The sequence below is a fragment of the Acomys russatus genome, chromosome 7, assembly GCF_903995435.1.
Source record: "Acomys russatus chromosome 7, mAcoRus1.1, whole genome shotgun sequence".
Lineage (NCBI taxonomy): Eukaryota > Metazoa > Chordata > Mammalia > Rodentia > Muridae > Acomys > Acomys russatus.
Genome location: NC_067143.1, coordinates 46775249 through 47063606, shown reverse-complemented (window position 1 = coordinate 47063606; position 288358 = coordinate 46775249). Strand labels below are relative to the sequence as shown.

Here is a 288358-nt window from a genome sequence, read left to right as displayed (position 1 = left end):
GAAGGGATTATATGAAATCTTCATCTGGAAGTTGTTCCATTAAGTAGACCAAGCAACTCATCTTTCATCTCCATAACTCTATTTCCCTCTTACATGTAACATGCAGAAAACAAAAACAAAAACCAAAAACATTGTGCTGCCTGCCATTCTTGTTATTAAGAGACAATGTGTCATGGGAAGGAGGGAATAAGTTTGAAGGCTATATCCAGCTATACTCAGGCTACTGTCTGTATGTTAGAATTATGGCACTGAGTGCTATTGTTGTCTTGATAATGGTAAGCAGCATTATGAGAACGACCACAGCTCTGCCATGCTTGTACTATTCCTTTGTCACGGCATTGCTTTCCTACAACCCACAGACCCAAAGAAGCCAAGGAGAGCTCAAGGGAGTGTGCTTGAATCTCATGCAGAACAGGAAATAAAATAGTCACTTGAAGTAGATAGAGGGAGGAAGCTGTGTGGGATAGGGGGTTGGGAGGGAAACAAGGGGAAGGATCAAGTGTGGGCAGAGTCAGGGAGGTGGGTTTGGGGATCAGCAGAGATGGGTATAGGGGAGGGGGAGGACACAGAGAAGAGAGAATAGAAGTTGATAGAGGAATGTCTTTGGGACGGGGAGGCCACTGGGCGTCTATGAGGATGACCCTAGCTAAAAACCCTAACAGCAGGGGACGTGGAGCCTGAATTCACCATCTCTTGTAGCCAGGTGGGAATTACAGCAGAGAGAGGGAGACACCATAAAACCTTGTCATGCCTTTGATGGGTTGAAGACCAGATAATTTAGTTTCAAAATTCAGCTTAGTTGTTTAGGGGTTAAGATGTTTTTAGTTCTACATAGATATTTTAAGTTGATAGAGGTGAGATAAGATAGATACTGATTTACATTCAGAATTTTAGACTCACCAAAAGAGAAAAGATGTTTTCTTCAAGATTGCAAAATTCAAATAGCCAAAACATTATGAATGTCATATTTTTATAATATCTGATTGCTTCCTGGTTCTTCTTGTTGTGTGTAGTATATTGTGATTATGTGTAATAATATAAATGCATATGTTAAAAAAAACAACAACAACCTTAGACCCAAAATTTGCCTTGCCTACAAGAAGTACAGGGATAAAGATGGAGCAAAGATTGAGGAATTGGCAAACAAATGACTGGCCCAACTTGCGACCACCCCATGGGAGAGAGCCAACCCCTGACACTGTTAATGATGCTCCGCTATGCTTGCAGACACAAGTCTAGTATAACTGCCTCCTGAGAGGCTTCATCCAGCAGCTGACAGAAATGCACAACCCTCAGCAGATGCAGAGACCCACAGCCAAACAATAGGCAGAGCTCAGGGAGTCTTGTGGGAGAGTGGGGGGAAGGTATGTGTATATATATATACACTATTTAAGTGTGTCATATATCTTCTTACTTATATTCCAACATTAGTAGCCAGAACATTATCTATTTTCAAGAAAAAGTGTACTAAATAAATTGCTTTCTGTTGAGTTTCTAATAAACACAAGAACAAGAAATCACTATTGTATATAGCGCTCTTTGTCATATCAGATCTACCTAAAATCCCCCACAGACTCCGTTTACACATCTAGACCTTAAATGAAACTTACACTAGCATTTCATTTCATTTATTTCTTGAGATACATTACTTTAACTAGTGTGAGAGTACTCTAAAATCCAGGAAAAGGCAAAGTGCTGAAGCTGTCACAGTTACTGTGAAACACTATGGTGAGCTTACTTTTTTCTAGACTTACTTCATAAAGATGGATATATTCACAAGCATGTGATTTTGTTATTTTCAAATGAGTCCATCAAGGTGACATTTGCTTTATACAACATGAGGACATAGCCCTCCTTCAGCCATTATTTGATTTGATAGCACTCAGAAATAGCTGTGGATCCAGCCACAGCTGGAAGGTTTTTCTTGAGCAACTAAACAGTTCATTTTTGATAATACAAATTCTGTCTCTTGTCACCATCTTCCTTTTAGCCATTAATTAATTTAGGTGAAAGTTTTTAGGCTGTGAATGAAAGATAGTTCTTTGTGAATTCTATGTCATTTTTTAAAAGTTAGAAGTGAGTATGGACACACTTCACTTCAGGTATACTCAGGAGAAGGGTCTACCAATTACCTGGATATGCAGCTTCTCGCTATGTAATCTATTTCTTACTGACGTGTAGCTCATATCTCTGGATCAAGTTTTTTTACTCGTAAGTTGGTATAGAATTTCTAAACTTTGGGAATTTCAAGAGAAATAAAAGCAAGCATTTGGCGATTTTACAAGTGTGAAGCTGTCAACTGAAATGTTTCCTCCACTTAGGAGAAACTTGGCCCAGAGATGCTCGTTCATCATTCTGCCTCTAGATCATTCGTGTTGAGGTTTCAGCTATATGCCACCACACTCAGTTTCCTGTGATGCTGGAGATCCAATCTGGGGCTCTGTGCATGCTAGTTAAGCACTCTACCAACTGAGTTGCATCACTAGACCATTTGCCTCTTATGTAATATGAAAATAACAATTCTCACTTCCCAAGTGGGAGGTGAAAAAAGGGCAGAAAAGATGCCTATTTATTTCAACACATCACATAATTTATAGATATGGAAAAAGACAGTATTTAGAAAATACGGACTCAGTTCTTGCAGTCAAAATTGCTTACACTTAGAGGTATGAGGGCGGGGCAGCGGCAAATGTGTTTCTTTAGAATTATCTATCTCAATGAGAAGTAATTCCCAGTTGTAACTGTTATGATGCTGTCTAAACAATGCTACGATTAGAAAATCAGCACTTCCAAACAGATAATGCTGAAAGCAAATGACAGAGATTTTTATTTCAAGAAAATGTTCTTTTTGAAGCAATTGGCTTTTATTTCTTTGGCCACTTTTAGTTTCTGCAGTAGAGAAAATGATAGCAAAATGAAAGTGGGAAGGGCTGAGTGGAAGATGAATACACAAAAAGACTCTAAAGAGAACTTCAGTTATAAGCGTGATATAAAGTCACAAAGTGCAAGGGTACCTTGCAGGTAATATTAACTCAGCCAATGCATTCCTAACTGACTCCTGGGGTCCATTGCCATTACACTGTAACTGCAGATTAAAAATATGTTGCTCAAAATTCATTTCCCACAGACTCCTTTAAAGCATCTAAAAGATGCTATCTACTCAGGGCAGCTCTTTGTAGTTCATCTGTGAATATGTAGTCCCAGAAGCTTTATGTCCAATGATGAACACGTTGGACATGCTATGTGACCCTAAACCATTCAATTCATGACCCACACAGAGGTCTGAAAAGCAGCTGTGTACAAATTGCTAAATATATTTCAATTTAGATTAACTAAGAGCTGGTAATATGAAAAATGGCTAAGTTATTATGTAATTAGTGCTGCTCTCCTAAGGAGAACCATAATTATAGTAATCATAAATCATTTTTCTTTCATAACTGTAAATAGAGAACAAAAAGGAAAAGACAAACCCTTTTATCAGTTTCTTTCATGTGATGAAATATGTTTGACATGGGAACTGTCACCTTTGATTGTCAGCTGGGGAGATGGGAAGAGAAAAACCATTTTGTTTTACTTTCTTGAAAAAAATGTCATTACTATTTTTCGATAAGTGTGAACTTTTCACTCTTTCATAGTTCTCTGGCTGTCTCTGATAGGAGCAGAGAGGAGCAAGAAGCATCCTTGAACTTCCCTGTGCCTTTTCTTCTGAGCCTAATAAAAAGAGTTGTAGCCTTACAGAGTAAAGTTTTGTGATATTTTCTTGTTTCTACAGTGGAGCTATAAAGGAGTTTTTTGTTTGTTTGTTTGTTTGTTTGTTCAGGATAGATACACCTCACTTTACTTCACAATGACTCACTTTTCCTTTCTGTTGTGAAGAGGGAAAATTTGGAATCCAACCTTGGCCTATAAATGCACTTTTCTGTAGATGTAGTTATGTAAAGAAAGATATCCAAAAATCAATAGAAAAGCACAACATTTCATGTTTGCTTAAATATATATTATATGTATACATATATACATGTATATATGAAATATATGTATTATGTTATATATGTATATGCACATGAATATATGAAATATATGTATTATATCATATAAGCATATACATATATTATAGTTTCAATGAATTCATACTATTTGGGGAGTGCTAACCTTACTGCCTAAGGGCCAGAGACTTGCTAAAAAGCTCCCAGTTTCTTGGAGTTGTTCATCAGGGATATTCAAGAGATTTCCAAAATAATAGTAGTTACTTTAATTGTCAAAGATGGAGACAATGTCAGAAATCTACAGTGGGCCAAGAGGAAGAGAAAAACTGACCTCAGGGGTTCCTACCAGCATTCTCTCCGTCTGCGGCTCCTGCTTTACCTGAGGCTTAAGGAACATTGGGGTAGAATGGAGAGATGGTTGTAATAGTCACAGTAGCTGGTTGGCAGATAATTTGTGTAACATTACACATATCTACCTTTAAATATATATTTTCAATGACTTAAAAAATGAATTGATGGTTTTGAAACCATTTGTATAATCTAATTAAATTGATTAATTCATTATTGTCATGTATGTGTGTGCGCGCACATATGCATATGTGTACGCATGCATATTATACAATGTTCTTCTAGAGATCAGAGGACTCCTTGAAGGTGTCATTTTTCTCCTTCCATTTTGTAAGATTTTTGCATCAGAGAGTATCAGACAAAGTTGGACCGTCCTCCCCCAAGCCCCCCCCCGACACACCAAATGATATATTTTAGAACCTTCTTATCCCCTCTACATTCTTGCTTCAAGTTGCAGATATTCATTCTAGCGTCCTTCCCCCCGAGACTACCACTAATCTACTTTGGAGCTTTAATAGTTAGCATGTTTTAACCATCTTTTAGATGCAAAGCCTGGAGAGATGGCTGGTTAAGCGGATAAGAACACTTACTACTTGTCCACAGGACTAGAGTTTAGTACAGAGGCCTCCTGTCTGGTGGTTCAAACATCTGTGCTTCCAGCTCCAAGGGAGCTGATGCCCTCTTGTGTCCTCTGATGGTACTTGCATTCAAATGCACATACTCCCACACCGACACACGCACACACACACACACCACAATTAAACATGGATTTATGTGGTGTGTGTTTCCACATATCTACCTTCCTTCACTTAACACAGACATTTTTATGTGTATTCACCACTTTCCTGATGAATAGCACATGCTTTATTGGTTTTATTTGCTGAAATCTATTCATGCATTAATTAATCACTTAGATGTCTTCCTTGGTGACGTGTCTTCTGAATTTTTTCGTCTATAAATTGCAGCCTCGTGCCAGTAAACGAATTCTATTATTAACCTTAATGTCAAAAACACAGTGTCAGACTCTTAATGGAAAAAAGATTTCTCATCTCTCATGAGGTCAAGATTTCGTCCAGGCTTGCTCAGTTTTGGTTTCCTATGTCTTCGTTAATTCCTCAGCCTCTTCTGATGCTATTCGTGTTTTACTTAGAGTTATTAAACCTGAAGTTTTCAGACATTTACAGTCTTTCATTGTCATGCCTCCCAGCATTTTTGAGGCAAGATGACTGGCGATACAGAATGGAATAACCTGCCTGGGCAATGCCATTCGCTTCGGGCTGGTGAGACAATATTTAGGGTAGCGCCCCTACTTAGGACTCCCACCTCCCACCTCCCACACTGTACTTCTTTGCTCTGTCTCTGTCCTCTTTGGCGACCATGCTAAAGAATGTGCACAGCTCTCATTGCTTCTTCCCACCACAAGGGAACTTACACCTTGCCTCCAGAGAAGGAAGACAGAGTGAATATTAAAGAAAGAAGAAAGTATAATCCTTACGGAGAAGCCACCACAGCTTTATGGATGTAGTGAGGCTTGAAAGGGCAGCAGATGACTGACTCTTCCATATTTTACAGAGCCCCTGAATTGTACAGAGTTTTTTCCATATCCCAGAACATGTAGAATCTAAAGTCAGACTTCTGTTTTCCGTACTTCTTTCACAACTCCAGAAGCCAATTTCTGTGATTCACTTAATGTTTCAGAATCCCAAATTTCTGGGGTTTGATTTTGGTTGTTTAGTGTGTTTCTGTGACCATGATCAGACAGGATCCTGACTTAGACAAGATAGCACTGAGATCACTACTGTGGACTTGGGACCAGGTAGCTTGCAACCTCACACTGGGAAAATTCCTTTGCCTAGTAGTGCCTTGGTTTCTTTATCTATGAGACAAAAATCAAAATAATATGTCCTCCACAGATTTCTTGTGAATGAAAACATCATAATGTGTTGTTTTATTACATGCCAGGATGATGCCTGGCACAAAATAAAACCTGTAGAAATGCTAAGCCATTCTTCTTCTTATTGATCCGCAGACCTAATGTCTGCTGCTGCTTGCCTGGTAATAAATTTTACTTCATTCTCTGTCACTGAGAATTTCTGCCATTAATTGAACTGCCTCTGGCCATACTGAGTAGATAACCTCTTAAATAACACCTGGCTACCAGACTATAAAGGGAGGCATCATATAATTGTTAACTAAAAGAACTGCAGAGCTGCAGTCAGTAGAACTTTGCAAAATGCCTCTGTATTTTTTTAACCTCAGGCAATTAACTAAATGTGTCTTCAGGTTTAAGCCTAAGGGAGTAGTTATGACCAAAAAGAACTGCATCATTTATTGTCTGTATATAGCATTGTCCTCCTAGTAAATTAGCTGCTACCACTGTCACCAGCATCATCACTGCTGGCACCACTCTTTTGAAGCCACATCTGACCTAGACAATAACATATGACATAACCAAGGCTCAGAGGACTACAGACATACAGGACAAGGAGCTCAGTAACTGATCAGGGGAGAATTAAATGAGAAAGAGAGTAGAGATGGAATACAGACTTTAGGTAACTGGTAATCCAAAATAATAAGTTCAATTTAGCTGGAAAAAGAGACTTGAGAGAAAACACATAATATAAATCTTTTTTCTAATCTAGGAACAGAAACAATGGGACTTATACTTGAGTAAAATAAATAAAGTAAATAAAAGATTGGCATTTTGAGGGATATGAAGATCAAGTTGTAGAGATAATGGTTGTGCACTTCTGGAAAAGGCAGGCAAGGCCTTCGCTAGGCAGTAGACAAGAGGCTGGAAAGCAGTGAAGTGTGTTCCTATGGGAGCACTATTGTTTGAATAGAATGACTTCATACAGAAACAGAAAACAAACATAAACCATGCATTTTTTTGAAACAAAGTCAAGAAAAATTAGAAGTTATACAGTTAAACTGAGGAATTCTTTTACATATGTAGATGGTAGGAGAGGTTTGGGGTACAAGTGAAGAAACACAGATTTAGTCATTGTTCATAGAATAATAAGTTATTTCAAACATCATACATTTACAATCTTTAGATGTCATGTGGTATCAAAGATAACTGTGGAAACTACATAAAATTATAATATAATATAGCTCCTACCTCAGGAGACAAGACACAACGTTAACTCTTAATATGTTAAATGTGTTGCTAAAGATTGCTGTGTAATTTCGATTTAGAAGGTAGCCAAAGACAAATGCTGAACACAGACACCTGAACACTGTAATATGGGAGATGAGTTGGAGTTTGGTCTGTGATCCCCTTAGCCAAGGACATAAAGCCACCATAAAAGATCAGCTTTTGGTTCATTCTCAAGGGAGAAGTATGGCATAACAATTTTATCTCCGGTTCTTAATTCAGACTCCTGTATTGAAAACTGTATTATCATTTATTAACTCTGACACTGGGCAAATTACACAATCTCTCTCTTCAGTTATTCATTAAGTAAATGAAATAGGTCCTATTTCATTACATTACTGCATGGATTAAATGCACTTATTCATATAAGACATTTAGAACAGTGACAAGCTTTCATTAAATACAGAATAAGGCTTAACTATTAGCAGCATTACTAATTGTCACATTTTCCCCCACAGTTCTCTTTATGTAAGGAGCCACAAAGAGAAGTTTATAAAGATAAGACTTTATCATATTGGAAACGAGAAAGAAAGCACCAAGTATTGGGAGGAGCCAATCTACTAATTAGGATCAGGCCACTTCACAAAGGTGAGCAGAAGATTGCCTCTCCCCAAGTGGAGTGATCTTTTTAAATCTAAGTATTTTGGTGAGTGCAAAGGCTGATGATACACCACACATTGCAGGTTAAATAAAGATCACTCAAAGATGGCCACAACGCCCTGAAACCTATAGGTATGTTAGCTTACATGGCAGAATGACTTTGCATATGTCGACTAATAGAAAACTCTTAGGAGAGAAAGAAGATCCTGGGCTTCTTGTGGGGCATCTTCCTCCAAATAAAAGGTCAACTAAAAATTACCAAATCTGAGAAGTGAGGATGACAAGAGGAATCAATAAAGTCATGTGATGTGATATCATTAGCTACAGCATATATATAGGTACTTAGAGCCTGAAAAGCAAAAATCAAAGAGATTCTCCACAAGCCCCACCACACCCCAGCCCACCCCATCCTACTCCACCCCACCCCTGTAGCCACCTGTAGTCAGAAGAAGGTACCCATTATATGGAAATATTGCTTTAATGTCACACATTCTATTTGGGGCTTTGATGTACACAACTGTAAAAATATTATATTTTAGCATTTTTAAAGGCTCTAAGATCAAGGTAATTTGTTACACTAGTAACAGAAGACTAATGTAACATTCTTTCATGAGAGACCTGGTGATAACAAAAACTAGTAATTCCTTAATTGTATGGCAAAAAACAAAAAACAAAAAACGAAGAAATCAAAGTCCAAAATCCAAGTGCTATATAACACACAGGAACTGAATAGACATTAGGGGACTGGGTGTTCCTTTCCCCCAGTGTTTAGTTAATTTATAGTAAAATTCTCATTCCATACTAGAATCAGAGCACTACATTATAGAAATGATTAGAGAATTTTCCCTTGTGAAGTTCTTCAGCAAGAAGATTAAAGTGGAGTGAAGATCTTCAGCTTGTTATTAAAGAAAAATGCCAAAAGGAGGAAAGTGATTCTCTCTGGCTATAGGAAAAAGAGACGAGAACAATGCTTGTAATTTTTGTTTAGTTAAGGAATAGATGCTTTTTCAGAGAAAGTATACAGGACACAAATGAGCTGTTTAAAGGGACACAGTATGTAGAAATTCACAGATAGGTTAACATGTACTGATATAAGACTGCATGAAAGGTAAATGACAATAATAGAACACATTTTTCAACAAGTGAGGAACTCCTGAAATATATTTTTAGTGAAATTTCTGCTTTCCATCTTCACTATTTCAGCATTATTCCAAGCTTCTCAGTCACTCACACCATCATTTAAGCAAATGCATGTCCATTCTTCACTTCTCTTCACACTGACTGGTTTCTGCTCTTTGGACATCCTCGAAATTGTTTTTCTTATGAATTCTTTATTAATATTCTTTTTACCCATAACACATGGTCACAAGAAAGTCACATATTCTGCCTATTTCTCATCAAGTTGTAGGTTATTAGAATGGTATTCTGTGATTATAGCATCCAATGTAACATCCTCATCAGTCACCCTAAATCATAACACCCTTTTTTAAATTTCCAACCTGGCATTCAACACTGTTGGAAATCAATTTATTCATTTGACCTTTTGCTTCCCAGTCCTAAGCTCTGCTAAAGTCTACGTCTTCAAAACATGCGGATAATTAACCTTGCTAATTACTGCCTAAACTGATACAATATTTTATGTACCCACAATGTAGTTTTCAAACATAAAGTGTAGGCTCCTGAATGTTATGGAATACAATGGCATATTGCAAGTTGAAATGCAGCCAAATCACTTGTTCTACTGGCTGATATTAGGGATGTTTAATATCTTTGACTTTTATTTTGTCAATACAGAAATGAAAGTTCTCCTATCTCCCTGGAAGGTTCCACTAAAGATCTAAAAGTATATGGTTAAACCACTAGTTTCTGATCCATATTAATTACTTGATAACATACATTATTATTACCATTTCCTTAACAATGTTGAGATGTTTATAGAAAAAGGTTAAGGAGTAAATGCACTTCAAGAATTCAGTCAATCAGTGGATTCTATGCAGAGATACATGTCAGGAAGGAAGAGATTAGCAGGTGCATTTCTGCAAGGCAAATTATGTAACCTTGAGAATACACAAATCTGTGACATCCATTAGAACTGTATCCTAAATCTAAGCACCTGTACAAATCTAAGTGCACATGCACATATAGACATATTTTCATTTGTACAGAGTTATACGCACACACACATACACACATGCACACACACACACACACACACAACTTGAAAGGACAGGAAGACTATTTTGTGATAAAGAAAAGTACAAGGTAGTATGTGAGAAAGAAGATAAAGGAAGATATTGATGGAGTAAATAAGAGCACAGCAAAACAATATGTTTGTATTAACATGTTACCACAAAGCCATTGCTTTATAAGCAAACAAATCTATAAGAAAAAGAAAGTTATTTTATTCATATGACTTGGTCATGCTTATATATGAAGAACATTATGAGAAAAGAAGAAAATTTATATCGGCCAACAAGTATATTCTCATGAAAACATCCATAACAAATCAGAGTAGAAATATAGAGAGAGGGAGTATAACAGAGTAAAAACTCATGGAGTTGATTTTTTTTAAATCGTTTAAGTAAATATGAAGTATGTAGATAACCTATGCCTAGAGAGTCAAATATTGCATGTTTTCTCATTCATATGTGGGTTTTAGCATTTACTCTTTAGATTTGTGTGCTTAATGCAGATTACATATAAAATCCAGGAAAGTAAAAATGGATCACTGGTAACCAGAGTAAATTGTACTGGCTACTTTTCCGTTAATTTCAGACAAGCCAGAATCATTTGGGAAAAGAAACTCTCAAATGAGGAAATGCTTCCATAAGTTGGCCTGTAGGCAAGTCTGCAGTTTATTTTCTTAATTTGTGATTGATTTGGGAGGGCACAGACCATTTTGAGTGATGCCCTGTTTGAGCTCCTGCCCTGATTTCTCTCAGTGAAGGATTATGATATGGAAAAGTAAGGAAACATAAACCCTTTCTCCTAAAAACTTTTATCATGTTTATTTTTTCAGAGGAAGAGAAGCCCTAGCTAAGACAAACATAAAAATCTTAAAGAAGGGAGATCGAAGAATACAAATGGTAGGTTATGAAGAGGAATAGTGGAAAAACAGTTTTAATTGGGAAGGTAAGAGGAAGAGGTAGGGGAAAGGAAGGATTTGAATAAGTGACATGGAAGCATATTAATTTTTACTACATAGTATATATTATCTTACATGTGTATATGTGTACATAAACATATATGTGCATATATACATACATACGTATAGATAGATAGACGATAGATGATAGATAGATACATAGATAGATAGACAGATAGATAGATGCAAGTTTAATTAGACTCACCCAATAAAGCAGCTAATGCACTTCCCAGAAGTCATAGGTTGTGAGGTAAAAGTCCAAGTGCCAGATACTAGATACTGCCCCTCCAGATGTTACAAACATGACCATACGTGTCCCAGAGAGAGCAGGTCAATACAGACCATTGCCATTGTTCATGGTTGCCTACCAGAACTTGATGTTAATACCCTATTACTGAAAATAACACATTTTGTTTACAGGACATGGGAAATCAAATTGATACTGACCATGAGTCATAGTTTTTATAGTACTGGAAGGTACAATGTAGACTTCTGGGATTTGGGGGAGTCAACAACAGTCTTAATCACATATAAACTCAGTGCACTTTATTGATGAGGGCCTGAACATGGGTTAAAAAGTGGAACAAGTGTTAAGGGTGTATGCTTTTTAATTGTATTTAAGGGTCCTCTTCACAGAAGGAAAAAATGTGCTTGGTTGTCAGTCTGCCCAAGAAACCATGGTTTGGGAGCCTACAAGTTTATAAGACCCAGGGGCTAACCCAGACTATTATTTTGCTAAGTGAACACAGCATCAGTTTGCTCCCTATATTTCTAAATCTATCTCCAAAGATGAGTGCAACCTTCAGACCTTAGCAGAGAAGTTTCTTTGTGTAGAGAACAAAGGTTAATATGCATAAATTCATAACCAGTCAAAATGCAGAGATCTAGTGTCTGTGGAGCACTCAGCCACGTGTGGGACATTAATGTCACAATTCTCACTACTTACATTCATCAAGGATCTTTAAAGAAGAGATGTCAGAAAGATGGTAGGAGTCAGAGGTTAGGGAGGACTGAACTGAAACAATGTCTTCTGGACATGACAGGACCACTGAATTCATGAATTTATAGCAGCTATGGTTGCGTACATAAGAGCTATGTAAGACTTAGCCAGTCCTCACTCGAGTGTGAAGTGAACAGAGGCTCTTGTTTCTAGCCCTCACTGATGGCTCCTGGAAGATGGAAGGTCAGTTTTCTTTGAGTCTGTGATGTCTACTAGATCAATTATGTTTAAATGGATGGTCTCACACACACACACTTAAATATGCTTAAGCACAAATTGAACTGAGTAGTATATAAAGGTTAAGTGACAGGTCATGTTGAGAAAGTGTGGAGAGGAGTGGAGTAGCTCTGAAAGAAGGGTGTGACTATGACCAAAATTCATTCTATAAACATACTAAATTAGCAAATAAATAATAATATTATTATATTCAGTACTATGTCCCCACATAAAATCCTAAAGTCATGCACAGGGTTTTAGGATCCCTAAATTCTTCATGATGAAGAGCATTGAAAGTTGAAATATGGATACACGTAGGAATCTAACAAAAATAATATTGAGATCAAAATCCATATAATTAAAGATGCTTTTATTCTAGTTCTGTAAGAGTCAGAAGAGGCTAAGAATTTGACATTTAAATTTCAAAAACAAGCACACCTGGGGATTGTTGCTTGTGTCCTTATGCTGTCCACTTGCCATTGTGCTGTCTCTAGTGGGAGCATGTGTCTGGTGACCGCTTGGACACTCAGGGTTTCTATGGCTTTTCTGGGTGACCTGAGGTCAGATCCTCTTGTGTTCCAGACTGGGGTATCTGCTCTGTGCTAGAACTCACAGATGCCGGTGTTTTTATGAACCAACGCTTGCTGGGATTTCAGACTCTCTTCACCAGCTAGGCAGGTGTGCACATGTCCTGGAGTCTTCTGTGGGTTTTCTGGATGACCTGAGGTCAGATCCACTTGTGTCCCCCTTTCTGAGGACTAGGGGAGGGAGGGAGAGGCAATGATGGAGGGTGGAATAGGGAGGTGATGAGGGAGGAGGCCACAGTTGAGATGTAAAGAACTCAAACTGCAGCACAAGCAGCTAATTTATGTTGCTAATCCCACTACATGGCAATAGCTCTGAGACTGGCTAAGACATGAATGTCTATGCATAGACAAGACTTCTTGTTGGTCACAGAATCCCTGTGACTTATTGGTAGATGCTACTCTTCATATGGCATAAATGAAGATTTGTGATGTCTTTCTTCTGCTCATAACAAAGAGCAGAGAACAAGCCTTAATTGTTCTTTACATCACAAATACCCAGTCACTGTTACTCATCAGAACAGGACAGCTTCGAAGAAAAGCTTCTGATCCCAATTAGTCCAGCATTTCAGACTGTCCCACAAAGGAATCTACACCTGGATTTTCTCAACATTTAGCAACTGCACCACAAATGCTATTCCTGGGTTGTTTAACCATTTTCCCTAATTTTACTTGGGCCCCTACATAGGTGCTATTTGCCCCAAATCAGCCAGAAGAAACCTTAAGAAAATGATGCACAATTTCCCTTAAGGGGAACTAGGTAGGTTCTTGTTTGCTGTCTTGAGCTACAGATCCTTATTTTCATTGAGAGTTGGTTATATGTTATCATTGGTCCTATTCAGATAGAAAATGAGGTTGGACTCAGGGATGTCTCTCTTTCCCTTTACTTTTCTTTCATAGACATGGAGATAGGGGTTCAAAAGAAATAAGGGGGATATAGAAATATATAGGGATGCTAGGATAAAAAGTAGATTAGTGAATCTACTCCTTAACCTAAAGCCTTAATTGTTACTCACAGATAAGTTTATTTTTAATTCACTGGTATAGAATTTTGTATATTGATGCAAAATAAGTCTAATTTTAATATATTAGTAAAAATTCAAATTTAATAGTATTCTCCACAAACATTATATATGTATATATATATATATATATATATTTCTGTTCTAATATGAAGTATTGAACACACACAAGTCAATTATAATACAAAGTTTACTTCTAACACCTTGAAAGTACTATTTCAGGCTGCTTAGGATAATTAAGTAATACAAGCTAATTGTTAGTTGATCAAATCATGTCAATTACTGGTCTACTTTTTTATCACAAGAATATATATCCTATGTTTAACAGATAGATATTATCCTATAGATAGATAAGGTAAAATAGTTAGATAAGTTCTTCAAAAGCCTCAGAGTCAGTATATGACACTTAAAGATGCTTTTAATATTTTAAAGATTCTTTGATGAGACAGGTTAACTCCTGGCAACACCCAGCCTACGTCAAAGAAGATGATAAGCATCAAAGAACCTCCTTTGGAGATGGCTTCAAATTCCACAAACTGGTCACTGGACAAAATGCCCTCATTTCTGCCACAGACAGAATGCTGCCTAAAAAATGGGCAAGCTTGGATGCTGGCAGAGTTGACAGCCAAACTCTGCCAATACAGGGGTAAGCAAGTCCTCAATAGTTCCTGCGTCACAAAGATGTCTGTCACTAATATTGGGCGAGACGGTAGACGGTTGAAAAGGATGCTCCAACGTTATAGTTTCAGGTGACTGTTCAGGAGGCAAGGTGTCTCTGTCATTTTTTCATTTCAGTAGCTACTAACCTGCATTTCCGGTTTACTCAGGTAATTTTTAATCCTTCTCCAGTCTCTGATATGGATGAAGACCAGATAAGTTAGTCTTTTTAATTAAGCTTATTTGTTTAGGGGATAAGATCTTTTTAGGTCTAGATAGATGTTTTAAGTTGATAGAGATGAAATATGTTATTGATTTACATCCAGAATTTTAGACTCACCAAGATATGAAAGATGTCTTCTGAAAGGCTGCCAAATAGAATTAGCCAAAACACCATGAATACAACACACACACACACACACACACACACACACACACACACACACAAACAATTCATGATTGATTTATAGTTCTTCTTGTTGTATATAGTTTATTTTATTTATATGTAATAATATAAATGTACTTCCCAAAGAAAGAATTATGATGGACTCACCTTTAACATTGCTCTGAAAATTGATTGCTGATGTTTTGTTAAATGGATGTATAATTAAACTGTTTTCAAAATAAATAAATAAACTCAGAAAACATGTTATTTTTTAAAGGACTAGAGTCTATTTCTTGACTGTAATAAAGGATCATTCTGAATGCAGGTACAGACCTATTCACAATCTGTGTTATTTTACAATTTTATAGATAGTGAAAATTTATCAAGCTATTCACCATGATTTTCACATCAGTCTTAATGCTTATTTCAATGAAAATATGTAATTAAACCTTAATAAATGATAATTATATATGTTGATAAAAGTACTTTTAAGTAGAAAAATTAAAATCATGTATTCCACAAACATATAAACAATTTTCCTATTAACTAAAAATGCTATAATGTTATTAATAAGACTTTCCTTGCATTGTGTAACTAACACCCTTCTACAGCAGTATAAACACTTGTAGTGTGAACTTCGCTATAGCACATGCAAAAGAAACCTTGTTTTCTTGATTCTATAGCTTAAGTGGGTTTAGAAAATATATTTCCTTGGAAGGAGAGTAAAGTATTGAAAATCCAGTCTTCAAAATAAAAGCAAAGAATGTTAAATAAAAGTATCATGAGATACACACACTAATAAACGAAGTCAGTACATTGAGAATACATGCATATATGTGTTTATGTTCAATCAAAATAATTAAGTCATCAAGAAGAGAGAAAATCAGGGAGAAATTGGGGGAGTCAGAAGTGGGAGAATGTATGGATAGGAATAATTTAACCATACTAGTCACAGATAAAATTCTCACCTAATAACAAAAATATAAAAAATTTTAAGTCAAATTTATGTGCTGCCTATATTTTTGGATGTGTGGTATCCCAATGGAGCATGTTGTCTTGCCAGGTACTTAATGAGTATAAAAACAAGATGGCATATAGGTAGGTAGGTAGAAAAACAGGATGTGTATCTAGGAGCTGTGAGAGGGGCTGAATATGATCAAAACACAATGTAAAAATTAAAAACACCAATAAAATTATAATGTGAAAACACTAATTTACCTAATTAGTTAATTAATTAATTATATGATATGAGGGCTGAACCTGGAGCCTTCTATGAGCTAGGCAAGGTCTTTACCATTGAGTTATGTTTATAGTCCTTTTTCTCTGAAGCTCTTTATTGTGAGATAGGGATGTACTAAGTAGGTACTTATGGTGGTCTGTAACTTCTGATCCATCTGCCTCTGCTCCTTAAGTAGCTTGGATTATAAACTTTAATCATCCATCTAGAACCAAATTTACATTATTTATTTTATTTTATTATTATTATTTTTTTAACTTTTATGAGTAATGCTTTTACTGGATGGTAGAAGCAAAACTACCCAAAGTCGAAGGCCAGCCTGGTAAACACAGAACCAGGGCTACAGAATGGAACCCTGCCTCAAAGAACATAAACACAGGGACAGCCTCTTCTTAGTCTTATTACTGGTTGTGAGGTCTTACTAGTTAGACACACAGCAACGACTGTATGTTTAAACATTGACATAAACCTTATAAAACTTTAACAATGTGGCTGTGCCTAGAGATGGAAAGGAAAAATGTATTTGAAGTTTTGCAGAACGTTTACTTACATTAACCTACTAGTAATAACAGCTTAACAGCATGGCACTATGAATGGGTGACATGCGAGTGACTCTTAGCTTGCTTATGTCATTATAACAGAGTCTTCACAGGTAGGTTGGGTTCTGTTGTTTTGACATAATATTTAACAGCTGTAAATTGCTGGATTACTTCCAAGATCTACGGGGGGAACAAGCAAATAGTATAAAGTTTATGTAGATAAGTTCATAGTTTATTTCTCCAGTGACATTTTACAGTTGACAGTAAGTTAAAACCCTGCTTGCACACCAAAGCCAGGTTCTTTCACTGGTCCAGTCAGAGAAGTAAGGCCTCCAGCTGGCCCACAACAGAAGCGGCCACTCCTCAGCCCAGGTTTTGGAACTTTCCCAGCTCTGAGTCCATCAATACCCTCTTCACTATCCTTTGGCGTCAGATCCTCATAGTAGTTGTCATTTATTTGAAGCATTGGTGCATTTCCACAGGCCCCTAAACATTGCACTTCCATTAGAGTGAAAAGCTTGTCAGGTGTGGTCTCTCCAACCTTTATCCCGAGCTTTCTCTGAAGGGTCTCTAATATGCTGCTGTCAGAATCTCTAAGCACGCAAGGTGTAGTAGTGCATACCTGAATATGGTACTTTGCAAACTGGCTTTTGATTACACATTGTATAAAAAGTTGCTACTTCATATACTATCATAGGAGGTACTTGTAAAACTTCTGCCACCTTGCTCATAGCAGAGTTGGGTAACCATCCATTCTTTCTCTGTGCTGGATCCAGGACTGGAAGAACAGCTGCTGATTTATGCCCTTCTGGGTAGTTTTTCACTATTGCCTCTATCCTCTTATAGTTTTCTGGTGTCAAATCGAATGGAGTATCTGGGTTATTCTGGGGAGTATTTCTGTGCACAAGTAAGGCTCCTCCAGCACCACCATGTTGCACTGCTGTCTTATGCAGAGTCTTCACATGCTGCCCACACTGAGCAGTGAGGCTGGCCGCTCTGGCCTGCAGAGCCAAGGAGAACATGATAGGGTACACGGCTCTCCCGACCCGGCCACTCTAAGCTGACTCGGAATGAACGAGCCCGGAGGCCACATTATTTATTTTAATTTGAAGTTACAGTATATTTACACCCCATTCCACTTTCGCTTCCTCCACACCAACTTTTTCATATCTCCTCCTTGACCATTTGCAAACTCATGAGCTCTTTTCCCCATTAATTGTAAAAAACAACAACAACAACAAAAACAAAAACAAAACAAAAAAAAAACTTGTGACCTTACAAATAACTACTCTCTCTCACTTAATTTAGGGTTTGATTCTAGAATACACTTGAATAAAATGAGACGTTCTTGTTCTCAATACAGCTGATACTGATTAAAAGTCAACTTACTTGAATTCATTAGGGCTTATTAGAAACTTGGTTTCTCAGGTGGCGCTCAGAGGAAGGTCACCAAGAAGACTTGATACCCTATGAGCATATACAGGGGGAGGAGGTCGCCCTCAGTCACAGACATAGGGGAGGGGAGTAGGGGGAAAGCGGGGGGGGGGGAGAATGGAAGGATACAAGGGAATGTGATAACAATTCAGATATAATATGAATAAATTAATAAAATATTTAAAAAAGAAGATAAAAAATTTTAAAAAAAAAGAAACTTGAATATGTAGTGAGAGTTAGAACTGGATGGGGAGGGGTGATGCAGTGGCTTGCCTTTTTAGAAGCTAAAGGCACCAGAATGTTTGCCTGTGAGAGGACAGTGGTTTGGAAAAGATTAGGACAGGGCAGGAGCTACATAGAATGTTCTGGGTCAACATGCAGACAAATTGTGCAAACACTAGGATCAGTATGGTGAGAAGAGGTACCCGTGTGATATCTTATGTTGAAAAAAAGCAGTGGTTATTTCACTAATATGTAACTGACAGGAAAGCTGTGAGAAAGCAGTGAGGGTCAGCCCTAGGACCTTTGCATTCCTTTCTAATAGTTGTGTTGGTAAATCAGAGAAAAATGCAGGGCTGTGACTTTAAAGAGAGAAAACTGAGTGACTGCTTCTTATTATGGGTAGAAGCTAAGGGAACACAAATGACAAGAGCTAATACAGAGCCCAGAAACGCCCTAAGACCTGGCAGCCTTGTTAGTCACAATGTCTCCCCAGCTGACTCTTACGGAGAATGTATGGACAGGACACATTTCTTTTTTAATCAGCTTCCCTTTCTAATCCTCTCTTGTAGGGTTTGGAGAGGTAAGGAATTAACATCATGTGAGCTTTACAAACCTTCCCAAGACAAGAGAGGTCACGGGCAGACAGGTGAGTCCTTGGATGGCCGGACATGAGGATGGAACAATCGGTACAGGAAGAAATCACCAAGCTGAGGAGTTTGTACTTCAGATGAATTTTTAAATTTGTTCATTTTACATCTGGATTGTAGCCCTCTCCCTTGTCTCCTCCTGATCCCTCCTCACTCCCTCATGCCCTCTCCCTCCCTCCTTCCCTCCCTCCCCTAGTCCTCAGAATGGGGAGCCCTCCTACCCTAACATCTGACCTCCGCCTATCAAGTCTCTCATGTGTACTGCCTGTAATCTCTTCCTCTGTGGCCTGACAAAGCCACCCCATCACGGGGAAGGGATCAATGTGTGGGGGCCAGAGTCCATATCAGAAGTAGTCCAAACTCCCCGTATTATGGGACTCACAAAGAGACTGTGCTGTGTATCTCCTGCATCAGAGCAGAGGATCTTGGCCCTCACCATGTCTGGTCCTTGGTTGGTGCATCAGTCTCTGCATCATCCCCCTCCAGGAAGAATGGATAAAGAAACTGTGGTACATTTACACAATGGACTACTACTCAGCTATTAGAAGCAAGGAAATCTTGAAATTTGCAGCCACTTAAGATATTTTTTTAAATGTTCTCAAATGACTGCAGGGTGAGGAGGACACAGCAGGAGTTAAAGTTGGGAAAGGGATCTGTAAGACTTTCAAGCACTGACCTTCACCTGTAGTTGCTGCCAAGAGGAGACCATGGGGTTGCCTCTAGCTAACATACTCTTCTTGTCAGTGGAAGTTACAAGAGACAAAGAGAAAATTCAAGCAAGAAAATAACTCACATTTGAATTATTGGAAATATGGGAACGATATATATGATTAATGAGTATATGAAAATATATTTTCTTGCATCTGCAGTAACTCAACCGTTTGGATATAATATCCCTCGCAAAATCCCAGGCTCTTCCACTATATTAACATCATTCCTTTATGTTGTCAACATTATCAATTGACTTGAAGCCCTTCAGAATTGCTTGGCTAGTATCTTGTGTTTATCCCTGCCATACCTTATTTCCCACTCCAGAAACGATTAACTGATTTCTTCTTTTACTCACTAGGCTGGAAAATCTTTGTGGATTAAGACTGTATTTTTGTCTTTGATTCTCTATGCCAAGCACAATATAAGTATAACACAAAATTGAATAGATTCTTAGTGGTTTGAATTAAACACACAAATATGTATTTTATCACTACTCAGATGCCTAAAATTATACACAGAAAAGGAACACTTTTATTATTTATTTGTTATCTAAACATGTTAAGTATCTAAAAAATTACTTCAAAATCCTTCTACAATTTGTACATATTATATTCATTGCAACAAAAGCCATTGCATATTATTCACTCATATATGAATTACCTGACCTATGTCAGATATTCAACAAATCATATGCATATACATACATATGCTTTTCTATGTCATATATATGTGCTTATTTATGAAGAGAGGGTGTTATAATTTTCTTTGTTTTTTTGTTTTTTTGTTTTTTTGAGACAGGGTTTCTCTGTGTATCCTTGGCCATCCTGGACTCACTTTGTACTTTGTAGACCAGGCTGGCCTCGAACTCACAGTGATCAGCCTGCCTCTGCCTCCTGAGTGGAGGGTGTTATAATTTTCACTAAAAGAACTTCATCATAGTATGTAGTAATTCTTTGGCAGGAGAACAAGAAATAGAGATGATGAAGAGTCATTGGTTTGAAAGAGGCGACTGAGCTTCATTCCTGGAGACTCCAAAGCAGGAATATTTTCAAAAAACACATCATAAAATCATTTTAATTCTTTCTTTTGAAGTATTGAAGTTGTATATGCAAGATGTAAGTGTAGATTTCCTTACATTTGCATTGTGGTATTGCTTTCTTTTCCGTCGTCTTTTCACACATATCTTATACACATTTATCCTGTTCTAAGCCATTTGAAAGTGAGCCATAAAAGTCTTTCTTATTCTTGACCATTCAAGCTAAAATAAGAGCTAAGTTAATCACAATGTAAATACTGTTTTAGAGTAATTGGCTGCTCACTGACTGATCGCAGTTGCCTTTGTTAAATCTCTTCTTGGCACACTGAAGTCTTGCAATTCCTCTGTATTTGTTGTTTTTCCTTCCTGAGACATTTTTCTCCCTCAGTACCCTTGGGATTATTTCTACATTTCATTCAGGTTTCTTGCCTAACTTCTTTATCTAAAATAACAGGCTGCTGTATTTACTTAAAACATTTGGTCACTTTCTATCCTTAGGCTATTTATCACCTATCAATCACATCATTGTATGTATGTGATGAGTAATGGGAAAAGTATTGTCCATTTGGACACCACTGTGTTTCTAATATGTCCAGATCAGAGTCTGGGCCATATCTGGTTATTATGTAATATCCTTTCAATTACAGAAAGGAATGGCTACCTGGGTTAATTGTTTTAATCAATGGCAACACAGCTAACATTATTGAAAAAATATCTATCGTTTGACATTTGGTTTTATGCCCTCTATCTCAGTGCCAAATACATGAATATAAAGTTGTGAAATAATGAATAAGCAAATGAGTGAGAAAAAATAGTAGAGACCCACCCTATATGACTGACTCCAGAGTCCTAGGTTCCAGATTCTTTTCCATCACTTTTACTGGCACATCACTAAGTTCTTCCTGCTTCCTATTGAATTGTTCACTTCCACTCAAGTTCAGTAACTTCTGAGTTTGGCTGAAATCTGAGTTTCAAAGATAATTTACTACTGAAAATGAAAGGTCAAATTTTTCGTTCCTTTAAGATTATCAAACTCCTTTTAAGCTAAAACATTTGAAACAAAATAATGTGTCAATGTTAGTGCCTTACAAATAAACAATAGATCTCTGAAACCTTTGGATTCTACAACTGAAAATGAGAAATGAGAACTAATCAGTGAGCTCAGAGTCCACTGACACATTAGCTTGGTCCATGTGAGAATTTGCAATGTCTCACAGGATTGAGAGATGTCACAGAGAGCCCAAAGCCAGTTCTGTATTCTTTTGTAGTTCTACACACATTCTCAGCACACACATCCCCAGCACACACAGTCTCAGCACACACAGTCTCAGCACACACACACACACACACACCCACACACTTTCGCACAGTCTCACCATGTACAGTCTCTGCACACATGCGCACACACAGAGTCTCATCACACACATACACACACAGTCTTAGCACACACAGTCCCAGCAATACACACATACAGTCTCAGTACACACACACACACATATACACACACAACAGGCATACACAATCTCAGCATACATTCTCAGCACAGTCTCAGTGCACACACACAAATACACACAGAGTCTCAGCACACACACACACACACACACACACACACACACACAGAGTCTCAACACACACACACAAGCACACACATACACAGAGTCTCACCACAAACACAGTCTCAGAACCCACAACATCAGCACAGACTGTTTCAGCACACAATGCACACTGCCTCAACACACAGTCTCAAAACACTGTGTTGGGTGTCAGCACATCTACCACACTGAAAATTTAGGTGTTGCTGTCAAATTTCCTTTCTCTTCAGTGGGGCCACATTTCACCCCCAATCATACCCCTAATTACAGAACTTAAGCTGAGGTTCACTCTCAGCCATACTTCTATTTAAATTCATTCATGACTTGAAATGGCAGAATACATTCAAAGTATTCCAAGCACTCGGGAACTATTATATTATTATTATTATTACTATTACTATTACTACTACCACTACCACCCAGGCCCACAAAAATGATAACATTGAAACTAGAAAGAACATTTACAATAAATTGAAGCATAATTTGTCGATATCTTCATTATAACAATTCTAGACCTCTGAGTCAAATGGAGAAGGAGATGACAAGAAAATAGAAAATTGCAGCTTTTTCCCACAGTCCCACAGTCTGCTCCCTGAAATCTCACAATGATGGTTCAGTTAATAAGAGTAGCTATTCATCAAACTAGGAATCTAAGAGGCATTTAACTCCTTGGTCTTCCTCATCACACCATCGTTAATTTATTATACAAAAATGCCTCTTAAATCTCCCTTCTCCCACATGCACGCTGTTGCTTTATTGGTTGAGAAGCTCAACTCTCTCTACTATTACACCTTTTACTTTACTTAACTCCTCCAAAACAATTACTGTGAAACTGGCATTGTTTTTCAAAAATTTGTTACATTCCTCTTCACAGCAAAAGACTCATGTTGAATTGAGAGTTCACTTAGAAGTAAAAAAAAAATTTTAATTTTTTTATTAATTTATTCTTGATACATCTCAATGGTTATCCCATCCCTTGTATCCTACCATTCTTCCCTCCCTCCCATTTTCCCCTTATTCCCCTCCCCTATGACTGTTCCTGAGGGGGATTACCTCCCCCTGTATATGCTCATAGGGTATCAAGTCTCTTCTTGGTAACCTGCTGTCCTTCCTCTGAGTGCCACCAGGTCTCCCCCTCCAGGGGACATGGTCAAATGTGAGGCACCTATCACCTATACTCCTTATGGTCAGGTCCAAACCCACTTATGCAGCTCCAATTCCCAGCATGTCTCCTCAGGTCCACATCCTGTATTCCAGTTCCCAAGACCTTGAATTGTCTTTGTGTACACCATCGGTCAGTCTATTCTCCTATTTCCTTCACAGCTACTACTTCTGATGTTCCCTTGCTGATTTATTTCTATATTACCTCAGATACCATAAGGCAAGCTCACATACATGGTGATAGTCTCTGATTCAGTCACTGAATTTTGATATGATTTTGAGAAATATGCAATTGATTTTTGTTCCCCCCCCCCTTTTGGCATGGAGTTTTTAACTTAAGGAATCTTTAGGGGTGTAAATATCTTGTATATAGTTGTGAGTTGGATGTTGGCTGGTATTGCCTAGGGAGCTTCCAGAAGATAACCAGTCACCCAAAGAGCACAATTAGAGGGTCAGGACTTTGACTACTGACCTCAAAGGAGTAAAATGGGGATGAAGCTTAAGTAGCCCACTAAAGGACCATGACTTTCATCTTACTTGTTGCTAATTCCTCCATAAAACACCCAAGTATTGTGTTCATGGATATGTTGAGTTTTCTGAGAATAACATGCCCAGACGAAGCATAGAAACTCAACAACCCTCCCCATACCCTTTCTTTTTCTACGCATCTCTTCCAACCTGCTGTTCCTCTGTAAACTTTGTGGTGTTAAACAATCTTTATAACATATGGATGCATATACTTCAACTGTTCTCTTAATTATGTTAACCAGTTAGAAAATTAAACACATTTAAGAAGGAAATATCTTGTTAACAGCTGCTTGGCCAAAGTAAATTTGATGTAACAGTACATCAGCTTAGCATCTGAAGTATAGGGCTATCTTGGAGGATACATCCCTCAAACTGTAGGGCCTTATATTGCCATCTTAAGGTAGATAACATCTGTTAATTTGAATTATAGGATAGACATTTGGAATATTCTAGATAACTGCTTGAGGTATATCAGAAGGAAGATCAGAGTAATTTGGCATAGTTAAAAATATTCAGATGTGACACTTATAAAAAATTACCTAGAAATTATTGTTTCAAAATTTGTGTTACAAATAAATGAACCCTCCCTCTGCATCATTAGTGTTACTTCCTTTTATTGGTCAACTAACACTATCTTCTAACACTCAGGGTAACCACCACAAACAGACATGAGAGAAGCAACATGTAAACCAACACCCAGGACACCGTTTTCCAGGACTAAAGAGTGGACTACATTTTCCAACCTCTGTTGCAGGTTCAAGTCATGGTCCTGTAACTATGTTCTGCCTATGGCAATGAAACATGACAAGAGTGATGCTGCCTTTTCTACAACTGTTCTGATGACACACATAACCTTTCTGTTCTTTATTAGTTTTTCTGCTTGTTTTTTTTTTTTTTTTTTTTTTTTTTTTTTTTACTCCCTGGTGAATGAAATAACTCTAGATTCACAAGATAGACGATGCCTTAGCCTCCAAGTGACAGATTAAAGCTTCTTGGTCTCATCTAGCATCCACCTTGAACTGTTTGGAATGATGAACTTTTATTAAATGATTGGGGTTGAAGAGTTATTTCATAGCACTTAGCCTAGCCTATTATAGATGTTTCAGCGAGCATTTCATCTCTCTTCTTTCTCTCTCTCTCTCTCTCTACACTATGAGCTCTTAAGGAAAGGAGCAGTGACTGGTTCAATTATTGCCGTCTCAGCCACAACTATGATACCTGATATACATAGTGTCTCTGAATTAATAATGGCAGTCAGATGCTTTCCCAAATCTGACATTATTATTTACTCAAAGAAGATACTAAAATTCCCTTGTCTCATATTTATTTATAATCAAATTGAATGACAAGGGAGATTTGTGTGTCCTATATCATACAGTGGAAAAATATAGTCTAGCAGACCAGATATTTCTATTCTTAAAGAGTGGCTTTACAACTTAATTGTATAGTAGTTTATCATTGTGAGTCTCAATTTATTTGTATATAAGGGGAATACTTATTGTGGTAGTTAGAGATAATCTACACAAACTGTACAATAGTGCTTATGTGCTGTTTCCCAACATGGTATCAGTAATTATTATTTTTGTAACTACAGGGTGAAAATGTATACTTGTGCATAAAAACACAGGGAATTTTTGATCAGCCTACCTTGGTCTATTTCTTGAGAAGGCAGTGCTGATAGATTTCCTGCATGAGAGATACGTGGAGCAATCTCTGAGGTTGATGTCCGGGTCTACTGCCTTAGATGACTAAGGCAACAGATACATTGATGGGAAGAAGCTGGTAGTAAGTGAAAAGCATTGCTAATCCTCAAGGGCTTTGCCAAATGTGTAGACCACTTGTAAGCAGCAGGGACTGACCCAGCTACTGAGGCATTGACAACCATCCAGTGAGAGACTCAAAGATCATAAGATCTTGGCAATAACAACAGGAATTCCCTAGCCACCTTTCAAAAGTCTGTGGTTTTGTATTTATTACTGGAAAGTGGATATTTTACAGGAGAGTAACAGCGAATCTTGCCCTGGGTGGTAAGATTTGAAGCTCGAGTTTTCTCTTGAGAGATTTATTCAGAACAAACCTTTGAATCATTTAAAAGTAAACCAGGCAAAACCTTATGTATTTTCCCTGAGGAAATCACCCCAGTTCTAAGGGAAAGATCGGATGATGTTCAACAGCCAATACTGACTTACTGAAAATGTTATCAAATTCTCTGTTTTGCCTCATAATAATACATGAAGATGAAGACACATTCTGCTGTGGAGTTCTCAATGAAATGGAGAAAGTAGACTGTACACTATGACCTGAGGCTAAAAATTTGGAACTGACCTCAAGATGGCTTCAATGAACTGTTACAATCTGTGTCCATGTTCTCACAGAATTATGAGTATTGGCTCAAGTCCTGAAGCATGGGACTTTAGTTTTAAGACCGACTTAGAGAAATTATATCCTGAGAACTAAGTATAAAATGGCAACTATTAGCCTCTTTATCATTTGACTTTACTGGATAACTTTGGTGCTTATCAAAGATATTTCAGTCATCATTTAGTTTATTCCAGAAGGGAAGTGCTGCCAAGCATTTTTTAATTTTAATTAATTTATTTATTCAATTTACATCCCAATTGTACCCACCTCTATCCTCTTCACCCAGTCCCACCATATCTCTCTCTTCCCCCTATCATCCCCTCCCCTCTTCATCAGAAAAAGCCCCACTCACCAACCAATCTCAGAACATTAAAAGACATAAGCACTGAAAGCATCCTCTTTTCAGTAACCTGGCTAGGCAACCCCACCAGGGGGAAGCAATAAAAAACCATGCAACTGAATTTTTGTCAGAGACAGCCTCTGCTCCCCTTACTAGGGGACCATATGAAGACCAAGCTGTCCATTGGATACATGTGTGGGGGAGACCTAGGTCATTCCATGCATGGTCCTTGGTTGGTGCTTCAGTCTCCACAAGCTGCCTCCCTAGACCAAGGTTAGTTGGCTCTCTTGGTCTTCCTGTGGAGTCCAGGTCTTTCTATCCTTTCCCATATTCTTCCACAAGACTCCCTGAGCTCCACCCAAAGTTTGAGTCTTTTAAAAATGATATCTAGAGTTTATTATCTTTAAATAGATAGAGTTAAAACTTATACCATAAAACAAAAGTAGGAAAAATAAACACAACCAAGTGAAAAGGTAAATAAAACAGGGAGTACATTGTCTTTGCATCTGTTTCAGTGTCCTCTCAGAGGACAACTATGCTAGGCTCCTGTCTGCAAGCATATCAGAGTGCCCTTAATAGTCAGGGGGTGGCTCTCTTCCTTGGTGGGGAGGGTCTCAGATTGGGCAAGGCACTGGTTGGATATTCTCTCAATCTTTGCTCTAGCTTTATTCCTGCACATCTTGTAGGCAGGATAAATTTGGGGTTGAAATTTTTTGTAGGTGGGTTGTTGTTCCTCTTACTCCACTGGGAGTCCTGTCTGGTTAAAGGGTAACTTTTTCAGTCTCCATGATCCCTGCTACCAGGAGTCGCAGCTGGAGTCATCCTCATTTCCTACTAGGAGCTACTAGGGTAGGCTGCTGAGCATTTTGAGATGAACTCCATAGACTCAATGTCATACCCATGGAAGAACTGAGGAGGTAGATAGTCAAGAAGAATGAAAAAGCAATGTACAGAGTCCATTTCTCTGGTTTTTTCTGCATGAGTGCCTTTGTCATTGAAGAGCTGGACAGTGTTTCCAAAGTAAACAGTGTAGAAGAAAACTGGAGGAACACTTGGGGCCCAGCCAATAGTTAATCCTTGGTGGGTGAGTGTGGAAATCGGAGGGTTTGCGTTTTTCAAGACTGTGTTCGACCTCCACTGGATCTAAAACCACCAGAATATTAAAATGTTGGAAAAAGAAAACTTCATAAACATTTGGCCTCATATTTTGAGAAGAAAACTGAAGACAATGGAATTTAATGACTTAAATGGGAATTCAAACAACACAGTGACAATGTGGAGAAGGATAAGAGAACTAGTCAAGAGGTCTATGAACATTGTTCCAAAAATGACTTTCCTTCATCTTATCAAATGGGGGAAATGATAATAAACAAGATCCCCTTCTTTCCTACTACAAACTAAGATTTGTAAGCCAAGAATTAGTATACTTAATTTGTTTAGTGTTGCAGAATTGATTAACATCAGAAGTAAACAAGAATAAACATAGTTAAAGTGGCACTTTCTGAGCAGTGAGAGTGACTAAGAGTATGCATTAAGTCATTCAAATAAAATACACTCATGGGCACACACACATAACACACACACACACACACACACACACACACACACACACACACACTGTACATTTTGAACATTAAACTAAAAAACTTTAAAGGGATCCGTAGGTATGGTGTCCTTTATCTTATCAAATTCTTACCAGTATAACTTTAGGTTAATCAAATAACTTGTTTAAAAATTGTGTACCAAATTGAATATTTATTAATATTTGTAGTAGGTATTACTTACTGTTACCCATTTTCTATCTCAAATGGTAGACATTTACTCTTAGAATTTGTTGATGGGACATGAATAACTGCTGTCCATCTGATAAAGCATTTGAAGTTTAATCATAGCTCTCTTCATGCACTTATCATGATTAGTAAATCACTTGGTTCAAAGTGGAAAATGGTTAGTAATAAGGACTAAGTTGCACATTTACTGAAACAGTTAGATTTGAAAACATCTTGTCTGTTGAGATCAAATTTCTCTGGAATGAAAAGATAATATATTGCTGCATCTCAGTTTCCCAAGGACCCTCTGACCTCTTTTGACAGTTCTGAAAAGCAGGAGGTACACATATCTCATTGAAATGGTTTCAAAGAAATTTGAGATGAAGACTATATGCTAAGTGTATTAGTTGGGGGGGGGCAGAGAAAAATCACATCAGTATGTAAAATTTTGATGTTGACAACCCAACATGAAAATGTTGGTAGCATAACACCCCCCATGAAAGACAAAGATAAAGAGATCAAGTCAGGCAGTATACACATGAGACTTTTGATATCACACTTGATCTTCAGTGACATGTGCAGTATGTATATACATGAATGAACAAATACTCATTTGAGTTAAAATGACCACTTTCACATTAATAGGTAAAACATTAAATCATAGTCATTATCATAATGGAACTAGTGGTATTACTGGGTTTTAGAAAGTAAGGTAGTCATTGAAAGAAATTTTAGTCATATTCACACTTCTAAAATTGTGTCCATCATAGCCTGGAAATTCATTGATGGCACATTAACAACGCATATCAAGTATATTGAGGACTTATTTTCTCCATTCTTCCCATAGTTTAGATGCTTCCACCATTTGAATATATTTGTCAGAGTCTACTTAAATAAGCATCTGGTTTTGTCCATCTAGACTTCAGTCTTTTGACAACAGGCATACAATGCACAGAATGGATTGCAAATTTTTTACAATGCACATAAAAGCTACCAAGACCTGACTTTCCCACACTATATAGAGACATTTTTTTTTACATATTCTACAGATGAGAAAACTGAGGTTCTCAAAATATAATCTTATCAACGTTAATATAATGGTTAATAATGATTGTCAGTGTGGCAGGATCTAGAGTCATATAGAAGACCAAATGCCAGAATATCTTTGAGGAATTATCCAGCTAAAGTTAGCTTCTACATATCCTTGCAAGAGTCTCTTTATGATTAGGTAAAGATAAATGAGGTGACCTGCTGTAAAATCAGACAGCATCATCTGGTTAGTTCTTGTTCTTCCCGTAGGAAAAAAAGTATATGAAAGCAAAGAGTCATGTTTCTCAGTCCTCTGATCATTTGTCTCAAGCTCATGTGGCCATCACTTCGCTACAGAATGGATCACTGTGCCCTGGATCTGTGCCCAATGTAAGCCCTTCATTCTTTCAGCCACTTTTCTGGAGGCAGGCATATTATCACAACAGGTAGGGTAACCAATACAGTTAGGCAATTGTTACATGGTACAATGAACATACCATTTCTGTGTCTGTGGAAAGTAGATAATGTTTTCTCTGGCAATTACTGCTGACTTTAAGTGGAAAATTTGCAACTCTACCCTGACCTTGACACCACAGCACAACTTTAATTCTTAAATGTTTATTCTTTTCACTCAACAAAACCGCAGGTGTGTGTGTTTGTGTATATGTGTATATGTTTGTATGTATATGTATGTACATATGCATGTATGTATATGTATATATATATGCTTTAAAATGATAGAAAATACATGTACCCAGTGACCTCACAATACTTTACATAGCCCCTCACAGTACTTTCTAGATACACATCAGAAGGCTGTTTTGTCACATTTCTGCTTTATATCATCCAATTTGTACCCTTTTAAACTGGGTAAGAGACATGGTTTCTAGAGCTCGTAGTAAACTAAAGTTTTTGTAAAATGTGAATATATAAAAAATATTCAAGAATCAAAGAAGTATTAAGCATGATACTATGTAGGGGATAACTCAAGTTGTATTTCACATTGGACACTGTGAATATGAACTACTTTTAACATTCTCAGTAGAAACCTTGAACTGTAAAAAGATAACTTCATAAACCTCCATTACAATTCCAGCTACTAAAAAAAAAATCAAAATATATTCTCACCCTCTAAAATCTTAATTTAACATAACAGTTAAGTCCTCTGTGAATATTTATACACTTCATTGCCTTATGGTAGAGATTTGGTGGTAAATATTCAGTATTACACACTGCTCTCAAAGAACTTACTACTGTTTAATGTCATTCTTTTCCCTTATCCACACTTTAAATATATTTTTATGATCCATCAAAGGAGCACTATTCTAATATAAAGTAATATATTCTGTGTGTCCAAATTCAATATATTTGGACCAATCCCTCACAGAGAAAAGCTGACTGCTTAAAGATCATTTCTCTTCTCTCTGTTCTCAGCTCACTAAAGACCACACACCATACATTTAATCACACATTTTAAAAAGTGTGCTGGAGATCTTGCACATAAAAATATTAAAAAGAATATAAACCTAATAAAATTTCTAATTAGGCATAATATGTCTTACTCCATTTAACAAATCAGAGTATTCATTGCTTGAAATAAAATTTTATTTACCTTTAAATGATAATAGCCATTGATTTGTATGAGCCAGAGTTCAACACTACCTCTTTAATGTGAAGCTTTGGCAGAGAAAACATGGATCAGATAGATAATTTTTTGGTCTCCCGCACACCCCTTTTCTTCTCCCCACCCCCATGTTCCTGTCTACTTTCTTTTACTTTATACTATTGCTTCTAGTCACTTGCTCTCGTATAAATGGCATTCAAAGATATAGGGTGAAAATTGCAATAGTAACTGACATGTGAGAATTTAGACATCTCAGTTCCTTTTGGAATACTCTTTAATCTCCTTTGACCTTATCTTTATATGTGTTTGTTTGCTTCCCTGGGGAATCCTACTTACTTCTAAGGCACAATCATAAAACTCCCTCCTGGAAATGATGTCTAACAAACATCCCATAGCAAAGTCAAATTGGATGTTCTATACTTACTACCACTCAACATCATGATGACATACTACCTTTGGCTCAAGCTTTCTCTCATGTCATCTGCACAAGCGTTATGGGAACTATATGACTCTATTAGGTTCTTATGTTTATTGATTAAGGAATAAGATATTTGAAAGGATAGGTAACTTACCTGGAGTTAGCTATGTGGAGGAGCTATGATCCAAGTCCTGAACTTCATGACTCCAAACCTAGAATTTTCCCAACCTAACCTGGTGCTATGCATTTAATTGCTAATTGCTTGTCGCTTGAGATCTTTACTGTTCAATGAGCAAATGATCACATACACCAAGTGATGCTCTGTAACCCTGCCTCCGAATTTATTACTGATTCGACACTAGAAATGACTACACCTGAGTTGGGCAGAAGAGAGGTAGGCTGAGCCAAGGTTCACAGGCTTCAGAGGCAGAAGGCTCATGGGAAGGAGAGGTGATGAAGAAGGAGAAATAAGATGTTGTCATAGGTTAGGAGAAAAGCAAATGGAAGGGCTTGCTCCGAGGATTGGCATGATGGAGAGAAGCAGGCCATATGGAAAACATGTACAAATATTTATGAGAATTTGGCATGGGAATTTGCCCAGATATGAATGATTAGAACAAATGGCATGGAATGTGTGGCTGGGAAGTAACAAGATAGTTTAGGGATTGGTATCTGCCCAGCCCCAGTGTTTAAAGTTACTAAAAATTTGATGAGTGTCTTTTTCTTTTTCTTATATAGTAGTGGGCTAAATAATAACTTCTGTGTTTAATAATCATATTAATAAATATTAAATATTAATTAAAATTATATAAAATATTATTGTAGCAAATTAAGCCAATACTATAGAAAGAGATAACCCATAGTTATTCTGTCCCTAGGTAGTTAGGGCTTTATGGAAGGGCGATTGCACATGTATAACGAATGGATTGACAGATACGGAGAGAGAGGTGTAAGTTAAGCCAAGTGCCCTTTAACTCCTTACAGCTCTCTTGTATTGTTTGTTGGTTAGTTTTGTTTCTGTTTTTTTTTTTTTTTTTTTTTTTTTTTTTTTCCCAGTCAAGTTTTCTCTGTGTATAGCACTGGCTGTCTGGGAATCACTCTGTAGACCAGGCTGGCCTGTAACACATGGAAGTCTACCTGCTTCTGCCACGCAAGTGCTGGGATTAAAGGTGTGCACCACCACTGCCCAGCATCTGCTGTATTCCTTACCACGTGAGCTTTATAGTGAATTTGAGAGTTATGCCTTTGCTTTATCCTGTTTGAACTAGAAACATCCATTTTCCTCCACTAGTGTTTACCCATCAGGTACATTAATAGAGTTCCCGGTCTTCATCTTGAGGGAAAAATACATTTTAAACTATGAGAATATCAGAATCCTCAATTGGATATAATTCTCTTCATTAAATTGGTTTAAATCGCTTTATAAGGAGCTGTGGTGAAATAGAGCCAAGTGCTTCCCCTAAATAACTCAGTGCAATCTATCATCTGCTTCTTGCCTCCTACCTTGCTCTCCATACATAGAAAGATAATCATGTATTTATGTAGTGCCTTTTATAGCTCAACGTGTTTTTCAACGGGTGATTCATTTTGGAGATGCTTTTTTGAGATTACCAACTTGGCATTATCCCCAAAAGTAAACCAGCAGCCAGCATATGTGCATCTTCAGAGGCTGAACTGCACACCTGCTTTGTCCCAAAGTAAGAACTCACTGATTTTAGAACCATGCTAAATTTAAAGGAACAGAAGATGTTTGTGTATGTGAGAGAGAGAGATAGGGGGTGAGGGAGGGATGAAAAAAAAAAAAAAAAAAGAAGAAACCTAAGGGATTCTGCCTTACAGGAAATAATTTATGTCTAAGAAGAAAATGTAATATCATGTTCCTAAAGTATTTGATCTCTTAGATATGCGCATAAGTTACCACTTAAAAATTTTTATATAATTTCTAATGTTAATATATGTGTGTTGTGTTTTTATGTGTGAGTGTGTGTATGTGTGTGTGTAATGGGAACTGTGACAATTGATCATCTCTGTAGGTGAAATATCACAATCCATTACAAGAAAGAAAATACAAGGACTAACACTTACTATAAGTTAATTTCTATAGTTAAAATTCTACATTCAAATGTGGTTTCCAGCAGATAACTTAAAGAAAGGAGACCTTTGGTTCATTTACTTCTGGTGATTATCAGAAGTGGTCATTCTTCTTGAACACTGTACAAGGAGAACTTTCCCTTGAGCTGAACCAACAAAGAAATGGAGACGCCTCGGCCTGGAATCCCCAGTCCTGGTTGGTACCCTTCCTGAATAAACTGTCATAGATTATTTAACCTTATTAGATGGTATTCACCAAAAGCTACTTCTATTTAAAAGTTTCTAACAAACCAAAAACATGTAATAGATTTATTGGAAAAGGAAATAATTTCATGTATACATAGATAAACTATTGCTGAGATTGTTAGAGATTGGGTGTTTGTTTCAGGCCCTCTCTTGCATTCTCTGTCAGGCTCCTGAATTGTTACAGTAGCTCCTCTCTGACTGTAGTATTGGGTTTTCTCTATATCTATGTGCCCTCCAAAAAGATCATATTTAATGATTCATATTTTAAGTTTCCATATGTGTATAATCATACAAAAACATTTTTCTACAAATATCTTTTTATACCCAATTTTATGCATTAAATTCATTCCTGTAGATGACCTTACCCTGAACTTTTGGTGATTTTTCCATATTGTATAACATTCTGTTGTATTGTAATGAGTCAATCTACCAGATCACTGTAATAATCATTTTGGAGATCCTTCCTCAATACTTTGATTTACTACCACAAGCATAACATTCTTATCCAAGTCTCCTGGTGTATGTGATCCATGTGCAAGTTTTCCTTTGTATGTGCATATGTGTGTGTAGCCATGCATATGTGTATACTCATGCATGTGTGTACGTCTCTCTCTCTCTCTTTCTCTCTCTCTCTCTCTCTCTCTCTCTCTCTCTCTCTCTCTCTCTCTCTCTCTCTGTGTGTGTGTGTGTGTGTGTGTGTGTGTAGAAGCCAACTTCCAGTGTTATTTCTCAAGTCGGCTACCTTAACGGTGAGATGGAGTCTCTCATTGGCTCGTACATTGCCAGTGAATCTGGGTTGCCTGGTCAGTGAGTGCCAGGGCTCTGCCTGCCACTGCCTCCCAGTACTAGGATTATAAACATGTGTTGCCATTCTAATCCCAGTTTTACATAGGTTCTGGGAATGCAACTTAATTTCTTCATGCTTGCTTAGCAAGCACTTTACTGATTGGTTTTCTCAACAGTCTACTGTGAGTGTTTAAAGGGTAAATTCTTCATATGTTGTTTCTGGGTGTAAAGGATATATACCCCATCCTTCCCCCTATTTGGTTTTCTCACTATCAAATACTCATATAGGGCTCTTTGATAAAACACTTATTAAAATCTATCCTTCAAACACCATGGGTTTGGTTCCCTTAATATGTAGTATTGCTTTCCATAGTGGTAATATCAGCTCATCTGTGACTATTACTGCCAGTGTTGTTGCTCTGAAGTCTAGTGAAGACTTGGGTATTTTAATTTCTTCAAATCAGGCAGATAAGATACAATGTCATTTCATGGTCACACTAAAATGAGTTTGTCTTATTTCTAATTAAGTTGAATATACTTTCCATGCTTGTTGCCCACTCAGATTGCTTCATCTTTAATGCTTAGCAAAATATTCCACATTCCTTATTTAAAGCAATGATAATAGTTATGCATGCACATTAAAATATACAGCTAAAGTCCTAGTACAGAGCTAGTAGTTGATTCATCCAGAAACCACTCTTAGTTACAGTATTCTCTTAGTTAATCACTACTTTGTAGAAGGAACTTCTTATGTAGAACAAACATCAAGGCTTTTTTTTTTTTAAATAAATCCTCCTTGACAGTATGTGTGGACACATACAAACAGAAAGAGCATTTACTCAACTTACTGAAGGAATCTTTGTAGGAGGCTGGAATTACATTTCCTTGAAACACATGTTAATTAATGTTAAGTAAACAAGAATTTGACAAATAAAAAATTCAAATAGAAGTGTAAGCATATTTTTTGTCTCAACAATATCTTTTAAACCTGTGTAAGTGTAGTGAAAATCTAATTTTATATAAAAAATTAAAGATATAATGTCTATATGTTAGTAAGTTCATGTTTTACCAAAATATTACTAGTGCTATACAAATTATATACTGTAAATATAGCAACTAGTTTTTATAACAGTTAATAAAAAGAAAATCAGCTTCCAGGAAGTCAGTCCCGCCTCCTTTATCAGTTCTTGAGGTTTTGGGAAAGATTAGTTAGTTTTAGGAATATAAAGCAAAATCTAAAAACTAGCAATGATAGTTTCTATTCTGAGGAGTTATTTTTAAGCATGTATATATTATTTATTGTCCCAATAATAGCAGATAATAATTATAAATAATGTTTTAAACATGTTTTATATTTTCTTCAACTACATACAAAAAGATGGAAGTGTAGGTACCATTCTAAGCACTGAAGTATGTTAGTTTTAAGAGGAAAGATAGATAAAGTAACTAAAAGATAATCTATTCATGCTTTTGATATATTTCATAAACTATACATTAATAAAACAGATAATTTAAAATGTTTTTATTAATCATGTGAGTGTTGCTGTAATCCCTGAATCAGGGCCTTTAGCATCATTGGCTCTGTTTTCTATTCAATAAAAACAATAACAACCCCCTTTTCTCTGAATATTACCAGATAGAGTCAAATTACCAAAATTTTGCTCAATTGAGAGACAGTAAGTTAGATGAAATAATGCACAATCAATTGCAAAATTTAAAAAACAATTTAGAAATGACACCAGCTTTGTCCACTGATTATTTCTGCATTTATTCAAATAGTTATAGAATAGAGGATGTATAATAAATAAGATCACTATAATGATCTTTTTATTAATTTCCTTAATAGATATAATGCTACATTCATGAACTGACATGTGGGTTATAAAGCATTAGTGAGTCTATGTTTGGGATGATGAAATAGCTCATCACCAGATTTAACAATCCATGGTTCAGTAACAAAGAATTGGGTATCTTCTGCTACTGGAGAAGCAGAGTCTTTGCAACTTTAACTGAAGCTCAGACTCTTCATGTGTTGAAAGAAGGGTAATTCCTTCTCAATTTTGGTTGGATATTCAGGTCAGAATTTCCACTAGCCCATACATTTACAGTTTTCTCATGTTGTACCATCAAATACTATAAAAATATACCTTTCCCTCTATTTCTGAGGAAGAGATTATGCTTTATTAACCACTGTTTACTAAACACCAAATTCTATATTCCACCTATAGCAGTTGTTCATTTAATTACTTAGTTATTGGCTTAAAAGTAAATGGCTTATTTTGGAGATTTATATTTTCAAGCTCACAGAATCCTCTTTGGTTTTACATATCCCTATGTCCCTACCCACTTCTCTTGATTTCATTCATCTATTATCAATATAAGCAGAAGCTCCAATGAATATAAGATAATGGCAGATATTCTCATGAGTTCGTGTCTACTTTAATTTAAACCTTTCTGTAGGAGCTCAGCTCTAACTTTTTACTCTTGTGATATAATACCCTGGAAAAATCAGCTTTTGGAAGAAATAGTTTATTTTGCTCTCAATTCAAGGTACAGACTGTCATGGTGGGCAGGGCTAGACATCATAGGTTGAACAAGCTGCGTATATTATATCAAAAGTCAAGGAGTCAAGAAGAAAATGAAAGGGTTTTCTCAGACCAATTTTTCCTTTTCATACAGCTTTGTATCCAAACCCAGGCAATGGTGTTACACACAGTGGGCAGATCTTCACATTTCTGTTAAGCTAATTAAGATAGTCCCCCTACAGGCATGCCCAAAGGCAAGTCCCCCTACAGGCATGCCCAAAGGCAAGTCCCCCTACAGGCATGCCCAAAGGCAAGTCCCCAAGCAAGTCCAAATCCATGTAAAGCTGAAAACTGAGATTAACCATCAAAACCAGGTTCCTAAGACAGGAGGCAGTCTCCCATCAAATATTAAGAAAGAATATTTGTACGTAAATATCCCCAGGAAGCACTGTTTGCTCATTTGAAAATTAGACCCCTTTATGTATTCTTCACAGGGTCTTTGAAAGCAATAAACATTTTAAATTATTAACAAAATGCAAGCATTTATTTCACTCAAATATATAATCTGGTAAAATTGGGTGATATCAAATTTACCCATAGTAACCATTTAGGATGAGAAATAATAGAATCTTCTACCAGTCTCTTACTGAGAAGAATAATACCATCAAATGGCAGACCGGCATTTAATCATTCAATTTGTTATCAACAATTCTTATGTCATGCTGAAGGAAAGTCCAGGATAGGCATGTAGCACAGGGAGAATGCATGGATACTTTAAGACACACTCTAGCCAGCAATTGCTGTTCTTAGCTCTGTAGTAACACAATAATCCTGAAAGACTGAAACCAGTGATGCTAAAAAGCTATTTGATAGAGCTTCTAAGGGAGGTAACTCAATGTCACACACAGGTTAGGAGAAGCCATGGACTCAGGGTTTGAGGGAGTTGGGTGGAAACTTAACCCTGACACTTACCACCTACGCAATTATGGAGAGAGTAACTCTCCGAAATCCACTTGCCTTGTCTGTGAAGCGGCATGACAAACACACCTTGATGATATGCACGAAGCTAAAGTAAACTAAAACTCACAGTGATTAGAAAGGGGGTAATAGGTCTCACCACAGCAAACAAATAAAGCAAAGATACCTCTAGCTACCCAAGTAGGCTTAACAAAACATGTTACTATACGGAGACCAAAAACAACCAGTAGGTTACTGTATGGAAACCAAAAGCAACCAATAGGAAAGGGATTGGGACAGAAATGCTAGGCTCGTGGCACATGCAAGATAATATACCTAAAAATCACCATAGACTAGTAAATATGTGTTTCTATGTATTATGTATTATTCACAGTGGGAATAGAGTAGAACAATTAAAAGAACAGGTTAGATGAAGGTATTTCTCTATATATAGCACAAATTTATTTTTCACAGTTTGGGAGAGTAAAAGTCCTAGATTAAGCTGCAAGCCTGACTAGGTTCTGTTAAAGCTGCTCTTATAAGCTGTAGACTGTCAACTATCAGTGAATTCTCACTTGCTTAAAAATGGCTATGTGTTTCTCTTTTATCTAGGTATCACTGTTTTGCATGAGACCTCTACCTTCATAACCCAATTAATTCCGTAAAGTTTCTATTTTTTCTTTTTTTAATTAAACATGTTTTATTTTTCACATGTAAATTTACATTATTACACATATATACAATAAACTACCTATATCAAGAAGAACCATGACACAATCAGGAACTATATAAATGTTACATTTTTAGCGTTTTGGCTATTTGTATTTGACAGCCATGAAGAAAACATCTTTCCTATCTTGGTACATCTAAAATTCTAAATGCAAATCAATATCTATCAGATCTCATCATTATTAACTTAAAACATCTATCTAGACCCAAAAACATCCTAAAGCTTAAATAACTAATATTAATTGTAAAACTAAACTATCTGGTATTGAATCCCATCAGAGACTTGAGAAGGAATAAACTTGATTACCTGAGTATGCCAGGAGAACAGATTAGCAGTGTTCCAAATGAGAAGATGACAGAGACAGTTTGATGCCTGAATAGTCACGCAAAACTCTCTATAACATTGGAACATCATCTCCAGCCTTCTGGCCCAATACATCTGACAGACATATTTGTGAAGCAGGAACTATTGAGGACTTGCTTAGCCTGTCTTTGCAGAGTTTTGCCGTCAACTTTGCCTGCATGCAAGCTTGCCCTTTTTTAGGCAGAATTCTGTCTGTGCTAGAAACTAGGACATTTTCCTCAGTGTCTTGTTTGTCACATTTGAAGCCATCTCCATCAGGAGGTTCTTTGATGCTAATAAAATCATTCCGGGTTTAGTTTTTTTCTTATATGACTTGGGTGGCAGGTAAACGGGGGTCATAGTACCCATAAGACTATGAAGTTGTACAGGTTCCTATGTCTTCTGACTTGAGATATCTTATTTGACCTTTTTGTTTGTTTAGTTTCTTCCAGCTTTGAAAATTTCCTTTTCCACAGTATGATAACATGTGGAAGTCTGACTCCATTTTTCTACTTCTGTCTGAGATAGAATGGAAGGGAAAATATGGTAATGGATAGGATATGAGAAAATAAATTAGGATAGCAAAGAAGTGGGTGAGAGGAAGAGGAGTGAGGAGATAAGGGAGTTTTAAAAACACAAAAGGATAGAAGAGACTTGGCTGCAGGCTGGGGCCAAATCTCGTACCTTACCGTATATCTTAGTATATAAAATGTCCCACCTTGAGGTTCGAAAAGTGGCTGTCTTACTTACTTGGTAAATTGTGGTGACAAAATACGTAATAAACACAGGATAAGGATGAAGTAATTTAGGATCACAGTTTATTTGGTACAGTTGCATATTTTATAATGACTAATAAGTAGCAGCCTAACCAGAAAAGCAGGCAAGGTCTGCTCATGAGTGATGTGCACATGAGTCTAAGATCTTTCTAAATGATTGTTGTTATTGCTTGAATGTTTGTGGGACCTCCAAATCCTGTCAAAGTCCCAACAAGTGCTGATATGAAGCTAAAGAGTACACTCTGGGGAGACAATTAGGTCATGAGTGTGAAGACCTCATGGATATGACGCTTGCTTTCATGATAAGAGAGTATCCCTTCCCTTTCTGTTTGCATTCTACTATCTGATGACAAAGCACGAAGGTAGATGTCTTAGTTAGAGTTCCTATTGCTGCAATGAAATACCATGACCAAAGCAAGTAAGAGAGGAAAGGGTTTATTTGACTTAAAGTTCCACATAGTACATCACTGACAGGAGTCAGGACAAAAACTCAACTGTGTCAGGAACCTAGAGGCAAGAAATGATGCAGAGACCATGGAAGGATGCTACTTACTGACTTGTTCCCCTTTGCTTTTCTGGTCTGCTTTCTTGCCATACCCAGGACCATCAGATATGACATCATCCACAATGGCCTGGGACCTCTGCCGTCAGTCATTAATTAGTAGAAATGCTTTACAGGTCTACCTACAACCAATATATGGCTCCTGTGAAAGCATTTTCTTCTCAGATGATGTTACTTTGTGTCAAGCTAACATAAAACTATCCAGCATAACGGGTAACATGGGTAACAGCAAGTTAGAGAGAGAAACCTGTCAGAAGGTAGCTTGGTCTTGGAATTTCTCAGACCTGAAACTGGGATGAATTTCTGTTGTCTGACCTTCCCAGCCTCAGACAATTTTGTTACAGCAACCTATTGAGAGTGGATCGGAGCCCTTTTAGTTCCCTCACCTGTCAGATGTGTGGGCCGAACAATGTCCTCAGTTGTGCTTCCGACTCTGGGATTCCAGGGATATCAAAACATTATGAAATTGAATAATTTTGTCTCTGACATTGGAATAATTATGTGTTCTATTCAGTCAGTCAGCAATGACTATCACATCAAGGGAGGGATATAAAGTGAGTATGTACATGTAGTTAAGTGATAGGCAAATTCAATAAAAAGTACATTCCTGGGAAATTCTGCACAAAAATGTTAATTTAAGGAAAGAGACTCTTCTGTCCCCTTCTTGTCCCCAAGTTTCTATCACAGTAAAACCCAATCAGAGTACTGACTATGAATGATTCAACTAAAATTATGTTTTAAAAAATTTCCATCAGTGGCCACACATCAGGTACTATCTATATTCCAACAGGAGAGCCTGAGAATACTGAACATGTAATCAATTCAAAGAGAGGGATTTATGAGACCAGTAAGTCAAATGCAGTGAAATCTAACCTCTTCAGTTGGTCATTTTGGACTATTTTTATGAAGTTAAAATTTAGGGAAGGGGAAATAAAACACTGCAAGTCAGTGGCAGTGTAAACAAATCTTTCAAGCTGAAAAACCTGGACTCGGATTCATACTTTGTCATGCTTTATGCAATTCCTTGGAAGAAGCATTTATGTTTCTTTAGTGTCAGTTACTTAGCTACAGAGTTGAGATAATAGATACTACAACGCACAGTGAAATCAGCATTTATTAAGCTTTAAAGACCACCCATTTAACAGAGCTAGATAACAAGTTTAGTGTTCATCAAATGACGCTTTTAACTTTACCAATTAATTTTTTTATTGAATTTAGTGAATTGAAAAAAAATCTGTATTTTGGATATGATTCATAAACTTTATTTAAAAATATCTTAAAGTTTTGAGATTAGTCAACTATTCTGCCTCGTGAAATTATTCATTTAAAGCCAGATTCTAAATATGTTTATAAAAATACATATTTACAGTAATTTCTACAAAGGTATATGGGACAAATATGGCAAAATTTGCACAGTAAGCTAGAGTTTTATGAAACAAAAAAAACTTAGGATACTATAATCAATTACAGTTGTGATACAGTCATTTAACATTTATTATTGTAGCAAAAATAAAGCAGATATGCATTATATTTGTTTGAGAAGGATTAATCCTTTGGAGATGAGAGAGACTTCTCTATCAGCAGCCACTGATGGACAAAGCAATGAGGACTCTGTGGGGAGCAGCCTAAGGTGTGACACAAGACAGGTATCTGAGTCGGACTGAAGAAGGGGTTCCCACTCCAGCTACAACAGGACTCACTGGAAGCCAACACTAAGCTTCTTTGGCACCCTGGGAATGAAAACCACTATCCTTGATTTGACCATCAAGCAGGACTCTATATGTAGCCATATCTAGTTTAACGCCTTAGATTTGGAATTGGTGAAGTGATTATTTAACTTATAGAACTGTACAAATATACATATAAAGTATGTTCTTCTGGGAACATGATTGTGAAAATGTAAATAACTAGATAGGGAAGAAAGAAGTATTCTGAATACCTTATTATTGATCTGTGTGTATAATAAAAATATGTAGCATGTTTGCTTATTCTTCGCATCACATTGTATTGTACAGACCTAGACAGTCTATTCCAATGTTATATTCTTTACAGAGCTGAACATCCTGGTACATTGCAAATACAATACAACAGCAACCATCTTATACTACTTACGGGCATAAGCACATCTTAACACTCTAGTCAACTACTCAGAAAGAATTTCCATTTCCAAAGACATGTGTTAAGTTACTGCTGTATCCTAAGGTTCAGAATCCCATTTTATTTCTTTTTGGCAAGGCAGTACTTTGTCTTTAAAACACTAGGCTGCTACATATTAGGGCTTTTAATCCCCATACAATACTAAACACTTCATGTACAATGCACAGCAAGAATATCTATCAGCATTAAACGCATACACCATTAACATGCCCTTGAAAAATTGACAGAAGAGCTCTGCTTATCCTGGAAGAATTTATAGCACTTTGTATGACTTACTAGTAATGGATACAATCATATTAAATATGTGTGGCTTTTTCCATTATTCATACATTATAAAGAAATGACATTATTGCAGTTTCCCAAGGACTTTTGCCTTGGTGTTACTCAGCCATACGCTTAAGAGTCAGCAGGCCACAGATAAAATATAGTATCTTCAATGGTAGGTATTCAAAGGCTAGACCCAGAATATACATATTTTAATGAAATAAAGAAGAAGAGTGACCCAGAGCCTGGATCCTTCTGACTAACAGTGTTATTATTGTTTCCATGGTACCTAGTGCCAATCAGTCAATGAAAATTTCTATCACCCTTAAGTTGTACAATTACAAAAGAAAGGCACAAGAGGAAATAGAGAGTCATCTAGACATTAGTCTCAAAAAAGGAAAGTATAAGGAACTTTTCAAAGGACATGTAATGTTTACAAGCAAATGTAATCTATCATAATAGAAGTAATTTAGGGTGTGACAATTGTACATACTGTACTTAACTCTGGCCTCTATTAGGAAAAGTTGGACACATCTCTGTAACTCTTGACCTTAGACTCAGTTTCTGGTACATGCATATAAGTAGCCCTTAAAATTATACTATCAGGAGCATGATCATGAATGAGTGAAATATAAAAGTGTCTTTTTCAAAGTCTTTTTTCTTTCCTTTGAGCATCGGTGGGCCCACTCTTCAGTTAAGTAAGCATGGAAGTTACTACAAAATGGAAGGAATAGAGGGCCTGGAAAGGGAAGGTCTGGACACAAAGATTTTTCTTGCCATTTAACATTTATCTTACTTGAAAAAGAAAGTTACTCCTCCCAAATAAAAGGCTACTAGCTATTTACTTCCTTGGGTGATAAATGTTTATTTTCATTGGGAGTTGGCTATAAGTTATTATTGGTCTTATTTAGAGAGAAAACAAGGTTAGACTCAGATATGTCTCTCCTTTCCTTTATCTTTCATTCTTAGATTTGCAGATAGGGGTTGAAAAGAAAGAAGGGGAAATGTAGAAATATATAGGGATGATAGGACAAAAAGTATATTAGTGAATCTACTCCTCAACTTAATGCCTTAATTGTTACTCACAAGGTTATTTTTATTTCACAGGCATATAATTTTGTATATAAGTAAAATAAGTTTAATTTTATATGCATTGGTATAGAATTCAAACTTAAGATTATTCTTCATACACATTATATATATATTTTTTACTCTAATATGAGGTATTGTACCCATACAACTCAAATATAGCACAAGGTTTACTTCCAATACTTTGAAAGTGCTACTCCAGGCTGTTTAACATAAGTCATACAAGTTAATTGTTAGTTTATGAAATCATGGTCATATCAATTATTAGTCTATTTTTATCACAAGAATATATCCTAGGTATAACATATAGATATGATTCTACAGATAGATAAGGTAAAATAGTTCGATAAGGTCTTCAAAACCTCTAAGATATAGAGACTATGGCATTTAAAGATTTTTTAAATTGTTATTTTAAAGATACATTTACAATGAGACAGGTTAACTCCTGGCAACACCCAGCCTACCTCAAGGAAGATGATGAGCATCAAAGAATCTCCTTAAGGATATGGCTTCAAATGTAGCAAACCAGTCACTGGCAAAATGTCCTGGTTTTGGGCCACAGACAGAATTATGCCTGGGTACAAGCAGAGTCAATGGACAAACTCTACCAAGACAGGGCAAGCAAGTTATCAATAATTCCTGCCTCACAAATACGTCGCTTATATTGGGCCAGAAGGCAGAAGAAGACGCTCCAACATTATAATGAATTTTGGGAGACCTTTCAGGCAGCAAACTGTCTCTGTCATCTTCTAATTTGGGAAGCTGCTAACCTGCACTCCCTGTGTACACAGGTAATTAATTTTATTCCTTCTCAAGTCTCTAATGGGGTTGAAGGCTAGACAGTTTAGTTTTACAACTGTTTAGGGTTAAGATGTTTTTAGACGTAGATAGATGTTTTAAATTGATAATGAAGAAATGTGATCGATATTAATATTCAGAATTTTAGACATACCAAGATAGAAAAGATGTTTTCTTCAAGGCTGCCACATTTATATAATTCCTGATTGTTTTGTGATGCTTATTGTTGTAGGTAGTTTATTCTGTATATGTTTAATATAAATATATATGTAAAAATATTTAATAAACAATTAAAAAACAAAAAAGAAAACATATATCTGCCTTTAAGTCTTTTTTTTTTTTAAGCTAAATTGGTTTGTTAAATTTGAAACTGGATTTTCAACACTTATTAAACTTTTTTGTGCAATACATTTTGAGCATGTTTTCCTCCTCTCCCTACCTCTTCCCAACTCACCCAATTTCATGTTCTCTCTTTCAAAAACAAACAAACAAAAACCTTAAAAAAAACATCAAGAGACAAAAAAAAAGTCAGACAAACAAAATGGAATGAAAATACCACAAATGAAGCAAAACATAAGGAAAGAAAATAAAACAATGGGATGTGTTTGTGTTCAAATGCTCTTTAGCATGGGGCTTATCCTGGTATATGGTTGATATACTCAGTGACACTCCATTAGATAAAACTGATTGGTTCTTTGCCAGTCTATGTCAACTGCAAAAATGATTCTTAGCTAGGGGTGGGACTTTCATTCAGTTCCTTCTCTCAATGGTGAGACCCTATCTGGTTTGGATTTGTGAAAGTAGTCTAGTGTCTGCTGCCATAGTCTCTATGAGTTAATATGTTGTATGAGTCCTATTGTTTCTAGAGGACACTGTTTCCTTCAAGTCATTCATGACCCCTAGAACATAATCTAGGTATGTTTCTTTGTGTTAATTCCTATCTCCTACAAGAAGAATCTTCTCTAATTAGTGCTGAGTGAGTCACTGATACATGGACATAGCAATATATCTTTAGAAGTCATTCTCTTGGTATGTCTTAGCAGAATAATATTAATAGATTCTTCACTAGGCCCTTGCCCTATTTAGTCTCATAATTTTGGCCAATTTAACAATGTCTTGTATTGATTACATTGTGTAAGTAGGCTTAAATTTACTTAAAAAGATTTTAGTTATACTCATAACAAATATACCATGGTATGTATCTTGTACCAGTGTATCTTGCAGGTAGATCACTACTGTATATCACAAAGTGTGTAGCTGTGTGATACTGATGGTTGTCTTTGTTGTCCAGTAGCATACAGAGTGCCTCCCAGTGCTATGAATGGTAGTTAGTAGAAATGAAGCTTCTAGTTGCATACCAACTTGAGTTCTTCATGTTCAATGACATAAGTACATTTTGTCCTCAGTTAGAGTGCCCTAAAATCCAGTTGTGGATAACAATCAATAGCCCTGTGATATTTGGGGGAATCTATCATGGGCTAACCACTCAACAATTCAACAATATATAACGAATTTTTAGCACTGGGCTTTTAGTGGGTAGCATAACGTGTCTAGCCATAGCACTGTCTCCTCCATTTTACGGTGGCTCCATTTAAATATCTTCATATATATAATATACTTTAGGAAGTAAAGCTGGATTTTAATGTGCTTCAAAAACTATATCAAAAAGTATTATAAAACAAGTAAAGAAAAAAGAAAAAGAAAAAAATAAATTAACTTGGAGAAATTGCTAGGTAATTTGCAAGATAAATAGGGGGAGGAAATCTAGTCAATATAAATAATAATTTAAAAAGCTATAGATTTTATTTGGGTGTTAATACAGGTCACTAAGTATAAAGATGGGAGAAAAGAATTTCAAGGCTTTTCATTGAATCAGAAAACAGGCTAACAAACTTATAAAGTTATTGTGAGAGGATCACAGAACAAAAAAGTGTGTATGTGCAAGATAGCTATGTGTAATGAATATATGTAAATGTAAAGTATGTAAATATCTGTGTGCATTTTATATACATACAGAAAACTATAAAAATAAGAACCAGAAGATTAATGAAAGGTAGCCTCTTAGCATCACTAAATATGCTCAACTTTGTTTTATTATTTTGTCAGGGATTAAGTGTACCTTAGTATAAATATCAAAAGCCTTGATATATTGTCACTGTAAGAAAACAATGAAATACTGAAACAATTCCAGAGTTATCTATCATCCACTATACCATGCATACACACACACACACACACACACACACACACACACACTTATTTTCCCTCTTTCCCCCATTGCAGGCATTATTAATTGATCATAATATTGTCTCTCAAGGCTATATCTAGTCTTGGAATACTTTGCTGCAGAATATTAAATGAGCTACTACTCAATGAAGACAGATGACCACATGAGGAAATATGTTAGTTTAACTCCTGAACATATAGGAATGCATTTTTATATGCATTAAGGTCTTTGCAAAACATTTGAGTATAAATGTTAATTTAAGATAATTATGCTTTGAAGTATTGTTCAGTTCTGTAAAATTTCAAAAGAATAGCACGAGGGAATGATTAAAAACAAAATAATTGTTCACAAATGCTAATGTTTCCCTCATGAAAGAGTCAAAGGAAGTACAAGTAAATATTTTTTAAAAAAATCTTACACTGGAAAATTAGAGACATCTCAAAAATTATATAGCCATAGTCCTATTACTGTGGAAAAGTGAAAACAAGTACTTACTGGCAGAGTGGACTGTGACCTTAGCAAGATAGTTTACAGGGAGTACTTCATACTCAGCTCATTATTCCATGAATAATATTACTTCAGATTCACCAGCCTGCTCTGTGAAACAGAACCTAAGGTAACCTTCTCCCTGGGAAGACTGACAATGAATGAACATCCACTTCTTACAGCTTGCTAGTGTGCAATGGGAGGAGTGGCACTAGCCAGCCTTTACTGCTTGCTACACATGTCAAAAAGATAATGCATTCTTTATGCTAAAATCTGGGTGAATCTTGCAATGGAGATTTGTTGGCGAACAAAGCATTCTTATGTTGATTTTATATTGTTATTCTCTTATTAAACAGATGCTAATTGTTTGAGATCACACCTGGTTGTGGAAGAAAAAGCCAGGACCATGCAACTTGATAGGTCCCCCTTGGTCTGAGACCTCACTGGAAAGGGGTGAAAAAGGGAGGGTTTTTAACTGAATCCTCAGGCTCTTGGTAAGGCTACTGTATTCAAATTCTGGCATTAACACAAGGAAGAACCCAAACCTTTTGAAGATTTCTACTCACATTCAAAAAGTAGAAAACATTAGGACGTGTTACATAATGTGGTTGAGAATTATAATATCTTTAAGTGGTTTAAATAATAGATTAATTTTCTTTCATCTCTTTAGGACCCTCCACCAACACATGAGTAAATTGTCATCTTCCAGAGCACATAATCTTTGTAACCATTATTCCAGGGTACATAGTGGGAGAGACAAGGTATTCACTAGAAGTTAAATTTGAGCTCTATCATATAAGGAAACAATTATAAAGTTCTGATTTTTGTCAGATCCCAAATGTACCCATTTGATATTTGTTTTGTCTGAGGAACTATGTATGCTAATAGTTTAGGCTATCAATACTCCACAGAGGGATGATATTTGGGGAAAATATGTATTCTTATTATATATTGACTATATCAGTAGAATATTACAGAACATTTAATAGGACTTCAGGAATGTGAAGATTTTATCCACCCAACCCACAAAACACAGTTTGTGTCATAACTCCCTAATCAGTGTTCAATATTTGTTTTCTTTCCATTTTGGGGGGCTGGTGGTGGCAGGTTTACATACTCATATCACCAGTAGTAGAGAAATACCTATGTTCCATGCAGCCAAGAAAATGTAAAACACAAATGGAGGGGATGCTCAACACACACTTTCAATGCATAAACAACACAGATACTTAAAGGTCTCTCTTAGGTGCAACGCTCTGATGCTAACCTCAGAGATGCAAGTACAGGTCAATAGCGGATCCTTCCTTCAATGGCTAAGAGGCAATGAAAAGTCAGATACAAATGAATACATTTTTATAGAAACATAAGAACCAAATAAAATGGACACTCAGAGTAAAACTTCTTAAATAAAACCTCCACTGAGCATTGACACATATGTAAAACAGAGGTAGTGGATGAATTTAGACTACATACTTAGTGTGGCAGCAGCACAAAGAAAATTATTTTATATCAAATAAATGATTTTAGACCAAGGAGCATGAATACATTCTACTCTCAAAATAAAAGCAGGATTGGGAAAAGGAAAATAGAGATACAGGAGATAGTTATTTTCTTTAAATTTAATTTTAATTCTGTTTCTCATGCTCATTGTCTTATTCCAGGATAAAAACTAACTTACCACCTCACCCTCCACTTATAGATGTAGAGCTGTAAATGACATAAAATAATAGTCTCAATAATATATGCTGTTTCAGATAATTAGAACTCAATACATAAAATATATACAAGACAACCCTTCTAGTCAACAGCTGATCCATTGATTACTAAGTTGGCCAGAGTTTTCATGGTAAGACCAACCATTTCCTCTTACTCCCATGATTCACTTTTAATTTTCTAGTTAAATATCAATGACATTGTAGAAGATATTTTCTTTTCCCCTACCTTCATCTTCACTACTGCGTTTTAGGATTAAAGACTCGGTAGTTATTTTTCTGGCCTTATGATGAGAACAATTTTGCCAGAATGATTTGAAGTAAATTCGACCAGATGCCAAATGTCACTGCTTTCTTGCTAGTGATCATGAATTCCTGTCAGGCATGTTTCTTCTGATGTGAAAAGTTGTTGGTATCAAGGACATATAGGGATTCAGATTTTCAGCTGTCTTTTCATATTCCTTTAGTACAGTCAAGAATTCCACTGGAAATCCTCAGTATTGTCATAAGTCACTCAGCACGTGGTTAATTGAGGACAGAATTGAAGAAAAAGATCACCCGGTGGGAATGAGACTTTTTTCCTAATTCCACAGCCTTGTTTTATGACATGCTCAAAAGACAGAGATGTTAAGAGAAGAACTGAGAATTACACAGTAATAGTTGGGGTAGCCACTAGGTTTGCTTTCATGTAATTAGAATAAATGATTGCTTAGACAAAAACAATTAGGAAATGGGAAATACTCTGACTTTAGAAAGACATCATTCAACACTTTTAGAGTATCTAGAAAGGATAATCACTGTTAATGAAACAATGAATATAGCTCCATGGCTGAGGACATGTTGGCATGTAGCATGACCTGAGATCCATTCTCAATTTGAGAGAGAGAGAGAGAGAGAGAGAGAGAGAGAGAGAGAGAGAGAGAGAGAGAGAGAGAGACAGACAGACAGACAGAGACAGACAGAGAGAGAGACAGGGCTAATAGCATTACTATCTTGGAGAAAGAAGCAAACTGTAGCTATTAGAAATGGTGGGCACTAGGAAGTCCTCTTTTTAGTATTTAGCATGCTTCTTTTAAGCCAGTTATTTGGGATAATTATAGAAAACTTGGAGAAAAAAAAGGAACAAATCAAAATCATACAACTGCAAAGCTAGAAAGACATTTTGGTGTAAGATTTTGTTTTATATAAATCAAGGAGTGAGGTTTAGAGAAGTGAAGGAATTTCCCTGAGATCACCCTGCTAGCTAACCCAGGATAGACATGGACCTGATTCTCCCACTACAGAAAGATGCAGACAGCTGCAAATGCTCCTGTTCCTACACTTCAGTCTGCACCAGCATCCTATTCCACCCTCCCCTCCTTCTTCCCTCCCTTCCATAAAGCCCAAGCACATGCAGCCACTGGAAAATAAAAGTGAGGAATACCATCTTAAAAGACGAATATTCATGGTGCTTTCTGAGGCTGAGTTAACCACATTCCCCAGATAAAGGGAAAGAGGAAATTTTATCTTTATAGCTAGCATAAAGCAGTTGTTTGAAATCTTAAGTTCATCAGAAAATATGATGTTTTAAAATAGGTTTTACTTGTCACTGAATAAACAGCCCTCTAAAGAATCTTTGCCAATATACATATTTTTATTACTTTTGATTCTTCCCTAAAGTTTATGGTATGAATAAGTTATTCCTGAGGCGGTCTCACAAGAAAAAATTTAGTAGAATGAAAAGTGATAGATGTAAAATGTTTTAAAACTCAAAGAAGGACTTTCATCACACTCGATGTCTTGCAGAAAGTGGCTAAGCAGTACATTAGCCTCTGCCCTCCTTTTAGACATGAAGGGAGGCAGAAGCCTAACACACATATAGCCGCTGGAGGACACAATGCCAGGATGTGCAAACACCAACTGGGGCATTCCTGAATTAGAATGCCTTCTCCGCAAAACTGCACAATAGCCAGTGCTTTTCTCTTTAGAATTATCACCAGTACCCCAGGATAACCAAAGAGACATTTTGAGGGAAGTCACCTACCATGTTCTAGTAAAAGTGAAAATGTTATATATTCCTCTGCTTTAAAATGGTTGAATTTCAAATGACTTATAAATTTGAGCGATATTAAAAAAAGTGTTCTTGACTATGTTGGGCCTATGCTCCTTATGACTCTATCTATGGCCTGCTCTTTCTATTACTGGTACTTTCAGTACCTTGGACAATCAGTTATGTCAGATGCCATATCTGTTATTTGGTGTTTGTGAAAGCCTATATAACCTATACAAACACTTATATAAATATGCATAGTTTATCTTCTAAGATCTGCATATGAGGAAAAATACATATTAGTGTATATGTGTGTATACAATAACAGTTAGAAAGGTGACCCAGGAGGAATATTAGCTGATGAGGCAAAATTGCATGTCATGAAACAGAATAAAGGTATTTTTCTATGGTGGAACTGAGTGTTCCGCCCAGCCTGCGCCACAGCAGGAGAGCTGTGGCTGTGCTGAGTCAGTGCCCCGGGCAGAATTGAGCTAGAAATGATCATAATGAGTGAGTTAACCCAGAAACAGAAAGACTCAAATGGTATATACTCACTTATATCTGCATACTAGCCCAAGGGGCATGTCCCACAAAAGCCTTCACTTACCAGGAAACTGGTACAGAGAGGAGGACATCCTATTAGGACTCTAAATGAGAGAAGCATGGGAGAATGGCAAAGTAGAAGGATCCAGAGGGTCCCAGAAACCTACAAGTAGAGCATTATGATAGGCACATTTGGGCCCAGGGGTCCTGCTCAAACTAAGGCACCAGCCAAGGACAATACAGGCAGTAAACTTTAAACCCCTACCTATATCTAGCCAATGGTCAGTTGAGTGGAGAGTGTGATATGACTTTCTCACGTACTCTGGTGCCTTACATTTGACCATGTCCCCTGGAGGGGGAGACCTGGTGGCACTCAGAGGAAGGACAGCAGGTTGCCAAGAAGAGACTTGATACCCTATGAGCATATACAGGGGGAGGTAATCTCCCTCAGGAACAGTCATAGGGGAGGGGAATAAGGGGAAAATGGGAGGGAGGGAAGAATGGGAGGATACAAGGGATGGGATAAACATTGAGATGTAACAAGAATAAATTAATAAAAAAAAATTTTAAAAAAGATATTTTTCTAATTTCAACTTTTGTCATAATTTCTCTCTCTCTCTCTCTCTCTCTCTCTCTCTCTCTCTCTCTCTCTCTCTCTCTCTCTCTCTCTCTCTCTCTCTCTCTCTGTGTGTGTGTGTGTGTGCGCGCACTAATGAATATAATTATACTTAACAGTGAATGTGAAAACCTTATGTGAATTCCTATTACTTCATGAAGGCCACTATAACTGTATACAGATCACTGAGACACACAGGTTAAGACTGGGGATAAGGCAAAGATTTGAGTGACACTCTTAAGCTATCTGTGTGATGTTTTTATTTTTGAGGTAATTAGAAAAACTGTTTAAAAACATATTAAAATACATTATTCTTGTTATAGCTTCTATATTTTTTGTACTCCAGTGTTCTCATTTCCTGTAATGATTAGCATTCATTAGAATCTCAGTAAATACTTGATAACAAGATAGGTGCTCATGGGTTGATGAAGGATGGACAGACAGTGGTAAACTGATGAATACACAGACAAAGAATCTATTGTGCATTACTAAAGACAGTGAGGAGGAAAACCCCTGATATATGTATATCAGGCCACATAGAAAGATAGGATCCATGTACATGACTATATGTTCTATTTCTGCTCTCTGCTGAAGGAAATATTAACGTTTGTATATGAATTTTCTATCTAGTAAGGGACTGAAAGCAGAGAGGGATTCATATATTGGGTGTTCTTCCTAGAGTAAATAAGGCAGTAGAAATTATTTTGATGTTAAAGACTGTCTTGAGTAGGGTTACTATTGCTTTGGTCATGCAACAACATAATGAAAACAACTTGGGGAGGAAAGGATATAATTGGCTTATCTTTCTACATCACTGTTCACCATGGAATGAATTCAGGACACGAACTCAAATGGGACAGGAACATAATGGCAAGAACTGATGCAGAGGCCATGGAGGAGTAGTGCTTATTGGCTTACTACTCATAGCTTGCTCAGTTTAATTTTTTATGGAAATCAGGACCACCAACCCAGGGGTGGGACCATGCACAATGGGTTGCACCACCAAAAAAAAAAAAAAAAAACAAAAAAAAAAACCAAAAAACAAAAAAAAACAAAAAACAAACAAACAAAAAAAAAAAACGCACACATTAATCACTAATAAAGAAAACATTCTACAGGATTGACTGCAACCTAATCTCCAACGGATCTAGCTTGTGTCACATTGACATAAAGTTAGCCAACACAACTGTTTCTTTATCAAACAGATGTTGGAGTAGATGGGGGAAAGCTGGCATTGTAGTGGATGCAAACTTGTTTTTGTTTTGATCCCAAGTGTGGGATGTGAAACAGTTTTGTGTGAGGGTGTGTGGTGTTTGTACACTGGAAACAGACTTGTGAGAGGTCACGTGGTGTTTGTCTAATAGAAGAGGGATTTTCTCTTGCAGGGCATGGTCTTTGCCAACTGATAAACTTCCTGTTATGAACTGTGAGAAGAGGCTTGGCTTTTTGTTTTTGGTGTTGCTTCCCATTATTTGGCTGTTCATCCATCAGCCTAGAGATGGTCCTAGAAAGAAATGCTCCAGAGAATGCTTCATGGTTCCTGTTCTGGCTGCAGCTCCAGGTTAAAAAGGTCTAATTCTCCTGTCCCCGTTAACCTCTTTTCTCTTCTATCCCGGGTAGGTGGGTTAGAAGGGAGCAACAGGCATTAAAGAACCCCCCAAAAAAGTAGGTTTGAAGAAGTTCAAAGTCTAGATTGCACAGTCTAGATAAGAGCCTCTGTACTCTGTAGTTATCTGCAGAGGTTTATTCCAATCAATATTTAGCAAAAAGAGGTGGAGGGCACAAGGTTTACCACAAGCAGATGAGGAACAATTAACAATGGGTAACTTCATGGGGAGTAAGAGTCAGTAAGGTTTAAAGGTGATTCACCTGGCAGGTGAATCAATGACTTCCTCACATGATATTTCTCTCCTAAGAACTTTTCATCCTTCCCAATTCTTTTGCTTCTTCCCTTAATGCAGAGGATAACATCTTCTGTGGGGAAGATGTAATGTTTTAAAATTTTATTATAATTATTTAGCCCACAAAATTATTTATACTTTAATGTTTATTGGGCTATTTGTTTATTTATATTGGCCTTTGTAATTTGCTTATCCCTTCTGGGTTAAAAAATTATAGAAATAACTACTGACCAGTGGACATCTGCAATAAAATCCTTAACTGAATTTCACCTTTATAGCCTGGGTAGGAGTATTTAAATTCTTTTCTGTAAAATGCCCACTGCCAAAACGGTAACTTTTTAATTTCTTTAGTTAATGCATTAAAGGTTAGGTTTCAAACTGAGTCTCACTTGAATAAGTTGCCTTACAGACATTGACAATAAAACTGTTTTCCTGATAATGTGTTCAGGAAACATCCCTAAGGTTTCAGTAAAACCAAACAGAAAACCCTAAATATCAACTACAGCCAAGGAAACAAAAAAACAAAAAAACAAAACAAAACAAAAAAATGACACCTGAAAAACAAGGCATTAAAAAAGTGTCAAATATTACCATTAACAAAAAAACCATATACACTTCAAGGTCTGAAACAACACAATTGCTCACTTGAATACAGCCAGAATTGGCTATTATACATTCTTGATACATGTTGATGCTTAAGGGGAGGCGAGTGACCAATAGCTGCCAAAGAGGAAATATGATGCAATTATGAGACTTTTCAAAAGCTAATCAATAATGACCTAACATGATCCTCCTTAGTTTTCATTTGTGGTGTGTGTGTGTGTGTGTGTGTATTTTCTTGAGGTCAACTCATATGTGGCCAATATATTTGTTAGTAACAGAAGACTAAGTTTGGAAGGACACATATTTTTCCCTTCTCTGACTAAATGACTCTTTTCTAGAATGATTTTTACATGTTACAAATACAGAAGTGAAAGGGATAATAACAATACTGCACTTATAATGGAGAAACTATTAGTCTGAGGAACACTTATGTGAATTTTTAATGAATAGATGATAATCACTCCTTCCACATTTTATTGCCTATTATGAGTTACTCATTGCTTAGGAAGCTTATAAATATTTTTAAAGGAATCTCTTTGTTACAGAGTCTATGTCTGACCTTGAAAACAAACTAGAAAACTTGAAAGTAGAAATCAAACTTACATGTTTGTGATTTTTATAGGATTACACAATTAGTTAGTTCCAATACAAAATAATGTCAAGGTGACATTCTATCATATAACCACTATGGATCCATTTTCATCTTCAGAAATAATCATCTATTTTCTACTGATACATATCTAGAATGCAGCAAACTGACAAGTTATCTCACACACACACACACACACACACACACACACACACACACACACACACACACGAATACCAATGCTTTGAGAACTTTATACATGTTTACAATGTATTTTGATAGTGTTCACCCCACACTCTCCCTTCATAACTTCCTTTTTCTCTTTTTTAAAAATTTTAATTCACTTATTCAGATTACATCTCAATTGTTATCCCCTCAGTTTTATCCTCCCATTCCTCCCTGCCTCCCTCTTTAACCCTATTCCTCTCCCCTAGGTTTGTGAGATAAGGGGACTTCCTCCCCCACCATATGGTCACAGCTTATCAGGTCTCATCTTGGTAGCCTGCAATCCATGGCTTCTGAACGGTGCACAAACTTCTGTGTTGAATAACGCCAATTATACTCTTATATAGTTATATAAAGTTTATAAAATAGTTTGCTTCTCTACGATGTTTCCAAAAGTCTAAAACTATTATTAGTTTTTTCTTCTTCCATTCCTTCTCTGCCCTACCTCTCTAACCTCTCCTCACTCAGAGATCTGTCCCTTCTATCCCCCTTTTCATAGGTTCTTTATTGTTATTTAAATGTTTAGCTATTTATAAAATGTAAATATTTGTCTTTCTCTCTATAGAACAACCTTTCATTCTACATGAGTTTAAAAAACTCTAATATAAAATATCCCAAAGAAAGAAGTAATCATTTTTATTTGTATTGTTGAACATGAATCACAGAACAATACATCATATTCTTTACCCATAGACTGTTCAATGATAGACAAATTATAAGAATAGAACTCACAATTGAATACTCTGGCACATTCAATGCTGCAGGGCTCTCTCATATTTAACATATTCATAAGTAAATTTTCAATATGCAGTCAAGGTTTCCTGTTTACAAGTGATCATAATGAGTCCTTTCACTTTGAGACACTCTAGAAAATCTCTCTCATATGTGGAGCGTGGCATTACACACACACACACGCACACACACACACAAACATACACACAGAAACCTATATGTAAATATGTGTAGAGGTGTGTAAAAACTATGAGACAGTGACAGTAGTATTACTATTCTCTCTCTCTCTTCTCCTCTCTCTCTCTCTGTCTCTCTCTGTCTTTCTGTCTGTCTGTCTGCCTTTCTGTCTGTCTGTCTGTCTGCCTCTCTCTCTCTCTCTCTCTCTCTCTCTCTCTCTCTCTCTCTCTCTCTCTCACACACACACACACACACACACACACACACACACACACACACACACACTCCCATGAGACATAGAATGAATCACTGGCTGAATAATACTTGTGTGTCTCCAAAAGACTGAATATTTTACTGATAAAATCAGTACATAAGAGGTAGTGTCAGAAATATAAACAGTCTTTTAAAGAAGGACATATAGTTCTCAGGCCAACACAAGATTTGATGAATGCACTTCTGAACAGTACCCAAGGAGAGATAAGTTGAAGCTGAGTCACATGAGTATTGTCTTAAGGTAGCATAGTGGTCTTCTGCAGCTCAACCCCTGTGTTATGTTTGCTCCTTCTAGGGAGATACTTGTTCTTAGAAGTGATCCAGCTTGAGAACACTAAATTCATCTGCTCCTTCAGATAATAGAGTCTTAAACACCTCAGTTTAAAAATAAGCCCAAGAACTCAACAACTTGAGTGTAGGAAGTTCCTAAAACAGAATAGATTGATTATATCTCTCCTTTCCAAAGCATATGGAAGATACAAGGATTTCTGAGTGTCCTTCTCAGATAACTGGCTAGTCTAAAAGTAGCAGACATCAAACCATCTGAATAGCAAAAGCAGACACCAGCAAAATTACCTAGAAAATGTTCAAATCAACTCAGGAACCTGGAGAAGATACTCTCCTATTAAAGTGCCTTTAGCTTGGGCTATGACCTCCACATTTCGAGCTTTTGTGAGTTGTCATCCATGCTGGGTAGGTGTTTGGTGATGAAGCTGTAAATCATCCTTGACCTGTTTACCTGTAAGTGACCTCAATAAAACTCACTGGCTCACCAAGTTGGACTTTATTGTTATCTATGCTTTGGTGTATTGTAGGTTCCTCATCTGAAGCAAGTAGGCCTTTGTTCCCATCCTCCCAAGATTAGGGTCACAATAAATGCATACAGCAGTGTGACAGTACTAACAGCATCACACAGCCACATCTACTTCCAACATTCCAGCACTTCCTCATGTTCCCATTTGTCCTTCATGCATGGTTTGTCTTTGGCCTCTACCAACCATTGACATTATTCCTGTCAATATATTTTTTCCTTCCTGAAAATTGATATAAATATAATTTAACATTTTGGTTTTAATGCCTTTTTCCACTTTTCACATCCTGTTTTTGATATTTGACTATCTTTAGTATAATATCTGTAGTTAATTTAGTTCCCTTACCAGATAATGTTCTCCTATGAAAATATATCCATTTCATTAATTAATTCTACCCACCAGTTGGTGGAGTTTAGTACTGTTTATGCTTTGGATGAGTGTGAATACATTCATCTCAGGAAGTTTCGTATGTATCAGGTTTTAATTGGAAAATTATATAGTAGTTGCATATCAGTGTCTAGCATGTTGTATTTATGTACCCTAACTTAAATGTTTATTAACTAGGTATCTATTATAATACTATATTGGAAAGGAACTCTTTAGGTTAAAATAAAATACATTTTGAGTATATAAACAGGATAAGCTCTTGTTTGATATCTTGATATCTATGCATATTAATATCCCAAACATAGACTTTGGGAATTTGACAAAGTAAAATGCATTAGATACATCCAGCTGAGTTTATTTCATATCCTCATGTTTTACAGATTGTAACAGTGTCTTAGCAGCAACAATTGGTATTTAAACCACAGTTGTCTATCAGTAGAATTCTAGGATTTTCAATTATGTAGAAAATATATTATAGAAATGATTTACCTCCCCACAGCTATGAGCTAGGAAAGTGTATTGACAAGAATGCAAACTTCAACCTGGTTTGTAATTCCTTTCATTTCCCATGATCTGTGTTCTAAGCATTAAAGCTTTGTAAATGTCCCAGTTCTGGAGATACACTGGTTTTCTTTGAGTTATTCATGACTCTTCTTCCATTAAGAAGCATCTTCTTACCAATGACATCTATATGTCACAAATATCACCCAACATTAATTTATACATTTCACAACGTCAACTTGGGATTTAAGACATAATTTTACCTGATTCCCCTAATATATTCTTAAATAGGAGGATGGTAGCAATCCTGGATGACAGGGCTAATTCCTATGTCCACTACCTTAATAGGGCAAAAATACTATCTTACTAAGTTACAGTGGAAAAAACACAGCCCTGTTAATCCTAACATTTTTTTCTTCCTTAAAAAATATGTCATGTCACCTGTATTTTAGAATACACAGCATCACCATCAGACTTGGTAGAGTCAATGACAAAATGAAGGTAATGGGAATGTTGTGCATCTTTTAAACTATTTCGCTTTTTATAAAGTCAGTTCTCCTAGACACCATACCTGTGTATGTTCAGTGGAAATCAAAAATTGCATTTTGATCAAGGAAAGTTATATAATAAGTAGTTATTCTAGAGTACATCTCTAATTTGTCACATTTTTTTTTAATCTCTAAAGACATGATTCCAGAAATAGATGGAAATTATCCACACATATAATTCTCTAATAGTATCATCATGTAATTTAATGGAAAGAAATTAATTCCACTAACTTCCGGTCCATTAAATTATTTGATTCCTAGGTTTTACTAAGCAGAGTGGGTGACTTAAGGAAGCCAAAGACAAGCTCCTGTGGATGACACTTGGAGAACCAACTGAAGGGCCTTACGTAGACATTCTTGGTGAATCAAAGCTTACCCAGTACCCTTTCTGCTCTTTCTATTCTGATGGATATTATCAGGAGAGATGATGTCATTGGCTAGGATAACTGAAGACAAGCATTTTCACTTTAGAACCACATGCTTTCCTCATGATTTGTGTTTCCCCTCATCCCACAGAAGACTCTATCCATTAACCTTTCTGATGGAGGGATTGTGAGGTCCTCAGTGCCTTTCACTGAGGGAGGCTCTTATTATGGAAAAAGGCTGAGTCTAGATGGAAAATGTAAATTTCGTTTTCGTGATAAACGTCAGCACTTGATAGACACTCATAAGATATCTCAAAAAGGATGAATTTGCAAGACAGCCTGGAGGTAGTCAGACCAGAATTAGGACAGCATGGAAAGCCTCAAATGGAATGCTTGTAAAGCACAGGAAAGGGTAGAATTTCCAATGACAGAAATGTAGAGTCTACAGAAACCTGCATGTAATACAAAATACGTGGCCTTCAAAAACATCACATTGCCCAGTTTTACAGTAGCAATGACTCCAAAACAACATGGGAACTTCCTGAGGAAAATATGTATAGCCACATTTTCCTGATTTTTCCCCTTTCTTTCTTTTCTACTTCTGTTTTTCTTTAAGAGGTGGAGTTGCAGGACTGGGTTTGGGTTATTTTTATGAGCCTTTTGTTCATATGATTTTTAAAAAAAGACTTACACTTGAAAAGAGCATTGAGGAACACCATAGGAAACCTATAATTGTTTAAATATTCAAGTTTTCTAAGATGCGGATGGCAGCTGGTCGAGCAGTCTTTTCTTCTAGCTTTCAATTTAGAAAGAATCGCTGCCAACAAACTCTTGCCAGCAGAACCATTAGCCTGGATACTTTCCTTGTCTTGGAGGCTATGGGGTAGAAGTAGAAGTACTGTATCTCACTAGAAGGGAAGCCCAAAAGTTTGTTGGTGTAGCATAATTTCTGCTTCCACTCCACAAAAACATACTATTTGCCAAGTATCTATTCATTATAATGCACCAGACTAGGCATCTTGGAAAAAATTAAGAATGGAAAATAATTGCAACAAATGGATGTTTTATGATCTAGTGTCATATAGAGCCATGGCAATTTATGGATGCAACGACTGAAAAGAATGCCCCAAATCATGACTGGCTTCAACTTCTAAGTATCGTCTTCCTTAATGGAAGGGGGGTTACTTACGTATCACCTTTCTTTTTCAGGAAATATTGGGCTTTTATTTATAGCTTGATAAATGTATTATTTAAATTTTGTACATAAGCAAATCATGTGAAAAACTGATTTATTTATTTACGTATGCACGTATTTACAGTGCTGTCTATGTAGCCCAGACTATCATCACATTTGGATTTGCTATCCTCTTGCTAATTCCAATTTCAGGAATTCCTAGGGTCGACCAGTAACCTAAAGAGAAAGGAGAATGTGGATTGACCAACAATATTTTAAACAATTTCTTCCTCAGAATCCTCAAAATGGGAAAAATATAGAACTACTTTAAAGAATTGTAAAATTGAAATGGGGATTAAAATTTTAACAAATCATACTTTGAAAATAAAAAGTAGATAGATGTTTTAAGTTGATAATGATGAGATATGAAAGACTTTATTTACTTTCAAAATTTTAAACTAACTAATATAGGAACGATGTTTTCTCCAAGCCTGACAAATGCAAATAGCCAAAACATTATGAATGTAGCATATATATATAATTCCTGATTGTTTTGTGGTTCTTCTTGCAGTAGGTAGTTTATTGCATATATGTGTAATAATATAAATGTACACATAAAAATATTTAATAAAATTTCTGAAAAAGAAAATAAAAAATATAAATAAAACTTAAATGAAATGATTATTAATAATAAAAATGTATTCTTAATATCTTAAGAATTTTAAAGGGAGCAAAAGAAGAAAAATTTTATCACTTCTGAAGGTTGACCATTAAGACAGACATGTTTTACTGGAATGCCTAGGCAGGCCATGGGTAAGGGCTAGCAAGAACACTTCATTTATCTTTTGTAGTTCTGTTTTGAAGCTGCAAAATATCAAGTTATTACATAGTCTTTGAAGATGCATTCATAAACACAGTAATTCTGAATACTAAGATCCCAGAATATCAGACCATAAAATCTAATATTTTTAAAATATAAACTCTAAAATATCAAAAAAAGCCCAAAACATAACACTAGAAATTATAAAAAATTTTACACTTTCCTTGAAAGTCCTTAATCTTTCCTTTTCCTATTTTTCATTTTATTTCAATCTGTGGCCATCATCTTTTACAAGTTGATATCATATGTATGCATTCTATTTTTACATCAGAGCTACAGGTAGTATTAATGATTTACAGAGTTCTAATTTGGTTCTTCAGTGTCTTGCAAATGTAACTCCATAGTGTGCCTTTCCACAATGATGTCTTTGGGTGACAAATGTTGTGCATGTACAAAGCAGCATTAAATATTCTCAGTAACTGACAATATATCCTTTTCTTATACCTTCATTTATAAAACATAGAAGCTAAAAGTTGCACTTAATGTGTATACTTAATATGTCACAAGGATAAAATATGCATAAAGAGAAAGAAGTGGTCCCACAGAGCTGGCAGGTTGAGCAGCAGTTGTTATAGTTTGAGGTTTTCAGTCACTAATAGCATGTCTACCTCCTGTTCTCTCAAGCCAGAGTTTTAAATATATTCATATTAATTGTATAATGTTTTTCCTTTTGTGCTTCTTCCCTGAGACAACTGTTCTCTATTGAATTTTCTTATTCTTCTGCATCACGAGGCATAGAGAAGTCCATTTTGTATGTACTCTAGTCATACTGATGACAAATTCAGAGAAGCCAACGACTGTGGTTCAAACAACACCTTGAGGGCCCTATTTATCCTACTCTCCACATAGTTACTTTCAAACCTAGTGAGGAACTTCATATGTTCTTCCACATGAGTGTGACTTTGATTAATTCGAAGTTTCTAGGATGGTATCAATTGGAGAGAATGCCAAAGCTAACTGAACTTTCTACTGTTTTTGAATCATGTGACTAACCCCTCACCACAATGTAGTAGTCTATTGCTGTTATTTAATACTGTTCCACAAGAATTTTAGTTTGGGCAATATAAACTTTTATATGTGATACTTGATGTTTGGGATTTTAAGTTTAGTGACTTCAATCATTGGATGTTTTCACACAAGAGATCACAGTGTCTTTTGGGATAGCGATCAGGATTGCAAAATAAGCTGCAAGTGAATTCAGATTGTTCAATTAAAAAGTTTTGTTTTAGTCTGGTTTTTATTTCTCCTCAAATTATTTTGAAAAAAAAATATAAGCTCTATGAGCTTCAAACTCCTCCTGCATAGCATGAAATGCTCAATATAATCAACATTAAAGCATGCAGCATTGCTTTCTGCTCTTCTTCATCCATAATCTTTATGTGTTGTGAGGTTCTACCTTCATCTTCTTTATCTCCTTATTGTTTCCACCTCATACACTTTCAAACAGTATCAGACAACAGAATCAAGTTTGATGCTGTTTCTTGATAATGCATTAAGTTGTCTAGCAGTGTTTGCATGTTCATTAATATCATTGGGTTTGTTTATAAAGGTTTTTCTCCTGCTCAGTTATTATTCTGAATAATAAGCACTGAGTATTCTGGGAGAGTGTCCAACATGGCCCCTACCTTTAACAATGGAAACACCTGCTCCTTATGTGGTGTAAAAGCAAAGCAGAAAGAACCTGACTTGCAGCTGGAACTACTTGGTATAACACAAAGGGACAACATTTAAAACCGTACAAATCTTACTGATGAAAATGTAGTTATATGCGAACAGCGTACCTCTCCTGGGAGCTTGTTAGCAGAGCAAAATCTCAACCCCGCTCCCACCACCCCAGAGATGCTCAGTCAGAATCTACAGTTAAAACCCTCAAAGCAAGTGATTCCCATTCCTGCCGAATTTGAGAAGCCCTGCACTCCAACTCCTGTGCCCCTCACAGAAGCAGCCCACAGGCGCTCAACTTCTGGACTGTCTTTTGTAAGTACAATTTGGAACAGAAGAAACAAATAGTTATAAACCACCTACTCTGTGTCAAGGAGTAAGGGAGATATTCTGACTCGTGTTAGACAAACCCAGTGTCTGTGGGAAACCTGAAGAAGCTTCTCAACCCCTGAGTTAGTCAGTCCAGCTTCTCAGAAGGACCCTTCCTGAAATTGGTCAACCCATCTTCCGAGAATTATTACCGACAGCTGTGCCTTTGTCTACCTGAAGTTTTGCAGTGGAATATATAACATAAAGTGTGGACTTTCATTTAAATAGGCATGGTTTCATTTCCTCTCCCCCTCTCCTTCTTTGAAATGCACCACTAATCATCACCCAGCACTTACGCAGCCCAATGAGGGAAAATACTCACTGCAGAGGGCTGGGAAAAGACGATCTTGTTCATAACACGCTTGGCACATTCCTGCATTCACACTACGTTCTCAACCTGCACTAGATGCTCCTCCAATCAAGTCACTTATGATTAACTAACATTTTCTATTTAATGTAGATAATCCTTCACCCTAAGTCTTAGAGGAGAGAGTGCTAACTCCTCTGCTTTCTAGTGAACATTTTCTGTGTACTGTGGCCTGAAATGTTCAAAAGAAATTCAGCACAGATATATCTAATTCCAAATTTATTATTTTGCTCTATCCTTCTCTATTGCAATTGATCTATTTTACTCAAAATCGATTATTGTACAGTTCATAATTAACTTCTCAAATCTCAGTTTCAAACTTCTTTAATGGAAGGGACTGCGTTTTATTAATGTGATGAAGGTCTCATCTCTCTTGCATAACAAAAGAGTAAATGACTTTATGTCATGTTTTAGACATGATTTTCTCAGCTCATGCCTGTTTCAATCAAAGCTAAGTCATGATTTGTGGATCCAGAAGAGATATCATACTTCTTTTAGATCTTACAATCAGTAATCCACAAACTACTCTGTGTGAGAAAACCCCTCATCCAGGAGTTTGAATTCATTATTAAAATGGCATAAAATATCTCTTATTTAAGGAACTTACATTTGTGACATATTACTGGTCAGTTGTCTGGCAAGTAAACCAAAAAATCTGCCATGATTCTGGTTTTCATTTTTTGTTTGTTTTGTTTTGTTTTTTGGCAATGAGAAATCTTACAAAGGAAAAGCTGCTAAAATATGAATCTTTTGCACCAAGTTAAATAATTAAATCAAGTTAAATTACTATTGACGGTGATAACATTTATTCTATATTTATTAGCTTGTTAGTGATAAGATGGGAAAATAAGAAGTCATGTGTACAGTACTTGAGCATGGACTGGTAACAATTAAAATGAATACATCTTTAAACTGCAGAATAAAAAGATGAAGAATCCATTATCTACACCCCAACGTTTAGTGGTTTGCACTTTCTGACTAGCAGAGTGTCATAAGCAGTAGGGCACTGAAATTTAACTGCCCTAGGATTTGAGCCCTAAATCAAATACTCTCTAACTGCGTGAAGTAAGACAATTTAATTAACTTCATTTAACTCTCTAATGTGTAAAACTGGAATTACTAAACTTCAGAGCTCCTGGGAAGATTACAATGAGGTGCCCAGAGAAGAGGCAGAATGTGGGTGTGTTTTCAGTAGCTATGCTATCTCCAAGGTGAATCGGAAGGTATGGTCATACCTGATTCCATGACAGAGAATATCATCACACAATTGAAGCTGACATTGTGGAGCCTCCTTCCCCCACGTATGCATGAGTACATAATCATGTTAGGGTTTTAGAGATATGCCCCTGTAAAATTAGTTTTCTAAACCCTGTTCTTTATGCTTTAGATTAGTGATGGTCACAGTATCACTAATAGATGAATAGATGGGCCATAGTGTGCATGTTACCACATTCAAAGAGAAAAGTAGAACCTGAAACTCTAACAAAGGCATATATAAAATTAGAGTAAAACATTCAAGGCAATGGCGACTATGAGGGAGTGACACTAGACATCACTTACAAACAAAGTCGTGTGCTTTTGGCCCCATCATACTTATGGGGCAAACATTTTCTGCAAAGCATTTCAAAGTCACTATAGAGGATGCCATTAACTTCTTCATTACTATAATAAGTGACATTTCAGGTAGTTTACATAATTGGCTTATGGACAAACTACCCTTCACTAGGAGAGAAGATGCTAGAATTAAGATACTCTCTGACTCTACAGGGAGTAGACACAGCAGACTTACAGTGGATGATTTTAGAAGTTAACAAAACTATTCTACACAGAAACTACTGAAAGTAGGTCAAGTGATGAGCACACAGCAATGAAACCTCACAACTGCACTGCTGCATTCCCACTACTATTTAAAGAGGCTCTTCTGGACCTGAACAGCCGGCATAAAAATTCTGGGTACTCTGTCTAGTGTGCCCCAAGTAGTGACATAAATTTTTCAGATGAACAAAACTAATCCTGGTTACTGTGATTTAAACTTTCCCATCCTTAGTCAAGATTGGAAATATTGACCAAGATTCTGGAACCTTGATACAATCAATTACTCACTTGCTATATTATGTCCATTTATTATGCCCTACATTGAGTCTGTCTGTTATCGTCTTAACAAGCTTGACCATCTTGTGTTGTGATCTAGCTACCCCTTTTTTAAAACATTAACCACATTAAAATAAAATAGATGGCAACAAATGGACATGTTCAAAAATATTTTAAGACATATGGTAGGTGTGTAATTCATACAAAACAATAATCTAAGCACAAAGACATTCATGTTACTTTTTTATTTATTACTTTTCTCTTTACTGTCTTTTCTAAAAAAAAAAAAAAGTAAGAGAAACATTTATGAAACACAAACATCCTGCTAGCTCTTGGATCTGTTAGCATCCATGTTATGGACACCCTTGGAGAAAATACAACTCTTTCTCCAGAAGGTGACTGTGCTCCAAAATGCCAGTGTCATCTTTCTCCTGACAGGCTCCACCAAACAGCTTCCACCAAGGGACACCAGCTCTCATATGGCTAAACTGGTTTACAGCCTACTTTTCCTCTTCTTTTGAAACTAAGAGCCATCATACTATGAGGATGGAGCTGTCAAGACCCATATGCGAACCTTGGCCCAATTACCAATTGGCAGGCAGCCCCTAGGTGGCTGCAGGGAGGAGGGATTTGACGCATCATACAGTACAGCTTAAAAAACAATCACTTTGAGGGAGCTTGAAATGGAGTTCAAAAGCAACAGAATGAATTAATCAGTCAAGGCTTTAGTCGGCTGGAGTTTGATGTTATCCTCTGCCTGGCTCCTGTCCATTAGCTTAATGAAAGTAAATCAAATTATTTATTTAATAAAATGTTTTTTTCTTTTTAATGAAATCTATTGCTGATCAAATTAGATAATGGATGCATGAACTGTTTGAGCAACATAATGCATAGTCCACTCTCTTACTACATTTAAACATTAGAATGGACCTTGCTATGAGATTGGACAAATGACTCCTGACATTGTCCATCAGCACACAGACCATATTATGATGATAACCCTGGAGCTTTGGCAAGGCAGTTACAGAAGAGTTCACTGATATTTACACTGGATTTATACACCAGACACAAGATACCTCTATAGCAAAAATAACAGGACCATGGAGCCTGACACAGCTAAGTAAATTATTAGACCTGTAATCTTTGCAAATCACTTTTTTTTTCTCTTGATCTCAAGTCTCTCACCCATGTAGTTATACGAGTATTTAACTATTGCACACATTTGTACAAGAAATTTCCACGAATCATGGTATATAAGATGTGTTCAGCATATGCATTCCAATTTGCTTTTCTGCTCATGTGATAGATATCACAAACAAAAGCAACTTAGAAGAAGAAAGGGCTCATTAAACTTACATTTTTAGATATTAGTCTATTGTTGAATAAAGCCAAGATAGGAAATCAAGCAGTAACTGAAGCAGATGAAGACTGCTTACTGGATTTCTCCTAAGTTTACATGCTTATGCATACAGCCTTAGATCTCAGTGGCTTCAAATGATATAGAATACAGTGGACTTGCGTCCACTACATCAACTGCTAATCAAGAAAATACTCCAATGGCCAATATGATAGGGCAACTCTTCCGTTGGGTTTCCATTGTCCTAAGTGTATCCAGTTGACAACAATATTTAGCCATCACAATATGCAATTTCATCCCTTATTTCCTAAACACTAGTCATCTATCATATGCAGGTTCTAAGTTTAGAGATTATTTCAGACATACAGAAGAGGTACATTAAGTTATGGCTGCAAACCATTAAGTACTTCCAGTATGAACTATGAAAAAATAGTGCCCACATAACGCAGGTTCCCAATTCTTAGCGCATGAACTTCTTGCACTAACATAATTTATCTCTGTCACAAGAATTCTCTGCATGGGAGGCATAAAGGAAGTCTACCCCCTCCTCATGTTGTCCCAAAGATAAACTACATCACCAAAGTTCAACTTGGGGAACCAGTAGGTTTACTAGAATCACTTGTAGAGCAAGAGTACAGGGTTAGTAAAAGGTACATATGTGGATGTCCCTAAAGGAGACTCTTTGCATTTTTTTAACCAACATAGATAATAGCTCTCATAGGTTGAACTCACTTTCACTAGTCTTTTTCAGACTATCTTTTCTAGCTTCTCCATAAGATCCCAAGACTATGTGCAATGAGGGCAGAATTGAATGCAAATATCTAGAAAAGTGGCCTGAGACTCAGGCGACAGTCTAGTTATACTCCCTCCCCTCCTTCTAGGAGGGAATGCCAATATCCACAGGCCCTATTTCCACGTGCCTTCAAAAGTAGGCCCAGCTGGCTTCATAAAGGTGGTGACTGTTTGTCTCTGAATATACCACCTTAAAACACATCCATACAGACTCTAGAGATATATATTGCACATTTATGGAAGACTTGCCAAGCCACCACCATTTCACTACCTATGCCTCTGAGTCTGGAACATTATTTCTCCTGGATATATTTTAAATAATATCAGGATTTCTTAAATGAGCTTTATCTCCTTTTTAGCGCCCTAATCACATTAGTTTTTGGAAAGAAATATTCAAGAAGAAAATACCACACTTACGAACGTGAAGCCCTGTTCTTTATATTTAAACCATGGTTTTATTTTTAACCTTTTAATACTAACCATAAATCACCTGAGTGAAGGATGGTTTGATTACAGTTTCACTATTTATCAACTGAGATTATGGACAAGATCTTCAGCTCATATTGAAATATCAATATTTTTATATTAAGTCAGCCATCATAGTCTAAAGGTCATATAATTTAATTGATCTATAGTTAAATGACAGGATAATAGTAAGCTCTTGTCTCAAATAGACTACTTATGTCTCCCTTGTTATATGAACTCCTGAGAGCACACTCCCGGTTGCTTCCTTCTGACACACAGGATACATTAACTACCCTCATAACATGCTAATTAGTAACTGGGTTAGTGTATGGACAAGCTCTCCTCCTTTTGAAAAAAGAATAAGCTGTTTCTTTTTACAAAAATAAGCCCAAAAGGACTATCATATGACATTTAAAGGTACATAGCCTTTTATTTGAATACTGTTCGAGATAGAGAAAAGCTACTTGACAAATATTCAGCACTATTTAATGATTTATTAAAAAGTTGACAAATTGGATAGAAGACAAATTCACAGTGCAATAAAGGCCATGAAGGACAAAACCACAGCTAACAACAATGGGAAGAAATTGAAAGCTTTTCACAGAAGCTCTGGAGCAAAGATGGCTGTGAATAGTGCCTCTATGGGACACGATCCTCTCAACACTACACATAGTAATCACCCACAGAAACCAAACAGAGTTGAATCTGAGAGGAATAAGCTGAGTTTTCAGATGATAAGGTCATATATACAGAGTTAGAAATTCTAGCTGTGTAAAGATCTGTGTAGGGAAGAAATGGGGGCCTTGGTTTGCTGTGACAGGCTGAGCCTCACATATGGAATGGGGTTTCAGCATTCTGTACTAGCATCCTGTACCAATGATGGGTGTGGGGGGTTACTTGCATTCGACAAGAATTTTCAAAGCTATTAAATCTAGAAAGCCATTCTGGTGGGTAGTAGAATATTGAGAACATCTTTAGAGATGGCTCTATGAGTTCTTTCTTTACGTAGAAAGAAAGTAACAATTGTGCTATTGATCTTGGCTATGATATCAAAACTACTATGGCCAATAAGATGGGCATTATGCACCTCTGTAAGGGGCACTAAGAGATATACTAGCATCATTCAGAAGTTGCATGTGGCAAAGACCCAAACTGTAAACAAGGAGCATCTAGTACACAAAAGAGAGAACTATGTTTACAGAATAATGTTAATAAATAGATATATTTTATAAAAGCAATGGACTCAACAGGTTATATTTAATAACATACACATATGCATACATACGTGTATATTATGCATATATGCATACATATATATACATGTAAACATACATGTACAAGAACAACTAATAAAAATGGAGGTCATGGATGTGAAAGAGTATAGAGGGGTACATGGAAAGTTTGGAGGGAAGAAAATATTGACCTTAAATTATAGTCTCAAAAATAAACAAATATTTAAAAAGCAATAGAAATTTCTGTATGAAATTAAGGTCATACTTGGGTCATTTGACAAATTTGAAATAAAAAAATTAGAATAAACAATTTATATATTGTCTGGATATTAAATTTACCTATGTTTTCTGTTGTCTCACAATTAACTTTGAACATTTTTCTACTCTTAGAAAGTATACATTGATATTAGTTAGTTTGAAGCTCTATGATTTATAACAACTTATCCTTAACTGTCTAGAAAGAACATAGAAAAAATATACATGTAATGAAATGAAAACAGTAGGTAAACCTGGGTAAAGGGTAGGTAGTAAGTGTGCTTTTTACTTATGTTTTTCTCATAATTTTCTACACTTAAAGTAAATAAAATGTGGGTAATATTCAAAGTCGTCTTTGCAACACAATGAGCAGTTGGGAGAAGGATAAACATGACAGATTTATTAGTTTATTCTGTCTCCATTTCTGATACTGTGTGTGTGTGTGTGTGAACATGCATGTGTGACAGAAAATATACATACTTACCATGTAAGCATATGAAAGCCACTGGAGAATCTTAGTTGTCATTTTTCAGGTGCTGTCTGCCTTGTTTTCCGAAATAAGGTCTCTCATTGACCTGGAACTTGCTAAATAGCTTGGTTGGACATATAACTGCAGCTATATGCATGATGCTGTCTCCTCACAACTACATGCCATCATATCTGACCTACATATTCTGAATAAATATGGATCAAAATAGTTGAAGTTAGGACATGTTTTTAAGGTAAATAGTTTGCTTACAAAGCAAACAAATCAGCACCCCAATTCTTTAAACAACTTAACCAGTTTTTTTTTCTTAGTTTATGTGTATGAGTGGTTTTCCTTTTGGCCTACATATATATTAAAAACATTATATACATGCAGTGCTCACAAGTGCTGTTAAACACTGAGATATCTCTGAAGCTCATAAATTTCATCTCACAATATTATCTAATTTTGTTGTGCAATATACAATACCAAAGCTATAAATCACCTTAGTTCACTCAGAAAATGATTCTTAGAACATGTCTGATTTCAGAGTTAAATACCTGCCCTCCCATCCTTAGTTATATTCTTTCTCTGACATCAAGTTGTTTTGCACATTATGAAACCTTGAAAATGCAAAGCAGATATTTTGTTGGTTCAAAACACAGTAATCTAGACTCTACAAACCAAATATCTGGTGAGTTCATGGGATATGATGAAAGTGATCTTTGAACCTAGATCAAGCTCCGTTACCTTTGTAAACCTAAAAATTATAAGTCCCTTATTAACAATGTATAGTAAAGTATGTGACTACAACCTGATTTTTTTTTTTAGCATGTTCTCAAAGTGGATTGTTCTATAAGATAGGCCCAGAAGGACTCTTTATTTTTCTTTTATTGCTCCCATTTTGGAAATACCAAAAAAGAGTTATTACAAATCACTCAGGCATGAAACAAATGACTGAACTAAACTTGTGAAATGACTTCAATTTAAAAAATAACAAAGCCTGTGTGTGTCTGCTGAGGCAATAGTCTATTATAAGATTTCCTGCACAGTTTAGTGTTTAGCATTCAGGCCCTTGGCCAGAAGATACAGATGAAATCACTCATGAACTTCATTTCACAATACTGTCTAACTTTGTTGTGTGATATAGAATACCAAAGCCAGAATCCACCTTAGTTGGAGGAGATTGGAATTTTCAAAGATATGTTTTAAGCTTGAATAGCCAGTCCATATTCAGCTCCTAATTTCCTAAAACTATCCATTTTGCCACTCATATTTGATGGCGATACCGATAACTCTATAGGAAAATAGAAATGTTAAAAACAAAAATGAGAGAGCTGGTTATTTAGCTCAGCTGGCTTGCCTAACATGAACTCAGTGGTTGGATTATCTGCACCAGGGCAAAAACAAACAAACAAACAAACAAAAACAAACAAACAAACAACACAAAACAACTCCTACTAAAAAATATGGGTGTTTTGAGTGGAGTTTAGTAATCACAAATCTTGGTAAATACAAAAGTCCTTTTCCGCTTCACTCACATTCTGCCTATGAATAAGTTATCAATGTGAATCTGTTGGAAAATACTTCTTTTAATGCAGTGAAATCATCCACCAAGTACCAAATACTTATTACCTGTTTGGCACTGTACCTATTATGTGTTTGTGCCCACTTATATGTGGGCTACAGAAAAAGAACATCAGTGTCTGCTTGCCCAGGGGGAGGAAAGAGTGTGGATCTGGGATAGATCTGATCTCAGATAATCCTGCTAGTCCACAGAGGGACCCTGGGCCCAAGTGGGGGCCCAGGTTTCTACGAACACATTCTCAGCTACAGCTCCATAGCCTCACTCTCAGGTTGACTGATCTAAGGCAGTATGGCCAGAATGGATCAAAAAGAAACCTAGACAGCCACCCCAGCAGACTGTTGCTGCACACTGGGGAGGGACTGCACTACCCATAGCAGGTCAGACTGAAGCCTAACCTGCAGCTGCAACCTAGTGGGGGCTTCTGCACTCTAAGGTGAGAATGAACATGCCTGAGGGATCAGGCTGAAGTGTAGCCAACTGCCAGCAGCCAGTAGGGGTTCCAACACTATAGGGTGGACTGAGCCAAGGTCCTCAAAGGCCCAGTGCCCAAGGACAGGATTTTCAAAGCCCAACCAAAGGCAGGATAACCAGCTATACAGTACCTTGAACTGATCCTTGGGCTTCAGAGCACCAGCATAGGCCTCTGCTGACCCAGTGGGGAGCCCAGGGTGTGGAGCAGAATCCACTGGAGCTGAAACCAGGTCATCTGCCTGATCCAGGGAAAGATTCCCTGATCCTCAAAGGTGAGAGCCCTGGATCTATAGACATTCACCAATGAACACTCTCCACAACCAGTGAAAGACATGAGAAACTACCTCCCAACATCAGGAACAGCAAGATGATTAAAGGCCAGCATAAAAAAACACAAACAACAAAACCCAAAACAATATGACATCTCCAGATACAAGCTGTCCCAAAGACTGAAAACTCAAACACAAATGAAGCACAAGAAAACGACCTCAAATCCTTAGTAATGAAGATGATAATGGAGGAAAGGAATAAAATCCATAAATAAATGCAGGAGAATGCAGCCAAACAGATAGAAGACATTAAAGAAGCCTATAGAGAGGCACTGGAAGAAATTCAGGGAAATACAATCAGATGAAGGAAATCAATAAAACAGTTCAAGATCTGAAGATGAAAATTAAAATAATGATAAAATAAAGATAGAAGAAAGCCAGCAATGAGAGAACTTAGAAAAGAAAGGAGGTAATGCAGAGGTAAATTTTTCTAACAGAATTAAAAAGATTGAGGAAAGAATCCCAGGAGTAGAAGACACAATTGTAGAACTTGATGCAGCCATCAAAAAAAAGTTAAATCAGAAAATTCCTGACACAAAACATCCAAGAAATCAAGGACACCATGAAAAGACAAAACCTGAGGATAATAGGCATTGAGGAAAGGGAAAACACCTGGGTCCAAGGCCCAGAAAATATTTTCAACAAAATAATAAGAGAAAATTTCCCCAATTTAAAGAAGGAGATGCATATAAACATACAAGAAGCCTACAGAACATCAAATAGAATAGACCAGAAAAGAAAATCTTCCCACCACATAATAATCAAAATAGAAAATGTACAGAACAAAGAAAAATATTAAACACTGCAAAGGAAAAAGGCCAAGTAACATATAATGACAAACCTATCAGAATTACACCCAACTTCTCAGCAGAGACCATAGAAGACAGAAGGGCCTAGGCAGAGGCCAATGAAACAGAAACTAAACCTAGAAATAATGATATCTACAGAACTTTTCACCCAAACACAAAAGATTATACCTTCTCAGCACCTCAAGGAATGTTCTCCAAAAATGATCATATAATAGGTCACAAAGCAAGCTGAAACAGATACAAGAAGATTAAAATAATACCTTGTATGTTATAAGACCACCATGGACTAAAGCTGGCTTCAACAACAACAGAAATAACAAAAAGCCTACACCCACACGAAAACTAAACAGCTCTCTACTTAATGACAACTGGGTCTGGGAAGAAATAAAGAAAGAAATTAAGGACTTCCAAATAGTCAATGAAAATAAGGGTACAAAATACCCAAATTTATGGGGGACATTGAAAGCAGTGCTAAGAGGAAAATTCATAGCACTAAGTGCTTTCATAAAGAAACTGGAAATGCCTCATATAGGCAACATATTGACACATATGGCAGCCCTAGGGGAAAAAAAGAAGCAGAATAACCCAAGAGGAGTAGACAGCTGGAAATAATGAAACTCAGGGACGAAATCAATAAATTAGAAATGAAGAGAACAATTGAAAGGATCAGCAAAACCAGGAACTGGTTCTCTGAGAAATTCAACAAGATAGACAAACCTTTAGCCAAACTAACCAAAAGGCAGAGAGACACTATGCAAATCAACAAAATCATAAATGAAGAGACATAACAAGAGATACTGGAGAAGACAAAGAATCATTATGTCCTACTTCAAAGGCTTATATGCCACAAAATTTGAAAATCCAAGGGAAATGAAAAAGTTTCTTGATCAATTCCACTTGCCAAACTTGAATCAAGATCAGATAAACAAATTATATCATCCTATTTCTCCTACAGAAATAGAAGCCGTCATTAAAAGTATCCCAACAACAACAACAACAACAAAAAAGGTAATACTGACATTCTTCAAACTACTACACAAAAAAGAAATGGATGGAATATTGCCAAACCCATTCTAAGAGGCCACAGTCACTGTGATACCTAAACCTCACAAAGACTCAACAAAAAAAGAGAATTTCAGACCAATTTCTCTTATGAACTTTGATGCAAAAATACTCAATAAAACATTTGCAAACTGAATCCAGGAACATATCAAAGATATCATTCACCATGACCGAGTGGGCTTCATTCTAGGCATGCAAGGATGGTTTAATATACAGAAATCCATTAATGTAATCCAACATATAAACAAACTGAAAGAAAAAAAACTACATGATTATCCCCTTCAATGCCGAAAAAGCATTTGAAAAAATCCAACACCCAAATCATGGTCTTGGAGGAGGTCCCCTTCTGTCACAGACCTAGGGGAGGGGAATAGGGTGAAAGAGAGGGGGGATATGGGAAGATACAAGTGAGGGTATAACAATTTAAATGTAATCTGAATAAATTACTTAAATAAAAAAAGAAATAAGCAAAAAAATTCAAGCTGAATTTGGAAAATACACATATAAGTAGATGATTGAAATATCATCCCTGATCTCAAGCTGTATTATAGAGCAGCAGTAATAAAAACTGCATTGTACTGGCATAGTAACAGATAGGTAGATCAATGGAATTGAGTTGAAGACCTAGAAGTAAACCCACACATATATGAACACTTGATTTTTGACAATGAAGGCAAAACCATACAATGGAAAAAAGATGGAGTCTTCAAAAAATGGTGTTGCTCTAACTTGGTGTCTACATGTAGAAAAAGAAAAACAGACCGTTATCACTCTGCGCAAAACTAAAGTTCAAGTAGATCAAATATTTCAACATAAAACTGGACACTCTAAATCTATTAGAAGAAAAAGTGGGGAAGAGCCATGAGCTCATGGGCACAGGAGACAACTTCATGAACACAATGCCAACAGCTCATGCTTTAAGATCAACAATTAATAAGTGGGACCTCACAAAACTGAAAAGCTTCTGTAAGGCAAAGGACATTGTCAACAGAACAAAACAACAGCCTATAGACTCAGGAAAGATCTTCAATAACCCTACATTTGACCTAGGGCTAGAAAAGATCATCTTGAGTAAGGCAACCTAGAGCAAGAAAGACATGCATGGTACATACTCACTTATAAGCAGATATTTGACATATAATACAAGATAAACACACTACAATACACAGACCTAAAGAAGCTAAATAACTTGGAAGACCCTAGGGAGAATGCCTAATTCTCATTCAGCAGGGCAAATAAAATAAACACCAGAGCAGTTGAAGAGAAGGAATTGGACAGTAGCCTACCATAGAAGTCCTCTGAAGTACTCTACCCAGCAAGGTATCCAAGCAGATGCTGAGACTCACAGCCAAATATTGGGGTGAAGTACACAGAGCCTTATGGAAGAAATGGTGGATAGAGCAACCAGAAGGGGACAGGTTTTCCATATGGAGACCAGTGTAGCCAACAAATTTGAGGGGAGGAATGTGGTGCTACAGAGACTGATGTACCAACTAAGGACCATGTACAGTGAGGACCTACACCCTCTGCTCCGATGTGGTAGACAGGCACGACAGTCTCCTTCTGGGTCCACTATATGGGGAGTATGAACTACTTCTGACAAGAACTCTGGTGCCCACTCATTGATCACTTTCCCCTGGTGGGGCGGCCGTGCAAGCCACAGAGAAAGAGGATACAGGCAGTCCAGAAGAGACTTGATAGGCTGAGGTCAGATGTTAGGAGAGGAGGGCTCCTCCTTTCTTAGAACTAAGGGAAGGAGAAAGAGAAGGAGGGGGGGGGGAGTGTGGGACTTGGAGGGGCCTACAATTGGGATGTAAAGTGAACAAATTAAAATATATGATAATGGTTAAAAAAAAAACCAAAGAAAGAAAATAAATACTACTTGATAGGCATAACTGAAGAGGGGCCCTGGATATGTTGTATACTTACTTCATAAAGGGTGAAACTGAGAATCCTGAATGTCCTGCAGCTCTCTGCAGTGGATGATTCATAGCAAAATGGCCTGTCAATTATGACCAGAGTACCACAGCTTTGCCTGACACAATAATTTGCAACTGTCAAGAAGCTATTTGAAAATATTGTAACCTAGGGCTATTGAACACTCAAGCATAGGATAGGGTAATATCTGAGGGGTGTGGCTGTCCCTGTCATCAATCATCTTAGGAGAACTTCAGTCTCATGGTGGAAAATAGGCATGTAGAGAAAATTCTTGAGGATGAACTTTGCTTTTCCAAGTTCACAGTTTTATCTTTCAACTACCAGTACCTGAGATATTTGGATAAAAGAATCACTGAGATGCCTCTGAGTCTAGCATAACTATTGTCCTATTAAAAGAGATTAATACAAAGGAATCCCAGACTGAAGACTCTTGTCACAGTTAAAAGTCAGTTTACAATAGTTTCAGAGATATAGAAATATTCAAATAAAAATACACCTCATATTCAGATTCCAGTATCAAAATCTTATATTATCATGGTGCATTTCATGCCTGTAATCCCAGGACTCAGGAGACAGAGGCGAGAGGATCTCTATGAGTGTGAGGCCAGCCTGGTCTACAAAGCAAGCTCAGGACAGCCAAGGCTGCACAGAGAAACTCTGTCTAAAAACAACAACAACAACGAAACATAGTGAAGAACCAAGATGTTTCAATTAAATTAATTTTGCTCTCTATTTTACTTACATTTCTTTTGTTTCTATCTAATGGACTTTTTCTTTGCAAAAAAAAACTATGGCTAGGATAACATATAATATGTAATTCTCATGTTTCCTTTCATTCTACTTAACAATGTAAATATTTTAGACATTTTCCCTCTTATTTTGATGATTTCTTTAGTTTTACATAATATTGGTATTTTACAGATGGTTTTTGATTTGGATTTTTCTGCTCATTTTCATATTTGCTTTATATTTGATAGAGGAGGAGGACTATTGTTGTACAGTGAGATTTTTATTATACCATACCAAAGGTATGCATCTATCACCACGACTGAACACCACAGGGATGGTATGTGCAGGTGCCCTTGCTGTAAAGTGGTGCTCAGCTTTCCAACAAGGCATCATGTAACATTTGGGAAAATGTGACTCTGGGTGGCCTAGGTATCAAGGCAATTGAAAAAAATTCTCCAAGGCTGACAGGAATTACTAGGAATTTCTCAACCTGGAAGATTCACCTAATTATGTCTTTTCCTGAAGAAAATTGTAACAATTTTATATGTATTTAATATCTACAAAAATATAATAACCACGGTAGATTAAAAATATTCATTTTATCTATTAACAACAAAAATTTCTGGTGTTTGTTGACACTCAAATCTCTTTCATTGTACTTCTTGTTACAAATCACAAGGCCATGTTTTTATGTTTAAAGTATTTCAATATCTTCTAATCATTTTCAAGGTGAAAGTCAATACCTCCACCTATGTTCAGGGCTTTAAAATCTCTACACAATGTAACTTTACTTATTGTCATATTCTTTTTCCAATGTAACTACAATAACTCCAAAATGTCACTCTCTATAGTCAAAGTGTCCACAATATAGGAAATAATTCATGTGGCTCACATACATTTTTCATGGCTCTGAGATTGTGGAGGGTGGTGTTGGAAGAACCAAGAATTAGTAGGAAAAATATTTCTTCTATATATAACTATTATACTCATGAACTTTCTGTGGCCATAGTTATTTCATATGGCATACACAAATTGGGACCTTCAACATTTCACTGTAGATAAAGGGCAGGCCCATGTGGCATCACTTCTACCCATACTGCAGTGCTCAGCAGTTAATGAATCTTGGATATCCTGATTAGCTCTAATTTTCAATTAAATATAATGCAGAGTCATGTGAGAAGAAAGCCTCAACTGAGGCACTGCCTAGATAAGTTTGGCCTGTAGGCAATCCTGATTGTAAATTGAAAAAGGTAGCCCCAGCCATAGTGGGTAGAAATATTTCCTGTGCGTGTTGTCCTGAGCTGTGTGAAAATATAGTTGAACACAAGCCTGATTATGAGCAGCAAGCAAGTCTACCTTCAGCCTTTCACTCTAGTTCCTGCCTTGAATCTCCTCCATGACTGACTATGATCTGGAGTTTTAAGCTAAAGCAAGCCTTTCTCACTCACCAGGTTGGTTTTGGTCACATAATTTTATTATAGCAACAGAAAGAAAACTAGAATGCTAGAGTTGAAGTATCATTTTCTTTAGTGTCATAGGCACAGAGAAGTTACTGTTGCCCCTATCCCCAACAATTAACTTCATAATCATGTTAACGCAACTGTTGAACTAAAGTTAGCGGAGCACAAGCACACAAACATAAACACACAGACACATGCACACATGCATGTGATAGCACCCCAAAGCCATAAAAACATGAGTGCTTATTGAGGAGTGTGCTCTTGAGAGGACGGATAGAGCGAAGATGATGAGCGATGGGACTGGTAGGTGACATTAACTAAATTTTATTTTGTAAATATGTGAAACTGTCAAAAGATTTTGGTTGGGAAAGTGTTCTTAAATGCTAAAAAGAAAGTACTAAGTGTGAAAAATCCCATCTCTGCAGTTTTGTACTGGTGGAGTAAAATCCACTCACCTACTGAAGCACAGAGGGAGGGTTTTCTGTAAATAAAAAGAGCAAAATTCTTTTGTAGCAGTGCTGACATTTTACATTTCTTATACTTGAATTTATTAAAGGAGTACCTCTTTTTTCTTACAAAAGTTTGTAATAGCTAGATAGTTCTGCATATTGTGTGGTCCTCATTTATCCAGGAATGTAAAATTTATATTTTTCAAATCTACAATCTACTTTAAGGTCAGTTCCTTTATGATTATTGAGTTAATTCCAGTCATTAGAACAGTGACTGGGCCTCATCATTTTAAAACTCATGTAGAACTTCCACAGAGTGGGCAATGTACCAGGCACTGAAGGATGCAGGATGGATTAGACTCTGTCCCTGACTTTGAGAGGCTCATCAGTCAGTATAAACTATAGACCCACAGTAACTGCAATAAGAGGAGATGGATGCCAAAATACAAGAAGCTTTGTAGGAGAGATTATAGGAGCCTGTGCACAAAACAAGTGTTTCTTAAGGAATATGTAGAATATGGATTGTTCAAGATTTTGTTGAAAAGGAAGAAATTCTTGGCACTTGGGACCATTTCTATGAACTGATTTGAACAAGAAGCACAGCCATATTCAGACCTTGTCCCGAAAGCCATTGTTCTCTCTTTCTGTGGAGGTTTAGCTCCTGGAGTAAGAGAATTTTTTTTTGTCATTTGGCATGCCTTACATTTTAAGGCCCACCTTAGATATATTCATATTTCTTGTTAACTAAAATGAAATATAGTAGATAGGAAAATATTTTCTATAAAAATATCATTCCACCAGAAAGCATACTAAATAATAGATTAAGCATTTCAGTTCTTTCAGAGAATATTTTTTTCTGTTCAGATTTTACAATATGCAGGTGAATATTAAAGCAATAACAATTATGGTCACTTAATAGAATTTTTTTCTGTTATTTTTCTAGGCAAGGCAATTTATTTTCAAATGTGTAAGCTGCAAATGGAGAGCTATTATTATGGTAATGGGTAATGGACTAAATGCAAAACAAATGTGGTCCTGACACATGGAAAACATTCCTACAATGCTACCCAGCAGAGATTTGCACTTTCACAGATATTAAAAAGATATGCTCCTTTATCAGCATGTCCAGTCATTACCACACGGAGTGTTTTCCATATGCCTTGCACTGCACTGAGATACAAAGATAGAAATGCCTGCTTCCTGCATTAAAGAGTCCATGTGTGGCATAAAAACCATAAGCACTCTATCGTGGGAGCATTGTTAACCTGAATTATTCAGGGTATTGGTTTGTATTTGCCTAATGGTGTCAGCAAAAATCTCCAAGGATATGAGAATCCAGGACTGATGGGATGGGTGAAGTTTGTCCAATTCTTATGTAGTGTGGCAGCATTTCAGGTGACATGATGGACACTTACTCTGAAACTGAATGTGAAGGAAAAGAGTCAATGCTTTCAAAATCTGACTCTGGGAAGACAGAGGGGAAGTAATGTTTTTAGAAAGGTGCTTCTTTGACAACACCAACATCCAGAGTCATATTTAAATCACATATGCAGTCTGAGTCTTTCTTGTCAATCATTCAACTTGGTATATTGAAAACATGACCTTTACCAGTTAACATTCTCTGTTGCTTAACACTTTAAGTATTTCAAGGTGCACATTGGTTTTTTATCCTAATAACTCCCTTACATCATCAATACACAAAAATACTGGTGAGCGGAATGCAAAGAAAAAATTGATTACTGATCTAACACCAATTATGGTTCTAATTAATTTCAGTTATGTTATGCTGGAAGAATTAATTAACATCTCTGATCATTTTAAGTATACAATTGCTAAACTCTAATGAATACTGTCAATATTAAATAGGATAATTTATATTAATGTATCAGAATAGATGCTAAGCCTATAAAGTATTCTTAATAAACATGCTATATCACATCTTCTTCTTTTCTCTTTATCTCACACACAAATTTCAATACTCTCAAACATGAGCCATAAAGAAGAAATCAAACTGAAGCCATGTCTATTCTGTAATTCTGAGTCTTTTTCATGCTTCAGAGGCACTGGTTTAGCACTCTAGAGTTTCATTGTCATTTACCTGCAGAAATAATCTAAATTCAATATAAGTACTGCTTGTTCTATTTTATTGAAAATAGATATTGTTCATAAAAAATATTCTGATTATGGTTTCCCCTCTTCCAACTCTTTTCAGGTCTTCCCCACTTCTCTGCTTACCCAAATACACATCCTTTCTTGTTTTCTTTTATTAGGAAACAACTGATGATTTTTCAAAAGAAAGAAGCTCAGATAATATAAAAACAAAGAAAGCAGAATAGGACAAAGCACAGGTCTGGGCTGCTGGTGTCCCAGTTTTATTGTTTCCTTATTCGGTTTTTCTCTTACTAGAGCTCTGTTTTATAACGGTTTCCTTCCAGAATGAAACATTCCATCCAGTAAGGAAGACCTTAAACTATATGGTGAACAACTCAAAATAGCTTCAGGAAGTTCCTGAAACTTATCAGGTTCACCAGGCCAACTTACACTCCCAAGATTATAAATACTGTAAAAAAAAAAAAAAAAAAAAAAAAAAAAAAAAAAAAATCACAGTTTCTTTATCCATTCTTCAACTGAGGGACACTTAGATTGTTTCCAGGTTCTGGCTATTACGAATAAGGCTGCTATGGACATGGTTGAGCAAATGTCCCTATTATGTGGTGGAGCAACTTCTGGGTATATTCCAAGGAGTGGTATAGCTGAGTCTTGAGACAACCATATTCCCAGTATTCTGAGAAAGCACCAGATACATTTCTGAAGTGGTTGTATAAGTTTGTACTCCCACCATCAATGAAGGAATGTTCCCCTTCCTCCACATCCTCACCAGCATGTGCTATCACTTGAGTTTTTGACCTTGGCCATTTGGACGGGTGTAAGATGGAATATCAGAGTTGTTTTGATTTGCATTTCTCTGCTGGCTAAGGACATTGAGCATTTCTTTAAGTGTTTCTCAGCCATTTGATATTCCTCTGTTAAAAATTCTCTGTTTAGTTCTGAGCCCCATTTCTTGATTGGATTATTTGGTTTGGTAGTATTTAATTTCTTGAGCTCTTTATATATTTTTGGTATAAGACCTTTGTCAGATGTAGGGTGGTAAAGATCTGTTCCCAGTCTGTATGTTGTTGCATTGTTCTATTGATAGTGTCTCCTGCCTTACAGAACCTTCTCAGCCTCGTGAGGTCCCATCAATTAATTGTTGACCTTAAGGCCTGGGCTGTTAGAGTTCTGTTCAGGAAGTTTTCTCCTTTGCCAATGAGTTCCTGGCTCTTCCCTACTTTTATTCTAACAGATTTAGTGTCTCTAGTTTCATATTGAGGTCTTTAATCCATTTGGACTTGAGTTTTGTGCATATTGATAAATATGGACCTACATGCATTTTTCTACATGTAGACATCCAGTTAGACCGGCATCATTTGTTCAAGATGCTATCCTTTTTCCACTGAATACATTTGGCTTCTTTGCTAAAAAAAAATCAAGTTTCCATATGTGTGTGGATTTATTTCTGGGTTTTTGCTTTGATTCCATATATCAACCATCCTATTGCTGTGCCAGTACCATGCTTTGTTTTTTAATTATTGTTGCTCTATAGTACAGCTTGAGATCAGGTATGGAGATTCCTATGGAGAATCTTTTATTGTACAAAACTGTTTTAGCTATTCTGGTTTTTTTGTTTTTCCATATGAAGTTGAGAATTGAGCTTTCAATGTCTTTAAAAAGGTGTGTAGGTATTTTGATAGGAATTGCATTGAATCTGTAAACTGTTTTTTGGTAATATGGCCATATTTACTCTATTAATTCTTCCGATTCATGAACAAGGGAGATCTTTCCATCTTCTGATGTCATTATACTATTAATGTCATTATACTATTAAAAACAAGAAAATCCTGAAATTTGAGGGTAAATGGATGGGACTAGAAATGATCATATTGAGTGAATTAACCCAGACTCAAAAAGAATCACATGGTATATACTCACTTATATTTGGACACTAGCCCAAAAGGGATGTCCCTCTAAATGTCTTTACTTACCAGGAGATTGGTATAGGTGAGAGGACCTCCTATTGGGAATCTAGATGAGAGGAGTACGGGAGAATAGGGAAATAGAAGATTCAGAGGGTCCTAGAAACCTACAAGAAGAACATCATGATGGGCAGATCTGGACCCATGGGGGTCTGCTCAAGCTATTGCACCAATGATGGACGATACATGCAGTAAATTTGAACCCCTACTGATATCTAGCCAAGGGAGAGGACAGTATCCACAGTTGTGTGTAGAGTGGGGACTGACTCTGACATGAACTCTGCTGCCCCATATTTGACCACTTCCTTTTGGTGGGCAGGCCTGGTAGCACTCAGAGAATAAATAGGAAGGCTACGAATTTGAGACTTGATAGGCTGTGACCATGTGGTGCTGGAGAAGGTCCCCTCCTATCACATACCTATGGGATGGGAACAGGGTGAAAGAGAGGGGAGAGAGGAATGAGAAAAGACAAACAAGGGGATAAAAATTTAGATGTAATCTGAATAAATTAATAGAAATAAAAATAGAAAACAAAAACCGCTCAAACTAAGGCACCAGCCAAGGACAATACAGGCGGTAAACTTTAAACCCCTTCCCAGATCTAGCCAATGGTCAGAATATTCTCCACAGTTGAGTGGAGAGTGTGATATGACTTTCTCACGTACTATGGTGCCTCACATTTGACCATGTCCCCTGGAGGGGCAGACCTGGTGGCACTCAGAGAAAGGACAGCAGGTAGCCAAGAAGAGACTTGATACCCTATGAGAATATATAGGGGGAGGTAATCCCTCTCAGGAACAGTCATAGGGGAGGGGAATAATGGGAAAATGGGGGGGGGAAGGAATGAGAGAATACAAGGGATGGGATAAACATTGAGATGTAACAAGAATAAATTAATAAAAAAAAAAAGAAAAAGAAAAAAAGAAAGAAAAAAAAGAAAACAAAAACAAAACAAAACAAAACAAAAAACAGCCGAGAGTTATTCTCAAAGGTATATTCTGAGATCAGGTCAGCTTTCTGGAAGTAAGGACCAGCAGAGTTTCCTGGAAGAGTTTTATATCAAGTGCATTGCTTGGAAAATACACCCTCCTATCTGTTAAGGTGCTTGCAAGCTTTGCAGTATGCTGCAGGATCCCAGGTTTTGTGAGCTGTCACTCATGTTGGGGTGTGTCTCAGTGATGCATCTGTCTTTGAATAATTTCTGCTCCTGTTGGTAATCATTCATCAAAACTCCTGTAAGTAACCCCAATAAAAGTCAATTGCTAGCCGGACAGTGGTGGTGCACGCCTTTAATCTCAGCACTTGGGAGGCAGAGGCAGGTAGATTCCTGTGAGTTCTATGCCAGCCTGGTCTACAAAAGCGAGTCCAGGACAGTCAAGGCTACACAGAGCAGGCCTGTCTCGAAAAAAAAAAAAAAAAAAAAAAAAAAAAAAAAAAAAAATCAATTGCTCATCAAGTTAGGCTTTGATGATATCTAGACTTTGGCTTGTTATGAGTTTCTTATTTTGGGCAAGGAGTCATGTTTGTTCAAAAAAAATCTTGCCACACCAACATCTTCTGTCAACAATTCCTTTCTTTTATTTTCTTGGTTTTCATGATGTCTTATCTTCATGATCTCATACCTATTTCTGAAAAACATAGACGTTGTTCTTCACTGTGTCTCTCTCTTTTTTTTTTTTTTTTTTTCTCGTGAAGGACATTATAAGTTTACTGCTTTTTTAAAAAATTTTTTATTATTAATTTATTCTTGTTACGTCTCAATGTTTATCCCATCCCTTGTATCCTCCCATTCTTCCCTCCCCCCCCCCCTTTTCCCATTATTCCCCTCCCCTATGACTTTTCCTGAGGGGGATTACGTCCCCCTGTATATGCTCATAGGGTATCAAGTCTCTTCTTGGCAACCTGCTGTCCTTCCTCTGAGTGCCACCAGGTCTCCCCCTCCAGGGGACATGGTCAAATGTGAGGCACCAGAGTACGTGAGAAAGTCATATCCCACTCTCCACTCAACTGTGGAGAATGTTCTGACCATTGGCTAGATCTGGGTAGGGGTTTAAATTTGGTTTGGCATTTATCAAAATAATAGGTGTTTTTATGAACATGTTAGCATTTTGTTCTAGCACCTATGCAGTCATTGACAAAGACCCTTGACTTTACAGTTAAAGATTGTAAAAGGAACTTTTATTCTCTTGTTTCAATGTTGTCTAGAATGCTTACTGCCTCCTTTTGCTAAGTTAGGCCTAGTCCTGGAAGCTTCTAGTCTCTGTACAATCTAACTTAGGCCTAGAATGCTTTCATCCTTTGAGAACTACTGCTTTATAAGCTTACCCTTTCTTTTTCTTATTTAGCTCTGAGCTGGCTTGTTCAATTTGATGTTCTGACTCAAGCTCCTCTCCCTGCTGGCTTATTTAATCTGGCTTCTTTCTTGGCCTCTGAATTGCAATGGTTGGCCTCAAATGAACTCCAGCAATCTCCTCTAATCTTCTGGGTCCATCTCATTCTCTGGCTCATTGTACTTCACAAGCTCATGTCTAGCTTGTTCTCTCTTTCAATCTATCTCTCTGTTACACTCCCAGGGTAAAACTGCCTCCTCTCCCTTCATTCTCTGTTTTGCCCTCTTAAGTCGCTCCCCTTTGCTCTCTGTTCTCATATGAGCTGGGCATATCCTGTTCTTTCAAACCTTTCTCTGATTTGTCACCTTTTCTGACATTCAATTAGTCATCCCTTTCAAACATGAGTGCATCCTTCTACAAACTAACTATACCTTCATTGTTTGGGATTAAAGACATGTACCATGACTATGTACCTAAGATTTTCTTTACATGACACTTGCTCTATACCAGGCTGGCCTTGAACTATGCTCTGCTTGCTTCTATCTTTTGGATTAAAGGTGTTTATTTTTGTTAGATCACACAGACCTAGAAGTTTTTGCATGTGATCTCTTGCCAGAGAAGGCATGTTCTGAATTAAAATTCCTCTACAAAAATACCACTTATCCAGACCCAGCTGATATCTCTACATCATAACATGTTTCTAAACTGCTATGGCAAAGGCAGATGTTTTTAGGGTTCCCATTTTCTAAGTTGTACCTTTGCTTATGTCCATTAGAAAAGCTATCATTGTCTTTTTAAACATTTATTGAATTTACATACTCTGGTGCCTCACATTTGACCATGTCCCCTGGAGGGGGAGACCTGGTGGCACTCAGAGGAAGGACAGCAAGTAGCCAAGAAGAGACTTGATACCCTATGAGACTATATAGGGGGACGTAATCCCCCTCAGGAACAGTCATAGGGGAGGGGAATAATGGGAAAATGGGGGGGGGGAGGAATGGGAGGATACAAGGGATGGGATAAACATTGAGATGTAACAAGAATAAATTAATAAAAAAAAAAATAAAAAAAAAAAAAAAAAAAAAAAAAAAAAAAAAAAAGAATTCCCTAATTCTAAAATTCTTAACTTCCCAGGAATAAATGTTCAATCCAGAATTCTAATTTCACCTCATGTAAAGTCTATTGAATGTTCAATGAAGAAACTACCACCTTCATTGTGTGGTGGTGCAGGCATGTAATCCTAGCACAGGAGGCTGGGATGGGACCACTAGTCTAAGGCTAGCCTGGGTTACATATAGTTTTCCAGGCTAGTCTGGACTATGGAATGAAAACAGGTTTAAGAAAAGGAGTGTAAGACAATGAGACACCACAGCCTAATTCTTGACTCATCATCTGTCTCTTAGAAAATTGCAGTATTTTCACAACATACCAGACTTCAAATATTGTCTTAGGTAGCTCACAGTACAACATGTAGTAACACTGACACTGTAAAGCACAGATCTATTCATAAGATTTTCCAATTGGTATAATTTTAATTGTTCTTGTTATTAAAAAGGGAATAGTCAAGGCATTTCAGCCCTACAGGGTGATCTTTGAAATATATCAGGCCTGCTTCTCTTCAATCCTTTATCCCTTCACATGTTCAAATAAGATAGAACTCATTTCCCTTGTCAAATATGGAAAATTGTTATCTTCTCAGGATACTCAAGACAATGTTCTTTGCATAAAGTTTTATTAATACAAAAAGGAAAAGGACAGGGAATAAGAGACAAATACAGGAGATAGAGGACAAGAGAGAAGAGGAAAGGAAACAGGAGATGAGGCAGGAATATTCATCCCAAAGGGGAGCACAAAGTACTATCTCTGGATAGAGAGGAGACAGATGTGGCTCATAGGAAAATGGCAGTCTATAAAGGTAAATGTGGAAACCTCATGTTAGGGTGAGGTGTTTAATTTTAATTAATTGGGCATGCTATCTAGGTAAGCCAAAGGGGGATTTTGGCTGCTGGACTTCAGTACTTTGATACCTGGATCTTAGTAGTCAGGCTTAGGAGGAGGAAATAACCAAATAACAGAATATATCTTAGAGGCTAGCTAGAGGAGTGTAATCTAATGGTTTTTACCAAGTAATAGGGAATGGGGAGATGGGCAATGTCTGCCAAAGCCATGTTTGCCATCATTCTTGGCTTGTTAAAGTTCTGTCACTTACCACAGCTCAAATTCTACCTCAGGGCTCAAGGTTGTTCTGATGCCCTGATTAATATTTTCCAATATTTGAGACTGGAGGAAGATTCTTTTTCTATAACTCTGAAATGAGAATTTCCCTCACATGTCTGGGCTATACTCATGCACAGAAGTAATTTAAAGCAATGGCTTCGTTCACTCTGTTATTTTAGGATCTACATTATCATCAACATTAGAGCAGGGCCGCTGACTCTAGGTATAAGATTAGTGAGAAGGTTTATTACTTCAAATTAGACCTTCTGATGAGATTCAAATGCTCCCATATAATTATTGCCAGCAAGAAATGATCCACCACCACACATTTAATTGAAGTCTTAGTCTTTTTTTAAGGGGAAGGGGTGGGAGGAAAAGTTACGATATTGATTCATTGAAGTGAGTCAGGTAAATAACATTTAGTGCTGGAGGCTCTAAAGGTTCATCCATTTCTATTTATTTCTGTAACTTAAAGAGCTCAATTAAATATAATGGGTTAAAGTGTTAAAAATCTGATTATCGGTAGTTACGCAGTAAGACACTGATTAAAGCTTAGGGAAAAGACAATTCTATTCATAGAACTGAGTTCAGGAGGAAGATCAGAGAGCGTTTACCTGCACTTCTCACCCTATGTTTTTCCACTGCAATTGCTAAAGAAGAGGCATACAAATTTGAGTGCTTAACATGGAGTGGACTTCAACAATGCAATGTTACTATCTTGTGCATAGCTGTCAATCACAGTTTGACACATATATGCAGGTAGACATGTGGCTCTCTTGTTAAATTAATTTTTTTCCATTTAAATCATTCTAAAGAAATAGATTTCTTCTAGAGAATTCATGTAACAGAATTGTCTATAAGTGACAAAGCAGTATATAACAGCATTGTACATAAAATTATAGACATGGTCTCCAGTCGTTGTTGTGCTTTGTTCTGTCCTTTTTCATTCAACCAAGACTATTTTATAAGCCAGCTATGGGAACTTGGCCAAGTTAATTAACCACAATAAGGTTCATTTTCATACTTCTGTAATGTAGATATAATCATTATGGCTTGTCTGGCAAGGGTGTTGTGGGAACGGATAAAAACTATGAAGTTTCATTCACTTGTGTATTCTGAACATGTTACACATTCAGTTCTCTACACCCTTTTTCTTGTCTATATTTATAAATCTCACTAGCAATTATTTTAAATTGTTTTTCACAGTTCTATTTTTAATAACATTTACTATTTTTATTTTTCATTTTATTTTATTTGTATGAGTGTTTTGCCTGAATGTATGTCTATGCAACACAGGCATGCATGGTGCTTGCAGAAGCCATAATACAGCATTAGGTCTCCTAGAACTGGAGTTACAAACTGTCATGGGGGTGATGGGAACAGAAACCAGGTTCTCCGGAAGAACAAGTGGCCTAAAACCACTGAGAAATCTCTACATCCCCATAATTTAATGTTATTAAGTGGACCACCATTGATATTGAGTTCTTATTCCTCACATATATGTGATATATGGCATTGTTAAGCCCATCTTTATTTTTATATATATATTTATATATATATATATATATATATATATATATATATATTTATATATCACTATATTTAGCATGTATTTAAACTATAAATTTAGACTATTTAGGATATAAATAACATGTTGCTGCCCCAGGAGCAGTACTGGTATCCAGTCAAGATTACAAGAACCAAACAACAAAGGCACACATAAAGCAGGCAGTGTTTTCACAGCATGAATTGTTTTGAACTGATTTTACTTGGTCATTTATTTTGTAGTTCTTACCATTTTATTAACCCTGAAAGGATCCTTTCTAGCTTATGGAATTTGATCTTATTGTTAAGTCTACAATTCTAAATCAGATTTTACTTACAGGAGTTCCCCAGACACCCACTTGCACGGACCACACTATCAACACCTTCTGGAGTCAAATATTAATCCAGGCCAGTTGAGTTAGTTCCCCAAACACCCGACCAGTGTTGCCCTGCACTTATGAGTAGGCACAAAGTTCCAACTCCTGACAAAAGCTATTGCAATTGATAACAAAGTTTGTCTTGCCTAGAAGGTGTGCAGGGACAAAAATGGAGCAAAGATTGAGGGAATAGCCAATCAAAAACTGGCCCTACTTGAGGCTCATCTCATGGAAGAGGACCAATTCCTGACATTATTAATGTTACTTTTGCTATGCTTGTAGACAGGAGCCTAGCAGAACTCCTCTGAGAGGCTTCATCCAGGAGCTGATGGAAATGGATGCAGAGACCCACAGCCCAACATTAGGCAGAGCTGGAGGAGTTATATGAAAGAGTTGGGGTGATGACTGAGGGAGCAGAGGTCAAAGACAACATAAGAAAACCTACAGAGTCAATTAACATGGGCACAAGTGGGCTCACAGAAACTGGTCCACTAACCAAAGAACATGCATGGACTGGTACCAGGCTCCCTGTACATATGTCAACTATACACAGCTTGGTCTTCAGGTGGATATCCCAACAACTGGGGCAAGGAGTCTTCTCTAACTCTGATGCTTCCCTTTGCATCTGATTCCCCTAACTAGTCTGCCTTGTTTGGCTTCAATAGAAGAGGATATGCCTAGTCCTATAGCAATTTACTGTGCCAGGGTGGGTTGGTACCCATGGGGAACCTCCTTCTTCTCTGAAAAGAAGGAGAGGAGAGAGTGGGGAGGAAAGTTGTGCAACTGGGGGAATTTTGAGGAAATGAGGGGTGCTATAATCAATATGTAAAGTGTATCAATAAATTTTTAAAAAGAGAAAAAGGAACAGTGAGCTAATGTTCTCTCAGATGTCTGATCTTTGATTTTATGACTAACAGAGTATGAATATGAAACAGAGATCCAGTGTCTCCTCAGGTTTTATGAAGCTGGAAGACTCCAGAGTTCTGTCTTTTGGGGATTAGTACTGGTACAACCATGCCCTGTGCCTTGGGGCAGCTCAGGAAACATCTTTTCCTTGTCACATTACTTCCATTCACTATCCCAGACAGTCTGTCTCTTTCCTTCCCCCTCTACCACTCATTGGTACACATACACACCCAAGTTATATATGCTCAGGAAATATAAGATCCACAAATGAGAAAAATGTGATATTTTTCTTTTTGAGACTGTTATTTTTCTTAATGTGATTAATACTTTATAATCAATTGATCACAACAGACAGATATCCAAAGGTAAATTATGTTAAATGAGTGAATTGTGTCTTAATTTTAGCAAAATAATGCATATTTTTCAGGAAGAGTTGGATTTGTGATATTTTATTTATTTGTTTTTTAAAAAATATTTCATTTGAAGATATTTATTATAAAAAACATTGTGAATAAAATACCACAAAAGGGCATGGAGAGATGGCTCAGAAGTTAAGCATACTGGCTGATCATCTAAAGGACCCAGCACCCACATTGCAATGTACAACTGTCTTCAACTGCAGTTCCATAGGATCTGGCACCCTCACACAGGCATAGAGGCAGGCAAAACATTGATGACCATAAACAAAATCTAAAAAAAATTAGACAAAAATGTAACCATAACCAAAGACTATATGATCCAAAATTTTAATTTAAATAATTTATTCAGATTATATCTCAATTGTTATCCCCTCATTGTATTTTCCCATTCCCCCCTCCCTCCATCTTTCACCCTATTCACCTGCCCTAAGTCTGCTACAGAAGGGGACATCCTGTGTACCATATGATCACAGCATCCTGGTAGCCTCTTACCCTTCCTCTGAGTGCCACAAGGCCTCCCCACCAAGGGAAAGTGGTCAAATGGGGGCCACCAGAGTTCATGTCAGAGTCAGTGCCTGTTCTCCACACAACTGTGGACAGTGTGCTACCCATTAGCTAGCAACATCCTTAGTCATCAGAGAAATGCAAATCAAAACTCTGAGATTCTATCTTATACCCATCAGAATGGCTAACATAACAAACTCAAGTGACAGCAAATGCTGGAAAAGACGTGGAGAAGGGGGAATACTCCTTCATTGCTGGTGGGCGTGCAAACTTGTACAACCATTTTGGAAATCAATTGGGAACTTTCTCAGAAAACTGGGAATAGGGCTTCCTCATGATCCAGCTATTCCACTCCTTGGAATACACCCAAAAGATATTCCATCACACAACAAGGACATATGTTCAACCATGTTCATAGCAGCCTTATTTGTAATAGACAGAATTTGGAAACAATCTTGATGTCCCTCAGTTGAAAAATGGATAAAGAAACTGTGCTATGTTTACAGAATGGAATACTGCTCAGCTATTAAAAACAAATACAGTTTTAAATTTGCTGGCAAATGGATATAACTAGAAATTATCATCCTGAGTGAGTTAACCCAGACTCAGAAAGATATACATGGTGTATATTCACTTATAATTGAACACTAGCCCAACAGAGATGTCCCCTGAAAGGCTTTACTTAGCAAGAGATTGGGATAGATGTTGGAACTTCTTATTGAAACACCAAGTGAGAGAAGTATGAGAGAATGGCGAAATAGAAGGATTCAGAGGGTCCTAGAAACCTACAAGAGGAACATCAAGGCTGGAGGATGTGGGCCCAAGGTGGTCTGCTCAAAGTACTGTAAAATCCATTTTTTTTTCTGATTTATTGATAATAGCCATTCTGACTGGGTTAATGTGGTATGCCAATATCATTTTAATTTGAAATTTTATCTGATGTTTGGATATATTGAACACTTATTAAAACTGTTATCAGCCATTAGTGTTTCTTCTTAAAAACAAATAATTCAGTTCATTTGCTCACTTGTTGACAAATTTTATTGCCTACTGACCAACTTAATAACCAGTATTTCTTTGATCTGTATATTTTGTGCTTTTATTATTATGTGGTGGGAAGATTTCTTTTCTGGTATATTCTATTTGGTGTTCTGTAGGCCCCTTGTATATTTATATTCATCTCCTTTAAATTAGGGAAATTTTCTTCTATGATTTTGTTGAAGATATTTTCTGGGCCTTGGAGTCAGGTATCTTCTTTCCTCAGTACCTAGTATCCTCAGGTTTCATCTTTTCATGGTGTCCTTGATTTCTTGGATGTTTTGTGTCAGGAATTTTTCTGAGTTAGCATTTTCTTTGATGGTTGCTTCAAGTTCTACAATTGTATCTTCTAGTCCCGAGATTTGTTGCTCCATTTCTTGGATTTTGTTAGAGAAGCTCACCACTATGTTGCTTGCTTTCTTCTCTAAGGTCTCTCATTCTTGTTTTATTTCTCTCTGTGCCTTTATCATTGTTTCCATTTCATCTTCAGATCTTGAACTGTTTTATTCATTTCCTTCATCTGGTTAATCTTATTTTCCTGAATTTCTTCCAGTGCCTTTCTATAGGCCTCTTTTATGTCTTCAATCTCTTTGGCTGCGTCTTCCTGCTTTTGTTTACATATTTTACTTGTTTCTTCCATTATCATCTTTGCTACTAAGGATTTGAGGTCATTTTCTTGTATTTTGATTGTGTTTGAGTTCTCATGGTTGCTTTCTTTGGGATAGCTGGGATCTGGAGATGCTGAATTATTTTGGTTTTTCTTGTTTGCATTCTTACACTGTCCTTTAGTCATCTTGCTGTATCTAATATTGGGAGGTAGCTTCTGGTATCTTTCACTGGTCTTTGAGAATGGATAGTTGGTGAGTAATTATAGGTTGTGTGCCCTTGCCTATGGGGATCAGGGTGTTCTTCCCTGGAACTGGCAGGTGACCTGGTTTCCACTGCAGGAGACTTTGCTCTACACCTTAGGCTCCCAACTGGGTCAACAGAGGTAGGCTTCTGCCTAATCCCATTCATGCTTCTGATGCAATTCAGAACAGCTGTGTTGGGGCAGCTGTTTAATTTTCCTGTTCTGACCCCTCTGGTTTGTCCAGTCTCTTCCAAGCCTATGGGACACCTTGCTGGGCCATGTAAACTGGCCAAGTCAGACTTTATCTGCCCAATTGTGCAAGTCTGGACTGCTGTGGCCTGCAGTCAGCTTCTTGCATAGACCAGTCTAGATAGTGCACCTTTGGCAGTTCAGTCTCTCTGAGTTGTGGCCAATGTTTCGACCTCTGCTCTGCCCCCTCAGGGCTGTCCAGCCTCTCCCAAGAGAGTGTGAGATCCTGCTGGGCCATGGGGACTGGCCAGGCCAGGTTCTATCTGCCAATTTTGCAAGTTCTATTTTAGTTTCTCTCTTATAAATGAGATGCTAAAAATATTAAGTGAAAAACTTAATTAGCACACAAATTTTAACATGGTCCCAAAGACCTTGGTGAAATGATAGTGTTTACTTTGGTTTTCATTCAGTAAAGAACCACTTATGTCAAAGTTTAGTTATTCATTATTTTTTTTCTTTCTCACCAGTGAAGGGACATGAGAATAAGAGTCATATTAATACTCTGTCTAAATAATTCAGGTGTGTGAGTTAGCAATATTTAAGTATGCTAGTTAGCAATATGCAGGTTTTTGTGTCACCCTGGTATCTAATTTTAATATTTTTCACATACTTTTCTGCATTAAAATAAAATATAAACATATTTAAGTCTCTCTTCAAATATATGAATTCCATATGACTGGTGGTTGGATGATATCTGTTAATAAAATTTAGGGTTTTTGTTTTGTTTTGTTTTGTTTTTCTGTGACATTTGTGAGGAAGAGTACAAAGAATGTCAATGTCATAGTATAGAATCAAGTAGAGCATGTGCCTTGTGTGCTTTCTCGGCCTGAATGTTATTGTCTGTTCTGCTTACCACTGCATCTTTCAGTGGTTTCTCTAAGGCCACCCCTTGTCGGGCAACACCAGGATCTAACCCCATCACACATGGATGCCTCCTTTGTGTTCTTCTCCTTGTCAAGTGTTCCCTACTCTGATCTCTGTCATTTCATCAAGAGCAACTAGCAAGAGAAACATTAATTAACAGTCTTGGCTGTACTTTACACTTGGCTCCCTGTCCTTCCAATGTGGCTAGTCATTCCGTAGGATTCCTGAGGCTCCTCCAATGAACATTCAATACAGACTCTAGTTAGCTGCTTGTTTTTCAGATACAGTTTTTTCACTACTGCCTCTATAACTTGCTAAAATGATGTCACCAGGGAGTTAGAAAGACGGCTTGGTGATTGAGAACATTTGTTTCTATTGCGGAGCACCAGGGATTGGCTCATAATATCCACATGGTGGATGACACATCTATTATTCTAGTTCCAGAGGACCTCTGTGGGCAGGACTCACTAATGTGGTACATATATATTCAGGCAAAACACTCATACACATAAGATCAAATAAATACATCTAGGAAATATTTCAGCATCACTGGAAACAAGGCTGTGGTTCCTCGTTTACATGTTACTAAATAAGGAGGGCCAGGGTTACTGCACACATTACTCATTTCCATTTCCTGCATCATACATGTGCTAATTACTCTGGATATGTTCTTGTCATAATTTTCAGAACACATTTACAAAATAGCGGCTAGTTTCTCATTTATGTAAAGGAGAAAAGGTAAATAATTGAAGTCAGTTGCCCTGAGACACAAGTCTTTTTAAATGACTGAACAAAAATCTACATGTTTCTTAACAGTCTGCTTTCTCTGAACATTCTAATGTTTCAGGAGAATGTATTTTAAGGAGAAATCTTAGGCTAATTTTGAGGCTTTGGTGTTGGCTTACTGTGAACACAAGGTCAATACAACCAATTTAATTCCTTTCTGTTCAGTTCTTCACTTGTTACGCGTCCTCTTCATATTTGAATCCATGCAACCTGTCACTAGAAACAAAATTTGAAAGTAATTGCTGTTAACATCTTATTGAATTTTGAACCCAGTAAAGAAGATTAGATACATACATAAAGGCCTCATTTTGGAATATGCTATGATAAGGTACAGATGAGATCTCTACCCACTCCCTGCCAGCCTGGCCCATTCAGGACACAGCCAGGGAAACCCAGAGGAGGCCCTTGGGACACCAGAACAGTTGTGGGTTTTGATCTATCTTGTCTAACCCATCTGAGACACACAGAGTGAACCAGCAGAGGTGAGTTGCACATGGGCCACAACCCACATTAGCTGCCATGCTGAGGACTGCAGAACACTCGAGTAATTTTGGGCTTGGATCTCTGTCTGCTCCCCATCTGCGTGTCCCATCATGGACACAGCCAGCAAAACAGCAGAGGGAGGCTTGTGGAAAACATGAGCAGCTTTGGTTTTGGTTCTCTCTTCACCTATTCCACACTGGTCTGGCCCATTTGCCTCACAGTTATCCAACCAGCAGAAGTGAGTCAGGCATTGGCCACAACCCACATTGTCCACCATACCAAATAGGCCTGAGAGGCACCTTATCAGCTTGTAGCTTGGAGCTCTGTCAGTCTGTTCATCTCATGCCTGACCTAACTGGGACACAAACAGGTAACCCATCAGAGCTGACCACGGTGCAGGCTCCAACATGTATTTTACACTATCCTAAGGAGGCCTCTGGGGACTTCTAGCAAGCAGCTTTTAGCTTGAAGCTCTCTTAGCCTGCTCCCAATCTGCCTGTCCCACAGAAGAGAGCACATTGGATGAATCTCCAGGCATGTTAACACCCGAGAAAACCACATGATTATGACCAGTGCAAGAACACAAGCAACAAAACTCAGAGGCATATGACACCACCAAAAACCAGTGGTCCTACCACAGCAAGCCCTGGCGATATACTAATACCCCTTGAAGCATAAGAGATTGTAAATCTGAGGTGATTAAAATTATAGAAGCCTTGAAGAAGGACAATAAATCTCTCAAAGAAATACAGGAAAATACCTTCAAACACATGAAGGAATTGAATAAATCCTATAAAGAGTTACAGGAAAGTACAACCAAATGGGAGAAACAAATGGAAGAGGTGAATAAAATTATTCAAGCCTTAAAAGGAGAATTAGAAGCAACAAAGAAGCCACAATCTGAGGCACCCTGGACTTGGAAAATCTAAGGAAGAGAACAGGAACTGTAGACACAAGCAACTCCAACAGAATACAATAGATCCAAGAGAGAATCTCAAGTGTAGAAGATACTGTTGAAGTCATCAATACATTAGCCAAAGAAAACGTTAAATGTAAAAAGTTTCTGACACAAAACATCTAAGAAATCTGGTACACTCTGAAAAGAGCAAACCTAAGAATAATAGGAATAGAAGAAGAAGAAGATTCCAATTTTCACATCCAAGAAACTACTTTCAACAAAATCATAGAATAAAACTTCTTCAACCTAAGAAAGATTCCTATAAACATACATAGATGGAGAAAAAAAAAGATACCACATTTAAACAGTCCCTAGCCACAAATCCAGCCTTATCGAAGATACTAGAAGGAAAACTCCAAAGCCAGGAGGCCAACCACACCTACGAAAACACGGGAAATAAATAACCCCACATACACAAAACCAAAAGAAATTAAGCACAGATACACATACTCTGCCATTGTCAACATAAAAATAACAGGCACTAACAATCACTGGTCATTAGTCTATCTCAACATCAACAGCATAACCACCCATTAAAAAGAAACAGGCTAAAAGAACAGATGTGAAAACAGGATCCATCATTTTGATGCACAGAAAAAAAACACATATCAGCAATAAAGATAGACATTACGTCATAGTAAAGGACTGAAAAAAGGTATCCCAAGCAAATGGAACAAAGAGGGAAGCTGGAGTAACCATTCTAGTATCTAATAAAATAGACTTTCAACCAAAACTAATCAAAGAGATGGGGAAAGACACATCATACTTATCAAAGAAAAAATACACCAACATTATATCTCAAACTTGAACATCTATGCCTCAAACACAAGAACACTTACATTCCAATAAGAAAACATTGCTAAAGTTTAAATAAGTCATCAAACCCCACATATTAATAGTGGAAACTTAGATACCCCATTGTCCCCATAGACAGATCATTGAGACAGAATCTAAATGGAGGAATAATTAAACTAGTAGAGGTCATGAATCAAATGGACCTAACAGATATCTCCAGAACAATTCACCCAAACACAAAAGAACATATCTTCCTCTCAGCACCTCATGGAGCTTTCTCTAAAAATGACCATATTGGTCACAAAGCAAAACTCAACAGATACAAAAGGATCAAAATAACCCCTTGCATCTTAAGCCACTCAAACTCAAGAGTAACAGAAAAACAGAAAGCCTATGAACTCATGGAAACTGAAAAAAAAAAATCCCTTACTCAGTGCCCTCTAAGTCAGGGACAAAATAAAAAAAGAAATTAAAGACTTCCTAGAATTCAATGAAAATGAAGTCACAATATACCCAAACTTATGGAACACAATGAAATCAGTGCTAAAGAGGAATGTTTATAGCACTAACTGCCTCCATAGAGATATTGGAGAAATCCTATACTAGCAACTTAACAGCATGCCTGAAAGCTCAGCTCTAGAACAAAAAGCAACAGACACACTCAAGAGGAGAAGAATGCTGGAAGTCATCAAACTCAGAGATGATATGAATAAGTTAGACCAACCAAGAGAACGATTCAAAGAATCAACAAATCCAATAGCTGGTTCTTTGAGAAAATCAACAAGCCAGACAAACCATTAGCCAAACTATCTAAATGGCAAAGGAACGGTACTCAAATCAACAAAATCAAAAAATGTAAAAGAGAGATATAACCACAGACACTGAGGAAATCCAAAGAACCATTATGTCTTACTTCAAAAGGCTATATACCAAAAAATTGAAAATCTAAATGAAATGGAAAATTTTCTTGATGGCTACCAATTGCCAAAATCTGAATCAAGATCATGTAAACAAATTAAATAATCCTATATCTCTGAAGGAAAGAGAAGCAGTTATCAAAAGTCTTCCAACAACAACAACAACAAAAAGGTCAGATGGATGGATACAGTGCAGAATTCTGACAGACCTTGAAAGAAGAGCTTATACCAATTTTCTTCAAACTATTCCACAAAATAAAAACATAAAGAATAGTACCAAACTCATTTCTATGAGGCCAATTAAACCACACAAAACCCCCAAAAGAATGCAAATTTCAGACCAATTTTCCTTATGAACATTGATACAAATTCTCAATAAAATATTTTGAAAATGGATCCAAGAACTCATCAAAAATATCATTCACCATGACCAAGTAAGCTTCATACCAGGCATACAGGGGTGGTTCAAGATACAGAAATCCATCAATGTAATCCACCATATAAACAAACTGAAAGAAAAAAACCACATGAATGCTCTCCTTAGATGCCGAAAAAGCATTAAACAAAACCTAACACCCATCCATGTTTTTAAAGTCTTTGAGAGATTAGGGAAGGGAAACAAGACACATACCTAAACATAGTAAAGGTAATATACAGCAAGCATATAGCCAACATCAAACTAATGGAGAGGAACTTAAATCAATTCCACTGAAATCAGGAACATGACAAGGCTGTTCACTCTCTCCATATCTCTTCAATATAGTACTAGAAGTCTTAACTAGAGAAATAAGACAACTAAAAGAGATCACACACATTGGAAAGGAAAAAGTCAAAGTATTCCTATTCACATATGATATGATAGTATAAATAAATTACTACAAATACTTTAATAATAACTCCCACAGTTCATAAACATCTTCAGCAAAGTGGCTGGACAAAAAATTAACCCAAAATAAAATCAGTAGTTTTCCTTAATACAAAAGACACCCAGCTGAGAAAGAAATTATGATAACAACACTCTTTATAATAGCCACAAAAAGCCATAAGGTAATTTTGTGTAACTCTAACCAGGCAGGTGAGAGACTTCTGTGAAAAAAAAAAAAAAAAAAAAACCCTTCCAGTCACTAAAGAAAAAAATTGAATATGGTATCATGAGATGGAAAGATATAGACGCACAGATGGTTGCAGAAATGGAGAAACAGAAATCTGTATAGGGATGACCAGGAATGGAGAATTTGAGCAGGTCACCCAGGCAGAGGTAACTGTTATCTTTATACTGTGTCCTCTTATCCAGGCTGAAGAATGGCCAGATATCTGACAGACATTATTGTGATGTGGCCCGGAAACACGAGACTCAATAGACAAGCAAATTATCCCACATATGTGGAAGGAGTAGAGAGAGGGTTCTGGTACCATGCATTCTGTCATATAGACCAAAAAGGCAGAGGAAGAGAGCACAATTGCTTTCTGTTCATGTTGAAAACTATATCTTCTTCTTCCTGGAATACTCATGTCCTTGATCTCAAGATTTTGACCTAAGACTACATCAGATCACATCCTTTCACTCTCCTCCAGATAACGAGGGTAAGCTTCCATATTTGTATATGAAAAATTAATTTTTTCTGTCTTTCTTCCCATCCCATTATGTTCAGTTTCTCTGTACAATGTTGACCCATACAATATATTTTTTTTCAAATTGAAGAGATAGCTTAATTATGTTCCAATTGTTTGAAATCAGACCTGTATTCAAATCATAGGTATGCCATACTACCATTGTGCCTATTAAGAGCAAGATGATGCTCTAGCAGCCTTGCCAGGAGACATTAACTCTTTTCCTTAAGGAGAGTGTTGTGTGAGAGTGAGGACCAGTTGCAGTAAATAATTCTTTTCAAGGTACTCTTTGAAGAGCAAAATAAGCAATCCATAAAAATTCATATTTAAAACAAGATGAAATAATTCTTGATAGATACATGAATGTGGGAAGACAGCATTTGTCTCCAGTAACAAAATAAGCTAATATACATAAGCATAAAATGAGCTACTTGGAAACCTATGACCTTGTGGTTAAAAAACATAGTGTAAGTAGAACATAGTAGAACATATGTGACATAAAAGAACAGAAGAGCACACTGCGGTGTAAGGTATTTAGGTATGGTAGTAATAGGAATATGGAGTGGGCCTGACTATGGGATAGGTTCACCAAAGCTAAGAATCTTATGAAATGCCATTATTTACAATATATTCATATATATAGATTTGAACAGAAGCACCTCACATTAATGAAAAAATGGTGTTCCCAGAAGACATGTCAAGAATGAGTTACTTCCCCACAAATGATTTATCAGTGAGCCTCTAGGAACCCAAACAATAAAGGTTATTAGGCATTGTCTTTGTTTTACTACAATATGGTGAGAAACTATTGCTCCAGGCATTTGTTCTAGTTCTCTATAGCTGGTCCTGACTAAAATGCTTTCTCTTAGCTGGTTAGCATTTATCTTGCTGGGATTTGCTATCCAGGGTACTCAGTGAGAGCAAGGGGGCATCAATTGCCATTTCCAGTGCTGAGATCTGCATACTACAATATAGATCTACTAGGCAAGATATGTACACCGCTATAATAGGCAATGGTGCTTGTGCCAGTAACCAACTGTGATCTCCTGTTTAGAGTAGATGGTCCACAGAGGGGACTTCATATCTAGTATCATAAAAAATAGGTAATCCCATGGCTGGTAAAATCATAGGGAAAACCTACTGATATTGGTTTGCTAAATTTTCCTGCCATTTCTCTCTTAAATATTTATGTTTTTAATCAACAGATTCATGCAGTCCTTTGCCTTGGCAAGAGAAGCTTCATATTGCAGAGGATGGTGCTTCCTGAAATACATTTCTGTTCGAAGTACTGAGAATAAGCAACTGTACATGTTCTGCTGTAGATAATGGAACATTTATGTTACTCATACCCCATCAGGCTCAAAACACACTCTGGAAGAGGGCGAGGAAAAACTTAAGAGCCCGTAAGATGGAGAGGTGAGTGTGAAATAATGGTCTATGGACAGGACATGTCTATTGAAAATATGACTTTACAATGGATGTTATTACATACCCATGAGCTGCACAATACCAAGCTGTTTAAAAATCACAGAATAGAAGGGGCAAAAGCTGCTATGCCCCACCCTCACGTAAGGAGCTATTGACAGCTGATGTCTGCAGGGAGACAAAAAAATCACTATATTTTGCAATATAGCTATCAATAGGCTTTCCATATTCAACTGGATGACTTCATGCATGTGAGAATACGTGTAGAATTAACTGGATTCTGTGGGGTTATAAATAAATAAGTAAGTAAATAAATAAATAAATAAATAAATAAATAAATAAAGTTTCAAGGGAGAACTAATAAGAGGTGCTGCCAAGAATAGGAAAGGCAGATATAATCAAGATACATTGTACTGTGTTTGTAATTTTTAAACAAAAATTAAAATTAAAATTAAGTGTAAAAAAAGTAAAAGAAATGAAAAAAAAAGAATGTAGAGTTATCTAAATGAAAACTTTCAACTTAGGGCAAATTAAAGTTTAGTTGATGCGTGAACAGAGAGAAAAGAAGTATCTGTAATAATGATGGAAAATCTAATGCCATAGACTCTCCAAACTAGTCTAAACTCTGTATTTTTAGTTATATAATTGCCATAGCTTATTATGGTGTAGAAATTATTATTGCTATTTTAATGAGAACACTGATGGTCTGGAGGTTTTAATATGATCTCTAAAGTCAGGAAGATGTTATGAAAACAAAAAGGAATTTGACCTTGGTCTAATTTTAACACCTCTTGTTTTATCTACTATATAACAATGAGCTAAACAAACAAACAAAAAAAAAAGCCTCAATGTGAAAAACAATACATTTGTTGTAACTTTTCAGCAGCTAAAGGGATCAGGATGACAGAATGTGATGCACTCCATCAATTATAAATTATGGTATAGCTGCTGTAATATTTCACTACTAATAATAGTTGCTTTACTAACAAGAGTCAACCTCTTGTGAATATCCTACATTTCACATTATATTTAATTATCATTTCATTTATCCAACAGGTTATGTGAAAATCTGAAGTAGTAGAAAATGATTTATAAAGCTCTGGATGAAATCAGAGATGATTTTGGTACCATACCTCCCTATAATAGGGGTAGCCAGTCTTTCCTTACCAAAAACAATTTATAATTCTGATCTTCTAATTGGCTTATTTACTCCATCAAAACTTCCTTCTTGCATGATATGGCTCTCCTGTATGGGTGTATGCATATGGATATGCATATTCATATATATATATATTCACTCTCCTTTGTGTATGTGTATGCATTTTCTGTTTATTTATATAATTATATTATATATTAATACAATACACTAATATATATGCGAGATTATATACATATATATATCTCCAAACATCTGACAAGAAGCAAGCTAAAAGAGAAGAGATCCATTTTGCCTTAGTTTGGGAGTGAGTGCAGTCCATCCTGGTGGGAAAGTCTAACAGTAAGTCCAGGGCAGCAGGACAGCAGGAGAGTGTGACATATGACAGCTGGCTCTTCATCTACCATTTAATCAAGAAGCAGAGAGTGGAGAAGGCTTCATACATCTGGTGTTTTTAAAATACTTGCTTCATACATCTGGTCTTTTAAAAATATTTATTTGTCTCTTGCTATTTCAATTGGGGCTACCAGTTGGTACCATACACATTCAAGATGGTGCTCCTCCCCTCAGTTAAGCATTTCCAGAAAAGCCCTCACAGACATATGTAATAGCATAACTCATCAGTTCTCTATGGTTTTCTTCAGTCATCTAATTAAGCAATCAAAATTGACCATTATGCACATTTAAGTTTATCCAAGGAAAGACACTAAGGAATATGTAGAGGTGTGGCAGATAACTAGGTTCCATGTAACAGAGCCAAGCCAGGCATAAATAGATGTACACTGTAGAGTTAAAATGGATATGAAGATACTTTCATTATTGTTAAGGGAATAATAAAACTATCAAAATGAGTTTCTAATTCATTAGCAACAGTAACTTAAAGGGAGACAATAGAATACTGTGTTTTATACACTGTGCCAGATTTGTACACATTGATACGTTCTGTAGAATCCTCCTGCCCAAACCAGTACCTTATTTAATAGTATTAAAAGACATAGATTTGAAAGTCAGTGTGATTATAATAGTAAGCCAGGGCTTGTTCTTTCATTATTTACGGTAGTAGGGATGCATCATGAAGGCATCAACCACAAGGACAAGGATTTCACTAAATCAGACATCATGGACTTCCCACCTGTCAGTACTGTGAGAAATAAATTACTTTTGTTTATACTGTATCTAGTTTAGGACATCTTGTTATAGCAGCCAAAACAGATGAAGGGATATGGATTTGTCATGACTACTTTTCATGGTACATGATGAATGTTTATCACAGCTTTATCAAGGAGGAGACAGATTCCATGATATAAACTCATATTCAAACTCAGATCCCTTTACTTTTTAGTGTAGAATGAAATAACTGTAGGCCTAGACAATTTGAGGAAAATAAATAAATATGATTGTATTTCATAGGACAAGGAACTAATCAAGAAATAAGAAAGAAAATATGACCTCACTTGGAGTAGAACTAGGAGACACTTGGCATAGAAACTATCATGTGAGCCCAATTATAACGTCTGAGTTTTGTCAGAGGAGAGAGAGGAAAACATGGTAGGGGAGGTAGAAGGCATTACACATAAACTGAAGAGAGATGTAGGTCAAGAACCCATTGACAGACAGTAGGTGGGAATGCCATCATATCTACAGAGGGGCCTGTGGGCAGGCTAATCAGGAGGTGTCACTGGCAGGAACCTAAAATGGCAGATTGAAATCTTTCTCTCTTTCTGTCTTTCTTTCCTTCCTTCCTTCTTTCTTTCTTTTTTTTTTTTTTTTTTTTTTTTTTTTTTTTTTCAATAAGCAAGGAGAAAAAGAGAAACAAAGTGTTTGAAGCAGATGGGTCCTCATATTCTCAGGCTTTGGGGCTATAAAAGGAAACACAGTGTAAAAATTGACAGACACAGAAAACTCAGAAATCTGCTGATCTTTTTCTTTTTACTATTTCCAAGATTGACAGGTGGAGGAGAAAATCCATCACATACAAAATACATTAGTGAAAATATTACTGTCTATGCAAATGATAAGGGTGAAGAAGTAAGAAGATATTTATAGTTTGTAATCACACTAGAGTAGCTATGAAATAAGTTTTTTTCTGATCTAACAACTTCATAAAACCACAGAAGTTTCCACACTAGCCCAATGAACAAGAAGCTACTGTATACTTCAAACTGTGACAAATAAATTGATCTTCTACCATGTTATCACAGGAGGAAGATACCGGAGCCAACAATGCGAATTTAGAAAAGTTTATTAGGTGAAGTGATTTATCGAAGAGGTAACTATGGCAATAGCATGACAAAATTAAAATTTGTAAATAGTAATCTAAGAGGTAATTATAATGATTGTACAGAGATGCCGCAATCTTTGGGGGCTCCTAGGGTATAATCAAAGGCTAAAACCTGTAGTGTGCTCTTTAACTAAGAATTCTTTCTTAATCTGTTGTATCGCCACACTTTCCCACTTATTATCACTAATAAAACCTTGTCTACCTATCATGTCTTAATCATGTCCTAGGAGTTCAGATGTCAATCAAGTGACTTTCATTTGAAAAACAGTAGCAAAGAGAAAAAATATCTAATGAACACTTGTTTACTAATGAACATGTTTTCATTGTTTAAAGACTGCTTGTAATATAATATCCATTTTAGTGATATTTAGAGGGGGGGGGAGGGAAGGGAGAGAGAGAGAACATGTGTATGGGTGCTCACAGATCCTAGAAGGTGAAAATGGATTCCTTTGAGCTTCAGATGAAGGCAGTTGTGAGCTGACTGAGAAATTGATTAAACCAGCTGAAGTTTTCTCAAGAGTAGTATACACTCTTACCCCCTTATCCATCTCTCTAATCCCAAGTTTAAAACCAGGTAAATTTCATATTAGTAAGAAGCATACAAGGAAGGCAAAACATTGCCATTGATGATTAATGTTATAAGAGTAACATATGCATAAGGTATAGAAAAATGTTTAATGTGGATATAGAAACAATATTATTCATCAAACTTCCTTCTTAATTATTAAGAAGAAATATATATGTATAAATGGCATTCATCAACCATTAATTGTTATTTCATACATTTTAATCTGTCTTAGTAAGGTGATAAGACACTATGACTAAGACAATTTACAAAACAAAGAGTTTATTTGGCACTTAGAATTTCAGAAGTTAGAGTCCATGACCACCACGCCAGGGAGCATGGATGCATGCAGGCAAATATGAATCTGGAGCAGTAGCTGAGAGCTCACTTCCCTAGACATAATCAGGAGGCTGAAGGAACTAATTGGATAATGGTGTGAGCTTTTGAAAGGCAAAGCCGACCTAGTGTAACATCTCCGCTGACAAAGTCATATTTGCTAATACTTCCTCCAAAATTTCACCAGCAATGGAACAAGAAGTCTCATGTACGAGCCTTCTTATTAAAATCTCTATACCAGCCAAGTAAAAAAAAAATGAATATGAAGAATATGGCACTGGTTTAGAAGAGATTCTTACCTCAGTTGTCATGCCAACGTAATTCTGTCACTTGATGTTTTTATGTTGACAGTAAGAATATCCATGTATTGTGTTTGGTATGTGACATACACTGTGCTAAAAAGTATGATGTCCCCATTAATCCTTGCAGAAATTTCAGGTGTGCTATGGTCATTGAGCCGTAAAGTTATTAATAACTGTTCCATGGTTTCATCAATATTCCTGATAGGTTGTACCTAAACCAAACTAATCAAATTTTAAAGGCTCTTCCCTTACCCAAGTGTTTCTGAATTTCTGTCCCATGGAATATTGACCCTCTTCTGTTCCATCTCAAAGTAACAAGAGACCTGAGGCTATACACACTGCAGAAAAACTGAATATAATAACTTGCACTTGGTTTTAAGATGCAATTTAGGACGTTCAAAATAATAAAAACAATGCAGTAAAGAGACCATTTTAATTTTGATTTTCTGTAAGCTTTACTAATGCATTTGAGCACATGAGTCTTTCTGTTCTTTGCACAACATCTCATAAATTACACATTTTGAAAATTACACCCATTTTTACTTTCTTGTATCCAGAATAATGAGCTTTTTTTGTGATGCTGTCCTTACTCTTGCAGCTGCACAGAAACCTCTCTTTGTCACCATTCCGCCATCTTCCTGAGAGCATTGTTAACCAGTGTTTTCTAGAAAGCCCTCCTTCATAAGAAGAACAAAGTTGTTACTATGAAAGGATCCTCTTCCTGAGCTGTAGCATTTTTTCATCACTCACCCATCCCTAATAGTGGGCATGGCTCATCCGAAGGAGCTATGTGCTATAGTCAGGACTCCCCAAAAACTCTTCACTTAGATGCTGAGTTAAGATTATGTCTCTTAGGCTCATGGAACTGTGGGTTTTTACACTTACTCTCATGTATAGCTCTGAACCACTCAGTTTGCTATGAAGAAATCTGTAGAATAAGAGCCAGACACATAAATTTCAGACTCCCAAATGCAGAGTCCAACTTAAAGTCTACCATTCCACACATATTTACTACTTGGAAAGATCAGTTCCTTTATTTTTTGAAAGGGTTTTGGAATTTCAAATTAGAAACACTTGATAACTGCCTTTGTGAGCTTTGACTATGTAGAGTCTAGTGACTGTCTTGAGTACTGTTAATATTCTTCTACAGCCTAAAAGAGTGTTTCATTTTTTTAATTAACTGAAAAAAATTGGAAAAAAGCATAAAATAATTCCTTCACATAATAATATTTTGACAGATGATACTATTACTATAAGGACCATATTTTTTCATTCATCATTTATTTACTTAGGGAGTTGTATATTGCAACATTATGTGTGGCAATCAGAGGAGAACTTGGAGGATACTGTTCTTTCCTTCACCCCATGGATGCTGAAGATATAACCCAGATTGCTGAGCTTGATAGCTATATCTCTCAAGCTCAAGCTCCATCACTTGCTTAGGTCTCTTGTAGAAATTTAAGGTTGTTTTGACCTTACCAATAAAGCCTGCCAGCCAACCTCATCAATGTGAAGAGTGGAAAATATGAAGCATAACATTTACCATCAAAATTGGTCTTGAAATCGATCTTGGGTCATTCCTTAAGTAAGAAATTATAACTGAATTACTGAACACCTCAAACTTAGTTTCTTATCTCTACAGTGTGCAGAGTATAGCACCTACCATGTCCGATTACTTTATGTTTTGAATAAAACCACACAGAACTATCTAGTAGTGTACTAAAGCTAAACTATGTTTATTAAACATTGCAAGCTGGGCAGTGGTGGCACATGCCTTTAATCCCAGAACTTGGGAGGTAGAGGCATATGGATTTCTGTGAGTTCAAGGCCTTCCTGGTCTATAGAATGAGTTCCAGGACAGCTAGAGCTGTTACACAGAGAAACCCTGTCTCAAAAAACCAAAAACCAAATCAAAACAAAAACAAACAAACAAAAACATTTCAACAATAGCATCAGTACTTGAAAAGTGTAGTCAGTAGACAAGAAAATGTTTATAATTAGTGGTCAAGATTAATAAGAAAGAAGTCTGCAGGGCTGTCCTAGAAGCTGACAATACTTCCCAACATTGATTTTAGCTCTGCTCTGTGGGCATATATGGTGCCAGTTAGGAAGTAACTGAAATACTGAAAACAGAAGCAGAGGATGTATGGCAGGCTTCCTGGGTTCATGCTACCCAGTCACCAAACTCAAAGTCTCATAGCCAGGCTTGGGACTAAGACTGGCAGAGGAACAAAGACAGTAAAGTTGGCCAACGCATAGAATTAGCGTCTAAATCTTGGAATCAAATCAATGCATCGTGTCACTCTTTCCCCTTCAATTAAGCTATGTACTTTTGTGATATGACGTTTGTGTCCAATCCCAGACTTCTCTCCTGTGAGTTGAGAAACAGCTGCTGCTTCCCATTAGAACAGAGGTTCTCAACCTGTGTATCACGACCCCTTAGAGGACCAAAGAATCCTTTTACAGGGGTAGCCTAAGAGCACCAGAAAACATATATATTTACATTATAATTCATAATAGCAGCAAAATTTCAGTTAGCAACAAAAATTACTTTATGGTTGTCGGTTACCATGACATGAAGAACAGTTTTAAAGGATCACAGAACTAGGAAGGTTGAGAACGTCTGCAGTAGATGGATAGGCTATTACAATTATAGTTTAATATTTTCTCATTTTCTAAGCTCTCAATCCTTCAATATATCTAGTGTGTACCATTCCACATTAATTACCCTCAGTTTTCTTTGTTATGATAGTCAATCATGTTCAGACAGTAATATCACATCTGGATTGATTGCCTGGATTATGGAATCTTTTATCATGTTCACAATTATTCTACTAGCACATTTCCTAATTCCCAAATGTTCTCGTTTATGTTAGTATCCAAAAGGACTGAGAGTCACTTCTCTTTGGAAGATTTAGTGTTTAAAAAATAACAAAGGAGCCTGGGGGCATGGTAGGTGGGAACTTGTTTGTCATACATAAGGCCTGGATCCCATTACCACAGAAAAAAGTAAATTAATGATCAATAAATAAATAAATATAAAGTGCTTGCTCTGAGGCTTTGAACAACTGCTATGAGTTAGCTCAATTTGGTCACACTCCCCACAAGTTTTTTTTAATCTCCATATATATATCCATATATATATATATATATCCAATAATATATATATATACCCAATAATGATATATTTTTAATCTCCATATATATATGATATATCCTATATATATTCAATAATGATATATATATCATATTATATATATATATATATATATATATATATATATATATATCCAATAATGAATATTTCTTTAAAGCATTTATTTTTAGGGATATATCGAGAAGAGGTTCCAGAACGAATGGAAGGTATAAATATGGGGGAGAAGAGGGAGGTGAATTTGATAAAATACATTATATATATAACAAAATGTCAGAGAAAAATAAATCACCAAAAAGAAAATTATTCAATTAGCTTTTAGGTTTGGCAAAGGTTGGTGTGTCATCCCCACTGTCAGATTTAGGATACATTTATCACCTCGGAGAGGAATCCTCACTGACAGCCACTCCCTTCCTTCTCCACTAACAATGCTGAAGGTGTGGTGCTATCGATAAAAAGCTGTAGTGTATGTGTGAGTATATTCTGGAACTGACTTTCAGAAGTTACATCTGAGGGACTGTGCCATACATGCTTATACTGCCCAGGGGTATGGTGTAGCTGCTAAGCTACCATTGTACATGGGACAATTTTAAAGCAAGAGAGTTGGCGATGGTATTCAGTTATTAGTAAAGTAGATTGCTGTTTGAAGCATCAGAAACACTTGGCTAGCCTACCTGGATGTTGCTGGGTTATTTCCTAGTGCTAGTTCAATCAACTGCCCTATGGAGCAGAAAAGAGCCACTTCACCATAATGAAAAGATGATAAAACATAGCATGCAAAGGAGTTGGGTATAGTCAATTCTTCCTAACCCGCTCCCCTGTGCTCCAGGCACTGAATTCACTGGAGGCTGGTAAAGGAGATGGCTATAAAACTAACAGGGGATGACTGTGCTTTGTCTCATTTTTTTTCTTTGAACTTAATCTCACCTCCTCTCATAATGTCCTCATTGTGAGCATCCTGCTCAATCGACAAAAATTTCAAAACATTCATTTGGGTGAACTAGTTGCAGCTGCAAACCCACCAGCAGGCGCAGGTACTATATATGCCCAGTGCTGATTAGCATCACTGCAGCTCATTATTCTGATCAGCCAGAAGCAATTTACAATCATCTTTAAGCAAGTGCGCATCATTTTCATAATTGACTTGCAGAAGCTTTGACACAACAACTTGTAGCTGTCAATCACTGTCAAAGGATAGAGGAAGAGACACTCTGGAGAGAAAAATCAAAGATATAGTTTCGGTCCACAGTGAGTGGCTTCAATGTGGAGTCATCTGGCTAGACATCCTACACCCTTTTGTTATCTCTATGCCTCATCAAAGGACTCTCCCATGAAGGGGAACAGGTTAAGAGACAAGGCAGAACCCACTGGTGCTCTGGCCTGCCTGGATGATGCATGTTGTTGTGAGTGCCAAGCTTGAGGCAGAGTGAGGGCTTTCATCTGCATAGTTTTAATCTTTTCTGATACTGCCTTCTCTTTGCTAACTAAAGTGAGGAAGACATTGGCTCATAATTTCATTCTGCCTGTGCTTACATGAGCCCAGAGAAAAATGTAGTGTCTAGGTAAGTAGAGAGGTAGTACAATTGTATCAAGAAAAGGTAGAATTTCACATTTGTGTTTAACATATTTATATATGGTTAACTTGGAGCTGAAAAATATCTTCTAGATTCCTTTGGAGGGAGTTTATTGGGCCTGCGTCTGTGTAGACAATTCATGATACTGAACCAATCCCTATAAAAAGGCACAAAATACCAAGGGACAAGTATTTCACATGGATCTATAGGAAAGTTAATCAAGGATATTCAGATTGCAGGGATTAGACATGTTTGAAAGCAGGGAGGGGAGCAATGGCACATGTGAGCTCTCCTTGTTTTTTGTTTGTTTGTTTGTTTGTTTGTTTTTCTGTACCGTGAATATTGAATTTTCCTTTATTTTCAGAAAAAAAGCTGCCAGTTGTATTTGTAGAGGCTCACAGCATGGCAGGCAATCAGAAGTGATAGTATGCAGGATGAAAGCTCCAGCAAAATTCATTTTTCATTCTTGTCATTTACCCTAAGGGCCAAGTACAATGGTTTACAATCAGATGCCCTTATTGTCTGTGTGCAAATGTGACAAATAAATAAAATCAACTTCCTAAAACTGAGAGCTTTGCATGTCCTTTGCATGCATATTTCTATTTCCATCTTTTACCACCATTGACTGAAGATGAGCGAATACTGTTTTAATCACTGTATCTGTCCTAATATCTGGTAAGGGCAAAGACAAAAGCCCATTTTGTTCTGCTCCTTCTTGAAGATTCTGCTCAGTGTTCAACGTGTGTGTTCCATGTCTCCTTCTTTGTGGTGTGTCAAAGAATCTATTATATTCATAAAGTTTCCTAAATGTCCCCTCTTGAACCTTCAGTGCTATGTGTCTGCATATGAGTAACATACTTAAATTACTAAAAACTTTAAGCCTGTTAAGTGTCACATAAGTACTGGAAATGTTAAAGATACTGTGTTTTACGGAAATAACGATCTTTCTCTATGTTTTCCTATCTCTATTGAACTGAGAGTCATGTAGGTGTGGAAATACTGGATTCATCCTCCTGGATTCTATTGTTTCTACTGCTGCTGGAAATATACTTAACTCATCCTATGAGAGCATTAATTCATTATTTCTCTAAATCAACCTCACTCTTTAGTTTTTTTCTTTTCTTTTCTTTTTTTCCTTTTTTTATAATTAATTTATTCATATTACATCTCAGCTGTTAGTCCATCCCTTGTATCCTCCCATTCCTCCTTCCCTCCTGCTTCCCCCCCTATTCCCCTCCCCTATGTCTGTGATTGAGGGGGACCTCCTCCCCCTGTATATGTGCATAGGGTATAGAGAGTCTCTTCTTGGTGACCTATTATCCTTCCTCTGAGTGCCACCAGGCATCCCCATCCAAGGGACATGGTCAAATATGGGGCACCAGAGTTTGTGTGAAAGTCAGATTTCCTTCTCCACTTAATGGTGGAGAATGTCCTGTCCATCGGCTAGTCTGGATAGGGGTTCGAAGTTTACTACCTATATTTTCCTTGGCTGGTGCCATAGTTTGAGAAGGACCCCAGGGCCCAGACCCACCTGTAGTTTTCCAGGACCCTCTGGATACTTCTATTTCCTCATTCTCCCAGGCTTCTCACACCTAAAGTCTCAATAGGATGTCCTCCCCTCTGACCCACTTTCCTGGTAGGTAAAGTTTTTCATGGGGACGTACCCCTTGGACTAGTGTCTCGATATAAGTGAGTATATACCATTTAAATCTTTTTGCTTCTGGGTGAACTCACTCATTATAATAATTTCTAGTTCAATCCATTTGTCCACAAATTTCAGAAATTCCTTGTTTTTAATAGCTGAGTAGTATTCCATAGTGTAAATGTACCACAGTTTCTTTATCCATTCTTGTACTGAGGGACACGTAGGCTGTTTCCATGTTCTGGCTATTATGAATAAGGCAGCATATGAACATGGTTGAGCATATGTCCCTGTTGTGTGGTAGTGCATCTTCTGGATATATTCCAAGGAGTGGAATAGTTGGGTCTTGAGGAAGCCCTATTCCCATTTTTCTGAGAAAGCGCCAGATAGATTTCCAAAGTGGTTGTACTAGTTTGCATTCCCACCAGCAAGGAAGAAGTGTTCCTCTCTCCCCACATCCTTGCCAGCATTTGGTGTCATTTGAGTTATTGATCTTTGCCATTCTGATGGGTGTAAGATGGAATCTCAGAGTTGTTTTGATTTGCATTTCTCTGATGACTAAGGAGGTTGAACATTTCTTTAAGTGTTTCTCAGGCATTTGATATTCCTCTGTTGAGAATTCTCTGTTTAGTTCTGAGCCCCATTTCTCTATTGGGTTATTTGGTTTGGTGGTGTTTAATTTCTTGAGTTCTTTATATATTTTGGATATTAGACCTTTGTCAGATGAAGGGTTGGTGAAGATCTTTTCCCAGTCTGTATGCTGTCGCTTTGTTCTATTGACAGTGTCACCTGCCTTACAGAAGCTTCTCAGCCTCATGAGGTCCCATTTATTAATTGTTGACATTAAGGCCTGGACTGTTAGTGTTCTGTTCAGGAAACCCTCACTCTTTATTACCTGTTAGTTTTTACCTGTTATCATTTTGTTTCTTATATCTTTGTATATCTTCTATAGATGCACACTTCCACTGTGTTCTAATTATTCTGGAATTAAGGGTGTGAGTCACTGATGATAAATATAGCTATATTTTCACTCACACTTTAGCTATGACAATGGTCTTCTCTGGGCTTTATTATGCGTGTTTTCTTTGTGTAGCTCATAATTTGATTTGTGTATAATCTTATCAACCTTTACAATTGTTCAGCCTCCCATCTTGAATCACACACCACCTTTTTCCATTATTTTTATTATTATTGTCTATGGGTTGTGTATCTGTAATGTGCATGTGTGGGAATGCGGATGCTAATGTACGCATGCAGAGGTCAGAGAACAACTCTAGGATCAGACATCTCCTTTTACCTTTACTTGGGTTCCATGCATTGAAGTCAGGTTCCCAGGCAATCTCCTTCCTCCACTGAGCCATCTTTCTGGCTCCATACCACATAATCTTCTTCTAATTCTTATCTCTACTTTCAATGTCTAAAGTCACTGCAAAAAAAACCGTTTTTATTTATAATCAGTTGTCCAACCTTATATTCTTTCATTGCCCACCCATACCCTGCTATCAGCAACTTTGTACTGATAAATACAATGAGTTGTTTTGTTGTCAACCTGTTCAGCCTGATTGAACACTCATCCCTGGGTAGCATAAGAAAACAGGATGAATAATCCATGAAGAGCAAATCAGTGAATCGCATTTGCCCATGGCCTCTGCATCAGTTCCTAATTTCAGGTTCCTTTCATGAGTTCCTGACCTAACGTCTTTCAATGATAGACTATGACTTAGAAGTGTCAGTGAAATAATACTTTCTTCTCCAATATGCTTATGCTTGTGATGTTTTATCACAACAATGGGAACCCTAACAAATACAGAAAGCAACATTTTAATTACAATTAATGATATCCTTCAGGGTATAGCGATGATTCTATTATCTTCTTTGAATACTGATTTCACCAGTCTTCTGACTTCTGGCCATACAAGCCTTCTTTAATCTTAGGCTCTAAAAGCTTTCGTTTGTTCACCATTGCCATAATAACTCTGACTCTTTTCCCTACAAGAGTCTCTACATTCTTTAGTTCATGACTATAACAGTTCATATGTACATAAATACAATACCTGCAAACTAAACCTCTTTAATTCAGGGGTACTGAGTGCTCCACTCTCATATCCCAGCAGGTTTCCTAATGGCCTTTACTACAGTTTGAGTTGTCTACTCATTTTGGTGATGAGCTGGTAACTACATAATCATCAAAACTGTGAATGTGTGGCATAGATCTTATTTTATCTTAATCTTTCAATATATAAGATGTATCAAAAATTAATAAGTGATAAATATATTTGATCAAAATATTTTATTGGATCACCATTAGCTACAGTAGTTGAATCTTATCATCTCTGTCTGTTGTCACTGGTTGTCTTGCATTTAAGTGGACCAAAAGATACTTAAGCGCCCCTGTGCATCAGTAGAAAATACATACACATCAAAATTGAGCACATTTTAAGAAAGCGTTTACACAGAAGCAAGATGGGCAGGTAGAAACCATAAGAGACAATACAGGACAGAGGAAATGAAATCTTCTCCAACTCTGTGTTTTTTGCCTATACACCCATGCAGAAGTGAGGATATTTTCCTCCCTTTTTCACGTGGGTCTAGTCTGGATCTTATTTTCAGAAATAGAATATCGTATAGGTGATATTGTCAGTGCTGTATGCTCTGGCCTTCAGACGTCCCTGATGATTGTCCTTTGCTACTGTAGCATGCAATTTCAAAACCTTAAATTGAGGAAGCCAATCAAGCCTTACTGAAAGACTCGGGGCTATGTTGTATCAGAAACAAAGATGAATAGACAGATAATCTCCACACCAAGGATGACATGCAAGGTAGCACCCAGGAACAATAATGGTTGCCATGCCAATGACCTACAGAGGTCCCAATCTGCTCAACACTGGCATCAGTGAGCTTCTAACCTCTTCTTCCAGCTTTGCTCCAAAACCTGCCGTCAAACGCTTTCTTAATAAAGTCTGCTTCTAGCACTATCCACATACAGCTGTCTAATTTCTTGTCCTACATCACAAAAACCTGGGAATCTGCCTCCCAGACCCCAGTATTCTCCAATAACTTTGGGGAGACAATTTGACTCTGTTTCTGGCACCAGTAACCATTAGTATGATGAGCATGTTTGTCTTAGACCTGCTCTCTAGCTCTCACATGAACTGTAGGTGCCTTCCCGTGGGAACTCATGAAACAATCCAACAACTGGCCAGCTGATCTGAAGAGCTGAAATGGTGGATAAATGACTGCTGTGTTAAGCTATCATATTTTGTAACAGTGTTCACAGAACAAATACTCATTCCAATGGTTTTGGTAAGTTTTCACATTTTATAAATGACACAAATAAGGCAGGAAATATTTAGTTGCACATCCTGTGGCCTACCTAGAATTTGAATGGATTTCTGTGCGAATCCAAATTCCATGCTGGCAGGGAAAGTGACACACTGTCTCACTGAATCTGTTTTATATTTTCTAAATTAGTTTCAAACATTTCAAAATGTCAAACACATTGTCCAAAGTCTTCTGCTTTCCACAATAGACTTCCCAGTTTAAAAATTATATATAATATGACAAACTTCTTGGCCTAACAGAGGGCATGCAATTCTATTTTCAGATCTAACAATATAACCACCACTGCTGGTGTTGCCTGTGCCAGCACTGAGTTCCAGGTGGCATCAAACTACAGCAGAATCAGTCTGAGCTCCTCAAACCCTGGCCTGTGGGCTGAGTTTGGGATCTATCCCATTTCTGCATGACACATGAGCTAAAATTCGATTTAACAGTTTTAACTATTTGAAAAAAAAAACTCAGGAAAAAGGATATTGCACAACATGCAAAAGTGATATAAAATTAAAAGTTCACTGTCCATAAAATAATTCATTAGATCGGAGACAAACTCATTTGTTTACATGGTACACTTAACAATTTTGACTCTGTCATGAGAGTTTCACAGTTGTGACAGCAAGAACTGATGTCCCATCATGCTTTGTTAACTAGAAGTATCTACTGAGCTTTTAGTAGGGCCACTACTATTTTCCTCACTCAAGGAGCCTGCTCTTGTTTCATTTTTAACTTATTTAATCACTATGAATCATAGTGACCCTCTGTTGAATATTCATCAAGTAAGCCATCTTTCACTCACTTCCTTTAATCCACACTTTTTTCATTTCTCATCTTTTGAACAACAACGCATATCACAACATTAATTTCATTTGAGGAGTTTTAGATACTGACTCTAGTCTTTAAATACCATGTTGTATTTTTATTCTTTCCTATATCACACTAACACTTTCCCCCAGGTTGCTCTTATGTACAACTTTATGATCCATAATTTAAATGGCTATCCTGATGAGACCTGATAGGCTGGGGCCATACAGTGGGGGAGGGGACACCATGTCAGAAATCTGGAGGGCAGAAGAGGGAATGGGAAGATAAGAGTGAAGGAATGCGAATAAATTATAATAAAGAAAGAAAGAAAGAAAGAAAGAAAGAAATGTCTTTGATAAAATTATCAAAATATTTGTAGATACGGAGAAAATCTTATAATATTGAACTAAGGATCTTCCACTAGTTTAAATGCATGTTCCATAATATTCGTATCAATACTACCCACTTTGGACCTCTTGTTCGTAAGGTTATTATATGGTAATACAACCATCCAAAGTATTCACTCAGCATATGCATACTATATTCCTACTCTCCCCTGAGTAGTATTAGAACTTTCAGCTTGTAGTCTAGCAAGAAAGCATTCACATTGCAAATATATGATCACAAGCTGACATGGCTGTTGCCAATACAAACTCTTCAACATGTTAAAGGACACTACTCAGCCTCTGTGCATCTATTGCTAAAATCTCTCTTTCTCCTTGGACATTTTCTTTAACATACCTGTGAAAAATGAAGGTAAATGAAATTATGTTGAACTAGCCTGTTCTTGGTAAGTTAATGACGGGACACAGCGGGCCTCTTTTCCTGGACACGTGGGGCTGGATGCCTAGTGTGTTCACCAATGACTTGGCGGCATTGTCACAATATGCATTCTGAGTACATAGTTCTGGCGTAGAGGTTCCTGTTCCCTCTCACTGAGGTGAACTAAGAAATGGCTGCTCCTCCTCTATCCACCTCATTCAGAGTCCACACAGTGGCTACAAACATGTCTCAGTAGTAGAGTTTTTTAATCTACCATGTCCAAGACGCTGGGCTAAATCTCCAACATGTCAAAAATAAAACACTTTAGGATTAGCAAGTCTTCATTGGATGTTCACAGATCAGTTGTTAATGGTCAGTTATGCTCTAATGTGGAATGTTTTTTTTTTGTTTGTTTGTTTTTGTTTTTTGTAGATACACATTAAAAGAAAGACAAGTGAACGCCATAGGCTCTTGGAGTACAAAGATATATATAGTTATACAGAGACTTACAAAGTGAAAACTGGAGTTCAACATGTGTCTTCATGTTGCACTACTACAGTCGGCTAAACTGTGAAAATGAAAATAATAGTTTGTTTTAACATAGAAAAATGCAACAGAATTTAAAGCTATGGAAGGTTTTTATTTTCTTTATTAAGGATACAGTGAATAGACTTAGGCTTTAAACAAATTTACCTGACAGCAAAGAGCAGTTTCGTTTTAAGTGGGATAAGATTGCACACTCTTATTTAACGAGCACATGCTACTAATTGGGAAATGTGGCTGATGATGGGGAGACAAAGCTCATTCAGGTAACTTTTAAACACTTTTTTTCAGAGAGATACCCCCAAGCAAAGTGTGTCCTAGACTTTCCCATACACTGGATCTGTTCATTTATTAACTTGTTGGGAAATATGCCAAGGAAGCAGCAGCTGCAGTGTGGAGGCAGAGATGATTTGTTTGTATATAACATGGTTAAGGTAACAATATAAGACACACATTATATGAAAAACTATCAATAGGATTCTGAGGTCTCAAACCTCAGAGTACAGTCCCATAGATGAAACTAAAAAATGTCAAAGAACCAGACAAGGGAGGGACAGCAATGTGTTTACTTTTATTCATATTGAATTGAAGAGATGTTAGCTCCTCTCAGTGGAGAAGTCAGAGTGTTTTTGTAATGGAATCACCCTGGGTAGTAATATATATAATTGAGGCTTATTCACAGAATTCATGGAATGATAACATGCACTTTTTGGTTATTATGCAACAAAATAATTTGTATCATATGTTTGTGTTTCCACTGAGCATTAGTAGAAATACAGAAAGGCATGCATGTTTACGTTCGGTGTTTACCCTACATCAGCAGTTTAAAAAATTACTACCCTGCGTAGACTCTATTAATGACAGTCTGAATTTGGAAGGCTTGATAAGTTGTTTACAAGGAAGTTCAGAAGGAGAAATCAGCGAGTGTTTGCTGAATAGTGTGAAAACATTTTTCTCAGGATGTGTTGCTGGAAATGGCAATTAGTCAATGTAGGAAAACTAGTGTGTCTTTACACATTAAATCATGCTAAAACAAACAGCCAGGCCAATTCAGCTTAGTTTCTTAGACAAAGAAATGCAATTACATTGAAATACAGAACTGTCTCACACAATTCCTGTTTGCTACCCATGAATTCTCATTACACTTCGCAGGATGAAGCAGAAAACAAGCCTCTGTTTTTGCATTAAAAAAAAAAATATATATATATGTATATGTATATATATTTTTTTTGGGGGGGGGACCACAGAGATGAAGGACTTGCAGACTGAAAGACAAATAGGTTGAAAAGTCTCAAGGCTGCTTTCTGCAAACTGTATGCTTGGGAAGTTTACGATTCCCTTCGGTTCTTCAAGACAATCCTGTGCATCAAGTCTCACTTTGCAATGAGATAGTAGAGTAAAATAGAATTCACTTACTTTCATCATGATCTTTTGTGGGTCACTTCTATAGCAACAAAATTTCTTGCCCCCACAATAGATACAGAGTTTATTAAAGAATCTATGCCATTTTAGGTAAACCGACTTCCTTCCTAGATTCATCAACGGGGAAGGTTAAACTATCCTGACCTAGTTGTGGAATTGGGCCACCTCCAGAGTTTGGTTTAAGGATGGAGCTACTATTCAAGTTTCTCTCAGTCACAAAGAACTTAAGAACTTGAGTGGGGGGGGGGGTGTCAAGACAGCCTCACTCTCACCTACTGGCTGTGTCCCAGGAATGTGGCAGCCATTCAGTTATACCAAGACCATAAACAGTGGAATGAGGGAGATGAGGAAGGTCAAGTGTTGGTGATGCAGCTACAGTAGGTCTTTATTGATGATCACTATGTGATTAAATCTGACTCTCCTGCTCACAACAAAAACATTTTGAATGGGTACAAAATCACCCCAAAGCATGCTCAACCTATGAACTCTGTGATGGTACGTTGTCATCTATAATGTTCACACTCAAGAACCATCTAATCAAGTTATAAAACTATCAAAGAACTCCTAATACTTAAATTAATTTTAAATTATTTTTCTCGGGCCACTGTATTAATTATGGTGTTCTATAGGAGCAGAAATGTGTTAATGGGCATATGGCATGAAAATAGAATTGATAATATTAGCATAGTAAAACAGTGGCTATGTAAATACCAGAGAAGCTAAGGACTCAGTAGCCCTTTGGTCCATGATAGCTCAGCAGTCTCAATCTGCCGTTGAAGGCTTGGGGGATTCATAAAAAGGTGCTGGTGTTTACTTAATTTGGAAAGCTGTAAACAATCTGGGGTTCTGTCAATAAAGGGTGGCAATGGTGGCAGCAATAACAGGATAGACACACATATCAGCAAGAAACAAAGGTCAGAAGAACCACATTGCTTTCCTTTGCATTTCTGTATGTCTATTACAAAAAGGTACTATCTGCGCTGGGGAAAGATTTTCTCCATTTACTTAGTTGGGATTGTCTTCAGAGACCTGTCCAGAGGCGTGTCTCTTAGTTAGTTCCACATATAATCAAATTGACAAGATTAGCCATCATAGCCATGCAGGCCACAGAAGAAAGGTTGGATGCCCTTGACAGAAATGAGCAGAAGATGTTGAAGGAGTGCTTTTCCAAGTTGGTAGATGTGAAAAATCAGTTCTATGCGAACACTTTCTAGTTGTCTCTTCAGTAGAGCAGGCTTATTTACCAACACCACACAGTGATTACGAATAGAGGAGTTTTCCAGGCTGATGAAATTTCTCAGCGGTTAAGAGTAGATATTGCTCTTGTTGTAGCTCACAAACTGTTGTATCTTGAATTCCAAGGGATCAAGCAACCTCTCCTGACCTCAGCATGCACCTGTACTAACATGCTGATACCTGCTGACTGACCCATTTCTCCATCACTCACATTTTCGATTTTCATGAGAAAATGTATTTAGTTATTTTGAGAATTCATAGGTGATAGACGTTCTGACTTCTACACTCTTAATATTCCTCATTGTGCCAAGCAACACATCAGTTATATACAGGAGCCAAATAATTATCTATTAATATCCACATTTTCAATATTAGGGATTTGTGTTGCTATCTTAGAGAGTAGCTGTCTAGTTCCAACTTATCTTTCCAGTGCCTTGTACAGTGATACATTCAAGAATCTCAGTAAAGATACATCAATAAAGTCACACATCCTCTACTTTATTCTTGGAATCCAGTGTTCAACAAGCCTTAATATGGAGTAGAAAAAGTAAAAAGAATTGCAGATATTTAGTAGAGAGAGAGAGATTAGCTTTGCCATGATACACATAGGGGGGTCAGATGATAGTTTGAGGGAGTAAGTTCTCTCCTTCTACCATGTGGGTTCTGAAAATCAAACTCAGGTTGTCAGACTTATCAGTAAATGACCTTATCTGATATACTTGCTTGTCTCTTAGATAGCTCCATTCTAGACAATTAGTAGTCACATATGGCTAGTGAGAACTATATTGGACCACTAAGATTTAGTCTATTTATGTCTATAATGTCATATAAAAATCATCATAAAATAAACCAATAAGATTAGTTTCATATGATAGTGAGTTTTTCAGAACATATTTAGAATTTAGAGTACGATTACTACTTACATAAAAGTTTCAGAACTACTTTATGTCTCTAAAAGTAGTCTTTATCACAATAAAGATTATTACTTCTCAATGTCCAAACACATATAGATGTCAAGAATATTTGGGGACAAATATCTACTCAATAATCAACTGTATTGCCTTTCCACTCAAGTTTAGTTTATGTAAACCTAACTATTTCTTATATAAATGACTCTAGTTTGAAAAGCTAGATTGTCTTACACCAATTTACTTGGACTGTGAAAAAAAAAACATTCTACATATGATTTATAACCAGTAAGTTTCATGATTAATAATACATCTTAATTTATAATAGAGACTCAACTTATTCTGGAAACATGGTTATTATGATTTAAATAAAACTTCATAGTCTTTCAATAGCCACATGTTGAGTGTTTCAGGAAGCCTGGGATATAGAGATATCTTCAAGTTGTTCTTATCCTTACTATTACTATAGCAGATTGCCACAGATCAGGAAATTAACAGTAATCAGATATGTATCTGACTTACAGGTCTGGGCACCATGAAGTATAAGAAGATGGCACTGCCCTTGTCAAGGCATTAATCTTGGTCACAACTTCGTAGAAAGCCAAGGGAGCGCATTGTGAAAGGGAATTAATGCTAAACATGTATTTTATTAAAATCCACTGATAAAAATAATTTAAATAATACATCCTCGATGGCAGAAAACTTTTGGCTTAATTACCATTTAAGGGTCTCAACTTTTTTTATTCTTTGAAGTTATAATTTAATTGCAACATTTGTCCCTTCCCTTTCCCCGCTCCAAACTCTCCCAAACACTTCTCCCTGCTCCTCTTCAAATCCATGGCCTCTTTTTAAAGACCAATTGTTACTTCATACATATATGTGTGTATATATATATATATATATATATATATATATATATATATATATATATATATATATATATTCCTAAACATAACCCATTCAGTCTGTATAATGTCACTTGCATGTATGTTTTCTTTTCTTTTTTTTTTTGAATTTTTTTTATTAATTTATTCTTGTTACATCTCAATGTTTTAATACCATTGAATGAGGATGAAATTTCAGAATGCTTTTCACGATTTTAACTCTCCTACATAAGAAGCCATTCTTATTCACCACTAGTGTCTGTGTGCTTCTGTGTCTTGTGCTAATTTCAGTCACAAAATCTCTTTATATTTCATTAGTATATGTAGCTGTCCGTCCTAGAGGATTATAAAGTACTACAGTAGTAAAGGCTTTTGAACGTTACATCAAAACTTAATTTCCTCAATGACCAAGAAAAGCAAATTCACTCCATCCCATTCCATCAAACTGTAGGGCAGAAGCACAAGGCAGAGAGAATGGACAGCGCCTTGATTTGGCAGCAGCATGGAAAATCATCCTGCAAGAGGTTCAGGGGGATATCCTGGGTTTGGGGGTGATTCAGCCAAATACAAAAGGCCAAAGTTATTATAATTTACATATTTTCATTTTGAGACATCTTCCAACCCTTTCAACACATATGGTTTTTGGTAATTATTTTAAAATGGAAATTCAGATAAGCAGCAGGCAGTAAGTATTTGAGTTAGGATTTCATATGGAGATGCTCGGTGGGATACTTGGCAACTTTATTTTCTCCTCCACATAAACCAAAGGTGAAAGCTGGCATTTTAAATCTTAATCATAAGTACTCTACTCCTTTCTCACTCTGACCATTATTTTGTAAGAAGGTGGAAATGACTGTTGCCTATGCAGTTTCTTCCCCCACGGTCTTTGCTACCACACACATACTACAAATATGTGTCAGAGGTTCAGAGTGGGTTTACATAGAAATAAGCACAGGCTACTACAATACAGGACTCATGAAGAGATAACCATTTGGGCCAGAACACTGACAACCTCTGAAGACGGACTAGTCCCTGATAGTACAATGCCTGCCCAGTGTTCTCAAGTCTACATTCATTGCTGCTTTATTATGATGGTTCCCAAATCAAATTTTTCATAAGCTTAAAGAATATAAGCTTTAAAATAACATACATGCTTTTATGATTAATATAATTTTTTTGAATTAAATGGAATTTATTTCCAGATGCATATATGTTTGTTGAATGTGTTTGTATGAGTGTATGTGTGTGTGTGTGTGTGTGTGTGTGTGTGTGTGTGTGTGTGTGTGTGCATGAGAGAGAGAGAAACAGAGACACAGTGTGTGTGTGTGTCTATGTGTGTGTGTGTGTGTGTGTGTATTACTGTGGGGGGGATGACTTATTTGAGGATGATAAGCCAGGTCCTTACCAATTGTCAATGTAGCCCATTGAATTCATGACCTTTCTTTTTCAGCTTCTTTCCTGCTGGAATCATAAAACTACCAACATGCCCAGATAATAAGAGTTATTTTAAAGCAGTATAACGTCCTAAAATATAACAGAGTCTACCTGGTCTCTCTTGATTCTTTTGGGGGAACTACTGGAGAAATGACTGGAATTGGGGGACAGTTTGGAGTGAGATGGTAGGAAACCTATTGCAATGGAAACCCCATGGAATCTGTGAGAATAACCATAACAAAGACTCCTATTACGGGAGCGATGGAGCCTGAACCCACCATCTTATGTAACCCAGCAAGTCCTCAAGTGGAGATACTGGGACACCAACCCAGATGCAAAACTTTTGACCTAAAGTTTGTCCTGCCTGCAGAGTGTTCTGGGACCAGGACCTAGCAGAATTGTCATTAAAGAGACCAGAGAGAATTCACCAGCAACAGGTAGGAACAGATGCAGAGCTTCACGGCCAAACATTTGGCAGAGCTTAGAGAGGAAGGATCAGAGGAACCAGAGGGGTCAGAGTCACACCTCTAGAACACTGCTTGCAGAATCAACTGACTGAGGCTCATTCATGGAGCTTCTAAGGGACTATCTCTCTCTCTCTCTCTCTCTCTCTATATATATATATATATATGTGTGTGTGTGTATATATATGTATATATATATATACACACACACATATATATACACATATGTGTGTGTGTATGCATGTTTGTATGTTATGTCTGAGTAGCTTGGTGTTTTGTGGAAATCTTAACTGTAGGAGCAAGGGGCTGTCCCTGTCTCTTGCCTTCTTGTGGGACCCATTTTCTTCCTACTGGGTTGCCTTATCCAGCCTTGATGTCATGGTATGTGCCTGGTATTATTATAACTCATTATGTCATGTTTCATTGATGCCCTTGGGAGGCCTGCTCTTTTCTCAGTAGAAGTGGAGGCAGGGTGGATCTTGGGTAGAGGGGGAAGGGTTGGGATAGACAGCAGAAGGGGAAGGAGGGGAAACTGCAGTCTAAATGTAAAAATGAGAGAAGAGTGAAAAAAAGTAAGCCCTAAAACAAATAAAATGTAGAGCAGCCTCTATGGTAAATTTCTATTGTCTCACAATACAAATATTTTCATTTGTGTAATTATCTGGCTATAAAATCTGTCTTGTAAAAATGATAAAGCTTTATTAATTTCATTTAATAAAGAATTTTACTGTCCCTTCCTGTTCTAAGAAATACAGAAAACTAGGAACCATTGTTATAAGAACGAAAAAGGTCTTAAGAATGCTATCAACTGAGACCTGATAGGCTGTGATCATATGGTGGGGGAGGAGGTTCCCTTCTGTCACAGGCCTAGGGGAAGTGAATAGGGTGAAAGAGGGAAGGAGAGGGAAATGGGAACATACAAGTGAGCGGATAACAATTGAGATGTAATCTGAATAAATTATTTCAATAAAATTTAAAAAATATTTAGAAGGCAAAAAAAAAAAAAAAAAAAAAAAACCCTATCAACAACAACAACAAAAATCTGATTACTGCTTGGCCACTTACTAAATTAGTTAGCAATGTCAATGTAAAAATTAAATAATATCCCATGCATAAAAATTTTGAAATTAATTTTCCTTCCTCTCTTGCCCTTTTCTACATCATTAATGACTACATTCTTCAGTGATCAAAAAATTTGGCCTGGTTGTTTCCCAGGCATTCACATAAGTTCCAGTTTCCCCACATGCAGATGAGTAATGAAAGTCAGCCGTCACTTAATATATGAGCTTAGGCAAGAACTGATTTTAATGGTGTTGGCACTAGTGACTGTCTTATGAATCACCATCCTCCCTAATTACATGTCCTCTAGGTCATGTATGAGTGGACATGTGACTCTTGCTTCTTAATCTTTGCAGAAAAGCCTGTGCCTGTGCCTGCGTGGAGGACCCGTAACTGATGGCATTTGATACAGGAGAAGGAAAAGGGGCATATTATCCTTGCTATGCTGCAGCTTTCTTATGTAGAGACTGAGATTCCAGCTGGGTTTCTTTGTAACTCTCACTAAATACAAGCACATCTAGGAACCATATTAAGTAATAAGGAGAGCTCCCCCTAAAGGAAAGGAAGCAAGGATCTCTTTGGAAACCTGACAAAAGTGAAGGAAGGAATTGAGGGGAACTACTGAAGAGGCAGAGAGAACACTCTTGCTTGGACATGAATAGCAGCTGAGGGTCTTTTAGTCTGGGTGAAACTGTTGCTACTAACTCCCACATATGATCACCGAAAGTTTATTCCCCTCACTGCCATTATAGTAAAGGGGACAGCTAATTAAAGAGAAGACAAGTTACACTAAACATAAATAACTACAGGATGCTCATTCTAGATAAATGAGCATGCAATTGCCTTCACCAAGATGATAGTAGCATAAGGAACAGTAATTAGAATCAATATAGGGTTTGTGAAGAATGTCATAGAAACCCAACTAATTAGGACAATTAATGGTATTGTCTAAAACAAATCTCAATAGGCTGACTAATTTATTCTAATGTATACAATAATGAATAAATTCCAAACATCACATATACTGGATTAGGGACAAGAATTAAAGTATTTTCCACAGTCCCCTTGAAAGCTACCCACACAGAATAAATTGACATTAATAGCTAATGAAAACCAAAATCTAGAGCAGAACACACTGTCTAACATGAAAATGGAAGACTAAAGTTGCTGTTGAGCAAAGACCATTTTAGACCACAGGAATTGGTCTTAAGATAGCACTATGCTATCGATTTCAGGTAAAGCATAGTAACAGAGAACGGGTAACATGCAACAGTCTTCTGTGGAGGAAAATCCCAGGCTTGATTTTTGTTGTTTTGTTTTGTTCTGCTTTCTTTTTTGAGACAGGGTCTCTCTGTGTAGCTTTGGCTGTCCTGGACTCACTTTGTAGACCAGGCTGGCCTTGAACTCATAGCAATCCCCTGCCTCTGCCTCCCAGGTGGTGGGATTAAAGGTGTGTGCCACCACCACCTCACCCCAGGCTTGTTTTTTCACGGTGATTTTGGTTTGGACAAATACTTTAATTTTTTTTAGTCTCCATTTCCTGAACTGTAAAATCATCATCACAGCTTACTTTACATATTTGTTATGATGATATGTGTAAGTTCAGCCGTTGTTTTAACACCTTTTGGGTTAGAAACATCATTAGCTCTCCTTACCGAAAGTGGTAAATAGGACTTTCTGTGTCTAGAAAGTTCTACCCTGACATCCAATGAAACTGGCTTCTTCTGGCCTAAGTCCATTTACTAGTAAAATGTAAAGAAAATGAGGCAAATAGGGCCATAGGAACAGAGTTATTTAGGGATGAAGAAATAGCATCTCTCACCCAACCTACTGCTAGATTTTCAGTCGTCTTCCCTTTCCAGAATGCTAAAGTATTTGTTTGTAGTCTCCTAAGCCACATGCAACTTATTCCCTAGTTTTATTCGATGTGGCTCAGTTGCAAAGCGTCCCTGGATGCAGACTCACCAGCTTTATCATGTATCACCCTTCCTTTTATTCCCAGAGATGAATACATTTCAAGCAATCTAACTTGGTGAGACTCAGAGTGCCTTCACGGTTGTTTTAGTGCTTTGGTTGGAATAGGATTTTCCAGTTCAGGAAATCTGGCAAAGACTTCCCAGGTGTTTTACATCCAGGAAGGATGCTGAGCTTAATGTTTGTTTGTGTGTGTATTTCCTCCCCCATTCTGTTCTCCACAATGTTCATGTAGCAAAGCCAACACGTGTGCTTTTCTTACATACGACCAGTCAAGCAATCATTATGTTATACCGATTTCTTTATGAAAACGTCTTATACATTTCATCGTTTAGATGTTATTGACTACAGTGAAGTGAAAGATAATGCGGGCAATACGATATTAACAAACAAGTGTAGGTGGTGGTGGCGGCAAAGATGAGAGTGGCAGTTTGGGGGTCATAGTAATGACTGGGCAGATTCTAGTTGAGCTAGTATACAATATTATACACTGTGTCAATTTTCAAAGGGGAAAGGCTTCTAGCATGGCTAATTTTGAACTATATCAGGAGTTGGAAAGAGAAGTTACCATCTGCAGCTCTTGGGTTGTGAGTATAATAAGCATGCTACTCCAAATAGTATGGTAGCAAGAACTGAGGCCATGGCAGTGGCAACGGGCATAGTGCTCCTGATGCCAGCAATAGGCATGATGATGGCGATGGTGATGCTCTCTACAGTGGTTCTGATGACAATGCAAGTCAGCACTCATGTTAATAACTGCAGTACTAGTGATCATTTTGGTGAATATGGAAATGATTATAGTGGTGGCAATATTGGTGTTAATGACTATAGAAATGACAGTAGCATTTGGGGTGCCTGCCATTGTGATAAATATTTAAATATATATTATATTCTTTGCGAAACTTGTTTCCTGGATCTATTGGAGAAATCTTTTGATACTGGTATTATAATGGAGTAGATTAAAACACTGACCTTGGAGTTAGGAAACCTTTGCTTCAGAATTCTCACCTTGCCCCTTCTTTGCTATACTACTCTGTATAGCTATCTTAAGAGCTGTGGCATTTCACTTTAAGGAAATGACTGTCATATTTTCATAATGTTAAATATTGAACTTAGAATTCATTTTAGAAAACTGCACACATAAAAGATAAACATTATTTTTATAAGAAAACAATAACTTCTCATATTCTAGGGTACATGGCTCTTGTTGAATAGAAGCTTCACCTTTACTTCTTGTTCCACAATGGTTTTGCTTTAGCCTAATGATAATGTATGTCCATAAATGCTAAACAGATGAGCATTCACTCCAAATGACTGAGTACAGTTCATGCTTCACATGTAATAAAAGAAGGGCATTCAGTTGCCTTTGAGTTGTCCTTAAACAATGATATTTAGATGAGAGATGTAGATGAGGAAGAAGAGGAGCCCGGACACTGGAAATGAGCTGAAATGCAGTCACAGTATTATTGTAGCCTATATAATGGGACACTAAGTTGTGTCCCAAAGTATGTCTCAAAGTCTTATTCAGTTGAAGATCTCAGCATGGAGAGATTAACCTAGGTTGAATTGCTCCATCCTAAAGTAGTGAAATGAAAGGAAGACAAAGGACACGTGATCATATACAAGATGAAGCGGTGTGAGGGGAAAGAACTATTTTGGGTTTGTATGGCCAAAAGCCCAGGTATGTCAGCAGGTGCCAGAAGTAATATGAGGCAAGGCATACTTCTCCTTTTAGAGAAAAAAGGTGGAAACAATAACCCTGCACACAAATTGCTTTTCTGTCAAAGCTATGCTAATTTATGATTTCCGACTTCCAGAGTAATGAATTAATATGTGTTGTTTTAAGTGGTGTTGTATTATAAAAGTCATAGGGACCTAATACAATTTATGAAATTTCTTAGTGTCCCAGAGACTAGTGTCTAGTGTAGATTTTAATATTCTCTTCAATGCTTCACCATTAATCTAATTTCACCCTCCCCTCCCTAAAGAACAAACCAAACCAAGAAACCCAGCAAAGTCTATTATGACTGTAAATATTACTGATAAATGGACTTTAGTTTCTTTTTGAGCTTAAAGGAAGGCAAAGTGCTTATCTAGGAAAGAGGCCATGTTACAGTGATAGGGCTGGAAGCAGGGAGGCCACAGATACTAGGAGCAGAGAATTAAAAAAAAAAAATACAGAAGGATAAGTTGGAATTTCCATCCAGGAGACACTGGAAGAAATGCGAATCAGAAACTTGGATGAGCAAGTCACAGAGAAATGGGGTCCCCAAACAGCTCATGTAGCATTTTACAGTCGCTATGACTCTCTGTTTTCAATCTGATGCTCATCTTAGTCAGCTCAAGCTGTCTATTGTAACAAAATTCTGCAGCTTCTTGTTAGTGTTCTATTCATGTCTTAAGTTGATACCTGATATTAATTATGACACTCCTTAAGCTCGGCTGAAAACTAACGCCTATTCTTTTAGCAGGAAGACATATTTCTTTTTTTTTTTTTCATTTACTTGTTTATTTGTGTGTATGTGTATATGTTTGTGCATGAGCATGTGCACGTGTATCATAGCATTCGTGTTGAAACTAACTTTTTATTTTTTAGTTATTTTTATTTTTACACATAAATACAGCACACTACATATAACAAGAACCACAAAACCATCAGGAATTATTTAACTATTACATTCATAGTGTTTTGGTTATCTGTATTTGCCAACTTTGAAAAAATATCTTTCCTATTGTGGTGAGTCTAAAATTCTAACTATAAGCTTAATTTTAAGACTAAACTATCTAGTCTTCAACCTCATCAGAGACTTGAGAAAGAATACAACTTAATTACCTGTGTATACCGAAGGTGTCAGTTAGCTGCTTCCAAAATGAAAGAAAATGTCAGAGACAGAGGGGTGCTAGTCTGCACTTCTCTATAACGTTGGAGCATCTCTTCAGCCTTCTGGCCCAGTATATCTGACAGACATATTTGACAGTTGGTACTATCCTTCCTCTGGGGTAGAACTTGGGTCATCAGGCTTGATGCCAAGCATCCTCACCTGCTATGCCACCTCACTGGCCCTCAAGACTCCTTTTTAAAAATTAATTTATTTATTCACTTTACATCCTTTCTTCTGGTCCTACTCTCCCTCCCTCTTCCCTCTATCCCCTTTCCCCTACTCCTCAGAAAAGTGGAGCCCACACGTCTCAGCCCTGTGACCAACAATCCCCAACAAGTCAAGTCACATCAGGACTCAATGCAACCTCTTCCCCCGTGACCTGGCTAGTCAGTCTAGGCAGGGGGAAGTGATTGAAAGGCAGGCACTCAGAGGAAGGATAGTAGGCTACCAAGAAGAGACTTGATACCCTATGAGTATATATAGGGGGAGGAGGTCCCCCTCAGTCACAGTCATAGGGGAGGGGAGCAGGGGGAAAGCAAAAGGGAGGCAGGAATGGGAGGATACAAGGGATGGGATAACAATTGAGATGTAATATGAATAAATTAATAACACATATATATATATAAATATTTTTTCAAAATCACTAAGGTTGTAGTTTCAAATATAAAAATATTTTTTCTTATTTTAATAAGGCAGACTTTTTTTTACTTTTAAAGAAACAGTAAATGAGTGCCAAGACACAGAAATTGGCTAAATATAGTTATAGAAATGTCTTTAAAAAAAAAAAAAAGCCAGTACAATATCAGTGATTAAAAAAAAAGAAAAGAAAAAGGAAAGCAGGCAAGAGAGTCCATGTCAGTGACAGCCCCAGCTCCCCCACATGAAGACTGAGCTGCCCATCTGTTACATCTCTGAGTGAACTATTGACATTTCAGGCATGATTTAGCTATGCCACCTCTTGAGAATTGGCCGAAATTCAGAGAGAGGCCCTAAGTGATTAAACCCATGCCCACAAGGCTATAAACATCTGCAAGCTTCCTGCATCTTTAGAATAGCATCACTTCCGACTTACTCTTGGGGAAATCACTCTCAAAATCATATTGTAAGCCACACGAGAATTTCTCTCTACTTAAGGATAATCATACTACCTCAGTAAATTAGGGTGCTTCTTGTCTTTTTTCATACTGAGAACATCCTAGGAATAAATATTTCTGGCCAATAGAAATGCTTTGGGTAACCAACACGTTTGCTCTGTTGAATATGTTTGGAGGGTAAAAAGTACAGAGAATCCCACTGCCTGAGCAAAATCCAAATAGAATTCGGAAGCCCCTCAGAGAGCAGGAGCTTCAGCACACACCAAAAATTATGCATTCTAGTCATTTGTTTTTCAAAATTCAAGTGATATGACTTCCTGATGACTCTCACAGAAGGCAGCCGTCACATTAAGAAGAAACCTGAACTGCAATCCTTCATTTTCTTTTCATTTTCATAGAAAAAAAATCTTTCAGCATAATAGAAACTGATCAGAGAGCCAAATCACTGGAATATGAAAATCACAGAATTAGCATTTACCCGAATGCCTCAGCTCACTCCAGTCGTGGAAAAAAAATTTTTTTTTCATCACACCCAGCCACTGCTTCCTGACTATAGAGTTCCTTACAAGCTCAGTGCCCCTTCTTTTAGAAAAAAAAAATAATAATAATAAATCAGCCCAAAAATTTGATTAGTGAAACAAAAGGCCTTTAAAAATTTGAAGGAAAAATAAAATAAAATAAAGGAAAACTTCATACAGATTTCCAAGTTGTCACTCAGTGAAACACACTTCAGGGTGAAATCCTTTTAGATTTAGTCAGTTAAGTGACCACCTTCTTTCTGTTTCCTGTTCCTCAAATGAAAGTTGTGGTCCTGTGAAATATAACTTTTACATAAAGACCTGAATGGTTGGCTCAGCTGTTTTCCATGCCAGACATGAGACAGGAGGGAGGCTCCCCAACTCCGTACCTGCTGCTGAAAGTAGATTGGAGCCACTGTCTTTGCAGTTAGCTCATCTGTTTCCGGATTATTTAACTCAGCTGTGTGCTTATGTATATAAAGATATTTTATCTCACATTAAAAACAAAACAATTCCACTGAATAGATGTCTTGATATGTTCTATTCCCATACTGTTTGTTGAAGGATAAAGGATTTGGAATATTCACATAAATTCTCTTGGCCTCTTTTGTCAAGACCTTGCAGGAGGAACAGCAAAGTTCCCAAAACTCATGGAATTTGGCCTACAGGTTAACATAACGACTAAGGGTGTGCCTCAGGAGGCAGAGCCCCGAGGACTATGTGTCCTGAGGACTTGTGCTGTTATGGAGCATTGCTCTGCTTGTTGCCCTCATAATATATTGAGTTTTATGAGAACCCTTGGGGCTTGTAGCTCTTCCCTGGGCAGTATCACTGGCACTTACAATAATAATGTTTGATCTCTTTCAGGCATAACTGCTGGAGAAGATTAGTGATTCAAGCACCACCCTTGAAAAGAATTTAAAGATGTGGATTATTAGCAATGACCACTACCCTTAGAAAGAATTTGGGATATTGCTTAGCAAGGTTGGGTGAAGATGTTTTTCCTAATGGCTCTTGTGTAGAAAATCTTAGGGAAAAATAGATTGTTTAGCAAGGTTAGGAAAAGATGTTTTTGCTAGTGACTCTGATGTAAAAAATCTTAGAGAACAATTTGGAGTTCAGAAAAGTACACTCTTAATAGTAAAACTAGGGATATTTTGAGATTGGTGAGCAAGAACAAGAGCCCAGAATAACACTGGCTGATGTGACTTTTTCAAGGTGGGTTGGTGACTGAGACTATAATTATTTTTTTTATACTTATTTTTGCGTTCAGCTTCCTGATATGACTTAATAAAAATTATTAATGAGTAGATGCTCACCTTAAAGATTTAAAGTAGAAACAGCTGATTATTTTTTATATAAAAGTTTAGGTTTGTAATTCTTTTAAGATTTTTATAAGATTACTTTTTAAGATAATTGATTTTCTTTGAAACCACAAATTGCAGTGTGCCCATAACGGAAAAGCTAGCTGATAAATTATCTTGATTGCTCACTCTTTGTTACTATATAACAAGTTGCTTAGCGACAAATGTATATGGTTTCTTAGGAGTGATTTGTTTTTCATATTTGTTTGTTACCCATAATAGGTAAAACTTTTGATCATGTGAAGGTATTCGGGAACGTGTTTTCTTATGTATACTCATTGTAATCGTTCACATAAAGAAAAACAGGATGGAATCACATTGTGATTTTTGAGCTGTTTGAAATATCTAGCTGGGATATATAAGCTGTGGGAAAATATAAGGTTGTTGGAATTATTTCCCATCGATAACGTACCCACTGGAGTCTGTCATCAAGGGTAAGTGTGTGTGTGTTGGTGGGGGTGGTCTATTTCTCTCTCTGTCTTTCCTTCCCTTTTTAGATGCTTGCCACCACCAGTGGAAGCACCAGTTAAGAGCCATGAGCACTACACCTTGCTTGCCAAAATCAGGTAGAAGCCCGGACCAGGAAGCTACCAGCCCTGGCCCCCAGCCAACAACCATCAGTTCTGGTCCCTTAGCTTACCACTATCAGTGCAAACTATTGTCTGTTAACAATCAGTTCTGGCCTAGAAAGTTACCCTCAGAGAAAGTCTGTTAGCGCTACACCTTGACTCAGTTTACCACGTGCTGTTAAAGCTGGTCTGTGGCACCCACTGAAGTTTACTTCTTCACTTTGAAATTGAAAAGCAAGTGTTAATATTCTCAGCCCGACAAGACATGAACTCATCTACGAGACAAACTTGTGGGCTTGTCTGAAAGAGTCTCTACATTGAGTTAAATAAGATTGGAAGAACCACTCTAAATATTGGTGGTAAAATTCTATGCCCCGGGATCTGGGGCTGAATAAAAAATGAGAAAGTGAGCTGAGTAGCAGGACTCTTCTCTCTCTCTCTCTGCTCCTTGACTGAAGATGTGATGCCACCAGCAGCCTCATGCTCTTCCTGCCGGACCTTGTTTACTATGATGGATGCACTCCAAGGCTGGAAACTACAATAAGTCTACTAATTTACTCTTGTCTGTTATCTTACAACAAGAATGAGAAAAGCAGTTAGTAGAGGAGGCAGACAAGGAAGCTTTCTGCAACATCATCCGGGCAGATGTTTGAGGTTCGGTTTTAGTGTATAAGCTATCCCACGGCACAGCATCAACTTTCATATCAGAAAACTGCCAATCACTGAGGTCTTCTGTTGATATCACAGCCATCCCAACTTCTTTCTTAGCAAACAAAAATCAATAAAGCTTATCTCAGATTACTTTATTCTGCATCATGTTGCATTGAAAATTTACCTAACATTGTTATAGTTTCCTCCCCTTTTTGTTCCCTAAATTCTCTGACTCACCAGTTACAATTATTCAGTGTTAATATTCAAGTCATTATTTTTATTGCGTGAAAAGATATGTAAATATGTACACAATAATTCATAGGTTACATATCTTCATGCAGTAGTGTCTGTAAAGTTTCTTATTCATGGACCCCTTCTGGACATCAATGTCTGTGGATACCCTAGTTCCTCATAGAAATGACATATTATGGATATATAATCCAGGTAACCTTTCCCTGTACTACAAATCATCTCTAGGTTACTTATAGACCTGAAAGCAGTATAAATAATGTGTAAATATATTTTACTATGTATTTTATGACAAAGAAAAACAGCCCATGAATACCCTCCACAGATGTAGTTTTTTTCCAGACCTATTCAATTCAATTCATGGAGACAAATTTGAGATTTGAAGGACAAGCTATGCTTGAAATTTTGCTTACCCAACACATTTTATCTGAATTTCTGAATGGATAGTTTTACCCTTAGAAAAAATCATTTGTATACAGAGACTAATGAGAATTTCAGTCCTATGATACGGAAGTGCCCAGCTGTGACCCAGCAAGACAGTGTAGCTCTCCTCACTCTTTGTATTTTATCCATCCCACGGTGAACAAAGATATCTCTCACAGGGTAGTAAATCCAACATTTTGGGTATTTTTTACTTTGTATTTCTAATTTCAGTGTTTAAAAGATATCTTGGATATAGTGTTCCTGAGGGCAAGGGGGCAACAGGCAATGGGAATAATATATATGTTACATGGGTTGTATTCAGTTATGAGTTATGGTATGGTTGACATGAGGTCAACATTAATGAATCAAATGCACTAAGCAATGTGTCATTTGTATGAAATGAACTAGAAAAAGGTATGTATGTCAAAAATAATACATGAGAGCCTCAGTGGATTTTGACCTTAAATATTCATTTAGAAAATGGATACTAATTCAGTTTCCTGGGTAATTCATAAAACGTAACCATATAAAATAACATTGGATATAGTTATTTATAACAAGAGAGTTATCAGTATCTGAGTTATGGGACCAACATAAATCTAGAAAAGAGACATTGGGTTAGTCAAGAAATATTTTATCTCCTGACTCAAAGTGGTTTCTCATTCATTTACACTTTTGATGTGTATTTTCAGAAATCCTATGATGGTTTGTTTTATATATGCACATAACTGCTATAGCGAATGCCCAGAATGGTAAACGATTACTTCAGGTTTTTGTTTTGTTTTGTTTTGTGTGTGTGTGTGTGTGTGTGTGTGTGTGTGTGTGTGTGTGTTTGGATTTTTTTCAAGGCAGAGTGTCTCTGTGTGTAGCCCTGGCTGTCCTGGAACTCACTCTGTAGACCAGGCCAGCCTCAATGTCACTGAGAAACTCCTCCATATGCCTCTCGCATGCTGGGATTAAAGGTATGTGCCCCCACACTTGGCACTTCTAGATGCCATTTAGCCTGTGCCCATCCTGTCCGTGCTGCTGCATTGTGCAGAACATGGAAGGAGCAGGGCCAACAAATGCAGTGAAGGCCAACTGGGAGTCAGGCTTTGGCTTAGCCTGGCAAGCAGAAGGAGAGCCTCATTGGACTGAGATGAAGACTTCTTGGGTGGAGAAGTTTGTCGGAAGTTCCCCCTAATTTAGCAGGAGTTGGCCCTGGATATCCTGGTCTTACTGTCCTCCCCAGTGGTCCATTGTGCTCCCAGAATGGTGGGTCTCATGTGCATCAGACCAGGACCCAGTGCAGAGAGCGGGAAAATGGGTTGTCCTCTCACCCCTCATGTTAACACACATTCCTGTAAAACCTGGAGCTAAATCATTTGTAAACTACCTGCTTCTTGGACAGGGCTTCATACATAGCAGAGCATCTCCCTCACTGGTTCTAGGTCTTCTAAGACAAGAGAGCTCTTATTTTCAATACTCTATCCCTTGGCTGGAAATGCCGCACTAGCTCTCCGGGGTCTCAGGTGTTTGCATTTGAACTGGAGTTTTTCACTGGCTCTTCTGGTCTTCCAGGTTACAGACAGCATATGGAGAGTTCCTTAGATTTATAAGTGCATGAGGCACTTCCATAATAAAAAAATCTTTTATACATGAATATATGTGTTTATATCAATCTATATTATAAAGATGATGATGATGATAGGTAATGAATGAAAGATAGGTAGATGATAGTGAGATGATAGATGATTGATAGATTAGAAATAAATGATAGAGTTTTTTCTCTAAGAAACCTTGACTAATATGCCTTGGTAGTTATTTGTATCTGTTTCACAAATGTTCCCATGGCTGGAATCACATTTCTACAGATAATATCTAGAAGAAACAAATACATCCAAACAGAAGTGTGTTTAAAAGTTTAGAACTCAAATCTAGAAATGAAGAACATAAACATTCAAGAACGGAAAAATGCAAAGTTTTCTGAAGCAGATAAGGTCATTATTTACTGTAGAGTCATGTTTTAGTCTAGAGTATAAAGGATCCAGAAACCATTATAATTCTGTTTCTTAATAAATTAAAAACAAAACATTAATGAGTCCCAGAGACAGACCATAGCTAAAAGATGATTGCAGGTCTTTTAGCTCCAAAATGCAATCTTTACATATTATCTAGGTAGAATTTATTTAAATCACCCTGAAAAGACACCAGTACTTCTAGGCAGCTAGAAAGAAAGAATAAATGCATATGCATAAACATATAACTGAACCCAGACAAACACCGATTAATATATGACATTTAAATTAATCAAAATGTTTCCTACCTGAAGCTTAGAATAGACATAGGCCAGTTACAGGTGATCTAATCTAAATCTGTTTGCAAATCCATAATTAAATCCATGCATATTGGCAGATACACAAAATATTATCCTGTAGTATTACACTCAGCTAACGATTAATTAGATTAAAAGCTTCAAAGACTAATTCCTTGAGATAAGAAATAATAATTTGGGTATCTACAAAATGGAATTATCATTATCACAGTGTTTTGTAGAGCTTTTAAAAAATCACTTCTTTTCAGTCAAAGTTATCTTCAACTTAAAATATCTAACGAGGAAATAAAAATGACGTAGTGACTATATACCACAGTATTTTTACATACAACAAAACATTAAATATGAATAACAAAAGGTAGAGGCACAACAACATCACAGACGCCTTAAGTCGAATTAATGATTGTAGTTTTCAAATATTCAATCATTTGCTTACTTAGATAGATTAACTTTTAAATAAAGTCAGCACGCTGCTAGCAACACAGGGAAATAAGAGACAGGTTTCACATACCTGCCTTCTCACATGGACACCAAAAAAACAACTCTATATGCATCAGTTCTCTCCAGAGAAAGCAAGAGTTCAGTAGACAGACCTCTACACAGCACACAACTTAGACAATATTCACATCAAAGTAGGAAGGGGGAAAAAAAAAAAAAAAAAAAAAAACACCAGCTATAGCAGTGAGCTAACTCCACCCAAAGCAAAGCATCCTCCTGTCTCAACAAAGAAGAACAAAAACAAAAACAAGAAGCTTCACCTTCTGACTTCACAAAGGAAGTGGTCTTGTACCACACATTCAGTATTCAACTTCCACAGTTCTTGCTAGAGGTTTCTGGCTTTTATCTCACCAGGCTTGAGAGATAGCAAGAATACAACAACAGAGGATTGTCCTCAAATTCACTGAGCAAAAGGATGTTCTGGAGGCTGGTAGAACAACCAGTGGCCATAGCACCCAAGATGAGATCAGCTTACAGCTTAACCTTGCAAAAAAGCTTTGGCTGCAAGTTTTTTCAGCAACTCGCTGCAGACCGGAAGTCTACCAATTTAACAACTGAGAAGCTACATAGCAAATAATGAAGAAACCTGCTCCAGACTAGACAGGAAACAGAGGACTCCCTGGACTTTCTCTCCTGGCTTGTTATAAGAGTAATTCCAGCTCTACTGTCTCTCTTAGGACCAAGACAGGGAGAGTTCCTCATGGCTGAAAAGGAGTTTGCCTTTTCTTGATGTACTTCAACATTTACCACAGACCAGAAACTTTCTATGGCTCAGAGTGTCTGACATTCCCGGTTGCTCTAACAGCAAAATGGGTAGCCCCTGCATCTTCTAGGCTGGCTCTCTTTAAGTTGTAAACCAATATCTGAAGAGGTTCCCTGGAAGTAGATTCTGTTTTCATGAAGCATGCTACCATGTGCATCTTCACCTGTGAGACAGGCTACTAAGTAACCTATCTATGGCTACTACTGGGGACTTTAAATCTAGAGTCTCCCAGACCACAAAGAAAAGTCAAGTAACTCATTGACTATTCAGCAGCTATTTCTCCAGATCCTATCTGAATAGTCTGAACAAGTGCACAGACAACTGCCTCCAACTCTCCTCAATGTAGGGCTGACAAAGTAGGAGATAAATTATGACCCTGAGGTTCTTTACTAGTAAAAAGAGATTGCCCAGTGTCCCTAACTGCATCCCTAACAACTGCTTCCTTTCATACTTGAAATTCTTTACTTCCCTGTAAGCCACTTAGAAAAGAGACAGAAACACAAATTATTTAGAAACACCCATAACCTCTGCATGAGTGAGAGGAGAGAAACATCTCTGACATGAGAGCAGTCTAACAAGACTAGAAATGGTGGTTCTTTTTTCTAGTAAACATAAAATAACATATAGAACCAAGGAAAATAAAGAAACGAAGTATATGCCACATAAAACCATAACATAAATACATAGAAACGATCCCTAACAAAATCAAGATACAACACTATCTGGCATGTAATTGAAAGGATTTGTTATACTAAGTTCATTTAAGTATGGAGAACAATGCCGGAACAATATGAAGACTTCACCAAAGTGACAGACAGCATTGTGGAAGTAACAAGTAGGAATTATTATGCTGAAAAATAACTTAGGAAAAAAGTAATTGCACAGAGCCTTCAATAGCAGAATAGACTAAGTGAATTTTAAGACATTTCAGTGGATTTGTTATATCTCAGAAGAAAAAAAAAAAAAAAAAAAAAAAAAAAAAAATCAAAGAATGAATAAATAATTTTATAAATTACTTATGAGAAACTATAAAGTAGAAAATATAATATGTATTTTCAAAATACGAGAAAGAAAAGAATGATATAAAGGAACTAAAACACATTCAAATATATAATTACATAAATATCCTAAAGTTGTGGAATTAATAAAAATACAGAATCAGGAAATTCACTTGTTCCTTAAATACTGAAATATGAAGGATATCAATAGAAACAATCAAAGAAAAAGGATAAAGGAAAATATAAAATAATAGCAACATATAAAAAGCAACTTGTTGCACTGAGGAGACATCTATAATATAATATGCTTTATGTTGCTTAGTAACCATGCAGAAATATTTCACATAATTAATCAAAACAGAAAAAAAATTATCAAAAACATACCATTAAAGACCAGCAATAGCAGCGACAACAATAACAAAGTATCACAAGAAAGAAATAGAGGTACAAAGAGTCTACATAAAATATAAAAAGAAAAAATTAGCAAAATGGTGATAAAAAATCCCTCTCTAAAAGTAGTACTGCTATCTAAATGGGTTTAATTATCTGATCAATATATTATTTTGGGATTGGGGACATAGCCAAATATATAAAGTATTTTTGAAGCAAGCTTGAGAACCCAAGTTTGGATCTTCAGATCAAGATAAGCCAGGCGTATATATACACACATCTGTAATCACAACACTCATATATTAAGATGAGGGGAGTGGCAAAGAGAATCTCTGGAAGCTCACTTGCAGCTAACCTGGTCTAGGCATAAAAACCAAGCATGAGATTCTTCTCCAAACAAGATAGATGATAAAGAACAGCGCCGGATGATGTCCCCTCATTCTACACATGCACAGTGGTATAGGTGTCCACTCCAGTATCCATGCACATATGCACATGCACACATGTGCATACACACACACACACACACACACACACACACACACACACACACAATAACACAGCAAGTGGTTTAATACAGATTAAGCACATGAACCTACGGTTTGCTGCCTACAAGAGATTCACTTTATGTTTAAGTATGCATAGACTGAAAGTTAAAGGAAGTAAACAGAAATTAGAAATAAATGAAAATCAGAACAAACTTAAAGTATCTATAGATATAGCAGATAAAGTGATATTAAGTCAAATTTTTGAGATACAACAAGGTCTATAACAAATACATTATTATTGTTGTTGTTGTTATTTATTATTATTATGAAAAATATGAAATCATCAATATTTGTGTCCATATCAGATTATCTAGGTATAATAGTAAGCATATTTTACTAGATGTGAAGGTACTCACAGGCTGTAATAAAGTATTAGAGAAGATAATCCAGAAAGAACTATCTATAATAATAATAATAGACCTTTGATAAAGACATATTTTAGAAAAAACCACATCCAACAACTATTTGTAGAACATTCCAATTAATGGCAATAGTACTCTGTCTTCACTCACGTATATAGATAGCATTCCAAGACAGATTGTCGGTTAGAGCACAAAGAAAGTCTTATCAAATCCATGATGCATAAAAGCATATCCAGTATCTATTCTATCCACAAAATAATGAGAATTGACATGAATATCAGGAGAAATCTCAAAAAACTCAAAAATGTTTGGAAATTAAACATATATTGTTGGGAGTCAATAGGTCAAAGACAAATGAAAACAGGCATATAACACACTGATATGTATAGGACATGACAAATATTCTCTAGATCAGTGATTGTAACACAAATGCTAACACAAAAGAACAACTTTACAGAAACAGACTAACATTATACTTCAAGTATATATGTGAAAAGAAAATTATCTCAAACTTGGTAAAAAGGAGAAAATATCAAAATCATAACAAAGAATAATAGTGAAGAGATTAGAAGAATAAATATAAAATATAACATTAGAGTTGTTTAAAACAATAACACAGTCAGTAATCCTTAGCCAGGTAACAAACAAGGCAGAAATAAAAGAGGAGGATTACAGCTGACACCACAGAACTATCAACATCTGTGGGGGATAATAAGAGGAACTACACCAAAAAATGGGATAATCTAGAACACATGGATGGATTCCTACAAACATGTAACTTATTAAGACAGATGTAACAGGAAATAGAAAATATGAAAAGACAGTGTAGAAAATGACTTCAGTTAGTGAGAAACAATTTCTGTTCAAAACTGAGGACCTGATTCATTGCTGAATTCTCAGAGATACTTTAAAAAAGACCTCTGATGTCATCCTTCTTCCACAAGTCTTTCTGAATAAATTAAAGAGAATGGGGTACTTCTAATCTCATCTTATAATTAAAAAGTATTGCTACTTTGTAGCCAACATGGCAAGAAACATGCAAGAAAGAAAACTATAGGCTGTTAAGCTTGATAAATACAGATAAATATGCTTGATAGATAAAAACTAAGTCCCGCAGCATAATAAGCTACTATTCAGTATAATGAGATCGAGTTTATTTCAAGGTTGTGATGAGCATTAAGCATATTCAAATAAGTAAATATTATAAATTATATTAAAAAAATGAAAGCCCTAAACCATATGATCATCTTAATAAATAGACAAAAAATAGTTGGCTACATTCAATATAAATTCATAATAATAACTCCCAACAAGATATATCCCAGAATAACAAGCTAAAACTGGTACCACGCAAAATGACGGGGTGTTGTACTCTTTGGTCTATAGTCAGGAAAAACACAAGGATCCCTACCATATCCTTGCTTTTCCATATAGTCTTAGAAGAATCAGAGAAGCAACTAAGCAAGAATAAGGAGTTAAGGCATCCGTAAGAGACAAGATTGTAAAATGTTATCTCTCTTTGTGAAAATCCTAAAGATGCCATTGAAATTGTACTAATTTACTAATTCAATAAACTATGTTATGAAAATGTATAACTCTATGGCATCATGTATGTACATATTGCATATATATTAGTGACTGGTTTGGAATAGAAAAATAAAAGCAATCTCATTCACAACAACCTTAAAATAATTTGGAGTAAATTAAACCAAAGATGGAGAAGATATGGACACTGAAAATTACAAAACACACATGAAAATGATCCAAAAAGATGCAAATAGATGAAGAGGCAGGCCAAGTTTAGATACTATTTTTTTCTATTATTCAAATTCTAATTAACCCTAAGCAACCAACACATCCCTTTAAAATTTCCAGCGTCATGTTTAGAAGGAAAATTGAGTGGCTAATATCTCTAGGAACCAGAACAGTTCCCCATTGTGGTTAGTTTTCTGTCACTTCAACAAATTACCTGATATAATTTGTGTGTGTGAGTGTGTATGTGTGCGTGTATGTGTGTGTGTGTGTGTGTGTCATTTGGTTCACAGCTTCAGATGTCTTAGTTCATAACCAGTTTGTCCTCATTGCTTGTGGCCTATAGCAGAGCAGTTCACATGGAAGTATATGAAAGAAGCAGCTGTGTATCATATGGCAGACACCAAGCAGCTGGGGTTCTAGGTTTTCAAGGGAATTCTCTCTCATTTTTAGAGTTTTCAGATCCTCTTCCACAGAGTTCCCTAATTCTTGTGTGGTAGAAGGTTGATATAGATGTCTTGTTTAGGGATAAATGCTCATATTCACTTATTCTGTATCTTTTGATCACTAAGGGTCTTCACATTAACTACTACCCATGTTGAAAAGAAGGTCCTCTGATGTAGGTCAGGAGCAGGGCAGATCCTGGCTCAGCTCTGGATTCCCCCATCAGTGGCATTTTATAGAGACAGACACACAGAGAGAACATTTGGTAATGACAGGTGACAAAATTGTAACTGACAGTCTGCAAGCCTACAATTACCAAGGGTAGCTAACTTTAAGATTAAATTAATAGAATTCAGCAAGTAGGCTGGAGAGATGGCACGCACACTAATATCACAAGTTGCTTTTTCAGAGGATCTGGGATCAGTTTCCTGCACCTGCATGATAGTGCACAACCATTTTTAACTCCATTTCCAAGGCATCTGACACCCTTTTCTGGCCCCTCTGGGCACCAGACATGCACATAGGAACATACAGCCATTCAGGCTAAAAAGTCATACACATAAAATAAAAATAATAATTTTAAATTGCAACAGAAAACAGCATGCATAAAGGTTCATAACTTTCTATAAATGTCTGTGTGTGTATGTACATCATGTATGGTTTTTAAAATAAGTTTTACATGGAAGTTTACAGATGGAGAAAATTAAAGTAGATTTTCTACTATGTATCCATATATATCTATAAATGCAATTGTCTACATGTTACTTTCACAATGTTCTTAGACCCAAGAAAATTACAGACCATTTACACATTTTTGCTCACATTCTTACTCTTAAACTCTTTGTTTTCTCTTAGAGCACTGATACACAAATAACTACTTTTGAGAGTCTGCTGTGAAATTCTCTTAAAAATCATGAGCCATGGTTTAAAATTGGGTTACACAAATTAGAAATTAAATGCAGCAATAAACTTCCCAAACTCACCACTTTGTAATAAATATTCCGCGATGTGCTGACGACTATGTATCTCTATTAAATCTATGTAGTAGAAAGTCTCTGTATCGGCACCTCTTGCTGCATCTTGTCCTTATATTGAATTCAGTACTTGCATCCATCGTTTAGAAATTGGCACTGGAGTAATATTTTTATCAAAGACATCAGCAAACTCTAAGTGAGAGTATGATTTATGATTTTGCTGATTGTAGATATAAGGGACTGTTGAAGAAAATGTTAATAAAGCAAAATAAATTTGAAACTGTCAAGACTGGAGCCTTTGCATCATGAGTAACACAAATAAATGAAGGAAATATTCTTCCAGGATTTGAAATTTATTAATAAATTAGCAAAGAACTCACTCACTTTTACTGACAAATGAGTGAATATCCACATAACTCTTCCTTGTTTCTCTCTTGTGCTACTTATTAACATAACCAAATCATCATATAAAATTGATACTTGCGCTACATCTCTTGTCATTTGGTACTTTGGGTTGACTGCAGACATGAGAAAATACTAGGTTTGTCATGTCAAAAATAAATAAAAAAGTCTTATGTATAAATACCAATGGTGGCTGAACGGAATTTGTAATTCAAATATTATTCATTAAACTGTTATTTATAATTGTGTGTTAAGAATGGTTTAAAATTGTAAAGTATATTTTACTAACATATAACATCTTCCTTGGTCACAGGCCTATCTACCTAGACAAAAAGGAAAATTATGGCCTATACTTTTATTTTCTTCATTTTGAAATGCTGCGGGAAAAAATTCAGTTTATTTAACTCAGGACTGAGCTGAATATATGGTGGAATATACAAGAAAATAGAAATTACTTGCATTTTATTTGGAAGTATTTAATCTCATAGCCACAGTACTTCAAAAATTTTATACATTGTTAACTGTTCTGAATTTCAAAAGTACATCATGGGTAAATTCTTCATGTGTTAAGGTATTCCTTTACAATGCTTTAAGGGATACTCTTTCAAATAAGTATTTATTCATAGTTTTCCTGAGCCCAAATCCCTCTAATCAAACAGTCTATCTATCTTGTTTTTTAATTTTAATTATGCTTAATTTCATTTTGTAAAATAAAGTAGGAACATTCAGGGAAAATGTTTACAATTCAAAACAGCAACAGTTGCCACTAGTTTTAAAAATTTAAATGCTCTATAATATATCTTGTATTTTTGAAAATTATTTTAGTATTTAATGTGTATGAGTATTTGGGATTCACTTCTATCTATGTACCATGTGCATGACTGTTACATGAGAAGACTAGAGAGAACATAGGTTTCCCTGGAATTGGAGTTTCAGATGTTTGTGAGTTTTCATGTAAGTGTTGGAAAGTTAACAGGTCCTCTGCAAGAATATCAGGTACTCTTAACTACTATGCCATCTGTATACTTCCACCTAGGCACCTTACTTGATTGGTTTCCCCTACCTTTCTGCTAATATTCCTGTACTGTTTGATGTTAAAAATTTTTTTCATGATAATCACATCTGTCTTCTCTTTATAAAATATGCATTTATATCATCTCACATATATACAATAAGCTACCTATAGCAAGAGGAACCACAGAACAATCAGAAATTAAATGAATGTTACATTTGTAGTGTTTTGGCTATTTGTATTTAGCAGCCGTGAAGAAAACATCTTTCCTATCTTGGTGCACCTAAAATTCTGAATGTAAATCAATATCTATCATAGCTCATCATTATCAACTTAAAACATCTATCTAGACCTAAAAATATCTTAACCCCTAACAACTAAGCTTAATTGTAAAACTAAACTATCTGGTCTTCAATCCCATCAGAGTCTTGAGAAGGAATAAAATTAAATATCTGAGTATACAGGGAGTGCAGGTTAGCAGACTCCCAAATGAGAAGATGATAGAGACAGTTTTCAGCCTGAACAGTCACCCAAAACTCTCTATAACATTGGAGCCTCATCTTCAGCCTTCTGGCCCAATACATCCTGTGAGGCAGGAACTATTGAGGACTGGCTTACCCTATCTTGGAAGAGTTTGGCCATCAATTCTTTCTGAATCCAAGCTTGCCCATTTTTAGGCAGAATTCTGTCTGTGGTAGAAATGAGAACATGGCTGGTAACACCTAGCCTACCTCAAAGAAGATGATGTTTACATTTTATTTAACTTGAAAACATGTATATATTTATACTTTGAAATTTTAAAATACATAAACAATATCTTTTTATTATATGTAGTCTCTCCTCTACTTTTTGGCCCCCCTAGGCAGCTCTCTAATATGTCTTCCTACAAAGTTATTTATATAACCCAGTGAGTCAACTTAGTACTGCTCACATGCAAATATGTGTGGGCCTTTGGTTTCAGTACTAGAAATCTACCAGCTTCCATATCCTAAAGAAAAATGATTCCATCCTACAGCAATCATCAATTCCCAAAAGCTGTTCAGCTACAAGTGGGGCCTCATGAGGAGCTCTATTGAAAGGGAAAATTTTTAATTAGCATTAAAGCAACCAGAACAGCAGAGCTCTCTAACTCATAAGTGCAGGTCGGCAGGTATGCTAGCCCAAGGTCCCAGATGATAAGTCACAAAGAATGCGGAGCTAAGAGACAAAGGCCTATTGAGTGTTCCAGGGACCGGCTGGCTGTAAAAGATAGGGAGGATACACAAGGACAAATTCCTGAGAGAAACAGGTACCAGTCATGGTCGAGTGAGTCATGAGATAAGACCTCTCATCTGATCTTATGGTTTTTGCTTAATCCCCCCTTGAGGCCCGCCCACAATGTTCCAGGTTTGAGTTTAACCAGATGTGTCATTAGCTCAGATAAACATCTACCCTCAGGTTCCGAGGAAAACAGGAACCACTGACTGTTCCCGTATGATTAAGTCTGACCTTGCCCCAGATCTGCCTACACAATTTGCTGATGTTCAAATGTTTGAAACAGCCAATCGTGTGTGGCCGCGCCAAAACTTCCCACTCCCCCCGACCTTTGGCCATATAAACCCCAAACCCCTGGGCTTCTGGGTCGATCCCTCTGTCTCCTGCGTGAGATACTGTTGACCCGGAGCTCCGCCAATAAACTACCTCGTGCGTTTACAGAAAGACGGTCGTTTGTGTGTCTTTGGGTGCGCGCCATCCCGAGGCTTGAGTGAGGGTCTCCCCTTCGGGGGTCTTTCACTATCATCCATTTCTGAATTTTGACCAGTTTGATCTTATGCAGGGTTTGAGAGGGTAACCAGAGTTGTGAGTTCATGAATGCAATGTCCAGAAAATAGCCCTTCATGACATTCCCCCCCCCCCACCTCCTGTTACATGTTTTCCTTCTGTTTGTCTGTGATATTTCCTGAGCTCTGGGGTGAGGGGTAATATAGAGATTATATTTAGGAATTAGCACTCATAGTTGCTTATTTTCACACTCCGAGTAATTATGAGTCATTGCATTCTCGGCCATCTTTTGTAATATGAGGCTTGTGGATCAAGGCTGAGATCAGGATAGATCCTATGTCACCTCTGGCCTCCTCTCACAAGTGCTATTTTTATAAAGACAAGGGAGAATTCAAGATAATTGTTGGTGCTGATTATAGGGGTGAGTCCAGGAGATATACGCATGAAGGACAGCTGACTACATCAGAAACCACCACAAAGAGACAAGGATAGACTACCATCGCAAGTGTTCAGAAGGGGAGCACACATATCTGTTGTTTGAAGCCTCTCCCACTGATGAGGGAACTTCTAGAAACTACATCACCCACATCTCTTGTTCTCGTTCATCCATGTATTCGATAAATTGTATTAAATGCTGGTGACACGCCAGGCACTCTTCTTCTTTGATCTCCTTCCTCTCCCCGTTGCTGATCAACAGAGCCCTCTAGGAGAGGACCTTTCTCACTATATTCTCTGTAGCCAACAGAATTATACACACCGAAGAAGGGTAGGTTAATAAATAAATTGTGATAAAACGCCACTCTTGGACCTTCTTAGAGAGGTTATTTAAAAGTCACTTGGATCTCAGGTGAAGAGCGATATTCAAAGCGATTTCGAGGGTTGGGGGCAGGGTAGAAAAAGAAGCACAGTCTTGGAATGGAAATCAGAAGTCTATCTAAACAACTGAATATGTGCATTTTAAACAAACAGATAAGCATTTCCCCCCATTGTTCTCATCAGCTATGCAAATAAAATGCTATTTTTCTTTGATTGTCTGAATGTTTATTCACTTTATCAAGATAAAAACAGCCAAATGGACCTTTTTTTCCCCTCCAAAGGGACGTTTAATGAACTTCAAGTATGAGTTCAGGAAAGTCTGAGTACCAGTCAGCAGACTAGAGAAAGTCACACTTTGACAGTGTGAACTTGTGCATCCCAGGCCTTAGGAACAACCTTGAGAAATCATTTAATCCCCCAAAGCTTACAGTTCTTGATTTATAAAATGTTAGTAATAATTATACATTATATATGAAGCATGTGTGAAATTTTGTTTTGGAATTCCAATACTTTGAAGTGCTATTACAAGCTGTTCAGGATCCGTAGTTATACAAGTTAATTGTTAGTTGATCAAATCATGGTATTGTGTGCTGTTTAAAGGTAAATGACAGAGGTTGCTTTTTTGCTCTTGTATCACTCTCATATTGGTGAGAACAGGAGGTAGAAATTTGCTGGACAAATAGATAAAGAGCCCCAAAAGTGAATGATTTCTCTCACTTGGCTAAAAGCAGAAAATGTCTTTAGACCTTTTGGTAATTTTATCCTTGCTTGGAGGTCATAGATGGCAAAAGGTTGTATTGTTTGTTTGTTTTCTTGCTTACTAGTTTTTGTTTGTTTGTTGGTCGGTTGATTATCTGTTTATTTTTAATCTCTTTCCTCCTAAATGAATATGTCTTTCTTGAAAACCATGCAAAAGAACACTACAGAAGTGGCAGCACACCTGGGCACTGGAATTGGTGACTAGGCTTGCTAGCTGACCCAATCTCTAAGCTTACTAAATCCAAGGCAGTGCCATTCATTGGTACCCAGTCTGAGGACCCTTCCACTTTGCAGTGTCTCTGCCTTCTATCCTTTCCTTAAGCTCCTATTACCGAATCTCCCTAAAACTCATCTGTGATCAACGAATCTCTTAGAGTTCTCAAGAATGATTCATGGGAAATTTTGTGTTACCATGAACATCTGACACATTAACTTCTGAGTTCAGCACCTGATCAAAGCTGAGAGAAGCTCCATGATTCTCAAAGACATCACAAAGAATTCCCATAAGAAAATTCAAATAACATTCATAATTAAAAAATTGTAATGTTTGTTTTAGTTTTCACCTATTGATGAAACAAAATATTGGATGCAGACTGATTTATGAAGGGAAAATATTTTCCATAGACGTAGAAACTGGAAATTCAAAATTGAGGTGTCAAAATCCAATAATGTCTCCTTTATTTCGATCACACAGGGTAGAAGGAAGAAAGGCACATCAGAACTGAAGCATATGTTCTGACGTCTGAGCACTAAATTAATGGGAACTTTGACAACCATCAGCACTTTATACAAAGGTGAAAATTCATTCAATATAACTTTATTCCCTGATGACTAAATGACTGCCCAAAGGCTCCAGCTTTCAACGTTGAAATATAGAGGACCATATTTCCAGCATACATATTTTGTGTCACATTCAAATTCTAATCACAACCAGTAGATATGTTTACTAATCATGGACCATAAAGATGACTGTGAGAAAAGTGCTTGTCTTGTAAGCATTAAGATCTAAGGTTGATTCCCCAGAACCTGTATAAAAGAGGCTGGAGTGTTGCCAGCTACTTGCCAATCCAGTGCTGAAGATGCAAAGACAAGATCTGTGGGGCTCTCTAGCAAGCCAATCTAATCAATAAGTTCTATGCCAAGATTTGACTTGTTTAAAAAATGATGACGATGATGAAAAAGAAGAAGGAAAAGAAGAAGAGAAGGAGGAAGTGATGAAAGAAAGAAGATGATATAGACTCTGCAGAGGAAAACAGCCAAAATTGTTCTCTGTGTTTCCATATGGACACACACACACACACACACACACACACACTCTCTCTCTCTCTCTCTCTCTCTCTCTCTCTCTCCAAGGCAGTGCCGTTCTGGTAATTTAACCCTTAGTTTGCACATTTTAGTTAAGGATGCTACCACTGAGCTAACCTTTAGCCCATATATCTAGACTTTTAATTTATTTAATGAATTTATTAATATATCTGTTACCCACAAATGGATCTTTATTTTAGGTTTATTTTCTATATTGGTAAGATAGATCTTACCAAAAAAAAAAAAAAAAAATCATGAATAGCAGGATTATTTTGTTTGTAAATTACAGAGGGTAGACATAAATGAGTATACTACAAAAGAGTAACTTATTGCTGTGCAGTTGGTAAAGCAAATGGTATGGTACAAGGATTTCATAGACACAAAGGATCTATTCATTCTTCTGTTGTAAATGACCTCCACCACACACTTTATAATGTTTTGTTCTTCTGTGGCAAATAATATTTACCTTTAGGTAGTAGACATGCCAACAGCTCCAGGCTTATATTCTACCAGTTTGGCAAGCGTAAACTTAGAAAGTACTACTGCTCATATGTCAGCATTTGAGACCTTCCCATACAGAATCATTCGCATATCCATTGCCAGATATGGTGAATCCCACCTGCTACAGTCTTACCACTTGAATGACTGAGGTGGGAGAATTACAATGTGCTGCTTCTAGAAGAATGACAAGAAAAAGACTACATTATCCACATTGATATAATAGTTTTCAAATATTTTTATCCATGGTTGGGTGAATCTGTGGATATGACACCCCTGGATATGAAAGAACGGTAATTTCTTGTAAAGACCAAATGAAAGCTTAGTAAATAAAACATCTCATCATGACAGGAATGCTGTGGTGCAGCCGCAGTTACAGTTGTCACTGTAGAACTACAGTAACTCCTACCTATCCATGCTTACAATGGCAATAAAGATAGCTCTCAGTGCCCACTATTTAATCAGAAGAGTAACAAGTTTATTTCACATGTTGGTAGAATATTTTGTAGAACCAAGAAAAACACTATGGACCACATATCCTAAGGGTCTTAGGTTTCCGGGGCATGTCCAACGGGCATGACAATCCCCACATGCATTGGGAGGAAAACTGAAGTATGACTTGTGCTTATGTAGTAAGCTACTGTTTTAGTGCCTTCCACATTATTTTGTATTGTATTCTTCCGCAGAAGACACAAGGAGACAAGTAAACCAGAGAGACTAAGATACTTGAACAAAAGTAAGAACAGTGTAAAGCAGGTTTGAAGTAGTCTTTAGAGTGGTTGGGGCATAAAACACCTATTGTATCTAGGGTTAGATACTTATGAATCACATCAATTTAAAACATCTTCTACTTACATATTTTAAAGAAGAAATGCATAGAGTTTAGTACTGTATTATTTATATTATGTATTTATATTTAGTACTTAATTATGTGCCGTAACTGTCTCCACCAATTCCAAGAAAAGCAACATCATAAAATTCAGAGCTACATGGGTGGAACTAGACAAAAATCATTTCAAATGAGGTATCTCAGACCCAGAAATACAATGTGGTATTTATCCACTTATATGTAGATATTAGCTGTTAAATCAATGATAACCTAACTATAATCAGTAGGAACACAGATATTAAGTATAGAGTAAGGGGCTAGAGGAACATATAGATCTCCTTAGAAAAGGGAATTAGAATAGCTATGGATGGATTGGGGGCACTGGATCTGAAGGAACAAGTGAAAAGGAAAAGGTGGAAAGGGTAGAAGAAAGGGAATAGAGAGAGAGAGAAAGGTTAAATTAATGGCAATTTTAGGTATTGTATGACATCCTAATACAGTAGAAGCTTCATAATATATATATGTATATATATATATATATATATATATTGATTATCAAAATGAAATCAAATAATTGGAGATAGAGACCCACCTGGCCACTTCTTGTCACCAAATGGAGCTTCTAGTACCAGGATAGGGTTACATCTGAGTTGTTGGCCAAAGCAGTACTGTGGTAATCCCCAAACAACCCAGACTGCTGCAAAGTCTACAGGTTGCCCTCCACAAAGTGACAGCAAGTTCCCAATGCTGAAGACAACACCTACGCAATTCACTGGATAGGGAGAAGTTGAGCTAGTGTGTACAATAGAGCCTTACTCCTATATTCCAGCACATTTGGTACAGAGAGCCACTCTTCACACCAGCAAACAAGAAATGTAAACCCTAAAACAGCCACAACCCCTTAGATATACAGTACTGTCCAACCTTCAAGATACGCTAGATCAATGGTGGCACAAAGCTTGTGAGAGTAACCATCTAATTTCTGATGTGACTTAAGACTCACTCTATACGATAGAACCCATACCCAGCATTACTTGGGTTACCAAGAACCTGAGACTAGATAGGCCAGGGACATAAGGTAAAACCAAATATGACTGTTATAAAAAGCAAAGCAAAACAAAAATATAACATTAAAATAACTCCTAATGACATTCTGCTATAGTCAGATTAGTGACTTGCTCAGCCTTAAGAAGATAAACTTTCTCTTGCAGCAGTTGGTAACAAAGGAACAAATACAGAGACTCACAGCCTAACTTTGAAATTAATTAATTTGAAATGAATAATAATTTTGAATCATGTTTTACATTTCACCTCGTAACATAAATATCATTTTTATAACTGTATTTTCAAAGTTTTTCCTTGGAAAATATGCACCAGAGCAATCGTCTTTGGAAATCTAACAACCCCTATTCAAACTTTTCCAAGGTGTTGCCTTGGTTTGTATTTATAAAACAGTGAAACACAGGCTAATGCACCTCATAAAGTGAATTTACTACTATATTTTAAAATGTATTTATTTTTATGTGTTGTATGTTATTTATACAAGTCATGGGTCAGATATATAAGATTGAGGGCAACCTGTAGAAGTTGTACCTCACATTTTACCATGTGGGTCAGTCAACAAGCCCCTTTGCTCAATAGCCCTTTGAATTTATTTTCATACACGGTATACATATTTGTGGGGCACAGTGTGGTTATTCAATACACGCATACACTGTATAGTGTTGAAATCAGTGTTACTGACACCTCCATTTCTTAAATAGTTATCATTTGTTTGTATTTAGAGTCTATGGATTTATCTCTTGTAGTTCTTTTTAAAAACACATTATACATTGTAAATTACACTCACCCTATTTGGCTGTCAAATCTTAGAATTTATTTTCCCTCTGTAATTGTATTTTGATATGTGCTATCCAATCTTTCTGGTTGTTCGCTTATTTCATTTAACTGCACCAGCTCCATTCATTTTACTCCAAGTGTGATAATACACACTCACACCAACAGAGTGTAAGATTGCTCTTCCTTCCACCATGTGGACATCAATCATTACTCTTTTTCTTGCATAACAATAGCCACTGCAACTGGGGTGAGACAGTATCTCAGTGTGAGTTTTGTTAAAATTATCATGGTGAGGAGGAAAACAGGCAGTAATTGTGCACTGTTTGGTCCCTTTCTTGTCTTCTCTTAAAAATCATATGTTGAAAACATGGATCCATTTCTCAGGTCAACAATTTTAATTTTTCCTCCCCTCTGTCCCAGTTTCCTGGTAAGTGAAGGCTTTCATGGGACATGCCCCTTGGGCTAGTATGCAGATATAAGTGAGTATATACCATTTGAGTCTTTCTGCTTCTGGGTTAACTCACTCATTATGATCATTTCTAGCTCAATCCATTTGTCCACAAATTTTGGGAATTCCTGCATGGGAGAATAGCAAAGGAGAAGGACCCAGAGAGGCCTAGAAACCTACAAGTAGAACATTATGATAGGCAGATTTGGGCCCAGGGGTCCCGCTCAAACTAAGGCACCAGACAAGGACAATAAAGGCGGTAAACTTTAAACCCCTACCCAGATCTAGCCAATGGACAGAACATTCTCCACAGTTGAGTGGAGAGTAGGGTATGGCTTTCACACAAACTCTGGTGCCTCATATTTGACCATGTTCCCTGGAGGCGGAGACCTGGTGGCACTCAGAGGAAGGATAGCAGGTTACCAAGAAGAGACTTGATACCCTATGAGATATACAGGGGGAGGAAATCCCCCTCAGGAACAGTCATAGTGAAGAGGAATAAGGGGAAAATGGGAGGGAGGGAAGAATGGGAGGATACAAGGGATGGGATAACCATTGAGATGTAACAAGAATAAATTAATAAAAAATTTAAAAAAACAATTGAGATGTAATATGAATACATTAATAAAATATATTAATAAAAAAACAATTTTAATTTTTGTCCTGGAGTGCTTGTTGGCTATTTGTTTGTTTGTTTGTTTGTTTAGACCAAGGCATCATATACCGTGGGTTGGCCTTAAACTGGTAAGTCACTGAGAATGGCCTTAGGGCTCTGATATTTGAACCTCCTTCATCCAGTGTTATGTACTAGCTTCTGTGTCAGTTAATTTTCTGCTTTTTTTTTCTCATGAAGCTAAAACATAGCCCAAAGAATAGAGGCTCAATATCCCTAAATCTTACAGCCTCCTAATTCCTCCTAATTCTACACTGAACTCTTCATGTTGGACTCCCAAGGCAATCTACGACTGAAAGAGATTCATTAAATTACAATTATTGTGAGTGCCATATAGAAAGCAATTCAGTTCTGATGATATAGAATCAAACAACTGGGCACCAAAGCTGACATCATTTTTCTACTATTAATTCATTTCTTTGTGTTGACTGGTACAACTGTGTAACCATGAAATAAAGTGCAACAGACCAGGACAGGTGTGGGAAATATTTGCTGCTAGTGTAAAAGCCACAGTTTTTCTTATTCTAGGCAAGAACTTAGCTTTGTCCTAAGTAAGATGTTGGTATTTTGCTGAAAGCATGAGTATCAGCCACAGAGCTTTTATCTACTTTGAAAGATTTTAATGCTGATACCTTCTGGAATTAATCTTTTTCATATTTTGGTGATTATTTTTAACTTCCTCTTTTTGCAAATACATATCCATGAGCTGCATGAATGTAGCCATCATTGGCTTAATAGATTTGCCACTTTTGATTTTGCTTATTTTTGCTCAAAAGTTGAAATAAAAAGTACCTGTATTAACTCTCTACATTCAGCCTCAGGTGTAGGACTCCATTTCTAGCCCCTTTACTTTCTGTGCTTTGCTTATTTCCTGTCATACACATAATTATCATGAGTCTAAAACAGCCTTGTTTTTTGTCTTTCTCCCACTAACACTGTATACTTTTGCAAGAGACATCTCTTGCCACATAGTCGTCTGGCACCTTGACAGCGACCTGTGTCATGTGTTGAATGGAAAGCCATCCCTCTTAAGTCATCCCTTGAACAGTCTGTGGAAGGAATATCTTGTGTATAGTATGGATTTGACACCTGTCCATTAAAAACCTTAAAGCCTATATCTGAGGCAGGAAATAGGTAAGACATCAGGAAGGCAGAAGGGATTCTGGGATAGAGCCAGGTGTATGAGATTCAGCCAGCAAGATGTGAGGACAAGGGATGCATGATACCTGTTCCTCCTCCATACCTTTGTCCTCCCATCATAGGTTCTAACCCTGGAACCACAGCTCAATTCAACTCTTTCTTTTACAAAGTGCCTTGGTCATGATGTCTCCTCACATCAACAGAAAAGAAACTCAGATACCTGTTCTCAGGTATCATGCAACTGGCAGAGTGTAAATTGGTATAATGTGTTATTTTAAGTTATGAACTAGTCAGAGAAGAGCCTAGAAATATGGCCTAGGTCTCATGAGTCATTATTCCGAGAGCTTGAGGAAGGGAAGAAAAAACTCCCATAAAATTATATTTAACCTATTGATTCCTCAAATACATCATCACTGAGCACATAATTAACTGCACATTATAAATCTGAATGTTATTTACCATCAATATCTATTTATTTGTTTTTGTTATTTGAGGGAGATTGCATGCATTTGACAAAACAAGTGTGGAAATCTGAGAGTGGTCCCTGTAGACTCATATCTTTGAATACCTTAGCTCTATTAGTAGAACTTTGTGGGAAGGATTAGGAGGAGCGGGCTTACTGGAGAGGTGTGCACTGGGGGAGAGGGCTGGTACTGGTGTTTCAAAAGCCTAGTGCCATTCCCAATATGCCCTCCTGCTTATGAATCAAGATATGAACTCTCAGTTGCCTGTTGCCATACCTTTGTCCTCCCATCATAGGTTCTAACCCTGGAACCACAGCTCAATTCAACTCTTTCTTTTACAAGGTGCCTTGGTCATGATGTCTCCTCACATCAACGGAAAAGAAACTCAGATCATCAGCGGACAGTTTTCAGAAATTGATTCTCTCACCCCACTATGTGGGTTGAGAGGATGGAATTCATGTTTGAAAAGAATAATCTGTACTGGCTGGTCCTATGTTCAACATTGATAGGTTTACATTAACCAGCATTGTTGAGACCTTGATGAGGCTTCTCACAATTTTCCTCCTATGCCTATAGTAACATAATTAACAATTTGAATTTGAAAATTGGTTCTGATCTAGAATCTGAAACAGTACGCCTCCCTACCATCTTAGCCTACCCTAAAACTGTAATGGAAAGAAGAGTAGTGAAAAACCTTGAACTGAGGTTATGCACTTGTGATTCTATATTCTGTCTTCTGAAATCTATATATCACATATAGAATATTTCTAGAAATAGAAATTTTGCTAATTAAAATACTTTATGTTTTAATTACTATTTCCTCTATTCTCATTTATAGCCTTCGAATATCTCTTTTGGTATGTGTTGGGCTCTTTCTAACATATGTGTCTGAATCTTAACTTTTAACACCAATGCCCACTTATGCTGGGCAATCTACAAGACAGAGGGTTACTCTTTTAATCAACATTTGATCTTGGCCCCTCACTTAGTGGCAACTCTTTGGACATGTACAGTAGCTACACAGGTAATTATAAGTTGAAGTCATTTGTGATTCAACAGTTGTTTGAGATTGCAGTTACCTCACTGAAATCTGCATCTTCTGAGGACTAAACAAGTCTGTCTGTCTGTCTGTCTGTCTCTCTCTCTCTTTCTCTCTCAATGGGTTCCCAATACTAACCCAGGGATTGTTTTGTTATTGTTTATTTTCTGGGGAAGATAGTGAGACACTGTGACCACTACAGCCTCAACTAACACCCTCATCTCTTATTTGTTCCTTTCAAGTCCATTTTATCCTTCCTTGGGATGTCTGTCTATTCATCCCCCATTTGTCTTTACTCCCCTCTCACTTTTTAGAGACTTAAGCCACTGGCTTGCGCCACTTACTAGCTCCTCCTTTTGTATTCTCCTAATATGGTAACACAAGTTATTCCTATTACTCTAACTTCTGTGCCCGTTTACTGAAAAGACACCTACATTGCAGAAAAACATGGAGGGACAAGTTTGATCAGCACTGACACTTTCTTGTCCTGCTTTTAATTTAAGATGTGAGCATAATCTGTCTCCAGCAATTTTCCTAACTCTCTTCATTCACTCTTATGACCCCGCCACTGTCATATCTATCAGGTGACCTTGTTAACTAGCCTTGGGCCTCCGACTGCTGTGTTGAGAAATCTGTTCTGCTTTTCAGTTGAAAAGCCACTTACTGTTCAGTGTCCTGCATTACCACAGCAGTGAGGTTTTCGTTATTACCTTTCCTCAACATCCAGCTGCTCACCTCTTCTCCTAAAATATTAATACTATAAGTATAATTCCTCGTTGCCTTTTAATTCTGTTTCTAATGACATAAAGGTTATTAGTCTAATCTTCATGTTTCATAACTCTTCAAGGTATGAAAAATAAAACATTTAAAAAGTCTGCTACATATAAGGAGGTATAGTGAGATTCTAAGAAGGAGAGCTAGGCAAAAACTCTGCCTTCCACAAAATAAACACAATAGAATTTATTCATCTTTACTGTATATTTATTAAACAAACAAATGGGTACACTTCTGGTAGATAAGCAAACATGTTATGAACCATGAGGGGAATTCAATCTCCCTTTTAAAAGCATAATGTTATTTTATTTAATTTGCTCAATATTTTGCCAACATCACTAAATGTGGTACTGCGATGCCATTTTCCAAGCTACAACATTAAGGGAGAGATGATCACTATCTGAAGAACTGTAATGAGCTCTTAGATATGAAATTGGACAGGCAGACATGCCTCAGGATATCTTACCCATCCTAGATGGAGCTCTGTAGAGGTGTGTTCACATAATTCTACAGACTTGATTACAGCTCTGTCTAGACATGCCTTGAACAGCTTCGATAACAGCAAGTCCCTCACTCCCATCACAACTTGTTCCATTAACAACTGTACTTTTTTTTGCCAACTATCTGGAAAAAATATATATGTGTACATAGACTTTCAGCAAGTTACTATTTCACAATTATTGATAAGATGAAGGATAATCTTTAAAGAGAGATTCCAACTTAATGAATGGCAATAAGACAAGCATTTCTGTTTCTGATCAGGAATAAGACTATGGAATAATTTGACCTCTAGCTATTCACATGATTTGTTTACATAGCACTAAAGTCCAGGCTAGGGCACAACATATCTGAAAGGTTGGCTGATAGATGAACAAACCAGAGGTAGAACATCATTTCTTCAGCTACACATCCATTTTCAGCCATAACATCTGCTTCAAGAGTTATGTTAGATTGTAGTGGGGTGTGTATCCATCTTCTATTTTGAAATCTCTTCATCAAATTCCCGTATATAAAGAGGCTGTAGAGATAGCTCAGTGGTTAAGAGAACTTGCTTTGTTTGCAGTGTACCTAGGTTCTGTTTCTAGTACCAACATGGTAGCTTATAACTCTCTATATTTCCAGTTTCAGAGGATCCAATGATATATTCTGGCCTCTGTGGTTACAAGGCACAAATATGGTGCACATATATACATATAAGTAGACAGTTATAAGCCTAAAAAAACTAAATAACTAAATTTGTATATTTCTTTTTTTTTATTTTTTTTATTTTTTTTTATTTTTATTTTATTTTTTTTTCTTTTTTAAAAATATTTTTTTTATTAATTTATTCTTGTTACATCTCAATGTTTATCCCATCCCTTGTATCCTTCCATTCCTCCCCCCCCCCATTTTCCCATTATTCCCCTCCCCTATGACTGTTCCTGAGGGGGATTACGTCCCCCTATATATTCTCATAGGGTATCAAGTCTCTTCTTGGCTACTTGCTGTCCTTCCTCTGAGTGCCACTTAGAAGAAAAAGTGGGAAAGAGCCTGGAACATATTGGCACAGGAGACAACTTCCTGAACAGAACACCAACGGCCCAGGCCTTAATGTCAACCATTAATAAATGGGACCTCATGAGGCTGAGAAGCTTCTGTAAGGCAGGAGACACTGTCAAGAGAACAAAGCGACAGCCTACAGACTGGGAAAAAATCTTCACCAACCCTACATCTGACAAAGGTCTAATATCCAAAATATATAAAGAACTCAAGAAATTAAACACCACCAAACCGAATAACCCAATTGAGAAATGGGGCTTGGAGCTAAACAGAGAATTCTCAACAGAGGAGTATCAAATGGCTGAGAAACACTTAAAGAAATGCTCAACCTCCTTAGTCATCAGGGAAATGCAAATCAAAACAACTCTGAGATTCCATCTTACACCCATCAGAATGGCTAAGGTCAAACATTCAAGCGATACCACATGCTGGCGAGGATGTGGGGAGAGAGGAACACTCCTTCATTGCTGGTGGGAATGCAAACTAGTAAATTTGTATATTTCATAGATACCACAGATACACATATATACATGTATACCATACATAGCAGGTGTACATATCTACCTGCATATGGCATGTGTGTGTGTGTGTGTGTGTGTGTGTGTGTGTGTGTGTGTGTGTTTCTGTAGTATTATGTGTCTTCATTTATTCACATTCCCTTCTAGTTTTGTGACAGATTGCATATGTGAAGTTTATATCTACAACACATTTCCTGTCCCCTGACTCACTCTCCTCCAGTCAGACTAGACCAAGCATACTGATCACTAACTTATGTCTTCCTGGCACCACAGGCAGAGTTATCTTTTTTTCTGATGGATTTATAGGGATCTTGTAACAGGCTGACTCAGAAAGTGTGGAAGAAAGTCTGGGGGAAATCAGAGGATTAGAGAAAGATCAAGAGAATACAACTTTAGAAATCTATAGGAATCGAAAAACTAAGGGCGAGATGTAGCCAGGACAAGGAATTAGAACCATCACTTCTTACCCCACTGCCCAGGAGGAGCTTGTAGATTTCTGCCCCTTTGGTCATGGAACAACTTTTTCACAGGGGTTATATATCAGCTATCCTGCATATCAGACATTTACATTATGAATCATAACAATAGCAAAATTATAGTTATGACATAGCAATGAAATAATTTTATAGTTGTGAATCACCACAATATAAGTAACTGTATTAAAGAGTCGAGCATTGGGAAGGTTGAGATCCACTGCTCTATAGACTGACGAGTGCAGGAGATTGAATGAAGCCAAATGTAGTGGTTTACAGTTTATCACTCTTTTATAAAAATGACATTTATTTCTCATTCTTGTTTTTAGGACTTAAATTCCTTCAACAAACAATGCTTTCCTATAAAGGCTTCAGCATTAATTGAGTTAAATCAGAGACAGAAACCAAAGCTCTTTAGTAAACAACTTTAAATCCATTAAAGGTAGTATGCTCTTTATTATGGTTTATTAGACTATTTTTATTAGTTTATATATTGTCAAAAAAAAGCATTTGCTACACAGCACTTTATAGAAAATATGCAGTGCCTAGTGGAAAAGTTGGGGGAAGGAAAAAAGGACCTGGAGGTGACCGGAGGTTCACAAGAAGAGCAACAGACTCAACTAACCAAGGCCCTGAGGACCCTGCTGCGATTGAAGCACCAACCAAGGACTTTGGATGGACTGGACCTAAGACTCCTACAAAGATGTAGCTAACGGGCAGCTCAGGGTTCATGTGGCTCCCCTAGGAAAGGGAATAGTGGCTCTCTCTGACATGAACTCGCTTACTAGCTTTTCCATTACTTCCCCCATGGCAGGACTGCCTTGCCAGGCCACAGGGAAAGAGAACAAGCTCAGGCATGGCAAGACTTGATGAGGTAGAGTGGATGGAGGGGGCGGTTTGCCTTTTCTGAGGAATAGGGGATGGGGATGAGGGGAGAGAGAGGGAGGGAAAAAGAGAAAAGAACTTGTGCTAAATTAAAAAGAAGCTTCTCCGATGAGGGACAAGGGGTGCCCTTATCTATGGGTATGTAGATAAGAACTTAAGAAGCAGCTTTATTACTGTGTCATGTAGCAGAATCATAGTGTTAGGTACTTTCCTAGGCCTATGAGTCAGCCAGTCACAGGTTTGAGGACTAGTTAAGAGTATCACACATGAGCTTGGTCTTCCAGAGAATAGTTTAAAAGTGGTTGATTACTCCAATAATCTCCATTCCACTATTGCATTAGTGGGCATATGCTGCTAGCACCTTTGTTATTTTAAGATGCAGTATGCACAACTGTGTAATGCTCTTGAATGCTTTTCTCACGCATAGAATAAATAATTTGATACTATGAAAGACTGCCTGTGGGGATGATACTGTGGGCCAGTCATAGCTTGATTTCTCTGTGCCCTATGACTCAAATATATGATACATTTGGGAACAGGGTCTTAGCATCATGTCTTGGAGGGTGAGTAAGAACATTGGTAATAGCCTGTAATGTTGGTGGCACTGCAATGAGACTTCATGGCCAGCCACTTCAAAAGAGGTAGCGTATATGATAATGCAATTTTTGTTTGATAGTCTATGGTGTTTAGACAAGGTTTGTCACCTTGATATAGTATAAATCCATTTAAATTCCATATATATATATATATATATATATATATATATATATATATTAGGAAACTTCTATAATAGTGAGCTTCCATATTGCCTTGTTAGAGGTCCATGATGTCATCACTATCCATATTCTTTCTCTTGCCCCTCCTCCCATCGCTTTCTTGCATAACACTTTCTGTTCCGCATTCCATTTTCACCTCCATAATACTTGTGTTCTATATTCCTTCCCTTGAAATTCTCCCTGTGACTCTTTGCTAGTTAGTTGATTTCTATGAGTATTCTACTTTAAATGCACATAACCAGATTTCAAATTTAGCATCCATATTTGAGATAACTCAGCAGTTGTCTTTCTGCATCTGAGTTACCTCACTCAGAATGATCATTTCCAGCTCCATTTACCTGTAAAATGCACATTTTAAAAATTTATATTTTATCATGTTCAGAGAACGTTCAGCTCTAAGTGGAACATGTATATCATGTTTCCTTCCTCCAAGGTCAGGGGTCATTAGGGAAGAGAGGCAAACAGATTATAAGCCAGTGGCAGTAGATTCTGCAGCAAACAGGATTTGCTAGACATGGGAGCACCATTGCACACATGAGCTCATATTGGCTGTGATCACATATAGAAGACGTGCACCAGATCCAGCCAGGTAAATGTCACTATGAATAGAAGGGGCCTCATGAACTCCTGCCACTTGCTGAGAATCTATTTGCAGGTGGGGTTTGCTCAGAGAGGCAGAGTCAGTTTTCTTTAGGGAGTTTCAAAAATAAAGTATTACTATAAGGGCTATCAAAATCTTGGATTTAACATCTCTGAACAAATCATGCTCTTTCATCAGTTTATTCATGTATAAAATGGAAATGTGGTGGTAGACTATTTAAATAATATTATTTGGCAAAGATAAGTAAAAAGCAAAATTATTAAGTTTTATATAGTAAGGCTTTGTTGTTTGTGACTCAGAAAAAAAAAAAAAACCTCTAGTTTTTTCAGTGGATTGTTTAGTAAGTAAATGACATATGTTGTAGAGTTTGGTGAGACAGCTAGGAAGTCAATGCCAGATGTGTTACCATGTAGGAGACACAGCATGCTTCCCGCCTCCCCTAGTGGGTTCACATGGCTAGATGGGGTGAGATCACTATTATCATTATCATGACTGTAAGTAGTGAAAGGGAATGCACAGCTTTGTTTAACAATCCTGCTAAGAATTGCCAGAAATTAGCAAAGTTCTAAATTACAGGGAGCCTCCTAAAGGATGAAAGGTCCCAAGAAGTCTAAAACAATCTGAAATTTAAAAAAAAAATCATATTACACAGAGTTGAAAGATTTATAGTATGCAATGAGACTTATAAAATCTCCCTGCCCTTCAAAATGCCCAGCTTTTTACAGGTCACTGAGTCTCCATTTATACATGAATCCTCTGTTTAATGAAGGACTAGAGGAAGGAAACATGTATCAGGCAGGTGGAAGACATGAGCTGGATAGTTTGGCTCTATTTTATTAATGCCCACATTTGAGTAAAAGCTGAAATAGGATTTGTCACACCAGATTCACTGCAAGCATAACGTTATTTATGTGAGTAGATATATGGGTAAGTAAGTGAATTAATGTTGCAGTATTTCTGAAGCCAGCTGCTCGCCAGGGAGGAAAATATCTGGCTGTCATAAATGATCAATTGTACTAAAAGGTCCAAGCTTTGCAAATTTCTAAATAAGATATTCAGTGAAGCTCTCGCTTACCTAAACCAGGTCATTCCAGGAACCAAACCACAGAACTGAGAGCTTTGGGTTCGTGCTCAGAAATACGCTTCCCTATCCTTGATATTGTCACTGAACCGGAAATGTCACAACCCTTAGGGGCACATGAAAAATGCTTATTATTTCACACCTGTTTTTGCCTGGTCCCAATGGACCTGATATTTCTCCAAACTGCTATGTGGGGAAACCGATTTAATTTGATTGAGGTGTGAACAGAAACTGACAACAAGCAAAGTAGAATACTTGCTTTAAGGCTAAATGAGAAGCTTTGCTTTGTATTATTATCACTGAGAAATTTACCTGTGAGTATGACATTCTCTTTTTAAATCTCTTTTCATTGCTGATGCAAATACGACTTGTCTCTTGATGATCTGCTCTAAGAAACATGCAAAGATCGATTCAAAACTATCTTTCAGTTTCCTAAAACGCATAGTAGGTATTTAAACTATAGAAACACTATGTGTGTTAGGAAAATAGATAAGTCAAGAGCTGAGATCAAGGTGCAGCTTTGTTTCATAGTAGCTGTGTGATCCTAGTGGGGTAGTCATACCCTTCAGAGTAATTGTGGGAAGCCGGCAAAAGTAAATATAGGATAAACATATTTCAAGCAGAATGTGAAGGCTTTATTAGTTATTATTCTTGAGAAACCAATTGGCATTGCTAGTCAATTGAGTTAAGCCTTCAGAGAGGGTAACGAGCTTTCCTTGTTGGCCTGTGTGATAAAGATGTGCTTTCCTTCTTATGAAAACTCCTCATGTACCAGCTTTCTTATCTTCTCATAGCCTAAGATTGAAATAATCCAAAAAATGCTGCTTCTGACTCTCTGGACATCAAAAATCCCTCCCAGGATATGGATCATAAAGCACACCAGGACAGTGTTGAGGGGAAACGTTGGCTTTTGAAAGGAAGATGGACTATATCCCAATCCGCCATCCCTCTGATCATCGGCCACATTCTTGCTAGTCTCCCTAGAGAGAGGTGTCAGATTAGATTTAGCACAATCCATTCTGCAGCAGGGCTGTGCACACACTGATAAGCGAACGTGGGGAAGGGAGAGCCTTGTCCGCGTTTTGTCCCTGGAGCGTTTGGCTATTTATTTCACTTCTACCCTATCGACCAAAGGCATTTACTAAATTTTGTTTGATGCTGTCAGAGGATCTCTTTGAAAGCCCCAGGTTTGCAGTCAAGCTGAAAAGTTTGGCAAGATGAAGAAGCATCGTGATCAGCTCACAGAGAGGTAATGACAGGCATGGTATTTCTTGGGAGATAATACTCTTTTGCTGAACAATTAGCATCCATCCAGTAATTGTTCCAGCTGAAGGATCCAGTGAGTCCAGGGCCAGTTCCCATCATGTGAGGATGTCGCAAATTCCTTTGAATAAGATGCTCTAAACATTCCCCAATAATAATATGCATTCCGTGAGATATAGTTAAAAATAAAAGTGAGGCCAAGAGAGTCACATGGTCATGAAATGTTTTCCTTTCCTGCCCACAGTAGTACTGTTAATCTCTTCAATCATTTTGGCAAAAATGCAAACATCTTTTTCAAAACACTTTAATCGCATGAGATAAATGCACAGTGTGTCTGGGAACTTCTATTGAAATAAAGTTGATAATGCATACATATACACATACATATATTAAACAAATGTATAATAAGCACAGGTATTTTTAATACATTAAGTTGTAATATACTGCAGAAAAATATATCATAGGCAATGCAAAATCTAAACACTGGTCAACATTAATGGTCTATCAAGATATATGCAACTTTTTGTATGCTAAAATTTCCTTGAATTCTATTGGTTTCTATTGTTGAGAAAACCAGATGATTGACCACAGCTATTGAATTTGTTGTTCACATTCATAAATCAGAGAAATTCATAAATTTCAATTACAGATTAGTGATAATAAAGACATTACTTCTCCATTCAGATATATGCCCACAGTTTATGCATATCTGCATGGAATGCATTGGATTTGAAATGAAAAAATTTGGGCTGGCAGTTGTATACTGACACATTTAGAGTGTATGATTCATGCAAGTAATTTTTACAGCTCTGAGTCATATTTCCTCAATTGTATTTCATAGAGATTTTTGCTAAAAGTGAATGGTAGATAATACCCATTAGAATGTTTATTGAACACTTGCCTATGTCATGTATTTGAACAATTTCTCTGTGGAACTAAGTACATATGTATAGGAGAGACTTCTTGGAATAAACACACACACACACACACACACACACACACACACACACACCACAAACTATTCTTCAAACATGACCTGGTACATTCCAAAATCCATTTTATCCTACTCTCTGCAAAGGGAAATTTAAAGTCTGCAGGTGTTCTCAGTCACCAAAGGGAGTTATACTAACTTTCCTGATGGAATTATTGTAGAAGGGGAAAGGAACTGTATGAGATATTGTCTACAATCTTCATTTTGTTGGTAGTTACCCTGAGGGATAAGGGGCCTCCTCAGCGAAGTGTTCAATTTAATCTGTCAGACTCCATCCTCTCCTACTGCTTCTGCTTGAAGTTTACCTTTCACTCTTATTCGGGAATAGTGGGAGTTAAAGTAACCATCAATACAGTTAACCATAGAGGCAGAGACTAGAGAGGATCTGACCATTTGGAAAACACTGTAGGCAAAGCAAAGATTTAGACTTTTACAATGTCATTCCAAAGGCACTTAAAAATGTTGATAATATATAAAGAAATTATCTACATTATTTAATGACATATGTACACATTTGGTACCACACCAAAGCAATGACAGGTTTTTAAAAATTACATCCCTTCTCCAACTGAAAGAATTTTATTTCAGGTATATAAGATTGCATCACTATTAAAAATGTGTCATTATAATTTATTACCTCGATAATGTAAGAGAGGATTATATGAAAACATCTTTCAAAGAGGCAAAGTATTTAAAATGTTTTATTATATGTTAAGTGGTATGAAAATACATCCTATACGCATGTAATTTTTGTTTCAAATATAAGGTCAATAGCATAATGAAAGAAAAAACCTTAAATGAATCATTATCATGATTAAAACATTTGAAGAAACTACTAATACCTGTGCCTCTATATTTCAAAATGAATTTTAGATTGAATATATAACACTGGGAGAGTACTTGCCTCAAACACATGAGGCTCTGGGTTCGTTCTCTTCTGCCATACACACAGATAAATACAAACCAACACACAGTTGAATTACTCTTCGAAACTCAAAAGAGTTAACTGAAAAATGACTACCCATAATGGAAGGTATCTATATGGTCCCAGGGTCCTAATTTTATATACATCAAATGAAATCTTTCATATTGTATGATCAAAATCCAATTAAAAATATTCATCCTTGAGAGTACTAAAATGGATACAATACTTAGGTGTAACCCAACAAGAAGTGCTAAGAAATTGTCAGAGCATCTGTGATTCCTAAGGGAGATTAAAGAGAATACGAAGATAGGCCATTATTTGGACAGGGGTACTTGATCATGCAATATTGCTCATGTTACTCTACTAAGTGTCATGAAACATGTATATAATCCTGGGTTGTTCTTGGGTTAGAAGTAAAAGAAAAAAACTGATCTTATATTCCACATGAAAAAGATACAAGCAAAATTACTAAAAACAGGAAACCACCACCACTACCACCAACAAAACAATGGATTGGTATTAACCTATATAAAGCTACCAGATGCTGGACCATGCTTTATATCTTTGACAAATAAAGATACAAAGTAGCCTCAACTAAACAGAAGATGTATTATGATAGGAGAGTACAAAATAAATCTAATTTTTGTATTGGAACCCAGTGCAAATAAAGGAATAGCAAATAATGACCTATTTAGTAAAACTGTTCTATAAGGACTGCTGAGAAAATTGGTCTGTTTTATATATCATGGTAGTAGATAGCCAGGTTTCAAATGGATTAAATATTAAACTATAAAAGCATTACTAAGAAACTTCAGAATACTATGAAATAACACCAGATGAAAAAATTCACTGATAACAGTAATACGAGAGTAAAAATCCACAACAGAGATCAGTTCAACAACATAATTGCACCATAAGGTCAAAATAGACAACACAAGCACATGGATAAGATAATATTTTCAAATTATCATAGAAAATATTGACTTTTGTATATCTTCAGGCAGGAAATAAATAAAAAGAACAAAATCTAATACAAATGTATTTTATCGATTTAAAGTATATGTACTTCTTGTGTTTTACTCTTTTCTTCATAATTATTTTGTCATTCTTATTGTTGCTTGTTTATTCAGACATATGAGCCTATGATAGATATGCCAGTTTTCATTTGCACACTGTGCCCTTTGCTCCAAATTTATTTATCTAAGAAGCTGACTTGCAAATGCTGCCTATGTTCATACCTATTTTGTTCTCAACAATCGGTATAGTAAGCCATGTTATTTAATTATGTATATACTTATTGAAAAATATTGTATACTCCTTGTTCATTATAGACAAAAAATTGATGAGTGCAAACACAGCAGACATGGTGCTGAAGACAGGGATAACATACTTTTGGTAAAAGAGATTTGGTCTCTGTTCTAACACAACTCATACTGACATCCATGGGTCATGAGAGTCATTTTCATGCATTTCTGTTAATACTATGGTACACAGAAAGCAAGCAGAAACACAGACTTATTGGTGTGCCAACTTAAGTTTGAAAAGTTTGAAACTTTTTAAAAAATTCTAGTTCATCTTGGTATTTCTCAACCTTGATTTCTTCTTTCTAAAATGAGATTGTAATACCTACATTATATGCATTTGGTACCTGTTCATAGATTATCAGTTTCACTGTCAGTGCATTCATTAGTTCTATGGATTTCTTCATTAAAGTGTAATAATTTGGAGAAACCTATACACATTTGATGGATATGATGATTCTCTCATATATGCTTATCAAATCTACTGACCGTAGTTATCAATTTGTTGTCAATGGAAAATATAGACTCTATTAACAACATGTTTAATGAGAACAAACAAATATATAATAGCTTTCAGATATTTAAGATACCCACATTTTCATCATTACAAAAGCATTTTATTTGTACACTAATGTAAAGCTTATAAATGCAAGCCTACTTGGCCTGGGAGCTGGCTTGCTGGGTAAAGGCTGGGTATGCAAGTATGAGCACTTGCATTCAGATCCCTAGAGCCCTGTAAAGGCAGGCATGGTAGCACTCATCTGTAATCCACAGAAACCCCAGGCTGATGGAATGTGAAGACTGAGTTTCTGGAATCTCACAGGCCGTCTAACCTCAGATGTGCAACTGTGAACAAGATACTATCTCAAATGACGTGGAAAGCAAGGGCTGACACCAGGGGTTGTCTTCTGACTTCCAGAGACATCCTGTGGCATAAACAACAACACAAACACACATGCACACATGTGTGACTGAAGGACACACAATGTACCCACATTCACAGACACACACACACAAACACAGACACTTTTTGATTCAGTGGTAACTGGTTTTGGTTAAGCAAATCCTACACCAACCAAGGGTAACACACTTTCCTCATGACATTAATGAAGGTTGAAGCTATTTAGCAACAATCTTTTGAAGCTTTTTAGAAACACTTATTATAACCTTTGATCCGTTCTCATGACTTGAAATTTAGGAACACATGTGTATAGACCACAATTATGTGGAATTAAATTGCTAGTAGAGAGGAAAAAGCTATAGAAATTCTATGAACTTGTCTAGGGCAAAGACCTAAGCTTACTTTGGGAAAGGTTTATGTAAGGTCTGACATTTCAAAATGAAGCATCAAATATTCTTGGCTGCTTAATTTGGCAAGCTGGGACTCTTGTGCTTTTGAAAGGGAAAAGAAAAAAAAGGAAGGATTTTAGAAAGAGTTTTCTTTCTCCTATCTGTTGTGTCAATCCAGTCGGGAAAGGAAAGGATTGGCTCTGCACACGAAGGCTTTTCAGGAGGTTAAAGTGAAGGACTTAAAAGAGCAAAGAGAAAAGGTTATTTTCTTCACATTAAGAGTGTTAAGAATGTTAGCCTTGAGAGAAGGCAAATGGCTCCCACTGGGTAGGCCATGGATTCTTCTCATCTCTGAGAAGGGGCAATTTACTAGGTACTGGAGAAATAGCCTCAAAATTACACTTCGTGCACATTTCCTTGTCCTCCCTCCTATCCCCATCCTAGCCCACACCATTAACTTCACTCAAAGACAGGCAAAGAATCCTTGGAAAGCCATGCTTCTGACTGACTTATAGTTAAATGTGGTTAATGCATATGTGGATGCGCTACTGGCTAATAACTTGCACATTTCCAGGTCTCTCACCTAGTTATACACTCGAGTATTCCCCATTTACACCCTGTGGAATCTGAATTCCCTTAACACAGAAGGCTTTACTTAGGCTCTAACACACTCAGTAACAAGAGAAATATGTTTTAAGCCGCTTTCGTGTATTAGCTAAAACGTAAGCCAGTACTTCTAATAGAGCATTCCATTATGCAGTAACACAAACAAATAACTTTCTTAATCAACCTACACATCTTTATACCTTCAAACATTTGTTCATTTCGTTGTCATGAAAGTTCAAAATGTTTTCCTCTGACGCTTTGAAATGAACACAAAAGTCTAGTAAAGATTTGAAGGAGGTGATGGAGAGTAAGCTTAGTAGGTAAGTGCACACACTGCTCTTGCAGGGGACCACAGAGCAAAAGGAGTCAGACGATTTTCTCCAAATTCAATGAAACAGCATGTATTGAAACTAAGATTACTAACAGGACAAAACATTGCAAACTGATGGTTTGTAGGTCAGAAACACTCAAGAGTTAGCAATTTTAAAAGGTTCTTCTAATATTATCCTGTAACCTTTGCTTGAACAATGGTAGCTTTTTAGGTAAATGTCCTGTGCTGGAAGAAAGCTGTATTTTCCCTAACACTCTAGCACCCATGGCAAGCAGCCCACAGCCACCTGTAACGTCTATGGGATCTGGTGTACACAGGTATGGGAGCATAGGGGATAGCTGAAGGAAGTGGGAGAATAAGGATGAAGAAAACAGCCTAATGGAGTAGAAAAAAATATAGAGTCAGAATTGTGGGGTCTCCGTCTTGATAAAAGAAAGGATGGGATGAACTCAGAATACCACAAAAAGTCTCATTAAAACATTTCCTTATAGACAATCTCTGTGTGCTAAAAGGAGTGATATTCATTACTTGGCATATTTGAATGGGCATAACCACACCCTAAACATCGTTGAACAGTAGGTGATTTGGAGGCACACAATGAGTCTGAGTAGATTTCTAAAGGGAGAGGTTTACTTTTAAATCAAGAAAGAAGAAATTGCTGGTTAGAGAAAATACAACTTACAGCACAGGACACTTACCTAAAAGGCTACCATTGTTCAAACAAAGGGTACAGGATAATATTAGAAGAACCTTTGAAAATTGCCAACACTTGAGTGTTTCTGACCTATAAACCACCAGTTTGAAACGGTTTGTCCTGTTAGTAATCTTAGTTTGAATTCATCTGACTCATTTCCTTTTTGTGGTTCCTGATGCACTCCTTGCCTGTACCATAGTAAACATGAGATGAGAACTGGCTGCATGCACAAATGATCAGTGTAACAATGAGATGTATTCAGAGCATCCCAGTTTCATTAGCAGCTAAGTTGAGGACTTAAAAATAATGTTTATTACTCTGTACTCAGGCTGAGTTAATCATATTTTATGTCTGTTACTATTTTCATCAGTCCCTTGGAGGTATTATATTTTGTTTTTGCTTTACTTCCAAGGGGTCATGCACTAGACCATGACTGATACATAGCTTCTGTCTAGACTGTGAGCCAGGATGTACCTTGTCCTCTCAACCTCTTCCATCTTGTAGAACCGAAATCGGTTTGCCATTACACTTCAATTACCATGCAATAAAACTGTGAACAGCCTGATGCTCACCTTTACCAGGTTTCTAGTTTCTTGTTGAATGTCCTTCATCTTTTCCAATTGCCCTTTTGGTAGATTCAACGCTTAAGTGACTATTACTTTGCAATGCATGCACTGTAACCCCAATTTTCCATTTGCCGCAGTTTGTTTTCTGAGGAAAATTGCACTTTATTACAGACCTACTCATCTATGAGTTGGAGGAATGTAGTTTTATTCAGTCTTAAATGGGTCCTTTTCCCCTTGTTTGAGTAGCAATTGGGAAGTAAGTTTCTGTTCTTTTGTAAGTTGACGAGAAGGCTTCATCAGAACTATTAGAGTCCTGGGCATTCCTCAGCATCAGATCATCATATCCACTACTTACCAAGTATAAACCAAAGGGCCAGAGTTGCCTTTCAGGGTCACTGCATATATTTGAATTTCGATACAGTGATAATTTTACACCTATTTGTCTTATTTAGGACTTCTATTGCTGTGGACAGATTTCATGACCATGACCACAACAACTCTTAATAAGGAAAAGATTTAATTGGGACTGGCTTCCAGTTTCATAAGTATAGTCCATTATCATCAAGGCAAGAAGCATGAGAGCATGCAGGCAGACATGGTGCTGGAGAAGGAGCTGAGAGTTCTACATCTTGATTTACAAGCAGCGGCAGAAGACTGCTATACTAGGCCTACTTTGAGCTTAGGAGACCTAAAAGCCTGCCCCAGCAGTGACACACTTCCTCCATTGAGGCCACACCTACACCAACAAGGCCACACCTCCTAACAGTGCCACACCCTATGAGCCAAGCATTTAAACATAGGAGTCTATGGGGGCCATTTTTATTTAAACCAGCACATTATCCTAGTGACAAATATACCTTACAAACTTCCTTATATTTCCTTAAATAATGCTATATTTTCAGTATGAAGATAAGCTTATATGTCTTTGTGGTTTGAGACATTAAGCAACAACATGAAACAAAAGGGAAGCACAGTCTTTTAGTTAAGCCCCTGGAGTGTGAGCTCCCTTATTTCTCTGAAATTCCAATGTATAGTGTTTTCTCTTAGACTGTATGTTTAAGATGAGGACTCTTTCTTCCATTTTATCTTTGTTGGGCCTTGCAAAATGTCAGCACTTCCAGCTAAAATAGAGGAAATCTTGAATACCTGATGACAAATTCAAATGTAAAACTCTAATAAGCAGCAAGAACAAAGACTGGATCAAAAATATATTTTCCTGCTCTGCAATTAACATTACATATATGTACATAAAATTCATATTATACCATAAATGACTATATTTTTGCATTTTTATATCAGTAGAATACATTTAAATGATAAATATAGTTAAAATAATTTTATCATGTTCTTGCATTTCACCAGAGAGTTGACAAAGCCGCTGACCATGGTTCTGGCTGTACTTTTTGTTTGTTCTTTTAATAATTCCTTTGTTGTCTTTGGCTCTTTAAGAAAATGGGAAAGAATTGAGTTTTAGGCCACTGTGACAATAACCAGGTTTCCTAAGCTACCTTAATAGTACTGATAAGTATAAATTCAATTAGGCTAAACCAGCCTAATTTTCTGATGTAAGTTCCACGCATTTGAAACAATGCCTGCCTACTGCTGTTTCTGTGGGGCTCAGGACTTCGGTGTGGCGATATGCGATTTGCTACAACTACCCTGTGCGGTGTACACTACCTGTTATCCACAGTTAGCTACAAGATTGTTACAGAAGATATTTCTCAGATGCCTAAGTTCTTTACCTGGTTGTTTTCATTGCTAAACCATGAATTCCTTGGTGATAGACGACATGGTTTGCTTATCCCTTTATAGACACACACCATTTTCCACGCAACAAGAGTCAGTGGAAATAACAGTGAAAATTACATTTCATCTTAATATATACTAACAACATACTTAATATTAAGTTGTTCCGATATAGAATAAAATTGTAAAGTGCTGACCACCATAATAAGTCAGAGATCTAAATGAAAATATCAAGAGCCTCGCCAATTGTGGTGTAGGATGCCTTCATTCAGAGATACCATTTTTCCCATAGGTTCTAGCTGAAGAACATTTTATCATTCTAAAGGGACTAATGGAGAGTCTAATAACTCACCAGACTCATTCATATAATTTCAGGTAAATCAGGTAAATGACAGGATCCATTGTGGAAGGCTGAGATTCAACCTAGTTGGGGGATATCTTTGTAGACATTGAGAAACAAGTAGGAGAAGCTCAGTACTAAGAGACGCATGTTCCTGTAAGGAACTAAAACAAAAAGCCAACAGCAAAAGGAGGCAAGATTATGTTGTAGATTTAGTAATTATGTGTGGAATTATCCTTTTCTTAAAAGTTTTTGGGGTGATGTTTTCATACATACATAAAATGTGTTTTGAACAACTCTACCACCTATTTCTTACTCTCCAATTCCTTTCCTGTGTCACCACCACCACTCCTTTCTTTCTACCTTCATGTTCTCATTTCCGTTACTGCCTACTGAGCCTGTTCAATGCTTCCTGTAGGTGCATGGGAGTTGGAGCATGTAATAGAGCAGATGTAGCCTGTCATGTCGCTCTCCCTCTTCCTGGATCACCAGTCGTCAATAGCTTCCAACCGGAGTCAGAAATTGTGAGCCCCTTTCTCCTCTAGCTAGGACTTTAGCTGCCTAGCACTATGCACTGAGGGAATTTCTTTTCTGCTACTTGTGACTTCAGGATTTACTGAGAACAGAGATAACTCAGGGAATCCTCAGAAACAAACAGCAAAGGATCACATAGGTAAGGCTAGAGTTGATGCCAGGAATAACTTTACCCACAAGCTTATTCTGTAAATGACTAAATCAAAACATGAAGACTGAAGGGGAGTTTCCAAGATAATAGATACTCTGACATTGAAGTGACACAGTGGAAATCTGATTATTGCCAGCTAGACCGCAGGAACAGTTTTAGGCTAGGTCTAAAATTGTCATCTACTATAACCTTCAGTATGACACTGCAGGCAGAGCATGGTGTCTGGTGTACATGTCTGTTGTGTCTGAATGCATTTGTGCTTGTGGATGCCACAAGGAGATATCAAGTACCCATTGGATCAATCTCTAACAAATAGGAAATGTAAGGTCGTGTCAGGAGATCCAGGAACCTCTCCAGCCTGATGAACAAGAGCAGTGATATGGAGTTGAGGATTGGACATTAGAAGAACTAGCAATAAGCATATTGCTGGACACCTTTCCCCCAAACCCTTTCTTACATGACTTCCTTCATTTACAGACATAAGAGAAACTTCTAAAAAAATAAGTAATGCCATCCATCCACTACATTTTTCCCCCTCAATAGAATTTGTCCCTTCTTCCCATGCTTAAGACAAATTGAAGACTCCCGTGGCCACCTCTCCCATTACTAAGTCTCAGCCAATCAGGCTACAAATGGATGAAGACCTGCAGGACAGTGTCAGAAAACACAATAGCAACAATGGCATGCCTAAGTTGAGACGGAGCCATGACATAAACTAGCAGGTTTTGTGGACATGCTCTACTATAAGCACTGTATGCTATATTATACAAAATAATGTCAGCTTATACACCATTTGCTACCTAACATGTATGTGGAACAGTCACAATTATTATATGGGTACTGGCTCAATTTTAAATATTGTTAGGAGCCTTAAAAGATTAAATCCCCCTATCTCTTACATGCCCATCCCAATAACCTGTGATTAAACCTGTATAGTTTTTTCTTAATAAAAGTCCCATTTTCTCTTCTAAAAATGTGAAGGGAGACAATAGCCTTGAAAATTGTTTGAATTCTAGTCACTTAACTTGTAATAGCTGCACAAGATTTTCCTTATACTTTCCATAGATATAATTTAAAATCGTTATAGTACTTTAGGATTTTTTAGGTAGTATACTATCTGGAATGGATAAAGACTGTGTTATCTCCTAAAAGATTAAATGCAAGAGCTGCAAGTGGTGTCACAGGAATCATAAACTGTGACTATGTGCAAGGGTTTGATGCCATGTATTACCTCAGCCCCTCTCCATGGTACAGATGGGAAGCCAGAGCCCATAAAAGAGATGTCTTACAAATCTCACTGTTTCTTAAAAGGACAGACAGGATTCAATCCCATTATTTTGCAGTCTCATGGTCTTTCCAGAGGAGCATCCTACTGTCTCCTGGGATACAGAAATGCTTCCTTTGTGAGATGTGGCAGAAAAAACAAAATGTATAACCTGGCATACAGAATCTAGGAAACTCAAAGACATGCTTTTAACCCAAAAGATCTTGACCAAACTTATCCTTCGCCAGCATCCCAAGCAACAAACATTACAATGCTTTTCTATCACCAGAGAACAATGCCATGTCTATGTTCTATTTAAAAGAACCTCGTCATGCCTCCCAGCATTGTACTACGGCAGCTTCTCACTTCAGCCTACATATTTTTAGCTGACTCAAAATTTTACCTCCCATTTTCCAGCTGCACATCTCCATGCCTTTTCTTTTCCTCATCCACACACAGATTACTTTTTTTTTTATATAAACTTCTGTGTGTGGGAGTGTAGTATCTATCTGTCATGTATACTCATGCATGTGTGCCTAGTGAAGGGAACATTGTGTGTCTTTTGTAGTCCTCTCTACCTGGTCACTTGAGACAGTAGCTGCCACTGTACTTAGAGCTGGGTCTGTGCCCAGCAAGCTGCAGTTTTTATTCTGTCCCTGCTATTACACCCAAGGCTGGAATAAGAGCTAAGGATGTGCCATGATGGGCATTTTTTGGATTCTGGATTCTGTACTCAGGTCCTCATATACACTTGGCTATCTTACCATGCCTTCCAAAAACACTTTTCAGTTTTAAATCCAGTTTATATACACATACATATATACATACACACAAATATACACACACACATATATATATATACACATAAATATTCATATATATTTCTATTTTATATGTATATGTTTAGATACATATAAATATATACATTTTTCTATTATACAAAAATATGTATATATTTTATACATGATTTTCCAGGTAATTTACATACCCAACATAATATTGTTCTAAATTTAATGTTCACTAAATGCTTATCATGGGTAGAAATACTTGGCATTACGACATACACCACACAAAACACAATCATAATCTTCTAACTCTAATTCTGTATCCCATTATATAGTGTCTACATTGCAATTTTTTTTTCTCCCTGCTGGATATTGTTGGGATGGGGAAGCATGAAAACTCAAATTTGGAGATATGTATCTAAACAAAACATTTCTACATTTCATTTATTCCCTATCCTAAATTACATTAAATTGACAGGAAATATGTATAGCCATCTTCCAAAGTAAATGCAGGTTTCTGAAAAAGGTATCTTCTTGGCAGTATTTACTATTGGTTTATGTCATTTTATACAATCACAAGCACTGCACAGTGACACCCCAGGAGATGCAGCGAGAACTTGATCTAGTACAGTATGAGCAGTAAACAGTGTTATTTTCTACAAATTAACTTAATTGGTTCTAAAATAGCAAAAGGAATTAGCTTTGGGAATCTGGATGTTCCCTGGGGAGCAGAGCTGAAAGTGGCTCCGAGAAGATGCAGGGACTCACTGCAGAGTCCAGTGCTTATTATGTTCCCTAACTGCAATGTAATTTTATATTCAAATGGCCAGGGTTTTCGCATTCTTTAAAAAAATAATTTCAGAATGCTTGTATTTCAATATACCTATACAATTGGACAATTTGAATAGGGACACAGTTTAATAGTTAGTGTGATTATGCAAACTTGTCTATATAACTTTCAACTGCTGGACAAATGCATCCAAACTCCTCAAATGGTGTGCAGTGTAAAGACAAGATAGATGGCTTGGGTGTTCACATGTGGAAGCTCAGGATGGATAGAGAATGACAGTATTGGTTTAGTCATCAATATCTTCTTTACTGAGCATAGGATGGAGTTAAAATAAAATCACTTATTATTTTTAAATGTTTTAAGTGTTTGATAGAGGAAATATTAAAATGCTCAAGGATCAAGGAGACAGCTTTTCAGATGTAGACAAGAAAGCCTGGTGGAACTCCATGTGGTTAATCCATAAATTAAACAGAATCACAGTGTTAACAGGTAACCAACACTATGTGCCTCAGTAAGTGAATGAATGAACAAAGTCCTAAACAGTTAGACTCTATGTTATGAAAAGCCAATATTCTATGTATAATGAGATGAGGTTGTAAAAATGCTGTGATAAACTACTTTTGGGTAAAGAAAGTGTCCTGGGAATTTAACCCATGGCTGTATGTGTGCTCTACCACTGACCTATATACACTCAGCATATATGTTAATTAATCCTCAGACCCCATGTGCCAGAAAGAGAGAACCTACTCTTGCAACTTTTTCTTTCACTTCCACATGCTTCCCTGGTACACACCTGCAAGTTAATAAATAAATGTAATAAAGAAGTAAAGATCAAGAGTTGGATAATACAAGGGCTAAACAGTTTGTAATTTGTCCTAAGTACTACTGAGAGTCCACATAAAAACAATCATTGTTTTGAATGTGGGAGATTCGAAAGAAATAAAATAAAAGCCTTTGTCTTCACTAGAGAGTGCTTGTCTACTGAGGGAAGTGTAAGATGGGAACTAAGAATTTAAATTCGTTTTTTAAATTAAAAATTTTAATGTATTATAATTTATTCAGATTACAGCCTTATATCTTCTTGTTTCCACCCTCCCTCCCTTTTTGGCCCTATTCTCCTCCCCTAGACCTCAGACAGAAGGGGACTTCCAAATTCTGATCAGTTTTCAAGTAATGGTTTCTGCTAGTTTCTTTTAGCTCACTAAAGAGCACATGTGGATGGAACTCCATGAGTCCATCACCTCTCCCAAGAGAGTATAGAATCTCTCATGTACTAAAATTAAGACTATAGAGAAATATAACAATGCAAATTCATTGATAACAATCATGAGGCATAAAAGCAAGTTCTAATATAGCTGAGTCAGTGACTATAATTTAAAAGGTAAACTATTTGGACTATATTTACTTAATCTTATTTATAACTGACATACATTAGAGAGATATGGTTTATTAAAACAATTTCACTAACTCTAAGAATTTTTTTATGTGACTGACAAATCTAATACTTAAGGTAAGAGTGACAATGTGCAAGTGATCTTTACAGATTCAATATGCAACTTAAATTTATCTCAGATCAAAGTATGATTACACAAGATGGAGAAAAATATGAGGTGATTCTACATTTTGACAAATTAACAAGTCAGACAACAGGATGGATTCCATTAGGTATTCTATTGCCAGATTTCTGAAATCCAATTACAAAATTGCTAATGACAGTTCATTTTTTAGTCATGTGGATAAGGACATATTTCCAGCTTCTTTTCATTCCATCTTTATCCTTTTTACTCATAATTGAACACTTCACTGATGGGGGCTGAAGACTAGTAAGTAACCTAATAGAGGTGAAAGTACAGGAGAGCCTAATGCTCTCTAATTTTCCTTAATTGTATCTAGTTTATCGTACTTATGCTGCTTCCCAACTGTCTCAGAAGCTTTATTTTTTCTTTCATCCATTTGTATAAAATAATAAAGCAAAGTGAATAAAATATTAACATATTTTCACAAATGGATATTGCTTTACAAACATACACATTAATACACAGGAAACCAGCTTGCTAGTGTTGTGTTTCAAGCAGCTAGATTCAAATGTCAGGAGCAGGTTCAGAAAAATGGTTTGGGGCATCTCAATGTATAATGCATGAAAAACTGTACAGTTTGAAAGAATAAAACTCAGTTACTGCCTCTGACTTCTTCTATTTAAACAAACTAATCATGAATGTTTATTTACCCCTAAGTTATATTGAGGAACTGCAATAAGTAAAGAATGTAACCTTGTCCTTAGTAGATACTCCTTAACAGAGAAAAACACAATATGACCAGAGCCACAAGTGATTCTATTACCCACATATATGCAAATATTTTGTAGACAACATTCTAAAACCTTGGGTTTCAATAGTTAGATATGTAGGTACATTTCAAATATGCAAAATATAATGAACAAGAAAAATAGAATAAGACTGTATATTTAAGAAAAATGCGACGTAAAAATATGTGGATCATGATGGTAGCTACATCTTGTCATTGAATTTTTCTATTCCCCATCACTGATACTTTATTTTAATTTATTTTTTTTTTTAGAATAATTGCCTTTGTTTTTCAGAATAAATTTATGAAGTATGTTACCATCTCCAGTTTCCCAAAGAAAGGTAAGGCAGCATAACTATTGATAAAAGACCACAGGATTAGACCAAAATTATGTGTCGCTATATCTAGACCTGGACTAACCTGATGATCCAGTTTCCTAGAACCTTGTAAATAATGCATTTACTGCACAGAGCAGGAAGGAATAGCTGTGCTCTGGACATGACCAGACACTGTACTCACGGATTCACATCAGCTGTGTACCAGCTGAAACCATTCAAAACTCCAACATGGATGGTGATATGATCATAAGGCCCATCCATATAAGATGTCCTACTGAGAGTAAATGACAGCTGGGGAAAGAATAGATTTTTGTTTGTTTGTATGAGTGGTTAAAAAAAATAAATAAATAAAAGAAGGAAAAAAAGTTGAGAGCAAGCAAGAAAGAAAGAAAGAAAGCAGTTAAGTGGCTGGAGAGATGGCTCAGTGGTTAAGAGCGCCGCCTGATCTTCCAAAGGTCCTGAGTTCAATTCTCTGAAACTACATGGTGGCTCACAACCATCTATAATGTGATCTGATGCCCTCTTCTGGCCTGCAGGTGTACATGCAGGCAGAACACTGTATACGGAATAATAATCTTTTTAAAAAAGAAAGCAGTTAAGCTAAAAGCCAGCAAGCTAGGATGAAGCAAGCAACTACCTATGGTTGGTTTTCCATGTTCTTGCACATCACACAAAAGTTAGATAAATAGGAGGAATCTGATTGGTTACAGTGAGATATTTACAAGAAGAAAAAGAGAAGGCAAAGGTCAGCCGGGCGTGGTGGCGCACGCCTTTAATCCCAGCACTCGGGAGGCAGAGTTAGGTGGATCGCTATGAGTTCGAGGCCAGCCTGGTCTACAAAGTGAGTCCAGGATGGCCAAGGCTACACAGAGAAACCCAGTCTCAAAAAAAAAAAAAAAAAAGAAGGCAAAAGTCATTGCATTGGGAGGTGTCTATGCTGTAGAAATGTGAAAAAATGGGCAGTGGAAATGAGGCCATACATAATATACTGTGTAAATGTTTGAATTTTTCAAAGAAAGAATAATTTTTGAAAAAAATTAAAAAGAAAGACTAATTAATTACTTTTAAATGCCCTTGTCTCTTATGCCTGTGAACTATCTGTGTGAACAGTGTTAAGTACTTAGGGAAAACGTCATCATCTTCACCCTTTCTGATAGCTCACAATCCTGTTCTCTTCTCTGTTGCATGTATACCATTCTAGCGTAGCTATTGAGTTAGTTGGCTTTAACTATCAACACTGTCAATAATGACCAGAAAAGAGACTTTTGGTGAGGAATTATCTAGATCACATTGATTTCTTGGCAAATTTGTGAGGGATAATCATCGATATAGGAAGAACCACCTCTTTGTAGGTGGTGCCATTTCCTAGGTAGGGCATCTAGAACAGCATAAAAGAGGAGTAAGCTAACTTAGAGAAAGCCAGCAAGCTGGGAGCAAGCAAGTGAGAACGAAAGCAGACAAGCTGAGGGGAGGTAAGCAAGCTGAGAACAAGCAAGCAATCCATCAAGCAGGCAGGTGAGAGATAGATAGATCAGGGGAGGGGACAAGGAGAAGACATGAAAAGATTAGAACAAGCAAGCAGGCAAGCTGAGAGCATGCAAGCAAGAAATGTTCCCACATGGAGAAGTCCCAACTAGATGTTAAAGTAAGCCATTTGCATCCTAGAGTCCCAAGCCCCTATATGTTATTAAATATATTTCATGTGAAAAACATAATGCTATCAGCAAAAAAAAAAACCCACAAAAACATTTATGGGTAGGCTTTGTGATGTCAATATACATATTTGAATAGATTAAGTTCTCCTTTGCAAAATCATCCTGCAATTGCCATTTTGGTACATATTAAATGAATCATAAAAGTTTGAGAACTACATAGAAAATCAAAACAAGTACAATCATTTTGACTTGCACCCAAATTAGCAAATAATTATCACCCATTAATACAATTCACATACTTTATTAGTTCCAAGATAGTTACCATTATGCATAATTCGGACAGTTTCCTTTTAAAGGATGAAAAGGTGAGTCTTTATGGGTGGGTTGAAAATGACTTCTGACCTGGCTTTATTTTTTTCTGCTTCACACCAACTCCCTGAATCCTTTATCACAGGGACCACTGAATTCTAGTTAAAATTATTGCTATTTTGTATTGTGAGACCTGATTACTTCTTTAAAAGCTGATATATACCTTAGTCCCGTAACTCTCTTCATGGTAAAGACTGACAGAGCCAAGTCTATTTACTAGAGGAAACAGCAGGCACTTCAGTTTTTGCCTCTTTGATATGCCTCCTCTTGGAAACCAGTTAACAACTTTACTGAAGAGCCATCAGATGAGGGCCACACTAAAGTTGATTCAGCTCGGATCTTGTCAAGACCATTAAATGAGGCATATATCACTACTGTTTACATATTACCTAAGAAAAATGGAGCAAAGGAAGAACGAGGTTTTGATTTAAAAGACTTAAGTAGATGACGATGGGAAACATTCTGAACAGCTTATCAGCTATACTCTAACTGTACACACTTCCTGTAACGCATTCTCCCTGGACCACTACCACTATCACTCCTGAACGCATGGATGCAGGAGGGACTCTTCAGCAGGCATTCTTCTTGTCGATGGCCCAGCTTTTCTAATATCAAGCTGTTATTCCCATGAGAAGACATAATTATCTCCATTTTTTCAGATGAAAATTAAGGCACAAGGAGATGAAATACCCATGATAGCATGAATAAATTCATGTCTCCAGCAGTCATATGCAAATTCTGCTGATTTTAAAATTGGATTTTCCACGTATACATGGGCCTTACTCTCTGGGGGGCATTTGGATAAGGGAGATCACTTGTGATTGTACCAATGCACTGAATATACTGACAGCAATCAAAACGGAGTGCATAGTGGCCAAGGATACTGTGCTCCCTCAGGGATCTATAAACTTAGGGTATTCTCCTACAAAATGCCTATAGGTCTTCCTTTGAGGAACAATAAATCAAGGCTTTTTCTCATCACAGAGGTCTTTCTCAAGTTGAACATTTACTTCTTTCCCACAATTGTTGCCAGTGTTCCTATGTATCAAAGCTTGGGGGGATGTAGAAGACTCTCAACCATGGAATTGCCCATGATACTGACTTCTATCCAGTTCTAAGGCAGATTTATCATTTGTGTTCTTCTAGTAATGCCATCATTTATAGTTTGAAATAGCAAATGAGGGCAGCTGACATGTAAATAATGCAGCTTAGCACCTTTGATCCTCTCCGGAGCAGTGTAAATTAATTCTGATAACTGCCTAAATCAAATATGCATCGAGAGGATTATGAGATTGCCTTGGGGCACAGTGGAGGAACTGTTTGCTGCTGTTTGTAGTGGTCTAATGTTCACTTACAGGGATTTCACCCTGTGGTCTAGTTATATGTGTCTGTCTGTACCTGTTGCAAGCACCTGAGCTGTACACATAAAACAACAGCTAGATTTGCCTTTTCCTTTAACGTACACATGACGGTAGGCGGTATAATGATCAATTACTATGCTCATATTAATTGATAATGAGCAATAGTTTGTGAAGGAGAGATGTGTCATGGTAACAAATGTGAGGACACTACCTGGTGGTGAGATTCTCATCGTATTCAAAGAATGGTTGAGCTATCTCATAAGGCGAGAAGTATGCTGACGTCATTTGATGTTAATTACTGCTATTCATCAATGGCTGGATGTGCTTTGGTTTTTCTTAAATAAATAGGGAGAATGGTGAGAGCAACATGCCACGGCATAACTCATTGAGAAATTATTTAGTGCGTTTTAAAAAATTAGCTTTAGGGATTGGAGCCTATGTCTAGCCTTACATTATCCTCATGATAGATGTGAGAAAGCAAAGTAGCCACTTCAATGGTAAGAGCCAGAGAGTGTTGTGTCTCACTTAGTTCACAGAACTACTGTGTGTGAAAGGTCAAATTCCAGCTACCTCCTGATGAGATATTACATAGGTCAATGTTCACCTCTAAGAACATCTGGTCCTCAGCCAGCTCACTGAGTGTAGGAGTGGTTGAGGTGATAAGACTCAGAATACATGTCGTCTTGAATTTTCAGCATCTCATACCAGGATTCTTATCTTCCTCTTCCTCCACCACCTCCTTCTCCTCCTCCTCTTCTTCTTTCTCCTCCTCCTCCTCATCCTCATTTTAATACTACAGGGAAGTAATTAAAAACTGAATATTTATTCCCCTTTAGGAAATGGAAGTTAGTATCTCTGTGGGTTTTTCTTTTTGTTTGTTTGCTTTCTCGCTTGTTTTTTGTTGTTGTCCTTTTAACCAATGGAATGGAAAATATTGCTCTAAACCTGCATCCTCCACCCCCACCCTAGACACAATACCAAAAGGCAAACATTTCTAAATACTCATTGCAGATCACCACTGGTAATATATATTGCTGTAAACCTGCTTCCCATCCCAGACACAATGCCAAAGGGAAAAATTTGATAAATGCTCATCGAATATCACCATTTATAATATTTTTCTGGTGTTTAGCATGGTTATAAGAGTGAATAAATCCTTGACACACTTTTTTTCTGATTGGAACGCCTACCTTTCTCTCCCTGTTTTTTGAGACAATCGCCTTTTAGAAAATCAGCCTGATGATTATATAGCAGTGTTGGAGGGAGGGATGGAGAGAGAGGGAGAACAGAGAGAGAGAGAGAGAGAGAGAGAGAGAGAGAGAGAGAGAGAGAGAGAGAGATTGGTTGTTAGACCATTTTATATTGCTGGAAGAAAATGCATGTGATAGTAGAACTTCATGAAGAAAACAGACTGATTTAGTTTGCAGTGCTGGGGATTTAAGGGCATGGCACAGGCGCCAACTTTGACCTAGTGAGGATTTAATAGCAGATGGCAGTATTGCGCAATTGAGCAAGATCCCCTTGCCAAACAGGAAGTAATACTGTCACTCAAGTCTTACAGTCCCTCCCAAAAGCGCACTCTCAGTAGACAGGAGGACCTCCTACTGTGACATGAACTTCTCACCACCTCAACACTGTCACACTGAGTATGCACTGAGTATGCACAGTTAATATGGGAATCCTGGTTGGGCTTTATCCAAATCACAGTACAGGGATAGGTATTGGGGAGATCCCGCAGATTCAGTTTTGAACACGGAGCCCAAAGCAACTGCTTTAACTAGCACCATGTGTGATTTCTCAGAAAGAAACCCGGGGCCTCTCCACAAAACATGAGAGCAGGACAGAGGATGGTAGCAGTGAGCATACAATCATTACAAACTAAGAGACGCTGTATGGGGACTCCTGGAAATAATTTTCATCAGAAGAGTAAGAAGAGTGATTGGCAAGTGTATGGTTTCCTCTTGTCCTATTTGAGAGTACATGGGGACTTTGTTTTCCTTTTTTAAGAGCTCAGTGCTATGGAGTGCTGAATCCATCTATAAGTGGGTTAATGGGATTTTTAAAAGGTTATAAATTATCCCAATTAGCTTACAGAGGTCACTCTGCAGGATACACCAGGGTTTCAGAAAATATAATAAATCCATCAACATGTAGAAGACCCATAACAGGTTTTATCGACTTATGGAGGGTGAGTGATTGACTAACCCAGATTCACTGTAATTGGTACAGCACTGGAGTGAGAGAAAGCCTGATGCATTTATGGAGGCGAATGTATTGGATGCACTGGAGCCCCAGAATATGAGAAGAATGTGGCCAAGTATGTGCTAGCAAACGGCATGTGGGCAATGTGAGGATCTATCCTGAAGCTGTTTGGGCTATTGTTAGCGCATATATGAACTTGGAAATATATGCATGCATATATATATATATATATACATATATATATATATGTGTGTGTGTGTGTACAAACACTTATGATCTCTCTTCAGGATAATGCATTCAGTACCTTTTATAGACCACATTGAGGACAGTGGAGAGTCACGTTTAACATTAAGAGCATATAGATAAGTAATAACTGCCACTTGTCATCATATTTACATATTATTCATTGTCACCTTATGAGCAAAGTGCCATTCTTCCTAATTACAAATGAAAACAGAAAGAAAAGAAAACTGAGTCTAAATCATATATGTAACTTGCCCAAGGATGTAGGGACTTACAGCCAGTATGTAGCATAGAACAATTACACAGAAACTTGGCTAGAGAGTCTAGCTTACTACTTCGAATCCTGGTGCAGGTCCCAAAAGAATCTATACAACACTGAGCCAAATAAATATAATAATGTTAATGTATATAGTGTAGCTCCTGTTTGAGCCAGTCTATTATTCACTCATCCTGACTAAGACTCCCTTGATGGGGAGGCCCGATGGCACTCAGAGGAAGTACAGCAGACTACCAAGAAGAGACTTGATACCCTAGGATCATATTCAGGGGGAGGAGGTTCCCCTCAGTCACAGTCATAGGGGAGGGGAATAGGGTGAAAGCAGGAGGGAGGGAGGAATGGGAGGATACATGGGATGGGATAACAATTGAGATGTAATATGAATGAATTAATAAAAAATTATAATGCTAAAAGAAAAGAAATAAGGCTTATTCAAAATCTTTCAGGTGTCTGTGTCTTTTATTTATATTTTAATAGGTAAATAATAACCCCTAAATTATATGCATTGATTGCTGTAATATATAAATATATGGAGGACACACAACCTATCTGGTATGAAGAGATTTATTGTACAGAGGTGGAGAGAGAGAAAGGACAGAGAGAGAAAGAGAGAGAGAGAGACAGACAGACAGACAGACAGACAGACAGACAGAGACAGAGAGCAAGAGACAGAGATAGTGGGAGAGCCAAGGTGAAGGGAGAGCAACAGAGAGATAGAGAGAGCGACAGAGAGAAGTAAGAGGGAGAAAAGTGAGAGAGAAACAGTGAGAAAGCAACCAGGAGAGATCAGGGAGAGAGATATGGGGGTAAGGGGGGAGCCCCAGGCACAGGAGGGGAGAGAAACCTAGGTAGAGAGAGAAAGAAGGAGGGAGTGAGTGAGAGAGAGAACACAGTGACCTGTCAGTCCTTTATATCCGGTGTACAATAGAAACTTGTCTGGCACAACCTGGCAGTGGCAAGTGATGTCATCAAAGTTAAGCAACCTAGAAGCAGGCCAGCAGGAGTGACTATATGCTAATGTTAACAGTAAGCATTAATAACCTAAATGTTTTCAACAACAGTACCCTGATAATTAGCATTAGTAGTCATTTTGGCAATATCTAAAACCATGGGAGATTAGCATCTGAGAATGTCAGTAGTGTACTGTCTTGTCTATGTTAACTGGGGAGGGAAGAGCCAGCCAGGATGGGTGGCACTACTGCCAAAACAGGGTAACCTAGCTTGCCTAAGAGGGGAGAAAGTGAACTGAGCAGCAGGATGTGTGCATTCCTTCATTCTCTCTGATCTTGAGAATAGCTATTATGTACCTAGGCACTCCAAATTCCCAACACCATGACGTCATCACCATGACAGAATGATGGTTAATATTGCGGGGAAAATGAGTACTTTATCATTTAAGTTTCTTTCATAGGCATTTTTTTTTTTTATCACAGCAACAGGAAAAAAAAAAAACTCTAAGACTCCTATTGATGCTTGATATCTGCCTAGTCAAACAACAGCACATTTTGAATTTGAAATGTGGCATAAAAAGAAGGATTTTCATTAATGATTTTACTGGTTTACATGCTGAAATAAGAATAGTATAGCTATTTTAGGATTCAATCAGATTAAACATTAAAATCAATTTTGTCAGTTTATTTTTACTTTCTATGTTCCTCAAAATATAATTTAAATATACGGCTCATCCTTTTGAAAAATACTCTTCCACATTCTAACAATAATAGAGATGAAAGGATACATTTTATATTGAAGGACTTGCTTTTTTCCCCTAGAACGATGAGCAAGTTTTCACTGAATGGGCTTGGCATTCAAAGCCCCTTTGTTCATGGGCCAATAGGAAGCAGGTGGCACATGGGCATGCATGGGAGCTGGCATGTAGTCACTCAAGGGTTTCCCCTTTGTTTAGCATGGGTCTTATGAGGGGTGAGTTGCCTTCCCAGTGCATTAGTAACCTCCGTCCTTTTGTTTTGGTGTGTGTGTGTCCTATATACTCCTTTACAAATAATGGTGTGTGCATTCCTGTGATGCACTTGTCCAGTCTGACAACGGGATGTCTTTCTCAGTCAATTCTCCACATTATTCTCTGAGACGAGGTCGCTCACTCAGCCTGAAGCTGACTATGTCCAGAAACCTTAGGATCTGCTGGTGTTCTGTTTCTGGTGATAGGGTGACTGAAGTGTATTTAATACCTGGCTGCTGGGAATCTGAACTCAGGACCTAATGTCCCCCAAACAAGTGCTGAGCCATTTCCCAAATATTCCAGTGCACAATTTGGATTAATCATTACTCGTTTTGATTAATCCTATCAACCGCAAATTTCTCTGAGGAAAATTAAATGAATGAATCCATACAAGGTACCTAGCTCAGGGACTAGCTTGCTATATCTCTTCCATCAACGTCAATCCATTTCTCATGTTTCTCCTTCTAGGCCTGTGGCAGTTCCTAAAGGACATCAAGTCTGTCACCATAATAATATTATTTTCTTTTTTTCTGACACTGTGGTTGATTATTTTCTAATCTCAGCTTTCTTTGCACCATACTACATAGTAAATGATAAGAGCTCTGCTGTACCAAGGTCAGCAGCTTGAGGCTCAATTTTTATCAAAGAGGAAAAATATCTCAAAGAAAATTCAATTTTTAGATATTTATTTGTTTACATAAACTCTTGCTTTTCAATTTAGCAAGCCAAACAGTAAAATTTTCTGAACAAACTAAGTTAAACATGGCAATTTTTTGTTTGTTTTTTTTTCAGCTAGCACAAGGACTTAAAATGTCAATATTGCTCTTACATTTATTGTTTCATCTGACGTCATTTTTTAATTAAATTCTCCCATATCTCTCTTTTCATGGATAAAAATTAGACTATGGATGAGAGAGAGAGAGAGAGAGAGAGAGAGAGAGAGAGAGAGAGAGAGAGAGAGAGAGAGAGAGAAGGGAGAGAGAGAGAGAGTTGTGCACATGTGGTGATCAGAGAACCACTTGAAGCAACTAGTTTCCTTCCACTGGTTTCGAAGTTTGTAGCGTCCAGGGTCTTGTCTTATACATCTCTCTGTTCCTCGTGGTCTATGAACCTGTGAAGAGGCTATAATGTAAACCCTCCCTGCCATAGGCAGGGGCACTCTACCTACTATGTTTTCTCTACCACAATTGACTAGGATCCTGTCACATGAGAGGTAACCCCCCCTCCGTCTTCCCATAAGTTGATTCTATCAGATGTTTCACCATCGCTATACAAATCAGTATCCAATATAGAAAAATATTAGAGGCTGTTAAGTGGGTTATTGTGATACATCTATCTGGTCATGCTATTCTTATGCCCAAGGAATTAGTTTGTGGAAGAATATACAAAATAATATCTTCAGACTGGAAGATCCATGGCTTGTAACAGTTCTTAATTGGTCTTTCTATTTAAAGTTTAGAAAACTAGGATACCAGTAGAAAATCAGTGAGTATTACTTCATGCATGGGTGTCAGATGGGAACAAGTTCTCTGGGGGGAACTGTACTGAGTCTGTTCTGGCAAAGATTCTCATTATGGTCCGTCCCTACCCTGATAATGTGGAGAAGGCTGGACACATGTGGAATGGATGAACTTATATGGCAGAGAAAAATTAATATAATTTATCATCCATGCCCTAGAATGGTTCCTGCTTTCTCCTTTTACACCTGATTACAGCATGAACATATACCACTGGGTGATCCAGACACTTGTGAAAATTGGCCAGTTTGGCAATGAGAAGAGCATGTATGTGTTTAAAGTTTTGAAAAAGGGTTTTTATTGCTAATGACTAGTTCAAATATAGGTGAATGATAGATTTTTGTCCTGAGATGGGAGGAAAGATATCCAGGAGAAAACATGCCTAAATGTATCTGTGGGTGGACTGTACCTTCTAACACGAGAAGACAAAATAAGTCTTTTCTCCCTTAAATTGCTTCTTGTTCCAGTACTTCGTTAGAGCAATAAGAAGAATAACTAATACCATATGCAAGGTTCCCAAAGCTCAAACTTCACATTAGTTTCATAATAAATACATTTTGGGAACTAAGATAAAGCGAAGCTTTAGTGTATCCAGTGTCATGTTGAGGTCTTTGATCTACTTGGACTTGAATTTTGTACTGTGTGATAACTATGGATCTATTTGCATTTTCTATATCCAATTAGACCAGCACCATTTGTTGAAGATGCCTTCTTTTTTTCCATTGTATGATTTTGTCTCCTTTGTCAAAACTCAGTTATCTGTTGGTGTGTACATTTGTTTTTGGGTTTTAGATTTGGTTCCAGTGATCAATCAACCACTTTCTATGCAGTACCATGCCATTTTAATTACTGTTGCTCTATAATACAGGTTGGCATCAAGGATTGAGATTCCTCTGGAGGATCTTTTATTGTATAGCATTGTTTTTGTAGCTATCTGGGGTATTTTAAATCTATTACAAGAAAAATAAATGAATTTGAGCCTTGAACTCATGGGCACAGGAAAGAATTTCCTGAACAGATCAGGCTCTAAGATCAACAATTAATAAACTGGAGCTCTTGAAACTCAAAAGCTTCTGCAAGGCAAAGGACACTGTCAATAGAACAAAGCAGCACCCTACATATTAGGAAATTATCTTCACCAAGAAAAAGGGCTAATATACAAAATATATAAAAATTCAAAACATTAAAAAACAACAAACAGAATGACCCAATTAAAAATGGAGTACAGAGATAAACAGAGAATTCTCAACAGTGGAACCTCAAATAACCATGAAGCACTCGAAGAAATGCTCAATGTCCTTAGTTATTAGGAAAATGCAAATCAAAATGACTTTAAGTTTCCATCTGCTACCAGTCAGAATGGCTAAGATCAGAATCTCAAGTGACAACACATGCTGGTGAGTATGTAGAGAAAAGGGAACACTCCTGCATTGCTGGCAGGATTACAAACTTGTACAACTATTTTGGAAATCAATCTGGTGCTTTCTCAGAAAATTGGGAATAGTGGTACTGCAAGACCACACTATACCCAAAAGATGCTCTACCATACAATAAGGACACTTGCTCAACAATGTTCATAATAGCTTTGTTTGTAATAGCCAGCATCTGGAAACAATCTAGATGTCCCTCAACTGAATAATGGATAAAGAAACTATGGTACATTTACACAATAGAACGTTACTTAGCTATTAAAAACAAAGAAATCATGAAATTTGCAGACATATTGATGGACTAGAAATGATCATCCTGAGCGAGGTAGCCCAGACCTAGAAAGACACACATGGAACGCACTTACTTATAAGTGAACTTTAGCCACATAATACAGGATAAACATACTACAATGCACAGACTCAAAGAAGATAAATAACAAGGGGGATCCAAGGGAAGGATGCTCAAATATCACTCAGAAGGGAAAATAGAAAAGACAGAGGTAGTGGTAGAAAAGAGGGAACAAGGTGGAAAGGGGAATGCAGGGAGATAAGAGGGTGGAGATCTGACCTGAGGAGAATGGGGGCTAGTGGAAAGAAGTCCTGGAGAGCAAAAGAGATGGGGGCATCTCTGTAGCAGGGGCCACAGTATTGGAAGAGGACACATTTTATCTAGACAAGACTCTTAGTAGAGGGGGGAATACCAACCCACTCATAAGAGCAGAGATTGAGGGAATGCCCAACAAATGAGTGGTCCAACCCAAGACCCATTCCATGGGAGGGAATAGTGCCACCCTTCACACTATTAAGGATACTCTGCTATGCTTGCAGAAAGGAGCCTAGCAGAGTTTTCTTCTGAGAGGCTCCACTCAGCAGCTGTTTGAAACAAATGCTGAGACTCACAGCGAAACATTGGGCTATGCATAGGGATTCTTATGGAAAAGTGGGGGAAAAGAAAAAAAAAAACCTGAAAGTAACAGGAGCTCCATAAGAAGACCAACTAGCCAAGGTCCTGAGGGGCTTGATGAGACTGAATCAGCAGCCAAGGACCTTGCATGGACTGGACCTAGGCCCACTACACAGATGTAGCCAATGGGCTGCTCAGGCTACATGTGAATCCTCTAGTAAGGAACAGGAGCTCTCTCTGTTGCCAGCTTTTTTAGTCACTCCTCATCGACAGGACTGCCTCATCAGGCTCCAGGGAAAGAGAACGTGTACAGTCCTGATGTGACTTGATGAGCTGGGGTGGATAGGAAAGGGGGGATGCTTTGCTGAGAAATAGGAGAAGGGAAAGGGGGAGAGGAGGAGGGTGGGATTGGGAGGAGATGGGGGGATGAGGCTATTACCAGGATATAAAGTAAATAAAAATTTAATTTAAAAAAACATAAAGAGAATTTTTTTTTCACTCTAAAATCTTGTTCCTGTATCTCTATTCCTATAGTACAAACCCAAAGTACATTAAGTGAATGACTCAATGTGCTCTTCAACCTCCCCCTTCTTTCTTGGATTTAGTCATGTTTTCATGATCTAATAGTAAAACCATTAGTAATTTGGTAGGAAAATAAGAGTGCAAAGAGACAACAGACAATAAGCTTGAATGGGGGAAATAAGTATGGTTAGTGTCTCAAATGTTGTCATGGTTTTATGATTAAACACATATATCTAAACTGTCAAATCACATATATTAACATCTATGTCTCAATGCATATCTGTCATAGCTCAACAAAGATGTTTTTAGAATTAAAAAAACCAGTAGAACACTAACTTCTGCAATCTTGTAAGATTTAGGAAAGTTTTCTATAACAGAACATACTTATAATCCCCTAATTTTTTTCTAGGATATGTTCAAGGTCAAGAGGGAGTTGACAAAACACATAACAGGTTAGATAATAAAACACTAATCCTTATTCTAAAATGAACGCATTTCATCAAAATGCAAATGGATGTTCCTAATTTCCATAGTGTTAGGTCAATCTATTAACAGATGTGAAATAATTTCAATTTAAATGAATGAATATTTGCTATTTCAGAAGGCAAAATAAATTATTAGGTGAGTTTATTGTATTATTACTAGTTATTAAATTTCATGATGTTTGCTTCAGAAGTTGCTACAAAACTGACTTAATTGCTTAATATCCAGAGATGTTTGTTACACACATGTAGCTGAAACCATGGTGTCCTCTGCATCATTTCTAATTGTATGGAACATGGCGACAGATGAGATGAAGGTGACTGAGTGAGCAAAAAACAACAACAAATGAAAATTGATTGTGTTGTTTAATTTGTTTCTTTTTGGTTAAAAAAGAACTTTTAATAAAATGCCAAGGCAATGAGCGTCAGCCCCAATAAGGATAGTCACACTGCACATTGTGATAATGGTGCCATAAGTGTTATGTGTCAATGTTATAACACCTCAAGTGATAACCAAGACAGTTATTAGTCTTTAATTCATTGAAAAGTACCTCAGATTTCAGATTTTTGAAATTTTGCCATAAAACTTTAGTATATGTACCATACAAACATGAGAACAGCCTGGTCTTTCTGCACTTTGACTATATCTTGGCCTTGAGACCATGGGAGTATTTCCCTTCTTACACCACCACCCTTGGCTATCTTCCTGCTTCCACAACATAAAATTCTTGTTCCAGGATCATTCTGAACCCTGGATTGTAATGTATGCACTTCTGTGTAGTTCTGGAGGTCCTGACCTATATTTTGTGGATTTAAATCACTTTGCCTAAAGACAGATATAATAGCATTTAGTACATTATTTTCCTTTCCTACAAGCATATAAGGATTTTAATGAAAATATTAATATCTATTAATTACATATTTTTCTCCAAATTTCTAACTGTGGACTATGTTAAACTAAAGAAGATAGCTATTTGCTAGAAATTTAGGGGTCAGGCAATCTCAGGTTTAATTGTTGTCTGTAATATTTTCCAGAAGGTTGTTTTGAATAAGTTACTTAATCCTTCATGATTTCTTCATTGTTGCTGTTTTTTAAAATGTATAAGAGCTGGGCGTGGTTGTGCATGCCTTTAATCCCAGCACTCGGGAGGCAGAGTCAGGTGGATCGCTGTGAGTTCGAGGCCAGCCTGGTCTACAAAGTGAGTCAGGATGGCCAAGGCTACACAGAGAAACTCTGTCTCAAAAAAACAACAACAACAAAAATGTATAAAATAGATAGCATGGTATTTGGCTCACATTTGTATGGTAAGAGAAGATATCATAAAGATGCTTGACTCATAATATATGTTTAATAAATTATAATTGATACTGATGACAGTTCTGAGTTGCTATTACTGCTTTCATAGTGACAACTGAAAACTAGATTTAACAAATATACACTCATGAAGACTGTTCAGCTACTCTCTACTTGAAGATTTTCAGCAGACAATATTACAGATATAGAATAATATTCCTCAAAGCAAACTGACCCTCACCTACATATTGGCTTGATCTGACAGACCTTGTCATAGTGTAAATGAGAGAACTGCAGCTGGAAAAAGCCATCTGCGTCTTCTGAAACACCAAACCCATAGGAGATAATGAAAACATGCATCACTCGTGACCTTTAAGGCCAACTGTACTATTGAACATCACAGAACCATAATGGCTTTCCTAGTGTGTCAGAATAATTCCAACCCCTACCCACACATAGTTCATCAAAAGGCTTCATGCTTATTGCTTCAATCTACATTCACCTATAATATGTCCTGTAAACCTGCATCCTTTCCCCAAAGCTGTCAGGACCCTAGGAAATTGTTGTACCTAACTGCCATGCTCACTAAGTAACAAAGATTCCAAGATATGAAAATCAATCTTACTACACTATATAAATTTTAAAAGAGAGAGAAGAGGAGTCATGTTAAAATAAACAGTTTCAAAGATTTCATGAAAAAAAAAAAAAAGAGAGTCAATGCAATTTGCAACTTCATTTGTTCCAGTGACAAGCTGATAAAATGTTGGTGGTACAAAAGCATCAGGAAATCTGACATAAATTGAAAGTGACTACACATTCCATTATCCCAAACTCCCTTGGTAATAGAAAATGATTGTTAAAGACCGTTTCTAATATGTCTGAGAAACATGAGGCTGTCTATGAGAAATAATACTGTCGATTATCAGAAAAGATAAGCATTCAAAAGGAGAGAAGACTGCAATGATTTGTGATCCCAGCTTTGGTGTTTTGGTGACCAGCTGTAAAAAAAACTTTCACTGAGTGATATTACAATTTATAAGGAAAGCTATTACTAATGGAATACATGTAAAACTTACTAGAATATATAGGAAAGTGATACATGGGGTCGTGGGTCATTAACAGAAAGTAAACAGCCAGGGAGGTTCCTATTTTTATAAAGGAATATCAAGCATACTTAAGTGACATTCTCCGCAGAAAAGAGGAATTGTCTGACTTGAAGTCTGAAAGAGTGACACATTAGAATTAAGTTTGAAGATCACTTGCTTGCCAGAACCCACATGGTGGCTCACACCATCTCTATATCCAATTCCAATGTAACAACTTCCTTTTCTGTGGTGTTGCTTCTGTGGGTACTGCATATACATGAAGTATATCCTGACATGCAGGAAAACATACTTACACATAAAACCATAGTAAATGCATGTTTAAAAAAAATTAAAATGTGCTTCTACTATGTAGTCTTCAGCATTAATTTTTATTTATTTTAAAGCAAAGCAGTGTAGTGCTAATGCCAGTTATCTTTTGTAAAAACTAGTTACACAATCCAAAGAAGAGCTAGAGTTACATAATAACAGAGAGGAATGCTTATCCTCCTCCCAGTTGGTATGGAATCATTAACCTTGGAGAAACTAAAGATATTTCCCAAAGGCCGCAGAATTGATAACTGGTAAAACAGAATTTTGATTTCTTCCATGATCACAATTGTTATATCATTAACTATTGTATTTTTTCATTTCTAAATGCAATAATTTTCTAGTGTCCTTTATAATCTTGTGGTAATCTAGAGACCATGTCTAAATTCACTAATTTGTATAATTCAGCCCCTCAACTCATTTCATTCCGAAACGTTGACTGAGAATACCAGGGATGCCAAGTATAGTTTTTAATGGTTACACTCCAGTGACCAGGACAACAACAGAGATGGTATTAGTTATGCTTTTTCAATGCTGACCAGAGAAATACAACCCAAATTAACTGAAGCAGCATGGAGAATTATCTGGCAAGAAACTAGTCATGCCAGGGACGTAGATGCTGCAGCTTCAGAGCAGCTCTGGGGCTCTAGGAAATTGTCTCTGAAGCCTTTCTATCCAAGATGCTGGATTTACAGCTTTCAACTTCATTCCTGTTTGGCAGCTGATTTCACTTTATTGGGATCCCTCAGGTGTTGATACTCATGGGCATCAGAACCCCTAGGCTATATGACTATGCTCTGAAACAACAAAAGCTCCCTGAATCTTATCATATGAAGCACTGTAAAAGGAACAGAATAGTCCAGGCAGGTTCACTTGCATACCCAGATAGGCATCTGGAAGATAAGGGCTGAGTTGAGAGTTTCACAAGAACTACTGGGTGATTGTTGGAAAAGTCCCCCCCGAGGAAATGTGAGAGGAAACTGTTATAATTAGCAGGTTATGAGTGCATGCAGCATGGTCAGAACTAATCAAGAACTCTGCGAAACACTGAGTTTCTGTTATATTATTTTTAACATTACACACATGCCTACATTTTTAAACATTCACCATAATCATGAGGAATGTGTTGCAATTTTATTTTCAATAAATGTTAAAGATGTTAAATTGCTCAAGATGACATATATGCCAGATTCAAATCTATCTCTAAAATTTTGGTGTGAATATTAAACTAAAATGGTCTTGTTATTTTAATGAAGCCACTGGACTAATTTGAAACAAGAGGTAGCATCACCGTGGTTAATTCTGTTAGTTTTTTTTTTTCATTAAGAAAAATATAATGCTTCTACCTAGGTAGTAGGCATGGGACTTTTTAAAATTAAGCATTCAATATTTTCTACTTTTATTTATCACAATGATAGACACACACACACACACACACAGAGAGAGAGAGAGAGAGAGAGAGAGAGAGAGAGAGAGAGAGAGAGAGAGAGAGAGAGAGAGAGAGAGAGAGAGAGAGAGAGAGAGAGAGGGGGCACCCTAGCAAACATATTTGACTTAATATTATTTTCTCAGACTTGTTCATTAAATCCCCCAACAACCACAACCTGATTCAGCAATTTTCTTTTATCAGATAAGTAGACCACACTAAATGTTTCAAAATGTTTATTTAATTTTTGAGGTTACTTTGTATTTCTTCATATATTAGGCAATGACAAACTTCATGAGTGTATGGTCCATGTAACATGTCTACTTTATTTAATGTTGAATTATCAGTGCATAGCTAAGTGTTTAGCAGAACAACTAAACAATAAGTAATTGTTAATAAATAGATGGTTTGATTCACTGACATCCTAATATATAAAGAATTTTATTTAACTCAGAATATATTTGTTGTTATTTATGGACATTTCATTGAATTTAAATAAATACAAAAATGACATAGGAACAAATATTTGACATTTTCCTTACTTTTTATATTACCCTACATATATCCCCATGTGTCTTCATCTTACATTGCCTAACTTCCATTTTCTTGGTGTGTAAAGTCATACTCTCCTTTTAGTAAGTTTCATAATATTATATTATCAGTAAATTTTTTGAGCATCCTAATGATAAGTACTTTGACCCTCAAGTTTCTATGATACATTTTTTATCATTGCCCATATTATCTTTTACCATCATTATGACTTGAATACCCACACTCTTAACTGTGAAATCCATCTTAGAATCTGTCTTCATTACCCTCAAAACTAACATAATAAATGAATTACATGATTTATAATGATTTTCCTCCTAATATCATTTATTGGGAAATTTATCCATTGGGTTTTCCCCCTACAAGTCTTGAGAGAGGGCTCACATTATGGAGACAGTACCAACTCTCGGGTGAATTAAGTTTAGCTACATGGGAGATGACAAGGTCAGATCCTGAGAAACATACAGTTTACCAAAGCAAAGGAGAATTTGTACAAGTATTCAAGGTTATTTTGGTTAAAAAGGCAGTTTAACTACAAGTAGAACATTATGATGGGCAGATCTGGCCTCAGGGGTTCTGCTCAAACTACGGCACCAGCCAAGGACAATATGTGCAATAAACATCGAACTGCTACCCAGATCTAGCCAATGGACAAGACATTCTTCACAGATGAGTGAAGAGTGGGGACTGACTTTCACATGAACTCTGGTGCCCCATATTTGACCATGTCTCCTTAATGGGGAGGCCTGGTGGCTCTCAGGGGGAGGATAGGAGGCTACCAAGAAGAGATTTTATACCCTATGATCATATACAGGGGGAAGAGGTCCCCCTCAGTCACAGTCATAGGGGAGGGGAATAGGGTGAAAGTGGGAGGAAGGAATGGGACGATAGAAGGGATAGGATAACAATTGAGATGTAATATGAATGAATTAATAAATAAATAATTTTTTGAAAGGCAGTTTAAAAAGGTGTGATGGCACATGCCTTTATTCCCAGCACTTGGGAGGTGGATTACTGTGAGTTCGAGGCCAGCCTGGTCTACAAAGTTAGTCTAGGACAGCCAAGGCTACACAGAGAATTTATGTCTTGAAAAAGAATGAGAGAGAAACTGTAACATATATTTTTACATTGTGAAAACAGGAAAAGGGAATAATGAGAAAAAGAAAGGGTTAAATAAAGTTGTTAATATGGCATAGGTAATATAGGTAATATGGCAAGATAAAACTCACATTGAAAAAATTTGAAAAATGCCATAGAAATTAAAAATAAATTACATATTATATAAAATTATATATGGAGTTACCTTATAAGGGAATAAAAATGTTTCTCCCATACATAATGAGATAACAGGTTTATAAAAATCCTCAATGCCCGATATATATTATTATTATTTTGAGATATTAGACAGTGGATTATGAAAGATTCCTTACCCAGAGTCAAAGACCCTCTACCCAAATTTTCATAATTGATCTTGGTTACCCTCCATGACTTGATGCTGTGACCCTATTGTTGAAAATGACATATATATGAATCATAGGACATGAAAACAAATCAAGCTAGTACCAACCTGATAGCATCATTTCAAATGTTTAGTTTTCATAGGGTTAGATGATTTTTATTTGCAATACTAGGAAAAGGGGTATCTAAAAAAAATGTTACTTAGCTCTGAATTCTGCCAACTATAATAATTCCCTGAAAAGATATATACACGGGTACAATAGTGGCAAAAATAGAGGTGAAAAAAATCACAATCCGCTTCAATTTAAAGTCTAGTCCACAGGACCTAACATTTTCTACGTAATATTAACTGTATCCCAAACCATCACTAATTGGGTCATAGCTCATAAGGGAGAATCTTCTAGTATTACTCTGATAAATGGAAATGTTAACTATTCTTAGTTTTAAAACCATAGATTAATACATCTCTTGGTCTTCATTAGACAAATTTCTTTTTTGTGAGTAATGTGATTAATATAAAAACCCACAGTTGGTCAACATGCAGATGATAAAAGACTTTTGAGTATTCAGTATAACATAAGGAGCCAACTATATCACCTACCCAATCCTGCAAGTCTCAGGGATGATGGTATAAGAAGAGTCAGAAAAACTGGAAGAACAAGAAGGGATGGACATCTGTAAAGAAACATTATTCTCTGAATGAGATCTAGCCGTTGAGCACATTGAATTCATGACAGAGGTGCCTGGTAAGTGCATTCACAACACCCACACAAGATCAAGCCATGCAAAATCCCAGCATTGAGAGTGGAGAGGTTCATGAAGCCCCATGCCTTCTTGAGAAACTATTGACAATTGATGGCTATTGGAGGAAAGAGAGACAATTCTTCAGGTACATGGCCCTGAGTGGCTTTCCATTAAACAGTAGATGGTTCTATACACATATATTTACAGACAACACAAAATGGATCCTGTCCGTTTACCAAAAACAAGACAAAAAGTACACTAACTTGAGAGTAAACGGTGGCAGGAGGGAATGGTAAGAATTGTGGATAGAAAGTGGAGATTTCATCAAAACACGTTTTGTGTGTGTGTGTGTGTGTGTGTGTGTGTGTGTGTGTGTGTGTGTGTTGTGTGTGTGTGCATGTGTGTGTGAAATTTTCAATTAAAAAGATTTTTAATTATGCAAGTAATTGCTGCAGGAATGTATGTTGGATTGTGAATTTCCCTGAGAGATATACTGTTAATCTTACATTTTACAGTGTTTTAAAACAAACTCTCAAATTATTTTTGTGAGTTTTTTAAGCTATTGATCATTTCTTCTATCTGCTCAATCTCTTGCTTGACATTTAGCAAAGTACAGTAACTCCATGGCACATAATACAGGACTGCACAACTAGACTGTGCCTCAAACAATAAAAAAAAAGTAAAATCAAAATTGAAAAGACATGATGAAGAAAAGACACATTTTTCTAATAAAAGGACTATTTGATTATGCAAAATAAATAATTTCATTAAATATTTCTTATATATTGGAAAGCATCAACCTTTCTAATAATAATCCAGGTTCATAATAACTTGTATTGTTTCACTTGTGAAAAAAATGACTGGGTGAATTTGGGAAGTTCTGAACTACAGATTTTCAACTGTATGACTAGGTTCGATTTCATTGTAATTGAGAAGAAAAAAGTCAAATACCTTGCACAGAATGCTAGATAAATATGTATCTAATGGACAAATATTGAATTTTATTGAATTAAGAATAAAAGGTATAGTTCTTAAATACTTAACTCATTTCATTCAAGTTATATCCCTTTCTGGAATTTTAAGGACCTTAGAATTTAACTAATCTATGCAAAGTTGTCAAATTATGAGCTTTAGAATCACAGTTGGAATGCAAAACATGAAGAAATATTTATTTAAAATAAGATATAGAAACAACTAGACATGATACAAAAGTACTGAAAAGGTACATAACAAAATGTGACAAATGGCTACATTTATTTTTTTATTTTTGTTAATGTTGGGGAATATAAAATAAGTTGAATAAGAATATTTCCAAATCATGAATCATAGTTAATGTCAGGTACATAATTCCCATGACCAGTTTTTATCTGCCTAATCACCTAAATAAAAAGAAATACATGGTTATATATAAATGGCCTCATCACTAATAATATGTTCAGTGGGTTGAGAGATATTTCTTATTGTGTAGAAAACATTGTTAATAACACTGAAGCCCCTCTGGACTTTGAGGGACTAGGAAAAAAATTAATGGAATAAGCACATCTTCTCCAAGTGAGGCCAGACAAGGCAGCCCAGCTAGGGTAAAAGGATCCAAAGGCAGGCAACAGAGTCAGAGACAGTAGCTACTCCTGTTGTAAGGGGACCCATATGATGATCATGCTGCATATCGGTTACATATGTGTAGGGGGTCTAGGTCTGGCTCATGTAAGCCCTTTAGTTGGTGGTTCAGTCTCTGTGAACTCCCATGGGCCCAGGTTAGTTTACTCTGTAGGTCTTCTTGTGGTGACCTTGACTCCTCTGGCTCCCTCAACCCTTCCTCTCATTGTCCCTCAAAACTCCTGGAGCTTGGTCTATTCCTTTCTGTGGGTCTCTGCGCCTGTTGTCATGAGCTGAGGTGCAAAAGTGGATTGGTACGCTTGAAGGGCCTCCCCTTCTCTAAGAAGAAGGAGAGGGAAGAAATGGGAGGAGGTGTGTGAGGGCAGGACTGGGAGGAGAAAGGATAATGGGATCTGGCTGTAAAGTGATCAAATACATAAAATTAAATTTAAAAATCTTAATGGAGTTGTGAAAACAAATTTTAGACTTTAGGAAAAAAAAAACCACACAATCCAAACAATGATTTTAGAATTACCAAACAGCGGTATCATGATCCAACTCCTCTGAATAACCGCCTTTGTCTAGCATCCTTCAAGTATCTGAGGCTGTCTCAGCTGCGCTAGGGAAAGCTTAGCCCATCTGCATCTGTAACAGGGTTGTCCTGGGGAATTACTAACCGAAGCAAGGATGTTTATAGAACTGGCGTCTCAGAAGCACGTGCAGATAAAAGTTTTCCTCTCTCCTTTCTGTAATCAGGGAAGCCCAAGGCATTTTCAGAGAAGCTGCTCTGGGCAGTTCCTAGGGGCTTGTCTTACGACTGATGCAACTACTACGAGGGTTGAGTGGGAGGTGGTAAAATAGGAGGTGAGAGACTGCTCTACCACAGGCTTGCTTTAACTGTCCCTCAGTCAGGGAGTTAAACAGCATTCTAGTCAACAGCATTCTAAATATCAACCCTTCCTACCCCTAGCCTGTGATCTACAGACCCAGAATAAGGGCCCCCAAGGATGCTTAGTAGCCAGAAAACCTGGTCCTGAGGCTCAGCCATCCCCCTGTGTGAAAACAGGAAAAGTATTCCCGTTCTGGACCATACAGAGCTGTTCATCTAGAGAACAAGTTTCTGATATCTGGAGATAGAGCAAAGCTTATCTCAGGCATACCATTGAATCTGAAATGTGCTTTGGCACCCACCTTCACTCTGCTGCTATACACATGAGTGGGACCTCTATGAACTGCCCAGGCCTTCCAGGAGTGTGTGACTCCAGGCACATCTTCCAAGACCATGCTTCATTTTGCTGCTTCTCAAAATGTGAGAACATGACTCACTGAGCTGGAGCAAGAACTTGAGCTGGTGACTACACAGAGCCTTCACCTCTTTATTCTAGTGACAGCACCAAAAGAGAAGCATAAATACCTAACCAGGCACAAAATACTTTGATCCACAAAGGTGTTCTACCTTCAAGATATGTTCCTGCAACAGTGGTAGATTTTTTTGTTTGTTTGTTTTAGAACAGTAGCATTTGGTTTTGTCTTAGGTCCCTGGGCTATCTATTCTTGGGTTCTTGGTCAACCAAGCCATGTCAAGTTCCATCTTGTGGAGTAGGCCTTAAGTCACATCAGATATTGGTTGGTTACTTGCAGAAACTTTGTCGTAGAGAATTATTTTTAATTATCATCCTGCAAAATCATAAATAAATATCATATTTGCAGAGCCACATTTGGATTTTATTAAGGAGGTAAGGCACTTGTTCTGTCCTAAACTTTTTCAGTTTAAGATATTTTTTGGATATATGTCTATATTCCCAGGCACCCCTCCTTTACGCTGCTTTCCCCAACAATTGTTTGTTTATTTGTTTGTTTTGATTTTTGAGCCAGGGTGTCTCTGTGTATCCTTGGCTGTCCTGGACTCACTTTGTAGACCAGGCTGTCCTTGAACTCACAGACATCTGCCTGTCTCTGCCTTCCTGAGTGCTGGAATTACAGGCATGTGCCACCCCAGCCGGCCTCTTTCCCGTCTTAAACCAATGAAATCTACATCTAGTCTTCTCTACTCTTTACCACAGATAAGGTAGAAAAAAAACTTTTTTATTAAAACAACAGGGACATTGAGAGTGCGCCCCCACCCCCGTCTCTCTCTTTCCCTCCCCCTCTCTCTCATATACACACACACACACTCCTCTCTCTTCTTTCTTTTTTCTACTTCATTTCTTCTCCTAATTCCATGTGTGTGTCTCTTTCATTTCCTATTCTGTGATGATAACCTATAGCCCTAAATAAAGTTATAACACACAAGTGACTGAATAGCAACTTAACTCTGGGGAAATTACATCAGTTTACTGAGTGATCTCAAAACAAGCCAGGGTTTAAGGTACTAAGTTATCTTAATCTTGAATTTGCTTCAGGCCTCAGAAAGTTGTGCTTTCTGATCTCATGGGTCATAAGCTTCCAGAGACGACTTTGGGGATGGAAGGTCTTTGTCAGCCGAGATTCATGTGACAATAATAATCCCAGTAGTGGTTGTGGCTATATAGTAGTAGTTGTCTTTCCTGTGTTTAGTGCTTATTATATGTCAGTATTATTTACCCACCTTGCAGGTATAAGCTTATTTAGTGACTCTTGTTTTGTACTTCTCTTTAGCTGGACAACAAAAGATTTGAGACATCTTTGGACCTGGCTTGGTGACCCAGCCCTTTAATCACATAAGACTGTTGTGAAGCAACAGAAATTGCTGGAACTGATATGGTGGCACATCCCCTGTATACCACCATTCAAGATGCAGAGAATGGACTTCCTACAAAGCATCATGTTATTAAATTCAGTCCCTAAGAGATGACATAAAACTTCTAAATTGTGTCACATGGTTTTGTTTCAGGCCACTACTGTTCTATCCTTCTGTCACTACTTCTCCTCAGGATTTTGTCACCACTATCTGCCAGCTCCATTTCCTCATCTGCCTTGTTTAACAGGTCTATATTACAGTGATCTGGCATATTTATTTATTTTCTATGTTGTAATAGTCTTACATACTGTATTACATAGGTACTATTAATAATTACTGAATAATAATTTTGTATTCAAGTGAAAATTCCAAGTAAATTGTCTAGAAACTCAAAATATTATACTGAAGAAAACTTATACGTGGTTTACATAGACAACAAATGTTAGTCAAATGTCTTTATGGTCATTTTCATTGCTTTTCCCTTAAATAATTTTCATTCCTTCTGACAAGAGCACAGTGATATTTTTCCTTTGAATAATCTCTTTGCCATCCTTGTATTTCAGAATATCCAGAGGCATTTTATTTTTTCAAAACTCTGAAGCATGTTCAGAAGAATGTTATTTATAGACTAATTGGCATAGCCACGTAAGTGCAATGGTGGCGGCTCAACTTCTCAGCGCAGTCTTATTTGGTTCATCATAATTTGACAAGTTGGCATGTTTTAGGTTAATGAGAAAATTTATTTTCAGTGACATACCAGGCATTTAGGAGAGCAAGACACACTAATAAGGAATCACATCTTACACACACTGCACAATCTTTGAATCTTTTCCTTTGAAAATTAGGTGCATAGTTTGCTTTAATTCTAGATAAGAATAAAAGGAGGATGCAGATTTTCATTATAAATTTTTTATTATACATAATTTCACACATGAATACACTAGAATACTTAACAGACTATCAGATGTTTCCATTATTACAGGCTCATGAGGAATATGACAGCTACAAATTCAGGCTGACCCAAATGTATTAAGAAGCGTTTTCCATTGCCTTGTAGGAAAGTATAAAACAGAATTTAAATATCTTTCCAAAAATAACTGTTTACAGCCATACCCGGATAATGTCATGTGTCCTTGAAAACATCATTTTAGAATAAGCTACCAATTCTGAATACCGAGCTACAGCTCATTCCTAAAGACATTTAAGTAAAGAAGCAAATAGCCTTTCATTTAGGCCCACAGGGAGGCGAAAAAATTAACACATGAACATTTACTAACTAAATATTCACTGATGTGTAGTGGGAAGAAGCTGGTGCATTTCCAGTAGGGTCAAGGTTAGTACATTATATGGCTGAGAAACTCTGAAGCTTAGGCTATTGCAAATGGATGCTATCAAACACACACATTCTGTTCGTGTTAAGCAAACTATACGTACTTTTAGTAAATAAGGTCTTCATGTCAACATCGGTTGTTCCATATGGATCAGCAAGAGCAAGATATAGCATGAGGCCTGGTCATTTTCCCACTGACATTATACTAATCTTTTGGATTATTTGTTAATGGTCCTGCTTGACATCTGCTCAGTATGCAAATAAAATGGACTCAAAACTAGAAGTAAAAAAAGAGATCTGAGATGGCTGTGATGAAGAATCTGAACACAAAGCGAAAATAAGTTAGCGTTTGTAGTCTGCCTCACTGCTTTTTTTTATCCATTTAAATGCATTACCTTACAGATTCCAATCATGGCTTCTCACTAGACGGACACATACAGACGATCACAACAGCCTGTACATACTTAGGCTGCGTGCCTGAGTTCTGCTTCAGTAGGTGAAGGGATGCTATTTTTAAGTAGCTTCTCGGATATTTTGGCTTGTATACAGACCGAGGTGCATGGAGTATCTAGCTTATATTTGTGAAGTATTTCTTAGAAGTAGGCTTTATTCATTTCTATTGGACTTTTCTTCTTCTTCTTTTTTTTTTCCCCCTTCACAATGCCTCTCCTGGGGAACCTCCGTTTGAATCCTTCCCTAATCACATTGTCATACAAATTGCAAACAAGTACATTGTACATACATTTAAGTTGCCATATCATGGTGGTAAATATCTTTTCATTTCTGCTGCATATACGGGTCTCTGTTCAAGTTGCTTTTGAGCTCCTTAAAGGCATAGAGTATATAAGCAACTTTAAGTCTTAAAAACTTATAACATTATCCTTTTATCCAGACACATAGGAGTAGCATCATTAGCAACAATAATGATGCATTTGCTTAAGGTTCAACTACCAAAATTGAATCAAGATCAGGTAAGCAAATTGAGTAGTCCTATCCCACCTGAGGAAATAGAGGCCGTCATCAAGAATCATTGCTTTCCAAATTCTATAATCATGAAGTGATTTAATCTTTCTAAAACCAAGTGAAATAGATGAGACAATTGGTGTTATTTTTTATACTTACAGATGAGGAAACTAGGGCACATAGAACATAAGTCAATTAATATCATCTGCCTAGGGGATGAATGCATTAATACCAAGCCCATATGGCTGGAGAATGTGCCTGATTTCAGAGGCTAGAAGAGTGAAATGTTTTTAATCACATTAGTCTTTTAATGGTGACCAGATATATTGTTGTTTAGGTTGTTGTCTTTACCATAATCACACTGAGAATGATGTGGAGACTTTCAATTATTATGTGTGTGTGCATGCACATGGAGATGTGATATTTATATGTATATATGTGTGTACATATACATGCATATGTACATACACACACACACACACACACACACACACATATATATATATATATATATATCACATGTGTGTGTATCTGTGTGTGAAAGTGTGCTGTGCAGGTTCATGCTTATGTGAAGGCCAGATATTTGTTTCATTTTTTATTCCTTAATTGCACTTTCACTTTATTTTGTAAGAAAGGGTTTCTCAAAGAACTTGGTGATTCTGATTTGCCAAATTGTCTAGACAACAAGCTCATCAAATCCTATATGTGGGTCTAAACAAAGGGAGAGGGCTCACAAACATGTTCTGCCTAGCCTAGGGCTTAGATAGGTATTGAAAATCAAACTAGAACCCTTATATGTGTGCAGGAATTGTTTTATGCACTGCGCCATCTTCTGAGGTTATGAAGGATCCTTCCAGTAGCCATCACAGGATATGATGTATCTTCTACATAGATATATGTATACTCAATGGCGGAGCCAGAGGTGTGAGTTGAGTCATTGCCCTGTGTGTGCTTTCAATCCAAAACAGATGATGTAAGCCAGAAGTGCTAACATCTGTTGACATACTGATTTGCTACTAAAAAAAAAAAAAAAAAAAAAAAAAAAAAAAAAAAAAAAAAAAAAAAATGGAGTGCATTTGTTCAATCTCCAGATTACTTAAAAATAAGGAGCAATGGGAGTTATTAAATTGGGCGATCTAGGTTCTAAGTAGCATTTATATACTTTTTTTTCCTGGATGCCTTCTTTAAAATTAAATTTTTAATAACCTTTAAGCCTTGCAGCCTTGAGGGAATAATTTCTTTCACAGTAGTTCAAAGGTTTAATTTCACAGTAAAGCTTTTGAAATATGGTATTATCCTCTTTGTTCTAGAAAATTACTGTTTAAAAAAATCATATTTCAAAGTAATGATTGTAATGAGAAAAAGATATGAAGCCCAACTTCAAAAGAAAAAAACTGATAGCCTCGTGTGTGATGTCCTCTGGTGGGCCCTTCCCTTGTGGTTTCTAATTTGTAACAGTTTGAAAAACCTTTGGGATTGTAAAGTCTCTGTTCAGTGATACAGGCCCAGCTTAGGTCTAGGAACTGGGAGAGCAGTTGACAGAGACATAAAGGACGCTATTAACTTTTTTATATAAACACAGCACACTATGCCTTCACTCCTGCTCTGTGTGTGTTTCTTGCAATGCTATTTCCAAATTTTATCTGGGGAGTTCTGGAGTCATTTCCTCAGAATTTAAGTTGTGCATGCAACTTGCAGTGGAGATGGTAGAAATGGCTCATGTTTGGGGTCAGGGAGAAGGCTCAACAGTTTAGAGTTCTTGTTGCTCTTGAAGAAGATCCAGGTTCAATTTCCAGAAACACAAAGAGGCTAACAACCATCTGTTACTCCAGTTTGAGGAGATCTGACATCCTCTTACAACTGTGGCAGGCATACAACACAAATGGTCACACACATACAGGCAGAACATTCATACAAATAAAATAAATTAATCTATAACAAGAAAAATAAATGGCTTGTGTGTAGACATACTCAACAGGGAAACAGGAAAACAATGGACAGATACTGAGGTCCAAGATGTTGCTAGGGAGCATTTTTGGATTTAGATAGGTATCAGAGTCCTTAATATTCACAGCAGTACACCGAGGTAAGGAAGCTAGCGCCACATTAGAGATGTGAAGCTTTTATTTTCTCAAAAGGTTATTCTCATCCCTGTAGTGTGACAACTCTCAGAATAAAAAAAAAAATCCCCATGGCGACTTCCATCTGTAAATATATGGGATAACCTTCTTCACCTGATAAGAGTTTGTTAAGGTACATTTAAACTCACAAGGCATTAAAAGGATGAATTGAAAGAAAATGAGATATATGAGAAAAATGAAAAAGGGACTGAGAAGCATGCATGTTATAGCTAGCGCTACACAGATCTAAGAAAAGCCATAGAAGCCCCACTAGCATTTCTGCACAAGAGAAATGGGTGAACAATTATGTTAGTAATACACTCAAACAATAAAGGCAATAAGAACATAAGTAAGCTTTTAGAACTCTACCCTGCCAAGCTGCAAACCAACATAAGGGCTACCTTCGCAGTGTCTGTGTAAATGTGTGATTGTGAATCTTTAAAGCCTTCCAACATGTGGTTCTTCCTCATTCAAAAGATCTATTTAGATACTCCCCACACAATTACCAAACCTCTGGTGCTAGGATTATATTCTATTCACCAGAATATTTTTTTCATGTGTTGAGCTTTAAATTTATATTTCTATTTATGCATTCTTTGTTTGTTTTGGCTTGTGGGTTTCCCTTTTGAAAGAAATATCATGAAGTTAGAGATATCTGGAGTAGGGTAGTATCTGCGAGGGGTTGGGGAAGAGAAAGAATGGGCTTGAAATTTAATGAATGAAAATATTTTATAAAAAATTTAAAAATATATAATGTGTATCATCTACATTCTGATATACAATTTAATAAGATAGTATGAAATAGTGGGGGTTTTTCTAATTATCTTCAAGGAATTTATTTATTTATTTTAAGAGAGGGCTGGGGATATATATCCAGTCCTGTTTTGAAATACATGTATAGAACTCACAATCTTCCCACTTCACCCTTCTGACTGCTAGAAGTAGAGAGAGGTGTATGCCACAATCCTGATTCTACAATTCATTTTCTGATATGTTCAGAAATGATTTACACTTTAAATTTGGCATACAGTCAATATTTAGCTTTAAGTTATAAGATTCTATTGTGAGATGCCTGTTTTCTTTTTTTTTCTTTTTTTTGTTTTTTCTTGTAGCCAAATGATCCTGGGTTGGCTTATAACAAACATTCCTTTGGAGGAAATGTCTTTGCAGGTCTGAGAACTGGGATGCCTGAACTAATATATTTCTTTCTTGGTCTGCTTACTTTAGTTTCCTAAATGGTTTCTTATTTCTGAACTGAGAGTCCCTGTTTGATGGATTTCAGACAATGCTTGGGAGTTTCATGAACCATGATTCCAAGTGAGTATAATAAAATACCCCAATAGAAAAGGATGACATTATGTCCCATTTCCTTCCCAGGGATCACTTGTACTTTTTCTGTTACTTGTAATATTTAATAATAAAATTATAATTATATTATACTATTCCCTGGGGTTTTCTAAGTTTTGCTAGAAGTTTTTCATCTAGCAGCAGTTGGGTGGGAAGAAGTGCAAGTATCCAGGCCATCCCCTTTGCTTCTGTACTTAAACAAGGCAGTATGGTTTTAGGGATGCTTTTGAAGTCTAAATTCAGAGGTTAATAGAACTGTCTGGTGTTGAAACAATGCATGCAAATTATTTAGATAACCCTTACACTCCTAAGAAGTCTTTGCCTTGCCCTCAACAAAGACTCATGACCAACCTGAAATTCTCACCTTGTCACTCACAATTTGTGTAGTCTTCCTTAGCTTCATTTTTTTCCTACCCATAAAACAAACAAAAAATGTTCAAATGATCATTGTTAGAAAGACTAAGTTAGTAATTGTAAATATAATACTTTTCTCAATAGCAGGCATATGTTACCTGATGAATCCCCAGTTTCAATTTCAAATCCTCCTTTTATATGCTTCTACATAAGTCTTAAACTAGGCTTGGTTAATAGCCCAGGAAAACTCTTAGTACTGGGACCTTCCTGAAATTGTACATATTCAGAAATGGACGTAAAATATAAAATCTTAAATAAAATCACACATCTTATATGTAATATCATATATATGCATGGAAACAAGGAAGAAAGAAGACTGGGAATGAGAAGAGGATGAATGAAGGGAGAGGGGGAGGGAATAAAGGACTGACTAAGGCCATAAAGTATGGAGTAGCTGTATATTCAGTCTGTGGTTCAGCAAGCTTATTTTTTCCTGGTGTAGTATACAGTGCGTGGCTAAGTCATCTGTCAGAGATAGTGTCTGGGTTTGAAGTTTGGAAAATATAGTCACTATTATAGAGCATATTGCAATTAAGATGCAGGAAATAGGAGAAGAAAGGACATTGAATTCATTAACATTTACAGCATATTAGGTAGAGGGCCTGTTATCCAGGGGCAGGAGAGAAAAAGAGAAGGGAAATTGGTAGGATGTTAGCTTCCAATGAGGAGGTGGGGGTGCCTTTAAGGGTTACCTTCACATGTATAAGGACAGAGGAAGAGAGAGAAAGAAAATAAGAGCTTCTCTGATAAAGCAGGTCTGCTAGCCAGCCCCTGCCTGCTTTGCAATTTTCAGTACACAGTTCCACTTTCACACTTCAATAATTCATTCTCTAAGCACTTAGAATCCAGAAAACTGCTTTCACTGATGTAGCTGAAATGCAAGGAACAGAGTTCAGTAACAAACATCTCCACTTATCTCATCTCATTCCCCAGTAAACTCTGTCAGAAAACATGTGTAAATAGTAGCAAGCAAACTGCCTCCATGGCCTTCTTAGAAGGCTGCTCTGTTTGCATTCCACATTTAGTGGCTTTCAGAAAGCAACCACATTTGATAACAAAACGCAAAGTACTTTAAAATGAATTTTCTTATGCTGACATAGAATCTTCAGACTTATATTCAAGTAAAATATCATACATGGAAGGGTTGATTGCCCTCAGACAGCTGTGGGGGCTTCCATTCCCTTTGGAAGAGCTATTCGTCCCACTTAATGGACAACCGACTTAAGATGAATTAGATTATTTTCCTAGGATTGATTTGAAATAATACTTTGAAGGTGTCTTTAGATTTGACCTGTAGAAAAGTAAGTAAGTTCTAGGGATGGAGAGATGGTTCAGAAGTTCAGAGCACTGGCTGCTCTTCCAGAGGTTCGCAGTTCAATTCCCAGGAACCACGTGGTGGCTCACAATTGTCCATAATGAGATCTTGTGCCCTCTTTTGGCCTGCAGGCACACATGCAGACAGAACACTGTATATGATCAATAAATAAGCCTTTTTTAAAAAAGAAAGTTCTACAAAACGTTTTAGAGGATAAATCCAAATAGCCTTATTTTTTTTTTCAAAAAACTGAATAAATTGATGCATGTCTCTGAAAATAGTGACAATGTTAAAATTATCATTATACATTCTCTAAGTTGTGTCTACTCTTAAAATTCATCAAGTCTAACTATTGGGCAGTCCTATTGTACAGCATAGCCAGAGTATATATTTAATGACTTTTTCTGTGTTTATATAAAACCAGTTTGAACAATGGAGGCTACCACCATTGAAGAAGCCTCTAACAAATTCACTATCAAATCTTCCTAATTGATTTAAAGGTGATTCTGCAATGTATAGCCACCTTGTTAATACAAAGGTGTTACTCATATTGCCAGCCTTTAGATATTAACACTTGTCTTGGGAAGAGATATTGTAATATAAACTAACAACTATTATGCATTTACTTTTCGCTAGACCCTTAAACATCTAAACCATCCATCTTACGTATTATATCTCTAGACCTTATAGGAGTACTGATATGATACTCCATATTCTTACAACTCCACAGATAAAAAGAAGAGAATGCAAGGAATGTAAAACAAAAACAAAACAAAACAAAACAAAACAAAAAACCAAAAAAAAATTGACCTAAAAAGCAGTATCTTGATCTACTGCCATCTCACAATTTTCCAGACTAAAAAGAAAAGAAGAAGAAATCCAGAGCTGAGATAAGTTAATAAGCCTGTGTGAGGCCTGAGCAAAGGCTATCACTAGCTCTTCTGCGTAACAAAGACACGACTTTGCTCTCTGCTGGCATTATGAGTATCTGGGAAGAACAAAACAAACGCTACTATCATAAAGAAGTAGTATTCATCCCCAGCCACACAGAGCTTTGTATCTGATGTTCATCAGATGAAACTATGAAATGAGATCCACAGTATCAGTAGCAACATGATCACCCCAAACGTACGTGACTTATTTAAACTATGCGGTTGTTAGCTGTAGACTTGAACTTCTCAAACTAGCTCAGCTATGTTATATATGAAGGAGGGATGTAGAACACTTCCAAGACAGGCGCGTAAACACTACCTGGAGGATGCATCATTGACTCTTGTTTTATCGTGGCAGCTGGCTGTCAAGATGAAGCATGATCTAAGATGTCAGACACTAAAGAGAAGACTGCTAGCTAGAAACTATTATTCCTGTGATGAGAAGATGCCTCCAGCACAACCACCTACTCTCTCCCCAACTCTGTTGATTGGTCAGTAAATGAATAAGAAATATATTTCTCTTGTATCAGACTAGTACTTATCCTTTAGAGTAGTTTGTGATACATTACACAGATTATGAGCTGTGCATGACATATCCCAGTATACCCAATAAATCTACATAAGACAAACTGTTTTATTGTTGGTTTGTTTGTTGCAAGAGAACAAAATACTATAGTATCTTTAACTTCACTTGTCGTTCATGAAATAATTATGAAGTAATTTTGGTCAACAGAGCAAATAAAAGAGAAGGGTTCCTTTCTAACTGTGAATGGCTGTACCTTTTCCTGGATAATAATCAACTCACAAGTTTACAGCATTCATGGGGATAGGAAGAAATAACGAATGCTTTGAAGAGTTAAATGTGGACATGTACACACACACACACACACACACACACACACACAGAAAGAGAGAGAGAGAGAGAGAGAGAGAGAGAGAGAGAGAGAGAGAGAGAGACAGACAGACGGATGGACAGACAGAGACACACAGACACAGAGACAGAGAGACAGACAAAGAGAGGTAGAGAGAGAGAGAGAGAGAGAAAACAAAACAAAACAAAACAAAAGTAATATGCCAAAAGTTGTATTGTGTTTAACAGATAAGTAAGTTAAGAAAAATCATTAAAAACATGAAGATTCTTAGTAAGGCTTAATTATTCAGTTTCCATGTCAATTTTTCCTCCTCCTCCTCCATCTCTCTCTCTCTCTCTCTCTCTCTCTCTCTCTCTCTCTCTCTCTCTCTCTCTCTCACACACACACACACACACACACACACACACACACACACCACCCACATTATTTGTATGTAAAATAAAAATATAGGCCCTGATTAGAATATTTACAGAGCCTTTTTATGTTACCATAATATCCCAATAAACTTCCATGTTACAATCACAACAACATTCTAAACAGCTGGATCAACTAAGCATCATCATAGCTCTTTACCCTGTAGGAGGCAGCCTCAGCTAAATTAGAAACACCCATGCTCATAGGGCAGATATGAGATATTTACCTACGAACCTCCTCTTCAGCATCCATCAGGCTTCTGATGCTAATACCTAATGACTTGGCTCTTTATGTTTCAAGGTAAGTAAATGGTAAACTCACTTTCACCAAGCTGTCAATTACTCAGCACTTCGCAGAATGCCTGTCTCTCTGGCCCCTTCTCTTCTTCAGCGTCACTAGCACCATCTACTAGTTTTCTTCCTAAGGATAGCAACTTCAGGATCTCCTTTCAAAGCATCCTCCTGAAAGCCTTGACTCTCTGGGGAATAGTCTTGCAGAGAAGATTTCAGCATTTCAGTCCCCACCACACAGTTTCCCAACACTTAGAATTTTTTCTTAGTGGAGTTTCACCATTGAATCTATATTTGGGCTCATAAAGTCATAGACAAGAAAGGCATCTTATTATTTATAAACAGACTGTAGTTTCTGTCACACACATACATAAAGGCCATGTTCTATATAAATCTGACAGATGAGAATGTGAATATGAGCTTGCAAATCTGGTAACTGTGAATTGAGATATGAATGGAGGAGTCAAATACACAAAAGATTTTCTTGAAGGCTGGAAAAATAGATCAAGGGAGACAGAAAAAGATTTGCTTCAGTGCCTGAGACCTCATTCCTTGCCAAATTCAAGGCATACAAACAACAATATTGACTTTGTAAGGTCAAAGTTACTGAGTTTTATACAAAATGACTTCAGCTGAAGGAACATTTTCAATGCACATCAAAAAAAGAAAAAAATGTTTTTCAAGAAAAAAACTCTAGCTTGCCAGTCATTAGCATTTTAATCTGTAGACATACAACTGTATTTTCAAACAATCTCTAAGTTAATGGGAGATGAGCACTAGAATTTATGAAGAATCTGCAGTATTCCTGTAATTAGATTAATTAATTTAATCATTAATAATTATTTGGAGAGGATAATGTGATATATCTATCATTTATATTCTTACCTATTTGTCCATATATTTCCATTTAAAACACAAACACTTTACGGCTGAGCTAGGTGTCTCTACAAAGTCTTAGAGTTGGTGTGAAATTGGGCTTTGATTTTGAAGTAAATATTTGAGTGCTAGAGTGATGACTCAGTGGTGTCAGATGCCTTGTAAATGTGAAGGTCAGAGTTCAGGTTTCAGAAAGCACATAAGAAATGTAGTTGGGTTAGGCAACCTACCTGTAGTTCCAGAGATGGAAAGACAGAAACTGGGGAGCCACGGGGCAAGCTATCTAGCTCTCGGAGATCTGAGTTTGCTAAATATGATGGTTAGTGTTAATTGTCAGTTTAAGAGAGAGTCTAGAGTCACATTGGGACTGGGCCCCTGGACCTTCCTGTGGATAATAATTGATTTGCATTCACTCGTTGGAGGATGTTTTGTGCACTGGGAAATCAAATACCGACTTCTGTACCCAGAGATCTGGTTGCAGCCCAGTAGTTGGTATTATCATTATGCTGAAGCGTCACCTGAGCCGGTGTTGTGGGAAAACTTTTTCTCCATCACTCTGATTGACTATTAAAAAGCTTAGCAGCCTATATCTGAACAAGAGAATTAAGGTTGGACTTGTGATCCCAGAGAGGGGGTGTCAGGTGGGAAACAGGAAGAAGTGGTGCCATGAGGGTGTCACCATGAGGACAGAGATGGAGCAAGGGAAGCTAGGGTGAGACTAAGATGGCAGGCAATGGGCCACCTGCTTAGGAAGCAGGCCAGTGTCAGGGTTAGTTGGGTTAATTTAGATTGAACTCAGTGAGAACCTGCCCAGCTATAGTGCCTAAATCTATTAATAATAAACACAAAGATCTCTGTGTCGCTATTTGGGAGTTGGTGTGAGTAATACAGAAAGCCCATAATGTTACATTAACTGAGGGGAAAATATCCATCTTTATTGTGTGCAAGATTATTTACTAGGCAGGATATCCCGGATGCGTATAGAAAATGAGCAGGGCAGTAGGAGTTGTTCACTTTTCTCTGTCCACTGATTGTGCGTACTCCTTGTTAGCTGCTTCAAGCTCCTGTGCCTTGGATTTTATGCCACGAAGTAATATACAGTTGTTGAACTATGAGCAAGAATAAATTATTTCTCCCTTGAGTGGTGTTTGTTGAGATATTTCCTCAGAGCAACAGAAAAAAAAAAAAAAAAAAAGAAAAAAAGAAACTAAACACGGGGAAAACACTGGTCAGTAAATAAAGTGTAGCATGTCAAATAGGAGATCTGATATCAACATCTAACTTTCACAATTACATGCATGTGACTTCATACATTCAAACACAGGTACATGTATAGTTCCCTTATATATACGCATAGAAAGTTAGGCATTTGTATTTATAATCGTAACAAACTTATATAGAAGCGATTTTATAAAGTGCAATTTTAAATTTCTGCTGCTGATTATCACACGGAGATGTAATTAATGACAGCCATGTCAGCTTGCTGTGATGGTTCTTTCCTCGGATCAGGCTGTGTTTTCTTGTCCACTATTTGATCTCATATGACCAAATTGTTTTCTTTTAACCACCAATATGCTTGCAATTGGAAGTACTGCTTCGATGGAACAAATATCTCAAATTAATGACAGGGTAAAGAATGGCTTCTTTGAGTGAAATCTCTGTGTAGTCATTTGCTTTAGTGTGAACTTTAAACAAATTGTTCTATCTTTACCTATCTTTATTTAAAAACTACAAAATAGGGATTGTCTTAAACCAAGGAGTTGAGATAATCTGGTAGTATCATGGGAGCAGTGTTGTGGAGTACCCCAAACCACTCTTATTCCGCGTGTTTCTTCCCATCACTTCCATTAAGCAAAAAGATGAAAGTTCAAGCTGCAAGATTACTTGTCGAATATTGGGTAGTCCAGAACCCACAGGTTATGGAATGCCCACGTGCCTCTGTGGTTGTTTCGTCTGTCTTAAAACTGTCTTCAAATCTTTAGTAATTTTGAAAAGCTTTGCGTTTCCTTTTGGAATCAAGATCAGACTGGACTGCATCTTATTTGAAAGATCTTGGTTGTTATTGATCTATTGCTATTCTTGTAGTCTTCCATAATATCCTTGTGTTCTTTTATCAAAAAAAAGTGACGCAATTTTAAATCTTCTATATCAATTTTTGCGTGGAAGCATAGTTTATTTGATAACAAAAACAATTCCATACTTGTTGGGGACAGTAGGCCATATGGCCAATGTTCAGCCATCTTGCCCATGTCTGCCTGCACCTTTAAGTTTCTGTTTCTCCCAGAGCTTGCCGTCTACCAGAAGTTAGCTGACCCTGTTATGGTTTAGCAGTTAGACTAGACAAAGATAGAGCAAGATATTCTGTGTGGCAGAACGTTATGACCCTGCTTGGAATTCCCTGTGTTTTGAGCTAGCCTGCACCTGGGTTGCCATAGCGATATGCTTCCCTGTCTGCTGCCTTATAAAAACTGATACCTGAAAAATAAAAGTTTGAGAGCTTGATCAATATTCAGACTTGCTCTCCTTCATTGTGTCCTGTGTTTTGACCCTCATTCAGGTGATTATCCTCCTGAGCTTTAGTTGAACCCCCACTGGTCGTGGCACATACTGTTACATAATTCCAATAACTAGATTGTTCATGGAAGATACTCAATGGTTGCATTTATGTGAAATGAAAAGATGAATGAACAGCTGAAGAAATGTGTCTTAAAATAAGATTGACTAAGTGAGAGCTGAATAGGGTTGTTTTAGCAGATTCGCGAAACACAAAAATGTGTAATGGTTAGGGTTATTGTTTTATTGCTAGCCCTTCAGCTATTCTATGGGGTTCATTCTATAATTGTTAATATTATCACTAGGTTTTAGGATATTTGAGATAGAGATATGTAGAGATTTTTGTAAAGGGTAAATTCATTTTTGAAGAAAAATTAGGAAAGGGAAAAGTATATTAAAAAAGAAAATAATGGCTACTTCGCAATTATTGAGTGTTAGACTCACTCTTAGATGTCAGTCTCACTCATTTTTAAATAACATCATAAAGTAAAAGGAATTCTTTCAATATTGACTTTGATCACATTTTAAAAATGATTTAGAGAAATTATCTTCCTTGGTGGGTTGTCCAGTGCCAAATGGTCAGCTCTAAAAACATACACACAAGCAATATTATCTAGATGGAACAGCTTATATTTGAGAATATATATGCTTATGTATATATACATATATGCATGCAATTATAATTAGTGAAAAATTTTATGCATTAAGAGGAGAATGGGAAGGAGTATATGGGAGGGTTTGGAGAGAGGAAAGGGAAGTAGAAATGTTATAATTAAATTATAAATCTCAAAAATTAAAAAAACAATGTATGCTTACGCTTAAGTTTATCTAATGTATAATTCATATGCACTAAGCTGCCCATAAACTTTTTTTTCCACCTTGTTTTATCAACCAGAAGAGCAGACTTCCCAATTCAGTGAGTTCTTCATGCTGTTCTTTAGCAACCTGTTAAAATATATATGCATCAGTGATATTTTTCAAGAACTACCCTGAAGATTTTCCCTTGTGTGAATAAGAAGTAGCATTGGGTATAAGGAAGGGGAATCTGTACTGTGTTCTCGAGCAAGTAGATGCAGAGCTTTGAAGTGAAAGAGTCACTGAGTGAGCATGAGATGACAATCTTGAGTTCTTTTCAAGCATGGTCAATGGGCTCAAGAAAATGGTATTGTGCCAAATGAGTTGACTCCCCTTAAACGAAGCCATATTTCAGAAGTGGGATACGGATTGCACAGCACAGTGTTCACCAGGCCTGGAAGTCCATGGCTTATGACTTCTTTTTTTTAAAGATAGAGTTATTAACAATCCCCATTTTTGTGTTTATATATCCCATCTAGAAAAACAAATTACATTTTGGCTTAACCCTCACAAGTATGCCTCCTGCTACTGTAGAACTGACACAAAGAATGTAATGATACAAAGAAAGGGAAGAGAGCATGGCAGGGGTGTTCCAACAGGAAAGGAGAAGAAACATCCTGTTGGCTTTAATCGTAAAGCAGCAGAAATTGAAGGACATACAAGGCTAAGAACGAGTATGTCCTCATTTTCTACCCTCAGTACAGAAAGAGCACGTCAAAGGAACATCAGAGAACATAAACTTCTGAGCATATCAGAATTGACAGGAGCCACTTCCATCAGCAGAGTTTTATTTTAAATCTCTATATGTCCCATGTAAAGGAAGATATGTATAAGGAGCAATGTGGTCCAAAACCAAGGTGCTTTAAGTACAGAAAAGGAACATGATGTACAAAACAGAAACTGTGTAAGTAAGTTTATTAGGAGAAGCTAATAAGCAATGCTGTCTCTCTAAGGTACACAAAGAAATCATGTGTCTTAAAGTAATGGTGTATCCAAGAATTTTAAGTAAACTGATATTTTGGTCACCAGAAAATAGAGATCGAGTACATATGATGATTCTTGTGACCCATTACTGTCCGTAAGGCAAGAAAGAAGAAAACTGAATGTGCAGGGTGTGCACATCTTTATATGAAATCAATCACTCAAATAAAGCATATCTCCATTAAATTGAAGGGAATTGGGTATACTTAATTAGTTAATTTAAACTTTTACTAGTCTTCAGTAGGTTAGCTTAATAAACTTTGGAATAGTTCTGGAAAGTGAATAAACTGTGCTACACAAACAACTTTTGTTAAGTCTCAGTCAATATACAGCTTGAAAATGAGGACAAAGCACATCAAAGACTTTGGATATGTTACCTAGGTCTTGCAGTTATCTCAGCAAAGCTGAGCTGAATCCACAAAATTTCATTACAATAGTCTCCATTAACCATTGCACCATACTGTGTTTCTTTATGTATTGCTTTTATCACATGAGTGGTCATAATTCTGTCACATCCTAACAGTTTTTCCTTTACTAGGTAAATAAGTTACAGAAAAAAAAAAAAAAGGATACATTAAAGCAAAATGATTGGAAGAGTTTTGTATTTTTCATTTTACCAGGCTTAATTTTTGGATTTAAGTGGATACACAGACAGGCAAGAATAAAGAGAATCCTTAAAATGAAGGAGTCTCCATGTGCTGTTGAAATCAATCCATGGGTTAACAAGGCTTAGCCTTGAAACTAATGAATATTTAATTAAATATTTTCATCAAGGAGACTTAGTAAATTACTGTCAAAAGTGTTCTTCCGATTAGCATCTTTACAGCTCAGGAATGTACCTAGAGCCAAAGAGCAGACAAAACTATCAAAATTCAAAGGATGTTGAGCCAGTAGGGTCCTTAGAGATCACCTCATCTGGGGCTTCCTGACATGTGCTCTGCTCACTGGAGCTTCCGGTTGTTGTCTAAATACAACAGATCCTTTTGTCAAAGGAGCAGTGAGGGCAATCACTTGGGTGACTCCCATAGCCCATTAGCAAAACAAAACAAAACAAAACAAAAACAAAAACAAAAACAAAACACCAAGGGGGAAAAAAAAGCCTAATTAAATCTACTTAACCACCCTTTTTTTTTTTTTTTTTTTTTTTTTTTTTTTTAATTTATTCTTGGTACATCTCAATGGTTATCCCATCCCTTGTATCCTCCCATTCTTCCCTCCCTCCCATTTTCCCCTTATTCCCCTCCCCTATGACTGTTCCTGAGGGGGATTACCTCCTCCTGTATATGCTCATAGGGTATCAAGTCTCTTCTTGGTAACCTGCTGTCCTTCCTCTGAGTGCCTCCAGGTCTCCCCCTCCAGGGAACATGGTCAAATGTGAGGCACCAGAGTATGTGAGAAAGTCATATCCCACTCTCCACTCAACTGTGGAGAATGTTCTGACCATTGGCTAGATCTGGGTAGGGGTTTAAAGTTTACCGCCTATATTGTCCTTGGCTGGTGCCTTAGTTTGAGCGGGACCCCTGGGCCCGATCTGCCAATCATAATATTCTACTTGTAGGTTTCTAGGACCCTCTGGATCCTTCTACCTTGCTATTCTCCCATGCTTCTCTCATCTAGAGTCCCAATAGGATGTCCTCCCCTCTGTCCCAGTTTCCTGGTAAGTGAAGGCTTTCGTGGGACATGTCCCTTGGGCTAGTAGGCAGATATAAGTGAGTATATACCATTTGACTCTTTCTGCTTCTGGGTTAACTCACTCATTATGATCCTTTCTAGCTCAATCCATTTATCCACAAATTTCGGGAATTCCTTGTTTTTAATAGCTGAATAGTATTCCATAGTGTATATGTACCACAGTTTCTTTATCCATTCTTCTACTGATGGACACTTAGGCTGTTTCCATGTTCTGGCTATTATGAATATGTAACCAGCCTTTCATAAAGCTGTTATTTCCATTAAAAACTAATCTGTGTACTTTAGCATACACTAACAACCCAAGGAACAGTTTGTGTTCAGAATGCCGACGTACCCATTTTCTGCTTCTATAACAAAATACTGATGCATGAATAGCTGATACAGAAAAGAGTTGCTTGGGCAATAATTTTAGAAATTGAAATATAACCGAGAGGCCTGGTGAAAGGCACTGGCTGTTTAGCCATATGAGAAAGACACAAAGAGGGATAAAAAGGACAGATTATATCATTCTAGACATTGCTGTGTCCAAGATCTAGTAATTTTCTTCCATACTTCAACACTTTCTTTTGGATAATTTACTATGTGGTCTGTGCCCCCTCCCCCCACCTCTGTGTGTGTGTGTGTGTGTGTGTGTGTGTGTGTGTGTGTGTGTGTGTGTGTATGTTAGAGAAAAAAACCCAGGAGCTCTCAGTTTCTTTAGTTTCTTTTCTGTTGTTTCCAGGTATATATTATGTATTTCAGATCATCAGGCTTGCCTGCTGTGGACCCTTGATCACTGACTATCTTGCTACCTCCAGGCTCCAACCATGAAAGGCCATATCAAGAGCTCAGTCCCCAAGGCATGAACCTTTTAATGATACACATAAAATGCTACAGAAGCATTGAAAATTCATCTTGGCAGCTGTTGATTCAACATAAATGATATACATTATTTGGAGGAAATGAAACTCAAAGATACGGAATGACTGAGCCTGAACAACAGCATATGCTTATGGTTCACTGGTCCACACTCAGGTTTTCACCCTTATACACAAACGTCAGAACCTAACACTAGGCCAGGCTTCCAGTGTGTTCAGTGGGCTTTAGTAAACTTGATAGTTTTGGGGTTTTGTCTTTTTGCTTTCTTTTTCTTGTTTCAACTTGCATCTGAGGCACCAGGCATCTCTACTATGATTATAAACACAGACCTCCAAGCCTCACTCCAACATTTAATCAAATCTTCATTGGAATCCTTCCCTTCTTCACTCCCCAGAGCTGTTAATTGCTTTATATATAGCACTATCCCGAATATTCTTAATTGTGAAAGAGTTTGAAGAGATACAGTGTTTAAATTTGATTTACAAAAATCTCTTAAGTGGTCTTCATTGCCTTTACACTAAAGTATCCTCATTTCTTTTCTGTTTGAAGAGGTGTTAATTAAATGCTTTGAGTTAATTTAGAATTAACAGTGGATATAATTTGATGTCTTTCTATTGAGTAAGTAAGTTCTAAATGAAAACTCTCAGGTCAAGAATGTTCCTGTTTCAGGTGTAGTTAATTGAAATGAATAGAGATTTTCCGAGTGCTTATCATCCTCCATGCTATAATTGTGTCATGAAGAAAGGAAATGCCCAACTCCAGACCATTTTGAAATGAGAATAATTCAGGCTGTCTAGGCTCATGCATTGTTTCCAAATACCAACTGAGGCAGTAGATTTCCACTACAATTCTTATCGGATTGAAACAGATGAATTGCTGTGTGTACTCTATTGAAAACTTAGGGCATGCATTGTCCCGTTCTTGTATCATGAGAGCAAAATGAATTGGGCTGATAAAAGAAATGATCCTCCCAGAGCCACCACTTCAGTTAGCATCAGCATTTTACATTAGAACAGTTGTCTTCACAATACATTTCACAGAGACATTTAGACAAGCCACAAACCGTATGTCAAGTCAGTTTTCCTTGTGATGGTTCCACAGCGGCAAAATATTAACAGTACTGTGAGTTTAAAAGTGTGGGGAAGTGAAGTCTTCTTATCTGTTTTCCTGATGGAGTTAGTATTCCATTGCTGCAGAGTAAATTACTAAGAACCAAAAAGGATGAAGGATCATAAAACAACTGAAGCCTATGATCTTACAGATTCTTTGATACAGGAGGCTTCTCTAGGTCCTTAGTTTAGGACCAAAGTGACTATGAGTTCAGAGTTCTACTTCAAGTCTATACAACTGTTGGAATAATAATTTTCCCTCTATTCATGATTAAGGCTTCCATTCTCTTGTAGACTATGGTATCTTTACTCTTAAAAATCCTTGGATATTTCTTTATCTTTGTTTCTCTTTTGGCATGACAGTTTACTTCTGAAAGCACAGTGGAAGGACCTGCAGCTACAACGCATGAAGCTCAGAAGAAACAAGTATCATGCCCAAGACTGTCCAAGCTTATGACTGAAATGAAGAGTTAAATCCAACTCTCCCTGCAGAACCCAGATGCTCTTTCTATTACAGAGGCCATCAGTGGTGTCTTGCCAGATGAGCATCATACGAGGCATTGATCCCTAGATGACAGCAGTGAGTAAGCCCGTGCCATAGTCCATCCGTATTTCAAGAACATAGACAACTTGATTCACAGACTCCATATTACAATACCAGACTGAGTAGATGATAAGTTTATAGATAGATTTGTAGCTCATGGCCAGGCAATAACTCACTCTATTAAATGAATATTCCCCTGAGAAGCCAAATTAAAAAAAAAAAAAAAACAACAACAACAACAACAACAGAAAACTTAAGTGCACAGTTTGTAACAGGTCACCTTCTGATATCAGAGTAATGTGGGTATGAGTCTGATTATATCACTACCTTGGGTAGTGATATTTTTATATCTTATTTTTATAAAATGGGAATGGTAATTCCTACTTCCTGTGACTTTTTAAAAATCAATGTGAATTGTATTTAGACTGGTCAATTATGCAATTTTTTTCTCATTTTTTTTCCAAGTTTTAGCTACAAGTAGCATACAGTCCCCTTTTGACATAGTGTCATCATTTTGATTTCTAGTCAATCCCACAGGTTTTACACTGCAAAATTACTTAGACTTATTTTGTAAATGTCATACTTTCATCCTAAAATCTGTTTTTTCTTCCTTAGTATGTTTTTTCAAAAATTCTATTAGAGACCAACTTTCTGGGTTCTATGTTCTATCATCTTTTCATGGAATGTCCTGTCATCATCTATAAATGTATAGACTACCTTCTAATTTGTTATCTGTAAGGCTTGCTTTTTTGACCTCACCCCTGTTACTACTGGAGACAGAAAATTGCTGTATATATATTTGTCTTTTCCACTGAACCTTCCTTTGTGCAACAGGAGATTGTCTAGCATTCCTAATGCAATTAGAAGAAATTAGAGTGGATGCTTTCTCAGTACATCTTCTAGAAAGAGACTGCCTTACACTTTTGCTTCTCTGCTCTAGTGGCTTGGTAGAAGGAATAACCTTAACCCAACCTAACCCTAACCCTAACCATAACCATAACCCTAACCCTAGCCCAGTGTATTCAGAATAGTGTTACTTGCCAGAACTTGGGCTGATTCATCTGCCTTCTTTAGTTACCAAACACAGTCTACACATAAGTGCTATTTGTGTTTCAATGTTCAGTACCATGAAGCTAAAATATTTGTTTGGCATGACCCAACAGCTAGAGACTGACTTTTATGGAAATCTGCCTGTAAAGCTCTTGACCTCTTACCTTGGTGTTCTGCTCATCTGACCTTCCTTAACCAGTGTCCAGTATAAACTTTAAAAAGAATGCAATTAGACCCATATTTACCACTATGCACAAAACTCAAGTCCAAGTGGATTAAAGACCTCAACATAAAACCAGAGACACTAAATCGGTTAGAAGAAAAACTGTGGAACAGCCTGGAATGCATTGGCACAGGAGACAACTTCCTGAACAGAACACCAACAGCCCAGGCCTTAAGATCAGCAATTAATAAATGGGACCTCATGAGGCTGAGAAGCTTCTGTAAGGCAGAAGACACTGTCAACAGAAAAAAGCAACAGCCTACAGGTTGGGAAAAGATCTTCACCAACCCAAATCCAACAGGTCTAATATCAAAAATGTAATAATAACTCAAGAAATTAAACACCACCAAACTAAATAACCCAATTATGAAATGGGGCTCACAATTCTCAAAAGAGGAATATTGAATGGCTGAAAAAAACTAAAGAAATATTCAATGTCTTTAGTCATCAGAGAAATGCAAATAAAAATGACTCTGAGATTCCATCTTACACCATCAGAATAGCTAAGATCAAAAACTCAAGTGACACCACATGCTGGTAAGGATGTGGAGAAAGAGGAACACTCCTTCATTGCTGGTGGGAATGCAAACTTGTGCAACCATTTTGGAATCTATCTGGTGCTTTCTCAGAAAACTGGGAATAGAGCTACCTCAAGATCCAGCTATTTCACTCCTTGGAATATACCCAGAAGATGCTCCACCACACAAGGACATATGCTTAACCATGTTCATAGCAGCCTTATTCATAATAGCCAGAACCTGGAAACAACCTAAATGTCCCTCAGTTGAAGAATGGATAAAGAAATGGTGGTACATTTACACTATGGAATACTATTCAGCTATTATAAACAAGGAAATTTGTGGACAAATGGGTGGAACTAGAAATGATCATCCTGAGTGAGTTAACCCAGAAGCAGAAAGAATCACATAGTATATACTCACTTACAATTGGACACTAGCCCAAAAGGCATGGCCTACAAAAGTCTTCATTTACCAGGAGATTGGGATAGATGTGAGAACATCCTACTGGGACACTAGATAAGTGAAATATAGGAGAATAGGGAAATAGAAGGATCTAGAGGGTCCTAGAAACCTACAAGAAGAACATCATGATGGATGGATCTGGGCTAAGGAGGGTCTGCTTAAACTACTGTACCAACCAAGGACAATACAAGCAGTAAACATCGACTCGTTCTCTGATCTAACCAATGGACAGGACATTCTCCACAGTTGTGTGGAGAGTAGGGACTGACTCTGCTATGAACTCTGGTGCCCCATATTTGAACACTTACCCTTGGTGGGGAGCATTGATGGCACTCAGAGAAAGAATAAGGAGGCTACTAAGATGAGACTTGATAGCCTATGATCATATAGCGGAGGAGGAGAACCCCTTGGTCGTAGACCTAGGGGAGGGGAAATAGGGTGAAAGCAGGAAGGAGGGAGGAACGGGAGGATACAAGTGATGGGATAACAATTGAGTTGTACTCTGAATAAATTAATTAAGTTATAAAAAAGAATACTAGCCTTTTTTGACTGTAGCTAATCTAAAAAACTGTATTGTTAAAGTCAACACATTTTACTCAACAGCATACTGAAAAAGATACTGTTACAACAAATGTATTAAAAAGATAATTATACAAAGTTAATAAATATGTATGAGTATAAAAAATAAAAATAAAAAGAATTGTCTTCTCAGAATAACCTGATTCACAAACTATAAAGGATTTTGCAATTATTTGTCTCTAATATACATATTACATATAAATTAAAATAAAGCCATACATGTTTTGTGATACTCTACCAGATTGAGTTGGTCTAATTATATAAGGAGCTAAAAAATTCAGCATTTACTTATCTATACAAAAGAGACATAAAAATAAATAATAATGGGAAATTATTCAGTAAATTATAACTTTGCAAAAGAAAATACATATTTGTTTTTACATTTCAAATTTATTTTATTTTTTGGCAAGCAGATTTTTTTATTTCTTTTTTTTTTAAATTTTTTTATTAATTTATTCTTGTTACATCTCAATGGTTATCCCATCCCTTGTATCCTCCCATTCTTCCCTCCCTCCCATTTTTCCATTATTCCTCTTTCCTATGACTGTTCCTGAGGGGGATTACCTCCCCCTGTATATGCTCATAGGGTATCAAGTCTCTTCTTGGCAACCTGCTGTCCTTCCTCTGAGTGCCACTAGGTCTCCCCCTCCAGGGGACATGGTCAAATGTGAGGCACCAGAGTACTTGAGAAAGGCATATCCCACTCTCCACTCCACTGTGGAGAATGTTCTGACCATTGGCTAGATCTGGGTAGGGGTTTAAAGTTTACCGCCTATATTGTCCTTGGCTGGTGCCTTAGTTTGAGCGGGACCCCTGGGCCCGATCTGCCAATCATAATGTTCTACTTGTAGGTTTCTAGGACCCTCTGGATCCTTCTACCTTGCTATTCTCCCATGCTTCTCTCATCTAGAGTCCCAATAGGATGTCCTCCCCTCTGTCCCAGTTTCCTGGTAAGTGAAGGCTTGTTGGATAATGTCATGTGATCCTCAAGGAAATTTATGTTTAAGTGTGTTTTGCTATAACTGTTGCCCTGAGACCTTTGCTATTATGTGAATGTTCATTTCAGTTTTTCTCAAAGATAAGGATGAAAGCATGTTCATGAAAGAGTTGTCATTGGGAAAATCAAGATTTGAATTGCATATTTGAGGCCATGCCATATATTTCAGTAACGCAGCCCCATTGGTTGTCCCTGTGAGTCCTATGAAAAACAGGGCATAGTAAACCACATCATGTTGTACTCCTAATATCCTATTACTGCCCAGCGATGCAATAATGTTTTGCAGCATTAGGTAAAATGGCCAAATAAGAAATGTGTTCCCTTATCTTTAGACCTAGTTTCATTCCCTTTCTTCCATGCCATTTCTTTAAATGTTTGGTAACAGGGTTGAAACACCCACTGCTCACCCACTTTGTGAAAACTAAGTGACTTCTGGATCCATCCAACTTACAAAAAAAAGGGTAAATGATGAGCCTGTTATTAAAATTTTCATTAGTACTATTAGCCAAAGTCCAAAGAAGATTTTGTTCAATTGTTTTGAAAAATGAAAAAGGCATATTGAATGTATGTTTTTGTGTATTGCCACAAAATCAATGAAGACTTGGGACTGATTTCGTGTTTCCAGAAAGTCTGATGAATTTTATAATTTAACCCCTCCCCTGCCAAATTAATTTAAGTTTAGCCTTCTTGCTTGTTACTATCCCTTCTCTTAGCATTTTTCTGAGAAACAGTCTAATTAGCTGTAGGTTCGGGTGACCGCTTTTGAAGCAGCCTGCAGCACAGTACTCAGGTACAGCATTGTGGCCTCATTAAGTCACTGTACTTAAGCAAGGCAGTGACATGCCATTGGTATTCCTTTGAATCTCTGGCTCTGGAGATGGTCCTGGGATCCATTTCATAATTGGTAAATGAGAGGTGCAGCTGTAATGCCATAGAAGCAAACATGCTCCGATGAAGTGAAGAGACGACATGTTCAGTTCCATTAATAACGGTCACAGCAAGATCAGTGTTAATGACCATCTAGCCTACATGGGACTCGTGGTAAATCCTGAGCTTCTCACTGTTGTGAATTTTTCTTACAACTAGTTTTGGGAATTGATTAATTGACTTTAAAGTCAGACAGCACTGGCCTACATCATGGCTTTAACACTTACAATTTTGTATGCCACTGTGAGCCAAGGTTTTTTAATGGCTACAGAATAATGTCCTCCCTCCCACTCCCCTTCCATCCTTCTAGCCCCACTTTTCCTTCTCTTTCCTTCCTACTTTGGCTCTTCTTCCTCTTTGTGTCCCTATTACTCTTCCTCTTATTCTATTTCTAAATATTACATCTGATAATATGTGTGTGTATTCTAAAATGTGCTCTTAGAGGTATGATTTACAAACACTTTCTGAGACTGTTATGTAAAGGTTGGTTTTATTTCCTCAGATGGGGGATATGAATGAGCTGTTCCTAACCCTTTCTAGATCTTTCTGAACTCTCCCTGGCTGGTTCTGCTGTAAGCTCCTCTCCAAACTGACTGACCCAAACTGAATTCTCTTGGCTTCTCACTGAATTGCTCTGCTTGGCCTCAAACTAATTCTGGCAGTATGTTTTAATCCTTTAACTCATTTGCATTCTCATTCTCTGGTTTGTTCTGCCCTCACCTGTGTCCAGCTTGTTCTCCCTGCAACCTGTCTCTGTAAAGCTTTCCCCTAAGAAACTCTCGATAAAAAAAAAAAGAAAAAGAAAAAAAGAAAACAAAACCAAAACCTTCTCCTTCTCTCTCTCCTTGCTATTTTTCTTTTTTTCTCTCACTGTCCTTTTTTTTTTTATTAATGTTTTAATTTTTCTTTTTCTTTTTTTTTTTTTTTTTTTTTTTTTTTTTTTTTTTGCTTTTTGTACCAATCTCAGCTCCCTCCCTCCTCTCTTCCAAGATCAAAGAGATGCTGAGATACACACCCAAACATTACCAGAGCTTGGGTAGTCTTATGTAAGAGTAGGGGAAAGGATGGAAGGACCCAGAGGGGACAAGAACTTCACAAGAAGACCAACAGAGTGAACTAACCTAGATCCATGGTGACTTACAGAGACTGAAGCACAAACTGAAAAACATCCATGGACTGGACCTAGGCCACTGACATACGTGTAATTGATGGGCAGGTTGGTCTTCAGCTGGGTACCCTAGCAAGCAGAGCAGGGGAGGGAGCAGGGGATGGGGCAGGGGGACTGTCTCTGACAAGTACTCTTTGCTACTATTAAATAGCCTCTCTATCCTGTTCTGTTCTCGTGGGAGGGGCATATCCTACCTCTGACTCTTTATCTCAATTCTTCAATTCATCTCTTTTCTCTGTCACTAAATTAGACATAAGTTTTGAACATGCTGCTTCTTTCAATAAACTAACCTTATGCTCACTGTTTAGGATGAATTGTGTGTTCTAAATGTGCACGGTAATCCAGTGCATGTATGAATTCCAAGCAGATCAAATAGAACTAGAAGGTTATTGGATGTGATTCCCTTGCCAGAGCAGCCATGTTGGGGAATTAAAATCATTTTATAGTGACTTTAAAAATATTCTCTTAGCAGTGTCCTTTGAAGAACAAAATAATATTTTGTGATGAATTTCAATTTATCAATATTTTATTTTGCAGAATGGATTTTCATTGCTTTGTCTAGAAAACCAAAATCTTTTATTAACTCAAAGTCACAGAGTTATTTCCCATAATTAGTTCTAAACTATTTCTAGTTTTCCATTTTAATTTATATATATATAGTATATTTTAGTTAGTTTTTTATATACAGATATAAATGTGGGTACAGGTTCACTTTTTAATTGGAATATCCAATTATACTAAAATGATATGCTGAGAAACATTATCTGCTTTTCATTGAATTTTTGCATCAGAAACCAATTGTTTGGATCTGTCTGGATTTCTTTTTGCTTACCTCTTCTGTTCATGATTTTCACCATTAATTTTGATGCCACTACCACACTGCTTATTACATGTACTGTTGTAATAAGATGTAGCCTTGGTTTTTGTAGTTCTTCTATGCTATTACTCCTTTTCTGCATTGCTTTAACTCTTTCAGATGTTTGTATTGTCATGTGAATTTATTATAAGCTCTTCAGTTGTTACCAAAAAATAAAATTTATTGCAGGCTAGATAATTTTGAACCTATGAAGAAGTTGGGAGAAGATAATGATTTTCATACTAACCCATACTTAAGGACACAGAATTTCTCTCATTTTTAAAATTTTTTTATAGTTCTATATGATCATAGGCTATCAAGCCTCATCCTGGTAGCCTACCAGCCTTCCTGTGAGTGCCACTGGGCCTCCACATCAAGGGGATGTGGTCAAATATGGGGCACCAGTATTCGTGTGAGAATCATTCCCTGCTCTCCACTCAACTGTGGAGAATGTCCTGTCCACTGGCTAGATCTGAGTAGGCGTTCGATGTCTACTGCATATATCTGTGTATATGTATGTGATAACATATGTATGTGCCCTTGTTAATGTGGGTGTATGCATATACGTCCCAGTATTAAATAACTTTCCTTGACACTATTTTTACTGTTTGTTTGTATGTCGTTTGTTTTGCTAGCTGACTGGCAAATGAGCTTCAAGGATGTGAAGCTCTCTGGCGTCCTATGCCTGTTCTGTGTTGGGGTTAAGGATAGGCGCATAGCACCATCTGTCTATGGACTTTTAACATGGATTCTGGGCATCCAAACTGAGGTTGTCATACTGTGCTGTTGACCCTATGTTATCTTTAACAATTAATCATAATATTATGTTTTCTATGTGCAAGTCTTGTATCATTTCTGTTAGATCTACACTTCAAATATTATGCCAAAGTTTAATTTTCAGTCTCCAATTGAATTCTGCCAACTTCCTAAAGCATGCTTTAATTCTAGTAGTTTTGGGTCACTTCTACAGTATACAATTATTTTATGCTATTACTTGGAGCATAAAGCTTATGGTTATTAGGTGTGTTTTAATAAGTTGATCTCTTATATTTATAAAAGTATAAGCCTCTTTCCTCTTGCTAATATTATTGTTTTGAAATCTACTTTTATATTTATTAGCATTCTAGATTAATATGAACATGGTATATTTTTCAAGAGCTTTTTGTTATTATTTATTTGTTTTTTACATTTTATTAAGTAGTTTTACATATAAATTTATATTATAACACATATATAGAATAAACTACCTACAGCAAGAAGAACCACAAAACAATCAGGAATTATGTATATGTTATATTCATAGTGTTTTAGCTATTTGTACTTATTTGGTTTTGTTTTTGGTTTTGTTTTTCTTCTTTTGGGTTCTGTTCTTTTTTTACTTGTATAAATACATTTAACATGTAGTACTTGCACTTGGTATATGTGCTTTTAATCTAATCTTACATGTTCTAACTTGGTATGATTAGACCACTTATATTGAATTTTATTATTCATGTAGTTGTAGCTGAGATATTTAAGTCTAAAAGTAAGAAATACAGTGCAGGAAGCTTTTGAGCCAGACCACATCTGGGCAGACATGTCATCAGAGGAGATGACTATGGACAGTGTAGTGCTGTAAAGAAGACATAAGTGAGAGGAGGTTCAGATGGCAGCGGAGAAACAAGCACAGATAACAGCATGAAGAGCCGTCTAGGTCATGTTAATGGTTTTAGTAATTTCCTTAAAGTGATGAGAGCTCATTGGAGGTTTAATCACATTGGCTACAGGGCAAAAAACATACTTTGGAGAAAATCCGAAGCAGAGAACCCGGTGTTCAGGAAGCAATTGCTGTCTTTCTGACACAGAGATGGTGGCAGCTTTGGAACCCGGTGGAGGCACTGGGGGTAAAAAGGGCAAAGAAACTGGGGAACCATCTGCTTAGAAGACAATGAACAGGCCTGACCTAGAAGAAGATACAGAACTTCATTCAGGCAATTGCTGCATTTATCGTAGAGGAGGGAAATAGCCCATTGAGCCCTGGGTCTTAAAGTTTGATCTAGTTTCAAGCAGTTTTCTCAAGAAAATTGGAATACCTGAACTTTTTTCTGTTGTTCAGTTTTCAGAGCTGATCTTATGTACCAGTTTTTTATCCTTTTACATATTTACATGCAATGTCTTTCTTCACAAACAGTATCTGTGACACAGACATTTAAGTGCCAATCTCACACCTATCTGCCTGTTCAATTTGTACACTATTCTCTTGGCTTTGTTAAAATCGGGCAGCTACTCTCATACCCTGTCCAATCAATTTCAAAAGTCCAGAACTATATGAGGCCCATATATAGAGGTCTCTATATAGACTACATAGCTGATACACTAGAATGCAGACTGGGCAAAGGGAATTTACCCTTTCTCTCCCTTGAAAACATCAATGTGACTGTATAAGGGCTCTAGAACAGAAATATTTCTGGCTATAGGATACTTTCCACCCTGTATCCTCCTAATCAGAACACACAGTCATCACATCCTCTGTAGAATACAATTTAAAACTTCATTGTATTTTCAAATCATAGATATTAATGACCTTCTCTCCACATGCTGAAGACTTAGTATGGTATATAATTACCAGCTCCCATAATTCACCACATTACAGCTCAAAGGTTTGCATTGCACATCTCTGTAATTACTTTCACATGTAATTAAATTTACATAATACATGATTTTATTTACATAATATCTAAGGTGAAGACACAGATTTCAGTAACATTTTTTTAAATACTACCAAATGTGCCCTCTGTAAGTATATTTAAAGCCCAAGTATACATACATAAACATAAACAAAATATGCTATTATTAGTCTATCATCCTTAAACAAATGTGTAGAGATTTAAAATTGATAGTCAATTAAGTATAAGTAAATAGAAAAGAGCAAAAAATTGTACACTCATTTCAGAGTTTCATCTTACTGTCCCTGTGTGTTGTCAAGCTAAACATTTATTATAGTCCCTAAAATACGCAAAATGGAAGAACTCCAGAAGGCCAATAGACATGAAGAACATATGAAAGCTGCAGACATTCTAACCAGGTCATTATTACACCTGGCTTTAATGAAAGACTTTTGCCATCAAACTTCTCCAGCTAGGTCAACTTACAGACCTGTGATTTCCTGGTCAATATTTTAGATTAGCATGTGGTCTCTCTTGAATAAACCTTTCCACTATGAGATAATAAGGAGGCCTTTGGTCACTGCTATATGATCAAATATAGTAACAAATAGACACTTGAGTCCTTGTCATGTGGTAGATGGTCGGTGAAATTTAGTTATATTATTTCCTGCCCGTTTTTTTTTTTTTTTCACGGAATTTTGTGAATATTTAGAATGGGTTTTGCCCTTTGGTAGACAAATAAATCTCACAAGATAATTTCATATGTGAAGTTGATTTCCAAAGGTTTTTTTTAAAGCAATGTATTGTTTGAGAATATACATCAATACATGCGGTTATCTGAATGCAAATGGCCTGTACAGGCTCATAGGGAGAGGCATTATTTGAAATGATGAGTAGGTGTGACCTTGTTAGAGGAAGTGTGTCACTATGGAAGAAGGGTTTTGAGGTTTCTTATGCTCAAGCAGCAACCCATGTGACAGAAAATCTCCTTTTGCTGCCTGCAGATCAGCATGTATAACTCTAGGCTTCTCCAGCACCATACCTGTTTGCATACTGCTATACTTCCCACCATGACAAGAATGGACCGAATCTCTGAAACTGTAAGCCAGATGCAATTAATGCCTTGGTCATGGCATATCTTCACAGCGATGGAGACACTAAGACATACACTATATTTTCATCAATCCTTCCACACCCACTTCTCTCTAACCTTTCCCACATCTCTTCCCATCACATTTACCTCCTAGCTGCACAGACTTATTTGCCTTGTAAAATCACCAAATTAACATAGCGTTGCATTTCTGCACTTAACATATTTTACTAAAAGAAGCAGGGAAGCCCTTTGTACTTTCTGCTATGTCTCTTTAATAATCTAAAAAATGGTGGAATGCAGGTAATATCTGGGAGCACTTGGTTTGTGTTACTATAGTAATAATGCTTAGAGCCTATGATATATTTATAGTCAAATATCTGGAAAGGCCTTGTAGAAAAGATACCTTCCTTACCTACATATATACAACCTGTAGCAAGGAAAAACTTTAACCAGCTGATTAGCCATGGAAAGGAAAGGAAAGAAGAACTTGGTTGTAAGTCTGTCTCTAAATTTATTGTTTCCTTAGATTATAAAGAAACACATGTGATCAGGGTGTTCCCAAATGTGGCATTAAATTAATCTTTTGTTTACTAAAAGGAAGAAAGAAGAAAATCTTCTTGGAAAAGCTCTCACTCTTGCTTCTAGGTATGTGCTTTGGGATATACAAAAATATTAATTAATTGAACAAAACTATTAAATCCCTATATGAGAAACCCTGACCTACCCATAGCATGTGCACCTTGTTTGGCACATGGGAAGGAAGGGTGTGTGGTCTTCCCATAAACATGATGGTAATGGTATACATTTTTAAACAATACTACTTATTTGTTTATATGTTTGTTTGTTTAATGATAAAATTGCTTACAAATTTCAGCTATTCTGGTGAAAATAAATAGAGCCATAATTTAATTACCATGGTCAGAAACAGCAAACACTACATAAGTCAGAGTGGAGGCTTATAAAGAGATGAAGTAGGATTGATGTCTACATAACTGAATCTCATTGTGATAACTCCACCTCCTTCTCAATTAAGAGTAATGGTAACCTCTTTATCACAGATATTAACACCAGGGATGAATCACTGGAATCTTCTAAGCCTATGAAAATAAAGCTTTGGAGGAGCAGATTGCAACATGGTCCATGGTCTCAAGAAACTGAGATACCGGTTTTCATATGTATTTGCTGTTAGGGAGAAACAATCAAATTCAAAGTTTCCCATCCTTTTATTAAGAATGTTTAATAATTCAAACAAAAAGCAAGAGAATTAGACATACCACCCAAGGCAGACTGGCTTCTTTAACTATGAAATTATTATATCAGCTCACTGATGCAAGCTCCTTTAAACATTGCTCACTGTCAAATATTAAAAATCTTAATGGAAAGCACTAAATAATAAATGCAAATAAGAGGGAAATGTAAACAATATGGCAATATGTAGTGATTATAAACTTCCTTTTAGCAACCAAAAGTTGCATACTGATCTTTATAGCATTATAGGCCAATAGAAGATAAGCACCACATAATATTAATATATTCAATATTCAATAATGATGATTCCTTCATGGACTTTCAAAAATCCTTCTGCAGTTTTTCGACTGCCATTCAATTCTGATTATTCTATTTCTATTTTCAGAGTGTCTCCCAGGGTCATCCATGAATGCAGATAATACTTTCTTTTACCAACACATTAAAATTGTATATCCGTTCTTTAGAGTTGACACCGACCTATTTTCAAATGTCCTCTCTCTTGCAAGTCACAGAGTTTCACAATTTAACCAGTACCATTTTCACTTGACACTGATGTCTGTCTCACCACCCCATCCCCCCCTCCAAATAAAAATGAATATGTATGCAAAGACTGTATTTGGCTTAATTTGTGGTTTTAACCCCTACACTTTCAATTTCAGGGAAACATCTGTGCCACTAATCACTGGTACTTTCCTTTCAACAGGGAAGGCATTCAATACTGATTAGTATAAGAAGCTGCTGCGGACTTCCAGTGCATAGCAAAGGGAGAACAATGAACATCAGATTACATCCCGAATGTGGCTAGGGACATTTAGGCAGAATATGTGTTGATAGGGTAATTATTAGGTGGGGTACAATAGAAGGTAGAAGTCTTAACAAGTGGTGTATGCTTTCCTTTCCACAAAAGAAATTTTGCATTAGAAAAAAAAAATAATAAAGATTTCTTCTAGCAATTTCCAAAATCACTTGCTGCAAGTTCCATTGTAAGAATGTTTTTTAAAGTTTTAGGCTGTGTAGTACATTATATATGTTTAATTCCAGTGGCTAATTTTTTAGCCTGAAAGCCATACCTGATTTGGTGGTTTCTTCTTCACCCCACGCAGTGAAAATCAATAGATTGATGTTGTGAGACAGCTACCTGGGGTGATCTGAAATGAAAAAGACATTTTAAAATTAGGGAAAGAAACCTGCAAACTTTAATAATGGTGGTACCATAATAGGATGTTTTTCAGTCAATCAACAGCAATTCCTTTGTATCTGTATACCAAGCCATTTCATGCTGATTCAAGAAGCAAAGAAAAGAGAAAGAAATACAGTTTGGTACAAAACTATATTTTTTAAAATAAATGGATGCTAAATGAAATACAAGAGGAGATTTAATCTATTTTTTCTGGGTAAACAGTTTATAAAGAAAAACACATGAAAATGCTATTAATTACTGTATGTTGAGAAATTATTTTTAATATGTCTGAAAATAATTTCAGAACAGAAGATGGGAGAAAAAGATGTAACTTGAATGAGTTTTAAAAGAAGGCTTTCCCCAAATTAAGTTTATGGAAGGTCTGTAGAAACAACCTGGTCCAAACCTTAAATGGAATTTCTAGAAAGCAGCTAGCCCATGGAGAACATAGTAAACTCTATTATGCACACACGCCTTATGAAACACACTCAGAAACACATGTGTATTATGCATGAACACAAATTATATACACATATGCCAGGGGTTATTTATTGTTGCATCTATGTTACTTAAGGATGCAGCTCTTAATCACTTAATGTAGTCACAAACTATTATAATGAGAATTACTCAGCATTATATCAGGAAGACTCACTTCCATAGCCAACCACAATGCTTTCTGTGGCACATCTTGCATTGTTAAGTTGCCATGTGCTTTTGCATTTGTTGAAACTTGAACTGTGGAGGTAAACAGGGCTCCCTTATTCCAGATACCAACATATTCATTGCAAGTGTCTGCCAAGATACCCTGTCCTGGGACAGTCTGACCACCTGGCCTCATAACAGAGAGAAAGGAGGGCATCAAACAGCTAAGGGTATTAGAAAATTTGTACCGTAGAAACAGGCTAGAAGGTAAACCCTTCTGATAGAATTAATATTAATTAACCCACGGTATAAAAATGAAAAAATGAGAACGAGAAGCTGGAAGCTTATTTGTGCAGACAACACTCTGCTCTACCTGAAAAATCTCTCAACCAGTAAATCCAAGTTGAATACTGCAGCAGGGTTTCTCTGTCATTTCAGCACATTCTGATGATAATACTTGCTTACTCCCCCAACAGGGTGAGCAGTCATTCCCACTAGACATTGTAAGTACCTGATAAATGATGGTTCGCTATCCATCTCCTGTGACTTTCAAGGTTGCTACTTATTGTTTTACTGTCGCTTGCTATGTACTTAATAAGCTCACCCATGTAACTTGAAGGCATAGCTAAAGTAGATCATATTTAATGTTGGAAGTTAAATGTAAAAAAATGAATTTCAATAGATGAAATGATCAGCTTGGTAACTACGGAGCCTTACTTCTCAAAGAAAGATGTTTATGATGTGTAGAATTGCACATATTATTTGCAAATTTTCAGCTTGCCTTGCAAATTTACAACATAAGAAACAAATAAAGCCAGTAGACGGTATCTGCAGGATTGTAAAGCATGTGCCTACCCTCAACACAAGAGGATTTGCTATACTTTCATTGTGCCAAGAACAGTTACAGTACCCCTCTCTGTCCATATCCACCAAAGGAGTATTTTCCATATCAGGCTTTAATAAGCTCATCTAAAAAAAAAAAATGTGTCTTTAAGGTACTGAATAGATTATATGAACTGTTTGCTATTTAATTGTTTGCTAATGCCCATACTAAATAAATGTCTATGGACATGGCCAGTTTTGATTTGAGGCTTGCATTTTATTAGAAATGAAAATAAAAATTCAGCCGGGTGTGGTGGCACACACCGTTAATCCCAGCACTTTGGAGGCAGAGGCAGGTGGATCGCTGTGAGTTCCAGGCCAATCTGGTCTACTAGCGAGGCCAGCACAGCCAAGGCTAACGCACAGAGACACTTTCTAATATATATATATATATATAAATTCAAAATGCAGATGCCCATTGTTTGAATTCATTGACAGCTTACAAGATCTACCAGAAAAAGAACCCACGCATTCAGCACACCCAAATGATATCGCTTACTTTGCTTCTGTGTCTAATTAGTTATCTCACCTAGTTTCCATAGCTCCTATACTGATTCTACACCAGGAAATGATCCTTAAATGATAACCATTTCAAGCCCATACTGTCACTGTACCCATTTTATGTAATACACCCTGAGATTAGCACACAGGAGCAGGAAAACATCAGAGTTACATTATGTTTTAAAGTTCATATTCTAATATATTAGAAAGAGGCAGAAAGATAACTTTGACTCCAAAGAAGTAGTGTGAATGAAAGTAAGACAATGAGCGAACATTAAAGATTCCTAGATGAATGTGCAGGGGGCTTTCATCACCTGAGTTTTCGCCTTACAAACACGTTAGAAGAGCTGGGGTGATGGCTTAGTGGGGAAGAATACCTGCCAGAGAAGTGTGAGGGGTTGAGTTTTGATGCCAGGATCCCCTCCACCATATAATCTGACGTGAAGGTGGGCACACACGTAACCCCAGCTCAGTGGTAGTGGTATGGGATAGACAGGGTTTGCTTGCAGACAGCCGATTTCCAGGTTCAGTGGAAGACCATAGCTCAAAAGAACAATGTGAAAAATCATAGGACAGGGCACTGGACTCCCCAGCTTGGCCTGTTCCTATGCCTAGGTAATCACATCCATCTACATAGATACTCATATCACATACATACACAGACAGACAGACACACAGACACACACACACACACACACATGCACACATCAAATGGGAATTTAAGAAAAGATAACATACAGAGAGTTTAAGAGACTACCTGGCATGTGGTAGTCACTTAATGATCACAATGCTGGAGGCTAACGGTTTTGCTAAATACTTTGATGTATATGTATTTATCATATGTCATAAAGATCACCTTCACCCAATTGGTTAATTTTTAACAGTTATTATGCGCTAGATAATGAGGGCATAATAAATACAAGATGACGGCACCCTTGACAACTCTGGTTGTCGCAGAGCATGTACATGGTGCGTTGAAAACATCACTAAAATGTCTATGATTTCAGTGAATTGTGTGTTTGGTTTTAAGACGCCATTAACCACAGTATTTTTCTATTTTAAAAACATAATATTTTAACACTTCTATTTGGAAGGCAACTTGGGTTGTGGTAGTGGAAACTACTTAAGGTAGTTTCCGATGCATGCAAGCACTCTGTTGCTGTCAGTGTATCTTGAACATTACTCATAACATGGGCCAAGGAAATCAATTTTTAAAAAAGCCAATCCAAAGATACAGTAGCTACCGAAGACCAATAAAATATGAAACACTGAGATTCAAATCTTTTTTTTCCCTTTTTTTATATTAGCAATATCTTCTGGTACCTAGTGAATACTTGATAGAAAAAAAAAAAAACAAGTGAAGAATGCGATAACTAAGTGACACTAAGTTATTAGTATAAATATGTGCTCAACTAAGAAATGAAGCATGATAGATAAATTGTTTATGAGAATTTTCATTTAATATTAATTATATGTTATATTTATAATTGGATAAAACATTATTTTGACAGCTATAGCTATTTGATACCAAAACATAAATGGTGACTCTTTTCTCTTACGTAAGTCATTATAATTCTTCAATTTTTATAATTTTTACAAAATTATATTTATATTTTATAAATGTCATATATAAAATTCAGTCCATATAAAATTATCTTAACAATCATCATTTCTTCATAAAGGGACTAATAATTTGGAGATAATAGTGTACTATGAGAGGAAGGAATACAGTAAGAATGAGAAACAGAAATGAAGAGATATGAAAGAGATGGCCATCCCTGCAACAAATTTTCAAACACTCAAGGACATAGAGTCAAATCACCAGGAACACAGTGCATACATTTTTGAGAAATTTTTAAATTTCAGGTGGAATTAGCACCATGAGAGCATGTGCAGTCTCTATGGTAACTAGTATATAATTTAAGAATGGCTGTTCCAGGAGTTGTTTAAGGACACTAGCTGCTCTTCCAGAGGGCCTGGGTTTTGCCCATCATTGACATGGTGGTTTACAATGTGTGTAGCTTTATTTTCAAGGAATTTGACACCCTCTTCCACCAGAGTCAGGCTTGTGGTACACAGACATGCATGTAGGAAAAACACCAATACGGACTTTTACAAATGAAGGGATTTTTTTCATTTTGTGCATCATGAAGTCCAGAGAGATCTTAGAGAAGATTTCAAAAGAAAAGAAAGATCTCTTAGAACATTAAAACATGACATAGTGTATATATTCTTGTGATAAAATTATACTAATTTTTGACATGAGCATGACTTACATCAATATACAAAATTCAATACCATTGAATTAAAAAAAAATCTTACTTATGAGTAACAATTAGGGCCTTGAGATGAGGAGCAGATTCAATAATCTACCTTTTGTTCTATCCTCCCTCTATATTTCTATATTCTCCTTTCTTTCTTTTCAGCTCCTATTTCCTTACTTACAAAAGAAAGATAAAGGAAAAAAGATACGTCTGATTTTGGGTAAATAATTCCTTTGATGCCCTGCCCCAAAAGAATTGGGGAAATGGTTAAGCAAGCCAGGGATAGCATTTGTGGTGCACTTTTCAAAAGTTGTGAAATTTCAGGCTTAATAGGAGTCCTGTATGGCACAGTCTGAACTTCTGGATCAATTGGGATCAGAAACTTTCTACAACATTTTCCTGGAAGCTGTCCTGTTCTGATGGGTAACAGCAACTGAGGTGCCTGGGGCTGGAACATGGAGGGTGCCGGATGGCAGCATCCAGCTTACTGAGAAGAATGAATCCTGTCAGGTCTGATCCAGCGTTGGTATCCAGTTATTTTGTTCTGAAAATATAATTTCTCTTAAGCATTACACAGTTCTAGCATTGTGATGGTATGAGGTGTGCCGGATGTACAAAGCAATTAAAGCTGGTTTGCTCATATTGGGCTCGAACGCTGAAGATGATGCTCCAATATCATAGAGAGTGCTGGGTGACCGGGCAGTAAACTGTCTCAACTCTTTTTTCATTTTGGAAGCTGATAATTTGCACGCCGTGTTCACTCAGGTATTTAAGTTTCATCCCTTCTCAAGTCTCTCATGGGTTTGAAGATTAGATAATTTAGTCTTTCAATTAAGCTTAGTAGGTTAGGGGTTAAGATGTTCTTAGATCAAGATAGATATTTTAAGTTAATAGAGATGAGATATGATAGATATTAATCTCTATTCAGAAATTTAGACCCAAGAAGACAGGAAAAATGTTTACTTCAAGTTTGCCAAATACAAATGGCCAAATCACAATGAATGTACCATTTATATAATTCCTGATTGTCTTGTGGTTCTTCCTGCTGTATGTAGTTTATTTTAATCAGCTGTAATAATATAAATGTATATGTTAAAAAAGAAACATAATTCAAAACAAAACAAAACAAAAAACCAAGATACACTGAGAGCTGTTGTATGGTGTATGCCCCACTGGGGAGGTGCTTGATGTGAAAGAGTTGAATTCAGTTCCTCAGAAAAGGCTGGATGGGGCAGCATGAATATGTAATCAAGAAATTTCTGTGGTCATGTGGGAGGCAGAGACATGAGAGGACTCAGAATTAGAAAGGCTAGTTTTCCTGATACACACAGTGACTAAAAATGGCACCCTGTCTTAAACAAGGTAGAAGGTGTGGGAGACACAGAGGGACATGCTACATAACACGTCAGACGATGGCATTATTCGTACAATTTCAAATGCATGAATTCAAATGCGTGAGGTCAAATGAAAGTGACCTTTTTTCCTAATCATGTTCATGCCTCAATCCTTGGAACCTATAAATGTAATGGTCCTATGAAAATGACAGGAAAAGCCTGAAATGTGTAAGTACCTTGAGATAGAGGGCAAAGCTATTGTCAAGATTATCTGGTCAAGTTCGAATGTATTCTGAGGACTTTTTTAATTTAAAATTTAAAGCCAAAGTGCACAGAAGAAATTGGAAGATGCTATGTAGCTGGAAAAAGAAAGGAACAAAGTGACCACCCTGAAGGCACTGGTAAAGCATGAGAAGTGGTTTCTCCACTAAGCATCCTTAGGAAGGAAGTCCAGCTCAAACTGATACGTCTTATGGAGACCTACACTATACTAAGATATTTAACAGCTGATTAAGACACATATTAGTGTGAATTCATTACAAAAAACAGCGAAAACCTAACACACACAGTAGCAGTAATCTTTTCCTCTCAAATTGAAACTGTGCATACATTTTCAACATATGGTTAAATAACACGAGAAGTATCACATGATTAATTTGCATGGTAGAGGGGAGGATGAGAGACATTAAACCTTCCACAGAAGTTGATGAAAGTTGATGCTATGTTTGAAATGAGATCCTGCCTAAACACAAGGAAGGATTGGGAGATTAAAAAATTATATCAATGTTGTCTTTTGATTTCAACATATGGGCACCTACCTGGAAGTACAGAGAGAGGGGGGGGGAGAGAGATGTGGAGAGAGAGAGATGTGGGGAGAGAGAGATGTGGAGAGAGAGAGAGAGAGAGAGAGAGAGAGAGAGAGAGAGAGAGAGAGAGAGAGAGAGAAGAGAGAGGTTTTTAAAAAAATACTTCAGTCGTGTTGTTCATGCAATATAAAAAGTGCTGTTAATGTTATGTTCTGTAAATTATATCCCCCAAAGTAAATCAATGTAAGAAGATTGCATAAGAATAATTTCATTTTACTTTGACCTTTTGTTTGAACAATGTCTGCCCAATGCTAATTTGCTTGTGTTTGTTTATGATCAAAAGATGATGAGGGTGATGATTACAACAATCCTGATTAACTGTACTCTTATTGTTCAGCTTAATTTTGTTAAGGGTCTTATTTCAACTTAAAGAACTATAATAAGTTAGAATATTTCCAAATAAAATATTCATTAGTGAGTGTGATTCTCACCATTGGCCTATTGTTTCCAGTAGCCCTCCTTCCTTTTTACAGGCAATTCTATTCTTTTTTTATATATCCCCAAATAAGCCCTAATTTTCGATTCTATTTTTTTCTTTAAAAAAATATTAGGCAGGCCCAGTGGCTCAAGTCTGTAATCCCAGCAATCAGGGAGGCAGAGGCAAGCATATCTCTGTGAGTTTGATGCCAGCCGTGTTTACAAAGTGAGTCCGGGATAGCCAAGGCTACACAGAGAAACCCTGTCTTAAAAACTCAAATATATATGTGTATGTCTGTGTGTGCTTGTGTGTGTGTGTGTGTGTATGTGTGTGTGTGTGTCTATGTGACTACATGTGCATATGTGTATTCAGATGTTCATGGAAGCCATATGAGGACATCAGATACTTTGGAGCTGCAGAGGTAAGTAGATGTATGACACCTAATGTTCACACTATGATCCAAACTCGATTTCTCATGATTGATTACAGGCGCTCTTAACTACTGAGTCATCTTCCCCAGTGCCTCAGATTCTTTCTATCATCTTGTTTCTAATTCCTGTACTCTTTTCCCTAAAAACCCAAACTTGACTTGACTGCCAGATAAGAGTCAATTATTCAGGGATCTCTACCCTGAGATGCGGATAGGCAGCCTACCATCAGATGACTAGAAGGACATTTGCAATATCTCTCTTTACATCATCTCTTTTCTTCTTCTTCTTCTTCTTCTTCTTCATCATCATCATCATCACCACCATCATCTTATCATATTACTGGTCATGTTTATACACAACAGGAGACATGAAGAAGCAGTGTCAAGGAGGAAACTTGTTGCATTGCAGTCTTGAAGGAAGTCAGGATATTATTGAGTGCAACCGATTGGAATATCAGATTGTAAGGAAAAAGCGATAATGAAGATAATCAAAAATTCAGATGGATACTATTATAACTATTCTACTTAAAGCAAATGATGAGAAAATAATCTGCCTAACTTTAACAATTTTCCATTGAACAGTTTTGAGTGCATGTACCTGTAACTACCACCTTACACACTCACCATCAGGAGGGATGATTAAGAAACAAAATGTTTGAGCACTTATTAGGATCTGTAAAGACTTTTAGCAAATTTACTTAGTGAACTCATACTAAAGAGGACTGAGTTAATTGAAGAACTCGGCAGATAACTTGCCTTGAATAGAGCTGCATTTTATATTTTAACTGATATTTAGTGACTAAGCAGCACCAAATATTATGACAATAACAGTCTACATAGAATATGGCAGAAGCCTCAAAACAAAGCTGAAATTTCACACTATGTTTTCCATTTCATAACAAATAAAGTAAAGATAACATTTCCTAGTAACTTTACTTCATTGGTAATTAGCAATGTCCAAACTCAGTTTTATATGTTTTGCTTGTTTTTATTTTACTCTTGGTGACCAAATGTGACTCATAGGAGAATCATTAATTTAAGCTTGTGGTTCCAAAATGGCAGGAAGGAGCATGGCAAGAAGTGCCAGGCATGGCAACAGAACTAGGAAGCTGTGAGTTCACATTTCCACAGCAGAATAAAAGCAGAGACAATGAGCTGCAAGTGGGGATATCATGTAAACTCAAAGGCTGCTCCCAATGATGTATTTCCTCTTCCAACGCTCATAGGTTAAATAACTCTCTCCAAACAGTGCCACCAACTGGGGACCAGTATTCTAACACCCATGCCTATGGGAGACATTTCTCATTCACTAAAATGCTCCATTTTAGCAGTTAATATATGCTAATGTATTCAAGTCATCGTGTATATGTCTCATTACAAACCTTTCTTCTGGGCCTCTTCATGTTATATTGTCTTACTTTATGCAAATATTGTATTGGCTCTAATAAAATAGTTCATGATTCTATCTATGTTTTTGCAGTGTAAAGAATTGAACTTGGAACCTCACACATGCTGGGTCAGCCTTCTACCTCTGAATTGTTGTCCTACCTCTGTAATTCTGTATTTAAGGAGTAGATCATGTATGTCTTCTTGTAAGTCTTAATATAATGATTCATAGGTCAAAATGCTTCGGTAAAAATTTTTGGTGTTTTTATTGCATTTTTCTTTTATTTTGACATGTTCCTGAGAGAAAAAAATTAATAGCTGATTTTTTTCCTTAATAAAAGAAGGCCCCGGTTGCCTTTCAGCATTTTACCACTATTGCAAAGATATCATTGTAATTTCAACAGACAGTTGCAATGAATAATGGCAAATCAGTAATGGAAGCTTTTAGCAGAGCCTCAGTAAGTTATCAAAACTTAAAATATGCAGGAAAGAGTCACTCTGGAAATAAGAATTACACAGAATTATACAAAGCTATACCTAATATTTTAGCTTGGATACTGATTTCTAAAGTGGTGCAAGATATTAGGAAAACACACCAGGTTCAGAGACCTGTAATTAATCTTGTCAGCAGATATGGCAGGCAGATTGTTGCTGAAACTTGCATCTTGATGAGACAATCCCCCTATTGACTCTATCAGTGTGGAACAGTAGTGACCCCAGGGATCTAAAACCATTACCGGAGCTTTACAGTACAGTTCATGCTCACTGCATGCCCTCCTTGTGCTTGGGGGCATTAAATATTTAACTAACTGTGACCATCGTGGTGTGGAGAGAGAAGCAGCTTTAAGTGCACATTTTATACACAATATTGAAGAACAAATATAACATTTAAAAAGCCTGTGTCCAAGACTTGAGGTAGAGCAAATGGTCAGGGGAAAACACAATTTGTGTTTAGTTTCTGTAATTGAATTAGATTACAAATCTTTCTAAATATACATATGCATCATATCCTACAGTAGCTGGAGTAAAATGTGAAGTATTATAGGCATTAATGTTACCATTAAATTTTAATGTGCACAGCGTGGCTGACAAAGCGTGTTTCCGAACCTTGAAATCAGACTAGAAACAGTAAAAGACTTTCTATCCTGAAATATCAGTTAAATTATCTTTTCATTGCTGTTAAAAAAATTATCTTTTCATAACATTTCAAGCAAACATATCAATTGTAAACTTGTTAGTAAACAAATGGGTAACTCAGAGTTTTATTTTGGTTGGATTTACTCTTTCTCATTTAGTTTGCCTTAGGAAAAAAAATCATTACCTATAAAAAGCTGGATTATTCATTTTGCTAACATGCTTTATCATTTAGAAACTCCTGGAATTAACCAGGTGGAGGCATCATGGTGTTTCAGGTCATAATATGACATACATTTCATGCATTAATGTAATTAAGAAAAACCAGGCTAATGGAAAGTGAGAAGCGTTTCTTTTATCAGAAGAATAAAATGGCACAGGGAAGAACAAGATAAATCTTACATTTAAATCTAGGCAATTTCTGAGTATGTGTGGCTATGGAGGTTGTGGTGCGTGATGTTTACAGGGTGCATGTGCAATGGTGTGCATGTTGGGTGTCTTCCTCAATAAATCAGTCACTCACTCCCCACCTTATTTTTTTGATACAAGGATTAACACTAAACCTGGATCTCAAAGATTTGCTGGCATTATTTGGCCCACCAGCTCCAGAACCCAATTGTCTTCACATCTTGTTTCTTGCCAATGCTGAGATTTTAGACACTGGCACCCCTGACCTCTTATAATGTGAGTACTAGGACCCTAACTCAAATCCTCATGAATGCTATACAAGCATTTTTGAGTGAGCTACTGAGCTACCTCTCCCACTTCTGCTTTTTTTTTTTTTTTTTTTTTTTAACTTCAGGGATCGTTAAATTGAGTCATAGTGTTGACATATGATTTGCTCTACAGTGCTCATAACAATAGTGAGTCTATAGGGCAGAGTCTGTAGGCCTTAGAAGTTAAGAATACTTATTGCTATTGCAAAGCACCTGGTTTGGTTACCAGAATCCATAAAGTGGGTCACAACCATCCATAAATCAAGTTCCGTTCAACCAAAAGCCCAGATGCCTTCTTCTGACCTTCGTGGGCACCAGACACACATCTGATGCACTTTTACTTGCACCACATGCAGGCAATAAATACACATTAAAAATAAGAATAGTGGCTATCAAGATAAGCAAATCATTAGTGGGTATGTGTCTTGAATTTTGTAGGTTAAATTAAACTGACTATTATATCCTATGTAATAAGTTACTATTTGTTAATTCAAATTGCTGCTAAGCATTATTTTATCATTTTTATTGAGGGTGAACACCATACTACAGCATTATTCTGACTACTTGATTTATCTTCTTCACTACAGTGGAAGATTCATGATGACAAAATTTTTTATAAATAATATGCATTTTTAAGATTATCAATATAATACTTCCATTCTTTTATTTCCTCCCTCCAAATGCTCCAATATCTTATCTTGCTTTTACAAATCCATTGCCTATTTTTAAAAAGCTTTTACATAGTGTGTGTGGGTTGTACATCCCTAAATTTGTAAGTATAACCTGCTCAGTATGTATATTGTTACCTGTATGTGTGTCTTCAGGACTCATGGTATTGTATAACTAAACATTGTGAAGCATGTTTTTATGAGGAAGACTATTTCTCCTGTTCTAAGAATTCTTTAGTTGCTGGTAGTTCTTTGTTCTAGAGTTGAGATATTTTAGCATACATATTGGTGCAGTCTTTTTTCACTTCATATTCAGGCAGCCAAATTGGTGAAAGAAGTGGTAAAATTTTAAATTGCATTAATTATTATTTTATTGACAGATATTCATATATATTGATGATATTTATCATGGATTTTTAATCCATATATGCATCAGGAACCAGTCAGTCATCTTGTTATTTTTTGCTAGCATATTCTTCACTAAGTACCTTGAGCTATATATTGATGTTCATGTTTATTCTTTTTTCCCATAGAATATAGAAATTATTTCTTCTCACAAACAATAAGGTACCTGTTGATCAATTTATTTCTGTCCTTCCTTTTCCTTCTCCCTTCCAGTCTCTGGCTTTATTGCATAATGTATTTCAGGTCTATCAATGTAATGAATGTGTTCCATTCCTTTCATAGTTGAAAACTATATCATTGTAGGTATATGCCACACCCTTGCCACTCATTAAAATGCCAACAGACCTTTTAGTGGATTTCATAGCTGAACTTTTGGGAATAGCACCGCAATACATAAAGAATATTTGTGTGGTTTTATCTGTTCATGTCATTCTTTGGGACTGTTGGAACCTAGGTTTTGGTGCATTTTTTTAATGGATGCTCTGGAAGCTTTCTTCCCTGTGATGATTTGTTATAAAGAGCCAGGTCCTTCCTATGCCTAACACATCTTAGTGTGGCTGCAAATATGCTTCTCTAGGTGCTTCAATTTAGGTCTCTTCATGGGCCAGAGAAAAAGACCAATGAAAATTTATTATGATGTACAGAGAACATTTTGCAGAAATTCTCACATAATATATTACTCTGGCACTCATCTGTCTTCCTATTATCTCCTTCTTGCTCATTTATACCAAGAAATTCTTGATTTCCTAGATTTCCTGGATACTACTCAGGTCTCCATTTTCACTCATCTTGTCTTATAGTCCATCAGTCTAGAATCATTCCTTCATTTACACTGATATTTCTGGTTAGCTTTTACTTGACTTCAAAATCAGCCCAGTATTTATATCTTCTGAGATTCTTCCTGACTTTCTGGACCTCAGCATGTCATCACATTACATAGTCTCATATCAGTCTGGATTTTATATGTTGTTTCTATTCTTTTTTTTTTTTTTTTTTTTTTTAATTTATTCTTGTTACATCTCAATGTTTATCCCATCCCTTGTATCCTCCCATTCCTCCCCCCCCATTTTCCCATTATTCCCCTCCCCTATGACTGTTCCTGAGGGGGATTACGTCCCCCTATATATTCTCATAGGGTATCAAGTCTCTTCTTGGCTACTTGCTGTCCTTCCTCTGAGTGCCACCAGGTCTCCCCCTCCAGGGGACATGGTCAAATGTGAGGCACCAGAGTATGTGAGAAAGTCGTATCACACTCTCCACTCAACTGTGGAGAATATTCTGACCATTGGCTAGATCTGGGAAGGGGTTTAAAGTTTACCTCCTGTATTGTCCTTGGCTGGTGCCTTAGTTTGAGCGGGACCCCTGGGCCCAAATCTGCCTATCATATTGTTCTACTTGTAGATTTCTAGGACCCTCTGGATCCTTTTATTTTGCTGTTCTCCCATGCGTCTCTCATTTAATTCTTACTACCATTTTTTCAATGATTTTACAATTTGACTGCATCTAATTGAACAGAAACTTTTTGGCGGCTCAAGGTAATAATATGTGGTAACTATCATATTCTCACAATCTGTAACATAGGAACAAGTCAAGATACCAAGTTGATTCAGTGATAAATGGAATACAGTTGGGTCTTGGAAATACATTATCCCTAATGGTTGGTTTGTTTCTTTTCATACAGTGTCAATGCAGTGGCTCAGGCTAGCCTCGCTACTCATACTGTTCGACAAACAAATTCTGCACAAATCTATTTAAAATACTTTAAATATGAAATAAAATAGTTTAACAAAAAGACTTACATTCAGCAACCCTTTGGAATATTTGTGATGGTCTAGCTTTTGCAAAGCCAACGGTTTGACATCGAGAGCACCTAGATATCCAGTTCTGCCATTCTGTCACCACACTAGAGTAATTATGTGATTTGAGGATACACATTTTGTTGTTGTTGTTGTTGTATCTTTGTTTTTTAATGACATTAACCATATGGGAGAAATGCTTGAAAAACTGTGACAGACTGCACATCTAAAATGCAAAGATGTGCATTTTAGAACAGTCCGCAATACAAGAATATACGTGTAGGAAAATATCATAATGACCCAATTAGGTTTCAAATGAACGAAATTTAATAAAAATAACAATCTACAGTACAGCTAGCAATTTTGAGAACTCTTTTATTATATTAGTGTATGAATTGATATTTTCTGGGTCACTATTCTATATTGTTACAGGTACTTAGAAAATTAGACTATATAACATTCACTCACAAATGTTAGTATTCTCACCACTTCTATCTTTATTCTCTGGATACCACGCCCATGCACAGTTTCCTAGGATGTGACCAATCTTTCTACCTCTTTCATTATGAGGTCCTTTTCTTTTCTTCTTTTAGAATCATCTCCAGAATGAACTAGTACTTGTGCCGTGGATCCTTCTCATGCACAAAGGAAGCTAGTTCTGCCATCTCTGGGAGACATCTTAGGATCACACAATTAAATTTTGACAGGGCAGGCCATATAGGATGTGAGAACTTATACATATGGATTTTGATATACAGACTAGGAATGCAAGCCAAGACTTTCTGTTTTGATTTTCACTAATTATGTCCATATCTTATCCCACTGTGTGACCTGTCTCTGCCCATACAGCATCTGATTATTGACTTAATCAACCAACTCACTAGTGCCTGAATTAGGCACAGATGAGAGAAGTAAGGATATTGCATTAATACATTATTACATTAGTTATTTTTCTGTTGCTGTGATAAAACACTGCGATCCAGGCAATTTATAAAGGGAACATATAATGTGAAGTACAGTTTCAGAGGGGTTGGATCAGTGAGGAGTGTGCAAAGGCACAGTGTCAGGAACAGTTGATATCTCAAATCTCTAACTGCAAGCAAAAGACAGAAGCATACTGAGAAGGTCCCTTAATGACACACCTCCTCCAACAAGACCATGGGCTCTAGTTATTTCTAAACAGTTCCACCAAATAATGATTCAATAGTCAAATGTATGAGATGATTGGGGCCATTCTTCTTCAAAACATTATAGCTATGTACTGGGAAAAGTTTTTAGTTATGCACTGTTGAGAAAAGCCTAAAAGAACAAATCACTGACCACACATGTAGAAATTGAGATTCAAGTTAAGTCTCAAAATCACCAAAAAAAAAAAAAAAAAAAAAAAAAAAAAAAAAAAAAAAAAGAAAGAAAGAAAACGTTTTTAATTTGGGTTCAATTATACACAAATTCCAAATCCAAACACCTAGATGTCAAAAGTGCCACGTACGTTATATTTAGGAGTATTTATGAGGCATCATCTACACTTTTCTCTGTGTCAAGTTCTCTTAGCTCAGAGAACACTGATAAAAATAACATCTCCATGGAAATATAAAATACCAATTTTTCTATATACCTTTAAAGAATCAATAAGATCTGAAAGTAATCTATTATCAAAATAAGGAACAAATCTGTACTGGCTGAAATGCCCTCTAGCGTTTTGCACACATGTTACTTAGATTATCTGTCATGCATAGAAGTGCTAAATATTAATAAGTAAAATAAAAGAATTAAGAAAAACGCAACAAACTGTCTCTGTCTTCTTCCTCTTTGGAAAGCTACTAATGTGCACTCCCGGCATACTCAGGTAATCAAGTTTATTCCTTCTCAAGTCTCTCATGGAGATGAAGACCAGGTAGCTTAGTTTTACAATGAAGCTTATTCGCTTAGGGGTTATTATATTTTAGGTTTATATAGATATTTTAAGCTGATAATAAGAAGCTGTGATGGAGATTGATTTATATTCAGAATTTTAGATGCATCAAGACAGGAAAGATGTTTTCTTCAAGGCTGTCAAATACAAATAGCCAAAACACTAAGAATGTAACATTTATATAATTCCTGATTGTGTCATGATCCTTCTTGCTAGAGGTATTTTATTGTATATTTGTGTAATAATATAAATGTATATGTAAAAAAATAAAACGTGTTAAAAAAAGAAAAACACAAGAAATAAATAATCAGTCTTACAATTCTGCAGAAAAAATATGAACTAAAGTCACCAAATTAAACTAGACCCTTCTTGGATTAAAAAAAAAAAGAAGAAGAAGAAGAAAAACTATTCCATTCTCTTCCATTCTCATCTTAACTTGCTCATATATGAAACTATACAGAAATTTATCCTGTAATAACTGATCAAGGGACTTATCAATGATGCAAAGTAAGCCCATGACATTTTAGTTTATGAGATTTAACTAATTATAACATTATGAGAATGTACAGCTCTCAGCTGCCTAGCTCCTGGCATTTTGACACCTAATTAAGCCATTCCAATCCATGGTTGCCTTTCTCACAATCAAGTATGTATACATTAAAGCACTAGTCTATTGACACCCCCTTTAGAAAATATACGAAGATAAAACTTTCAGGAAAACATTATAAAATATAGATTCAGTACATTTGGATAGGAAACACCCAATGAGATTTATGCATCCTGGTCTTGGTCCCAGGGGTAGGTTTTATTGAAAAGTGATACGCTGTGAGTGCTGAATGCACTAGCAGATGGTGGATTATAGATGTACACTAGAAAATGCATATCTCACTGATAGCCACAGGCCCAGAGGCCATGGATTTAATCTACCTAGACTAGTGTCTATGAAATTGTCAACCAAAATAAATACTCTCCTCTTTACAAACCCAAGTCTTACACAGTTACAGATACAAACAAGATACTATAGATTCAAAACTTGGAATGGGTTCTGAACATACAAATATCATTACTATTAACTTAATCAATGCACAACTATGTGATGACACATCTAACTATGGATTCACCCTTTTGTCCTTATTGACTCATTTCAGATTCACCACTAACAGGATATTACATCTTCATCTCCATTTCATAAGCAAGGGAAGCAAAGCTCAGGGAAGTTAGGTCATTTTCATAAAATCACACATGCAATAAAACTTATTATTTCTATTTTTATCAATATGCTATGCCATCACCATAAGGAAAATCATAGACAGTGGAACATAAAATAAGCACAATAACCTATTTCTTGCTGATACTAACAGTTTTTTTAGTATCATAAAAATGGAGCTTACACACAAAAGTGGGAAGAATCCCAAGTATATTTAAAATATCTGGCTTCCTTTGTAGTGTGTACCCAGTCTGTTATTACAGAATTTTATACTTACCCCCCATATGACTTCAATGCTATCATATATCTCTATTCTTCACTAATGCAAAATCCTAGTTGCAAATTAGTTACATAAATAAAACTTGGAATTGGGAATAGCCGTATCCCTTAAGGATACAACCTCCTACTGCACAGCCACTTACTCAGTCATATATATTGCTACTCTAGTCACAACAACTAAGACATTTTTTAGGCCTAAATGTTCTTTAACTGATGAATAGAAAATAAGCTGTGTTATGCAGTAGAGGTGGGTGGTGAGTGCAGGAGCATAGGAGAGGAGAATAGCAGGGTGAATGCCACCCGATGGAGGAAATTATAATGAGAAAATCTCACTAAAACACAGAAAGGTAGATAAATGCAGAAACAAAAAGAGGGAGGAAGTTAAAATAACAGCAGTGATGTCTGAAAAAGTTATAGGGAATCTACCTAAAAATACTTTGATATATCTTACATCTGTATAAATACACACAAATTTAAATGAAATTTTCATTTCTGGGCTGACAGTGTTTCAAATAACCAAACCATCATTTAAAAACAATAACAACTCTCTTCTTGGTAGCCTGCTATCCTTCCTCTGAGTGCCACCAGGTCTCCCCATTCAGGGGACGTGGTCAAATATGAGGCACCTGAGTACTTGTGAAAGTCAGACCCCACTCTCCTGTGGAGAATGTCCTGTCCATTGGCAAGATCTGGGTAGGGGTTTGAAGTTTACGGCCTGTATTGTCCTTGGCTGGTGCCATAGTTTGAGCGGGACCCCTGGGCCCAAATCTGCCTATCATAATGTTCTACTTGTAGGTTTCTAGGATCCTCTGGATCCTTCAACTTGACACCCTATGAGCATATACAGGGGGAGGAGGTCCCCCTCAGTCACAGTCATAGGGGAGGGGAGAAAGGGGAAAATGGGAGGAAGGGAGGAATGGGAGGATACAAGGGAGGGGATAACCATTGAGATGTAATATGAATAAATTAATAAAATTAAAAAGAACCAATAAAATAAAATAAAATAATAAAAACAATAACAAAGCAAAACTGCAGAAAATGAGAAATCCTATTTTTAGTTGTTTGTCAGGGATGTCCGAAAGACTCCTAAAACACTATATTGTATTACTGTTGTCCTTTCTTTTCTCCTAGAGGTGGAAGATGATAAAGAAACCATGTTCTTCAAATATAGAACCCAGAGTCCTCTGAGATGGAACTTCCCTAAACACCACCTTCTTGAGGAATAGCTTTCATGATATCAGAAGGTAGCATGCAAGTGTCCAAAGGACAGAAACAACCAATATTCTTACCCAGATAACCACCTATGAACATAACAACGACATAAGTAAGGGTGTCGTAGTGGCACATATAAGTTGGTGGTAACCAAAAGCTCTCTTACTGGATTTGAGACTCATTTAACAAAAGCAAATTCTTGCCAGATGATTTGGAAATGTGATTTGGTGTATGCCTATTTCTAACTCTCATTAAAAAAAAAATGGAAACTTAGCCAAATACTCGGAGCTAGTGAAAAATGGATTTTGGAGGACCTACAAGTACCACTTTATTAAATAAGCATAATCCTTAGCAACATTCTAAATATTCATTTTTACATCCACAAATAAAGGTAGGCCAAACTCCTTGTCAAAGAAACTTCTTTTTGCAAAAGAAAAAGACCATTGTAGATAAATAAAATGAAACAAAATGCACAATTACAGAATCCAGTCTCAAGGGATGCATCTCTACAACTGCTGCCTCTGGAACCAAGTCTCATGGAACACTGAAGAAAAGGTGGCAGAAAGATCATAATAATGAAAAGAACAGGCGTCTTCAGTGAAAACGTGCATCCTGAGAATTTAAGAAGCTACCCCCATGAAGTGTCACCAAAGTGAAGGCCTAAACATGAGCTGAGCATGGACCACAATGTACACATGCTAACGTGCATAGAAAGCCCACGAAGTCTCAGTCCTACACAAAGCACTGCAGAGAGTGAAAGGAAGTTGAAAGAGTGAGAAATAGTATCTCCAAGACAGAACATACCAATTGGGTATGCAATATCAAATGGTCAGCCTGGAAAACATACATACAGGTAACATTACATGGACTAGGCAGTTTGTACTTATGAATTAAAGATATATATGCATACATACATACATACATACAATTAATGAAAGGGAGGATATGGATTTGAAATAGAACAAGGAAGGGTATATAATAAGGTTTGGAGGGAGGAAAGAAAAGCGTGAAATAGTATAAGTATAGTACAATCACAAAAATAAAAGAAATAAATATTAAAATTAAGAATGAGTACTAGGGAGGTGTATTAAATATTTCCCTTTATCCAGGCATGTTGATACATATATGTGTATCAGGTAACACAAAGGTGGAGGCAGGAAGACCACCCTACTCAGATGTTTAGAGGAAATCTTGAAAATAGAGTAAGATCTCGTTTCAAAACAAGTATTTATGTTTTTCCCCATAGACCTGGGATGCTTTACACCTATGTCAGAGTGCTTCTTTGTTCCGTGGACAGGAGTTAAGGGAATAATACATAATAAGCTAAGGTTCTGAGACTAAGATACTGTGTGTTAGCTTAAAGGAGAAATGGAGACCCAAGGAATCTAAGAATCAGTGTTCAGTGAGAAGTGCTGTACAGTAGGCATGGCATGGTCATTTCACTCATGAGCTCACTGTAGTGGTGGCTTATTGAACAGAACCTGGCCAGTATCAAGCTAGACAAAATCCTGACACAGATGAAATAAGAATATTTTTGGTGTCCCAGACAAGATATAATCATAAAATATATTCCAGATGAACTAAATGTTGACTATAAAAGAATTAAACCATGAATATGAAATATATACATAAATTTCATATATATATATATGCATATAAAAACTATTTTATATCACTTTATAATTCTGGAGAATAATAGCAGATGGCAATGAAAGTGGTGGTAATGATGTGGACATATATGTGTGTGTTACATACATTCATATTTTGAATGAATATGAGTATATATATTATGAATTATGTAGACTCCTATGAGAATTTAGAAATCAATCTTTTCATTGCCAAATCCAAAGTACCTGTAAGACTATTTGCCATTCTGCTAGGGAAAATAAAAGTATGTGTATAAAATAAATTAACAACAAAAGCTTTCTACTCTACCTTTTTTATATATAGTATAATAGCAATTTTAAAATGTAGAACAGGGCAATATATTAGAAAATAAAAAAAATAAAAAATAAAAAAAGAAAGAAAGAAAGAAAAAAAATAAGAGAAATTTAACTTCAAAATCCTATTATTGTTGAACAAGATGGGCCAAGTTAAGAAAACCAAGTAATATCTACTTTTGAATTCACACCAGCATGCCATCTATCACCAAAGTACATAGATTCTCTGCCTCACACACTTCCTGCATTTAGGAGCCACCAGCTTCCCCCAGATCCCTTCAGATGTTGTTTACTCCATGTCCGTTACTTCCCTGGCTCTGCTAGGAAAGAGCCTCATCATCTGGACTGTACTCAGTGCTCCATATACTTGCAGCCTTTCGCTTTCATCCTTTGCAATTATTATGTGGTAAAGGAGTCCTTAACCATTTACCTGTGACCAGGTCTTAGAATTGATGCTGGGTACTCTGTGGTACCTGCTACGCATCGGTGCAAAGCTTTATACAATACTGCTCTGACAATAAACAATGACGTGAACTGGAGATTCTGCAACCTCATTCAAACTTTGGCAGATTCTTTCTGATTCCACCACCAATAGCATCATGGAGCATTGACAATGCCCTCTTGCACAATCTATGCTTGGCTAAGGAATACCTCTGATCATATGTGTGTATTACAGTGCTCCAAATATTATCTTTTTGCTTAGAATGATCTTTTACCCACTCTCCAGTCTAAGAAATACCTGCTCATTCTTCAGAGATTGTCTCCTACGTTTTTAACATGAGGACCACTGCTCTATCTATAGTCAGCATTCCTACAGCACTTTGCTTTTAGGAATCTTTCTCATCCTGTCAGTCTTAGACTACATCTCGGATGGAGGGAAAGAGTTCCGTCACATTAAACAGACTGCAAATTCCCGAGGGGGAAAAAAGGACTGTAGTTTACTCCTTCTATGTCCAAGTCTTGTCACTGTGCTTTCCAAGTAAGTTACAACAGAAATATTGTTTGGGTATGTGTTGATTAATTTTCATTAGCATATATAATGTTTTATTACATCATTTCATACATGTCATTAAACTCTGCTCATATTCTTTCTTCGCTTCTGTCCCCTCTTGCTGGTCCCCTTTCTCTCTGGAATAGTATCCATTCTGATTTTAGGTATCTGTCTCTGTCTTTATCATCTCTATCTCTGTCTGTCTGTCTGTCTGTCTCACATACACACACAATCAAATTCTAATTCACATGTGAAATACAACAGATATTAGTTTTTCTTTTCTGTCATCTTTCCCCCAACTCATGTCCATTTAGCACCATCTCTCTTCTTGTTTAGCTCCCCTTGTACTTTAGTATCCCTATTCTATCTAATTTCCCCGTATAGGGAAAAAGACAGTACGATCATCACTTCTATTTTCCTGCAAATGACATAATTTATGTTTTTAAACTCCTGCGTTAAAATCTAATGTGTATGTACACAATTTTCTTTACCTACCCGTATTTTCAATTATATCTGTTATGTGTACATTATTTTTAATATTTTGATACTTCTATGGTAAACATGGATGTGCAGGTAGGTAGCTCTGTGCTATGCCAGCTGAGATTCCTAAGGTAATGAAGTTAGGACAGGTACTCATTAGATAGTAGAGTTCATTAGATAGTATAGTTTTCCTTTCGCTAGTTAGCTGAGGAATCTACATACTGGTTGTCATGAAGGCAGTGCTAGTTTCCAATTCCCACAGCTCCGCTATCATTTCTTGTTAATGTTTCTTGATGATAGCCATTCAGACTAGCATTAGATATAATATCAGAACAGTTCTGTTTGCTTTCCCTAATTGCTGAGGTTGTTGAGCAAGTTTTGATAATCTTTGGGCATTTGTACTACTCTTTTGATAATTTCCTATGATGGTCACACCAGAAAAGAATACAGCAAAAGTAAAAGTGATTGTTTTAGTTTTGAATCCCTATATTAATAGCTATCCATCAGTGAAATACAAAACAACATGGTAGGTATTGAAATTATGGATGATGATGGTCAAATGGAGACAAAATATGGTCTTATTGTTAGGAAACCACGTTTGAAAGCAAAACGCCAAAGGAAAAGGTTAGCCATTAGGAAAATACAAGATTATAAACTGGTTAAACATATTAAAAGAAAGTGTTTAAAATCACAGTTTTTTAATATTTCTTTTGTATTAGCAACAGTACATGCCAATATTTTACATTTTTATTTTTATTTTTATTATTTTTTTACATATACATTTATGTTATTACACATAAAAAATAAACTACATACAGCAAGAAAAACCACAAACAATCAGGAACTATAGAAATGTTACATTCATGGTGTTTTGGCTATTTGTATTTGGCAATCTTGAAGAGTACATCTCTCCTATCTTGGTGAGTCTAAAGCTCTGACTGTAAATCAATATCTATCATTTGGTTTAAAATTAAGTGTGGTGAACTATAGAGAAAGAGAAAAGAATAGATGGAATCAGTTTCTTCTTCCCATGTGCCTGTGGTTTCATTTGTTACAATTGGTTCAAATTACTTATGTACCCTTAAGGAGCTCAGTGTGGTTGTTTGTAAAAAACTAAAACATTTTAAATCAGCAAACCAACCAGAAGCAGAAAAGGATCCTTGAATATCCCATTAATAAAATATCAACCAAAATTAGAACTGTCTCAGGAGCAGTCGTAACAACTACTGAAAGGTAAATGTTTACCACTGAAGTGTTGAGGTCCATAACCCACTGCTAATCCTGAGTCCCTACTGCATTTCTTTTACTGTTTTTCTATTGTAAAGGTTTCCCATAGAACATATTTTGATCACATTTTTCTCCTCCCACAACTCCTTTCAGATTCTCCCCACCTCCTTACCTACTCAACTTTATGTTCTCTCTCTCTCTCTCTCTCTCTCTCTCTCTCTCTCTCTCTCTCTCTCTCTCTCTCTCTCTCACTCACTTTCAAACACACACACACACACACACACACACACACACACACACACACACACACACAGACCAAAACAAACAAAAAAGAGTAAGGTAAAAAATAAATCTCCCGACAAAACATGAAGCTGATGATTTTTCTTTGTTAGTACTATCAATTCTAAGTAGCTTCTTGGTTAAGGGTGGAAGCCTGTGTCCACTGTCTCCTCTCATGGCTGGGACCCCATGAGGCTAGAATTCTGTGCCTGTAAGTACCTTATGTATTCTTTTTTTTCTTATGTATTATTTCACAAGCTCTGTGAGTTCACATGTGCCATGAGTCCTGTTGTGTCTGGAAGATACTGTTTTCCTTAGAGTCAGCTATCATCTGGCCCTCAGAATATTTCTGCCTCTGCTTCCTCACAGATCCTGTAGTTCTGGAGACAGCGGTTTTTGCAGAGGTGCAATGATGGTAAAGGTGGAGAAAAGAGCTTTCACATGTATATTGAACAATTCTTCTACTTAATACATAGGTTAATTAAATTGCTTTTTTCAGTATAAGTAATGTTCAGAAGCAAACACACACACACACACAAAAAGAGAGAGAGAAAGAGAGAGAGAGAGAATATGACAGTTTTTTTAAGCAATCAGTATCCACCAGCCAGGACACAAGGAGTATATTGTCTTAACTATATATTCTATCCAGCCTTCTGAGGTATACAAAATTCCAGTAGTCCTGCTCTGTTTGTTGAGAGAATCTTCCTGCTACATAATCCCACGGCAAAGCATTTAAATTTTCAAACTGGGGTTGCATAAAAAGAGGACTGGACTTTCCCCCTTTGTAGGTGTTCATTTCAATGTATCAATCATGGTAAGAGAGAGCCTTGAATTAGAAGTGTTAGTCAAATGGACATCCATGACTGAATACCTATGTTGAATCAGAGACAGGAGAAAGCCGAGACACAGAGGTAACAACACTATTCTCTCAAATGTATTTAAATTAAATACAACCTAAACTTTCATTTATCCGCCTAAAGCAATTCTGGGGATTATCAAGCAAACAGAAAGTGCTTTGGCTGACTGGCTTTGTTTTGCTTCTGTGACTGTATGAGGCGGGAGAGTCTCTTTATCAAACAGTGCTAAAGCAAAAGGCTTTCGTCCTTGCCAGGAGAGTGACTTCAATAATTACCAAAGGAGCAGGAGACAGGAGCGCCTTCCAATTAACTTCTGTTACAGAGTGCTGTTGACTACTCGCCTGACAGCCAAGCACAGATGGAGGGAAAGGCGAGCACACTAGATTTCTTTGCATTTCATAGTTCACAGATTAAAGGCAGTGTCAAGAGCAAGTCAGAATGGAGGAATTGATTTCTTTAGCACTGAGCGTGTGGCAGAGGGCCGCTTCTGAGTCATTACAAACAAGGCACAGGGACTTTAATATTATGTTCTGTTTCTTGGTATACAAATCAAAACATTTTTCCCCCTTTCAGGTGAACTCATTCTGAAAGACTCACTGGTAGAAAGTAAGTGTTAGCCAAGCCTCTTTAAATTCAGACTATGTAAGCTCTGTGGTAGCTCTTGTAAGCTCAGTGACTTTGGCTCAAAGCTTGCCTTAAGATTAACATTGAGTGAAAGGGCAAGCAGCCACTGGTCCCCTGAAAGACAATGGAGAAAATGATAGAATGAAAAGAAAGCAATGTTAATAACATGAGTAAATAGTAATAAAAAGGAGCAAGAGTAATAAACCCTCATGGTATTTGCATAAAAACAGACAGTTTTATGGAAGGAATCAAATTGAGATTGGGAAATAAAACCAAACATCTATGGACACTTGATTTTGACAAAGAAGTGAAAAGCATACAATAGGATAAAAAGAAAGCATTTTCAACAATAATGCTGATCTAACTGGATGTTCCAAGAATAAAATGCAAATAAATCCATATTTATCACATGGAACAAAACTCAAGTCCAAATAGATCAAAGACCTCAACATAAAACTGGACACACTAAATCTGGTAGAAGAGACAGTGGGCAATAGCCTTGAACACATTGGCAGAAGAGACAACTTTCAGAACAGAACACCAAACAGCTCAGGCACAAAGAACAACAATTAATAAATGAGACTTCATGAAGCTGAAAAGTTTCTGTAAGTCAAAGGGTACTATCAATAGGACAAAGTGGCAGCCTTCAGAATGGGAAAAGATCTTCACCAACCCTACTTCTGACAGAGGGCTAATATCCAAAATATATAAAGAACTCAAGAAACTAAACACCAACAAAGCAAATAACCCAGTTAAAAATGGGTATAGAACTAAAGAGAGATTTCTCAATTAGGCATCTCTAATGGCCAAGAAGCACTTAAAGAAACATCTTTGGTCATCAGGGAAATGCAAATCAAAACCACTCTGAGATTCTACCTTATACCTGTCAGAATGGCTAATATAAAAACTCAAGTGACAGCACATGCTGGGTAGGATGTGAAGCAAGGGGAACACTCCTCTATTGCTGGTCGGAGTGCAAATTTGGACAACCATTTTGGAAATCAATCTAGTGGTTTCTCAAAAAATTAGGAATAGTTCTACCACTAGATGAAGCTATACCATTCCTGGGCATATACGCAAAAGATGATCCGCTATACACAAAGACACTTACTCAACTATGTTCTTAACATCTTTATTTGTTTTTTGTTTGCTTGTTTGTTTTGTTTTATTTTGTTTTGAGACAGGGTTTCTCTGTGTAGCCTTGGCTGTCCTGCACTTACTTTGTAATAGCCAGAAACTGAAAAAAAAAAAAAAAAAAAACCTCTATGTCCTTCAACCAAAGAATGGATAACGAGAATGTGGTACATTAACACAATGGAATACTACTTAGCTATTAAAATCAAAGACATCATGCAAATTTCAAGCAAGTAGATGGAACTAGAAAATATCATCCTGAACAAGGGAACCTAGCCCAACTTGAGACCCACCCCATGGGAGAGAGCCAACCTTTGACATTATTAATGATGTTCTGTTATGATTGCACGCAAGAGCATACCATAATTGTCTGCGAGGCTTCATCCAGAAGCTGATGAAAACAGATGCAGAGATCCACATCCAAACAACAGGCTGAGCTCAGCATGTTTAGGAAGGATAGAGGGAACCAGAGGGGTCTAGGACATCACAAGAAGACCTACAGAGTATACTAACATGGGCCCATGAAGACTCACAGAGACTGAACCACCAACTAAACAGAATGCATGGGCTAGACCTAGGCCCCATATTTATATGTAGCAGGTATGCAGTTTGGTCATCATATAGGTTACCTAAAAATGGGAGTAGATGCTGTCTCTGACTCTGTTGCCTGTCTTTGGATCCCTGTCCACTAGCTGGGCTGCCTAGTCTGACCTCAGTGGGAGGGGATGTACTTAGATCTTGATGTGCCAGAGTAGGTTGGTACCCTCTGGGAGGAGGGACTCTCCTCAGAGAAGAGGAGGGGGCAATGAATCAGGTGGGTTGTGATGGGTGGACTGGGAGAAGAGGAGGGAGTTGAGGCTGCTATTGAGATATAAATAAATTAATAAAAAAATTTCTGCTGGATTTTCATCCAGTGACTCTTTCCTAATACAGCCTTTACTATGGTGATGGAAAATCTTACTTTGCCAATTACTATAACTCATCTACATTAGCCAGTAGAATCTTACAACTTTATAATCCTTGAAATGTAGAAGTCTTTTGTATCTGTAAGCAAAAAACTAATGGCCTACAGCTGAGGCAGGGAATAGAAGGTGGGATATCTGGCAGGCAGCAATGATTCTGGCATAGAACCAGTTGTGATACATTCATTAATCAGATAAGATGTGAGGAGAACACAAGTGTGGTACATAAGCACAGGTAACCAGCCACATGACAGAACTTGGATTAGAATAAATAGGTTATTTTAAGTTATGAGTGAGGTATATAGTCTAAGTATTTGTAAATATATTTTAAATCTCACAAGTCTTTAGTCTTGAGCTTACGGTCAGGATTAAGCCCCCTACTGACCCCCGTTTAATCAAATGACTGATGTATTGGCTTGATTTATTTGTAATTAATGTAGCCAAATTAATTCCATTTTTTCAGTGGTATATAACTTGTTGTTGCACTTAATTATTTCAGTAATATATATTATAGTAGATTGGAGCAGTGAAAAAGTGAGTAGTGAAAAGAGCTAAACCCTGTGCTGTTGTGACAGGACTTCTGGGTTTTTAACAGCACTTTCCTAATTTCTAGCATTATAAGACAGGATCACTTCAAATTCTTGAAAACAGTCTCATGTTTATGCTTCCATATTTCATGAAAGTGAGAAAGTATAGAGGTATAGAGGAGAGAGTTTGAATTCAAATGAAGGGGGTATCACTATAAACAGCAAGTAGATTATCTTGTGAAATAATAATCTTCACATCAAAGGAGTTTTAACAAATGGAAAAAAGGAAGTATAAAAACAAAGCAATTCATTCAAGTAGGAAATTGTATATTACACAATTTTAAGTCATCTTGCCAAGGTTGACAGTCTCCATTAGCTAGTGTTCTTAATAAACTTCAAGCGGGTGTATGTGAAGAACTTTTATCATGACTGATAAGATGAAATTCCATAACTCCGTGTGCTTGATCATTCCTTCCTCATTTTGCCCTGTTTATACCCCGGCCCCTGGAAAGGTAGCACAAATATTTAATTTCCAGGCTAATGGTTACAGAGGATTTTGTCCATCATAGTAGCGAGGACTAGATAGCTCACAAAACAGCAGGCAGAAAACAGGGAAGAGAAATTTGCCAGCTTTCTTTCCTTTCTACTTGTACATTGTATGGATTCCTAGCTCATGGAATGGTGCCACCCCCTCCTGATGGCATTTCTTACCCTTTGAAATTCTTCTCAAACTGTCCTCATAGATATATTTTGTGATGTACATCAATCTCATAGGTCATTTTAAACCCACTGAAGCTAACAACGAACACGAACCAGCACAGAACAATCTTTTCAATCCATGCAAGAGAAAGAACACAATGAAAGAGAACATCCAGGCAGTGGTGAAGGCCAGCCAGTCACAAACCTGACACATTCACACAGTGTTTTTCATTAACACTGTTAAACTAAAAGTTAAAATTTCTTAGTGCATTTTCTGAAAGCTTGGAGAACAGAAACTAGACTTGGTGCTAGGTGTGTAAATCACAGTGGTATGATGGCTTCAGATAAGGACTGTGAATGAAGAACTACTTTTTTTTTTTTCTTCCTCTCTGTCTTGAAGGATGGCAAATCCTGACCCTGCAGGGAGGAAGCTGGCCCCAGCTCTTTCAAATCCACGTTTCTTTGCCTCTGATTCTTATGTGTCAAAGGACAGAGAACCAAAAATATTACTTGTAAGAGGATATGAATTACTACTCAGTTCTTAGTATTAAGATACTTCTGATCAAGCCATGGGTTTGTTTCTCACATGGATTTATCTATTCTCCAATGCTATTTTCCCTTCCTATTTTCTTTATTTTTCAACTTTTATTGTTTATTTTCTTTATTTAATTTCCTCATTTTTTATTTCTTCTTTGATCCTTCTTTCTTTCCTCCACCTGTACCAAGGAATAATTTTAAATCCTAGTTTTGATACTTGGGAAATGACTCTTTTCCTACTACAGGGTTGCCTGGTCCAGCCTTTATATAATGGCTTTCATCTTGCTGTATTGCATTTTGTTTTGTCTTGTTTGGCTGTCTTCTTTGGAGAAAACCTGCTGTTTTATGAAAAGGAAGCAGAGGAGGGCTGGAAAAGGGGGAGTGGGGAGGTCGCAATGGCTGAGAATAAGTGGAGGGAGGGAAAACTGTGGTTGAGATGTATTTTAGGAGAGAAGGACTGTTTTCAATGTTTTTTAAAAAGTATCTGCACTTACTATATCATAGCTGAAGTAAATTCAGAATACTGGACAGCAGGAAGATGCATATGGATTATATTTTCTGTATGCACAAATATACAAAGTCAAATATCAATACAACCAATTTTTCTGTAATGTAAGGATTCACTATCTTAATAGCACATATATATGTAGCATAAACAACACAAAACAAAAAACAGGTGCTATTCAGCCCTCTCCATGTCTCTATAGTCAGGGCGATAATCCATGTGTCCAGTCATTCCATTTCACAGTGTTCCTTGTACATGGCTCTCTTTACTCTGAAAAGAGTGTGCATTTTTTTTCCTGGTGAAATTAATGGGAGAGGAACAAGGGCAAGATCAGGAGTCTCATAACACTCTTCCCTCCTTGGGAAAACTTAAAGAAGTGGCTTTGCCCTTGGTGTTTTAGGTATCTTGTTTATAAGATGGGACAGTGATACATTCCCTGTTGAAGTTTCATACAGAGAAAAAGCATATAGCCACTGGTTTCCCCAAGCAAACTGACTTCATTGCACCATGACAACAAGTTTTCAAATGCCATCCACATTAAGTTGTACTGACTACATCAAGTGGCCACAGATTTTGTAAGATTCTGTATATATCTAATGCCTTATTTAAAGCAGAACATTTGCTCTGTTGAAAACATTCTCAGTCAGTTATGTTGTAGCTATCTCAATGTCATAATTCTTGACTTCACTTTCAGAAGAAATTTTTATATTCACAGTTAAAAGTATGATTAACCAAATATGGGGCACTAGAGTTTGTGTGAAAGTCAGTCCCCACTCTTCACTCTACTGTGGAGAATATCCTGTTCATTAGCTAGATCTGGATAAGGGTTTGAAGTTTACTGAATGTACTGTTCTTAGCTGATGCCATAGTTTGAGCAGGACCTATGGGCCCAGATCTGCCCATCTTAATGCTCTTCTTGTAAGTTCCTTGGACCCTCTGGATCCTTCTATTTCCCCATTCTCCCATGCTCCTCTCATCCCAATAGGATGTCCTCCCCTCTGTCCCACTTTCCTGGTAAGTGAAGACTTTCATAGGACATGCCTCTTGGGCTAGTGTCCAGATATAAGTGAGTATATACTGTTTGACTCTTTCTGCTTCTGGGTTAACTTATTATGATCCTTAGTGGAGAGTGAGGACTGACTTTCACATGAACTCTGGTGCCCCATATTTGACCATGTCCCCTGGATGGGGAGGCCTAGTGGTACTCAGTGGAAGTATAGCAGGCTACCAAGAAGAGACCTGATACCCTATAAGCATATACAAGGGAAGGAGGTTCCCCCAGTCACAGTCATAGGGGAGGGGAGTAAGGGGAAATGGGATGGAGGGAGGAATGGAAGGATACAAGGGAAAGAGTAACAATTGAGATGTAATATCAATAAATTAATAAAATTTTAAAAATCTAATTAACCACTTACTTATTGAAAATATCCTGGGGAGAGTATTAAATGACTTATTTTATAGTTGGAGTATCCTCAGCCAGATAATGGTTACGTCATCTGAGAGGAAAGAGGGGTCCTTCCAGTCAAGACAAAATGTAGCCTTGGACATATGTGTGACCCTTACTATGGGTTCTAATAATTTATTTTCTATATTGAGGAAGTATTCAGTACACAATGGCCTGGCATTTGAGCCCATACTGAAAGAGAGGTAGTTTGTGGTTCAGTTCTAAGATGTCGGGAACTTTTGCTGCCTTCCAGATTAGAGTGATCACACAGCTCCTGTGTGAACCTCACCGAATCTCTAGATGACAGTCATATCTCCCATACAGCAGGGTCTTGGCTCTGGTACAAACCTTTTCCACCTTTATGGATCTCCAGAATGTCCTTTTTTTTTTTAAACAGAGGACGAATAGATTAGGCAGATAGGGATATTATTAACCACATACATTTTCTTTGTTGTAGAAGACACTATTTGGTATTAAACATATATGGTTACTCTTTTTTTTTCTCCTATAAAAATGAAGTAACAAAGTTATTTTATACTTTTTTGTCAGCTCACTAAAACACGCTAAATGTGTCAAGTATCTCATTATATACTGATTATGTTAAGAAGGATTTCAACATAAAAAAGATAGCAAAGTCTTAAAACAAAATTCAATAATCACAATTCAGTGAAGAACCATGGATTTCTATTATCCAAACTTAGTGAGAAAAAAAAAAAAGCTGTTTGGTTATGTGGAGCGTGGGGACTGACTTTGGCATGAACTCTGGTGCATCATATTTGACCACTTCCTCTTGGTGGGGAGGCCTGGTGTCACTCAGAGAAAGAATAAGCAGGCTACCAAGATGAGACTTGATAGGCTATGACCATATTGTGGGGGAGAAGGTTCCCCTCGGTCCTAGACCTAGGTGAGGGGAATAGGGTGAAAGTGGGAGGAAGGGAGGAACGAGAGGATACAAGTGATGGGATAACAATTAAGTTGTAATCTGAATAAATTAATTAAAATTTAAACTAGCTATTTGGACTTCCATCAAAAAGGGCTAAAATTTGTAGTGGAGCCTATCCTCACTCACTGTCTGCCTTTCAAATTGTCTCTTGCTGAGACTTCCAATTGATGAACACAACTTGAAGCATGAAAAAAAGGGATTCATGATGTATCCTTGTTGGTTAGTTTCCCACTAGCAAAGAGATCGTTTGGAATGCCAAGAAGATACAGAGGGGAAAATGAAGATAACGGGAATGGTGCATCGTGAAAGCAAACAAAGGAAACAACGTGAAGGACATGTTTCTACTGTGGTTTTAATTCAAAATATGATCACATGCAGGCTTAGTGGCTTTGAGTCTGACCTTCTCTGCTCATTTATGTGGCCAAAATAAGGACAAAAACAACAGCCACGCCAAAGTTGTTGGGTTTAATCAACGTGAAGCAATATTCCTTTTCATATTAAACTAACATCAGCTTTCTCCTATGTTTTGAGGCATCCTATGAAAATAAAGGTAGATTTTAGCTGAATAAATTTAGTTGAAAATTGACTTTGTCCTGTTCTTATTGGCATTAGTTAAATCATTAAGCCTTCATTTGTTAATTAGCCTGAAAACATGGTATTTATGTAATGTTCTCCCCTGTGTTTGCCCCCTCATGCTTCTTTTTAACCTTTTTGAATCTTAATTTGTCATATATAACAATGAGACTAGTAGCAACTACCACTGTGCATGGGGCATGGAATTAATTCACGAAAAAAGCATTTTCATAATGTTTACTAATATTATGACTAAGTAACACAAATATCAGTGAAAATCTATCAATGGTATTTGAGGAACTGTTCTTCAGTTTATTATCAATCCACTTGTAAATTAATACTTTCTATTTCATTATTAGTACTGCTACTTCATTTGGAACACGGTGATAACAGACTTATTAATAAGAGTTTTAATTAAATCATCAACAATGGAACCAAAGTTCAGCACTAAGAGAATTTGCTTCTAATAACATCAACTGAAAGTGATGCAATTTTGCAAAACAGCATGGTCAAAGTACAGACTCATCTCCAATACATCATATTTTGTACGACTGTCATCACAATCCCCATCACATAGACTACATGTTTACTTGCACACCATTTGGAATTAATTGATTACAGAACTGTTTAAAAATTGAAAGAAGGTACACTCAAATAGGTCTTTGTCTTACTTTGTAGAGATGAAGAAAGATGGAAAGTGAGAAAAAATAAGATCTGAAATTATTCTGTAATTAATTAATGCTATTCTATGAGGTAGAATACTTAAGTTGGATGATATAAACACACTCATCAAATCCTGTTGAAGTGATGATCCACCAAGATAAATAAATAAATAAATAAATAAATAAATAAATGCAGACATATAGCTTTCATAGGAAATAAGTCTTGTTTGCTACAAATAAAAGCCCAAAGATGATTGAAAATAAGTAATGATGTCATGATATCTTGATATCTTTAACAAAGAGAACAGTGTATGAAATATTTCACAAAATGTCCTCTGGACTCTCTGGTTCACACTTTTCTAATTCTGGAGTGATTTAAGTGATATGTAAATTGTTATGCCTGTTTTTGGAGTAAGAAAGATCTTTGGAGTATTCCTAAAATATGTCTCATTTAAAATAGTTTCATTCAAAATGGAAATTGATTAAAATGATGTGGTTATTTCACAGGGATGGACACAGACATCCTGGAATCAGAATTAGAAAAGTAAAGATTCAGGACACTATGTCTGTTATCTCTGTGGCAATCCATTCTATTGTCTCCCTCTAAAGAACTTCCTTCTGTCTTGGCATGAGAGGTCTGCATTCGCCAGGCTCCCTCTAGAGAATATTAGACAGAAACTGGAGTCCAAATTAGCAGTACACACTACCTGGCAAATTCTATGTTTCAAGGGGTTTTCTGTGGCTCATTCTTCTGGTGAGGGGTGATGCCACTTTAGTCTAGTCTAGCAAACTACAAAAGTGACTAAGATAGAACCATGAACACAGGCTATTAGGAACAGAGCAGAAATGATTCATGTTGGGAAAAAAGAATGGAGTACTTGTGGCAGCATCAGCATCAGCATATGCCAATGAAAAAAAAGGTTTTTTTTTTTGTTTGTTTGTTTGTTTGTTTTTGTTTTAGAAAGCATTGTGCTGAATTTTCCAAGATGGTGGTGGCAAGAGTGTACCATATCTGAGTGGCAGGACAGAAACTAACGATCCCGTGAGTAACCTAGTGCCTCATGCTAAAACACTTCCATGTTTCCTGGACAGAAGGGGATACCCTGGGACCTGGGGTCACACAGTTCCAGGACCCCCGTGACAGTGTCCAGCAGTGTGTTCTTCCTACGTCAGAATGACTCCACAGTTTCAAGGACTCTGCAGTCCAGCAACCAGACCTCAGATTCCTTCTGCTTGCCCCAGGGCAGTTCCCAGATACCAGAGGCAACATCCCAACTCCTGATCCACAGTCCCACTAGTCCCCCAGGGTAGATCGACTGATTAATAGGTTCCACGATAGTAGAAGCCAGTCCAAGCTGACTGCTGCATACATAGCCTCTGCTCTGGTAGAAATCTCTGGGTACCCTGTTCATATTCCACTGGTCTTTCCCTGCTATCCTGAAGGGGGTTACATACTCCAGAGACTTGCATATCCAGCTGTCAAACAGATCCACTAGCTCTCTTGTGGAGACATTAGGTCCTCACTGAATCAAAAAAGCCAGAGAAACCTGATAGATTCTGTGAACAAATAGCCAATGCTACAGACAACTAGATGGCTAAAGGCCAGCATAAGAACACAATCAAGAAAAATCAGGGCAATATGACTTCCCAAGAAATCTTTCTATGGAAGAGTAAGCAGGCTACCAGGAAGTGATCTGATAAGCTGTGATCTTACAGTGGAGGATGAGGTCCCCTTCAGTCACAGACCTAGGGGAAGGGAATAGGATGAAAAAAGAAGGGAGGGAGGGAGGAAGAGGAAAATACAAGCAAGGGGATGACAATTGAGATGTAATCTGCAGAAAATAATTTTTAAAAAATTTAAAAATAGAATCCCCTCTAAACCACTGGATATTCCAATGCAGTGAAAACACAGGAAAATGACGTTAAATCAACATTTATGAAATTGTTAGAGGTATTTAAAGAGGAAATGAATAAATACCTCAAAGAAATACAAGAAAATAGTGTTAAACAAATAGAGGCTCTTAAAGGGGAAACAAACTCCCTCTGAAATACAGGAAAATACAGTCAAACAAGTAGAGGCTATCAAAGACATACAGAAAAATACAATCAAACAGATGAAGGAAATGAATGAAATGGTTCAAGACCTGAAAATTAAAAGAAAACCTAGTAAGCCCTGATATATAAAACTTAGAGAAGAGTACAGGAAGCACAGAGTTAAGCATCACTAACAGAATACAAGAGGTGGAAGAAAGAATTTCAGGCACAGTAGATATAATTGAAGAAATTGATACATCTGTCGAAGAAAGTATTAAATAGAAAAGAATGCCTGACAAAAATCAAGGACACCATGAAAAGACAAAATCAAGGAATAATAGAAGAAAAAGAAGACACCAGGCTCCAGGGACCAGAAAATATTTCCAAGAAAATCATGAAAGAAAATTTCCCCAACCTAAAGAAATAGATGCATTTAAATATAAAGAGGCCTACAAAACACTAAATAGACGAGACCAGAAAAGAAATTCCTCCCACTACATAAATATCAAAGTACTAAATCTACGGAAGAAAGAAAAGAAAAGGGAAAAGGTTAAATAACTTATAGAGGCAGACTTATCAGAATCACACTCAGCTTCTCAGCAGAGACTATGAAAGCCAGAAGGGCATAGGAAGATGCCACGGAGACATTAAGAGACTGCAGATGCCATCTCATAGAGGGATAAAACAATATATTTTATGCCAAAATCAAATTTAAACAATATCTATGAACCAAACCAGCCCTTGAGAAGATACTAGAAGGAAAACTCCAACCCAACAAGGTCAATTACACACAAGAAAATACAGGATATAGATAACATTGTAACAGAAAAACCAAAAGAAGACAAGCACACAAACATACTATCACCACCAAAACCACAGTAAAAGGAACTACTAATCATTGGTCATTAATCTATCAAAATAAATGGGGTCAACAGTCCAATAAAAAGATCCATGCTAACAGACTGGATATGTAAACAGGACCCATTATTCTGCTGCATAGAAGCAAAATACATCAGTAACAAATGCAGACATTAACTTAAGGGCTGAAAAAAAGTTTTCTAAGCAAATGGATCCAAGAAGCAAGCTGGAGTTGCCATCCTAATAACTAATAATAGACTTTCCACCAAAATTCTCCACCATGGATAAAACTAGACCTTGACAACAACAGAAATAACAAATGTTGATACACTCATGGAAAACTAACAAATCCCACTAGTTCAGGGAAGAAATAAGAAAGAAATTAAAGACTTCCTAACATTCAATGAAAATGAAGACACAACATTCCCAAACTTATGGGACACCATGAAAGCATGCTGAAAATAATCAAACTCAAGGCTGAAATCAGTAAGTTAGAAACAAAGAGAACAATACAAAGAATCAACAAAAGCAACAGTTGGTTCTTTGAGAAAATCAAGAAGAATGACAAATCCCTTGATAAACTAACTAAAAAATAGAGAGGCAGTACCCGAGTTAACAAAACCAGAAGTGAAAAGAGAGACGTAATGACAGATACCTAGAAAATCCAAAGAATCATTAGGTTTAAAAGATTGTGTTCCAAAAAAAATTGGAAAACCTAAAACAAAATGGATGAGTTTCTTGATATATTTCACACACCAAACTTAAATCATGATCAGGTAAACAGTTTAAACGCAAGGTCAGGTGGGCCAAGGCCTTCTGGAAAACAGCTGGCAAAGAGCTCACAGTGGATAACTCATTTGAATTTGAAAAACGTAGAAATGAACCTGTGAAATACCAGCGAGAGCTATGGTATAAAACCATTGATGCAATGAAGAGAGTTGAAGAGATCAAACAGAAACGCCAGACTAAATTTATAATGAACAGGTTGAAGAAAAACAAAGAGCTGCAGAAGGTTCAAGACGTCAGAGAGGTCAAGCAGAACATCCATCTCATCCGGGCTCCTTTTGCAGGCAAAGAAAAGCAGCTGGGGGGAAAAAAATGGTACAGCAGTTACAGGAGGATGTGGACATGGAGGATGCTTCCTAATGGTGCTGCCTGCAACCAGCCCCGTGGACACTGGAAATGAGTGGAAACACCTTGCAGTCATTGCGGACGAACATCATACCGTGGCCATGGTATATCGGCCCCTAATTGTGTCATACCAAAGCATTGTGATGTTACAATGGGGAATTGTGTTCTCAAAATAAGGAATGTAATGTTATAAGGAAAAATTATGATATGACAATGGGGCATTGTTATGTCCCTATTAGATATTATGTTGTCACAGTGGGGCATTCATTGTACAGTCAAAACTGTGATGAAATAATGATCATCACGATGCTTAAAAAAAAAAAAAAAAAAAAAAAAAAAGAGAGAAACAACACTTCTCGATCCTCATGTTGACCCTACGTGGGAGCTACCTAACAGACGCAGAGCATGAAAGGACGTGTATGTCACTTCCTAGCCGGCAGAAGCAATCCTTAAAAGCATTTTAATGTTATTCTTAATAATCCATTTTTGATGTTTTTAACAGCTGTTTTTTAAAGTTATAAATTTCTCATTAAACCAATAGTTATTTATGGTTTTTTTTTATTAGACCAGTGCTAAAATATAGTGTTTTAATACATGTAATCTAAAAGTTTTATGTCAATGTTTGATTATTTACATTGAACTCCTTGTGATGGAGATACTTGATGAACTATGATATTGAAATAAGCTATATGGTTCTTGATATAAATAGCAATACGGAAGACTTTGTCAGTTCATGCTTCAGCCCTGTGTTGGCTACGTCAGCATTTAAAGACATCTGAAACACAACTTCACCATCAACAAACCTAGCAGTTAGGAATGGTATAGTACCTCATTTTTAATATATGATTTTAGTGATAATTCATGCTCAATACATTTCAACTGCTACATTGATTAGTTACATTTTAGTTCACATTTTGTTACACACCACCATCTGGAAGTGTTCTTCTTTAGTAAACCCTTTCTCAAAAGAGAATATGAGTCGGCTGTAATGCTGTTGAAAGATGACTGTGGCTTGCTAAAAACATTTCTACTAAGGTATTCACACTAGGCTGAACAAAGGTTCTGACACACACACACACACACATACACACACACACACACACACAAATACATACTGTGGAATTGTCACTTAGCTTCCCTTGGGTTTGTTTAATCTAAAAAATGCAGATGAGAGCCCCTACCTGACATGAGTGGAATTCTTTTTTCTCTTAGGCATGTTAAATAGTATCATCTATTTTTCATGTCCTACATTTTCTTGTTCTCTTCATTCTAGAAATACTTCATTTGGATTTCTATTTGGTTTTAATTTTTGAATTTAAGTGCTCAGGATAGAAATTAGGCTCTTTCTAGGCACACATTCTAGTACTGAGTTACAGCCCCAGCTCACTTCAGAAAATTTTCTTTACATACATTTAATATTCTGAATTTACCATGCTGTTTCCCATTCTGAAATTCTATATGTTATTTCCTTTACCTAATATAATCTTCTCCCCAAACTCTTACACCTTACTATGCAAATTTTACATCCATGTACAATTATTTCTGAGATGTTACACATGCTACATTAAACACGTATAGCTATTTAATTATATGCTCCAAAATCTCCTTTGTCATTACCTTTCTATCTAATAATTTTTCATCTTAATATCTTTGTTTCTTACAAACTCCCTCTCATAGCTAATTTCCATCATTTCTGTAATTTCATGGTTCTTTTCTTAGTATTTACTCAACACACTACCTAAAACCAATAAATATTTGGAGAGTGGGATATGACTTTCTCATGTACTCTGGTGCCTCCCATTTGACCATGTCCCCTGGAGGGGGAGACCTGGTGGCACTCAGAGGAAGGACAGCAGGTTACCAAGAAGAGACTTGATACCCTATGAGCATATACAGGGGAGGTAATCCCCTTCAGGAACAGTCATAGGGGAGGGGAATAAGGGGAAAATGGGAGGGAGGGAAGAATGGGAGGATACAAGGGATGGGATAACAATTGAGATGTAACAAGAATAAATTAATAAAAAAAAAAAAAGAAAAAAGAAAAGGAAATCCCCTTCATCCATAGGTCACCACAATGTTTTTATTGTGACCAAGATCTAAACTTCTATAGAAGTAATTGCTGGTTATTATACTTTACTCATGTCCTTCTTGGTCATATCAGTTACAATATGATACTCTTTAAAGTAATTTTTAATTAATTAATGGTGTGAACTCTATAAACATATCAACTACATATATAATGCTACCATTTATTATATGATCCATCGAGTCCATTTATGGTCTGTGACCCAAAGGAACTCAAATCAGCTACTTAAATAAATATTTTTGCAACCATGTTCACAGTATAAGTACTTACAACAGCCGAAATATAGTATAGCCCAAATGTTCACTGGCAGATGAATGAAGGATCAAAGCGTAGTTAATACATAAGGAAAAGAACAACTGGCCTTTAAAATAAATGGAATCGGATGTAGCCGACAACATGAATAAACTTTTAAAACATTTTACTTATTAAACCAGACACAAAATGACAAATTATAATGTATGACTTTTAACAAATTAATAATGACAAAAAGTAGGGGATGAGGCCAAAGAATATTGGGGACTTGGTATATAAAGCATTTATATATCCACTGTTATAATGAGAAAGTCCTAGAAATGGACAATGGAGCTGGTTACACAATAGTGGAAATGTAATGGTGTCACTGAATCGAATTCTTATTCACTGCAGTGTCAAATTCTCTGAAATTTATATTTTAAAAAGATACAAAATAATTGGCGTAATGTTCATATATATAAAATATCACTCTGTGTTCATGCTGAATTTAAACCTATAGTGTTGCTTGAAGTGTACATTCTTTGAAAAGCTTTGTAATTTATCATCCATCCTATTTAATTATCTACAAGATAGTGTCATTCTAATGATTATCAAGATGCTAAGCATGTATTTCAGAAACTCAAATGATGATTCTATATGTTTTGTTAATATTTATATGTCAATATATAATGAGATACTGAAATGTTTTCAATTCAGTGTTTCTTTACATTTATAATATATATTTGGCTAAAAATCAAGTTAGGAAAACCATTTTTCTTCTACAAAAGTTATTGAATGTTTTATTATCTGAGAAGTCCAATTTTCTTTATTCATCCACAGTGTGTTTCTGAGTTTATAAGATAAGGGGCAGATTCAATTTATGCCATCAAATACAAGCTACCTGACTCCCTAAAAGACACTTACTTTTAATCTTCTCCTATGTTTTCCTTCCTGAAACAGAGTTAAATGCTGTCAACAATAGATAAAATGACCAACAGCCAAACTGAAAAGGATTTCTCCAAGCAGATGTAAGAAGATCTTTTGTGATCAGTGATCTATTTAGTATAATAACATTTTACACACTTTTTTTGTAATCAACCCATGAATAATTACAGTTCAATTTCATTATAGTGCATTTTGTGTTGGTTGCCTATTATGTGGGACTATGGAAAAGAAGCAAATAAGGGTATTATATAGATGATGATCTAATGGACTTGAAGTTGGCTGTGGGACATTAATTTGGCTCTTCTATCTAGAACAATATCTCCACTAGTGGAATCAAAGCAAGCACGAAGTGAGTGAGGTAAAACTCATTTAGCTGGGATGGAGTTGTGCGCCAGCACAAAAGCACTGTTTGCCCCTCCGCAGAACCCAGGTCTGAGTCCCAGCTCCTACACTGTGCCTCACAACTCTCAATAACTCTAGTTCCACAGGAACAATAGACAAAGCGAACGACAGGCAGAAATGAGAAGAAGTTCTCTCCATCCAGAGGTAAGGTGATATTTTGTGATCTTGTGTGTGATTTTTATAAAACCGGTTTCATAAAATGGTTTTCACAACCTGATATATAACCAAATTTATGTTCTAAATGAAAAGAAATGCACAAAAATAGTAAAATATTTTTTTAAAAATTTCAATACTCCCAAAAATAAAATGTGTCCTATGGGATGCATCAAAGTACACATCGTGCTTTTTATGGCTCTTTGGGTTTTTGCCGTATTTCACCTCTGTATGGTGAGCTCTACTCTTCTACACATGTTTGCTTAGTTACTGTAACCATGGGCATTGCCTTTTTTTCCCCCTTCCCTTTTGCATTTTACATCATCATCTGGTACTAACTTCTAGGAGCAGATTGCACCTCATTCTGTATTTGTACCTATTGATGCCTAATGATGTGTCATTTCCTTTTACTTAAATTTTAGCAAAATGGAAGAAAAAGAAGCCACTATCCATCCATATTTGTATTCCTAACAGTTGTGGAACATGAGCACAGGTTAGACAATGACAAACACAGTTTCTCCTATGGCTTTATTACTGTCTTGGTAAGTGGATGGAAGCAAATTTCACTCTGTATATGGACAAAGTGAAATGATAACTCTTTTCATTACTGGTGTCGCAAAAATTTCACAAAGGTTTAGTGTATATCAATACATCTTTTGAGAAAGTTGTTTCCAACCAATATTCCTCATGCATCTTGGACATTTTATTATTTATTATTCTCATTTTTCTATTGGAAAACTCCCACAAAATTGTATGTAATTTAGGGATACGAAGATAATATTAGCTATATCAATAATGCTTACAGCACAAAATAGCTATGGTGTGGGTTTAAATTAACATTGTGAATTAGGAAAATATTCTCATGCAATGAGAGGTAACCATATATTATTAGCACAATGGGCCTTGTAGACTGTTATAGAATCCTTTGTTCACACTAATTTGTGCTTCTTAAAGATCACTAAATAATGACTAAATATGCATTTGTATAATGAATAATGTAAATTAGTAAGATAAATTTAGTGTTGGAAGCAATTAATGAGAAAAATATATGATCAGTCCTTTATCAGCCCTATATATGATCAGCATTTCATTTATTTAAAAACCTTAAAATCAGAAGTACTTTGAAATTTGAACAAGATTTTTGATGGTGAATATTTGCTTATACATAAAATTTTAGGGGTAGACCCAACTCTATACATAAACTATGTTTATATTTCCTCTGTATTTTATATTAATGACCTACAGATAATTTTACGCATTGCTTTTAGTAGAGCTGTAGTCTGACTGTAATCTAATTCAAGAGGCCAGCATTGAATTTTCTTCTAGCAACTTATGTCAACACTAAAAAAATCTTAGACTTCACAACGCAGATGTTCAGATTAGGAGTATCAAATCTGTTATTACTAAGTAACTCTTTTCAAACGCATAAATATGGTAAAAAAATAACATAATTATTTTAATGAAGAAATCTGTATTTAAACTAGTAACTATAAGATTGTTTACTTCTTTGGTTGATTGTGCTTGAAGTATAGCATAGGAAATTTACTTTAAAATTACACATAACATATATTTACTAACATTATTGTTAGACATTATTTACTAACACTATATACAAAAATCTGTTATTAATATGCTCTTTACTTGTATGTTGTATCTATAACTTCAGTTTCTGTTTTTATAAAACCAGAGAAAGATATGTACTCCATTTTGTTTAACATCCTGCTACATTAAAATCTCATTGTCCTTTTATTTGTTTATCTACTTTATTTGGTTATTGCAATTAAGAAGTTTATATTATATATAACACAATATATTATACACATTTAATATACACATATTTAAATTTTATATAAGTAAAATAAGACTATCTCCATTGATATTTACTTTAAAGATTTAGATAGGTTTAACTAAAATTAAACTCAAGTCAAGGAAGAATGACTTACTCAAAGAATATATCATTAAATGGCAATCCTATAATTAATATTATCAGTCCTAACAATAATAAACTTTAGAATACCTTGCTATAGAGGAATGTCATTTATTGTACATTTATCTTACTGAATCCTCACATAACTTTCAAGGTAGCTATCATTCTCTATGTTTTGAAGGTAAAGCTAGTACAGACTGGAAATATTAGGAAATCAGCCTGCAGAAGGCCATCAATTAAGCGGTAAATTTGAGCTTTGTGCTGAGACCTCTCTGCTTGTCTTCCAATCACAGTCCATTGAGAATGGATCCTGCCTGCAGCTGTTTTCTAGTGGAGGATGGTTTTCTTTGAATGTCCTTCATTGCTGTTTTACTGCATACTGGATTGGTCTTACTTTGTCCTGGCTTATTTATTTTGTAGCCTTGTAATTCTTCTCCTGTTATAGTTGCCACTTCCATTCTAATCTGTGGTTGGATCTGGTTTTGATTAGATGATTGAAAACATGTGTTTGAAAAGAAATAAAGAAGAAACAGCCTTGACACACAGACAATCACTGGCCTTTAAAATACCCATTTGATGTTTAGCGTCATTTGTCATGAGTCTTGATCTTCTGATAGGACAGATGCAGTGCAGGGCAGATGGAACATAGGGAAACAATTAGTACAAAAGACAGACTGGTAAGAGTTAAGAATGGACAGTCATAGCTAGCTACACTACCATTTACAGAACTAGAAATCAGAGCTTTTTTGTTTTCTCCTGTGATTTTTTTCCAAGGGACTCATTGGTCCCTCCTGCCTATGGGTTTTATACAGCTGTCCTTTTTGTAATAAATTGAATGTTTAAAGAAAACAGAGAAATTCTTTTCATCTTTTTGTCATGGGGGAAGTAAAACAAGCTCTTTGAATAAATATCTTTGGACTGAACAATTTTCATCTTGTTTGGTTATCCATGCCTCTTCCAGCATCAAACAAGCTCCCTAGGAATTTTGAGAGTCCACAGTTTTCAATGAAATCAGCACAAATAACCATAGAGAATTAAGTTTGACTTGGGAATTACCCATCATTTCTCTTTGATGTAAGATGGAGTTTATGGTCCTTTCACACCACTTCAAACAACTGCTTTGGAAGGAGCTCATGTGTGTTTCTGTGTGTTTCAACCTGTGAGCATGCAGCTCCAATTGATTCAGCTAAACAGTCTTGGATGCTTTTCACAGGATTTCATGATTAACAAGACAAGGTAATTGACACCCCATGAGAAAACTTCAACTCTGTAATTTAGATAACCCACTCAATTTGTTGGAAGTCAATGTCAGACTCAAATAATGAGGCTAAATGATCTTGTGGCATTCCTGACCCTTTGGGAGAATTCACATGTGATACTCTTATTTGGAACCTCAAACCTCTCCTGTATAGTATATACTTTACTTCTCAGAAAATTTTTTATAGAAATTCTGTAGGAACCTAAAAAATAAAATTGGCAGGATACAAAATTAACCTATTTCTTTAGGAATTATACATTGCATGGTGGATTAACTCTTGGACATGACTTAGTGGTAAAAAAAATAAATAAATAAATTCACATAACACTGATTTCAAGGCTGTCTGTCTCCTGAATTTGATCTTCACACTTCTTTCATGTCCAGGCTCCACCTGGACTTCCATCCCATTTCCCAAATTTACTTTATTGTTTTCTCCAACACTTTACAAATGTAGATTGCTTATCCTGAAAACCTCATTTATGTGGAGTATGCCTGCTTGGCTGTTTGAATTCTTATGTTTACTTTTCCTCCTCTTATTCCTCCTCCTCCTCCTGCTCCTCCTTCTTCTTCATCGTCTTCTTCATCTTCTTCTTATTATTTTGGCTAAGAGTCTTCTCTGGATTTTAAAATTCTGAATCAATGCCTCTTCTATCTAATTACCATGGTATCCAGTTTACCCTGTAAATGCCTTTTTACACTCCATAAAAATGGCATTTTTATCTCCATTCCTTATTTATTTATAAATTTCTAAAAGGCAAAACCACACTATTTATAATAGCATGCTTACCAATTTGTATAGCAACTAAACTGTAATAGACTTTCCTTGACTGAATTATGATGACCTTATTTGTTATTGTTGTTATTTAAAAAAAAAAACTCTGGTGAAGATTTTACATACACTTATTGTTTCAGTTACTACAGAATGGACACATCATTACTTGAATTTTAGAGATGAAAAACAATTTTGTTTGTTAAAACCTTTATCTCAGATGCATGATTCCTGAGGAACTTAGCAGGTGTCTTCTTTCATGTTCCCATAGGTCTCTAACAAGTTAGTATTCTCATACGTACCAAACCTCAGTTAAACTACCACGGTGCTTCTCTGAGACATACAGAAAGATTGCTTAAAAATATTTTAAGGAAGACTATACATTTTAAAAACCTACATTATTAATTTGGAGGCTTGTTCTTAGCACGATCAATTATTCTGATCCTTTGTGGCATTCAGGCTCTTTGAGAGATCTATGGTAGTTACTCTATGACAACATCAGGCTATTGAAATTTCAGACCCCAACTCCTACCTCTTAGGTAACATGAGACCTGTGCTCATCAGCTTTGCCATTCTTTGTAATTCAAATTATCATACGAAAAATTATTCAGGTGTAAGTCCTATTTCTGGAGATGTGCTTTTCCATACCACTCAAAAGGAGATGGAGTATTGTTAGCTCACTTTTCCTACCCTTAATTTCTTTCTCAGTGCAGATTCTTACAGTCTTCCATGTGGCAGCACTATGAAGCCTCTGCCATGCAGTCTTCCCACCTTTGAACAAAGAAAGCTATAACTTTCCCTCTTCTGTTTGTCTTTGGAATTCTGCAATAGTGTAGCTGAGAATTTAAGAGAAAATAATATCAGAAAGTAGGAGCTGAAATTGTGATGGTAGAAGATTGAGGCATATCACATGGGTTTAGTATTTGTTCTGAGAACTGTTTGAACACAGATATATTTAAGCACAGTTATTAGTTGCAGAGCATAAGGAAATATAACCCCTGTGTGCAAACTGATTAAAAACTATGTATGCACATGCACAAGAGCGAATACATGTATGTGCATATACACTAACACACACTAAGGAGATAGGAGGAAAACCAATGCTGACTATCTATCACAGTAAATGCTGGACCTGGCAAAAGTGTGAATAGAAATTAATTTCTAGAGATGTTCAAGTGTGAAGCAGGATATATGCTAACAGCTTTAAATGTTTCCCTGTACATTGCAATCTGGTAGTAAGTGGGAAACAGTAACTGGTGGAGAACAAAGACAGTACCCTGGACAGTTGATGGAGAAAGAACAAAGATTGATACTGTATCCTTTCAGGTGTGATCTGCCAGGTAGTACTAAGGACCTCCTCCATAGTGTTTTATGTAGGAATGCCTGGGTTGAACATATCTGTGAGGAGTCAATAAGGAAATAGAAAATGAGGAACATGTCATTGTTATTAGGATAGGGAGTGTCATTACTACAGTCTATCAACACCAAGAACACTTTAAAAAATAATCAAAATGACAACCAAAAAAATCTTTAAAAATTGTTCCAAAAAAAAAAAAACTAAACTTAAAAAATATAAGTAAGTATTAAAAAGGCTATCCACACTAGATTTATCCATTTATAAAAATGGAAAAGATATCATTGTTTAGCTGGCAACATTGAAATAAGGCTGATAAAGTATTAACATGTTTAATGTAATTTGTAACTACTTATGGTTGCATAAGAAATAATTTTAGCTTTTTATAATGTAACGAGAGAAAAATAGTGACACATTTCTGGTACAATGTTAGTAATAGTTTATTCTGAGTGAAAGTTATTGGTTTTTTTATATCTCATCTTTGAATTTTTTTCTAAATTTAGAATTATTGACAAATGTGACATAAATTAATCAAAAGCTTTGAAATTAGCCTAGTTTTAGAGAAGTATATGTGTTTCTATGTTTTGCAGCTGGGTGCTCTAATAGTCTTCTGGGTGCTCAACTTGTTTGGTATGCATTTCATAGCAAGAAATATCAGGCAGGATTATTGTGTCCAGCACCTTCATTTAAAGGGAAAGGTTTAGAATAAGATTTTCTCAGTTCTAATTCTCACTCATTATCAAGATTGACTTTGGGAAAGTTAAATTATCTATTTGCTTTCTAATCTATGCCACTCAAAAAGTTGGGATAGAATTATAGCATTTAAATATTAAGGTTGTTGAAGTTTAAAAGATAGAGAAGCTGCTTAATATATGTGCCTCAAGTAATTATAACATTAATATTGGTCAAAGGAGACAGAACATCCTCATATCAGCTTCTGGAATTATTTTTAACACATGTAAATCACCTTGATTTTTTAGAGCAGAAAAAATATCTACTAATAAAGGCAGTAATTATTCTGTAAGTAGAGAAAGAGAATATTTTAAAGTGTGTATTCGGATACATGTCCTCAGTTTCCACACTATCAATAGAACTTGTACTGTCACGAAGGCCGTACTTCTTCTAGTGTGCTGTACATTGTCCAGTAAAACACTTTTTGAACAGTTAACCAAATTAGGCTCGCACATAAGCTTGTGGATCACATGTGGCCGACATTTTCACTCATTGAAGCTCTACTCTAACATTTCCATCCTCTTTGGACAGAGTTATTTTCTTAATGATCTTTATGAAGACAAATTCTTTGCTCTTTGGCCACAAGAGTTAAACAATGCTGTCGGTAAAAGTAAAACCTATTTCTTATCTCACTGTATCTTTGTACATCTTTTAAACCGCACACAAAATAGTTGCACTGCTTTCCCTGAACACTATCATGTTTCTTCCTGCCTCTCTGCTTATTGACTAAAAGCAAACTGGGAAAAATATAGCTAAGTTCGCTTCCATAATTATTTCATTGGTGTTGGCCGAGGAATAAAAGTTGGCTTAGGAGAATAATTAGCAATTCTGTTCTGTCATTAAAGCCTCGTTATTTGGGGGTCCAGTTAGCACCATTTTATAAATTAGATGTAAGAACAGCTGGTGAATGAGTTAAAAGATGCCAAGAGCATTTGATTCTCTGTACATTATGCATCTCCCATTAAAGATGAACTATTACTGTTATAAATAACAGCAAAAGTGGTGATGAAGTTGATATTTAGATGCATGAGTTCATACCATGTAAAATAAAGATACAGAATCAAAGAGTGAAATTAATAGATTCACTTGTGCCTTTTTTGTTTATTATGTCTAACCTCAGATAATTAATATTCAAGATGCTTAACACCATATCTTGATATCATATTTTAGTTCTGTACTAGTCTATATGATGATTAAATCATATAAAGTATGTTCAAGTATTCTATAAAACATAGTATTATATAATGTTAATAAATCTTTATATGAGAAACCTAGTTTCCAAAAGCTGCTTATGTGGAAGCCATGGTAGCCCTATGAATTTCGGCTGAAGACCTAAGGCCACCATAACATGCCAACACAGTTATCCCTTCAATAAAGTCAAATACTTATGTTCTGCATAATAAGTGATTGTGGATAAAGAAATATTTTCATCAATCAGATAAAGTTTAAAATTATTATCAAACAGGTAATCTAAAATAGATCAAAATAAGATCTTCCTGGCATAAAACAATAATGGTAATATTATAATGATTGAAAACTATATCTTTATATACCATGGTTATTAAGAAACTCTATAGTGTTTCTGTTTTATAATGCTTCTGAGGATAACTAAAATTATATGCACATTTTCTCATTTTGTGATTAATGCAATAGATGGAAAAATAGGAACATTTATTATAATTAGGAGCAAGTAAGTAGGGGTCTAAAGATTCCTGTTTCCTTCACTAATTCAGTCATAGACCTCCCATACTCAGTATCTGCTGTACACTGCCATAGGTTCTAAGTGAGAGTGCCCCCAAAGTGAATGAATGTCCTAAGAGATTGAATCAGAAAATATGACTTTCTGGGTCAATGTCCTTATATCTTAGGAAAAATGGACTGAACAATTGAGTATAGAAACTGTGAAGAAAACAGAAAATATCTCTAATATGTTTTAGAGAGGTGAAATGATTTTAGACAGGTTCTGTGATAGGTAGTCACAGACTCCATTCCATGAAAAACAAAACAAAACAAAACAAAAACAACAGTTTGATAGGTAGATAATATAAAATATCGCCCTATGACAACGTGGCTCTTATGCTGCAATGACTGAAGCAAGCACAAACAATGCATCAAAATATTAAAACAATATGACAGTGCATTGAAATTAGAAAGTAGTATAATTCTAATTCTATTACATGATTCTTTCTTCTGTCCAGAAAGCTAAGACTCACATAGATAGAAAACATATAGCTCCCAGTTCACACTTCAAGGAAAAAGGAAAAATGGGGTGAGTCTAATGTTATAGCCTCACCCTGAGCAGAGACAGAAAGAGCCTAGTTTAGATTAGAAACAGCTAAAGCCACCACAAAATGGTATGAGGCTTGCAAAAGCCATCAAAGCTAGGGGTGAGCCAACAGTGCAGGATGAGGCTGTGTCTCCTGGAGGGATGTGCCTGGATTCACAGAACTAACCAAGTGACTGGTTTCTGTATTGTCTCTCATAGAGCACTAACTTTGTAGAAAACCTAAGAGACAACTAATGATGACTTGTAAGAGAAGCAGTCAGAGCTTCCCACACCTCTTGCTTAGCATGTCATAACTAGACACATTCTCAGTGTCAGATTCTCCAGAGAATGGAAGAAAACACTGAACTATACACCCAGTGTTTGCATTTTAGTGGCTATCTACATTTACAGTCCCTGATGCTGTTTCAGAGTTCTGATCAGACAGAAGAGGTCCCAGAAACCCCTATGCTGCTGAGAACACATGACGACAACAGAAAATTCTCTCAGAAGTGATGACACAGACTACAAACATGAGAGAAGGAAGGGAAGAGGTTGAGGAGAAAGTATGCCAGTAGGAACGGAAGAGGAATGAGGAAGAAGAATAGGGACAAGATGACAAAAATCATTATATACATTTGCAAAACTTTCAAATAACAAGAAGAAGAAGAAGAAGAAGAAGAAGAAGAAGAAGAAGAAGAAGAAGAAGAAGAAGAAGAAGAAGAAGAAGAAGAATAATCTAGGAAACGTTTTCTGAGGGAAAAAAGATTTCAATCAAAATGCTTTGTTTCCTAAAGTATCCTTCAAATGTGAACTTTTAGAAGATGAATCATTTCCAAGAAATATAATGCACAGTGTGGTCATTATACTTTGCAATATATACATGGACTTGTTTTTAGAGAAGGTTATAGCTCAGTAAGCTGCCTAAGAGATTTCACAGTTGAGCAATGTGGAGTGTGTTAGTCCTGTGCTTACGTGTCTGGAAGTTTTGAGTCTCTGCTGAAGCCTGTAGCAAAGAGAGTATTGAAGCATATCACTAGCCCAGGAAAAAAATGAAAAGCTGAATGTATACTGACAGCTGAATGTGTATTGCTATAGCATCATCTCAGGCTTGGACATTTGTTAAACTGGACCATCTTGCATCATCACTGAATACTACAACGCTAACATTTGCTAAGAAGTCAGACCTTGATTGCAAACACACACACACACACACACACACACACACTCATGAATGCTCACACAGGACAAATAGTTGAGGTACTAATATGTTCACCAAGCTCAGTTTGATCACCATTTCACAATATACATATATATCACATCACATTGTCCTGCTGTAGATTTCTACATTTTTCCCAATCACCCCTCACAGAACCGTGAAAATTAATTTAAGAAAGACTTCTAATGAAGATCCAGAATGGTAGCACTGACGTAACACTCATGAAAGATCCAAAGAAGACATCACATGATCCCAATCTTCTTCACCTAGGGAATCCTTTCTGGCTCCTTTTGAAAAATGAAATGCTCAGTTTCAACATGAAGAAGAACTACTCTAGGAATCTCATTTCACTTTTTAAGTTAAATCATTAGTTAGTGTGCAGATGTATAGGCTTGGTTCTTTTCATCATTGTGTGTCTTCATACATTAATTTTGACATGTAAAGAGGTCCACTTGTATCTTAATGGTGAGTGTTCATCACCTAAGTTGCTTCTTGTCTTCCCATGTTCATCCTAAGTCACTAAACCAGGCTTTCCTGTTCAAGAATTTTGGTTAAGTTCTTCTCTTTTGTGCCAAAATATTATTTTTAAATGTAAATAAAACATTTGCCTGTCTACTTTTATAAGACATAAAGAACATCCCTATTTGTCTGTCCAATTGCTCAGACGGTTTATGAGATCCATCTCTTGTCCTCCCACCTCAATTTCAACCATTCTAGAGATGGTTAATGTATACCTTTAATGTCTTTCCCTCACCTACATTATCACTGTATTTACTTTTTTTCAGTGCAAAATAAAGGTAAATGATTTATTATAGCTTAACTAGAAACTCTATCTGATTTCAAAACTCACATTTCCCACTTTACCTTCTCCTCAACAACTTCTACCTACTATACCTATTATGCATTGCTGTCATGACACTATGTTTTAATTGTCTGCTCATACGTTTGTGCACATGTTAGGATCCTCAAGAGTGAAGCGCTCTATCTGTATTTAGGCATTCCTAGAGTCTGGTACAGTGCTCATTACAAAAAAAAAAAAAAAAAAGATTCAAGAAAGTATTGCTGAATGAGAGCAGGAGCACAATAAGAAAACACTAGAAGCAAGAAGTATTACTACTTCTTGAAATCTGACATTTAAAATATCATTCACAATTTTGTGTGAGAGAGATGTGTGTGTGTGTGTGTGTGTGTGTGTGTGTGTGTGTGTGTGTACATATAAGCTTGCTGAGACAAACCTGTGTAGATCATATGACAATTTCTTGGAACTCTCCTTCCACCATGTGGTTGTGGGGGTCAAGGCTCATCAGGTAGGCACCTAGAGACTTCACTCATTGAACCATCTTCTGCAACGTAATATACTGACTTTAAAATATTACTTTCCCAGCACTCAGAGGAAGGACAGCAAGTAGCCAAGAAGAGACTTGATACCCTATGAGAATATACAGGGGGACGTAATCCCC

The 288358-nt window shown here is 36.8% G+C and overlaps 1 non-coding gene and 2 pseudogenes across 1 annotated transcript; 1 reads left to right on the top strand and 2 right to left on the bottom strand.

The window, feature by feature from the left end:
* Positions 1–17144: 17144 nt before the first annotated feature.
* On the bottom strand, positions 17145–17898 carry LOC127191963 (NADH dehydrogenase [ubiquinone] flavoprotein 2, mitochondrial-like; annotated as a pseudogene).
* A 122126-nt stretch (positions 17899–140024) lies between these two features.
* On the top strand, positions 140025–273597 carry LOC127191962 (probable ribosome biogenesis protein RLP24; annotated as a pseudogene).
* Positions 265265–265393, bottom strand: LOC127192492 (small nucleolar RNA SNORA38). The gene has a single exon (XR_007830977.1). It is a non-coding gene; the product is annotated as a small nucleolar RNA SNORA38 (small nucleolar RNA).
* Positions 273598–288358: the final 14761 nt, after the last annotated feature.